The 243,793-nt window shown below is 36.5% G+C and overlaps 5 protein-coding genes and 1 non-coding gene across 12 annotated transcripts in view; 4 read left to right on the plus strand and 2 right to left on the minus strand.

The window, feature by feature from the left end:
- ergic53 (protein ERGIC-53) overlaps positions 1-29,124 on the plus strand; it is a 29,715-nt gene extending 591 nt beyond the window's left edge. Inside the window, exons 3-11 of the mRNA XM_069836372.1 lie at positions 38-135; positions 4,043-4,215; positions 4,597-4,696; positions 7,171-7,294; positions 11,936-12,092; positions 15,493-15,719; positions 19,848-19,959; positions 26,583-26,879; positions 28,594-29,124. Of these exons, the coding sequence (XP_069692473.1) occupies positions 38-135; positions 4,043-4,215; positions 4,597-4,696; positions 7,171-7,294; positions 11,936-12,092; positions 15,493-15,719; positions 19,848-19,959; positions 26,583-26,879; positions 28,594-28,630 (1,325 nt within the window). The 3' untranslated portion in view covers positions 28,631-29,124. The remainder of the gene's footprint in view (positions 1-37; positions 136-4,042; positions 4,216-4,596; positions 4,697-7,170; positions 7,295-11,935; positions 12,093-15,492; positions 15,720-19,847; positions 19,960-26,582; positions 26,880-28,593) is intronic.
- A 12,784-nt stretch (positions 29,125-41,908) lies between these two features.
- Positions 41,909-152,186, plus strand: LOC138706734 (ATP-binding cassette sub-family C member 5-like). 5 transcript variants are annotated; one of them, XM_069836367.1, is made up of 29 exons: positions 41,909-42,353; positions 43,956-44,096; positions 45,547-45,705; positions 48,759-48,906; positions 54,440-54,582; positions 62,197-62,287; positions 64,394-64,567; positions 68,185-68,332; positions 70,418-70,566; positions 79,584-79,685; positions 91,431-91,541; positions 102,007-102,122; positions 102,196-102,304; positions 105,492-105,838; positions 109,003-109,129; positions 109,217-109,359; positions 110,998-111,125; positions 113,003-113,193; positions 119,202-119,348; positions 122,173-122,302; positions 125,411-125,564; positions 131,658-131,786; positions 135,418-135,509; positions 138,583-138,767; positions 142,494-142,656; positions 142,739-142,922; positions 147,591-147,783; positions 150,108-150,272; positions 151,961-152,186. In XM_069836367.1, exons 1-29 carry the CDS (start codon positions 42,232-42,234, stop codon positions 152,048-152,050), a joined length of 4,281 nt encoding a protein of 1,426 aa, XP_069692468.1. In that variant the 5' UTR covers positions 41,909-42,231; the 3' UTR covers positions 152,051-152,186. The 5 variants fall into 5 exon arrangements, with proteins under 5 accessions (XP_069692468.1, XP_069692471.1, XP_069692469.1 ...); XM_069836370.1 differs by lacking the exon at positions 91,431-91,541; XM_069836368.1 differs by lacking the exons at positions 79,584-79,685; positions 91,431-91,541 and adding an exon at positions 84,598-84,708.
- Positions 122,634-122,705, minus strand: TRNAY-AUA (transfer RNA tyrosine (anticodon AUA)). The gene has a single exon. It is a non-coding gene; the product is annotated as a tRNA-Tyr (tRNA).
- A 7,853-nt stretch (positions 152,187-160,039) lies between the features above and the next one.
- On the minus strand, positions 160,040-162,356 carry IntS11 (integrator complex subunit 11). Its single transcript, XM_069836375.1, has one exon. It carries the CDS (start codon positions 161,895-161,897, stop codon positions 160,110-160,112), a length of 1,788 nt encoding a protein of 595 aa, XP_069692476.1. The 5' UTR covers positions 161,898-162,356; the 3' UTR covers positions 160,040-160,109.
- A 169-nt stretch (positions 162,357-162,525) lies between these two features.
- On the plus strand, positions 162,526-203,133 carry LOC138706739 (RNA-binding protein 45). Its single transcript, XM_069836376.1, has 11 exons — positions 162,526-162,831; positions 162,921-163,035; positions 163,402-163,596; positions 167,138-167,295; positions 170,864-171,006; positions 172,874-173,013; positions 174,760-174,938; positions 175,164-175,278; positions 176,603-176,759; positions 178,670-178,791; positions 195,123-203,133. Exons 1-10 carry the CDS (start codon positions 162,621-162,623, stop codon positions 178,775-178,777), a joined length of 1,521 nt encoding a protein of 506 aa, XP_069692477.1. The 5' UTR covers positions 162,526-162,620; the 3' UTR covers positions 178,778-178,791; positions 195,123-203,133.
- Positions 203,134-209,862: 6,729 nt separating this feature from the next.
- Cdc42 (Cell division cycle 42) lies at positions 209,863-240,791 on the plus strand. Of its 3 annotated transcripts, none has more exons than XM_069836377.1 (7): positions 209,863-209,994; positions 220,879-220,999; positions 222,853-222,925; positions 225,492-225,601; positions 232,169-232,366; positions 234,415-234,536; positions 239,329-240,791. In XM_069836377.1, exons 2-6 carry the CDS (start codon positions 220,895-220,897, stop codon positions 234,502-234,504), a joined length of 576 nt encoding a protein of 191 aa, XP_069692478.1. In that variant the 5' UTR covers positions 209,863-209,994; positions 220,879-220,894; the 3' UTR covers positions 234,505-234,536; positions 239,329-240,791. The 3 variants fall into 3 exon arrangements, with proteins under 3 accessions (XP_069692478.1, XP_069692479.1, XP_069692480.1); XM_069836378.1 differs by having other exon boundaries at positions 209,884-210,001; XM_069836379.1 differs by having other exon boundaries at positions 209,959-210,063.
- Positions 240,792-243,793: the final 3,002 nt, after the last annotated feature.

Below are 243,793 nucleotides of genomic sequence, written 5' to 3' on the forward strand. Positions count from 1 at the left end.
GTATCACATTTTAATTTTGTTTCTTAATATATTTCAGGTGCAATATGGACGAAGATGAAAACAAATTTTGACTGGTGGGAAGTGGATATCGTTTTCCGTGTCACTGGCCGAGGAAGAATCGGTGCAGATGGTTTGGTATGTACAGCGAATGAAATGCATAAAAGGGAAAATTCACATAGAATTTTAGTGATGCAGCCTATGTCTATAGTATTTTAGCATAGCAAGCAGTTTGTAAATTAATAGATTAGAAAGCTGTGGGTCTTCAAACACTGTTCCGTGTATTGGAAATCCCATTATGACAACCTCTGAATTACGTGTGTCGCGTTGTTGTGATAGCTCAGCATGCAGTTTTTTGTATTCACGTGGTATGTAGTTTTGGGCATTGTCTACAGACTTTGTGACCTGTAGGCTAATGTTTCTCTGGCCAACCAGAAAATGCAGGAAACTATATTCCACAAGACTTCGAAACTAAACCAGTGGCACACCATGACATAATAAAAATTAAATCCGTGCAAATCTGTCACTATTGTATCATAAGGAATGGGTTTATGCAGTTTTAAAAATAAATTTAAGGTAAATCGCGATTAATTAGAATGGAATTTGGGCCCTGAATTTCTTGTTTAAACTACAGTTTGAAAACTAGTAGCCTGTGGTTGTGAGGAAGCCTTTCACACGGTGAATACTGTGAAATAAATTATGGTAAGATTTATAATGATCCATACCTTGCTGTCAGTGTCAAAACTGTCGTTTTGATATAAAAGTTTTCGGTACATGATCGATCTCCATCCCACTGATTACAATTTCGTACCTGTAACTCCGTTAGCTATCCTTTAATGCTGTACTTTATTATGAAACTGATTCTGAAAATGAAAAGTGTTGATTTTTTTTAACGTATTTTTGGAACCGTTTTTCTGTAGCATATAACAGTGCGTGTAGAGGCCTTGTTCTTTTTTGCACAATCATTTACGTGTACTTATACTTACCATATGCGGAAAAAGTAAAACAGGATCCTCATTCAAAGTAGGCAGTATTGCGTTCATGTAAATATGTTAACCTAACATTAGAAAATAAAAGGGACTTTTTCATTTAGTATGTAAATAAGTAAATATATGGCGATGAATGTTGTCATAGTTATTCTGTTTTTAGATGGCAACAAGCGACTAACGTGGAAAAGTTGAGCTAGACTTTGTTTTGTTTATAGTCTCAGTGTTTTGTCAGTTTTGTTGTGTTTATAAAACACACCTTTCGCATTGAGTGAGGGTTGTTAAATAGTCAGTAATAACATAAACACAAATTTATGAATAGCTGATGCAACATTCCTTCAGCATGCAATGGTGTTACAAGGTAGAAATTGATCTGTTAAAATAACAAACGATTATACATTAACATTGTCTAGGATTAAACGTGTGACTACGTGGTATTCAGGTGCTCCCTTCAATTGTTCTCACATGTAACTAATGATACATATATCAGGTTTGTGAATCGGCCATAGTATTAATAATGCTGAGTTGACAGTTGGCATTGACGTATGTCACACCTTCGGTTGTTCCATCCTGAGCTGTTATACAGATATTGGAAGTGCAGTTAAAACTTGTTTCAGGACATTTTCAACCTAATTTATTTCTTATGTTTTAGATTAAAGCCTTTTACTTAGCCATTATTTGATAGTCCCTTAGTTTATTTTGTATAAACTGGCAGTGTTCACTTTTTAACTCGTTTAATCTTCTTTCAGTTTTAGCTAATTCGTATTTATTTTTTAACACGATCGTCTTTTTTTTTTTTTTTTTTTGTCTATACAGCTATTGTTGTTAGGCCTTGAAAGTTATAATTCCCACACAGAAACTTGTTGCTAGGGAAACTATTCTTCATAACATAAAACTATACTGAAATAGACCCATTAGAGTGCATTTATTGTTACTTAGCTACCATTATAGTGCAGTTTTGCGAAGGCTTTGCTCTCAATTTTCAATGCAATGTATTTGCAGTTTTAAAAATATGATCGTACAATTAATTTTACCTAACTTTTAAAGGTGCACAAATGAAAATTGAATGGTGTTACAATAAGGACCATGTTAGATAGGGGAGAAGTGGGTACAGTAAGACAGGGAGAACAGTGAGACATTTTTTATTAGATGGTAAATTTTGATGTTGAGATGTCGGTAACAGTGGAGTTGTATGTTGCATGAGTAAAGTAACAGTATTTTCATACTCGATTGATTCTAATTATAAAGGTGAGTGAAGAAAAAATAATTCGTAATTTTTCACTCTAGAAGTAAAATTTTGGCTTGTGTTTAATGGAGGTTATATTGGATATACAAACGAGATATAAATATGAATGTTTTGTTACCTAATACTATGGTATTTGAGATTATGTTTGGCAAAGTTTCGTCTTTCTTGTTTTAATTTTGAAGTGATGGCGTCATTTTAAAAGAACTGTGCGTAAAGGGAACAGTGAGACATGCCATTGAAGGGTACAGTGAGACATCTCACTGTTCCCATGTACCAATGATTTGCAAAAACAAACTGTAATTATATTACATTTACCGGTAACTAACATTAAAAATGAACATACTAGTCACCAATTTAGGAACTGTAGCTTAAAATAATGGGTACATTACATTTTAATGGTTTCATAAATAAAAAATTATTCACAAAATTTAAGAAAATGTTAAAAAATAATAAAGAATTACATTAAATTCTTATAATTATAAGCTTTGTTGTCATCAAAAATTCATTTCATTTTTTCGCAAAAGTTTGAAATGTCATGGAAAATTCACTTTTCCAAATGTTCCAGGTGTTTCAATGGTTTCGAAGTCAGACATCAAAATGATTCTAAATAAGCCTACAGAACATGTAAAGATAGAGAGACAGCAAGCTTTCCTTTCTTTTGAAATAAATGTAAATTATTTCAATGTCCGTTAATAGACACTGTGGTGTCTTACTGTACCCTCCTGAATGGGAACAGTGAGACATTTGCATTTTTTTGACAAGCACGTATTGTATATTATGTCCTTTATCTATTAACATTTTTGTTTATGTATTATTATACTCCATGTTTTAATATATTGCACTTGATTTTAAAAATACTTGAATTATCACTTGCATACATATGTCTTAATATTTTGTGTCTCACTGTACCCACTACTCCCCTACTTGCTTTGATGATCTACTATCATAACTTCATTGATATGAGGCCTAGGGGAGGAGTGTTGCCCCCACTGCTGTTACTTCAGTCACATTGAAATACGTGGCAAACTTGCTTCAGTATACGAAACCTGAGTCTGTTGCAGGCTGTTAATACCACGTGATAGATACGGGACGCGTCCAGGAAGTAAGTTTCCCTGGGGCTGTTAGAGAAAGAAAACACAATTTCATGGAAAGATTTATTAGAACAGATACAACTATTTTTCAACATATTCTCCACCGGAATTGATACATTTGTCATATTGTGAGATCAACTTTTGTATCCCTCTGTCATAGAAATCTGCTGTCTGGGATCGGAACCAGTGTGTGACAGCCATCTGCACTTCTGTCACTTTAAAATGCTGTCTGGCCACATACGGCTTGGTGCACAAGGTGTTTCAACATCCACCTTACAGCCCTGATCTAGCTCCCAGCAATTACCATCTTTTCTTACACCTCAAGAAATTCCTGTCCGATCAGCATTTTCACAGTGACAGAGAAGTGCAGACGTTTGTCACACACTGGTTCTGATCCCAGGTGGCAGATTTCTACGACACAGGGATATAAAAGTTGATCCCACAGTATGACAAATGTCTCAATTTCGGTGGGGAATATGTTGAAAAATACCTCATCAATTGCTGTATATGTTTCAATAAATCTTTCCATAGAATTGTTTTCTCTTCCTCTAAACGGCCCCAGGGAAACTTACTTTCTGGACGCGCCTCGTAGAAAGAGCTGAGGGCAGTCTATTCTCAGGTTAATAAGAATGGGACGAGATTACGAAATATAGCTTGTGAATTGATGGAAGATGGGCTGTTGATTTGTCATGCAAAGGTATAATGTTGGCATTCTTTTTCAGGCCTTTTGGTACACTGACGCCAAAGGAGCGTATGATGGAGAAGTGTTTGGAAGTTCGGACAAGTGGGTCGGCCTGGGCATCTTCTTTGATTCATTCGACAATGACAACAAGCACAACAACCCATACATCATGGCAGTTGTCAATGATGGAACACGAGAGTTCGACCATCAGAAGTAAGACTCGTCTAAAAGTTGCTTGATGCAGTATGTCATGTTGACGTGAACAAAGCAGCTGTGAAGCAAGTTACCTTCAGGCTCTGCCATTTTACTATCACACCTTTTTCACTTGTCATCTCACATCCCTAAAAGTTAATCTTTTTTACAAATGATTAGTACTTTAATTGTTCATGATTTGATTACAAGCACTCTTCCCTAGCATTGATGTGTGCCTAAAAGTTCGCATATATATCGTGATCGCATTCACATCCACCTTGGTCTGCTCAGGCCTAAACTCCAGCAGAATAAATAAATAAATGCATTTTTTATGCACAAATAATGAAATTTATGAATGATAGACCATGATCTGCTTCACATAAATGGCATTGGTTTTTACAGTGATGGCACCACACAGTTGCTGGCAGGCTGTCTGCGGGATTTCAGAAACAAGCCCTTTCCCACACGTGCCAGGATTGAGTATTACCAGAACACACTCACGGTGAGTAAAACCTGTTTTGATGGCTGCTGTGATATTGGGTACAAAGTGTCACTGAGTCTGCAGCAGATAACATTGCATTCCGCTGGTTGCATACTCCACTTTCACTTTTACCAATGTGTGTTTAAGAATGTTACTCTTTATTTGCCGATTTTAACATATAAGATGAAATGCTGGAGACTGTTTTAGTTGCTAATTGTTATAGTGAATCAGTGTTTTATATGAAACAGTTCATAGTGTGTTTTGGGAAAGCATTTAATTTCCAACATATTCAATCAGTTTATGAAAGCAGTGTATTATGATAGTAAATGATCGAAATAATTTTAGTTTTGTCCTTTAAATATGCAGAAATTTAATCCGAACAAATGTAACACACATACACAACACATCCAACCACCCAACACAACACAAACAAGCTGCATTCCAAACAATGGTACACAGACTACTCAACATACCAATGAACCAACAGGATTACAACGAAGAGCTAAACACAATCAAATACATAGCACAAGAAAACGGATACAACCCCAACATAATAGACAAAATAATACGTAAAACAAAACAAAACTACAAAAAACAGAAGAATACAACACAAACACAAGAACACAAAAAATACATCACACTAACATACGAAAACAAAAACACACATAAAATTGCAACCTCATTCAAGAAATTAAACTACAACATCGCATACAGAACAAATAACACTCTACAAAAACATCTCAACACACAAACAAACAAATACAACCACACAAGCGTATACAAACTCAAATGTAACACCTGCAACAACTTCTACATAGGACAGACAGGCAGATCATTTCAAACACGTTACAAAGAACACATCACAGTCATAACAAAATTACAAAACACCTCCACATTTGCAGAACACATCACAAATGCTAACCACACCTACAGAGACATCAACACAGACATGGAAATACTGCACATCCAACCAAAAAGCCAGAAACTCGACACACTAGAACAATATGAAATATACAGACACACGAAAACACACCCCAATGATATTCTCAACACACAACTCAATTTCAAAACACACACACTCTTTGACTCTACACTACAAACACACCCACACAGGAAACAAGAGGCGCCAAGACCAACAACGACCAGTTCTGAAGATGACCCAAAATAGGTCGAAACATGTTAACAAGGTACGTTAAAATTTAACACAAGAAAGTTCTTATCATCCATATTCCGATGTAACTTTTCGTTCTGAAATGGAATTTTAAAATGTTACATTTGTTCAGTTCAAATTTCTGCACATATAAAGGACAAAACTAAAATTCTTTTAATCATTTATTATCATAATACACTGCTCTCTTAAATTGACTGAGCATATTGGGAATTAGATCAATCGCTTCTCCAGAACATGCTATGATATGTTTCATATGAAACAGTTCTTATCCCGAAAAGGAAGCAAAAACGAGCAAAATTGTATGAAGCCTTTTAATTTGAAATATCTCAAATAATAAACCCCTGAAATTAATGAAATTACTTACGGCTCACCTTGTATTGGAATTTCCATGATGTAGGGTTGGCAAAGTGCCAGACCTTCGTCTAAGTCAAGATAACCTAGGACATCTCATAAATAACGAATAAACATTCACATCTTGTTAGGGAGATTTGAATCTTGAGTGTGCCTTGCTTGCAATGTGAAAGCTCAGCTGTTTTGTACATCACGTGTGACCTATTAAAGCAACAAAAACATCATGAAGTATTGTGACTATCATTCATTTTCTTAGTGTTCTAACAGAAAATGGAGTTGTACTCTTTTTTTTTTTTTTCTGTCATTTGGATTAAGAAGAAATTCATGACGAGAAAGAAATGAAACAAGCAATTACCGATGCTTCTATTGCTGCTTCATTTCCTGAGGTAAATACAGAACAAGCGTTGTACGACATATATTCATGTCAAGTGAAATTCAAGAAAGGAAAGTGTGATTGAATGGAAATCAAGATGTAAAATAAAATCTGCTTACAGGATAATTTTTATGTGATGGAACACAAACTACGTGATAATATTCAATACAAGTGCTAGAAGAGAACTATTACATAATTTTTGTTTAGTTCATTTATTGCATTTCTTTACTGTTATATGTTGATGATCGTTGTTTGGAATTTATATTATAATTTTACTAAATTACATAGAAGATAAAGAATCAGGAAAATTCTTATGAGCAAAGCACGTGTTTGGGTGAAGCCATCTACATGCAAGAAATACAAAAGTTAATACTCAGAAATAGCCTATATAATAAATAAAAACAGAAAAGACTTTATACATAGTTTAAATGTAATTTATAAGATGTTTAATTTGTTTGTCGAACTTAATAACGGGAAATGTTGAAAATTCAGGGTGCATTTTGATATGAAGTTACATAAATCTTGGTCCTAGACTAATACTGTGTTTTAAACCTGTCATTGTGAAAAATTTATCAGCTTGTGTTCTTGGTTGTGTTGTAGGTTCTTTTCCTCAGTGGAATGACTAACAATGAACAAGACTTTGAGGTGTGTCTGCGGGCAGAGCATGTGATTCTGCCCAAATATGGCTACTTCGGAGTATCTGCAGCAACTGGAGGGTTGGCAGGTACTGATTCATATCCTATATGCAGTCTAATGAGAATTGCTATTAATTTGCCATAGACATTATATAAAAGTATTGTGGGAATGTAACAAGTGGATTCCGATATTTTGATTTAGGTACACATTTCCAGCATCACTGCTACAAAAAAAACCAACTTTAGTAAGTTCTATGTTTGTTGTCCATGTATTTTATAACTAATACATGGTTTTTGTTGATATCAATGCTCCCACTACCTCTCCATCATTGCTTTTCTCACCAATACCAGTCTACATTCCATTTCCTGTTTATTGCATTCATTGATTATGGCTCGACCTTGCGGGAATTCAGTGAAGTCATTCAAATACCTGTGTATTGTGTACAAGGCAGTGCAGGTCTTTAATTGGATGACTGGTGCAGTACTACATTGAGACCTGGATATTTGTATCATATGTGAAGCAAGCTTTCGAAGTAGCTTAAAATGTGTAGGACTTGTCTATTTTATTTCCATGCTTAATTTTGAGTGTAGAAATCCGTGAAATTCAGATGATGTATGCCGATCTCTTGGAGTTCACTCTGTAAGAAGTAATGTCTTTATATTGTAACTTTTAATTCAAAACAATAATGCAACTTTTATTGTCACAACAATAATCACTTTCTATAATTGAATTTAAATACTCCCATAAACAATGGGATTTCCACTCCACACAGCAACACAGTATTCGTTATTGCACTCCACAGACGACAATGGCAATTCACTTGGATTATTGAGAACAACAATGTACTCCTAATCTCAACTAATGTTCACAAAGCACTATTTACAAAACAAAACTGTCAGTTCACAGTTTATTTGCCTTGGCTAGTTCTTCTAGCTCATTCACTCAAGTTCACATTATATCGAACCCAAGACTTCCAGAGACAGTCCACTGAACTTCGGACTCAGGTCCCCCAACTGTGGTCCACTGCACATCGAACCAAAGACTCCGGATATGCCGCACTCACACAGTTGCGGACACACTCAAGTCGAACTCCGGTCTCGAAGCTGACTTCACTGCTACATAAGTCTGACTGGCTTGCTGTCCAAAAACTGAACTCGCTTCTCTTCACATCCTGTATTTATTACTAAATTACAGGTTCTCGTCTTTTCGATTTCTAGACGTTTCGTTACAACAATCGGCTCGCGTAACTTTTCGAAACTTTCAGCTTCGCGCTGGCCAGTCTTCCTTTACGTCCGTCGCAGTCGGTTTTCTTCCCCTCTCCCTTCGCCACGGGCCGTGCCACAGTGCTGGCCTCCCTCTCTACCCGCACACAGCTGCCAGCATCTCGCAGCTTTCTCTCTTCTCTTCCCGCGTCTGCCTTTGTGCGCGCCACCCCTTCTGTGGGACGCGTGATCGACTGTCGACGTGGCTGTCACAATATGATACATGACAAGTGTTTAACAGTTTTTTTGGTATTTTATTTGTTAATGAGCAAATTAAGCACATTAACGTGAAGGTAATATTTTTACCAACTGTATGCCATTTGTATACAATTATTTGGCCAATAGCAGGCCCCTTAACTTGCCATTGTTCACCCCAACTCCACAAGCAGACTCATACATGTTGTTAGTGCCGAGAAGCATAAACAGTTAGTTCGTCAGAGATTATCCAGAGTACATCACAGACAGGGGATGCACATTACACTCATAATGGATGATAATGATAATGATGAATTGTTAGGATGTTATAGGGGAATTGGAGTACCCTTGTGTTGTCTGGACCACGGGGTTGTCCAACACAAGTTATAAATTCAGAGTGTGGGTCAACTAGGATTTGAACCTGGGTCTCCTTGGTTTATAAACCCAGCATGCTAGCACTAAGCCACTGTGGTAGTTTATTTACATAAAATACATGTACACATTCTCATTTAGATACTGTGTGTGCCTTTTAAGCAGAACTGACTCTGCTTACATAAACTATGTCAAATTGTGTCATATGCAAAGAGCCTGTTGTAAACTTTAAAACAGTGCCATGAATATAGGAACTTCTCAACTCCAAGCTTTTATAATTGTAGTCATAAACATTATGAAATTGTCTAATTAATTACATTACATAAATTATGGTAGTATTTCAGTTATGAGCACAGTGAAGTAAATAAAATACCAGCCACAGCAAGCCTCTGCATTTGTTTAGTTCAATTATTTAAAACAAATACAGTCTGAAGTTGTTGTTGTTGTTTTCTCATGCCAGGCGTTTGACAATAAAGTCATTTGACCTCTTGCACTCCAATATTTTTCGAAGATATTATCATGACTAGCCATTGAAGCACAGATTTTGAGGTGTTCCGAATCCATTTCTTGGTTTGAGTTGCACAATGGGCAGTTAGGGGACTATGGCACTAAAATCGTCCTCCAGTGGCTTAAGGAGGGAAAGCTGGTGATCAACAAGATCTCCCAGCTAGGTCCAATGGACCCGTCGACCAACAGCAGGTGTGGTCCTCCAGACATTCTAGGGGTTGTGTGTGAATGAAGTAGTCACCAAAACGTTAAAATATGGTGTTCACTTAAATCGGCTACAACTTGCCATTTAACTCCAGTAATCTTCTATGCCACATCAATAAATTTAGGGATGCAGTTATATTGTCAGACTCCAAAGCAGCTATTCTATCAATCGTCTCTAAACACACACCTTCATCTCAAACAGCAGAAATAACTAAAATGCTTTCTCAATTATTATCACTCAATAAAAGAATTGTATTCCAATGGATACCATCCCATTGTGGAATCCTGGGAAACGAGAATGCGGATGCTTTAGCAAAGAAGGCAGCACTGCTACTTACAGACCTGTTACTAAATCTACGTATTACTCTGTGAAAAGATTTATTAAATCTACATACTTAGACTTCAACAAACAAAATTTGATAACACAATCCCAAGGGAAAAAATGGAACTCTCTGCATCATAATCCACAGTTAATTCCCGATTTACCACGAAAATCGTCTGTAGCTGCATTTAGATTGGCAACAGGCCATGATTGTTTCGCCAAACACCTGCATAGAATTGGAATATATCAGTCTGAAGTATGTTATAACACAGTATGAGCTGAAGTGTATAGGTCAATAATTTGTGATCTATAAAAAAAAAAAAAAAAATATGATATGATCTGATCATTTGAGGCTGCTGTAGGCTGAATGGATCTATGTAGCAAAAGTAGCATGCTGCTGCCTCTAGTAAACAGTGGTTAAGTATTTTAAATTAAGTAAATAGAATATGAACACAAGCATTAGCTAGCAATGTTTTGCATTTTATTTAACAAAAGTAGATAAAATATCACAAGTGTACATAGTAGCAAGTCTCATTTATCCAGTTAAGGCCTGATTGTATAAACCATTTAATCTTAGATAAGGGGTTAAATTGATCCTTGTTTCAACAGAACTTGGAATTTTGTGTTGTATAAAGTCCAATCTGAGATTAATTTGTCTCAAACTAAAGTCAACTTTGACTGAAGAAATTTCTACGATTAAGTTAGATGATCCAAGTTCAGTTATTTCTTTTCTGTTTGAAATATACGAGTGACAGATTGTGCAAATAAAATATCCATTATTATTAATATTAACGGATATGTTAGGTACATTTATATATATTTCTTTCAATTTCTTGCCTTAATACACAAACAATCTTATATTTTATAAGGCTCTATCGTGTTCAGCAGTATCAAATAACATATCCTATAATTATATTATGTTTATAACAACCATTAATTATTAATGGATATGATAGGTACATTCATAAATTCAAACTGTATTACTAAACGAAAATTGTCGTTTTATAAAGCTTTATTGTGTTTAGCAGTATCAAACACCATCACATAACAACTCGGAGAACAGTCAACCTTCTTCTTATTGTCCGCCATTATTTACATTGCACAAAAAACCAGTGTCTCCAACAGAGTGTATGGAAAGTCGCCAAAAAATAGTTGTAAAGTCGCTAGATTTCTCATTATCAACAAAGAAAGATTAAATTTTGTCACTATGGGGTGCTAAAAAGGTCACTAAATCCCTATTTAAGCAATATAAAAGTTAAAAGAAATTGTTGTTGAAAAAGAGTTACAGTCGTTAGATTGGCAACACTGAACAAACCTGTATAACATGGTCCGTGCATCACGTATTTCACCTGTTTATGCAATGTTGCCAAATCCTTTTCACGTGAACTTAGATTGCATTTGAACCATGGTAATTTGATCGCAGAAAAGTTGTATACAATTGAAGAAGTGTCTGAACTCGGTTCACTTTTCGATCTTCGATCAAAGTTGATCTTTAGTCAGGAAGTTTTATACAATTGGGCCTAAATGTTTTACAAGAAATAAATATACACAATACGAACTAAGCCATAGCATATCAATGCTTAGTGTTTCTAGGGCTAAGTGTTTTCCTATGGTATAATGTGCAAGTATTCCCCCCTTGCGCCTCCAAAAAAAGTACTGTGACAGTATTTCATATTCTGATGAAAACTTGGTTATTCGTATTTACACAAAATTTCAGGGTTTAATAAAAGACTAATATACAGTTTATGTGGAGTGTTAAGTTGATTAGTTAATCCAGTTTTCATTGTGAATGGTTAAGTTTGATATTTTAGCTGATATTTAGATTTTCATCACGAATGGGGCTTAATGAATATTGTGTGTGTGGCAGATGACCACGATGTGCTGCATTTCCTGACTACAAGCCTGCATCCACCTGGACAGGCACCATCCCCGGCAGGGGGCGTGCATGTGTCTGAAGAGGAGCAGCGCAAGCTGTCCCAGGAATATGCTGACTACCAGCGCAAACTGGAGCAACAGAAAGAAGAGTAAGCACAAATGTCTGTTTTACTAAGTCACTGATTTACTTCTTAGTTTTAATGAACTTTTCGTATGAAACAATATCAGTTGTAGCTTCCTCAGGATGCCATGATTATTATTTTTTGCATAAATAATTAATGTACATCTGATTTCAAACAAGTTCCAAAGTATGTGTGGAACTATAGAAGAAAACAAGGATTGATACACAATTAAAATTTTATAAGATGATGACAATGCCAATTTTAACAATGAAGTAGGGACAGATGAAGGAAGAATTGAAAGTGCGGAAATAATATTTTGAAGGCATCAGCAGGATTCACTCTCAAAGATCAGATCAGAAACATGATAATAAGATGAAAGAGTGATGGAACGGAGAAAAATTCTCTCCAGCGCCGGGATTTGAACCCGGGTTTTCAGCTCTACGTGCTGATGCTTTACCCACTAAGCTTAGTGGATAAAGCATCAGCACGTAGAGCTGAAAACCCGGGTTCAAATCCTGGCGCCGGAGAGAACTTTTCTCCGTTCCATCATTCTTTCATCATATGATGACGCAGAATATCTGCATGGAAATATCATATGTACTTCGGTACATCAAAATATATAAAAAATATATATGATAATAAGAGATCAGCTACAAATATATAATTTAACTCATAAAATAGTAGAAACTGGTATCACCATATATGAGCCATTGAGAGCAGAAGTGGTATAAGTTAAAAATGGGTAATGAGGGTTAAAGTAAACATTCTGTAGAATATAGGGCAAAGTAGCAATTAATATTCAATTTATTTAAACTATTAGTAGTCAGTGGATAGCACGAAGGACATATTAATTGCTACTTTGCGCTGTATTTTACAGAATTTTTACTTTAACCCCTTACCGCATGGGACAGTCTTGCACACACCGGTTTGATATTCAAATAACTTAAGTAGTTCTTTCTTTCTCAACTGATGTCACCTATGGTCAAATCCAATTCTTGACTATGTGCCATATCTGTCCTGTATGCAGTTTGAAATATATGCTTATAAATTATATGAATATAAAACTGGTATGTGCCATATCTGTCCCAGAATGCGGTAAGGGGTTAAACGTCATTACCCAATTTTGACTTGCACCACTTTTGCTCCGAATGGCTCGTATGTAGAATGCAAGATGATAGACTGCAAAAACAGATAATCAAATAAAAGTGCAAAGGATTTACAGAACCTGGAAGACCAACTCGCTGGAGAGAATCTTTCTCTGTATAGAATATGGGACAGGTCAATAGGCCTAAATCTTACTACAATATTAGAAGAAGGCCTCTGATTTCGAAATGAGCTTTGGTTATGCAAAACAAATTAAGAATGACTGTGGCATAATGAATTGAAGGATACACGGGAAAAACGAACTATGTCACAATGCTGTTAAGGGTGATGTCATTATCTAATTCACTGTATTACTACAAACTTTAGTGTTATTTTTACCAAAAGTGGTAAAGGAGAATTAAAACCACGGATACATTCATCATTTCCTTCATTTCAAGTAGAAACTCCAATAAATTTAGCAGTAATATACCGGAATAGATCAATATCTCAACCTTAATGGAAATGTGACATTGTTTGTTTTTCCCGTGTACCCTTCAATTGTGGTTTGTGCTAGTATTAGTGACCATGTGAATTCAAATCTTATAATTATGTGTATGAATATTTAACAACAGTGTTAAAATCTATTCTTCTTTGTACCTGTGAAATATGGGAGGTAACAATTTTAATAATCCAAGAATTGAGGCATTCTCTGGAATAACAACTTAACGTACCTTACGTCGTTTTTCAGTTTCCAGTGTATATTATTCTTCTTCCTATCACGTATTAAGCCTGGTGGCCTGTTACGGTCTCACTCTATCTTTTCAGCAGACACCCAAAGATCTTGTTCCTAAAGGGGGGTAATTTTCATCCAGCTTTTACTGTAGTGAGACTTGAAAGCATATATTATTGTTGTTTTCTAATGCCAGGCGTTTGACAATAAAGTCATTTGACCTCTTGCACTCCAATATTTTTCAAAGATATTATCATGACCAGCCACTGAAGCACAGATTTTGAGTGTTCCGAATCCATTTCTTGGTTTGAGTTGCACAATGGGCAGTTAGGGGACTGATATATTCCAATTCTATGCAGATGTTTGGCCAAACAATCATGGCCTGTTGCCAATCTAAATGCAGCTACAGACGATTTTCTTGGTAAATCGGGAATTAACTATGGATTATGATGCAGAGAGTTCCATTTTTTCCCTTGGGATTGAGTTATCAAATTTTGTTTGTTGAAGTCTAAGTATGTAGATTTAATAAATCTTTTCTTAGAGTAATAAGTAGATTTAGTAACAGGTCTGTAAGTAGCAGTGCTGCCCTTCTTTGCTAAAGCATCCGCATTCTCGTTTCCCAGGATTCCACAGTGGGATGGTATCCATTGGAATACAATTCTTTTATTGAGTGATATTAATTGAGAGAGCATTTTAGTTATTTCTGCTGTTTGAGATGAAGGTGTGTGTCTAGAGACTATTGATAGAATAGTTTCTTTGGAGTCTGACAATATAACTGCATTCTTAAATTTATTGATGTGGCATAGAAGATTCCTGAGACTTTCACTTATTGCAATGATTTCACCATCAAAACTTGTTGTTCCATATCCAAGAGATCTATAAAGTGAGAAGAGACAGCACGTAACACCTGCACACATCTCCCTCCTGAAAAAATATTATTTTCCTCCAACAAACACTGCACCCTCTAGAAACATTTGAAAGTCGTTCTGCGCAATGCTGTCATACCAGATCTAAAATGTTTTGAAGCTGTGTATCTCAAATTCAAGAATTTGTAGCTAAGTTTTTGTTCCAGAGAACACTTCAATTATAAATCTGTAAACTACTGTCTGTGATCAGAAGTGAGAAAGGCTGTGCATAAAACAGAGATTTCTCGAAGCAGATTATATAGAAAAGTGGTGCTGGACCTTGCACCAGCTGAAGCAAACCAGATGGAACACTCGAAAAAAAGGCAGGGAGGGTGACTAAAATAAGACTGCAAGCATGGACTTGGGAGAAGTTAAACGAAATGCTGAAGTCTGTTGGTAAAAGTATGCAGATTCAATGCTGTTTATAGGAATTGAAGGATTTACTAGTACTAGCAAAGCAGATTAAGATATTACTAACCCATATGGGGAAATTGTTCATTACTGGCAGGCCCGAAAAATTATACATGGATGGATGTTTGAATGACGACGGCAAAAACAAGAACGAACAATTCAGATGAATAATGTAGACTTCTCCCCTAAATTCCTAGTCTACTGATAACACTATAACGTAGGAACTGACAGTTATGATTTCCATAAGTGCATTCATGAAGAATTAATGTGTAATATTGGAATTGTCTGTGGGGTGCAGGTACCGCAGGGAGCACCCAGAGTCTGTCCGGAAGGATAAGGACTCTGAATTCGAGGAGTGGTTTGAGTCTGACAATCAGCGAGAGCTGCGGCAGATCTTCACCGGGCAGAGTCAGATGTTCGAAGTGCTGCGGGAGTTGAATCGCAAGCTGGACGAGGTGGTGGGCCGTCAGGAACGGACACTCAGTCTGCTGTCCTCTGTGCAGGCTACTGGTGGCCAGCCTGTGGGTGAGTCACGTGCTTTGGTGAACATTTTCTTAAATATTACCATGAATTTAAAATGTCGAAATGTGGCCAAACATTACCTGTTAGGTAATCTGGATGCTGAGAATTAAAAAAAAAAAATGAAATTTTTAATGGAACTTGTATGGAAACTAAATGCGGTTGTAATGATTTTTGGGAAGTAATATTCGTCCTTGTTGGTCTAGGGGTTGCAATAATTGTCTCTGAGCCCAAGGTATGTGGTATCAGTTCCACATATTTAAGGGGACACTCTACTGAGATTTCTAATCTCCACAATTTAGATTGTAAGTTTTTGAAGTTTTAAAATCGAATAGATGTTGATGAGTTACATGTGCACAATTATTTTCAAAATTTTATATTGAAAAATGTACTCGGAAAAAAATAAAATATAAAAAAGTGTTTATAATTTTAGTAAAGAAATATCTGGGTCTCATATAAAGATAATTTGTTTCTTAAACTTTTAAAATGATGCCAAGACTACCTACAATGAAATGGTGCATGGGTCAATACAGTTCATCAGTAAAAAAAAATTAACTTTTAACATTGACCAAAATTGACGAAAACTCAGTAGTGTGTCCTCTTAAGATGGGGAAGATTGTAAACTGTAAATCAGTTGAAGTTCATGCTAATAAATATGAATAAAGGAAATAATTATATGCCTGAACTTTTTGATAACCGATGCAGTCACAAATAATTATGGATGCCTGTGGTAGAGAAAAATGGAATATGTAGATTAAAAAACCTTACTAACCCACAGCCTTGTGTGTGACAATAGCTTCCAACATACATGTGCAATGTGCACAAGTTGAAAATGAGTATTATTTGAGCTGAGATAAGTTTAGAGCAACCAGTGACTTATTGTCAAGTGCATATCATTGGAAACCAGCCAACTGTTAGAAAATATTACAAAATATCTCAATAAAATAAAACACAGTTTCAGTTTAATATGACATCATACACATTTAGTTTGACTCATAACTTGACTATATAGGGTGAACCGTAAGTAATATCATTAATTTCAAGGGTTTATTCTTTGAGATATTGCACCGCCACTGGGTCTGGTAGAACTTTTGATCGGCGGAATAAATTATAAATATCATAATAATTATACCAAATAACCCTGCCATGAAATGTTATGATCAGGATGGTAATCAGTTCGCCGAGGTAATTAAGTGACAACACACATTGCCTACGTTAAAGACAGACATTTATTTAAAATAAACCAAATAATAGCGTCACACAGACTATATATACGTCACAGCGTAATGTAAAACCCAACTGGTTACCTGACATGAATGGTAATCCCTCTATGTTGGCATCCATCTTGTCGACTCACCTCACTCATAACCAATACTTAACACACATATAATTGTTACACTGAAAATGGACACCCCTCACTCGACACACAACAATGAAAGCCTCAATTTTGAATTCCATACTCGTACAAAGTTTATTGGTGAAATCTCTAAGTAAAACGTTCCAGAATAAGGCAGTAAAACTTCTAGTAGCCCGTGGTTGACTATTAGTTACATCACAGCTTGAGAGACTGGAACAGCAAATAAAATACCGGTCAGTATTTAAACAGAGTTGACTGCCCGATAGCTAAGTAGAAAATCGCATCCAGTTCAATAAAGTTAGCACACCAAATGACTGAGTATAACTTCCCGACCTTGGGAGTAAAACGTTACCATCCTCTATTACTCTTTCTTCCACGATCCAATCGTAGGTTCCCGCAACAACATGTACGTAACTGAAACTCTCGACACACTCCGGTCTGCACGCTGCCTATCACCAGACAGACGCTACTCTCAAAAATCACTCTTCCACGGTCCTACCGCAGGTTCCCACAACACGTTTGACTACACAGCTACTAGTAGACTTATCGAACCCGGTTCGATCCCCGGCCTACATAGGAGCTCGTGCCCATCACAACGCACATACTACCTCCAAGCCATCCCTCTAGCGTACTCACGCCACTAGCCACGAACAATTCGCTTCATAGACGAAAATCTCAAACGGCATGACTGTCTTAACCAATCAGATAAGGTAATGAAAAATACTAACTTCCCCCCAGGATATCAACCAATCAGCAATAAATACTAACTTCCCCCCAGGGAATCAACCAATCACTCGCCAGCCTTAGGCTAGGCCCTTGTTTTCAACACATCACAGATAACAAGAAAGAACACCATACATTACGGGAAAACAGAAAGGTGAGAGGAAAGAAGCCATCTACGAGAAGTAAGAAGAACTAGATCAGAAAGGAAAAAACAACAAGCCATCTATGAAGAGTTAGAATAATTAAAACTAACAGAGAAAAGTATAAAGATAGAAAAATATAAAAGAAATAGAAAGGAAAAGAAAGACGTGCCGAAATAAAACGGCACAATATTTCAAACAATAAGTTTAATGTAATTTTGCTAGTTTTTGCTTTCTTTTTGAGCTAAATATTGTTTGATATGAGACATTTCATAGTCTGTTTTGGAAAAAGCTACTGAATTAATTCCCAATATGCTCAGTCAGCTTAAGAGAGCAGTGTATTATGATGATAATTGAAAGAATTTTAGTTTTGGTCTTTAAATGTGCAGAAATTTGATCCAAACAAATGTAACTTTTCGTTCTGAAAAGGAATTTTAAAATGTTACATTTGTTCGGATCAAATTTCTGCACATTTGAAGGACAAACTAAAATTCTTTCTGTCATTTGTTATCGTAATACACTTATAATATCTTAAACTGACTGAGCATATTGGGAATTAAATCAATGGCTTTCCCAAAACACGCTATGAAATATTTAATATAAAACAATTTTTATCTCGAAAAGGAAGCAAAGACGAGCAAAATTATATTAAACCCTTTTGTTAGAAATATCTCAAAGAATAACCCCTGAAATTAATGACATTACTTACGGTTCAACCTGTATATGAGACATTATGTCGAGATTAGCTAATATTCACTGTGTGTCCCCTCTTAATGCTGCCAGCTTGTCTTTCGACATTTCTAGAATTTCTCTTAGTGAAATCTGTCTTGTGGTATGTAAATGGAACAGTTCTGAATCTGATGTTCGAAAAAAAACACACACACACACAGCCTCGTATTTAGGTAGTGCTATGCTTATGGACCTGAAAAAATTTTGCACTCCTCCCCCCCCCCCCCCCCCGTAACATGAAAATCTTAGACATATAGCAGTCAAACTGTAAAAAAAAATGGCATGTAACAATTTAGTGCTACTATGTAAAGCAAACATCTGCGAAGCAGGAAAATATCGAAAATTTATTTCCAGGTCGATTTTTTTTTTCTTTTCTCAAAATTTTGCCGCCCCCTACAAATTTCTCACCAATCTGTGCTTCAGTGGCTGGCCATGATAATATCTTTGAAAAATATTGGAGTGCAAGAGGTCAAATGACTTTATTGTCAAACGCCTGGCATTAGAAAACAACAACAACAAATTTCTCACCCTGTGCCCGGTCTCATGAAGCTCATGCTTAAATTCGGACCTGCAAACGTGCATAATTATATATGAAGGGATTATTTTAATGGTGGTACAACTCTAACTTCCTTCTACTGCCAACAGAGTGCACCATAATTCAGGCATCTTAGATAATCCTACAAGAAAATTATTTTAATAATGGTATAATTCAACTGTGTTCCATGCTTAGCCAAAATGAGTGATTCTAAAGAGATTTTGTGTGACTGATGATATCGATGACTGAGATCTTGATCCAAATTATGAAATATCCATTTTTATATTGAAATTCACCTTCTTTTCAATAAAGCATTATTCCGATACACTTCCAAAGAGTTGTCTTGGATTTATCAATCGTATTGAAATTTATTTGAATAGTGGTATACCTGCATTGTCCCCCCCCTCCCCTTTATTAGACATGTCTGACACAATATTTATAAACCCCAAGCATAGGAAGCTTAATGTCTGACAAGAAAATGTGAACTGTTATTTTTCAAATATTTTGCATCCTGTACACATTTAACTTTAAGATTCCATATCTCAAAATCATTATTAAAATAACGCCTTCATATGCTATGTCTAAATGCTATATAAGTTAAACACTGAAAACCTGCATTACATTAATCAGAGGTACACTTTGTTTTATAGCTACAGGTCAGGTACCAGGCCAGCCCATGCTGGTGGATACCATTCGACGCCACGAAGTTGACCTTGTGCTGAGCAACCAAAATACAATCCTCAACACTGCCCGTGACATAAAGTGAGTGATTTACATTGCTTTGTGTAATGTAATAATATTTCTTAGAAGATAGCTACTTATTAACTTGTAAGGCATTGTTGTACCTCCTAAAGTGACTATAATGTTTTGAAATGAAATTAACATGTAATTTCATTCACTTCTTTTCTGACAATAACTAATTGAACAGTTGAATTTATGACGTAATGTTGTGAATACAGTGTGTGAACAATATAAGCTGCCAAACATATACAGATGGTACCATATTCTCTAGTGTTTATGACCCATTTTGTTACTTTAAAATTAAGCCTAAAATATACAGGGTGATCCATATAAATCTTGACCATTTTAATGAGTTACAGTTTCTCTTTGGGAGTTAGTATAAACTTGAACTCTAATATTATAATCTCTGTGTTCTGGAAGAATTTATATTGGTAGCCCTGGCATGATTGTTGTCCACTGTTGATATTGATATTGGCTGTTATTGCAGAATGCATGCAGTGATCAGTTCAACGTAATATTGTAAACAACTCACTTCAACAGCGTGTTTTGGCAATAATGCACTCACTTTTGCTAGTCTGGTTCCTTCAATTTCTGCACTTGATGCATTCTTTATGCTCGTAAACGCGATTTCTTTGCTACTCTCTGACATGTGCCATGTGAGTAGCCTATCTCCTGGCTTAATCGACACAGCAATTTCTTTGGTGAGTTTAGTAAATGTTCTCGAACATTGTCCACACAAGCTTGAGGCCTTTCCAGGTGTATGTTTCCCACCTTTGCTAAAAAACGAGCCAGTTGTCTCCAGCTTTACTCTCGACAAAATTGATGGCTTGGTTGGAACATAGTGCACACCAAATTTGGTTTGAAATGCCCGTTACATTTTAACCAGGGAATTTGTCATCCGGTATATTTTCAGCATAAAAACGCTGTTGAAGTGAGTGTTGCATGAATAATTTCGAGGGAAAAATTGTTCCGGGGCCGGGTATCGAACCTGGGACCTTTGGTTAAATGTACCAACGCTCTACCAACTGAACCACCCGGGAACTCTACCTGACACTATCCAATTTTTCCCTCTATATCCACAGACCTCAAAGTGGGCTGACAACCGTCAAGCAACCAACATTGAGTGCACACTAACTCTGTGTGACTTAAATTGTGGTTTTCTGTTAACGAACAGTGACGTATATTATGCAAATCAAGCTTTCAGGTATAACTCCCTGTGAAGTTGATTTGAATAATTTCGAAGGAAAAATTGTTCCGGGGCCGGGTATCGAACCTGGGACCTTTGGTTAAACGTATCAACGCTCTACCAACTGAGCTACCCAGGAACTCGGCCCCAGCCCCGGAACAATTTTTCCCTCGAAATTATTCAAATCAACTTCACAGGGAGTTATACCTGAAAGCTGGATTTGCTGAGTGTTGCATGTTTGAGATATTACAACCAACTATTCACTACATACTTTCTACAGTAATAGTCAATATCAATATCAACAATGGACGATAATCATGCCAAGGGTACGGGTATAAATTCTCTCAGAATCATAGAGATAATATTCAATTTCAGGTTCATACTAACCCCCAAAGAGAAATTATAACTAATTAAAATGGTGAAGGTTTATATGGATCATACTGTACATGCACCTTATACAGTGGAGGTTACCATGGTAGTAATACACAGTGTTTCATAAAGATTTGAGGAGTTACAAAACTTTATTGCAAGTAAACTATTGAACTTACATTAATGAAATCAGTCCAGAACGAACAAGGAACTCAAACATTTTGTATGTGTATGTTTTGTTGAGCCTAGAGTTCACATTCCTGCTGCAAGGCCGTTTTGCTTTGTTCAACTACAGTTTGTATTCCTTATTGTTGTGCAATGGTTGCTACGCATGTGGAGAAATCGTTCTACTTTTGGAATTTCACACTACTAAGTCAGTGATTACTGTCCTGCATGGATTTCGTAGCAAATTCGAAAAAAAAAAAAAAACCCACATAGCGAAAATTCAATTTGCAAATAATTGAAAGAAACAGGTTTTCTGTGCAAAGGAAAATCACCTGATCACCCATTTACCTCAGAGGAAGACAGGGATTGTGTGCAGACATGTTTTGTGCGCAGCCCACAGAAATCGACAGAAATTGTAGTTAGAGAACTAGACATGTCAAAAACAGTGTGGCCCCCACTATCACCGGACTTTATACCGTGTGACTTCTTTTTCTGTAATTACATCAAAGACAGTGTATTCGTCCCACCGATGTCATGTAATATCACAGACCTAAGGCAGTGTATCATCGCAGCAGATGACACTGTCGACAGGTCCATGTTGATGCGAGTGTGGCAAGAACTACACTATCGTGTGGATGTGTGCCGTGTTAGCCATGGTACACACATTGAACATTTGTGGATGTAAAAAAAAAACTGAGTTCCTCGTTCGTTCTGGACTGGTTTCATTAACTTAAGTTCAATAGTTTACTCACAATAAAGTTTTTTAACTCTTCAAATCTTTATGAAACATGATGTATATTTAGTATCTGTTTTCATATGCTACTTAAAAAAGAAAGCCGTGGTGTGAAAAGCAACCATGAAATTTCATTGAATAACAATAATGAACATAATTTTACTGATGGTTTAATAATGATTACCGAATTTGTCAGTTGTATACAAATTTCTTGGCTTAAAAATCGATAATGTGTTAAATTGGAAAAATCATATTAAAGAAATTACCCCCAAACTAAATTCAGCTTGTTTTGCTATTAGATCTATGCAAAAGATAGTAAATATCAATACCTTAAAAACAATATACTTTGCATACTTCCACTCAGTAATGAGTTTTGGAATAATATTCTGGGGAAATTCCTCAGATAGTAACAGTATATTCCTTTTACAAAAAAGAGTAATTAGAATAATAGTAGGTGCCAAATATAGGGAATCTTGTAGGACTATTTTAAAAAAACTACAAATAATGTCCATGGCTTGTCAGTATATTTTTTCATTAATAATCTTCCTCTTATGTAATCGTGAAAACTTTGTAACTAATTCAACAGTTCATAGCATAAATACACGTCAAAAAAATGACTTCCATACTCCATCGGCAAGTCTATCATGCTATCAAAAAGGAGTGTGTTATATGGCAGTAAAAATTTTTAATAGCCTCCCTATCGATATAAAAAATGAAACTCAAAACATAAGCTTATTTAGGGCCAAGTTAAAGAAGTATCTAATTTCTCACGCCTTCTATTCTGTAGGTGAATTCATGACATTCAATAACTCTTAATGAAATTGATACTAAAACTTTGTGTTGTACTAGTAGACTACATTGTAAATCTCGTCTGTATATATTTCATCTAGACTGTGACTATAAATTAAGACTTTATTATAGTATTAAGTTTTTTGACTTGTTCCATATTCTAGCTGTGGAGCAATGTATGAATACCATGGAATGTTAATGAATACACTACAATAGATGACAAGCAGAATGACTCTGTAAGATTAATATGGAGAAGGCCAAATGCTTGGGATTAAATTACTTTAATTTTATGAGTTCATCCTATAAAGGAAAGTGTCTTATACACAGAAAAATATGGTACAGCACATCACAGTCCACTGAATGAAATAGGTTAATAGTGTTTGGTTTAATTGTAACGGTTTGCCCAGATAAAATGTTTCCTGTAAGTCATTTTTGTAAAAGTGAGTAATATTATAGGTTTGAGAAATTCACCTGAGCAAGAGTATGAGGCACGAACCAGTAGCCAACAGGACCAGCAGCATTAAGCAGCTGATACCAGTGGGTGAGAAGGAAACTGTTATGAGCTCATGTCGAAATCTCTCCTCAGATTGCGCTCATTATTAAATCTCCAAAGCAGATAGATAAATATAAAGAATTAGCTGCCCACATTAAATCTAAGCTTGCTTACTCAGCTACAAGGTCATCTTGTATGCCATGTGACTGTGTAAGAATTCATGCTGATTATTTATCTGTCTGCTGTGGAAATTGTGTCCGCAGTTTGAAGGGAGGTTTCGATATTACCTCATTAAAAGTGTTTTTGTTAGATTATATGACACATGGTTGGGGTTGTGGATTTTCTGTTCACGCTTTTGTGAAATTCACTTATTTATGGAGCGAAGGGGTGTGTCACAAGCACAGCACTTCAACTTTATCGGGAATGTTTTTTTGCATCGTGGACTTCTTGCACATTCTTTGTTTAATGCTGTTACCCAAATATTAAGATTATGGTGGAATCTGTGACTATTTTCCATCTTACAAACATGACATAGAGAATTCAATTGTTTGTTCAATGGACTGTGCTGTATAAGTGTGGCAGTTCGTATCAGGCCTGTTACTGCTAGTGCACATAGCTGTAAACGTTCAGAGAGAGGAAGTTTCACAAGGATGTGTGTTATGGAAGAAAGAACCGTAATATTATCCAAAACCATTCAAAATCGGTCACATGTATGTAGGATCTATTTTCTCCACAATGATGTCCGAAATCAGATCCCAGAGTATGGCACGATCTTTGTGAATCACCCTGTATAATTTGAAATTAATAGCAGAAAATATTTTAAGGGAAATATTCACTTAAAAAAAAAAGTCTTTTTGTGACGTAGAATCTGCATTAATCCTAATTTGTAAACATTACACAGTTTTATAAAATGTAAATCAATTTAATTATCTTTGCTTTAGGTTGTCAGAGAACATATAATGTATTAATTTCAAATATTGGGAACTATAATGCTGCTATGTACACCAAACATAAAACACGAAAACATATTCTACTGAATTAATAGGTGGTAACTTATTTTTTAGTTAACCACTGAATCGTAATTGACCTTATCATTATTAAAGAAAATGGATGAATTGTCAAAGCTCTTCATGAAGCCGGAACAAAAACAGTAATATTAAGAAAGAGCATTGTCGTCTGAGCGTGTATGGACAATCATCCAATTCAGACATACTTGCCTGACGTAAGTCTGTATAGATAAGTCTGAGCGTGTATGGACAATCATCCAATTCAGACATACTTGCCTGACATAAGTCTGTATAGATAAGTCTGAGCGTGTATGGGGCCCTTCAGGCATAGAACGTGATAAATTAACACAAATAAATTATTTTTCCTTTTGCTTTCTCTAACACAGTGGCAAATGCATTTACATGATCATCATTGTAACAAGTGTCCTTGTGAAGTGTGATGCACCAAAATTATAGACCATTTTGCTATTTTAACATTGCATGTAGTGGACCAATTGGATGATGTTGATTAATGTTGCACGATAATAATAATAAGAATAATAATAGTAATAGTAATAATAACGAGTCCACACCTGTGGAGTAACGGTCAGCGCGTCTGGCCGCGCAACCAGGTGGCTCGGGTTCGATTCTCGGTCGGGGCATGTTACCTAGTTGAGGTTTTTTCCGGGGTTTTCCCTCAACCCAATATGAGCAAATGCTGGGTAACTTTCGGTGTTGGACCCCGGACTCATTTCACCGGCATTATCACCTTCATCTCATTCAGACGCTAAATAACCTAGATGTTGATAAAGCGTCGTAAAATAACCTACTAAAATAAAAAAAATAATAACTATGGTGATGATGATATCAGGTAATGGTAGGGAAAACTGAAGTAATCTGTGAATATCTGCCTCATCTTTGCCTTGCAGATTTTCACTTGAACTCAAAATTTAAATCCAAATCTATAGCATATAATGCTGATAATTTTTAACTGCTAAGTAAATGATGTACTCCAAATAAAGTATTCATGTTAATTTGTGATCCATCCATTCAAGCTGATTCTGTGATATAGTGGTTTATATACAGGGCTCTTACAAAAGATCTTTCTGGTTTCGAACACATGTAATTTACGTTCTATGAATCTGAGGTGCATGAAAGAGAAACTCAAAAAGTTTAGTTGTGGCAACATTGTTTTCCTAGTTGGTAACACTGCCTCATAATAGCGCATATAAACAAATTTGTTCATTGTTGAGGCGAAATGGCTGTTATAGAGGACAGAAAAGCTTGATTTTCATGTGAACCAGTCGGTTATTAATGTGCAACGGCATTACCGAACAAAGTTTGGTGCAGATCCATCCAGTGGCCTACAATCCATAAATGGTACATTGATTTTAAGACAAGATTCTTTGAAAGCGGTTGCAATTTCATCCATACTGACTACAGTTGCTGCAAGCCCTAAAACCAGAGGACAAAGTGCTACGAAGAAATTTTTTACATAAGCATGCAAACTTCAATTGAAAACGATGATGAATTTATTCATTCCGTGGTGTTTTCTGACGAAGCCATTTTTCATCTTTCTAGTAGTGTGAATAGACATAACCTCAGAATCTGGGGGGTCGGAAAATCCGCGTGCTTACATGGAACTTGAATATAGGCTTGATGTGTGCCGTGTTATTGAGGGGGACACATTGAACATCTTTAAGGTAAGGAACTAAATTTTTTGAATTTCTCTTTCCATTGGTGCTATTTTCATGCACCTCAGATTCATAGAACGTAAATTACATGTGTTCGAAACCGGAAAGGTCTTCTGAAGGAGTCTTTTATAAGCCTGACAGAAGTAGTAACACTTGAGGTGTAGAAAAGTATCATCTGCTGCCTGGATCAGAGTTTCCCTCATGTTACAAGATGTTGATGTCATTGCAGAGCACTGACGCAAGAGGTGCATTCGCGCTCAGATTCCATCCTGCAGAATCAGGCCCGCCAACCTACAGCGCAGGTCCAGTCAGTGGGATACGACATGGCGAGCCTCATCAGCGAGATGCGTGACGGACTGAACACAGTGAAGCGAGATGTTGCTGCAGCCAGCCAACGACTTAGTGCAGGTGGTGCAGGGACGGCTGCAGGGGGCTGTCCCCCACAGACTGCCTGTCTTTCCACAACAGTTTTCCTGGTGTTTGCAGTGGTTCAGCTTATCGTCATACTGGGGTATTCACTTTGGAGGTGTGTGTTGTAGTAAATATGTGAAACAGAAAGAAATGTTAACTGATAACGCATATTTTCCATGTTCATGTTGTTCGTGTATTGCTACAGGTTGTCTTTTATTTTAGTGACAATTTTAATAGATGATTTATTACTGTATTTAATGAATTGTAAGATCATTGAATATACAGGGTGGGTCAAAAGTCGCTTTCCCGAAACACGTCCTTCTAAAAAGACTAGCAGGAAAGAAATGGGGATGCTCTAGGAATACTTTGAACGCTGCATACAAAATGTTTATACAACCAGTGCTGACATACTGCAGAGAAATTTTAATTACTTCACCTTTCATAAACGACATAGAATATGTTCAAAACCAAGCTCTCAGACTCATTACTGGTGGAATCAAAACAACTCCAATAGATTCTATGAAATTCCTCACTAATATTAACAGCATCAAAATGACAATAGAAGAAAAAGCACTGATTCAATATGAAAAACTTATCAGATTACCAGGAAACAGTTGGCATTCATACAGTCCTCTCTGTAGATTGAAAACTCAAAAAAGTTTCATATCCATGGTTCAAGAATTAAAGCAGAAAATCAATATCCCGAATTTAAAAGAAACTTACAAATTAAACCAAACCCTTTAACTCTATTAAATATAGAATATAATCTAAATTTAACAGAAGAAATACTGAAATCAGAAGTAAGCACTGAAATAATGAAACAGTTGTCTTCAGAGACAATTAATATTAGGTACCCTCCACAAAACTGGCTTCATTTATACACCGACAGATCCTTGATCTCCAGAGAACAAGGTGCCGGTGCAGGTGTTACGTGCTGTCTCTTCTCACTTTATAGATCTCTTGGATATGGAACAACAAGTTTTGATGGAGAAATCGTTGCAATAAGTGAAAGTCTCCGGAATCTTCTATTTCACATCAATAAATTTAAGAATGCAATTATATTGTCAGACTCCAAAGCAGCTATTCTATCAATCGTCTCTAAACACACACCTTCATCTCAAACAGCAGAAATAACTAAAATGCTCTCTCAATTAATATCACTCAATAAAAGAATTGTATTCCAATGGATACCATCCCATTGTGGAATCCTGGGAAATGAGAATGCGGATGCTTTAGCAAAGAAGGGCAGCACTGCTACTTACAGACCTGTTACTAAATCTATGTATTACTCTGTGAAAAGATTTATTAAATCTACATACTTAGACTTCAACAAACAAAATTTGATAGCACAATCTCAAGGGAAAAAATGGAACTCTCTGCATCAAAATCCACAGTTAATTCCCGATTTACCACGAAAATCATCCGTAGCTGCATTTAGATTGGCAACAGGCCATGATTGTTTGGCCAAACACCTGCATAGAATTGGAATATATCAGTTCCCTAACTGCCTATTGTGCAACTCAAACCAAGAAATGGATTCGGAACACCTCAAAATCTGTGCTTCAGTGGCTAGTCATGATAATATCTTTGAAAAATATTGGAGTGCAAGAGGTCAAATGACTTTATTGTCAAACGCCTGGCATTGGAAAACAACAACATTTTTATAAACTGAATTTTGACTTACCGTATTATTATATAGTAAGTTCATCACCAACAGTTTACAAATGATAATGAATCATTGTTACCTCCTGTAGGAATTATCTTCTAACATAATTGTGAAGAAAATAATCCGTTATGTATTGAGATGTTTATTTGTTTGTTCTTTTCAGGGATAACAGGGAAGCACAGGCCAAGAAATTCTACTGAAGAGAGTAAAACATAACAGGACTAACTACTGGGAGGCTCTGCCCTCATGACCATGACACCTCACCTGGGAAAGCTCACACCTTATTAAATTGTGGACCTGAAGAAAGGGGCTGATACTGACCCGCACAACGAGAACAGGACGATTTGGTCTCGACTTACTGCCATGCAGGTGTAAAGACTGTCCGGCACCAGGCAGCAAGCAGGATCCCAGAGACGTGATGCAGTGTGAGTCTGTGCGTGTGTGTGCTTGCGTGAGTGCGTGTGCGTGTGCGTGCTTGAGTATTACAGCTGACGGACGTACAGACAGCTCCCTCCTGTGCTTCCAGCTTGCAACGTTTTGTATCATTCCCATGGTGTGACATTCCATTCCATCTCGTAGTCAGTCAGATTGTGGCGTGTGCAAGTGTGAAATAAGTGTACATGTAGTGCTCCGAAGTGAACATTTGTTGTTATTGGGTGGTTTTTTTTGGGTAAAAAAAGTTGTCTACATTGAACTGTGTATTCATTCAAAGCATCATAATCTCACCTCTCCCAGCCATCCTATTTGTCATATGTGCTCTTCTGTAGTCATACTATCAAATAAGTAATACAATAGTTGGGAGAAAAGAAATAACCACTAAGACAAAAATACAGATATATAATTCAATAATTAAACCTATAATACAATATAGTACTGAAAGCTTACCACTCTTAGATAAACATCGAAGTAAATTAACAGCAGTGGAAATGAAATATCTTAGAAGAACTGTAGGAAAGATAGAAGAGATAGGATAAGGAATGACAGGATAAGAGAAGAAGTTAAACTGAGAAAAGCATTAACAGAGGTGATTAATGAAAGGCAGTTGAAATGGTTTGGGCATGTATATCGTATGGGAGAGGAAAGGAAGGTTAAACAGGTGATGGAAATGAGAGTGGAAGGAAGAAAGAGAAGAGGAAGACCAAGGATTAAATGGGAGGATACAACAGAAAGAATAGGCCAACAGAAAGGAAAAACAATGGCAGAGATGAAGAGAATGTGTAGAGACCAGGAAAAATGGATGAAATGGACGGAGAGAGGCGAACCCGACACTTAGCAGCAGAAGGGACTGAAGAAGAAGAAGAAGAAGACTCTTCTGTAGTATGGTCATTAATTTCTCTTTTCTTCTTCTTTGGAACATATTTCCTTACCATGCTCTTATCAAGTCTTGATACAGAATTATAGCTCGCGCAGGAAACGATTACCGAAAACCTATGGCGGCGTTGCTGTCATGTGTATGTAGGCACGCCGAGGGGTTTGAGGAGAGAGCCGATGGAAGTACTGTCTCTTTCAAGAAGATGAACACATGAGGACATCGCTGTGGAAATAAAGAACGTAGCAAGAGAAAAATTCGAAGCTAATTAAACGCGCAACATATATTTATGAGTGAAATAATGTTACCATGCGATACAAGACACGTATTCACATGCATTGGAACAAACTAAAGTCGTAATGTAACTATCACAACGCAAGACTGATTCTATCGATGTCATTTCTCTTCCGACTGTACTCTTGAATATCATTCAAGCTATCTCGTGACCTTTCCTGTCGCCCGCTCTTCCTTATCGCATTGTTTGATTCGCATTCCTTCCGTCGGTAATCCGTACTTGCGAGACCTATACTAGCGTTATCGATGCTCCAACACTGCAAAGCTGTCAGAATATTCATATCTGCATGTTTATAGAAACAGAACACCACTTCGAATAACATAATTCAATATGACTACCAACCACATACTCGAAGAACTTTCTGAAGAAATGATAGTCTCAGAATTCGTTTCGCTCTAAATTCTGACATGAAACCATTAACTGTACTCGACTTTGCAGATGACACAGTTATCGTAGTGACTACAAGGCATTTGCGACTGAACTTACAAGAATGGCTATTCAGGGATTCCAAGAAATCGAATTGGACATTAATATGTGCAAGTCAACATGCATCAACATTGTGAAAGGAAAGCTCTGAGGGAAAGTGCATACATTCAATGGAGATATTACAGCACTTTCTGTTATCCAGGTGTGAACTTTGAAGAAGAAATTACCTTCGACCTACAAATTACGATGAAACCTCTAAAATGTTAATTAGAATCGTTATTTTCCTCTCCCTTTTGGCCTTTTGCGGTAAATACCCAAAACCAAGCAAAATTTGTTTAAATAACACAATTTTGGAAAGAGTTAATGAGTTTAATTATTTAGGATATAAACTTTCTTTTGTTGAAAATATGGATTTATCAGAGAAAATTGTAAAATTCAACAAATCAATGGGCATCATTAATAGAGTTTTAAAACCTTCATTAGTATAAAAATCAACTCGCACTCGTCTTTATCAAATAATAGCTCGACCAGTCTTACGTTATGGGAGTGAAGTGTGGACTATAAGGACAAAAGATGAAAGCAGACTAACAGCTTGCGAGATGAGATTCATGCGTCGAACAGCTGGCTACACTAAATGGGATCGAAAGAAAAATGAAGATATCCTACAAGAACTTAATGTATCATCAATACTGGACTATATCTCCAGATATCAGTTAAACTGGAAGGCACACGTCTCAAGAATGGTTTCATCCAGGATCCCTGAGGCAATAATGAAGTATCGTCCAAATGGGAAACTGTCACTTGGTCGGCCTATGAAAAGATGGCAAGAAAATCGCTTTTTCAGGCCGTAACAGTTCTTTTGGGACTAGTACTTTACAGGATGATGATGATGATCTTCCTCTCCCCTTCTCCAGTCAGACCAAAAATGTTCTGTCCTTAATTCTTCAGGCTAACTCATTTACCCTTTCCAAATGATCATTTTAAAACAGAATCCCCTCAAATTCCTAGAAGACTCAGATAAGATGATTCGCAGTATCCTTAAAGAAATTCTACAACTCCCATCCGACCTCCCAGATAGCATGACCTATAGTCACAAGACGTTTAAAGAATTTGGACTCTTCCAGTCTTTATGAGAATCTGTACTATAACAGCTCAATTCCCTATGCACTCTCCACAATATTCCAATTCGAATAGATCTATAATAAGTACCTAACAGAGAGTACAGACTGCCTGAGTAGACTCCACCTTCTACCGGGAGACAATTTATTTAATCTCAAAGAGAGTTTTCTTGATGTACGAAAAGTTAGATCAAGAGTATGGGATCTCGAATTCAAGAAATGGTGTGAACTACTCCACAAAGGAAAGGGCGTTGAACTCTTCTACCCTGCTAAAAGTACGGTCACACGTCGCTACTTTTGCTGCGCAACTTTTGTACTGCAGCTGCAAAAGTTGCGTGTTGTGTTCACACATAAGCCTAAAGTAGTGCGCTGCACGCTACTTTTCGTGCTGCGCAACCCGAGTGCAGCAAAAGTTGCAACTGGAGGTTGTGAGTCTGTTCACACACAAGGCGCTACTTTTGCAGCCGCAGTCATGCTGCAGGTTTCCATCTCCGTGTTGACTTCTCAATATACATTTTGTGGTTATGTTCGCATTATTAATAAACTCGTCCAAAAGCTTACTTATCTATTATTTGCTTTTCTGTCATAACTAGTATTCAGAAATTGGCATTATTTTTACTATAAAGCTTTTAAAAACGCCTATATACTTAAATGATAACCAACAGCATGTTCACGTAATCAATGTTGGCAACCCTCCTGTTTGAAACTACGCTACAGAAAATTAAAAAAGTGAATTATATCGTCAGCAAATATGCTCAGACTGTGTTGTGCATTTAATAACTGTTACAAATAATTTATTTTCATCACATCTAACATTAAAATATATCCAAACAATAAAAGTATCATTGGCACATTTGGGTGGCAACACTGGTCACAACTGCAGCGAAAGTTTCAACAAAACTGATATCAAAAATGCTGCGGCTGCAACCCAGAGAACCCTGTTCACACGTCGCTACTTTTAAGCTGCGTGCAGCATAGAAAAGTAGCGGGCAGCAGGTTCGGCAGCCGCTACTTTTCAGGTTGCACCGTTGTTCACACGTCGCAGTACGAGAATTGCGCAGTTTTTTGTACTGCATCGCTGCAAAAGTAGTGACGTGTGACCGTACCTTAAGGTAGGCACCAAGTAGTATTTCGATTGTTAATTTTTACATTACAATAATTGCTGGTTGCTGTTTTAAAGATGAATGTTAGCTCAGTGTTACACTGTTATGACAAAATGGGTTATCCACAATGTATAACTGCACACTTTTTTTCTTCAGTTTCATGGTTTTTGTTTGTTTTTGTTCTTTTTTGGCAACATAATTGAAACTCTAGTTCTGTAACTGAACATTGTAACACTGATCAGGTATAATAATCCGTGGCGCTACAGCCCACTGAGGGCCAAGACCGACCAGCTGGCTACTGGTCTCATGGCCACATGCCGAAGCAGAGGTGGACGATCATCCAACCAGAATGGAGGTATCGTGTGGTTAGCACGATGAGCCACCCCAGCCGTTATAGCTGGTTTGCATAACCAGATTTCGCTACCTATCGTAGCTCCCCAAGTGCATCACAATGCTGGGTGGGCACCAGTCCCATACACTGGCCGAAATTTCAGGAGAAAATTTCTTCCCCCATGAGGGCTCGAACCAACACGCATTCCATAACGTGAGTCCCAGGCAGGCTGCCTTAGACCACGACGCAGGACTATTGATCAGGTATGTCCATTACTAATAATTATATATCTTACTTTAATTTACCCCTCTCATTAGATAACATATCAAAACAGCTTGTAGCTAATAAACATTTCTTCAAATAATTGAGGCTATAAAATGCTATTTTTACAAACATTTGCTATAAATACAAAAAATTAATGCTATAATTTCACACCTAGTTATTAATTATCAGTTGGTACTAAAAGTGATGTCATAGTTCATTACGGAGTTTGTATTGTGATGCATAAGGAAGCAGTGTAGTATAGTTCGTAGCTGACAATAGTTAGTCTCTTTGTATAGAGTGTTTTAACCTATGTCCTGAGGTTTTGATATTAAAAAGTACAGCTGTTACATTGTTCCTTTATACAGGGTCTACAAGTATGTAAAAATTGATACCTAGTAATAAATACTGACATGAAGTTTGAAGTTCGCATAAATTATGAGACACAAGTAAAATAAGTGAATGAATTTAAATATCTTGGCACAAAGGTAACCAAAAACGGAATACGTAAAGATTATACTAATAACCAATAGCTGAAGAAAAAAAAAAAAAAGGATGGTAGAAAAATGAATTTCCAAGAGGACTGGCCAAGTGATGGTGAAATTTACCCTTTCTTATGAGTGTGAGATTTGGATAAGGAATGCTGAAATGAACCTAGAATACAAACGGTAAAAATGGACTTCATATGGCAGAGTGCCAGAATTTTTTTGGCTTAATAAATAGCCAATTAAGAAATTAGAAATCAAATGAGAGCAGAGCAAACAATTATATAGAATAATTGAAGTAAAAAACGCATTACATGATGTCTGAAATTCTTTGGCCAAAAATAATTTTTCATTGGCAACATCCACCTGGGAAGAAGTAGTCCTGTAGACTTAGACAATACAGGAATGAAGGTATTAAGGCTAACTGCAAAATACAGACTAGGGTGAAGATAAGGCCCAAGACCGAGGAACTTGGTGGGGGTGGGGGGGGGGGGGTGGAAGGGAATTGAATAGATTGCACCAGCTGCTTTATGCTATTATGTTTTGTTTTCCAGCCTGGTTCAGTAGAAATAAAAGAGAGCCACGATACACTTGAAGTCCTTCCTGCAAATAATACGAGGCGCATCCAGAAAGTAAGTTTCCCTATTTTTAAAAAAAAAAGAACACACACTTTCAGGAAAACATTTATTGGCAACAGGTACAGCAATGTTTCAGCTATTTTTCAACATAGCCACCATCAGAATTGAGACACTTGTCGTATCGTGGGATCAACTTTTGTATCCCTCTGTCGTAGAACTCTGCCGCCTGTGAATGGAACCAGCGTGTGACAGACGTCTTCAGCTCTTCGTCGTTGCCAAAACGCTCACAGGAGGACAGGAATTTCTTGAAGTGCAAGAAAACGTGAAAATCGCTGGGAGCAAGATCAGGACTGTAGGGTGGATGATCAAACAACTCCCAGCCAAATTCCGTCAAAACAGCTGCTGTGCGCCGAGCCGTATGTGGACGAGCATTGTCATGAAGGCGCATAACACCTGCAGTAAGCATTCCACGCCTCTTGTTTTGAATGGCACGTCGCAATTTTCGCAGTGTTTCATAGTAACGGTCAGCATTCACTGTTTCACCTCTTGGAAGGAAGTCAATGAGCAGAATGCCCTTCCTGTCCCAGAACACTGTGCACATCACTTTCCGTACCGACAGCGTCTGTTTAAATTTCGTCCTGACCAGAGATCCACTATGCCGCCAATGCATTGACTGCTGCTTGGTTTCTGGGTGTGAAGTGCAAAATCCAAGTCTCATCGCCCGTGACGATCCTGTCGAGGAATTTGTCGCTGTCATCGTGATACCATTGCAGAAATGTCAGTGCTGCTCGTAAACATTGCATTTTGTGTTCGGGTGTCAGGTTTTTCGGCACCCACCTGGCACACACTTTTTTGAACAGCAGGTGCTTAGTGACAATCTCATGCAACAAGGATCGCGATATCTGCGGAAAATGGCTGCTCAGCTCCGTAATCGTGAAGTGATGGTTCTCCATGATGCACTGCCGCACCAGCTCAACATGATCATCATTGATGAGGGACGGTCGCCCACTGCGCTCTTCATCATAGACACTTTGACGACCTTCGGAAAACTGCCTACACCAGCGACGCACCATCTGCTTACTCATGATGTTCGGCCCATAGACCTGACAGAGCTGCCGATGAATTTCAATTGGCGCAATGCGGCGGTAGAAGAAGGAATAAGAGCTTCCATTTCAGACCACTGCTGCCATGCTACTGGCACCAGGCGGGACCTGTCCAGCTGGCATATGATTGCTACATCATAGATCTGTTACGCATGCGCAATTGACACGGCTAATTACACTTACTTTCAAGGGGAAAAAATCGGGAAACTTACTTTCTGGATGCGCCTCGTAGTTCTACAATGTATACCTGGTCATTGCTCAATTTACGGAAATGAAGAAGCAGACACCTTGGTCAAGAAGGGAGCTCAGCTTCCAGTAACTTACACTGAACCAATGCTATCCCAATTCGTGAAAATAACTGAGCTGTTCAAAACATACCTGCAAGAAATATCTTCAAGGACAACTGACAAACATTGGAGAGAATCAATTTTGAATACACCAACTCATCCAAGAAGAAGTGCAGTTGCACTCTTTTGCCTGTTAAAAGGGCACGACTTACTGGAAAAACACCTCTTCTGTCTTGGGATAATGCAGATACCATCCTGCATACCATGTAAATCCACCACTAATGTAGACCAACATCATCTCTTAACATGTCCTGATCTACTAGCCTACAGTCCCACACAGAAGTGGAGCACTGCTAGGAAGCTAGAAGGAAGATATAATTTTATAATTAATAAATTATTGTTTTCTTCTTTATGGGTTAAAGATATCATAATCATTATACCATCCATTAGATAAATATTTTTGTTTTGTACTTATAATGTAAACTTATTTATATAAATAAATATATATGTATAGTATTACCTATTCCCCTCCCCCCCCGGACATTAATCTGACATGTTTACCAAAGAGGCGGGGGAACAATGGCCGAGGACAGCAAAGAACAGAGTTTTGTGGAAAGAACTAGGGAAGGTCATTGTAAATAGATAACGTAATCAGTGTTAAGATATTGTAAATAGTAAAGTCAGTATTAGTGAAAGTGTAAGATAAGTTTTGTAAATAGTAAAGTCAGTGTTGAGAAAGTGTCAGGTAAATAGTGTAAATAGCAATCAGTGTTTGTCAAAGTGCCAGTGTCAGTATAATGTGGGTAGGGCAAGAAGAAAAAATGAACAAAGAACAGTGCGGAGTCTAGTTAAAGTTGAACAGGGTTATTAACAATGTCACAAAAGTAGTATACACGACAAGCTCGCCTGGATTGGCTGGCCAAGCGAGTACACTTGAGCCATCCCTGTCGAGGGGGTTCTAACCCCATCACAGGAGGCCTGTGCCCAACATGGGACATCATGGCTAACATTCATTCATTCATTACCTATTAGAAACATCATCTTCCTAATAAATAAAGTTTACTAATATTTGTAGAATACTTGTAGCACAACAGAAATGTCACTTGTAACTAATAAGTATGGGGTATAATTACAAGAATCCATTAGATTCTGTAATACACAGTTTTTCTGATTTGTATTAACTGAGAGAAAATTGACTTGTAAAGTACTGTTACTCCAAGAATTAATGGGTGAATCCACGACAACTAGATTTAACCCTACACTAGTGTTTGCATGTCTAGCGCATTTAGTGCTATACAGACCACTTCTAAATAAATTAAATAAACAGATACAATGTGTGACAGTGAACAAAAATTGTTAATAAATTATATGTACAATAGGTTGGTGTGATAAAGTTTTTGATTGTAATATGAGGTCCATTGGAAGTTGGCTCTTGATTCTGGTGGGAAATGTGGACTTTCTTCCGAGAGAGTAGTAGATGGTGTATGGAACATTTTCTAGGTTGTTATAGAACTTCTTAGCTTGTGAATGAATAAACTGTTTGATTGTGTCAATACCAGTTTCTCTGTGTAGTTGGCTGTTACGGACAAACCAAACAGAATTGAGTGGGATTCGTAGAACTTTAATGCTGAATGGGAAGTACTCCTCCACCACTATAACATTGCCAGAAGTCTTTTAAAAATAAATGACGAACATCTCCATTTCTGCAGGAATGTTGAAATGGAAAAACAAGAAGCTCTTTCACAATTGAACATTCCCAACAACGCAGAAGCACATTCGATGACAGGCCGAAGTTTAAGATCTGAGTTACAGTGGAGGTCGTTTAATAATTGGTGTCGTCTTCCACAAAAAGGCAAAGGAGTGGTAACTTACAGTGAAGATCCAAAAAACAACTCTTGGATTAGTAATAGAAGAGGGATATCATCCTCAGAGTGGACCCAATGCCATAAAGATGTCCACAAACATTGCAGCAGTACGATCGGTGCCAGGTCATTCCTTTCAAGATCAAAAGTGTCGTCATCCAGGATGCAGCGAAGTAGAAACCCTTGGGCATGTTTTGGGTTATTGCCCTAAAGGAGAACTACTGAGGAACAATCGCCACCATAAAGTGAGAAGCTCCATCGCAACCACTCTTCGGAAGGCAAAGTGAGAGGTTTACAGAGAAGTGCACTGCTTGGCTGAGAATGGGTCAACGAGAAGAGCAGACATTATAGCCATCGATCGTCGGAATCAAAGATGCCTCATTCTTGACCCCACTGTCCGTTTTGAGAAGGATGATCAACAAGCCAATAACGTTAACGATGAAAAGAAGTCTATTTACAACCCATGTATTCCTCACTTCAGTGAGAGATACAGAATGAATATTAATACATGGGAAGTGAAAGGACTTCTTTTTGGCGCTAGGGGAACTTCATTTAAGTTAGCCAAAACCATTCTCCCTTCTCTTAAATTTTCTAATGAGGACATTAACAAAATTTGTCTAATGGTATTGAGAGATTCATTATCCATTTTACACAATCACTTGTATAATACTATGTAATTTTTTTTTACTTCATTTCATTACTCTTCAATGTATTTTCATCTCATGTTTCTCCGAAATCAAATTGTACTTTATTTTTAAATTTATCATTGTTCCGTATTCTCTCCGCAATCATATTGTATTTTTAATTTAACCTCTGCTTTGTATTCTGGATCCTAGTGGTCAGCCGTAGATTTCGGCCAGATGTCCCAAATTGTGGAATTTGTGTTGAAATGGCTGGATGCGTTTGATTTCACTTATTGCAGCTCTGCCATAGACAGTACAGGCATAAAGCAGTAGAGATCATAATAGAGATGTGTGGAGTAGCATGCAGTTTTGTAGCTTTAGACGTGATTTTTTGTTGAGAAATCCAGTGTAGTGGTGTCACCATCCAGCTGGACATTAAAAAGAAAATAATTTTATTATGACTGCAACAGGGACACTGTTGTCTAACAGAGCATCAGCTTGTCAAAGTGGAAAGCCAAAGTTTAAAACGTGGTGGATAGAAGTCGAAAATGTTAAAAAATGTTATGTTTTATTTAACGACGCTCGCAACTGCAGAGGTTATATCAGCGTTGTTGGATGTGCTGTAATTTTGTCCCGCAGGAGTTCTTTTACATGCCAGTAAATCTACTGACATGAGCCTGTCGCATTTAAGCACACTTAAATACCATCGACCTGGCCCGGGATCGAACCTGGAACCTTGAGCATAGAGATAGAAGTCGATTTTAAGACATTTCCTTAGGGTGTTTCCGTTTCTTTTTCCATATCCAGACAAACCCACACACAAAATGTTCTACAAAGTAAGTAGCCACGAGGATCCCTGAAGTTGACCTCAATGTCAAAGAATAGCACTATACAAGAAGACAGGATCATAATGGAAGCAGTGGTAACATGTGGCTAAATTGTATATATTTTTTTAATGCAGTCTCGGTTTCAATTTTTTTTCTGGAAAATTATGTGCGGTGGGCAAAATCATGCAGTAGTCAATCTATGGATACTTCATTTGACCTACCATTTCACATCGTCTCTCATCACTACCTCTTGAGGAAGTGTGAGGCTTTGTCAACATAGAAAATAAGTAATCTAGTCGAGAAAGAGGACTTTATATCTGACCAGGTAGGTACTTAAGTTAAACTCTACAATTAGTAACAGCACAGAGGCTTTAACCCTTTGATACACGCATTTGGGAAGGAAATAAAAAATTGTGTTTGCCATGAAATTAAACTTTTATTTGTCTAAGAGAAGTGCCTCAAATTTTAAAAAGTTTAAAAACTTCCATTTTTTACACAGAAAATGGGTGGTTTCATGATAAAACCACTATGCAATACTGCAGAACACAATGCCATCAGACTTATTGCGAATGATACAAAAGGAAGCAATTTCTGGCTTCATTAAGGCAAAGTGCCACTTCACATGTGTTGCGTGGTAATTAGAAAGGAAAAGAATGGACCTTCTATCCTTCCACTTGAGCCAGAACACTCCAGCATATGACGTACGGCCATCACTCTCACCACGTTTCAGGTCGCTGTCTCTTCTTTCGTCGTGTGGTAAACCAATACGCCCATGTCTAACTGTACCACATGCGTAGATATTTTGCTCTCTTAGAGATCATCAGATTCAAACTTGTGAAAAAGTTGTCAAAAACACTTTGTGATTGTCACCAACCATCTCTTCCTTGTAGCCATGATGAATAAGCTGACACAAAAATGGAACATTTTGTTGGATATGGTAAGCATAACTACCCTGTTTACGTAGTGGTTACGTTTTGAAACGACCACATTATTTCTATATTGACGCCACATGTGTCGAAGAAATTACAATCTTGTTACTGGAATATGTTCTAAAAGACCGAAAGACAAATAATACTAAATATAAACTTACGTAACTGTGATATTTTAGCATACAACTGAAATAACATGTAGCGAGTCTTCCACACCCCAACTATACACAACAACATCGGCCATCTTAGTGGAGCAACACAAATATAGGGAAAATAAAATTCTTCTACAGTTACTAGGGACCAGTGAATGCAGCGCAGTAGTTTTGAAATAAAAATTACACTGTAAGTAGGGAGGAAACTCAAATTTAAAAGGTGGTTATGCATTGTAACCACTGCGCTTCAAAGGGTTAATGAGCTAGGCCCACCTGTGTGATCACGTAAATATTGAAAAAGTAGCTGAAACTTATTTCTAGTCACTTTCAGTCCTATTTATATTATATGTCACCTTAATCACTGTTATATTTAACTCAACCTTTTCATAGCAATTTCATCACACACACTATTGCTGTGTAAAAGTTGATGATGTCCATGTCTGAACTGTTAAATTTCCTTCATATTATAGCTCAAACTTGTTATTTTTCACATCTCAGTGGTGTGAAAAGTGGTAATGAATCTTATGTGGCTCACAATTAGTACTAAAATTTAATATCAGAAACAATATGCTCTAAACAGTGATCTGCTCCCAAACAATTTCTGTGATGCGGGGAAAAAGGAGGGAGATGGTCCACTATGATCTCCCCATTTTATAATGTGATTTCATCTCAACAAGAAAAGCTGAGTGTACTGTCCATCTGAGTGGTTATGTCGTATCCTGGTTCCCCCCACCCATTTCTGCTGGCCCCCTTTTAAAGGCTTGTGTCTGGATTGTCTTAGCTATTTCCTGAAAAAAATTTCTGTTCGGAATTGGACTTCTACACAATACAATAAAATTATTTAAAATGACTTAAAGTAACTGTCACGTAATTTCCCTCATTTCAATGACCCTGCAGCATAACCACTTGGACGGACAGTACTTTGTTGTAATAAAATTACAGTGCTTATAATCTATTTTCCTCGGATTTTTAAAATCGATTTGAAAAACATTATAGAAAGAAAGAATTCTACAGTGATGAGTAAGCCATTAGTTTCAAGTTCGAAGCTCCATTGTAAGCATGCTGCCATTGATAATTCATTCGCAATTCAACAAAATATTTTGTTTAAGTCTTAGACGAATTAACTCAATTATCCTCCTGTTGCATATTATAAACTCTTATTGTATTTACAAGTCAATTAGGCTACATCTGAATAACAATTTATTATATAAACGTCGTTTAGATATTTTTGGGGCGATAGTGGGAAAAACAAAAATTCAGACTTTTGTTAAAGAGTCGAAAGTTTGTACTCATGTTCCCCCTCCCCCCCCCCACCAAATAATGAATTAAAAAATCTTAAAATCTGACTGTGAAGTATCATTGTCCATATCTGCTAAAAAATTATATACAAATCTGATAAAATATCTGAAGTATACGGGAACTATAACTTTAGTACGAATGCTTTGACATTTTCAGTTCTTCTCCAAGACGTAAATTTAAAAAAAATTCTTTGATTAGGATAGTTTTGGTAAGTAATTGGTATGGACAGTAATGATGTGATTGCATTGTCAATTTTTCATTAAACTACCTACGTAATAAAATTAAAACTTGCATATTCTCCCTTTATTGAAACATCGTTCGTGAACTGATGTTTATGTTCATCTTATCACTAGAAAACAATGAATCACCGTACGTATCCACGGATTTAAATCTGTTTGTATAGGAAAAACTCAGGTGTTTTGTGATTTTAAATTGAAAGCGGCTCCACCTGCATTTGACATAAAATGGCGGTGTGTCATTGTCACGTCCAACAGGTGTTCATAATGGTTTCATTTGTCGGTTTTATCACAACCGGTTCAGTGAGCTGGACTCATCTAGTGCTGTCAGGTGATTGGGAAAGGAACTGGAGTTCGTGTTATTTACATTTGGATAAGATGTGATAAGACGTGCGAGTGTATGGATTGTGGGAATTAGTGGGGGCGTAGTGTGTGCAGAGTACCGTGTGGTTGTAGTGGAAATGTAGATGTTTAAGGCTGGTGTGATACAATAGACTACTTAATTACGGTATTTTCTGCATCTGTGTATTGTATGAACTCCGAATGATTGATGTATATCTTGTAACAAACAGTGAGTATGGCTATAGCAGAAAATTCGGCCGAAAGTTCAAAGGGAGACGATCAGTTAGAACACAATGATATCCAGTCTTCTATCCTCGAAGAGAGTACGCCTATGCATAGAAATATTTCAGGAGACAGGTAAGCGACACTACTTAATGCATATTAATGAGATTATTAAAGTCTGCAAGTGTTTGACAGATGGTATTTCGTTGAAAAGCAGACAGAGAAATTTATTAATCTGTGATTCTTTCAATTTTATGCTGTTTACTATATACAAAATGAAAAATACCTTGGGAGATATTCTTGTAATAAGCTTGTATAATGGACATATAATATTTTGATTGTGGAACAGAAAATACTCAAATATGCTTATTCTGCTGGTTGGACGGTAAAGAGAATTGCTGTCAATAGCTAGAATAGGCGTTGGTTCAGCTACAAACTCCAAGTAGTCTTACGTCTTAAAAAAGAGCCAATTTGTGATATAGGATATAGATTGTATTTGATCTATAGGGCATACATTAAAATAATTCAGGTACCGGTGTTTTCTTAATCTCTAGATAAATGCTAACTGCTAAAGTTTTGTTGTCACATAAGCTCATACGCTACCGGTACCGCTCCAAATCCTTCATCCTTGGTTCCCAATTTATGATTAGCCTTTACCATACCATTGGTTTTGAATAATATGAGTAGGCCTATACAGAGTGAAAGTGAAATAATCCTGCACATCGAAAGGGACAATAGGGAACACTTAAATGAGTACCGATACAAAACTTTTATTACGTTTTGTGATTAAATGCACGGTTAATTAGAAAATTAAGTAGAAAGTTTCAGCAGTCTGGCAACATCGCCGTTAACAAGTTCTTTCTCTTCTCAAATGTAAGAGGTCAACGAACTTAGGTCTGTCTCCCGAAGTGAACGAATTCTATCTCCCTCTGGCTACGACGTTGCAATCTGCTCGCATCGTTCAGTGGCTTGAAATTAGTGGTTTTAAATTAAATTTAATCAGTCCGGCTATTGCTGCTCCTCTGAGTAATATAAGTAAGAATTTTTTACGTGGGAGGGAACAACCTGCCGCACAACCCCCAACTAAGAACGACTATTTGGTGATTGGCGGGGATTTTAATGCCAGAATTGGCCGAACAGCCATAAAAGATGTAGTAGAAATCTTTGGGGAACAAGATGCAGACTAGATGATAAAACCTTGTCAACCGAATAATAACAGGTGTTTCCTATATTTATTCTGTGTTTAATTTCCTTCCGAGTATCATTTATATTTGTTACTGTTGCTCCAAGATATTTGAATTTTTCCACCTCTTCAAAGAATAAATTTCCAATTTTTATATTTCCATTTGTTACTATGTTCTGGTCACGGGACATAATCATATAGACCTACTTTGTTTTTTTCGGGGTTTACTTTCAAACCTATCTCCTTATTGCATCAAGTAAAATTCCCGTGTTTTCCCTAATAGTTTCTGGATTTTCTCCTAACTTATTTACATACTGTTTCTAAAATATACTGTATATGTAGGGTACAGGTAAAATTACGAGTTCTCTGAATTTTTTTTTATACTATGTTCGTATAGGGACTTGTTTGATAATTTTAAGTAATAAATGCGATATTTTGAAATGAATTCATGTTGTGAAGAGTTAAAATAAATAAAAACACATCATGATCAACATTCTTCAGAAATGCAGCACTTTATTTTAATACTGTTTTCAAAAGGTTATTTATTGTTGCAGGTTGGATGATGGAAGTGGTGCGACGAAACAGGCACCATACCGGGCTTATACCCGAACTTCACCACAGTATATATCTGGCCATGGGGTTGGGAAGTACAAGACTGCTCTCAAGAATCTGATCCCTATTCGCAAAAATGCCAGGTTTGAGACATTGATACCCTTGATATAACAGAATGAAAATTAGTTGAAATCCCAATTTATTTATTTGACTGCTGTACAATTTCTTAAACCTTGTTTTACCCGAAAGGAGCTTACATTAAATGGTTATAGTTTATAGAATGATAGTTATAATTAATTATTATAACACACAAAAATTTCTCTTATATAGCCTAATAAAATTTATCTTGTACTGTAACTCAGTCTATGCTACTTAAAAAGTAATGCCTTAAATCTTCTATAGTTGAACTAATATGGAGAAAGAAATCTGAGGTTTTGTAAATTTAACAATGATACACAATCTTTATTGTGGATCTGAATGAATCAACTGAAAACCCTCAGACTTTTGATAATAAATTGTGTCCATTTAAGGTATAATAGTTGAACTAATTATAGATTCTTAAATATGTGACATATAAAATTATAGACTCCCTGTAGCAACCATTAAATAATGGTTTGCCATATATTATGTTACAATAGTATATTTTCAAAAACCAGACAGTGTAACAGAAGGTGCAGTTTATTGTTTCGTCACAGATACATAGATAGCCATTGTCCTTATATAGGGTGCAAAAAAAATATATATTACAAAACTCGATGATAGGTAGATGGATACCATGTGATCATATTTTGTTAATAAACCCATGTCCAGAAACGCTTTATTTATTTGCTAGCATCTCTGAAATGTGGAGGAGGACGTAGGCAGTACGGATCACAAAAGCTAGGAAAGAAATAAAAAAGGCAATTGAAATACTGTAAGTAAAAGCATTTTAATTAACTACAGAAGGTGCTCCAAATGGCTGCCACCAGCTTCGATACTTCTTGTGCATTGTCTGGTTATGTCATGTCAAACTTTTGGAAAGTTTTCCGGCATATCTCGGATGATTCCAGCTGCGACTTGATTTCGTGCCACAATATCTTGTTGTGTCTCCACAGGAGTCTCGCACTCCAGGGTTTTCATGTACCCCCAGAAAAAGACATCCAATGGTGTCAGGTCAGGTGAGCGAGGTGGCCAGGCCATTGGGCATGGGTCTCTAGACATGGGTGCAATTTCAATTGTCTTTTTTTTACTTCTTTCCTATCTTTTGTGATCTGTACTGCCTATGTCCTCTTCCACATGTCAGAAACGGTAACACGTAAACAAAGCATTTCTGGACATGAGTTTATTAACAAAATATGATCACATGGTACTTACCTACATATCACCGAGCCTTGTAACATTTATTTTTTTACATCCTGTATATTGGTAATTTAAGTATTTTGTAATTGAAATTTAAATTTCAAATTTATTTACAATGTGTAAATAAATTAGAAAACAACACAGATAAATACAAAATACAAATAGAAACAAATAATAATACACAAGTATGAATCAATCTTCTTAATGTATCCAGCTCGGTGTGATTATCACTGATATGCAGAATTGTTGTTGCAGACAGAAAGACATGATCAGCGTGGACCGTGCGGGATTTTTATCCTTCATCTCGTTCTCATGGATGTCTCGGTACATGTACGCAGCCTACAAGAAAGGCCTCACAATCGAGGATATTCCACAAGGTTCACCTCTCGATTCTTGTGATCTGAATGCACAAAGGCAAGTATTGTTTTCGTGCTAAAAATTTATATGTTGTACTTCATTGCTCTGGAATTAAGACAGAAGCCAAAAACAGTACTTACAATGTTACCACAGTCTAGTATGTACAGTCACAAAGCTTGCATTGTGAGGGTACTAGGAACAATAGACTGTGCCGATTCTATTTCGCATTGTCTGTAATGAGGCGATATTAGCGATCCTAGTGGTCAGCAACTATCTATGGATGCATATGTACTAAGTACTGAGCTTCGTGACTGTATATACTAGACTGTGATGTTACCATGTCAGTGTTCAGAGCGAAACAGATTACGTGTTGCAGATCAAAAGAAGACGTATCTTTCTCATCCTTTTACTTCATCATTATACAAAATATAAAGAAAAAGATAAACTACATGTTAAAAAAAATAGTTTATATGTCATGCTGTACTGTATAATATGTTGTTGTTGTGAACTATGACTAATGCTGAGTTCTTGGCAAAACTCTCTTGCATTCCAATATAGGAGAGTGCCATAGCAAAAGGTATAACTGTTTTAATGTAGGCACCATATTTTTATGCTATGGCGGTTATATCCCCTACACACAACTCCCAGACTGTTTGGAGAACCACACCTGTTGTTCATTAGCTGGTCCATATGACCTAGCTGGGAGAATTGCCAGACAACTCCAGTGACCATATCCCCTTTTCACCACTTAGGGGACGCTTATGCATGCCATGGCAGGTCAGCATGCTAAAATAGTATTGCCTCCATTTTTAATGAAAAAGATATACCGCTGTGACTCGGTCCCTAGGGTCTTGTTTGTTAAAAACAGGTTGAACCATGGTAAGCTGAGGATGGGATTTGAGTAGGAGAGATTATGGAATACTCTTCAGTACTCCTGTATGTCTGTATCAATTTGTCGTAAACCACAGGGAGATCCAACAAAAAGTTGAGTGTACCATGAACCATGTAGTTTTGTCACTGTTCATCCCATTAAAGTAATAAATAGCTGAAATAATGAATAATAAATTAAAATAATAAATAATAAAGGAATATACCCAGATATCAACAACACAGTTCAAAAGGGAAACAACTCTAAATTTAAAGTTTTGAGAAACCTGAATTTTAAAGCTTCATGTTGCTGTGAAAAATCCAATTAACACATTCTAATTTGAAACTTATATTGTATATAAAACATCATTAACAGAATTTATAATAATTTCAACGATCCTTTGGTTTTTCATAGCAACATAAAGCTTTAAAATGCAGTTTCTTGGCTGATGTTATACCGCCAGCATTCCATTGTAAGATGTTTAGTTGATTCTGTACCATTAAAGTAGTCCCCGCCCGGAGATCCGATTTGGAGGACTATTTACCTTAATGGTACTCATTTCATATTGGAGTGAAAATGGCAAGTTGTAGCCGATTTAAGTGAACACCATATTTTAACGTTTTGGTGGCTACTTCATTCACACACAACCCCCAGAATGTCTGTAGGACCACACCTGCTGTTGGTCGACGGGTCCATTGGACCTAGCTGGGAGACCTTGTTGATCACCAGCTTTCCCTCCTTAAGCCACTGGAGGACGATTTTAGTGCCATAGCAGGTCAGCACTAGGAACAGAAAAGTAGAAAGAGGAGGAAGGAAAGGGAAATGAACCCCTAGGCCTCGAAAGCAGCTATTCTATCAATAGTCTCTAAACACACACCTTTATCTCAAACAGCAGCAATAACTAAAATGCTCTCTCAATTAATATCACTCAATAAAAGAATTGTATTCCAATGGATACCATCCCATTGTGGAATCCTGGGAAACGAGAATGCGGATGCTTTAGCAAAGAAGGGCAGCACTGCTACTTACAGACCTGTTACTAAATCTACGTATTACTCTGTGAAAAGATTTATTAAATCTACATACTTAGACTTCAACAAACAAAATTTGATAACACAATCTCAAGGGAAAAAATGGAACTCTCTACATCAAAATCCACAGTTAATTCCCAATTTACCACGAAAATCGTCTGTAGCTGCATTTAGATTAGCAACAGGCCATGATTGTTTGGCCAAACACCTGCATAGAATTGGAATATATCAGTCCCCTAACTGCCCATTGTGCAACTCAAACCAAGAAATGGATTCGGAACACCTCAAAATCTGTGCTTCAGTGGCTGGCCATGATAATATCCTTGAAAAATATTGGAGTGCAAGAGGTCAAATGACTTTATTGTCAAACGCCTGGCATTAGAAAACAACAACAAAATGTAGTTTCTCAAAACTTTAAATTATGAATTTTTTTCCATTTGAACTGAGCCTTCCATATGAAATGAATACTTAATACATAAATGAAGCATGACATTAGGTCTGCTTACCAAATTTATATCTATTGCTCAAAGTGACCACCCTCTGCTTCCAAATATTTGTCACACCTTCCAGTAAAGGACTGCACTCCTGTGTCACTAATCCTTTTGTCCATTAAGTTTTTTGTTTATTACACACAGATCCCATAGATCTCCACTTACGAAGTTTATAAGCATACAGTTGTGAAGGAACTTGTGTTTCGAGATACTCTTGTCTAAAATGTCGCTTCAGTTTCTTGTAACCTTTGTTTCTCACTAAATGTCCTACAATAAAAATTCTTTTAGCTGCAGTGAAAGACATTTCACTTTCTTTATTCACTAAACACTAATACTCATTTACAAATATCGTCACAATGAATACAACACGTGATCAATTTCAATTTAATTTAGACTAGAATCTCAAAATGGGACCAATTAGGAATATTGAAACATTGAAGATGATTGCAAATCAAGCTCTCAGGTATAACTCCCTGTAAAGTTGATTTGAATAATTTCGAGGAAAAATTGTTCTGGGGCCGGGCATCGAACCCGGGACTTTTGGTTTAACGTACCAATGCTCTACCAACTGAGCTGCCTGGGTAGATTGTTGGTACGTTAAACCAAAGATCCCGGGTTCGATGCCCGGCCCCGGAACAATTTTTCCTCGAAATTATTAATTGAAGATGATTGTCTGCGGCACAGTATGGATAGCTAATTAGTGGTTGTGTCTGTGTCCAGGTTGGAGCTCCTGTGGCAGGAGGAGGTGCGTCGTAATGGGCCGCGTCGGGCTTCATTTGGGGCCGCTGTGTGGCGGTTCATCCGAACACGCGTCATCATGTCCAGCATTGTGTTCTCGCTCAGCCTTGCCATGGGGTTTATCAGTCCGGTATGAAAGCAGTACAGAAAATGTTCTTTAATAGATGGGGCAGGAGACTATCAAAATTGTGCTCTGTTATTACAGGGTTAATTCCATAAGTCGTGGAAACTATCTTCCTTTCTCCCGGTAATGCATAAACAATGAAAATCTAATATAATGTTTGCAATTGCGTGGTATGTACTTCCAGCGTTACCACCAGATATAGTATAGATACAGGAACCACTGATAGGGAACAAAGAGGCATTCATATTGAAATCAACGTTTTATTGTGTGGCCATACTCTTTGTGTGAAAAGACGTATTTTATGTCAAAAAGTAGGAACATCTCAATATAATACGACCTGCAGTTCATATATTTCATTCGATATTGCTAGGTTAGTAGTGTTTGTAAAGACCTTATGTGACCAAATGAAGGGTAGGCCTATTGTATTATATTATATCATATCGTATTTATTTATTTACATTCCATGGTATTTGTACATCGCTTCACAGCTAGAATATGGAACATGTCAAAAGAATCGTAATAGTACTACAAAGTCTTAATTATAGTCACAGTCTAGTTTAAATATATACAGAAGAGTTTTACAATACACTGGTACAACACAAGGGGTTAGTATTGATACTTAATACAAGACAGAAACATTCATGCAGTGTTGTTGAATATCATAAATTCACTTACAGAATAGAAGACTTGAGAAATCAGGTACTTTTTTAATTTGGCCCTAAATAATCTTATGTTTTAAGTTTGATTTTTTATATACATAGAGAGACTATTACAAATTTTACTGCCTTACAATGCACTCCTTTTTGATAGCACGATAGACTTGCCGATGGAGTATGAAAGTCATTTTTTGACGAGTATTTATGCTATGAACTGTTGATTAGTTACAAAGTTTTCACGATTACATATGAGGAAATTTATTAATAAAAATATATATTGACAAGCCATGGACATTATTTGTAGTTTTTTGAAAATGGTCCTACACGATTCCCTACATTTGGCACCTACTGTTATTCTAATTTCTCTTTTTTGTAATAGAAATATATTGTTACTATCTGTGGAATTTCCCCAGAATATTATTCCAAACTCATTACTGAGTGAAAGTATGCAAAGTATATTGTTTTTAAGATATTGATATTTACTATCTCTTGCATAGATCTAATAGCAAAACATGCTGAATTTAATTTGGGGGTAATTTCTTTAATATGATTTTTCCAATTTAACATATTTGGTGGTTGTTGTTGTTTTTATTAGGGATCTATTGTTAATTATTGCGCTTGAAATTTGTCAGGTTGAATTTGAGCAGGATTTAAATTGGATTTTGTTAGTTTTGTTACAATTTAATACTGTACTAAGTTATTGGCTGAGAATGAATCACATATTTTAAGGAGAATTGCCTCTGTAGAAGATTGAAATACATTGGAGTTATTGGCTGTAATTACCAGGGAAAGGATTTATATGTAAATACATATTTACTTATAAAGCTAATATAATTTATATTTTGCATTATCTTTATGTTTCACAATGTGTAGGGTTGAAAAATCCTACTTTTATTTTCCATATTTTTCCATATTTTAGAGTTTAGTACATATTTTCGTTAATTTCCATATATTTTCCATATTTCATATAAAACAGTCCATATTATATTAGGTTTAACAATAAAACAAAACAAAATTCCATTAACTTTTAAAAATACATTTCAACAATAGAGATTTAAACACATGTTCAGTAATCCCTTTAACATCAGAGTTATTTGAAAATTAGCAGTCCTATCAACAATGGGAAAGTAAGTTACAAAACTGTATTAATTTAATTTAAAATTTTTAACAGACTTCAGTTGTGCAGCTCAACAGTTAAATGCCAGTCAGAGTACACATAGGTTCAGTTTTGTAAATCATACTATAAAGACGGTAAATATGCCAAAAGTACGTCATTCAGTCAATTTAAAATCAAAACTAACAAGTTACATTTCAGAATTTAAAGAAGATGGTTTATCAACTGACAATAAAATATTATTTTGTAATTTGTGTCAGTGTGCAGTATCATCTACACAAAAGTTCCTGGTGCAACAACACATTACAACTAGTAAACATCAGGCCAACAAACAACTAAATTCCAAGCAGAGACAATTGTTTTTAACACAACCAACAACATCGAATGTAAGATCTGAGTTTAACATCGACCTGTGCCGTTCTCTCATCTCTGCTGATATTCCTCTCTACAAACTAAAGAATAAGGTCTTCAGGGAATTCCTTGAAAAATATACTCAACATACAATCCCGGATGAGTCAACACTTAGGAAGACGTATGCTCCATCCATCTACGATGAGACAATACAGAAGATAAGAGATGAAATTAAAGATAGTTCAATTTGGGTTTCCATTGATGAGACTCCCGACAAAGAAGGTAGACTTGTTGGTAATGTAGTTATCGGTTTGTTAAGTGAACAATATTCTGAACGAATTCTTTTACATTGTGATGTTCTAGAAAAGTGCAATAACAAAACTATAGTTAAACTGTTCAACGAAGCTATGGGTATCCTGTGGCCAAAGGGTATTATGTACGATAATGTGTTATTCTTTATTAGCGATGCTGCCCCTTATATGGTCAAAGCTGGACAAGCATTATCTGTTGTATATCCTAAATTGACTCATTTTACTTGTGTGGCGCATGCATTTCATCGTGTGGCAGAAGTGGTCAGAGACAATTTCCCTAAAGTAGATTTGTTGATTTCATCAGTGAAAAAAGTATTTCTCAAAGCTCCCAGTAGAGTTAACGTGTTGAAAGAAATGTACCCTGAAATTCCATTGCCACCAAAGCCAATTTTAACTAGATGGGGTACATGGCTAGAAGCAGTTGAATATTATGCCGAACATATAGACTCTATTAACAATGTTCTCCTTGCATTGGACTCTGAAGATGCAGTCTCAATTGATACTGCGAAAACAGTTACCTGTGACATAAGTGTGAAGAATGACTTAGCTCACATTCAGCATACATTTTCATGCATCATAAAAACGCTCAAAAGTCTCCAAAATAGGCACCTTTCACTATCTGAAAGTTTTGAAATTATAAATAGTACTGTGGAACAACTGAATCGTGGTAGAGGTAAAGTTGCAGATGCAGTAAGAGCTAAGGTGGACACTGTACTTTCAAAAAACCCTGGATATGAAGAACTACAAAAGGTTGTTGCTGTGATGAGTGGTGAATCAACAGTGAAGATTAACTTGGACTTATCCCCAGCAGACATTGTGAAATTGAATTATGTACCAGTTACTTCTTGTGACGTCGAACGCTCTTTTAGTCAGTATAAATCTATCCTCAGAGACAATAGAAGAAGATTCACTTTTCAGCACTTGAAAGAAATGTTTGTAACCTATTGTTATGGTAACAGACAATAAAAATTGTGTTTTGTTGAAACTACATTGGAAGATAAGGTACGTCCATTATATTTTTTGTTTAGTTTGATTAAAATGTACCAATATTTAACGTACATAGTCATTTTTTTATAATTTTAAGTCCATATTTAATTCCATATTTTGGTAAAAATCCATATTTAATTCCATATTTTGGTAAAAATAACTACATATATATTTACATATTTCATATATTTTTAGTCCATATAAATCCGTTCCCTGGTAATTACTATACTTGTGTCATCTGCAAATAATGTGGGATGACCTACATCTTTTATTAGGGTGGCAAGATGGTTTATAAACACAAGAAAAAGTAAGGGACCTAAAATTGATCCTTGAGGAATTCCTTTATTACTAGTTCCCCATGTGGCGGCAGATTTCACAGTGGTATTGATTTAGACTTTCTGTTTCCTATAGATCTGTGAGATGTGAGTGACACCATTGATGTGCAATGCCTTTAATTCCATAATAATCTAATTTGTCTAGAAGGATCCGCAGAAAGAACATGCTAAATCACTTTTCTTAAATTTTACAGAGGAACATTTTTTAACATTAATACCTACACTGATAAGACATCGTTAGTTCACATCTCACTTAGTTTAAGTTACCATTGTTACACTGCAAGCTTTTTGGCATTCTGATTTACTAGAAAAATAGTTCACTTATGGGCTAGCAAATAGGACCAAAAAACAAATAAAGTAAAATTGACTTAGCATGTTCTTTAAGTGGGCCTGTTGTACGAACCAATCAGTTTGTTTCAGTATTTGTAAGACTATCGCATTCTTTTCTCAGACTTGCTCAGTTCCACTTTTTTCGAAACATTCCTTTCAGTCAGTTAAAAGTTCTTCCAAACATGTCATAATTTAAACTCTCAGGGTTGGTAGGGTTTACAGTATAAAGTACCTGAAGACCACTACCTGGGTATCACAATAATTCTTTGCACTTTCGTGTTACAGCACACTGGGCTGCAAAAGAAATACCGAGTCGAAGTCGCTATGAATTTGAAATATGATCGTGTTATGAGGACTTTGCTTAGGAAACAATAGAAATAGAGATACACAGAAGGCATTGCAATAAAATAATTATACAAACACATCTGAACTGGTCTGAATTTTCTAAAGAGTTCTTATTCCATGTAAAGAAGAAATGTGTGCTTAAATGTTTCAATTAGATTCAATTTTCAGTTCTGTATCTGTATTTATAAAAAAAAAAACTTTATATTTATAATAAAATTGACTTTTTTTTTTTTTTTTTTTTTTTTTTGTTAAATCAATATGAAACGCAACTGGTCATATATATCGATTGTGACAATGACAGGATCCATGGATAATAGGGAAGGCTGTAGTATTCTTATTAATGTACAGTTATATTACCGGTTGTTCTGTAAGGCTGTGAAACTTGGACTCTCACTTTGAAAGAGGAACAGAGGTTAAGGGTTTTTGAGAATAAGGTTCTTAGGAAAATATTTGGGGCTAAGAGGGATGAAGTTACAGGAGAATGGAGAAAGTTACACAACACAGAACTGCACGAATTGTATTCTTCACCTGACATAATTAGGAACATTAAATCCAGACGTTTGAGATGGGCAGGACATGTAGCACGTATGGGCGAATCCAGAAATGGATATAGAGTGTTAGTTGGGAGGCCGGAGGGGAAGAGACCTTTCGGGAGGCTGAAACGTAGATGGGAAGATAATATTAAAATGGATTTGAGGGAGGTGGGATATGATGATAGAGAATGGATTAATCTTGCTCAGGATAGGGACCAATGGCGGGCTTATGTGAGGGCGGCAATGAACCTCCGGGTTCCTTAAAAGCCAGTAAGTATTCTTATTAATGTTGTAAAATAAAAGTATATGAATAATTTAAAATCAATTCAATTTAAATAATAACGTGAACGTGTTATAAAAGTCGTATTTACATGTTTTTAAAAACTAATCTCAGGAAAATAGGTTTCCACATCGCCATGTTTGCTAAAGTCCTTGGAAAACGATATAATTTTGTATCGGCATTTCTTTGCAGCCCAGCGTACTAATAACTAAGAGAGCAAGGAGTGCTTGCTCGTAACTAACCCGGTGCTGCTACATCATTTATTGTTGTGTGACATGTGATGCTTCGTGTTCACAGACAGTGTTCATGCGTAAGCTGCTGCAGTACGCAGAGGATGAGGAGGCAGACACGATGACTGGTGTAACGTGGGCGGTGTGCCTCACCCTAGCAGAGTTCCTCCGTACCGTGTTCTTTGCTTGGAACTGGGCCCTTAATTACAGGTTGGCAAATTTAGAGATGATTACACACTTTATATCACTTAAGTTTTGTGTTAAAAACAACTTTATAGTGTTAAATTGAAACTGAGTTGTTCATTTACTTTAGTTGACCAGTTTCGGCTTCCTGCTAGCCATCTTCAGGACTAGTGAGGTCCTTTCTTGTGTCCGATTTCTTCTGATGTTGCTTTGGTGGGGAGTGCGTTTGTGTTCGTTTGGTAATGTGGAGTCAAATAGGGTGTGGTTGTGAAATTTAATTGCGTTTGTAGTGGGTGTGTTTTTGTGTGTCTTTATATTTCATATTTATCAGATTATTAACTTATCAGATTACCAGGAAACAATTGGCATTCATACAGTCCTCTCTGTAGATTGAAAACTCAAAAAAGTTTCATATCCATTGTTCAAGAATTAAAACAGAAAATCAATATCCCGAATTTAAAAGAAAACTTACAAATTAAACCAAACCCTTTAACTCTATTAAATATGTTGTTGTTGTTTTCTAATGCCAGGCGTTTGACAATAAAGTCATTTGACCTCTTGCACTCCAATATTTTTCAAAGATATTGTCATGACCAGCCACTGAAGCACAGATTTTGAGGTGTTCCGAATCCATTTCTTGGTTTGAGTTGCACAATGGACAGTTAGGGGACTGATATATTCCAATTCTATGCAGGTGTTTGGCCAAACAATCATGGCCTGTTGCTAATCTAAATGCAGCTACAGACGATTTTCGTGGTAAATCGGGAATTAACTGTGGATTTTGATGCAGAGAGTTCCATTTTTTCCCTTGGGATTGAGTTATCAAATTTTGTTTGTTGAAGTCTAAGTATGTAGATTTAATAAATCTTTTCACAGAGTAATACGTAGATTTAGTAACAGATCTGGAAGTAGCAGTGCTGCCCTTCTTTGCTAAAGCATCCACATTCTCGTTTCCCAAGATTCCACAATGGGAAATTTAACAGAAGAAATACTGAAATCAGAAGTAAACACTGAAATACTGAAACAATTGTCTTTAGAGACAATTAATATTAGGTACCCTCCACAAAACTGGCTTCATTTATACACCGACGGATCCTTGATCTCCAGAGAACAAGGTGCCGGTGCAGGTGTTACGTGCTGTCTCTTCTCACTTTATAGATCTCTTGGATATGGAACAACAAGTTTTGATGGTGAAATCATTGCAATAAGTGAATGTCTCAGGAATCTTCTATGCCACATCAATAAATTTAGGAATGCAGTTATATTGTCAGACTCCAAAGCAGCTATTCTATCAATCGTCTCTAAACACACACCTTCATCTCAAACAGCAGAAATAACTAAAATGCTCTCTCAATTAATATCACTCAATAAGAGAATTGTATTCCAATGGATACCATCCCATTGTGGAATCCTGGGAAACGAAAATGCGGATGCTTTAGCAAAGAAGGGCAGCACTGCTACTTACAGACCTGTTACTAAATCTATGTATTACTCTGTGAAGAGATTTATTAAATCTACATACTTAGACTTCAACAAACAAAATTTGATAACACAATCCCAAGGGAAAAAATGGAACTCTCTGCATCAAAATCCACAGTTAATTCCCGATTTACCACGAAAATCGTCTGTACCTGCATTTAGATTGGCAACAGGCCATGATTGTTTGGCTAAACACCTGCATAGAATTGGAATATATCAGTCCCCTAACTGTCCATTGTGCAACTCAAACCAAGAAATGGATTCGGAACACCTCAAAATCTGTGCTTCAGTGGCTGACCATGATAATATCTTTGAAAAATATTGGAGTGCAAGAGGTCAAATGACTTTATTGTCAAACGCCTGGGATTGGAAAACAACAACATTTCATATTGTTCTTGTTTTTTGATTGGATATGTAGGATTTCCATGTCTGTTTCTATGTTGCTATAGTTGTGATTGATGTTTGTGATGTGTGCTGAGTATGTGGAGGCATAGTACGATTTGGTTATGGCTATAATATGCTCTTTGTAACGTGTTTAAAATTATCTCTATGTGCAATAATTGTAGTAACTTCTACATTGAAAAAACTGAGAGATCATGTCTAACTCTGAATCTGCTGAAAATTTTTTAAAAGTTGATTTGTTTCTCGAATAAAATGAATCTATAAATGAAATGAACAGGCCACTTGCCGTTTGTTTCGGACAAATTTATTATCACATTATTTCTCTTTTTCATTACAAATATTCCAAGTCAAAAAGCTTACAGGCCCTGCCTAGAATAGTCACTATCCCCAGTGTTACAGAATTAGTGTCATTTGTCATATAAACTCATTGTGAATCAAGTGAAGTTTAATACGTCCTAACATTCATGCCACTTTTACAAGCTGATTTGCGAAAGTAGAAAAGTAATATTAGAAATAATTGCAGTACAGTACATCAATTACTCATGGATTTGAAAAAGGCGTGTGACTCGGTTTAGAGAGAAGTTTTATGTAATATTTTTGTTGAATTTGATATTCCCAAGAAACTAGTTCGATTAATTAAAATGTATCTCAGTGAAACGTACAGCAGAGTCCGTACAGGCCAGTTTCCATTGGATGCTTTTCCAGTTCACTTGCGGGCTAAAGGAAGGAGATGCACTATCACCTTTACTTTTTAACTTTGCCCTAGAATATGCTATTAGGAAAGTCCAGGATAACAGAGAGGGTTTGGAATTGAACGGGTTACATCAGCTGCTTGTCTATGCGGATGACGTGAATATGTTAGGAGAAAATCCACAAACGATTAGGGAAAAGACGGGAATTTTACTGAAGCAAGTAAAGCAATAGGTTTGGAAGTAAATCCCGAAAAGACAAAGTATGTGATCATGTCTCGTGACGAGAATATTGTACGAAATGGAAATATAAAAATTTGAAATTTATTCTTTGAAAAGGTGGAAAAATTCAAATATCTTGGAGCAACAGTAACAAATATAAATGATACTCGGGAGGAAATTAAACGCAGAATAAATATGGGAAATTCCTGTTATTACTCGGTTGAGAAGCTTTTGTCATCTAGTCTGCTGTCAAAAAAAGCTGAAAGATAGAATTTATAAAACAGTTATATTACCAGTTGTTCTGTATTGTTATGAAAGTTGGACCGTCACTTTGAGAGAGGAACAGAGGCTAAGGGTGTTTGAGAATTAAGTACTTCGGAAATTATTTGGGGCTAAGCGGGTTGAAGTTACAGAAGATGGAGAAAGTTACACAACGCAGAACTGTACGCATTGTATTCTTCACCTGACATAATTAGGAACATTAAATCCAGACGTTTGAGATGGGCAGGGCATGTAGCACGTAAGGGCGAATCCAGAAATGCATATAGAGTGTTAGTTGGGAAGCTGGAGGGAAAAAGACCTTTGGGGAGGCCGAGATGTAGATGGAAGGATAATATTAAAATGGATTTTAGAGATGTGAGATATGATGGTAGGGACTGGATTAATCTTGCACAGGATAGGGACCGATGGCGGGCTTATGTGAGGGCGGCAATGAATCTCCGGGTTCTCTAAAAACCATTTGTAAGTAAGTAATGAACTGAACTATCTGATGTAAACTTGCGAAAAGTTATATGTAATTATGAACTGCAAAAGATAAAGTCAACCTTATAACATGCCAAATCGGCCTAGAGGATGGCGAGAGGTTAAAACTCCTACCTGTATAGACAATTGGCATTAATAGCAGTAGGGATGTCAGTCCTACGTGCCCGCTGCTTTTACCCCCAAGGAAATGCCCCTGGTACTCATTTCTGTTAAAGGCTGAGTAGACTCCAGGACCATAGTGCGGCTAGAAGGATTAGATCAATGGAAAAATGCATGATTCCATTGGGAATGGAACCCACGACCTTTTGGCTTGCAACATTACGCGTTAACTGCAATGCTACTGCAATGGTAATTGGAAATGGATTGAAATATGTTAATGTTGGGATTATAGAGAATGTCTTTTGTTTGCAATCCAGAAAACGAAAGTTCACCTTTTTATTTGCGTGCACATTAATTAGTTTTGCTTACATATGTCTTCTGAATAATAAACTGAAAGTGGTAACATAATGTGCAGCATGATAAAGAAAGTGAATTGCTGCAAAAGATGTAAAACGTACAAATGAGGTAGTATGGGTCACTTTCGTGACACTAATTTATCCCATTGCTGATGACTTCTACTCGATTACCAAGTTGGATTTTTTTGTGACGTTTACTCCAGCTGTAAGGCAAATGTCGGTGTACATATTTTAAAGGTTGGATCTGCTTTTGTCTTGAAGTGAAGAAGAATGACGAGTAAAAGAGACTGTTATATGAATAAATACATTTGACTGACTGAAGTTGATTTAGCTATTTTTAACAATGAAGTATCTAAGGACTCTTTTCTTTCTCTACACTTTTCATCTGAAGACAGAAGTAGAAGAAATTATTTGCTTGTAAAATTGAGGCATATCAGGAAAAATACAAAAATTTCACATAAGCGATTGACATACTATTACATAATGGATTGACATACTTACAACAGACAATATACAAACAAGATAGGCCCACCTCTATGCAAGTAAGTAAACATTCAAGTTTATTACATATTGTAATCTAACAGTTTCACATTTTAAGTGGCGGTATATTTAATTTTCTTATCAGTCACTTATCCCTCTTATCTCTTGATGTATTAATTATTTTCTCATCTCATTGCTAGATTGCCACATTGATAAATCATGCCCATTGCAAGTACTGATATCCAGTAATTTTATTTTACATGGTACAAAGAATGTGGGAGCAACCTTGAAAAATGTTGTTGTTGTTGTTTTCTAATGCCAGGCATTTGACAATGAAGTCATTTGACCTCTTGCACTCCAATATTTTTCAAAAATATTATCATGACCAGCCACTGAAGCACAGATTTTGAGATGTTCCGAATCCATTTCTTGGTTTGAGTTGCACAATGGGCAGTTAGGGGACTGATATATTCCAATTCTATGCAGGTGTTTGGCCAAACAATCATGGCCTGTTGCCAATCTAAATGCAGCCACAGACGATTTTCGTGGTAAATCGGGAATTAACTGTGGATTTTGATGCAGAGAGTTCCATTTTTTCCCTTGGGATTGTGTTATTAAATTTTGTTTGTTGAAGTCTAAGTATGTAGATTTAATAAATCTTTTCACAGAGTAATACGTAGATTTAGTAACAGGTCTGTAAGTAGCAGTGCTGCCCTTCTTTGCTAAAGAATCCGCATTCTCGTTTCTCAGGATTCCACAATGGGATGGTATCCATTGGAATACAACTCTTTTATTGAGTGATATTAATTGAGAGAGCATTTTAGTTATTTCTGCTGTTTGAGATGAAGGTGTGTGTTTAGAGACTATTGATAGAATAGCTGCTTTGGAGTCTGACAATATAACTGCATTCCTAAATTTATTGATGTGGCATAGAAGATTCCTGAGACTTTCCCTTATTGCAATGATTTCACCATCAAAACTTGTTGTTCCATATCCAAGAGATCTATAAAGTGAGAAGAGACAGCACGTAACATCTGCACAGGCACCTTGTTCTCTGGAGATCAAGGATCCGTCGGTGTATAAATGAAGCCAGTTTTGTGGAGGGTACCTAATATTAATTGTCTCTAAAGACAATTGTTTCAGTATTTCAGTGTTTACTTCTGATTTCAGTATTTCTTCTGTTAAATTTAGATTATATTCTATATTTAATAGAGTTAAAGGGTATGGTTTAATTTGTAAGTGTTCTTTTAAATTCGGGATATTGATTTTCTGTTTTAATTCTTGAACAATGGATATGAAACTTTTTTGAGTTTTCAATCTACAGAGAAGACTGTATGAATGCCAATTATTTCCTGGTAATCTGATAAGTTTTTCATATTGAATCAGTGCTTTTTCTTCTATTGTCATTTTGATGCTGTTAATATTAGTGAGGAATCTCATAGAATCTATTGGAGTTGTTTTGATTCCACCAGTAATGAGTCTGAGAGCTTGGTTTTGAACATATTCTATGTCGTTTATGGAAGGTGAAGTAATCACAATTTCTCCGCAGTCACCTTGAAAAATGTGGGTGATGTGTCATCGCAATAAAATAAAATGAAATATGAGAGCTCTAGGAAATGTAGAAGAGTTGGCGACTCTAGATGAACCGTACTCTTTTATATTATATCAACAGTGGAAAAAGTACAATTTAAACCTTTCTTTAATTAGTCACCATTGCTATCGATCTGTATATTTCTATCAGCCACTGCCATTACCCAGGAGTAAGGAGCTTGTCTCCTGATTGGAGGCTGCGCTCAGATGTGGGTTCGAATCTCGCTTGTGCTGGGTTGGCTTTCTGCTGAGGTTTTCTTAAATTTAAGGATAAAGTCGGATAATCCATTGTCTCATCTCGCCAAAAATGGCATCTAGCTGTCACGAATTCCATCAGTGCTAGATAACTTTGCAGTTGATAGAGCGTAGTTAAATAACTGATTAGAAGAAATCTCTGTCTCTGTATCAATGTTTCGGTTTCTCGTTTTTCTTTTTTTTCAGTCTTCCAAAGTTATTAAAATAATTCAATAAAACACCTTCTCATTGGAGGTTTCTAGTCTGTATGTTCTGTGTTTTTGTTTCTGTGGGCCTGTGGGTGAATTGCTACCTTTTTGGCTAGTGTGTCCAGCGAATAGGGATTATAAAGAATGGACACTTCGCGTCGGTACCTTTGATGTAGCCGGACCGATTTCAATGACCTTCAAGCCAGCTAGAGCATCAGATTCTGCTTTCTCCCTAGAGTTGGCGCTGACATCACACCAGCTAGCAGTCGACACAGTGGAAATATAACACATATAATTAATACATCTAGGTCCATTATGTACTCAAATAAAATAAATTGGATCCATAAAATAATAAATCTTCATTAACTGTAATGTCTAGACTCTAGAGTTCCTTTATAATGAGAGTTGAGACGTTGACCCCAACAACAATTAAAATATGTAATGATTTGATAGCGCTGAAAATGGAAAAACAAAACTCTTACGAGAAGTAAAACCATATACCTATATTATATTATATACAAATATTAAACGAATTCGATACTTAATTTTATAATGTATTATATTATTTTATAATATAATTTATGATATCTGAATTATAAAATATTATTATTACAACTAGTTTGTCACTGAGAAATAAGGAAAAGCTGTTAACTTGAATTTATTTGAAGCAAAGCGTTACTGGATTATGCAATAAGGTAGGCGATCTTTGGATCGTGTGTCTCAATTCTATTCTCAATTATTATCTTAGCGTATGCTCGATTACACTAACCTCTAGCGCTTGAAAGTGGAACTAGCCGCTGGCGCACACAGAAACAAAAGACAGGAAAATTCGCTCAGTGTCCATTCTTTATAATCCCTATTCGCTGGTGTGTCTGCTGCCTCTATTCCGCAATGGATGTTGGTGGATTTTATTGTTGTACCTACTGCTGCTTGATATTCAGATAGTACCATATTACTGTTTTCTGTAATTTATTGATTCGATGTAATAAGTTTTAAGTTTTGAAGTGGTATATGGATGGCTTGTGAATGACATTCATATACATTTGATGGTTTGTGGCTTGTGAAGGATGAGTCTTCCCGAGTGTTAAGAAATTGTTTCCTATTGCTTGTGACTTGCAGGACTGCCGTACGACTGCGATCTGCGTGCCTTGCCATGCTGTACAGGAAGATAATACGACTGAGCAACCTTGGGGAGAAGTCCATCGGTGAGGTAAGAGAAAAACTGTTACACTTCTCACTGTCTGTTCAGGAAAGATTTACCAATTGTGTAACTATTTTGAAAAGACCCTGTATGTTAATAATAATAATAATAATAATAATAATAATAATAATAATAATAATAATACTTACTTACTGGCTTTTAAGGAACCTGCAGGTTCATTGCTGCCCTCACATAAGCCCGCCATCGGTCCCTATCCTGTGCAAGATTAATCCCACCTCCCTCAAATCCATTTTAATATTATCTTCCCATCTACGTCTCGCCCCCCCTAAAGGTCTTTTTCCCTCCGGCCTCCCAACTAACACTCTATATGCATTTCTGGATTCGCCCATACGTGCTACATGCCCTGTCCATCTCCAATATTCCTAATTATGTCAGGTGAGGAATACAATGCGTGCAGTTCTGCGTTATGTAACTTTCTCCATTCTCCTGTAACTTCATCCCTCTTAGCCCCAAATATTTTCCTAAGCACCTTATTCTCAAATACCCTTAACCTATGTTCCTCTCTCAAAGTGAGAGTCCAAGTTTCACAACCATACAGAACAACCGGTAATATAACTGTTTTATAAATTCTTACTTTCAGATTTTTTGACAGCAGATTGGATGATAAAAGCTTCTCAACCGAATAATAACAGACATTTCCGATATTTATTTTGCATTTAATTTCCTTCCGAGTGTCATTTATATTTGTTACTGTTGCTGCAAGATATTTGAAATAATAATAATAATAATAATAATAATAATAATAATAATGGTACGTTAAACCAAAGGTCCTGGGTTCGATACCTGGCTCCGGAACAATTTTTCCCTCGAAATTATTATAATAATAATAGTTTATTTTTTATTTATTTATTTATTATGATAATATATATATATACGTGTGTGTGTGTGTGTGTGTGTGTGTGTGTGTGTATGTGTATATATATATATATATATATATATATATATATATATATATATACATATACATATACATATACACACACTATATAGATTATATATATGTATTTTTTTTTTGCTCTTGCTCTTGTTTTAGAGAGACTAAGGTTCGATTGCTGATGTATCCTGTAGGAATTATTTAATCATTCTCTTATTCATTTATTAAATACTTTATTTATTATCGTCATTGTTGTCTGCCATTTAGTATTTATTTAAAGGGGGATATGCAGCTTTGAGCACTAAAAAATTAGGGAAATTCGATATTTTTTCTCAGCAACTAATGACACTTTCATCTTGCAATTTGACATGCTCAGTATTCACTGCTTCTGCAGTTATAGACCATTTTCAAATTTACTAAAAGTTTCACCATTATGAGTAATTATTATAACAAAAAAGTGGCAATTTTTGTGCACTGATGCGTTGTTCTTATGATAATGTCCACAAATATTAATATTTCTGAACCTTTCTTTTTGTTATTTATTCCTGAATGTCAAATGAACAATATTAACTACATTCTTCGAAACGTCTGCAATAGAAGTTAGAAATATTTTTTTTTTTAATTTCTTATGAGAAGTTAAATTTTTAATGTTTTTAGGTAATTTTTTTTAAAATAAACTATGAGTGTTACAGCAAGAATTGTAATTCATCTTGTTCACAGATATGAAAGACACATACAAAATTTTACTGCGGCATTTTAAAAACTTACATTTATCACAAAAACGATTTTGAAAAATACAAGTTACGGGAAATGAGGTTAAGTATACCTTATGTATGCAGAACTAAATAAGCATATGCTCGCATGATTATGGTCATATCTACCAAAATATTGTATATATCGTAAGACTTCCTTTACTGAAATAAAGATAAATGTCCAGTCTTTATATAAAAAAATAAATTAAAAATGACTTTTTTTGACCCTCCCTAATTATTTATTCACCTGTTCCTGTATACCAGAGATATCCATCTTGCTTTCACTTAAAGGTATTTTTAAAAGTTCATTTTTTTCTGCACGTAAATGAATATATCACAAAATCGGATCTCGTCAGATTATACTTGATGTTATAAATTGTGAGATTTGGTTGCAATGTGGCTTTTAAGAGTAAAAATAGAGATCAATGTGAAAGTAAGTTTTTCTGTTTACATCTGTTTTTGCTGCAGTTGATCAACCTGTTTGCAAATGATGGACAGCGCATCTTCGACATGGTGCTCTTCGGACCGATGATAATTGGTGGGCCTGTGGTGACAGTGTGCGGCGTGCTGTACATCCTCTGGCTGCTGGGGTCGTGGGCAGTCCTGGGCATGCTTGTCTTTCTGCTGTTCTATCCTATACAAGTAAGACTCACAGAAACCTTCAGAAAAGTATATTCTATTATCCATGTGCTAAAAAGGATAAATGTTCCTCACCCCTCTTGCTTAAAAGAGTCACTCGTGCAGACACTTGTATTTCCCTGACTGACCTCTCCAGCGACGACTAAAAGAAACTTCAACGTGCTCATAATTTGTGTGTACGTTTTATAAGCAGTGCTCGTAAATATGATCATATTACCCCATCCCTGGAAACAATAGGTTGGTTTAAACTAGATAAGACAAGAAATTTACATTCACTTCTCTTTCTCTTTGAAATCTGTTGTTGTTGTTGTCTAATGCCGGGCTTTGGCAACGAAGCCATTAGCGTTCTTGCTCTCCAATTTTTCTCTGTGGTGGATCCATCAGATAGAACTTCACAGGTTTGTAGGTGATCTTCAGTCATTTCTTCTTCTTTGTTGCATAGAGGACAATTTGTATTTGTGTAAATTCCTATTTTATTCAAGTGTTTGGCCAAATAATCGTGTTCTGTAAGCAGTCTGAATTTTGCTACTGCAGATTTACGTGGGATTTCTGGAATAATTTCTGGTTTTTTTATTAAAATGCTCCATTTTTTATCTTTGGCTTTGATACATAGTGCTTGGTTTTGCTTGATTTTATATTTATTTTTAATTAGTCTTTTGATGGATGTAAAATGTAGGCTTGTATTTGTATTCTGAATTAAATTGGATCCTTTTTTGGCAAGAAAGTCAGCAGTTTCATTTCCAGCAATTCCGCAATGTGCAGGTATCCATTGCAATTGAATTCTTTTCTTCGAAATCTTGAACTCTTCTATTCCTTCGTACCTGTCGTCTCGCTTCACTTACCTTTCTTCCCACCATAATCTGAACACACGTTCTCGTCATGAAACAATACTAACAACACCATCCCATCGCACCTCCTCATACTCATCCTCTTTCACAATAGCCTTGCCAAGACTCTGGAATTCGCTACCTGCTAGCATCAGGGACTGTCGAAATAAAATCGAATTCAAACGAAAACTTACTAGGCACTTGGTCAGTAATTGATTTCTTGTAAATAGTTTCCTTAATCTATCACAAAATATTTCAATATCCAGTAATTTCATCACTATACAATTTTGTTATTCTAGATTTAATTTGTAATTCAGTAAATATAAAATATTCTTTGTTTTTCTATGATAAATTAGCTATCTTTAATTAGTCAGGTAATCTTTTCGTGCTTTGATTTTTATTGTAATTGTAATTGTAAATTTAATACTAATTGTAATTTTATTTGTAATTGTAATTGTAAATTTAATACTAATTGTAATTTTATTCTTCATATTATAGTTGGAATCTCCTGGTAGAAGGGCAGAGAAGGCCTGACGGCCTTATCTCTACGAGGTTAAATAAATAAATAAATACTAAATACTAAAAAATACTCACATCTAAGGAGATTCAGATGGGCACATATATCACTCTGACGTCACTTTGTACCTAAAAGGAATGGAAGAATGGGGATGACTGCATACAGGTGCTACTACTAATGTTAGAAACCTACATCATTATCCAAATTCTTACAGTGGAGTTTCGGAACTGTAAGGTCAGTGTTAGTGGAGTGATGTAGCAATTATGTAATAGTTTTAGAATGGGCACCAGGTTAATTTTGAATATTACTCGAGATATAATTGCTGACCATCCACGGGAAAATGCAGTTGCTACATTCATAATACTTATATGTACCGTACCTCTGGGTCAAAAGAGGTTTTCTCGGGAACTCTGGTTCTCCTGTGACATCGCAACAAATTTCCATTATCTCATATCATCACGATGTAATGTAGACCAGCCTCCTATGCCGCACCCTGGGCAACGACTCTGTCGGTAAATTGGTCTACACAACTGGCTTTGTACTGGTGAATGACATAAAGTCAAGAACCCTCCATTGGTAAAAAAATCAATTCTCTTGTGGGTAGGAGGAGGGATGATATTTTTAATTTATTTTCTCACTTGGTTTGACTGTCCTTACTCCTTATCCAACACTGAAAGATAAATCCCTCTACTCGGGCTGTAGAACTGGAATCTGCAATGTGTTTACTATTTTCCAAAACAAGCTACACCAGATAACCTTCTAAAATTATCAAATCAAAGTACTAATTGAAGTCGTATAGGTTAGGTATTGTAAAGAAGAGGTTTACCGGTATTACAAAAGTTAGGTACAATTCGAACTGTAGGGCATAAAATTTAGGTTAGAGAGATAACTTAGAATTTGAAGAGGATTGATCTCGATGTCAGGTTATTGGACACACGTGCTTGACACAGCTTTCAGTGGTCCATCACTTTTCCTCGACCAGGCTGTTGCTCATATAAAAATTCTGTATTCGATATTTTGTATCATACTGTATTTCTGTTGGCATAGAGAATAGGGATTCCTCACAAGTTTTCAGCGGCTATACAACACACAGTGCTTCTTCTGTGGAGTAAGGTGTGATGCACTTGACATTCTTTTGGTATCAACAAGTAGAAGTGCTGGTAGAAGCATTGTGGTATTTTTCAGGCAACCAGAGAAAGTTTTTTGTGTCCTATAGTTTGTATTGGTGCAGTAATGAGGTTTTTGTAGGTCACTTTCTATTTACGATATTTATCTGTATACAAAGTTCCGAGAGGGTTTTGGCTTAGATATTGTAGAAGGTGAGAGAGAGAGAGGGAGAGGAAGGGAGAGGGCGAGAGAGAGAGGGAGAGGAAGGGAGAGGGCGAGAGAGAGAGAGAGAGGGAGAGGAAGGGAGAGGGAGAGAGAGAGAGCGAGAGAGAGAGAGAGGGAGAGGAAGGGAGAGGGAGAGAGAGAGAGGGAGATGAAGGGAGAGGGAGAGAGAGAGAGGGCGAGAGAGAGAGGGAGAGGGCGAGAGAGAGAGGGAGAGGAAGGGAGAGAGAGAGGGCGAGAGAGGGAGAGGAAGGGAGAGGGCGAGAGAGAGAGCGAGAGGGCGAGAGAGAGAGGGAGAGGGAGAGAGAGAGGGCGAGAGAGAGAGGGAGAGGAAGGGAGAGAGAGGGAGAGGGCGAGAGAGAGGGGGCGAGAGAGAGAGAGCGAGAGAGGGAGAGGGAGAGGAAGGAAGAGGGAGAGAGAGGGAGAGGAAGAGAGAGGGAGAGGAAGAGAGAGGGAGAGAGAGCGGGAGAGGGAGAGGAAGGGAGAGGGAGGGAGAGAGGGAGAGGAAGGGAGAGGGCGAGAGAGGGAGAGGGAGAGGAAGGAAGAGGGAGAGAGGGAGAGAGAGAGCGGGAGAGGGAGAGGGAAAGGAAGGAAGAGGGAGAGAGAGGGAGAGAGAGCGGGAGAGGGAGAGGAAGGGAGAGTGCGAGAGAGAGAGGGAGAGGGAGAGGAAAGGAGAGGGAGAGAGAGAGCGAGAGAGAGAGGGAGAGGAAGGGAGAGGGAGAGGAAGAGGAAGAGAGGGAGAGAGAGCGGGAGAGGGAGAGGAAGAGAGAGGAAGAGGGAGAGGAAGGGAGAGGGAGAGGAAGAGGGAGAGGAAGAGGGAGAGGGAGAGAGCGAGAGAGAGAGTGTGTGTGTTTTGTGTTTTTTTTTCTTTAGGATGAGTGTGTGGGGCAAAGATGTGAATGGTGCATGGGTCAGGATATGTGTGTATTGTGATGACCCTGTTGCAGTATGGAATATCGCGTATGATGGGCTACTTGCGTGGCAAGACAGTGGCCGTATCAGATCAGCGTGTGTGCCTCATGACTGAGATCCTGACTTGCATCAGGTTCATCAAAATGTACGCCTGGGAGAAGAGCTTCACCAACCTACTGCATAGTAAGTCACTTTCTTAAATGTAACAATTCTTGTGAAGATCTCAAACACAACACTTCTACTTCTACTTCTTCTAAATTAAGAGTGTAGACTTCTACTTTAGCACTTAGGCACAAATGGTCCATTTTACACCCCATAAACTGGAAATCAACCCAGAAGACTGCAATGCGATACTGCCTTGTCATGTTACTGGGTTTAATTCAAGCATAACACTTATAGAAACAAAGTCAAAAATATTTTATAATGACGTTGGGAAAACTTGTAACTACACCAACTGCGATGGGTGCACAGGAAGTTTCTGAACCTGAGTAAACTATTTGTTATGAAGTTCAGAAATATATGTCCAGTGACAGCCCATCCATATCCAGTTCTATGAAGAGAAAGGTGAATTTCATTCATTAGTACTGGGTGTGGACAATGAGATGTTCAAGCGATATATGAAACTGAATGAGGTGCAGTTTTCTGAAATTCATTACCTAATAAAGAGAAATATTTATTTATATTGTATGAAATATTTTACTTCTTAAATATTACATAACATAAATAACTGTTTCAAATTTAAGGCTATGGATCGGTGAAAATAACGAAAAAAACCATTAAAAAATGGAAATTTTGTTTTTAACTCTAAAAAATGAAATAATGTTTCAGTTTTCTAACTCTGTGCTTATTTTGGCCCTATGACAATTTAAAGCCCCTCAGAACGAATTCAAAGGGACCAGCGCGTGCTTGGAGCTGCAGCCCTTTAAATGGAGACTCAGCTGTCATTCTGACAGACTTACTTCATTTTAACTGATTTTACTTTTCATTCAGTTATCTTTGAAAAATATTGGACTGAAAGAGGTCAAATGACTTTATTGTGAAACGCCTGGTATTAGAAAACAACAACAACTTTTCATTCAGTTCATATTTCGCGCTGTTTTATTTATTTTTATTTTAATAGGTTATTTTACGACGCTTTATCAACATCTTAGGTTATTTAGCGTCTGAATGAGATGAAGGTGATAATGCCGGTGAAATGAGTCCAGGGTCAGCACCGAAAGTTACCCAGCTTCACACTGTTATGTAGGAGGAAAATGTATGTGGTAGACTTGTATAGGAAGGGAGGATATCGAAGTATATATCATATACATGCTGTACTTTGATACTCGTTTTCTGAATTTTCCAATTTTCAGCATTTTGTAACATTCAAAATACTCTAATGAATGCAATTTTTCTCCAGTCTCAATGAAATTTTGCACAGAAGTCCATAAAAGTATGTGAAGTAAACTGACACATGTTTTTTCTTTTGCTATTGAAAGTATTCAAATTGCCATGTACTGAGGATATGATAAGTTTAAAAATATGGAAAAATTAACAGCTACAAGGTAATTATATACTTTTTCTAAAAAAGTAATTGGAAAAATATGAAACGCACGTGTTATATTTTACATACATCTATCAAGAATAAATTAGCTATTAATTTAAAGAAAAATTATGTAAACTTACAAAAAAAATGTAATTACAAGTAAACTAATTGGCATATCAAAGTGAAAATTTGTGTATTGCATGTCCACATAGTAAGAATGTGAGATTAATCGGTTTAAAAAGTAGAAGTTAGACATTTCACAGATCCATAGCTTTAACTACACAGTTATGTTACCCTGGATTATGTTTTATGTTTAATTAAACATTTACCAATATTTACACTTTCCGAAATCTGCTTCCATGTTTCATTTTTAGTTTCAAATTTTTATAATCCTCATCTCTTGTAATAATAATTTCTTACAGCTTCTATGATCTTCTCAAAATTTGTCTGTCATGTTTTGAAAATAGTGCAAAATTCTATAGACAATATGAAATCTAATACGTTTTCTTTTCACTAGAGCCTGCAATAGTAGACAGAGCCCATCTCTGCAGAGAGTAACTTGCAGAGAAATTCTGTGCCATCTATACGTGCTCATGGAAATATACAGTACAGAGTTTTAATTTCCTCTTTCGGTCGAGTCTTCTCAGTGGAGTGTGTTAAACGGTGTACAGGAGGCCTAAAGACTGGCCATACAAACTGAATTTGTTTCCAAATTTACTGCGATGTATTGTTACTACTTGCAGAGACCAGGAGTAAGGAGCGAAATTTCCTGCAGAAGACTGCTTATTGTCAGAGCCTGAGCATTTCCATGGCTCCAACCATACCTGTGATATCAGCCATTGTCACGTTTCTGGCTCACATCAGTGCAGGCAACAACCTGACGGCAGCTCAGGTAATGCATGTCATTCACCACGACTGTTCTTGCACTTACATACTATAAACTAAGTTGGTGGCAATAATGTGCATAAAACTGAGTGCTTTGTAATGCGAAGTTTCGATTGCCAGTATGCAGCTGCACATATGATATATAAGCTTAGGAAAATGAAGTGCAGTGTGAAAGAATGAATATTGTTAGAGGAGAGGAGAGAAGAAACAGACACATAGCACTGTTACAAATTCATAATGATGTGAACGACGATGATGATGATGATGATGATGATGATTAGATGATTATAGAACAGTTAGAAATTGTAAGCTTCTTTTTGTTGTAAATTACTTCAGAGAAGAGTTCTTTCAGGATATTACTAAGCACAAGAGGAAGCAACTTGTGAATTTAAATGACTAGGCAGAAGACAGGTACATGGGTTATAGCCAAGGATGAGAATGAAATCGTTAGCAAGTATTAAACTTTATTTCTGAAAGGACAACTTTTATTGCGTGGAAAAGTCTGAGATGAATATTTAGGTGATAAGAGGTCATAAAGTAAATCACCCTTCGTCGAGTAAAATCTCTCTACAGGGAGAAAAAAATGCTCTGAAATCCCTCCAGAAGAAGAAGGAAACTAGTCTCAACAGAAAAAAAAAATGTAGAAATAGTGAGAAAATGTTTAAATGAGGTGTTACACGGGTTAAATTAACATTTCATGAACTTTTGCGGACTTTATTTATTCCTCCAGCCTCTCAGTAATTGTGTTTAGAAATATAAGAATTGGATGAGTGCAACTTTGTAATGAAATTTGTAAGTGTAGGATTTATGGATAGAAAAAGAAACCACTTCTCATTTAAGGAATGTAATTCATGAAGCATTTTAGAAATATAATTTGTTTGGTATTGTAAATCTGTAACAGAGTGACACAAAAAGAAAATAGTAATAAACTTGTGGAACTGATTAAGGTTTTTGGGCTGTTTTGTCAACTCCGCCATTAAAAGATTTATTTGGAGCCAGTGTCTTTACAACAACTTTTACAAGTTCCACAATGTGAGAAGGAATTCTAAATTTAAGACTTTTAAAATTTGATACTTCTGAAAATTTCGATCTTCTCTGTATTCTGAAACTAATGATAATCTGCACGATATGAGGAAGAGGTAACTTGAACATGTCTGCTTGTTAATGAGCGAAAGGTCCCCATTTGATGACTGTGAGGGACTTCCGGATTTTCTGATGTGCCACAAATTAGGGCTGAAGTGTGTAGGGTTATTATAATGTGTCAGAAGATTATGTAAATAATATAATAAAAAGCTAAGGAAATTAATTTAATGAAGTAGACTGTTTACATCAGAGGGAGGTGTCTTAAGGACTCTATAAAGTAAAGATAGCCGCGTCAATAGTGACAAGATTTCATGTTTACAGAAATGTATTTCTTTATCTGAACGGTTCGTTGCTAGGAGAACTTGGCGTTACACGAATTAACGTGCAGTTGAGCTGTTTGACGTTATTTCGCACAGGTTTGCAAAGCTTTCAGGAAGCTGCACGTAGCCCCAACATCTCTCTTTTTTGCCTCTGACTATCCTGTCCTCTTAATGCGGTTTTCTTTGAACTGCCACAGATATTTATTGCACAATATTCCTGTTTGAATTTCTTTCTAGCCAAATTATACCATATTAAGTGTTGGTGCAAGCTTTGAGATTGCATACCTCTGACTAGGCACATTTTCTGCGAACCATGTTGTAAACTTTCTTTGTAGATATAAAATCACTCAGACTTCGGGAGCTGAAGTGCAATGTCACAGATATACTTCCCCTTTGTACTTCATGTAATGAAAAGCGAAAAGTATAAACTACTTAAGGAAAGTTAAGGAAAGTGATAAACTAAAATTATTCTAAACTAAAATGTTTTCAGTTGTAAAATTAGTTTTAACATGCTGTCACTTGTTAGTTTGTGTGTAACCAGCAGTGCCATTTAATTTTTACTAAATCTTACTTCCTTGTCTTAAAGCGTTCCAATTTTTGTTTCCAAATTGGTTATGATTCAGATATTATTTGGAAAAATGTTCAGTGAAGATAGATTAATTGAAGGGTTTGCCGGAAAAAGGGCGTATACGCCATTATGGTGAATTGAGATACAGGCAATCTAAGATTTTAAAACGCACCTGAATAAAATGTTATACAGATAGTGAACAAAATTATACATTAAATTAAAAATCTTAGCGAGTATAAATGTTTTGTAGCATTTAGGCAATTTATATTATTAAATTTCCTTATATTTGTACCATATAAAACTTCGGTCTATAAGCCCTTTATCCATATAATGATTTGCTTAGGGGATTTAATGTAGATTTCAGATTTAAATTTCACACGGAATTGAAACAAAGATACATTTTATGACATTTATTATCTACTTCTAAAGTAATTTACATTATTTCAGATATACTGAGTAGACATTAAGTACGCAAAGCAAAATCTCTGAATATAACAGAAAAAGAAAAATCTCCATTTTGTGTGAACATAAATAAATAAAATTGATTCTTTGTATAATCCTGATAACAATAAGCCCAAAAATCTCAATATTGTAACAAATCTCTTTATAGAACATAAAATATTTCCGTCTGAATCAATGAGTTTCATAAGTTTGTTTACTCTTAAAGCAAGGACAATAATGAAGATAAAAAGCAGTCAAAGGAAACAACTGGACTGACTAAATTGAACTATATATATTTGCATAGTCTCTACCAAGAGAAAACACACAGTACAGTATGCGGTAACGCGCAGCACTAGCTCTACTTGCAGACTGACTGACCAAATCGCGCACGCACGCAGCCCTGTCCTGCAGGTATGTACAGTACAATCAAAACAAAATTTCGCTACTATAATTAGCGAATTATTCACTACATTTTAAACCGTTTTCCCGAAGAAGGGCGTAGAGGTCTATCCGCCTTTCTTCCGGCAAACCCCTCAATTGTAAGAACAACTTCACTACAGTACCTGAAATTCATTAAAGCACCTACATTCTGTGACTATACTTTTATAATAATGAACCAAAATTACTTGAAATAGGTAGAATGATATCAAAACTTGTTTAGAATTTCGTAATCGTAAGTTAAATCTAAGGGCTGAATACCTCACTGAGGATCTTGAAGTATATGGACACTATTTTCAATACTGACAAGCAGGAATTAACTCAAAGGATATTGCACTTCAGACTTTGCTATATGTAATGTCTATTGAGAGTGGAAATGCATAGTAACAGAAAGTATGCCTATAGTGTGATATTTTCCCACGAACCAGCGCTGTCGAATGTGTTTCTTCCTTTCAGAAGACTTGTGAAGCAGGCTCTTGCACCACATTGTAGAGCATTGTGTTGCTAACAGATACTGTTGTCGGCCTTGGTGGTTTGAAGGTGAGCTTGCATGTGCCTGCAACTCCTCTCTCTGAATGTCTATGTAGTTTTCTTGCAGATGCTACCTTCCACTCCAGTGAGATGAGTTTGTGCATCCTTGGTTAAGGATTGGTGTGCCTTGTACCAATGCATAGAATTAGATGTGCATCACCACAGCATTTGTCGGTGTGTAAAACTACACAAGGGTTTATAGTATTTTACTAAAGTACGTGAAAATTTAATACAATGCCTTCACATCTTGATTGTTGCCTTACAAATAAGTTGATTGGTTGTTTTCCAGTGCCAGGCATTTGACAGTTTGCCACTGACTTTTCTCGATTGATCTCGGAATAATATCTACTTATGTATCTCATACAGTAGTCACCAGGGGTGAATGCTAGTCACGAAAGTTAGGCTTGCTCTTTTATTCATAGGGGAAGATGGGAGGATGTAATAATTCATAATTAATAAAAATAATCAGACCCACATAAATAATTTATTTATAATTATAAAATCATTATGAGTCATGGGTCATATTCGCTTATCAGATGTAGAAGTTCGATATGATATAACAAACATGGCCAACAAAACAGTTTATTTAGTTTTTTTCGACCCTGCCAACCAATGAATATTGCTGTATTGAGCTGCACTGAACGAGCGCACATATTCTCTATAATGTCTGTCTTCTCTTGAATAGTCCTTCGGGAAAACGGATTTAATAATATTTCAGTAACACACAATTCCGAACTCATTGCAATACTTCAAATTAGTGTTTAAGAATTAATAATACATGCACCAGCTAACACAATAATTACATTGGACTCACAAATCACAGCACATTCCCGCTGTCAATACTGCTGTCTGTGTAACGTTAAATAGTCGTTGGTGTAGCTCTCGGACCAGAGCTTCAATCAACACATAACAGAAGCATGTGCGCCTAGGATGAACTAAGGAGGAAAGCACTTGCGCGCGCATCATATTCTCGCTGTTTCTACGTCTTTCCTGTAGCTCCGAGAAATGAGCAAGCGTTGCGATACTTGCGGTGTGCAACTGGGGATGGTATTACGCCTATACAATATTCCAAAAATCAAAATAAATTTTAATATACATAATCCCATTTTGAGAAATACACATTTTTCGAAAATATTGGGCTTGCACAGCAAGCGTAGCATGCCCTGAGAAATCGCCCCTGGTGGTCACCAAGCATTGTTGCATATAGACAACCTGTTGATGAGGGCCATTTTGAATTGACTACATGTTGACATCAGTTAGGGAGGTGTTGAGAACAGAATAATGATGGTCTGGAACAGAATTTTGTCTCCCTCATAAATTTGGGGCAATTTTTACAAGACAATAATTTATAGATAATAAAAAGTATGATTTTATATCATCTTGGACAAAAAGAATGACCAGCTGCCTTGCACTATGTCCCCTTTGGGAGACTTTGGTTGATTTTGTGAGCGCTTAGGTTTACATGTCAACGAATTTCTTATGCAATACTCCGCTCTGTTTTACTTTACTTTTGTTTGTTGCTTTTTTTTTGTCTCTTCATAGGTCAAGCATTATACGACTAAAATAATGTATAACAAAAATATATGCAAGGAGTAAATTAGGTGCGAAATAAATATCCTTTCACTAGTCTTGTGAACGAGATGCTTCCTGAAAGTGGACTTAGACAAGTTCACGCTACAGGAAATCGGTAATTTTTTGTGTTGAAGACTACATGTTGAGTCCTGAAGAATTAAAAAATGCAAAAATAAGTGCAGTGAATAGTACCATTAAAAAAATCACGCTCCTTGGCACATTCTTTATAAAAGAAAAATATAGTTTTTGAAAACATGTTCAAAGATTATAAATAGGAAAACCACAAGCATTGTTCCATACTTTTACTCACCTGGTATAATAGTAATATAATATAAAATAAATTTTTTTTTTCTAATGGTAGGTTTACATGATAGCATTAACCTAAGCAACCTTGAAAAAAAAAACCAGATTAATAAAAATTCATATAACATTGCAAACTACTAGAATTACATAATATGGATATAAAAAACAGTTATATTATCTTTGTGAGATTCACTGAGGATAAGAATCGGTTATCATTTTATTCTGGCTTCCCAGTAGTGATCCCATACTGTTCTGCATGACAATGTTTGAGATATCTAAAAAATAGTCAAATATTTGTGGATAATTTCTTTCGTACACATACTCTCAAAATGTAAAAAATATAAAAATTCTAATTAAATCACAACTATGAAAAACTTCACTGTATTTCATTGAATATCTCAAAACAAACTTTGTGTGGGTTATCAGGTTCATACACCACGCCACAGAATTGTAGGCAATAAATTTTGTTTAGGGGTTCCCTGATGCTTAGAAATTAAATCATTGATTCCTCCAAAGTATAAAATATTGAGAGAGACTATCTAAGTAACAAATTCTGCCTTAAAATTAACCCACTAAAGATGTGGAATTTGACAAAACCAAAGTAACAGAATCCTGGAAAGTCTTCAGTCGAGGCATTGGAAGTCAACCAAACAACCAATCAATCAAGTTGGCAGTAGAGCATTAGACTGTAGAAGAATTGCCCAATTGGCTACTAGGTGTAAGGGTTTCCAGCGAAGCTTTTTGGGATGCACAGACTGACTTACGTGACAGCAGCTGTAATTCTTCACTTCTGATGCATGGACTTCATACTGCAGGCTTGATATCTCTGTCAGTGCCACACACTAATGCCTTCATACCTCGCTCAGTCCTGTAGTTTGCATGATTTTCTTCTGAACATGCTAGTGAGAATGAAGTAGAACTCCAGGAACACCCCGCTGATGTGATAAGCCCCGAGAGTGAAATGAGATTCCTTGATGCCAGAGATTGAATTAACCGATGAAACATGAGATCTTGAAGGCTTTTGATTTCAGGAGTTGCTGGAGCCTGGACCATTGTGGTGTAATGTTGTACCTGTTGAGCAGCTGAAAACTATTCATTTCAGAAGATGAATGGCACAAATTTTTGAATAGATGGTGGTTGTAAATAAAGCAAACATGGTATCAGTACAACTTTGTTATACTTGTACACTTAATTTTAATACTTTATTCCCATTGTTTATTTGAAAGTATCGGCAATCCACCAGTTGGCCGACAAACTTATCAAGCAACCGACTAATCAGGAAACTGAACCAATTCAACCAAACAACCAACCCAATTCAAGCTGACAACTGACCTGTCTAATCCATTAACCAACCCTGTGACTAGCCCAATCCGACTCCATGACAGACTCAGTCGAACCGAATAGCTAATCGAATCCAACTCAACATCCAACTCGTTGTCTGACCCAGTTGAAGGGTTTCAAGACTGTCTCACAATATTAAGAAATTAAGATAAGAATTAATCACACCTCCTTATATTAATCTGCCTTGTAGAATAACTGTATGCTTAACTGCTGAAGGCTGCAGTTGTTAGATTAAGTCTGGCAGCATATGGATTTAACTCTTCGCAGTTGAACTTAAACCTTGAATATCTCCGAAACTATTTCATGTGGATTAGTCGTGTTTGGTTTGAAACTTTCATTTTAACCCAGTGACCAATCCAATGCAATCCATTTCCAACCTAAAGACTGGCCCAACCCAACAACCAACCGAATGACTAATTTTTTTTTATTTTAGTAGATTATTTTACGACGCTTTATCAGCATCTTCGGTTATTTAGCGCCTGAATGAGATGAAGGTGATAATGCCGGTGAAATGAATCCGGGGTCCAGCACCGAAAGTTACCCAGCATTTGCTCATATTGGGTTGAGGGAAAACCCCGGAAAAACTTCAATCAGGTAACTTGCCCTGACCGAGAATCGAACCCGGGCCACCTGGTTTCGCGGCCAGACGTGCTAACCGCTACTCCACAGGTGTGGTGGACGTGACTAATTTAATTCAACCCAACAATTAATCAAATGCTGATACAATCCAACTCAAAAACCAATTTATTGATTCATTTCAACCCAACTAACAACTCAATGGTTGACCAAATTCAACACAATCCAATGACTGATTCAAGCCAACCCTACAACCAATGTAATGACTCATCTAATCCAACTGGAAGTCTGATTCAGTCCAACTCAATCACCAGTCCAGTCCAACCCAACGACTAATCGAGTCCAAGCAAATGTCTTCTCCACTGTATGTTGTGCCAAAAATTCCTGTCCATAGCTTCATCATCACTTAGTCCTTTTCTCTGCATGCTGCATCGAACCCCATCCAACCAACATTCTCGTGGTCTACCCCTTCCTCTTGTCCCTTCTGCTGTCCAATTCAGTATCTTCCATGGTATTCTGTTCTCAGTCATCCGTTTTAAATGCCCATGCCAACTCAAACGTTTTCCTTCTATTGTCTCTAAAATATTTTTGTCCACCTGCATAATTTCCCTGATTATATTATTTTGGATTTTATCGTTTCTTGATATTCTTGCTGACCTCTTTAAAAAATCCATTTCCATTACTAACCATTAATTTCTCGGCTTGTAGTCTGTTCACTGTCCATGTTTCTGCCACATATAATAAAGTGCTTTGTTGCAGTGTCTTAAAAATTAATTTTATAGTGCAGTGCAAAATATTTCTACTCAATAACATTGAATTCATCATTTCAATAATTCTCCTACCATCAATTAATTTTCCTTCAGTGTCTAAATTTGTCGTTGCGTTTTTCTCCAAAATTGAACCAAGGTAATTAAAACTTTCAACATTTTTTATTTTTTTTTCCTGTGTTACACATTAAGTGTTCACCCATACCTAAAGTCAAACATTCAGTTTTCTCGAAATTTATCTGTAAAACTTTCCCAGACATGTTCAAACATTTTTAACAAGAGCCAGAACAGGTCACATTGTCACTCAATTGTACCTACACCGATTTCACATTTCTGATAATCCTACTTGTCTGTGGTGTAATAATCATGATGAAGATCTGGAACACATTCTTCTATACTGTCCATCCATAAACCACAAAAGAAATAAATTAAAATCATCAGTACCAGTTGCAGAAGACACAGCCCTGCGGTATATATTGACTACACCCCAACTCTGGCTACTAGCAACAGGCATCTATAATGAACACCGATCAAAATACCCCTCATTTCTCGTGAAAAACAACAACTGAATAGACTACAGTGGACTATAGAGGACTTTATGTTGTCAGCAAACAGCTGGATACATTAAGAATATTGATTGGTATTTATCTGTAATCCCCACTTTTCATATTTTGTATATTTATTTATTATTCCAATAATATTCTGATTAATTCAATCTCCAACCTAACAAGCAACCCAATTTAAACCAATGACCAGCCCAATCAAGGGCAGAGACGAATCCAATTCAGTCCAATCAGACCAATAAATCAACCTAATTCATTCGACTGAATGACTGACCAGATAGCTGACAACTTATTAAAAACAACTGAGGTTCTGACCCTGATATATCTAGTGAGGTTTGTGTTGGCCCAACAGCAGCAAGACAAGCCTTCTCTGAGTACACTCTGCTTCTTATATCATCAGATTGCCTCAGTACTTTCAAAATGTCTGTGTATGAAGGTTCTTTTCTGGGAATAAGTTGTATACATCCAGGGCTCAGACTGGAGGAAGCTACACGCATTGTGAAGTGGATTCGTTGTTGCAGGCCTTCTCGCTGATCTGCTACCTGCTGCAGCTGCCGGCCATCTGCTGCCTTGAGTACGGCTCCAAGATACGCAAGGGCTGCAGAGCGTTGCTCAGAGTGCAGGTGGCTGATCCGTCAATGCATGTCGGTGTGACTGCAGCTCTCACTGTGGGAACAAACAGACATTTCATATAGTTGACAAAACACTTTCACTATTTGACATTTCGGAATATGTATGATAAGACTTTCTTGTGTTAAATTTCAACGTACCTTGAATAATTTCGAGGGAAAAATTGTTCCGGAGCCGGGTATCGAACCCGGGACCTTTGGTTTAACGTTGCTTGACAGTTGTCAGCCCACTTTGAGGTCTGTGGATATAGAGGGAAAAATTGGACCGGTGTCGGTTAGAGTTCCCGAGTAGCTCAGTGGTAGAGCGTTGGTACGTTAAACCAAAGGTCCCGGTTCGATACCCGGCTCCGGAACAATTTTTCCCTCGAAATTATTCAAATCAACTTTACAGGGAGTTATACCTGAAATCTTGATTTCTTCAACGTACCTTGTTTACATGTTTCGACCTATCTATGGGTCATCTTCAGAACTGGTCGTTGTTGGTGTTGGCGCCTCTTGTTTCCTGTGAGGGTGCGTTCGTAGTGTAGAGTCAAAGAGTGTATGTGTTTTGATTCAACAGGATTACAACGAAGAACTAAACACAGTCAAATACATAGCACAAGAAAACGGATACAACCGCAACATACTTACTTACTTACAAATGGCTTTTAAGGAACCCGAAGGTTCATTGCCGCCCTCACATAAGCCCGCCATCGGTCCCTATCCTGTGCAAGATTAATCCAGTTTCTATCATCATATCACACCTCCCTCAAATCCATTTTAATATTATCCTCCCATCTACGCCTCGTACTCCCTAAAGGTATTTTTCCCTCCGGTCTCCCAACTAACACTCTATATGCATTTCTGGATTCGCCCATACGTGCTACATGCCCTGCCCATCTCAAACGTCTGGATTTAATGTTCCTAATTATGTCAGGTGAAGAATACAATGCGTGCAGTTCTGCGATGTGTAACTTCCTCCATTTTCCTGTAACTTCATCCCTCTTAGCCCCAAATATTTTCCTAAGCACCTTATTCTCAAACACCCTTAACCTATGTTCCTCTCTCAGAGTGAGAGTCCAAGTTTCACAACCATACAGAACAATCGGTAATATAACTGTTTTATAAATTCTAACTTTCAGATTTTTGGACAGCAGACTGGATGATAAGAGCTTCTCAACCGAATAATAACACGCATTTTCCCATATTTATTCTGCGTTTAATTTCCTCCCGAGTGTCATTTATATTTGTTACTTTTGCTCCAAGATATTTGAATTTTTCCACCTCTTCGAAGGATAAATCTCCAATTTTTATATTTCCATTTCGTACAATATTCTGGTCACGAGACATAATCATATACTTTGTCTTTTCGGGATTTACTTCCAAACTGATCGCTTTACTTGCTTCCAGTAAAATTCCACCGTAATAGACAAAATAATACGCAAGACAAAGCATAACCACAAAAAACAGAAGAATACAACACAAACACAAGAACACAAAAAATACATCACACTAACATACGAAAACAAAAACACACATAAAATTGCAACCTCATTCAAGAAATTAAATTACAACATCCCATACAGAACAAATAACACTCTACAAAAACATCTCAACACACAAACAACACAAACAAACAAATGCAACCACATAGGCGTATACAAACTCAAATGTAACACCTGCAACAACTTCTGCATAGGACAGACAGGCAGATCGTTTCAAACACGTTACAAAGAACACATCACAGCCATAACAAAATTACAAAACACCTCCGCATTTGCAGAACACATCACAAATGCCAACCACACCTACAGAGACATCAACACAGACATGGAAATACTGCACATCCAACCAAAAAGCCAGAAACTCAACACACTAGAACAATATGAAATATACAGACACACGAAAACACACCCCAACGATATTCTCAACACACAACTCAGTTTCAAAACACATACACTCTTTGACTCTACACTACGAACGCACCCACACAGGAAACAAGAGGCGCCAAGACCAACAACGACTAGTTCCGAAGATGACCCAAAATAGGTTGAAACATGTAAATAAGGTACGTTAGAATTTAACACAAGAAAGTCTTATCATACATATTCCGAAGTGATACATTGTTAAAAGTTGTGTAATCAAGATGTATATTTGACATTAGTGAAATAGTACAAGTGCTGATTTCCATGGGAAAGATTTGGAGAAATCGTGTTTCTTTTCACTCTTAGAGCTGCAATAAACACTTCATACACAGCATGGAATAAATTTTGTTACGTCCTTATTTTGTTTTAATTGTATTGTATTGTCTTTTAGTTTCGCTCTTTCAAGCATGCTGCGGTTTGGATAATTCTGCTGTGGTGACGGTGGTGTTCGTTCTTCTAGAATTTAGCTGTCATCTCCAGGAGCATACTAGAGGTGATATCCTGTAATGCATTTATTATGTGTAGACGCTGATCTTAACGTGTAAGATATCCTCTGAGGTCTGGAATGGTTCACTGGATACTTGGTGTGGGACATTCGGTATGAATGCATTTCATTATATTTCACTTGAAATGCTCTGGTATGGTTTCATTCTTGCAGACTTCACTATTATAAAAGCGATAATAAATCACTTCTCTTCCAGGAATGTTTGTTTCTTTGGTATTAATGCGACAATGCAAGAACACCAAAGAAATATTGAGCATGACATCCACCGTCTGTGTTGTATGTTGAATTCTATTTTCGTAACTTCAAATTTTTCTTACTGAAGGGAGTAAAGTCGTGGAATGAATTTCTACTTCTCTTGTCTTTCCTTTCTTAACACAAATTGTACTTTAAAATTCCACACAGGTTACTGCAAATTGTGAGGTGAAGGAAATTCAGTGTACAACATGGACTGAAGCTGTAAATAAAGCAATAGTTGGGTTGTGCATACTTGCAGGCCTTCTCGGTGTTTACGTACTTGACGAAGCAAGCCCGTATGGCGCTCATACTCATTCAAGAGAGCTGTGTGTCCCTGTACGAGGGACTCATCACTGTTGCAAGGTTTCAGGTTCTGCTTTGCGCCACTTTTGTTCTCTTGCTTTTGCGCTTCTTATTTTGCCAGAAGTAGAATATTGTAATGCAGCAAGAACTGGAACTCGAAAATTTAAAGAAAATTGTTATCTAAAGAAATTATTTGATTTTTAGACACTTTTTTCTTCTTCCTAAGTGATAGTAGGGGTTATGCACTGTATTTGCAACCATTATAAACGTCTGGTTGCAATTCTGGAATCTAAATTATTAGTTTATCTTTATTTTATATGCTGATAAGTAGGGCCCAAATTTTTTTTTGACCCAAAATTTATTTTAAAATTATCAGTAATTTACGCTAAGGTTTAAAGGAAGTAAGCTGAAGTTTAAGAAAAGTATGTTGTTAAATGAAGCCATTCTTACAATGATAAATTATTTAGACATAGTGACACTTTTTATAGTATATTTTTCTCTTTTGTGATAATAAATTAGTAATTTCCTCGTATTGAGTTTTAATAAAATAATGAAAGTGTGATCTTAAGAGAAGTTCTGAATTGCAATGTTCTCAATATGTCTTGGATACGAATCTCGAATTTTGTTTTTAGTTGCCATGTGGCAATAAGCAGTATGTTTTTCTTTCTTCCTTACAAGGCTTCTGATTCAATAAACATGACCCCGTAAAGTAAGAACTAAACCCCATGAAATAAAAAGTACCTGTAATTAAAAAAAAAAAAAAACGAAATTGACTATATATTTTCATTAATTTTTTGTCGTTTTTAAATTCTCTAACCGTTTCCAAAGTTTTCCCCACATATTACTTAAATATTTTGTAATAAAATGGAAACGAAAGTGCTACCTCGTTTGCTGTCACAGTACATTACTGTGAACTTAGGGAGACCATCAGAAGTAATTGAACATCTTTTGTCTACCGAAACATGGAGAAGCAAGTTTCCTTAAAGTGACTTGCTTTGGAAGATTTTATTTAGACATGGTCAGTTTGGGCGCATTTAATTAAATCTGATAAAAAGTGCAAATAAATTTTTCTTACTGGAAATATTTTAGCAACTGAATGACATTGTTTGTACATAGTATTGACTCTTCCGCCTAAGTACATAGTTGAGTGCTTTGCTGGGAGGAGAAATTAAATCTTAAATAATTTTATTGCGTTCATTAGCAACATGAAACTGTAATTTTCGCTGTTACGATTTGTTCATGTCTCTACAGTGCGAAATAATGGTAAGATTAACGTACACTTATCTTTATTGAGGATGTTAACATTGAAAAAACATGGGTTTAATATTGAAGTTTTGGTTAAAAAATTTATAAGTGCATTTATTATGTATGTTAATAGAACAGAATATGATCTGAATATTGATATTGCAAGTTTAAAAATAACTGAAATGTGTACAAAAAAAAGAGAGAGAAAATTTGAAAATGGCATAGAATAACAAAAATGTACGAGTAGTTTCAGAATGTGGGGAGCATAAACAGAATTTGTAAATACAAATCAGAGATGCCATATTATCGAAATCCACACCCTGCCAAAGTTTATTCCAGTATGACACACTGTTAGCCTGTTGTCCTCATGATTTGGTTAGAGTGTCAACATCCCATGCATTTCTCTACGATCTTCATTTTCGCTGTCTTATACAGAAATGTTCAGCCTTTCCAGTCAGTCCAGCAATATGTGTTCCTGCATATAGAATGAAGTACAGTCACATCTGACCTGCTACTTCAGCTCAGACGCCAAAGAAAGAATAAGAAGGAAAAGAGAATTTGTAGTGGTAGTTTGTGAGATATGTCTTGCTGGTTGCTCTGCTTGTTGATAGATTCCTGTGGGCGACTCTGGTTCTGCAGGTGGGCGAGAGATGTCTCATCAGTGGCTTACGCTTGAGCTGTGAACCAAGGAATGTATGATGGTTCTGTTTTGCAGGCATTCTCCCTGATTCCTTTCCTGGGCAATCAAATGAAAGACGTTTTGAGCAGGATTCGGGAGGGCACCCGTGCTGTAGTTGAAGCCATTGTAGCATTTTCAAGATTCAAGGTGCCTTAATACTTATCACAGCTTTTGGTGAGGTGATTCACTGACTGGCTTTTGTTACTGTGTTGAGTGACTGCTGGTTTGTTGGGGTTAACATCAACCTCAGGGAGCTGCCTAGCTTTACATTATTCTTTCTCACCAGTAGAGGACATGCTTTTGGGATCACTGATACGCTCGGATGGAAGTTAATGATGTGAAATTAAGTATAACAGAGCCAAATTATACAACGCTCAAAGATTGCTGAGTTATTGGCGAAGAAAGTGTTGGTCAGCCACGTTACTTGTTAATCTATCTTCTCACTGCTACCAACTAGGTATAGTAGCTTCAAGCTTACGCACCAGGTGGTAATAGCTATGCAGAGTTCAGAACTGTCTAGACTCTAAGACAGGCCTGCACAAGGTTTGCGCTCTCCGTGCCATCTCTCAGCTCATGAGCGGAATGCAGATATTAGCTGCGCTCTGTATAAGGGTGGACTGGAAGAAGGGGTGATCTCGTACAAAGTATACATAAAAGGAAGTACTATTACGAGTGTTTATGAAATGAATTCCCGTTCATTGTTTGCAGAACTATCTTGGACTATTATTAATTAATAAAAAAATAGGCCTATTTATTTTACTAAATAATAGAAATTCTATAGCTACGGTACTTAAATGTACAATATCATTTTGTTATATTTTTATTTATCAGTACATCAAAACGAGGTTTTATGCTGTTGGCAGCTGAAAGGAACAGTAGCCTACTGATCGTAATGAAACATCAGTTACAGATGTTCGATGTCTGCCTTTATTAAAGTTGATTATAGAAAACAGTTGCTCACAAATATAAATGTTGAGCCAAACATAGCAATCATTTTCACAGCCAGCCTGTGTAGTCGTGGATATTATTGCTAATGTTTAGTCTTGTAAAACTCAACCAGGCTAGTAGTATTATTCAAATGATCTTTAGCCCTTAGGTCACATTGAAGATCAATAAGTTCGAGCTGTAAGTCGTTAAATGTTATGTTCCGTCTTTTAGATTCCTCCATACTGTACTGTAGCAGTAGGTAAGCAACGTGAAACAGTTACTGAGAATAGGCCTACACACTGCACTCCACTAGATAACTGAGTGGTCGTTTCCTTCTCCTCTACCTATAGCAAGGCTATGTCATTCTGACGTATCTTCCTCTCCATTTCAGCTAACCGAAGACTACATGAACTCTCTTTCTGTATTATTGATACCTTTGCATACCTTTCATAATGATAATAAATAATAATAGTCGAAATTAAAAGAATTGCTTTAGCTAAATCTTCATTAATAAGAAAACAGTTATTGACTTGCTTCCACATAAACCTAAAAAAAAATATATATATATATCCGAAGTGTATTATTATATGGAAGCTAAATTTGAAAAAATTGGAAATAAGAAAATCATTTAGAAGTCACAGAAATCTGGATCTGACACTGAATAATAGAAATCAAAATTGATAAATGTTAAAATGAGTCTAAAGAAGAATTAAAAATCAGCTGGAGAGATAAAGCGTAAGATATTGAGGTTTTAAAAGGGTGAATGAAAAGGAATGAAGAAATTACAGAAAATAAAAATAGAATTAATTGGCCATACTACCAGGCATAACACAGTTTAATTAATATATTGAAGATGAAAATACTGGACTAGAAAGGAAGAGAAATACTGAGAAGAAAATAAAAATATGTTTAGGAGAAGGAAATACAACAACATGACGAATTCAAAGGAACAGCAGAGGAAAGAGAAAATGGTTGAGGTGACAAGGAGAAGCCTTGAGAATTGGAATTCACGAAGACAGTTTGTATGGAACATAAAAGAAACGCATTCATGATAATTAATTACAACAATAATTCTAAACATGAAACATCTTTGCAGGAAGGAAACAAAATATGTAAAAAAGTTTCGAACTCATGATCTCTCCGTTATCATTTCAGCATTTAAGTTTGGAGCTAACAGATGTAGTGGGAAGAAGTAAATACATTAAAGAAGAAGTGGCAGACTATAACTTTCTCTGCCAATAACGTGGAAACGTTTAAGTGTTGTGCGATTTGGTTTTGCTATTATTCATTTTACGCCCGGCTCATTCTTATCAGACACCTTGAATTAAATTTTTACTATGTTTTCTGATGCTTTGTTTAAATTTCAGTTTTCATCTTCTTTGTGGGAGAGTTTTCATCTCCTATGAGAGGACGCACTAAGCCCGTATCCTGGATTTGTATTCTACTAATCATTAGCAGGAATTCTCGTTTTCTGGGGTCAGCACGACAATAAGCCTTCACCTAAGACAACATAATACAGGATATTGTATTGGCAACGAAGAAATAGCATTATATTTGACTTTTATACAGCGTCAGAGCTGTACGTCTTCAACTAACGAGACTTAAGAGTGGATTTGTATTTGTTTTTTTTTTCTGTCCCCCCCCCTCCCCGATTTCTTACCAGAGATTATAATCTCATAATGTTACCTTGGTGGTCTCTTGGTTTTGCAGTACCATAATTTTATTTTCCACTTTAATTTGTTACTTTTGTTTTAATTTCATTAAATTTGTAGTTAAAATCTTTATTGACTCGTTTGTTTATTTTAATTATGATGGAGTATGTGCAGTTAAGCCATGGTTTGTTGAAGAAGTAATTTAATAATCCATGTTGAATCTTTCGTACACTACTTTTAACAGTAGAATATAAATATCGCAATTGATTAAATGACGATCTTACTCATGTTAATTGTGTAAGCATGTGCCGCTTACAAAGACATCTCAACACACAAACAACACAAACAAATAAATACAACCACCCAGGCGTATACAAACTCACATGCAATAGTTGCGACAGTTTCTACATTGGACAGACAGGCAGATCATTCCAAACAAAGAACACATTAAAGCAATAACCAGAGGACACAATAGATCTACATAACTAATGCTAACCAGACATACAATAACATAAATACAGACATGGAAATCCTACACATACAACCCAAAAACCAAAAAGTCAACACACTAGAACAATATGAAATATACAGACACACTAAAACACACCCTGATCAAATTCTCAACACACAGATCAATTTCAGTACACACACACTATTTGACACCACATTTCAACACTTTTCAACAATCGAACGCACCCACACAACAGGCAGTGAAGTTCGAGATGATGCCGAGATTTAGTAGGCTCTGAGGATGGTGTGAAGAAGCACCGAAACAGCTGTAAGCCGCACATGCTTACACAATTAACACGAGTAAGATATCCATTTAATCAATTATTTGTAATTTAATAGTTCACTTAAAGAACGCTGTAATGAATGAATTCATTCATTCATTATTAGCACTACAGCCCATGAAGGGCCTGGGCTTCCTTAATCAGTAGAAACCATTCATCTCTATCTTGAGCCCGTTGTCTCCATCTCTTGCATCCAACTCTCCGCAGATCATCCTCCACATCCTGAAGCCACCTCAGCCTTGGTCTTCTCTCTTCCTTAATCCTCCTGGGTGTCCATATAATGCCCGTTTAGGTAGTCGGCCTTCTGGCATACGTTCAAGATGTCCCAACCATCTAAGTCTGCCTTTCTTAATGAAGGAAACTATACTCGGCTCTCCATACAGTTCCGTTAGTTCTTTATTTGTTCTACTTCTAAAGTGACCATTTTCAAAATGGGGACCATATATCTTTCTCAGGACTTTTCTTTCCCAAACTGCTAGCATATTTTCATTATCTATTGTTAAAACGCAAGCTTCGCTAGCATATGAAACCACTGGTCTTAGAATAGTTTTATAAATTATTTTCTTTGCAGATCTGGATAATGAACCGAGTTTAAATAGTTTTCCAAGCCCAAACAGGCACCTATTACCGGCCATTATTCTTGTCTTTATTTCTGAGGATATATCATTGTTTGTAATCATTGTACCTAAATATTTAAAACTTGTACAATTTTCAAAATTATGCTGATGAAAGACCACATTGTCCTACTTCTGTACCTCTCTTCTGGATGTTTTCATATACTTGGTTTTTCTTTCATTTATTTCCAAACCAAGCTTTCTCGCTTCTTCCTCAAATTCTTGTAGTGACCCTGATAGTGCTGCCTTTGTTCTTGCAATTATGGCCACATCATCTGTATACGCTAGATGTTGGGTTAAGCGATTGTATATCGTACCTCCAGGGTTTGTTTTGATGGCTCTAATTGCTTAATGAATTACTTCACTATTTGAAAAAGAAACGCACAAATAAACAATCATATTAAGTGTCAATAGACAAAAATGCATCATTCCCCTTATAGCAAAGACCTGTTACTTGTGAAAAGAATGGCCTACAGAGTCGTGCTTTTAAATCTTTTTGATGTATGGGTAAAGAAATGGAAGAAATCTTGAAGGAAAGGAGGATGTATAAACAAAATTTCAATTAATGTTTCGATATGGCAGAAATTTAATTCATTGTGTCTGAGGAAAAGTGTCATACTCTGCATGTGGAGGCACTTCGTAATAATCGTCGAAATGGTGGCTTGTATGAAATATTAACTTATCTTTCTCCAGTTAAGATGATAATATGTATCTTGGGCTTGTGGCGTTGGCAGCGTGCGGACTCTCGCGACGAGATTGCAGGCCAGTCATTTCTTTGTGTGTATTAATTACATGATGTTTGTTAGGAAGGAAAAACTTTGTCATGAGCTTTGTTTGTGGGAGTTGAAGATTCTGCTGAGGGAATGATTTACACATTAAGTATCTTGGCTTGTTCAGCTGTGCTGGTCATTGTTACAGATGCATTGATTTGCCGATTGCATGCTTAGAGTGCTTTTGTGTTTTACTATAGCATTTGCGACAACTTTCACCTTGAAGACCCACTTTCAAATCGTGGCAATCCCAAGGCTCAGTCTGTGATGATAATGATGATGTCCCGGTAGTTTTCTCAGAGTTCTCTAGTTTTTTTTTTTTTATCATCCATTATTCCTCAGCAATTCATTAGGTATTTTCTGCATCATTAATACAAAGAGCAAGATGAAACTACTCCATTTTGTTTTATTCTAAGACACAAACACCGCATGTTTTCTGGATGAAATGTATGCAGTTGTCTGAAATCAGGAAGAAGCAGCAGCTTTAGTTCAGTGAAGATGTTTCACTGTGTTTTGTAGTGGGCAGTAACAGAATTCTCATAATTAGTATTTAAGAGATATTTTTCCAGGTAATATTCAAAGGTAGAGTAATGATTGTGCAAGTCTTGTAACTTAGTGAGTATGTCTCATATTCTTTGTTTGCAGTGTAGGTAATAGTCATCATCATGCAGTGTTATTATGTATTTCTTGTGGTTCCCATATTAGCAATTCTCGGTGTCGTGTCTGAAAGCTAATGTGGAATACTAATGCAGTGGATGTGACAAGAGGGCACTTTTGAATTAGATTGCCGGTCCGGTTTAGTTTCTGATTCTGTGTTGAATGGTGACTTCATGGAGGCAGTGAATGCTTGCAGCAAGATATTGTCACGCCAGGGCTGTTTGCTGTTAGTCACAAATGTGCTTTACAAATGTATCCTGCCAACATTTAACCTCAATTCTTAACATTTTGTCTGAAGTACCCTCTTTAGTTTCTTCTCCTCTCGATTATCCTTTCCTCTTTCCTATTCAGTGTCTCATTCCTTTTCTTCGTTTCCTCTCTTCCGTCTCTCCTCTTTTTCTTCGTTTTTTCATTTCCTTTCTTCTTCGTCTCTCCTCTCCATTTCATCTCGTTCATCCTCGTTTCCTCTCCTTTTTCTTCATTTTCTCTCTTCTCCATTTCCTTTTTTTCTTAATTCCTGCTGTCTTCTTCATTTTCTCTCTTTTCTTCATTTTCTCTCTTCTCCATTTCCTTTTTTTCTTAATTCCTGCTGTCTTCTTCATTTTCTCTCTTTTCTTCGTTTTCTCTCTTTTTTCTTTGTTCCCTCTCCTATTTCTTCGTTTCCCCATTTTTCTCCATTTCATCTCTTTTTTTCGTCGTTTCTTCTCTTTTCTTAGTTTCCTCTCTTTCCTCTTCATTTTCTCTCATTTCTCTTCATTTCCTCTTTCTTCTCCATTTTCTATTTTTTTCTTTGTTTCCCTTTTTTTCTTCTTCGTTTTCTCTCCTCTTTCTTCGTTTTCTCCCCTTTTCCTTCGTTTCCTCTATTTTTTCTTCGTTTTCTCTCCTTTTTCTTCGTTTCCTCTCTTTCTTCTTCGTTTCCTCTCTTTCCTTTTCTTCTCCATTTTCTCTCATTTTTCCCTCGTCTCTCCTATTCTTCGTTTCTTCTTTCTTTTTCATCTCTTTTTCTTCTTCGCCCCTTTCCCATTATGAGTCCTTGGCTTCATTTCGCTATCACCAGTTTCATTGATGCTAAGTAATCTACTAGTTGATATAGTGTCATTAAATAACCAATTAAGATAAAAATACTCTTATTCTTTTCTGCTTGTAATATTCTTGCTATCTACTCCTTAGCCTTCCCTTCTGCTCCTTATTCTCCTCTTGTCACTCTTCTCTCTTTATCCTTATGTCACTCATTTTTCTCTCCTTGTTTTTCATTCTTATTAACCTCCTCGTCATTATCATCCTTCTCAGTGATTCTGTGTGTCTTATATTTTAGCTCGGTGCAGCATCATCTCTTCGGCTTCACCTTGTGTTCAACTAAGCCTCACTTCCAACGTGTGTAATTCGGTACCACTGAAATGTCTGTGTAGCTCACTGGGTGAATTTTTGTACTTATCTGTGCTTTGGAACGCATTTCAGGCATTTCCTTTGGTCTCACTTCTGAACTCTAACATTCGGAACTCATTCAGCGTTTTACAAATTGGCACACAAAACCTGTATGAAGCAATGACGTCGTTCGGCAGATTGAAGGTAGCTGGAGCAGCATGTTGTGTCCTGTGCACTTGTGTTGTCCATGCTTCCCAACCTAAGTCAGTGGAGATTTGTAACATAGAGAACATTGGGTCCAAAAAATTAAAACTTTCATTCTTGCAAGGTAGACACTTAGGTATGATTTGAGAATTAAGAAGTAATAGGTGATCGAATTTACTGAGACAAAGGAACAAGATTATACCGTTAATATAAAGTCTGTAAATATTTCCATAGTATTTTTTTCGTTGCCTTGTAACAAAGTAATTTTGGGATGAACGATTAACTTCTTCTTGTAATAGGGTTGCCATAGTCTTGGATTTTCTGGAAGCATAATGGAATCGAGATAATGTGTTCTGGCATTACGAAAATAATTCTCGGGATGCATAAATGTCTTAGTTTTCAGCGAACAAGAAAGAAAAAAGTTTTCTTTCTCTTTACACGATTGCTTTTGACAAAATTCTAAACAGAAAATTACACTTTTTGTTGGCAAGCCGTGTTAGATTACCAATTACATCAGATACGCAACAATGGAAAATGGTGAAAAGTATTGATGAAACAGAAAATTGAGACAAAAATTTTGTATTTTGTTTTATATGCTACCGTACGTATAAATGTCTATACAGTAGACCCTCGATTCAACACACTTCGGATTTAATGGACAGCAACCTTCTACCAGTAAATAAGTGTTTGCATATTCTTTTGGACCATCAGTGACTAATAGAAAGGGATTTTCTTTTATCATTAAAACCGTCTGTAAAGTATTTTTTATTACTGTACTGTATTTATAATCGGACCCTAATACTGTATTGTGTTTCATATTAAAATAGTAATACATTGCACTACATTGTAGTGTTAAAATTTCAGTGCTGTATTACAAAATATTACCCTTTAAAAAATTCGCGATTTAACAGACTTTGGGACACCCCTTAGCCCCTTTTAGTCTGTAAATAAATTTGATTGATTTTTTTTTTTTTTTAAACTTTTGCAGTACGCAACAATGGCCATGTGTTTCCGTTGCGTTTGTCACCTTTTTGAATAATTTCTGAAGTGCTAGGTTTGTTTATATTTACTACGCCAATTAATGCGAGGAAGTTAATTTTATTAATGTATTTTTGTCAGTGGCGGCTGGTTGGCTGAGGCAACTGAGGCCGGGCATCAATTACTTGGCTTCCTTATAACTCAAATTTTGTATTTTCAGTCTTATATAACATATGCTATTAGTTATTTGAATGAGGCATATAGCGTAGAAGTATTAGAAAACTTTGTGATGTGTACAGACCTGCCTTGCAGTAAAATTTGTTCCCGAGGCCCCAAATGTTCTGGTTGGATCTGGCTTCTGCATTTTGTATGTTTGCGCGGGTTTTGAGTTTGCACTCTGAAAGCTACAACTGAGGCACATTTCTCTTGGCCTCGTGGCTTAGCAGGTATTCACCCCCCATCAGCCTTCATTTCTCCCGAACCAGTCTTTGTGAGTGTGAAGGGTGGGTTGGGGTGAAAATAGCAGTGATGACTCGTTTTCTTAAATAAGCCATAAGTAACGTAAAAATTTCCTCTGTCTAGCAGGCACGAGCCCACACTCATCTCTCCCCTTTTGTCTCAGTTTATGATTTATGCGTGGGTGTTGTACTTCGAGTACAGTAGTGTGGTCCGGTGTGGTTATGTGTTTCTGAAAAATAGAAACCGAAAGAGATGCGAGAAATAATAATGGTAATTGTACTTATATCTCAAGAAATATACAAAATTGTAAACGTTTTCGGGATAACAATTATATACTATGTTATAAAGTAAATGCACTTTTAACTTGTATAAATACATAGTACTATAATTTTTTTTGTATAAAATATTATCTTGTAATGAAAAAGAAATTACTTCTAAAAATATCTATCTATACTAAATAAATTTTACAAGAGAAAGAGTTCGTCCAAAGGGCTGGACTCGGGAAGGGTACCCAAAACGCTCATTGCATTTCCACGTTGAATTGCAATACTTAAATGTTGACGCAAATAAGTAGTGCAACAGCGATCACCAGTAATGGAGATCAAAATTTGGCCGATTTGAGATACCAAAACTTTAGTGTCATGACTCCAAGGACCGAAGGTCTCCACAGCAAATGGGACAAAGATATAATTGTCTAAAAGATGAGCATACTTATTCACTTTTTTTTTCACGGCTAATTCAGCAGCAGATGCTGTGTGTCTGGAGGTATTCGGTAAGTGAGATGGAGCTAGAGTGTCAACGCAAGTGGAGTCCCAAATTAAAGATTTTCCTCTAGACCATGGAATTAAGGTGAGACCATCGGGTCGTTTACCATCTGCGCGACTAATACCTGGTGGTTCCAAAAGAGACGGGATGCCACAAGAAGTCAGAGATCTTTTAACGATATCATTGAGTGATGTATGTCTGGGAATGCGACCCTTGCTCCTCGCACAGCTGAGTGCATGATAATTATAATTAATTTATTGTTAGAGTATCCTTTTTTCTAAAGGAAATAATACTGAAGAAAGGAAAGTTTTGAATAAAGACAGACCTACACCATCACTGACAATTTTTCGGAAAGATAATCTTAAAACGCGAGCTTTCAATGCATCCTGGTATGAGCAACATAAATGGTTCTTTGGTAATGTGATGCAAATAAACTTTTCTTTTGGTCATGGTTGTTGCTTTCAAAAAATAAATAAATAAATAAATAAAAAGAGAAAGAAAGTGTGTCTACTGAGGGCTTCAGAAAACTGAAAATTATTTTCAGGAGTTCAACACATGCTTCTTCAGCTGAGCATAATAATAATAATAATAATAATAATAATAATAATAATAATAATAATAATAATAATACTTACTTACAAATGGCTTTTAAGGAACCCGAAGGTTCATTGCCGCCCTCACATAAGCCCGCCAGCGGTCCCTATCCTGTGCAAGATTAATCCAGTCTCTATCATCATACCCCATCTCCCTCAAATCCATTTTAATATTATCCTCCCATCTACGTCTCGGCCTCCCTAAAGGTCTTTTTCCCTCCGGTCTCCCAACTAACACTCTATATGCATTTCTGGATTCGCCCATACGTGCTACATGCCCTGCCCATCTCAAACGTCTCGATTTTATGTTCCTAATTATGTCAGGTGAAGAATACAATGCGTGCAGTTCTGTGTTGTAACCTGTCACTGATAAATTCGACCTTTTTTACTGCTGATTTTATTCTTTTATGAACAAAGAATCCTGTTCCTAATTGGTGATTATTGTTTCCTTCCCCATAATACAACAAGTAATCTCCTATTTGTGATATGCCATTCCCATCTAACCTAACCTCTTGTACTCCTACGAAGTCTATTCTATATCTAGCTAGTTCTTTTGCTACTAACGTTACCCCTCCTGTTCTTAAAGACTAGTTACGTTCCAAGTGCCAAATCTCAAATCCTTATTCCTTTGCTGTGGTCGTGCCAGAGAATCAGTCCTATTCCGAGGCTTATTATAGGGATACGTAACAAGCTGTTTTTTACGGTGATGGGTTGTTAGCCCTTCGCCCAACCCCCAAGCTGGAGGACCACCCCTTATCGGCTGTCCACGACTGCTTATTCAATATATTCGCAGCTACCCTCCATATCTGGAGGCCGTCTCCTCTATCCGCAACCTGAGGACGCGCCATGCCGTGGTGATAGGGACCCACAATACATGGAATAATAATAATAATAATAATAATATTTATTTGTCAGAAACCAGTGTACAAGGCCTGGATATGACATCGTCGGGTTCGATAATACACACACACGCACACATACACTCACACATGCACAAACAAACTTAGCACAAATAAATATAGACAAGTAAACAAATAATTATAATCAAATAAACTAACACTGAGAAATAAACAAAACAAACACTGTGAGTTATAAAGAGTATGCTATAGGTTAACACATTTATATAAGGACAAAAAGTATAATTAAAGTACAAAGAGACAAATTAAAATATAAAGAAAGGGTTACATTTCTAAAATACAATATTTACATCACACTCCATGAATTCATTCACTGAATAAAAAGATCTGTTCAGCAACCATCTATGTATGCAGGACTTAAACCTATTTATTGGTAACTTTCTCGCTTCCAATGGTAATTTATTAAATATATTTATGCCATTAAAAAAGCAGGTATTTGAGCTCACACTCAATCTGCACCTTGTGTAATCTAATTTATCTTTATTGCTAGTGTTGAAGGAATGTATATCTGATCTAGTCTGATAAAGATCTATGTTGGATCTAAGGAATATCAAGGTTCTGTAAATGAATAGATTGTAAACTGTCATTACCTTTAACTCTGGAAATAGTGGTCTACATGATTCCTTGGTATTTTTATTGAATATTACCCTCAGTGCTCTTTTTTGTAGTAATAAGATGCTATTGACTCCTGTTGCACTTCCCCATATATGAATATAATATATAATAGTATATATAATATATAATGAATATAATAATAATAATAATAATAATAATAATAATAATAATAATATAGTAATAGTGGTAATCAAAATATAATCAACAATAAACATGTTATATGGGAGGTAGCCTACTTAACTAGTTACATCAGGCCTCATCGAAGATTTCAGTCACTAATTTTTGCCCCTTTTTTATTTCGCACATCAAAGTAAAGTGTCCCGGATTTTCATTTTCTAAATATGGCAACTCTATTCAATGTTAGCATTGGTGGAAATCGAAAACTGGTAGCTTGTACATAGAATTGATATACTAATTGTATTATAAATGCCTGTAACCAGCTTATATTGCTTGCTTGTGTCTGTCCTGATTGTGCATGTTCTTGTTGTGAAAGTAAAACACAGACTACGTTGGGTGCAGTGGAAGACTATGTATGATCCGAGACTAACACGTGGACAGGAGTAGTCCTCAGTGCCATGCAGCTATTGTGCTGGCTCTTAGCTCCGAGGTCCGCAGGTTCATACCTCGTCGAGACGATAGGTTTTAAGAGAAATAAAATTCTTCAGGAAAAGAAAGCTGTGGTTCCCATGTCACATATTCAGGGTACCTGATAGGAAGTCCCAGACCAAATGGATCTGCTATTTTCGCCCATGTCGAATAATCTCTGCAGTTGAAACTGTCATTAAATAAAATGCTGTTATTATTACTAATGTGAGATCCAACGTGTGGTGGAATGAGACGTGGATACAAGATCACGAATGTTGTGGGAAGGTGTGATGGGGAATTCCGTCAGCAGTCGACAGACTCATTCAGTGTAGTGCAGATGTATTGGTTGCGTGTTTTGTTCATTGTGACATTATTAGTGAGTTAGTGTTAGTGTTTGACAAATAAAATAAAGTGAAATGGCTTTCAATGTAGCACAGAGAATTTTTATTCTGTAACATATAGTGAGAAGGAAAGGTTACAAGGATGTAATCAAAGCTATGTTTTATACAAGAGTACCCGGAAACACAAGTTACTACATAATCGTTATAAACTTCTTCATAAGTGGAGATCTGTCTAGTAAACAAACTTAATGGACTTCAAGTGCAGTCTTTTATCAGAAGGTGCCAGAAATGTTTGGAAGCAGAGGGAGCTCACTTTGAGGAATACATGTAAATTTTGTAAGTAGGCCTAATGTCATGCTTCATTTATTTGTTATTTATTCACTTCGTTTATTTCTTTATTACTGTTTAATTAAATTTATTATCCATTATTTTATTTATTAATTTTTTTATTTACTTATTTATTTACGTATTTATTTTATTTATTCATTTATTTAATTACATTATTTATTAATTTAATTAATTAATTTATTTATTCATTTAATCAATTTATTTATTTTATTTATGTATTTATTCATTTATTTAATTAATTAATTTATATATTTATTCATTTAATTAATTAATATATTTATTAATTTAGTAAATTAATTAATTAATATATTTATTCATTTATTTAATTAATTTGTATATTTATTCATTTATTTAATTAATTAATTTATGTATTTATTCATTCATTTATTTAATTAATTAATTTATATATTTATTCATTTTTGTACTTATTCATTCATTTATTTAATTAATTAATTTATATATTTATTCATTTATATATTTATTCATTTATTTAATTTATTTATTTATATATTTATTTATTTATTTATTCATTTATTTAATTAATTAATTCATTTATTTATTCATTTATTTAATTAATTTATTTATATATTTATATATTTATTCATTTATTTAATTAATTAATTTATATATTTATTCATTCATCTATTTAATTAATTTATTTATATATTTATTTATTTATTCATTTATTTAGTCATTTATTTAATTAATTAATTTATATATTTATTCATTTATTTATTTATTCATTTATTTAATTAATTTATATGTTTATTCATTTATTTAATTAATTAATTTATATATTTATTCATTTATTTATTTATTCATTCATTTATTTAATTAATATATTTATTTATTCATTTATTTAATTAATTTATTTATATATTTATTCATTTATATATTTATTCATTTATTTATTTATTCATTTAAGTAATTAATTTATATATTTATTCATTTATTTAATTAATTAATTTATATACTTATTCATTTATTTATTTATTCATCTATTTAATTAATTAATTTATATATTTATTCATTTATATATTTATTCATTTATTAATTAATTTATTTATATATTTATTTATTCATTTATTTATTCATTCATTCATTTCATTCATTCCGTTCGTTCGTTCGTTTGTTCATTCATTCATTTGGGATGAGCAGCAACAAAACCGGATTGCTGACTGTACCTAGTCCACTTTTCGTTGAATCTCCCTATATTACATGAACTGAATTGGCGTTGTGTTGCCTGAAGCAGTCCCCATTTGCAGATTTATTTTGCTACTTGTATTACCTGTTGCAGTCTACAAGTAGCAGTACTGTAAAATCAAGTTGGAAAAATACAAATACTTGAATTCACTATTATCTGCCCCTGTTCCGTACGCACATTGAAGCATCATATACAGTCTTTCAGTGCACCTAATATAGTAGTTCCAGGGAATGATGTTTGAAATGTTGTATTTTTTGCAGTTGCTAGTTTTTTAGGAGTCTGTATGTTACGCTATTATGTACTTACGTATAACTTTAAATTGTTTAATGCTTTAAAATTGTTGTGTTTTAAATAAATTGAACTTGATTACAGTGTTGTTTTTAAAATAGCAACGTACAAATACGACATAGCTATCATAATATATGTAAGTTTCCGTCATGTAAAATCGTTGCAACTGTGGAGGGAGATAGAGATACGAGCTACAGCGTGGTGAATAGGTGAGTGAAAGAGTGAATTAATTCACATAATGAATTTCGACGAATTTGTTTTGTCACATTCATAGTATTACTACCACTTATACTCTGTCATCGCCCTCCTCCCTCGCATTTTTCTCCATGCTCTAGGCTTTCATATTCCCCTGCTTGTGTTCTCTCAGCTAATCTTTCCTCTCTATTCTTATTTCCTTCATTCTCCCCCTTTTCCCTGCAGAACAGAGGCTTTTACGTTCACTCTATTACACACTCTGTTCACACAGATGACTTGTAGATTGGTCTGTAGTACAAAGAAGGATTTATATCTCATGAAAACACGTGAGAATGAATGGATGGAGTCATGGAAGGGGAAACATTTAAAAGGTACGTGAAGACGGATCCTTGCAAGGGAAATTGGAGACGAGCGGAAGTGTCCAAGCCTCTTGGCCACTTGTATCATTCCGATTTTTGCCGTAAGATTGCAGCAATTCTAACAAAAGTCGCTTCCTACCTCAATTTATAAATAAAAGCCTTTTGTATCAAAAAAGTTTACTTCCTAATTATTTTTTCTAATTTTTAAAGTAAGTGCCAATATTTTGTAATTCTAAACATGTATGCAGGGTGTAACAAAAAGATATGTCAAAACTTTAGGGAAATATTTCTCACATGTAGACGATGAAAATATGTTGTTGTTGTTTTCTAATGCCAGGCGTTTGACAATAAAGTCATTTGACCTCTTGCACTCCAATATTTTTCAAAGATATTATCATGGTCAGCCACTGAAGCACAGATTTTGAGGTGTTCCGAATCCATTTCTTGGTTTGAGTTGCACAATGGGCAGTTAGGGGACTGATATATTCCAATTCTATGCAGGTGTTTGGCCAAACAATCATGGCCTGTTGCCAATCTAAATGCAGCTACAGACGATTTTCGTGGTAAATCGGGAATTAACTGTGGATTTTGATGCAGAGAGTTCCATTTTTTCCCTTGGGATTGTGTTATCAAATTTTGTTTGTTGAAGTCTAAGTATGTAGATTTAATAAACCTTTTCACAGAGTAATACGTAGATTTAGTAACAGGTCTGTAAGTAGCAGTGCTGCCCTTCTTTGCTAAAGCATCCGCATTCTCGTTTCCCAGGATTCCACAATGGGATGGTATCCATTGGAATACAATTCTTTTATTGAGTGATATTAGTAAAAGAATGAAAGAGGATGAAAATATATTATATAAACATAGGTCCGGAAATGCTTTATTTTCGTATTAGAGCTCATTTTCTACAACTTTGCGTACATATCATGGGAAACACACTGCAACATACCACATGAAACTCTGCGTTACAAGAAGTGTTCAAAGTGTTCTCCATTAGCACGCATACATGCATCAACCCGCCGTCGCAATGCATCCCGGAGACGCTGATGTATCCCTGGAGAATGTCGTATTGTTTCGTAGCCTTCCACAATACAGGGTCGACTATCTACATCTTGCATCGGGGTTTCATAAACAAAAGCTTTCGAATGCCCCCATAAGTAAAAGTCTAGTGGGTTTAGGTCTGGAGAGCGTGGAGGCCAAGGAATTGGTTCACCTCTCCCTACCCATCTGTCATGGAACCTTTCATTTAGCAACTGACATAGCCAAGCAATGAAGTGAGTCGCACGACCTTTGTACGTACAGTTGCAAATAAACACTGGTGGTGAACCTAAGAAATACGTCACGACCCCATTACCACTAATCAGACGTAAATGCTACTACAGTCAGATTACTAGCTGCTTGTAAACAAGCTCTTATTTACAAGCTTTTGTTTGTAAACTGGAGGAGGACTAGTTGTGTAAAATGAGCTCTAAAAAGTGTTTCCGGAACCACATTTATATAACATATTTTGATCCTCTACATGTGAGAAGTATTTCCCTAAAGTTTTGACATACCTTTTTGTTACACCCTGTATAAATCAACTTGAAACAAGAGTGTTTAGTGCTAACAATAGTCTTTCGTCTCTGCTGTGTTACAGTAGGTTACACCTTTTTTTCTAACTGAAGGGGATTTCTTTCTTTAAAATTATCGGAAGCCCCTTCTGTGGGACAATGAATCTCAAATTGAGACAAATGCTCAACAGGCTTGGAGCTCGCATGGATGGCCCTTTATTAACACACAATCAAAAGTATGAGTTTTATATGAATCGGCTTGTACATATGTACGTGCTAAAATGTAAAAAATTTATAAGTTGTAATGAGATAGATCTCTGTTGCGTTAATTACGGAGAATTAGAAGCTTACATTCATGCAAATCTAGTCTTTCAGATAAAGCTCCCTGTAAAGCAGATTTGAATAATTTCAAGGAAAAATTGTTCCGGGACCTCTGGTTGAACGTACCAGCGCTCTGCCAACTAAGCTACCCGGGAACTCCACCCGACACCGTCTCAACTTTCCCCTCTATATCCACACAACTCGCGTTGGCTGACGAAACGCCAGAGACCCATATCGAGTGCACACAATCTCTGTGTGACTTGGAATTGTGGTTTTCTGTTAATGTACACCCGGCCCCGGAACAATTTTTCCTTGAAATTATTCAAATCTGTTTTACAGGGAGCTTTACCTCAAAGACTAGATTTGCATAATATATACGTCACTGTGTATGTTAACAGAAAACCACAATTCCAAATCACACAGAGATTGTGTGCACTCGATGTGGGTCTCTGGTGTTTCATCAGCCCACGCGAGTTGTGTGGATATAAAGGGAAAAGTTGAGACGGTGTCGGGTGGAGTTCTCGGGTAGCTCAGTTGGCAGAGCGCTGGTACGTTCAACCAGAGGTCCCAGGATCGATACCCGGCCACGGAACAATTTTTCCTTGAAATTATTCAGAAGCTTACATTGCCAGTAGGTTTGAACTGGCTTGCCATCGTTTGTGAACTGATGACTGGATCAATGTGCATTGTTGGCTTCGACACGAAGAGATATCACTCAAAGAGTCGATATTAAAGATACGCTGATTTTGAATTCATTCATATGTAAACTACTTAATATGGATGTATTCAAACTGGCATATCTCTAAAATACATTTTTTTGAGTTATGTTTCTTCGTGTGGAAGGTGATGATATATATATTTTTCCTCTCTTCTCAATTTCCACTCATATCATTGTCAGTAACAAGTGTTTGGTCATGGACTTGTATGCTCACGATGTGTTTCATTGCCAGAGTGTGCTGCTACTGGAAGACGTGAGCCCTTACATCACCCGTCCAATAGACAAGACTAGGGCAGTGTGCATCAGCAAGGGCACGTTCTCGTGGGATGCGGGTGCTCTGCATGCTAGGTGCGTGGTTTTGTTGGTTGTTGGTACATGCGTCATTCTGAATTGCGTACTTACTCTCTGTCTCTCTGTGCAGTCTCTCAGCCGACCAGGAAAAGGAGAAACTCAACCCTTATGACGGCAATGAAAATGGACGGAGTGGGCGATCACATATCCTAGAGAATATTAACTTCCAAGCTCCTAAGGTGACACTAAACAAATGATTGATTGTTGCAAATGACTGCATGAGCAAATGTGAATTTTTATTTCCCTAATAAAATGTCAATGTCATCGTCATCACCACCAGCACTATCACCACCACCATCACCGTAACCACCAGTAATTCTTTACAATTTATTGCTTTACCAAAGGAAGGTGGATACCCACCTACTGACCAAAATGCGTACATGCAAGGCATACCAAAAGCCTAGAACTAACCTGTCAATGATACTTGACCTTACAAAAACTCGCTTTCTATCTTATGTACCTACTAAAAAGGTTACATGCAATCACTGCTGTCATGGGATCTTTTCAGAGCCATGTGGAGTATGGGAACCTACAGTTTTTTAATGAACCTTATGGGGAAGAGAACATCATACACAACCATATGGTGTATGGGTACCAAAGTTTTGTACATGTACACTGAGATTTGCCTTAGTTGATCTCTTGCTGTTCCTAATATATCTTCTTTGATGTTTACAAGCATAAATGGTCCACTCCTAAAGTGCTGAAATCCGGAACCTTATATAACAACAATGTATCTCAGTACAAAATCGTTTTTCCCCTTGGCGAGACACGAAAGTAGGAGTACCTCAAGGCACCATGCTTGGACCATTGTTTTTCTCCATTTATGTTAATGACGTGACTACAAACTTACATTACTGCAAGTATCACATTTACGCAGACGACTTACAACTGTACATACACTCCCGACCAGATGAAATTGATGTAACTATTGGCAAAATTAATCATGACTTGAATCAAGTTTCTTCATGGGCGAAAAAGTTCGGACTTAGGTTAAATGCTAGTAAGTCACAAGCTATAATAATTGGACATAGGAGACTACTGAACACAATGAACAACAGACATATCCCAATTATTACAGTAAATAATGCTGCTATTCCGTACCATTCCGTCGTCAGAAACCTCGGCATTTTCTTGGACGAAAATTTAAATTGGGAATGCCAAATAAAGGAAATATCCAATATGACGTAATACTTACAGACTTGACGACTGACCTTTCGAACAAGCTGCAGCGTGTGCACAATATGTGTGTCAGATTCATCAGTAATGCTCACAAATTTGACCACATTACACCCTCGTTCAAATCTTTATCCTGGCTGCAACTTAGTAACCATAGAACACTTCATTTGCTCTCTTCTGTTTCGAGTTCTCCACACTTCTACTCCAAATTATCTTCGTTCCCGGTTTAACTACATATCCTCCAGTCACAATCTAAACACCAGGTTACAGGAGAGCTAAATCCTAGCAATTCCTGCCCATAGAACATCCCACTATTCATATACTACTGTGAGTAGTTCGTAGGACACTGAAGATGACGCAGAACCAGCATCGAAATGGGCCGTCTGTCTAAGGTACATAACCTTTTTTAAAAATGTTAACACTTTTAATATATCGTTAAACAATTTAAAGTTTTTTAAACAAAGTGTTAACATGAACCAGAATCAACAAAATAATTTCTTTACCTCGGAATATGTATTATATATATTTTGTGTGTTAAATATTACAGTACCTGGTTAATTAGTTTCAGTCTGTTATTGGCCTGAGTTCTGAAGATGTTCAATAACAGGCTGAAGCTAGTTAACCAGATACTGTAATATTTAACACGCGAAATATATATAATAGGGCCTATATATTCCGAAGTGATATAATGTTAAAAGTTGTGTAATCAAGATGTATAATTTCTTTACTTCATGTTGAAACTTTCGTACACTACTTTTAACACTTGAATATAAATAATTGATTAAATGGCGATCTTACTCGTGTTAATAACATATAACATAAATACAGACATGGAAATCCTACACATACAACCCAAAAACCAAAAACTCAACACACTTGAACAATATGAAATATACAGACACACCAAAACACACCCTGATTAAATTCTCAACACAGATCAATTTCAGAACACACACACTATTTGACACCACATTTCAACACTTTTCAACAATCGAACACACCCACACAACAGGCAGCGAAGTTCGAGATGACGCTGAGGTCTAGTAGGCTCTGAGGATGGTGTGAAGAAGCACCGAAACAGCTGTAAGCTGCACATGCTTACACAATTAACACGAGTAAGATCGCCATTTAATCAATTATTCTTTACTTCTTTCTTCATATGAAAACATTCATTAAATGACGATTGGAGGGCTAGAGAGAGAAGAGAAAATATATTTTAAGAGAGAAAAATAAGAGGAGGGCGTATGGTCAAGAAAAAAATAACCATGACAGCACTGCTGCCTCTTTGCTGACCACTACTTTTACAGGAACTTTCTACTCTTATTACAGTGCGAAATTGGCATCACTGTTCAATTTATCTTTTGTTTATGGTATGTATGACTTGGGGCAGGGCATGTAACATGTATGGGCGATTCCAGAAATGCATATAGAGTGTTATTTGGGAAGTCGAAGGGAAAAAGACCTTCGGGGAGGCCGAGACGTAGATGGGAGGATACTATTAAAATGGATTTGAGGGAGGTGGGATATGATGATAGAGACTGGATTAATCTTGCACAGGATAGGGACCGATGGCGGGTTTATGTTAGGGCGGCAATGAACCTTCGGGTTCCTTAAAAGCCATAAGTAAGTAAGTTAAGTAAGTATGTATGACTTCACTAGAAGCCAAGTAGGCCTACGTAAATTCATCCTATCTTTCTTTGGTAAGGCAATTGTAAAAAAATACCTCATTATCAATATTATGATAAATTAGTTAATAGGCATAAGTGAACCTATAATTAAACATAAATATGAAAATTATAGAATAAATTTAGATGTTTAAAGTAAAAAAAAGAAAAAAGAAAAAAAAAGAAGAAAAATTAATTTAAAAATGTTCATGGTAGAAAATTATGAAAAGGAGCAGATAAATAAGTTTTAAAGTTTTAATTTTTATCACGATTGGTTTAAACATGCACTAAAACTAGACGTAAGTGCAAGTTTGAACAATTAATTACTGAGATTTGCGATAAATTAATTAGTTTAGGAAATTGTATATTTATTATGTATAACTACTTTTGTATATATATCAGTTTTTTAAATGATTAAGTTTGTACTTTTGTGAACTAATATCAGTAAATCTAAATATTATGATAATGACGAGGATAGTGATTATGATAAAAATGACTAGGACACGGCATGATGATAATGCTGCAGGGCCAGCTGATTGGCGTGTGCGGTCCGGTGGGAGCAGGCAAGACGTCGCTGCTGCTTGCTGCACTGGGCCAGCTGCACTTAGTGACGGGCCAGGTGACACGGGACGGATCCTGTGCGTACGTGAGTCAGGAGCCGTGGATCCTGAACGCGACCCTGCGCGAGAATATCCTGTTTGGAGAGAGCTTCGACTCGAAGAGGTACTACGAGGCGGTGTACTGCTGTGCCCTGAGCCAGGACATCCACTTGCTGCCAGGCGGCGACCAGACGGAGATTGGCGAGCGAGGTGTCAACCTGTCTGGAGGGCAGAAGCAGCGTGTGGCCCTTGCAAGGGCTCTGTATGCCAACAGGTACGCAGATAAAAATAATCACTGTCACATACTTTCTCATTATCTTTGAAAAATATTGGAGTGCAAGAGGTCAAATGACTTTATTGTCAAACGCCTGGCATTAGAAAACAACAACAACTTTCTCATTATCATTTATTTATTTATTTGTTTATTTATTTATGTCTACAACAGGGCAAAGCCCCAATTACAATAGACAGTAAAGATTTGTTAAAAAAAAAAACACAGAATTGCATATAACATGAAAAAAGAGATAAAACGGAAACAAATGCAAGATACAAGTGTAATTAAAAATTAAAAATTAAAAATGAAAGAAAAAGAAAACAAAAAAAAAACTTTATATGTGTTTTACAGAAGTTCAGTTTTTTATGATGTAATAGTGACAGTGCTAGTAGCAACTGCAGCATTAGTTTCCCAATGAAGGTTCTGATGAAAGTTTCTGAATATTCAATACATTTTGATTCTAATATCTACATCTTTTTTCTTGTTCATATGACATAGCATATAACATAAATATTTAAATTCAACAAAAATTCTCTTATTAACAACTCTAATAAGAGGTATATTAATTTCAGTTTCATCTAATTCATGATTAGGGGCATGAATAGGATTAGAAATTAATTTATTATTTATTCCTCTAATATCAATCAATAAAAATGTATACACAACGGAAGCCTCAATAAAATACTTTTGTGCGAGATCATGCGTATTTGCTTGTTTTCCGCACAGAACCAATACGCGGTAAGTGTGAAATACCACATTCAGTATTTCCAACGTAACACACATAACAATTTCCCTCTTCTTACCGCTTAAGCGCGACATCCATTTTACTGCTTTAGGCTTTTAACATATTATTTTTAGAGACGTTTAACATAGAAATAATTATAAATTGGAAACTTACCACTGCAATTTCACCTAAATTGCAATGTTAATTATTGTTTTTCAGTATTTGCAAAAATTAAGTAAAGTCTACTACTCCACGAAACTTATTGCATTCCTGATACAAGTAACATTAAGGAAGCCGTGAAAAAATCTACAAGATTCCAGATGCCGATGTTATTACTGCAATATGTTATATAAATAATATTGTTAAAATATTAAAATGAAAAAAAATCATTACATAACCTTATCGTTTGTTTTAAGTTCGCATTTATAGACTGGGGGGAAAAAGACAGATGTATATCACGGCCTGCTGGAGTATAGTAAACACAGAAAACATTTTGTAGCAACAATGTTGAAGAAAGATATTTTGGCTTTCCGAAGTTGCCGTCATTAAACAGAAACCAAGATGGAGATTTCATTACAACTAATTAGAAATTCGTCTTTCAGATATGTAATAAACGATCTTCGCACAAAATAATGTACGATACACGAGCAGTATGTTTGTTTTCATGTTCTCGGAAATTAAAAAAGCTCAACTAAGTTTCGCTTTTTCAATCTTTTCCTCGAACATGAAAACGTCAACATACCGCTCTTGTAACGTATATTACTATATTGTACAGGCCCTAGCATTTATATACAGATAGGGTGAAAGTGAAAAAGTCTTACAGATTTCCACAGTGAATAGCTCTTGGTGTATGTAATAAAAAGCTATAACATATTGGTGGAAAATTAATAGTTTCTCAGAAAAAAAAAAGAAGTTTTTTTTTTCCCAAATGTCTAATAACCTCTTATTCGGTAACTATTGCAAGTAGGATCGTGATTTTTGCCCATTCATTCATTCATAGTGTTCTCCCCAACACTAGGTCTTTCACTGCAAACCCAGTATTCTCCAATCTTTTCTATTTTCTGCCTTCCTCTTAGACTCCTCATATGATCCATATATCTTAATGTCGTCTATGATCTCATATCTTCTTCTGCCCCGAACTCTTCTCCTGTTCACGTTGATAGGAAATCTAATAAAGAATAATTTGATAATCTAATAAGATGTGTTTTAATAAAGAAAATCTACACAGTTTTATGTTACTTAGTTATAATCAAGTGACTGAGAGATAAGCTTCATATGACTGCAGTACTTACTTACTGGCTTTTAAGGAACCCGGAGGTTCATTGCCGCCCTCACATAAGCCCGCCATTGGTCCCAATCTTGAACAAGTTTAATCCAGTCCCTACCATATTCCACCTCCCTCAAATCCATTTTAATATTATCTTCCCATCTACGTCTCGGCCTCCCCAAAGGTCTTTTTCCCTCTGGCCTCCCAACTAACACTCCATATGCATTTCTGGATTCGCCCATATGTGCTACATGCCCTGCCCATCTCAAACGTCTAGATTTAATGTTCCTAATTATGTCACGTGAAAGATACAATGCATGCAGCTCTGCATTGTGTAACTTTCTCCATTCTCCTGTAACTTCATCCCTCTTAGCCCTAAATATTTTCCTAAGAACCTTATTCTCAAACACCCTCAATCTCTGTTCCTCTCTCAAAGTGAGAGTCCAAGTTTCACAGCCATACAAAACAACCGGTAATATAACTGTTTTATAAATTCTCTTTCAGATTTTTTTGACAGCAGACTAGATGATAAAAGCTTCTCAACTGAATAATAACAGGCATTTCCCATATTTATTCTGCGTTTAATTTCCTCCCGAGTGTCATTTACATTTGTTACTGTTGCTCTAAGATATTTGAATTTTTCCACCTCTTCGAAGGATAAATCTGCAACTTTTATAGTTCCATTTCGTACAATGTTCTGATCACGAGACATAATCATATACTTAATCTTTTCGGGATTTACTTCCAACCCTATCGCTTTACTTGCTTCAAGTAGAATTTCCATGTTTTCCCTAATCGTTTGTGGATTTTCTCCTAACATATTCTCGTCATTAACATAGATAAGAAGCTGATGACTGCAGTTTCATCATAAAATACGAACAGGTAATTTGTTAAAATACTTATTCAATTATCCGGCAAAATCTCGTATCCAGAACTTGCCCGATCTCATTGGTCCAGGTTAGGAGGGATTCTACTGTATTAGAAAGCTGAATTGTGGAACCAGTCAGTCTTACCTTATTCTGGCGAAGTAGTAGTATCATTATATGTATGAGAAAAGCTATGAGATGGCTCAACGAAAACTATTGACTGAGACCTCTGATTCGGTATTCCGCACACTTGGATGCACTATTGGAAACTGAATATAGTTGAGTGTGATGCCAGTTATTTGTACAGGGATATCTACTTCCTGGACGACCCCCTGAGTGCTGTGGACACACACGTCGGCACCCACATCTTTGAGAAATGCATCCGCCAGGCCCTGCAGCACAAGACTGTGGTGTTGGTCACCCATCAGGTGCAGGTAAGAGCAACACACTGTACGTTGTGGGCGGACGTGACTTGTGCTGTGGAAGGTTTTCATGTTGTAAGAACTGTGTTATGTCCGCAGTATTTGCACCAGTGTGACGAGGTTTACCTGATGAAGGACGGGCATATTGTCGAACACGGAACGCACGAGGATCTGATGGCTAAGTCTAAGGACTATGCTCTAATGGTGCAGACACGGTTTGCAGAACGAGGGGACCAATCAGAGTGAGTGAGACAAATAGGCTATACATTCCTTACTTCTAGTGTTTATAAATGATCTTGCCCCCCTAATAAAAGATGTAGGTCATCCCACATTATTTGCAGATGACACAAGTATAGTAATTACAGCCAATAACTCCAACACATTCCAATCTTCAACAGAGGAAATTCTCTTCAAAATATGTGACTGGTTCTCAGTCAATAAATTGGTATTAAATTGTAACAAAAGTAATATAATTCAATTGAAATCCTGTCCAAATTCAACCTCGCAAATTTCTAGCGCAATAATTAACAATAGATCCCTATTAGAAACAACAACAACCAAATTTCTTGGCTTAAAAATCGATAATGTGTTAAATTGGAAAAATCATATTAAAGAAATTACCCCCAAACTAAATTCAGCTTGTTTTGCTATTAGATCTGTGCAAAAGATAGTAAATATCAATACCTTAAAAATAATATACTTTGCATACTTCCACTCGATAATGAGTTTTGGAATAATATTCTGGGGAAAGTCCACAGATAGTAACAGTATATTTCTATTACAAAAAAGAGTAATTAGAATAATGGTAGGTGCCAAATATAGGGAATCGTGTAGGACTATTTTCAAAAAGCTACAAATAATGTCCATGGCTTGTCAGTATATCTTTTCATTAATAATCTTCCTCGTATGTAATCGTGAAAACTTTGTAACTAATTCATCAGTTCATAGCATAAATACACGTCAAAACTTTCATACTCCATCGGCAAGTCTATTGTGCTATCAAAAAGGAGTGCGTTATATGGCAGTAAAAATTTTTAATAGCCTCCCTATCGATATAAAAAATGAAACTCAAAACATAAGATTATTTAGGGCCAAATTAAAGAAGTACCTAATTTCTCATGCCTTCTATTCTGTAGGTGAATTTATGACATTCAATAACACTTCATGAAATTGATACTAAAACTTTGTGTTGTACTATTAGACTATATTGTAAATCTCGTCTGTATATACTGTATTTCATCTAGACTATGACTGTAAATTAAGATTTTATAATAGTACTGTATTAAGTTTTTTGACTTGTTCCATATTCTAGCTGTAAAGCAATGTATGAATACCATGGAATGTTAATAAATACAATACAATACAATAACTGACACTCCTGCAACCACAGTGTACAGTATGCAGGAACTGTCGTCACACGCAGCCTATGGTTTCTAATTCAAGTTCACTACGTGTTTAAGAACAAACACTGGGTATCTGATTTGTCGTCCTCAGTGGTCGCGATCTAAGGTTTGAGAACTTAAATTCATCTGAGTGAGATGGCTTCTTTTGGAATGGAAGTAAGGCTCTTGTAGATTCACGAAATGAATGAGGTCGCTTTCCTTGAATGAGATAGCTTTTGAAAATAAATTACTGGTAGTTTTTGTCTCAGGAATTCACGTCTATTAACAATCATCCTACCCTAGCGCCTGTCCATAATATCGACCCATTATTTTTTTCTTCATCCCCCTATCACTTGAAAACAAAGAATTTCCGAACATTACTTTATTAAGAAAAATGTTTAATTTCATCCCTCTAGTACATCAGAAAATTAGGAATAGTTAATCTGTTATACCCTATATATATTTTTAATGGAATAATAAATCTTGTGAATGTGGCAGAGACACATTTCAAGAAGTCCCACTGGACATTGACGCTGTTGAGAGCACCATAGCGACGAGTTCAAACAAACGCCTCAGTTCCACCTCGCAGACGAGTGTTGAGGAGATCGACAAGCTGGATCCCACAGGTGAGACCTGAGTTGTTCTTGGAGCTCATGTGTTATCGTGCAGTAGTCATGTTGAAAGAGAAGGAGGAAGTCTGGTGACCCTTGTTTTGGCGATTGCCATTCTAGTAGTTTTACATTCATCCATACTGTCATTGGTTTGGACTTGGCAACACATTCCAGCATGAACGAGGAGGCATCATCATACTGAAAACTTATGAAATAATTTCAAAGGCATATTGGTTCCGTTAAGTTCAATGTTAATTGAAAAATGAGTTCTATTCAGTCAATACTTAACATAAACACAATAAAACATGTTATAACAACATTTACACACATTTTAAAAACAAACGTTTTCGCCAATTTTGATTGGCATCTTCAGGTCGTGTAGGTCGAATGGAACATGTTATAAAAAGTGAACACTTGGTATATGACGTTAAAAACCAAAGTTACAACTGTAATATCACTTAAAACAGAGAATAGAATATAGCAAAAGCCTCCACGATGTGTGTAGACTTGGTATATGACGTTAAAAACCAAAGTTACAACTGTAATATCACTTAAAAACAGAGAACAGAATATAGCAAACAGCCTCCACGATGTGTGTAGAATCACTGTGTTGAAAGAGGCGTGTGTGAACCAAGGAAACAGCAAAACTCTTCTGTCATTGCAGATACAGTTTTCAAGATAGCCCGCTCCTTAACGAACAATACCCAAATTCAAATAACCCGCTGTTTAAAATCACACGCAAGTAACGGTCATTCATCCACTAGTCGTGCAACGTATACAGTTTTCGTCATACGCTACCACTTAATGTAAAGATCAGTCGTGTCGCCGGCCTCATGGATTTCAAGACGTTCTTCCATTTTTTGTAAGTATTGTTTTAGAAGATTTAAATAATACTTAAATGCTTCTAAATATTCTTTCATTCTATCCTTACGATTTACAGGATTTTTCCTGCTTTCCATAACGGCCACACGACCGACCTGTTCGTAGCATCTTCAAATCTATCTCGAAAACTGTATCTGCAATGACAGAAGAGTTTTGCTGTTTCCTTGGTTCACACACGCCTCTTTCAACACAGTGATTCTACACACATCGTGGAGGCTTTTTGCTTTATTCTATTCTCTGTTTTTAAGTGATATTACAGTTGTAACTTTGGTTTTTAACGTCATATACCAAGTCTACACACATCGTGGAGGCTTTTGCTATATTCTATTCTCTGTTTTAAGTGATATTACAGTTGTAACTTTGGTTTTTAACGTCATATACCAAGTCTACACACATCGTGGAGGCTTTTGCTATATTCTATTCTCTGTTTTAAGTGATATTACAGTTGTAACTTTGGTTTTTAACGTCATATACCAAGTGTTCACTTTTTATAACATGTTCCATTCGACCTACACGACCTGAAGATGCCAATCAAAATTGGCGAAAACGTTTGTTTTTAAAATCTGTGTAAATGTTATTATAACATGTTTTATTGTGTTTATGTTAAGTATTGACTGAATAGAACTCATTTTTCAATTATGAAATAATGTTCATATCTTTTCTTACAAACTATTTTTACTGAAAATGAATAAATTGTCTTCCTTAAATTGTGGTTGGTTGTTTGGTTGCTAATGTGCGGCATATTGGAGTTCTTCCATTTGCCTTCTTGCTTCCCAGTATCGTAACAACAGATCTGTAGCTGTTAAATTTTTACAGTTCTTGAGGTTCCTTAAATTGTAGAGCTTTATAAAAGTCATAAAATCGCTTTGTTTATTGAATAATTCTTTTGGCAGAATGGAGTGAGAATATGTGCAACAAGTAGTCTTGATTAGTTATTCAGAATTCAGGAAATAAGGAAGCACTTAACGCTAGAGGTAGCATTTAATATAGTTACGATGTTGACTGCACAGAGGGCGAGCAGCTGACGACGGCAGAGGCGGTGCAGAAGGGCAGCATCCGCCTGCACACGTACCAGAGGTACGTCTCCGCAGCAGGCGGGTACTGCATCGCTCTGATAGTGTCCCTCAGCTTCCTGCTCAATGTTGGCAGCACTGCCTTCAGCTCCTGGTGGCTAGCCTTGTGGATCAAGGCGGGAGGAGGTGTGAGTACAATGTTCTGAATTTTGAGAGGAGTTCTGTTATTCCATACTTTTGTAACTACAGAGCAGTCTGTGACATTCTGTTCGGCACTCGGCGGCAAGTGGGCCAGGCATCAGCTCTTGTCATTCCCGGTGAACGGAGTCCGCTACAGTCGCTAGAGTCAGCTATTAGAATTCGTGACCGAATTATTCGGCGGGGCACAACTTAAAACACTAATATTGGATTAATTGAACCCATAGGTTCCTCACTACACGAACATAGGCTTACCATACTGAATAGCAAAATGTAAATATGTTGTTGTTTTCTAATGCCAGGCGTTTGACAATAAAGTCATTTGACCTCTTGCACTCCAATATTTTTCAAAGATATTATCATGGCCAGCCACTGAAGCACAGATTTTGAGGTGTTCTGAATCCATTTCTTGGTTGGAGTTGCACAGTGGGCAGTTAGGGGACTGATATATTCCAATTCTATGCAGGTGTTTGGCCAAACAATCATGGCCTGTTGCCAATCTAAATGCAGCTAATACTGCACAGCTATCACTTGAATATAAATAATTGATTAAATGGCGATCTTACTCGTATTAATTGTGTAAGTATGTGCGGCTTACAACTGTTTCGGTGCTTCTTCACACCATCCTCAGAGCCTACTACATCTCGGCGTCATCTCGAACTTCGCTGCCTGTTGTGTCAGTGCGTTCGATTGTTGAAAAGTGTTGAAATGTGGTGTCAAATAGTGTGTATGTTCTGAAATTGATCTGTATGTTGAGAATTTGATCAGGGTGTGTTTTAGTGTGTCTGTATATTTCATATTGTTCTAGTGTGTTGAGTTTTTGGTTTTTGGGTTGCATGTGTAGGATTTCCATGTGTGTATTTATGTTATTGTATGTGTGGTTAGCATTAGTTAAAATGTAAATATAAAGAATGCAATATACCAGGGGCGAATGCTGGTCACGAAAGTTAGGCTTGCTCTTTTATTGATGGGGGAAGATGGGAGAATATAATTCATCTGATTTGCAGACTTTTCGTGTCTTGTAATAGACAATGTTAAAGTATTTAAATTGTCAAAGCCACTTTTACACCATACACCGTTATCTGCAGAAAATAACAAACACGGCCAACAAAACAGTCTATTCAGTTTTTCGACCCTGCCAACCAATGCGTATTGTTGTATTGAGATGTACTGAACGAGCGCACATATTCTCTATTTTTCTCCTTATGCTGTCTTTTTAAACCTGGGAGCCCTGGACATGGTCTGCCGTTCTTTATAATGTCGGTCTTCTCTTGAATAGTCCTCCGGGAAAATGGATTTGATAATAAAGTTTCAATAACACACATTTGCGAACTCATTGCAACACTTCAAATTAACGTTTAAGAACTAATAATACATGCAGCAGCTAACACATGCATTCCGCTCATAAAATTACATTACACTCGCAAATCACAGCACATTCACTGGTAAAAACTGCTGCCAATCAATGTTGCCAACTCGATTCTTAAACATCCACTGTGAAGCCTTGCAGAAACCGCTAAATTGCTATATTGTCAATGTAAAATTATATTATTTTGCCGCTGTGAGTGCTAAAAATACCCGCTAAATCCCTAGATCAGCAATACAAGTTTCATAAATTTTATCCGCTAAACTAACGCCGAAAAACGCTAGATCTAGCGGGAAAATCGCTGAATTGGCAATACTGCTGCTATCTGTGTAACGTTAAATAGTCTGTGTAGCTCTCGGACCAGAGCTTCATACAGCATATAACAGAGGCATGTGCGACTGGGACGGATTAGGAGGAAGGCACTTGCGCGCGCATCATATTCTCGCTGTTTCTACGTCTTTCCTGTAGCTCCGAGAAACGAGCAAGCGTTGCGATCTTGCGGTGCGCAACCTGCGGATGGTATTATGCCTAGACATTATTACAAAAATCAAAAGAAATTTTAATGTACGTAATCCCATTTTGAGAAATACACATTCTACGAAAATATTGGGCTTGCGCAGCAAGCATAGCATGCCCTGAGAAATCGCCCCTGCAATATACACTAACCTTTCTATTTATAGATGAAGTCCATTCTTCGATCCTTAGCTCGAACAAATACTTCGATAACTCGCTGGTTGAAGTTAGGAATCAAATGCATGATTTTACTCTTAATTGAAAGTATTGCTAATGCTGTCAGTCTTTCTTGACGTGAGCTCTGTTGTCGAAATTTAATTGTCTTCCAATTAGCTCACTAACTTTATTCATATTGAAATGATCAAATACACAAGCACTCAACTAACACTAATATAACTAACTTCACACTTAAAATAGAAAAGAAGAGAATTATTAATAACACTCAGAATTTTATTATTGCTGCTACGAATACAAACGCGGGAACCGATAACATGTATTTCGTACGGTTGTCAATGTTGCCAACAATCTTTATAAAAAAAAGAAGCCTACCATAATTTTGAATATAGCTAAACTTCTTTATTAACAATGTTAAACGGTTTAATTTTAGTAGCTGCATTAATCGGAAAACATAGTAAAGCTTTACCTCTGATATGAAATATAGCAATTATACGAGGGGCATCCAGAAAGTAAGTTTCCCGATTTTAGCTGTGTCAATTGCGCATGCGTAACAGATCTATGACGTATCAATCATATGCCAGCCGGACAGGTCCCGCCTGGTGCCAGTAGCGTGGCAGCAGTGGTTCGAAATTGAAGCTCTTATTCCTTCTCCCACGCCTCGAGGTTCGGTCGGTGATAAAGTTCTTTAATGCACAAAGCATTGCCCCCCCCCCCCGCTCTCTCTCTCTCTCTCTCTATTCCTGTCCTCCTGTGAGTGTTTTGGCAACGACGAAGAGCTGAAGACGTCTGTCTCACGCTGGTTCCATTCACAGGCGGCAGAGTTCTACGACAGAGGGATACAAAAGTTGATCCCACGATACGACAAGTGTCTCAATTCTGATGGTGGCTATGTTGAAAAATAGCTGAAACATTGCTGTACCTGTTGCCAATAAATGTTTTCCTTAAAGTGTGTGTTCTTTTTTTTTAAAAAAAAAAAGGGAAACTTACTTTCTGGATGCGCCTCGTAGTAACTAATCTAAAAAAACTAGATCTAGCTACAGAATAGCTAAGCTGGCAACTCAATTGGTTCTTCGGGCCATGACAGCGTTACCATCATACTTCTATACTAACGTCTTCCTTATCGCGTTCTACGTTTTAAAACCATTTGCGCATGTGCACAGGATGGCCATGTGAATGACAGAGCCCTGGCCAACGCTTCCCCTCTCGTCTTCTCAATCCCCACATCCATCACCTCACACCGCTCTCTTGCACTTGAAACTCTGAGTAGCTGTGCGCATGTGCAAATGATGGACACTAGAACTACGGTGCCTGAGACAGATGTTTCCATGATTTCACTCGCTCGACGTACCGGTAGCTGAAGGCATTCACATTTCGCAGTATGTTTGTACCCGAATGGAAGCTCTTAAATCATTAAGTTTTGAGCGGATAATTTTAAGCAAAAATTGCTTTATTTTTTTCTGGGAAAATAAAACGAATGGGAGGGCACGTACCCATGTGCCCCTTAACGTGAGCCGCCACTGTTAGAATTACAGTATTCATATTGTTTACCAATCTCGACTACAGAAGGTGTTCAAAATGATATCACTCTGCTGCGACACATTCCTGACATCTCCGAAGGAAACTGGCATTTACATGTGCAAGTTCATCTTCTGTAACTCTCTGGATTTCTCGTACAGTACTGTCTTTTAACTCATGGATTATGTGCAGATTGTCTTTGTATACTTTATTTTTTAGATTTCCCCATAAATAAAAATCGGAGGCTGACATATCGGCAGACCTAGAGATCCGTAATTCTCTATTAATAACCCTGTCCTCGAATATTTCGCTTATCAAATTCAATGTTTCGGCTGCTGTATGGGCAGTTGCTGGATCCTGCTGGAAATAAGCATTCTGACAATCTATATCAGTTAACTGTTCAAAAAATGGGTTGAGTATTTGTGTTCTGCATCTGTCACCATTGATTGCATCATCAAAAAATAGTCCACACCTGTGGAGTAACAGTTAGCGCATCTAGCCGTGAAACCAGATGGCCCAGGTTCGATTCCCGGTTGAGGCAAGTTGAAATGGTTGAGGTTTTTTCTGGGATTTTCCCTCAACCCAATATGAGCAAATGCTGGGTAACTTTCGGTGTTGGACCCCGGACTCATTTCACCGGCATTATCACCTTCATCTCATTCAGATGCTAAATAACCTAAGATGTTGATAAAGCATCGTAAAATAACACACTAAAAAAATAATAAAAAAATATAGGGCCTATAATCCTATATGCACACCATACATCGGCCTTCTGATCATGTAAAGGAGTTTCATGAATCAGATTGAGGATTTTCTGTACTCCAATGTCTATTGTTTTGCATTATAACATGACCATGTAAGTGAAGCCATGCTTCATCTATGAAAATAATTACTGTAAGATCTACAATGCCATCGGCGACACTTTTATAAAACCCAGTTACAAAAATTCATACGACTCACATTATCTCTAGGCTGTAATTCATGCACTACTGTCACTCTGTAGAGCTTAAATTTAAGAATTTTAGTGGCTCTAAACACCGTTTCTTGTGAGAGACGACGGAGAGATTTTCGAGAGAATGTTGTAACCTTTCTCCTATCTCATCGAGTTTTTCCCCAGTAAGTACACTTGGGTTTTTCTTTTCACGTTTATTCAGAAGTGACCCTGTTTCGCTAAACCTTTTCACAAGTTTTAATATAGTTGTCCTATGTGGAACGGGAACACTAGGAAATTGCATTGCAAAATGTTCATCGCATTGTTCCACTATTCTTCATTATCAAGTAACATTTGATGAGATAAATTCTTTGTTGTAATGTAATGTAAGCTTTTGTCGTGCCTTATCAAGCCACAATCTTCAATTAAGAGAGGTACATACAACAGAGCTCATAGGCAGCTAAACAGCAGGTATCAATTGCAATGTGACCATATGCTTGTCCTTGAATTGAAGGTAGGGAAAGAGAGAAGGACTAGTGTGCAACTGTAGTGGAACTGTTAACCGAGAATGACAAGTGCTGATGTCAGGCCTACTTGCTGCCGAGTGCCATGGAGAATGTCTTAGACCGTTTTGTCACATGAATTGTCCACGATCACATTTTTCCAAATCCCATCTTGTTTGAAAATTCACAATCCCCTCTTTTTTTTCTGTTTTTCTCTTTCTCTGTTACTTAGATTTGAAATCTTACAATATGAAATGTAGATTCCTAGCCATCCTTAAAAAAAATGGACGCCCGTTTTTAAATAATTGAGAACATTGACAAATATTCACAATCTCTTCTTTATTTTCAAAAAATTTGCTTTCATGTGGAGTAAATAATATTTACCTTGAACAGTTTGATATAAATTTATGTCTAGGATATGTTGTTGTTGTTGTTTTCTAATGCCAGGCGTTTGACAATAAAGTCATTTGACCTCTTGCACTCCAATATTTTTCAAAGATATTATCATGGTCAGCCACTGAAGCACAGATTTTGAGGTGTTCCGAATCCATTTCTTGGTTTGAGTTGCACAATGGGCAGTTAGGGGACTGATATATTCCAATTCTATGCAGGTGTTTGGCCAAACAATCATGGCCTGTTGCCAATCTAAATGCAGCTACAGACGATTTTCGTGGTAAATCGGGAATTAACTGTGGATTTTGATGTCTAGGATATGTGGGACAGATGAAAATGTTTCAAGTGCTAGGAAATAGACTTTCCTGTTTATTTCACACTTCACACTAAAAGGGGTGAAAATAATCATATTTAGGTTTTGGTCACATTTTGTTTTCAGAGAAAATAATAAATGTCACGATTATACACCATGTTTCAAAATTGAATCGGTCACTGTTAAAAGGCACTAACTTAGTTCTTGACGAAATGGAGAATGTGACACATTTCCTGTTTCTTCTCGCACGACTACTGGCAACTAATCTGAACCCCATTTGTTTGCAGAATACCACGCTTCTAGTCAACAATGAAACCGTTGTGAGTCACAATATTAACGACAATCCAGACTTCTCAATGTACCAGACTGTATATGCGGCCATGATTGCTGTCATCCTTGGCACCAGTTTCATAAGAGGAGTGATCTTCACCAAGGTACGAGACCCACTGCCTCAAAGAGGTGTGTGAAGTTTGCAGACGAGCGTCAGGAAGGTACAAAGGCTCTCAGCCTCTGATGGTGCGACATTAAGTCTCACGTTGGTGAGAGCATAAGGTTTCGAAATTAATAATTGAATAATTGATTGTCAAACTCTTGAATAGGTAGTGCTTACTCAGTTGTAGGACAGAGGAAATATGGGCGACTAAGGAATCGACAAAATTTCACATAAAAAATTGACAAATTATTCATTTCAGTTAATGAAAATCCTTATGTAAATAGTATGCGACCTTTGATGTCTGAACTTAATTCTTCCTGTCAACATCTAAGTCTCCCTTGTCCAGTTGAACTTCGTAAATCTGTGACTAGGAAATTAAGGGGGGAATTAAGAAATGCAGAATTCGAATCTTGGAAAGTAATGCCTGGAAGAGGCAGAGGTGTGGAATTGTACAGCCAAGTACCTAAAGCCAACGCCTGGATTTTTAATAAGTCTGGACTATCTACATCGGAATGGGTAACCTGCCTCAAAATGAACGCCAATCTAGCAGCAGTTAGAGGAGTACCTGGTCGCTCTTTGGACGGATCCCGGTGCAGACATGGCTGCCCGGAGACTGAAACCCTTGCCCACGTCCTAGGTCAGTGTAACAGAGGTTTACACCTCCGAAATGCCAGACACCATCATGTTCGATCCTTAATTGCAACTGCTTTAAGAAAAAAGTCTTGGATAGTAGAAGAGGAAGTTTTTTGCCTTGCTACTAATGGCTCCTCTAGACGTATTGACATCATAGCGTATTCCCAGACTACCAAGAAAGGATATATAATTGATCCTACCATAAGGATTGAAACGGGGAGTAGCCAGCCGGAGGATGTCAATCAAGAAAAGATCAACATTTATCTGCCAACAGTTGATTACTTCAAAGCAAAATACCAGCTTGAAGACATTGAGGTGATTGGTCTTCTTATTGGAGCTCGTGGTGTGATTCCCAAGTTCTTTGAGAGCTTCAGGAAGACTTTTGAACTACCACAGACACTTACTGCTGACATCATAACTTCAGTTTTGAAGCGCTCTTGCCAAATTTTGAGTCATCATATTCACTCTGTTTAATTTTTTTTTTTTCTTTTCTTCACTTTATAATTCATATATGTTTATTTTAATTTTCTTTCTACAAAATTTATGTAAACATTTAATATTGTAAAATTCATGTAGGAGAGTATACTGAGTCCTTCTGGACTACCTCCAAAAGAAATAGCCTACTTATATAAAATGAAACTGTTCTGCAGTTGGCAGTTAGACTTTTAATTAAGAATACGGTATTTTGAGACAGATTTTGCCTCATATAATAATTTTTCATCATAAAGATTTCCTGTATGAGTAGTTAATAATTACTGCAATTTGCAGCTCTGATTTGATTATATATTGCATGTTGCACTTCTGTTTTGAACATCTATCCACTTTATTTTTCATGAAAGAAAACACTCTCTGTATGAACATTACTACCTGGTGTACTTAGAACAAAAGTCACGGTTTTTTTTTTTTTTTCAAATTTGTAACAATATTGTTTCATTTTAAACCCATTTCTGGCAAGCATTACCTCCTATAGAGACTGCGTATTTTAGTGCATCTCTGGAACAAAATTCATCATATAAATCATTTCATTTTGGGCAAAATTAAATGTTTGAAATAAAAATATTTACGTTATCTAAAAATAAAGGAGAAAAATGCTCGAAAAGAAAAAAAATACTGGAGCTGGGAGACTTAAAAGTTAGGGCTAAATGCCAGAGACCCAGGGAAATATGGGAGTATTGACGAACATATGTAACAGACTAGCATTCACAGAAGAAAGCTCTTTCCACATAAGCTCCATTGTTTCTTAATGCAATATTACAAGCGAGTTTTCACAGCGTTTCAGTTAGTAAAAGCAGCTATGTTTATCAATCTGCTTTGAAGATATAAATATGTAGACATATGGAAATAAAATTTGGAGCTCCCTTATTGTATGTTTTGCTTACAACACACAAGATGCAGTAAACAAGAGCCCCTGTATATATGCTGCTTGTGGACAGTCGTGTGAAATTGTTGCCTACATACAGGTGGACTCCCATCAAGACTATAGTCCCGTCGCTCTAATTTCCGGCAGCCAATCACGTTGCAGATCGGCTACATTTAAATGTGTGCATCTTGTGAATCGCTGATAATGACGTCATGCATTTCCTAAAGCTCGATAAATACTTAATATAATCGCCCGCCATTTTGGCTCTTTCGTTGGCGTTCGCAGAAAGCACACGAGGACGTTATTTGCCACTCAATTATTTGCTGAATTACAGTGCGTTTGATTTATTATCATAGGAGCTACGACATGATAATGTTTAACGGTGTGGCAAATAGATTCCTCATCTGGTAGTTCGGTAACGAAAGAACAAAAATGGCGAACGATACTACCTCCTAGACTTTATAGAGCCTTCACTTCCTAAGACATAAGCAAAAAGGAGGAGTCACGCCGGGAATAACAGCGTCGCGACTATAGCTCCAAATTTTAATTCCGTAACAGTATGCACTTTGGGGGGGGGGGGGGGAGATTTTCACAAGAACTCAGTATCAGTTATCTTCGTAAGGAAAAGTCTGTAGTACATTGTTCATCTCTGCTCAACAAGATAAACTCTCATTTCGGAGTTTAGTACCACTAACGGACTTTTTAAGTTAAGTTCAAGTTCCTTCCAAATTCTTTGATCCCTCTGATAGTTCCATTCTTTCGAGATGCTACCTCACTGATATTGAATGCTCTTAGTAGCTGAATGAAGCACTACTCAAACACTGTTATGCAGGTCACACTGCGTGCATCGACACATCTGCACAACAAGCTGTTTCGCAAGATGATGAGAAGTCCCATGCTGTTCTTTGAGACTACACCAGTTGGCCGCATCCAGAATCTCTTCTCCAGGGACATGGATGAAGGTAAGAGAACACAAGCACTGTATTCGGCTAAGGAGTTTTTTCTGGTTCCCCCAGCAAAAATAATGTGTACATTCCTGACTATTTCATGAAAAATATCTCCGAAAAAGTAAATTTCAATACAAATATTAGGTAGTCCATGATGTTTTTATGGCAACGAAAGAATTGTTTTCGTTGCTTACCAGGAGACGAGCAAGGTGAATGTGCTCTGTACTGAAGCTATTCAAAGAATGTATATTATTTTAATGTACCGAAGTAGCCTACATATGATATTTCCATGCAGATATTCTGCGTCATCATACGATGAAAGAGTAATGGAATGGAGAAAAATTCTCTCCGGCACCGGGATTTGAACCCGGGTTTTCAGCTCTATGTGCTGACGCTTTATCCACTAAGCCACACCGGATACCCATCCCGGTGTCGGACAGAATCGTCTCAGTTTAAGTTCCAACTCTTGGGTTCCCTCTAGTGGCCGCCCTCTGCACTACGTCATGTATGTCTATGAACGTAGGACCGAAGTCCACACATGTGCTGAGGTGCACTCGTTATGAGTGACTAGTTGGCCGGGATCCGACGGAATAAGCGCCGTCTTAAATCACAAAGTGATTTACGCATATCATATATATTATTTTAATGTACCGAAGTACATATGATATTTCCATGCAGATATTCTGCGTCATCATACGATGAAAGAGTAATGGAATGGAGAAAAATTCTCTCCGGCACCGGGATTTGAACCCGGGTTTTCAGCTCTACGTGCTGACGCTTTATCCACTAGGCCACACCAGATACCCATCCCGGTGTCGGACAGAATCGTCTCAGTTTAAGTTCCAACTCTTGGGTTCCCTCTAGTGGCCGCCCTCTGCACTACGTCATGTATGTCTATGAACGTAGGACCGAAGTCCACACATGTGCTGAGGTGCACTCGTTATGAGTGACTAGTTGGCCGGGATCCGACGGAATAAGCGCCGTCTTAAATCACTTCGTGATTTACGCACATCATATATATTATTTTAATGTACCGAAGTACATATGATATTTCCATGCAGATATTCTGCGTCATCATATGATGAAAGAGTAATGGAACGGAGAAAAATTCTCTCCGGCACTGGGATTTGAACCCGGGTTTTCAGCTCTACGTGCTGATGCTTTATCCACTAAGCCACACCAGATACCCACCCCGGCATCGGACAGAATCGTCTCAGTTTAAGTTCCAACTCTTGGGTTCCCTCTAGTGGCCTCCCTCTGCACTACGTCATATATGTCTATGAACGTAGGACTGAAGTCCACACATGTGCTGAGGTGCATCGTTATGAGTTGGAACTCAAACTGAGACGATTCTGTCCGACGCTGGGGTGGGTATCCGGTGTGGCTTAGTGGATAAAGCATCAGCACGTAGAGCTGAAAACCCGGGTTCAAATCCGAGCGCCAGAGAGAATTTTTCTCCATTCCATTACTCTTTCATCGTATTCAAAGAATGATACTGAGTGGCAGATTCATTGTTACCAGCACCATTAACACACTCGTCATCTTGATGTCATGTACAGAACTAGTAACACTTCATTATCACACTCAAAGAGGAAATGCTTTTGAGATCACCGATTTTGGTGATGGATTTTCAGATGGAAGTTAATTATGTAAAGCTAGATATAGCAATATTTTATATGAGACTCAAAGGTTTTGGAGATTTCGTAACGAAATTTGCGATCCTCAGCTTCTTTAGTTAATGTAGCTACCTTCTTCTGTCTAGTAGCTTAGAGAGGATCCAAGTTTGAAACCTGTTCAGTTAATTTCTCCCCCTTCCCCCTTTTCCACCATGTTATTCAACATTTAGATTTATAACTGTCATTTATTTATGGAAGATTTTCTTGAATGTTTGTTCCCAATGGCTAGAAACCGCTTTTTTCGTGTTTGCTACAAAACCGACCTTTATTAAATTTACCTCAAAATGCTTGGGAAACTGTTTCTAGGTGTTATGTATGTCAGTGAACCGAAATTGAATCAGTCAATCTTCTTAATGTATCCAGCTGTTTGCTGACAACATAAAGTCCACTATAGTCCACTGTAGTCTATTCAATTGTTTTTCACGAGAAATGAGGGGTATTTTGATCGGTGTTCATTATAGATGCCTGTTGCTAGTAGCCAGAGTTGGGGTGTAGTCAATATATACTGCAGGGCTGTGTCTTCTGCAACTGGTACTGATGATTTTAATTTACTTCTTTTGTGGTTTATGGATGGACAGTATAGAAGAATGTGTTCCAGATCTTCATCATAATTATTACACCACAGACAAGTAGGATTATCAGAAATGTGAAATCGGTGTAGGTACAATTGAGTGACAATGTGACCTGTTCTGGCTCTTGTTAAAAATGTTTGAACATGTCTGGACAAGTTTTTGTACATTTCCAGGTCATTTGGTTTCTTTTGTACAGACTGTAAAATTTTTCCTTTGTCAGAAGAGAGCCAATTGTTAATCCATAGGTTTGTAAAATGAAACTTTACTGAAGCAAAAGCATTGGATAGAGATATCACTTGAAGAGGTGTTGGTTGCAAATATGTTGCCTGTTTTGCAATATTATAGACTTTCTCGTTTCCAGGTATACCACAATGACTAGGTATCCATTGAAATGTTATTTCCTTTTGGAGTTCTTTTAGTTTAATTAGTTGTTTCTGAATTGGAATAATTCTATGTGCATATAGGTTTGGTACATATTTAATTATATTAAATATAGCCCCTTTGGAGTTGGTAAGTATGCAAATAGATTTTTCAGAAATTCGAGTAACACACTGAAGAGCAGCATCAATAGCTAGCAATTCAGTGTCAAGACTGGAGGAGGATGAACATGGTATGAAATAACTTTCTTGATATTTTGGAATATAATACCCTACTCCTGATGTCCCATTATTAGGATTTAGAGATCCATCTGTATAAATTTGAAGGTGAACCGAAATTGAGGTGTAGGTTTCTTTTTTGCGAAATTGTCAAAATTATCAATTTCATGCAAGTAATAGCGCTAAATTACGATGTTCGTTTTTTATCTTCATTTTGATTCTTCAGGATTTGAAACGAGATCTCAGACGTGCAAAGTGAAGTGCTGTTGTTGCTTGCAGTGGACACGCGCCTGCCCATCACTGTCGAGAGCATCATGCAGAATGTGTGGATCGTGCTGTTTGCCGTGCTCTTCGTGTGCCTGGTTTTCCCCTGGTTCATTATTCCATTGCTCATTCTTGCTGTCATCTATTATATCATCAGCAAAATATTCAGGTGAGTCTTCGGTACAGTGACCTTATTTTCTAAGCTGCTGTTGATTTGCAATATACTCGTTTCATATCATCTTGCTGTTTGTATAACATTTTTCATATTTACTGTGTGAGACTGTGTATCTCATTTCATGATTCATAAAACATATATTAGCTGGGTGGGTGCATCTGTGCAAGAGGCCTGAATCTTCTATTTGTTAAGATTAGAGTTGACAGCAATTCGGAAGGCAGTAGTCTGCTAGCGTTTGCTTCGAGAGAGACAGATAGTGAGGGCAAGGCAGCGTACAACATTGCCACATCGTACTTCACGCGCACGTGCAATACAAATAGTGCAGGAGAGAATTTAAATTATCAAAAGACAGGACTTTATCCGTTGATTACTGTAAGCATGACACCAAACAAACCCTCTTTCCTTCAATAACAATATTCTTTGACGGTTCTCAATCCCACACCACATGCTTCTGCAGTAGTTTCTTGTACGTTGGCAACGTTGCTGTCAGCATCAAGATGGCCGGTAGCGTTCTGCTCATCAACGTTTTTAAAATAATTATACACCTTAAACACTATTTTCCGCACCTGCCTGTGCAATACTTGTCTTTTTACAGTCTCTTCTTCCATTTATTTATCTTACATGTACACAGTAAATGTTAGTTTTACTTTTTCAGTGTATTGAAACATTCACATGTGAACAAACGAACTCTGGAAGTACTTGTTATAGACTGATTCTGATTGGTTCTACTGTACTAGTTTGTGACGTCACATACCAGAAATGCTACGGTGCATATAGCAGCCGACTGCCTTCTGAAATGGCGTCTAGTCTAGTAACATAGTGTTTTAACCTTTATCTTGATGGGTTGGAGGATGAGCAGTTCATAGGGGTGTGGTTTTATGGTAATTATTTTACCCTGATTTCGTTGATTCAAATGGTTTGACTTTGGTGAATATTTCGTTTTTTTTTTTTAAAAAAAAGGCTATTTTGTGCATATTTCGCACCTTAAAGAAACTTAAAAATAATACAATATTTTTTTTAATTGTTATTGAGACAATCCTTTTGAAACTAACAGAAAATTGTTTGCATCATTCATTAAATTCATAATTCAATTTTATTTAACTGTGAGGGGGTTACAGCACTGCCTTCTTGATCTCACGAAGGCATTTGTTGTAGGAAAGAGAAGTAACAGTTGTCTGCTTGCGCTACTTCCTGCAAGTAGTCCCTGAATCTCTGCGTTGCCAGATGTCACATGCATGTAATGCTGAACAGTAAAATATTATGTAGAAATGTTCATTGTATATTTTATAACAAAGAAAATTGTCACTTTTTATTTGGAAGAAAGAGTCATTTTCCGTGCGAATTCTCAATGAAATCTGTTTTTTGTTGAAAATATTTTGATTATGAAGTAATTTCGTGGATTTCTTTCAATTTCGCGAAAATTCGTGGATATAGAGTGAGATTAATTGTGTACACTCGGGTTTTCGTCTGAAGCCAACCCGGCTATCAAGGTGTTGGTTACCACGAGGACACATGCGCATCTCCGGGACTTTTAGGTCTACAATCCTACTGTTACAATGCTTAAAAGTTAAAGTACTTACCAAGCTCACATTTGTTGCTCAAAATATCCTCCATTTACTGCAACACACATTTGACATCTTTTAACGAAATTTGCAGTCACTCTCGCAAGTTTTTAAGCACTGATAGAATTTATTGCAGCTTGTGGCCTTAATTCCAGGACTAGGGAATTCTGTAGAACCTTAATTTAAGTAATTTTCTCGCTACACGGGCAGAACTTTTACTTATTCCAGTTTTCTGTTCTAAATGTCTGAGGGATTTTTGAGGAATGTTTTCCAATCTTTCTCTTCTGACAGAACACGGTGTTCTCTTTTCGGTTTTTCATCATTTACCAAACCTGTCCGCATGACCTTCTTGTAAAGTCTCCTTATTGTACTGGCAGCTGGAACAGATTTCTCTGAGAACTTTTCCCGAAATTTGCATCTTGTCACCTCACAAGATTTTCGTTTCCGTATGTACGTATTGTATAGATAAGTACGTTCACGTAATGAATAAGTCATTACAACAGTAGCCTACACGGAGCACTTTAAACTTAACTTGAACTTTTAAGAGTACAACTTTCACTGCCAACTTACTTCTCACAACACAACATAACACAACTAAAGTGAAACTGCAGTGTCACTCATTGCTTGCTCGTGCTGAGAATGTGGACTATTCCCGGTCATCATGCCATCTCTTGGCCGGGAACAGCTCCTGCAAAACCCGAGCGTCCCCAACTAACCTCACTGTATTTCACGTAATTTGAACTTTCATCAAGGGATCTGCATTTTCCATGCATAAAATTACATTTTTAACACATTTCGCGTATATGTTTAATATCAAAAAATCACATCCCTAGCAATTCAGCAGAATGTGTTGTAAGGTTTCATTCTATATGTAGAATAGTCAGTAACATTGAAACGATATAAATATGATTTGGTTGTAGAGTGTTGTATCCTCCCTTTTTAAAATAAAGCTTCTCTGTTAATTTTCATGTAATTAATATCATTCTAGTTTTATAGAATAGAATAGAGTGTAGATCTTTCTTAATTTTGTACCAATGAACTGTATGATGGAGATAATGTAAACACTGCTTCTACTGGGTGTTCAGTTCAAAGTGTGTCATGGCTTGCTGTATGCTGTCATATGGCTAGTCGATGAGCCTAGAGAATTCAATCTTCGTACACTTCCGCAGAGGTGTATTACCTATGTGTCAGAGAAGTTGCCTAGCAAGTACGGCGTTCATTCTGAAGAGTACTTACTGATATGTACGGTAACGCCGGTAGTGGCAGGAATGTGAACTATTTGGAAACGTGCTGAGGTGGGTTTTTTTTTTTTACTGTCAGGATATGGGGGAGAGGGTTAAGACGATTACTTACGTATTTGTTGACATTAACTTGGACGGTCAACATGGACACGGAGCATTTAATTTGTGTTGTGGAATGTTGCCGTACGCAACCGATGATAACAAATACCCTGTGTACGACTTGGCCGCGCAAAACACAGTTCGAAAGAGGTTATGGTAGCACACAGACCGTACAGGCCGCCATCTGTTGCTAAGACGTTCAAGTTATACCGTACACGTTCTCAAGTTCAGATTGAACGCCTTGATTAATAGGCAACTTCTCTGACATAAAAGCTGAAACTCGCTTCAAATCGCTGACTCACAACAGTGATGTCATGATACACTTTGAAATTAACACCCAGTATATGATCTAATGTCAGAGGATTCGAAGTGTTTTTCCATAATATATAAGAACTTCTCAGCACAATCATTTACTGAACTCTTTACGATAATAAAATGTTTCTTATATTACTGTGTTTTAGAAGAGTAGTATTTTAGGCTTAATTTAAGACACTAATTTTATTATTATTATTTTTTCTTTCCATCTGCTTCTTGTCTTACGGATTACGCTCAACATCTGTATGTATAATATGTATAAATTTTCTTGTATTTCCCAAATATACTGTTACATTTATTAATCTATGTACAGAAATTTAGTATCTCAAGATGGCTACACATCAAGCCGAAACTAGCCAACTAACGTAAATTACCACCATAGTTCAATATTAACATTGGAAAGTTGTTTCTACAACAAATTTACCAAATCTTAAGAAATTTATAACTTATTGCAGTCCTTAATTATGTTATTTCGTATTGTTAAATTTGAACACAGAAACAAATATTAAATAATTATCATCCAATTTTATTGTACAGAGAGATCAGATGAGGTTTGGACAGGAGTGACCGGTTTTCACTGTGTGCTGCTGACGCACTCAGGCAAGGAATGCACAGTGTATAGTTGCTGTGATATAACCGTACAAGTTTCCATAACTTTTTTAAAAGTGTCTTACTTACCAGCTTTATTGATGGAGGTGCTGAAACTGGCCACCTTCGTCGTCCACACACTTTTGGCATCTCTTTATGAAATAATGAATGTGGGTCTATTAGTCTGTTATGAATATTATTCAGCATCCACTCACAAAATGCGGGCTATGTGCAGGATCACCCAGTTGAAGAGAATGTGTCTTAGTTATTTTATATGGCTGCACCTTTAACAGTTTTGTAGCTTTTTGCCCAGAGCCATAAGAAATTCGTACATGTTGCAAAATGCGCCTAAGTGATTTTCTAGGAGACTGTTCCAATCGATGACCAGTGTCAACTAATGTTTCTTCTGCGAGAACCTACGCTGTCTGTTTTGTTTCTTAGGCTGAACACTTCTCGTTGTCTGAAATTATAAAGATTATGGACTGTTGTACGTGATGGAATTTTTACACCCGGGAATCGTGTTTCAAACTGCCTTCGTACTGGGTTAACACAATGAATCATAAATATAGTGGCTTGTGCAGCAAATCCTGCAAACTAAGTTCATTAGACGTTCAAATAAAATTTGTTCAGATTTATTTTTAATGAAGAATACCAGACATTTTGAAAGTTATTTGCTTCCACTCCCTCTGAATGTTTTTTTAATGCCAAATACTTTTTCTTGAACATATCCACCTTCAGTTTTTGAGTTTCAGCGCGAAAATGCAAGTAACAATGTCAGGACGATCAGTGGGTTTTTCATGTGGGAGTAAAGAAATAGCTATTTCAGGTCATAGTGGATTGTAGGTGAAAGTTAAAAAAAGGACAGGTTTGCTTTGCTTTCGAACAATAGACATAGCATCTTGGTATAGCTGCTGCATGTAGAGCTTGAAATGTAGAGGGTAAAATCATTTTATCCTACTAAGAGATCTTGCTGAAATGATCGGGAGACTACAAAATTTTATATGCCTCTTATTTTTTTTTCAGTAAATAATACCTTTTGGGTCTTTCCTTAGGAACTGTAATTTTTGCACTCTCTAGAACCAATACTGAAGACAATGACGCATATAAATATCTACTACACCACACCGGCATTAAGTATATGAAAAGGACCCAACCCCACTTGATTAATAACTATAAAATATTTGATTTTTAATAACAATGTTATTATCTTACCTAAGTTTTTTAGTTTTATATATAATATATAATAGCCCCCACTCAAATTATAGAAATTAAGATCTAATTTAAGATATTCTCTACAGCTACTTATATAATCCTAAAAGTTTCACTTTCATATAATCAATATAGCATTAATATGTATAATTAATGCAAAATAGTCACATCATGGCATTAACTATATTAATATTTCATTTCTAATGGTAATAATGTCATCGAACCACCTCAAGTTTTGTAGATTTTAATATCCAATACACAGCTGTACTCAGAAAATTACACACCACAGAATCAGACCTGTAAATTATTTTTAGTAAGGCTTGAAGTTTTTAATAACCAATTGAATTTGAGCTCTAAATATGTCAGCAATCCTGCAGGTCATGGCCTTCGTGTAATAGCCTATTGTTTATTGTAGTGTGTGTTTTGTTTTAATCTGAAATGCAATTAAGCTTAGTTTACAAAACTGACGAAAGATGGATTTTGGAAAATAGGAAAATCATGTAGGAAAACTAACGCTTCACTGAAAGTGACTATTTTTCTGAAAATCCTTGGATGCCAAGCTTCAAAATGACGAGTCATTCATTAAAATCCGTTCAGCTGTTTTCCCGTAATTTCCATTACCAGTTCAAATTATGTATATATATATATATATATAGACACACACACACACGCACGCACACTCACACACTCACACTCTCACTCTCTCACTCACTCACTCACTCACTCACTCTCTCACTCTCACACACACGTAGTTCAGTTGAAAACATTTGATTAGCCATTACTCTTACTCACACTGTCAGTTTAGATGCACAAGAAAACGCTGTATAATACTCTGTAATATGTACCATGGTACTCACCAGTCACTTGGAGACTGATTCACTGACCTTGACATGAGCCAGGATGAACACTTGCATGCTTGCGTCATTGCCTCTGCCAGCCCACCATCGCTCCTGTCCACATCTCATCTGATCGTTCTGTAGTTTATAAAATAAGCTTTGAGTTTCCAGCCTGCAAGTCGTGACGTCAGTAAAAATATTTAATTAACCCATTATTGACATCACTCTTTTCCTCAGAGTCGCAGTTCGTGACCTGAAGCGGCTAGAGAACATGTCACGAGCACCCATCTTCAGCTGGGTGGGTGCATCTGTGCAAGGCTTGTGTACAATCCACGCATTCGGCAAAGAGAGCGACTTTATCACCAGGTGAGGTGCAAGTGCTGTTTATTTCGTTCGCATTCGTAATTAATATCTAATCTTTAGCTGCAGTGTAATGGTATGAGATGGAGAGATGGCAAATTTCGACTGTGACGAGACATGGGGCAACTAAGGTGCTGCACAGCATAATGACTGACTGATTGCTTATCTGTTCCATAGCTGTATTGTTCATTCCACATGGTCTTGTCCATGATATCACTCGCCGTAGTTTGTGACTACCTTAGCAGCATGCTGTAGAAACATTTACAACAGTGGACTTGTTGAGCTGTGCAGTATCCATCTTCTGTATCCTTTCCTCTCCCCTACCAATTTCTTCTTGAATGCTTTTCCTTTTCCTCCCATGATAATTTCCTCAGATATTTCTCCCACTCTACCCTTGGTCTTCCCTTGCCCCTTTTGTTAATGTTTTCAGGAAATTCAATTCATGTGTAACAAAGAAGAAAATGAGAATTTTATGTTAATATGCTGGCGTCATTAATTGTTGTTGTTTTCTAATGCCAGGCGTTTGACAAAGTCATTTGACCTCTTGCACTCCAATATTTTTCAAAGATATTGTCATGGTTAGCCACTGACGCACAGATTTTGAGATTTTCTGAATCCATTTCTTGATTTGAGTTGCACAATGGACAGTTAGGGGACTGATATATTCCAATTCTATGCAGATGCTTGGCCAAACAGTCATGGCCTGTTGCCAATCTAAATGCATTAATTACAATAGGCCTTGGATGTCTGAAATTGTGATGTGTTTGAAAGAAAGTAGTTTCGAACGGGGCCATCATATGGAAGTAAAGGCACTTCAAGTTTAACAATAATAACATGAATGATTGATCAAATGGCAAACTTACTAGTGTTAATTATATAAGCACCTGTGTCTTACAGCTGTTTCGGTGTATACTGTACACCATCATCAGAGCCTAAGTACTAGATCTCGGCATCATCTCGACATCGCAGCAAGAGCACTGTATTATGATAATAAATGATTGAAAGAATTTTAATTTTGTTATTTAAATGTGCAAAAATTTTTATCTGATGTCAAGATGACGCCGAGATCTAGTAGGCTCTGATGATGGTGTACAGTATACACCGAAACAGCTGTAAGCTACACGTGCTTATATAATTAACACTAGCAAGTTTGCCATTTAATCAATCATTTATATTTAAGTGTTAAAAGTAGTGTACGCAAGATTCAAGATAGGTAATAACATTGTTGTTGCATCATCCTATGTAGAAATAGTGTCACGACTGTCCTTGATAACGAATTAATTCTTTAAACTGATTAATTCCATTTCGACTCGAATCTCAGCTGGAATGCACAGGTAAAATATGTCTGTAAGAAAACTTTCTCAATCTTGCATTCTCTGAAAAGACTGAAAAATTTCTTTCCTTCTAAACTGAAACAGATCTTGATACAGACCCTGGTGATGCCTTACTTTGACTATTGCGACGTTTTGTATAGTGATCTTAGTGTTGAATTGTCATTGAGGCTTCAGCGTGTTCATAATGCTTGTGTTCATTTCATTTTTAACAGCCGTCGCTATGATCATGTCTCCAAGTATTTCTTTCAATTATCTTGGCTTCGTTTACGGGAGAGACGTTCAGTTCATTCACTCTGTTTGCTGTATCAGATTTTAAATAATTCCACACCTATTTACCTAGTTCCTCGCTTCACACTTTTAGCATCCCACCACAACCATGATACACGTTCACAGCATAACCATGTTCTATCAATTCCACTCCATCAAACATCTCTCTACTCTGCTTCCTTCACAATACACACAGCTCGTTCCCGGAATTCCTGGTCACAGGAAATCAGGAGCAGTCGGAGTCTAAAATCTTTTAAGTACACTCTACTTAGAAATGTCTTTAATGAACAGAACTAGACTCTTGCGGAAATTTCTAAATAGTCTTAAATGACCAAGTTGTTATTTTTTTTATTCTCCTCTCTCTTCTTTCTTTTCTCTTTTCTTTTTTTTTTTTTTTTATTATCTTCATATATTACTTAATCATTTGTGCTTGTATGCCATTTAGTAGGACTTTGCTAATCAACATTTTATGTCTTGTCACCCATATGTATTCTCCAATTAGTATATTAACTGAATAATATATCTCAAGTAAATTAATCGTCCAATTTGTCTCGGGCATTTTAGATCTTATAAATTGTGTGTTTGTGTGTGTGTGTGTGTGTGTGTGTGTGTGTGTGTGTGTGTGTGTGTGTGTGTATTCCCCTTATGTTATGTAACTGATTTTGATTATGTGTAATTTTCTACTTTATTTTATATATTATGTAACTGATCTTGTCTATTATAATTTCCTACTATATTTATGTAATTTCTAAGTTATTTTCTTTTGTGTTGTTTTGCAATCAAATTTTGTATCTCATGTATTTGTATTATTGAAACCTGGTTGAATGGAAGAGAAGGCCTCATGGCCTTAACTCTGCCAGGCAAAATAAACCTACTACTACTACTACTACTACTACTACTACTACTACTACTACTAAGAACATCAATACAGAGTGAACCGTAAGTAATGTCATTAATTTCAGAGAGTTATTCTTTTCGTTCTGCAAAGGAATTTTACAATGTCATATTTGTTCGGATAAAAATTTTTGCACACTTAAATAACAAAACTAAAATTCTTTCAATCACTTATTATCATAATACACTGCTTTCTTAAATTGACTGAGCATATTGGGAATTAAATCAATGGCTTTTGTGCGAGATCGTGCGTATTTGCTTGGTTTCCGCACAAAACCAATCCGCGGAAAGTCTAAAATTCCACATTCAGTATTCCCAACCTAACACACATAAAAATTTCCCTCTTCTTACCGCTTAAGTGACATATTGATTTTACTGCTTTAGGCTTTTAACATATTATTTTTGGAGACGTTCAGTATAGTAATAATTATAAATTGGAAACTTACCACTGCAATTTCACCTAAATTGCACTGTTAATTATTGTTTTTAAATATTTGCAAAAATTAAGTAAACACTACAACTCCACTAAAGTTACTGCATTCGTGATGCAAGTAACATTAAGGAAGCCGTTAAAAAATCAACAAGATTCCAGACTCATCACAGACTGGGGGGAAAAAAAAGACAGACTTATATCACAGCTTGCTGGAGTATAGTAAACACAGAAAACATTTTAAAGCAACAATGTTGAAGATAGATATTTTTGTTTTCACAAATTTGCCGTCATTGAACAAAAACCAAGATGGAGATTTCATTGCAACTAATTAGAAATTCCTCTTTCAGGTATGTAATAAACGATCTTCGCACAAAATAATGTACGATATACGAGCGGTATGTTTTCTTTCAATTCTCGGAAATTAAAAAAGCTCAACTACGTTTAGCTTTTTCAAACTTTTCCTCGAACATGAAAACTTCAACATACCGCTCTTGTAACGCATATTACTATTGCAAAACACGCTATGAAATGTTTCATATAAAACAATTTTTATCTCGAAAAGGAAGCAAAAATGAGCTAAATTGTATTAAACCTTTTTGTTTGAGACATCTCAAAGAATAACCCCCTGGAATTAATGACATTACTTACGGTTCACCCTATTTATACCAGAACCATGGCATTATAAACCATTCGGCTGTTTTGTGCACAGGTTCACGAAGATGTTTGATGAGAACACGACCTGTTTGTACTTATGCTGCATCGCTATGCGGTGGCTGGCTGTCAGGATCGACACGCTGGCAGGTATGTGTTGCAAGAACTGCATGTGATTGTGGTATTTGACTCATCCCAACTTGACGATTAAACTCGTTCATTTGTACATCTGTTAATGAATATAAATATGGACAATATTGCTCAAGGAAGGAGAATTTAGAGGCTAATCATAAATGTATATACAAAATACATTACTATCATTACTTTTAAGTTCCAAATTCACTCACTCCAATACAGGTTTAAAGGAAAGGACGGAACAAGACATCCAGCTAAATTCTGAGTAGAACAAATTTAAAACAATTTTAAAATACGTAGTTTAAACAAGTTAAGTAATAAATATATTGTGACAGCGACGTGAGATTCGAACTCACGACCAGCGTCCCGCAAGAAAGCAGATCGCGCGGAGCAGGAGGGACGCGCGCGGTGGAGAGTAGTGGGGAAAGGGGCCTACACGCGAGGGGAGGCTGCGCGCGCAGCTGCTACTTAACGCAGTGAATGGGGAACGAACTTTCCCGACTCTTCCAGAAGTGCGTCGAAGTGGAGATATCCAGATAATTCTCTACACACCTGTAGAAATTTCTCGCAACTATGATTTTGCTATAAAAGAAGAAGCGCCAGCGAACTAGAGCAGAGTTTTCAGTTATTCAGTCAGTGAGTAAACCAGAGCAAGCAAGCCAGTGTACCGGAGTTCGACTCGAGTGTGCGTCCACAACTGTATCAGCATCCGAAGGCCTGAGTTCGAGTGCAGTGGACCGCAGTTGGAGGGACCTGAGTTCGAGTGCAGTGGACCGCAGTTGGAGTGACCTGAGTTCGAGTACAGTGGACTGTCTCTGAAGGTCTGTGGTTCGAGATACTGTGAACTCGAGTGACTGAGCTAGAAGAACTGTGAACTGAGAACTGATAGTTCCGATTTGTAAATAGTGCTTTGTAAATATTAGTTAAGATTAACAGTTCATTGTTGTTCGTACTAGTCCAAGTAAATTGTCATTGTCGTCGGTGGAGTGCTATAACGAATACTGTGTTGAGTGAAAATCCTATTGTTGACGAGAGCATTTAAGGCGAATTGTAGAAAGGAATTATTGTTGGAAGAATAAAATCCTATTGTTGAGTTAAAATAAATTCACAATATATTTACATTGATTTTAGTGTCATTTTAAGAAGTTCAAAAATAAAAAATTGAAGTCAGTATTAGTTCAGTTCTTAGTGAAAAATAGACCTCTCACTGATGATTGAAGAACGGAAGTGTTAAGAGCTGTTATGTTAGTTCACCGTATTACTGCACAAATGGGCTCTGAAATTACCGCAATTGTATTATTATTATTATTATTATTATTATTATTATTATTATTATTATTATTATTATTATTATTATATTTTGCAGTTCATTTTATATTTCAGATGTGTCTAGTAATATCATAAAATAATGTTATAAATTTCAATCAAAGACACAACTATCTGCAAATGTTTATTTGCTACATGAATATAAGGTATATAAACGTTTTCGCCTTGTTATAATAGTTGTTGTTTTTACTGTTATTGTTGTTGTCGTCATCTTCCTTGTTCGTGTTATTACTATTGTTATTTCAAATATTAGACAAGACTCGATAGATGATGAAATGCTAGATTTCAGAATTAATAATAATAACAATTGTACACTTAAACTGTGTACAACTGTTGCTGATGATCAGGGTTATCGATTTGTTGAGTTAGTATCTACACACTCGGGAGGAAATTAAACATAGAATAAATATGGGAAATGCCTGTTATTATTCGGTTGAGAAGCTTTTATCATCCAGTCTGCTGTCAAAAAATCTGAAGTTAGAATTTATAAAACAGGTATATTACCGGTTGTTCTGTATGGTTGTGAAACTTGGACTCTCACTTTGAGAGACGAACATAGGTTAAGGGTGGTGTGTGGATAAGCTTCAGGGCTTCTACCGCGTTGTCTTGGTGTTATTGGCTGACGTTTCGACTGCTGTGTTGTGGCCATCTTCAGAGCAGTTGTTGGATAAGGAAATAGTCTGCCAGTACTTATATATATAGTAGTCTCGATGGGGGGGAGTACTTGCTGTGATAGGTCGTAGGTTCTCCTTCTGGCATCTGATTGGTCCTATGTGGTCCAGTCCGGTTGAGGTCTGTATGAAGGGGAGTATTCATATTACTGGCAGACTATTTCCTTATCCAACAACTGCCCTGAAGATGGCCACAACACAGCGGTCGAAACGTCAGCCAATAACACCAAGACAACGCGGTAGAAGCCCTGAAGCTTATCCACACACCACGTACACCAGCCGCGGAAGCCTACGCCAACATAGGTTAAGGGTGTTTGAGAATAAGGTGCTTAAGAAAATATTTGGGGCTAAGAGGGATGAAGTTAAGGAGAATGGAGAAAGTTACACAAACAGAACTGCACACATTGTATTCTTCACTTGACATAATTAGGAACATTAAATCCAGACGTTTGAGATGGGCAGGGCATGTAGCACGTATGGGCGAATCCAGAAATGGATATAGAGTGTTAGTTGGGAGGCCGGAGGGAAAAACACCTTTGGGGAGGCCAAGACATAGATGGGAGGATAATATTAAAATGGATTTGAGGGAGGTGGTATATCATGATAGAGACTGGATTAATCTTGCTCAGGATAGGGATCGATGGTAGGCTTATGTGAGGGCGGCAATGAACCTCTGTGTTCCTTGAAAGCCATAAGTAAGTAAGTATTTACAGACTTTAATGTTTGAAGTCTGGTGATTCTAATGAGTAGGCTTCACTGGCATATACAGCCGTGCCGAGAAATGTCTAGAAGACAGCTCGCAGGAGGACAACACCACAACAACAAAGAACAAGACTTTATAAGATACTGATGACTCTTACAAAATATTTTTTTACATTACTTCTACATAATTCTGTTACAATTGTTTATATTACTTTAATTGTATCAAGTGACTTATACAATGGAAATTTTAATGAACTTTAGACTGTTGTTTTCACGTATTCTTTATAATTTTGATTACTGCACTTATTGTGTATGACTGTACGCTGAAAAAAGACCCTGATACATGATAGCAAAATGTTATCTTTTGCATTGGGTCGTGCTGTTCGCAGTGAGCACAATGTGCGTCACAGGGTTCTTGGTGATCATCCTTCACGGTCAGGTGTCTCCAGCACTGGCAGGTCTGGCGCTGGCATATGCAGCTCACATCAGTGGTGTCTTCCAGTATACCATCCGCCTCATGTCTGAGGCAGAGGTACGCTTCATATCAGTGGAGAGAATTAACTCCTACTGTGAGGTGAGCACTGCTATACTATTACTGCTGCAACAGTATCGCTATTTAAAAATTAATAAATTTCAATGTAAAGATAATGAAATTATATTTATTACTAGCCGTACCCGTGCGCTCCGCTAAACCTGTTAGAAATAAATATAAAGTAATTACATAATTAAAATAGGACGTTTGATCCAGGAAAGATTCGTGTTTGATAGAAGAATAAATCGTTTATTATGTTACTTAATTTAAATTGTATTTAAATAATTAAAATGCGGTAATTTTGGTCCAGAGAGCAATCATTTGATGCAATGACAATTCCTTTAACATGTTTCTTAATTGTTATTACATGCAACCATAGTTTAATGAAGATTGACATCATTTAGTTTTAATGTGTATACTTTATATTACTTGCTATATGTTTCAGAAGTTACTGTAATAACATTGTAGAATTATGTCCATCTGGAGAAACTACACTTTCCAATGGTGAAATAATAATTAAACAAATAATTAGCTTCCGATATTACTTCATACAAACACAGAAACATTCTCTGTAGGCTATGTTTAATAGCTTTCGATTGTTATTATCCAAGGCCCCCTATATACGAAGGCATTTGTTTTTATTTCAGTACAGCGCCTTAGATGGCGTTGTTATTGTAATTTTAAAACTCATTTATCTCATTAAATATCAGTCCTATCACAATTTTGTATAGAATAAAACTTATCGGAAATTATTTTTAAAGAAACTTTTGTTATGTAACATTTTTCATGAAAATCAATAATACGCGAGATATTTCGATTTATTTAATTCAGGCCCCCTTATAACCCCCCCTTTTAAATAAAGTATTTTGAATGCCATATAGCCTAAAATCTAGGTGTCAACGAACTTAATTTATATTCCAATTTTCATATAAATCGGTTTGGCCATTATCGTGTGAAAAGGTAACAAACATCCAGATAGACAGACAGACATACAAACAAAAATAAAAAAAAAGTGATTTTCGGTTTCAGGATGGTTAATTATATATGTTAACACCAATTATTTTTGGAAAATCGAAAATTACCAGAAAAGTTTTGGCTACAGATTTATTATTAGTATAGATTTGGAATTATTGAAAGGTAGATTTTAAATATAAATTGTTTATTTTCTGCCATTGTGACCACTACTGCTACCATAAGGGCTGCAACTACACGACATTTCATACAAGTTGAGAGGATGCAAAGGCATTGCTTTCCCCTTCTACTTGCCCTGAGTCCGTCAGTAACAGAACGGTAGCTGTTACATTTTATACCTGCACCCCCCCCCCCCCCCAAGTTGTAAACATAAGAAAATAAAATATTAAATAAAGTACATAAGTGTATATAAAATACAGTGACACAGATGTTTGACAATTACATGTTTGAGTATATTTTAGTGTCGTTCTTACAATATTTTCAACTAATAATTAATTAAATTAAGGGATGTTAGTTTGTATTATGAAGTCAGGGGGGAGCGACACAGTGCAGTTTGTTCCGTTGTGTATGCTTAGAGTAACAACTAGCGATGGAGAAAACATTTATCTTCTGCTCTCAGTAGCTTTTTTATGTACCAGTTGATATAAACAGCAATAAAATGAAATACAAACGCTTAGTATAGACTTTCGAAATATAGATTACCGGTAGACATTTTCAATAATAAGAATTTTCACTATGTTCAAAGTCAATTTCTAGGCTGCCCTCAATTCAGTGTCATATATTGTATTTATAATTTTTAGAAATGATCTGTATAGCGCTAAATGCGCTGATCGATCAATAAATTGTTTAAAAAAAAAAAAAAAGTCAATTAGTTGAACGTTAGTAAGATGGACAGTAGCATCTTCCCCTTCACGGATGGTAGAGAGTGTGAGTAGAGGGGAAAGCCTATCAACCAAACTGAAATGGGGATTAGGGTCTGTGTTACCCAGGGCAAACATGGATTCCGTCCCCATCGCCCTCGTTGTTGAGGGAGGTGTTAGCAAGTTTTATTATTCTGTAATAGATCATCATCAACTCTTCAGGGATTAGGAAAGCTCTCGTGTTATTTATTACCAGTTATAGGAATTATTGTAAATGCCAGGAAACATTCAGTATATAAATACTATTTTGTCCTTCCGGTGCCCCTCCCCCTACCCCCAGTGCAATAGCTGCTCCCCCTAAATGCGGCCATGATTACTACCACTGCTGCTGCCGCTGCTGCAATCCCTTTGCTTGGCTTTTCGAGGGATAGACCTGGAACAGATCCTTGCACTTAGGCCATTGTGATCTGGGTGGCATTCGTGATCCCTATGCTGACAGGTGGACCATCTTGCTTCAGCTTTGACAGAGTTAGATCCCAGCCCCAGACAAGTACTTTGTAAGACCCAGTGCCTCAGACCTTCCTGTATCACCATCACAACCCCCAAGACTGACTTACTTACTTTTCATTATTCCAATTGATAAAATATATTGTATAGGAAAAGTCAATACAGTAAAACCTCTATAAGACGCGCCCGCTTATTACGCTATCCCATGTAATATGCTTTTTTTGTCCGGACCCTGCACATTTCATATATAACGCCTTTATAAAATACCCCATTTATTGTGCTCAAGTCCCGCATAATGCGCTGTCTTTGTGGAATATTTTCGATGTAATTTTCAGTAATGTACTGTAACAGCAATGAAACATCTTGGTCATTGAACTCACTGATGTCATTAACTTGAAAAGTATTGGTATTCGACCCTTTACCTGCACATTTAAACCTTCATACTTCATACCTTAGTAAACCCCACCCTCTTGCTAACCCTATCTCTCAAACAACATTCCTCACTCAGCTGTAATAAAATTCTGGAAATTTTTGCTGGACAGTTTTTTGTCCTTTTGTGTATTGGAGTGTCTGTGAATGTGATTACAATAGTGTTAAACGAAAAGCGCTTTCTGTGTCGGAAAAATTGGAAATCTTACGAAAGTACGATGAGAACAGTACTCTTACTCAGAAACAACTGTCTGATTCATTAGGAATCCCATCATCAATATTAAGAATGATAATAAAAAATCGCGGCTCAATCACTGCAGCTGCGACGTCGGGAGGATGTAATCGCAGAAACTGAAGTGTGCTAAACATGAGGACTTGGAGAACATGCTTATGGCAAACAACTATAAATGGCTTTTTTTTTCCCCCCCGAAAGAATTAAGTACAGTACATATTGTAAATGCCTTTGACGTACAGTAATTACATAATGAAGTAATACTGTATCTCCTTTCATGAATCATGTATTCCAACAAAGAAAAATGCTAATAGATACTATATATAAGTCAAAATTAGTATACCCGCCTAATACGCGGTCCCGGTTAATACGCGTTTTACACCCGGTCCCTTGAACAGCATCTTTTCGGGGGTTTTACTGTAGTTATTAATTTAGTTGTAATATTCATCAACAGAATAGAAACTTTTTTCAATTAAAAAGTTTTTTAGTTTAGTTTTAAAATGAGAAACTTTACTTACATTCTTAATATCTTCAGGCAGTTTATTATATAATTTCAACCCTATAATATTTGGTGATTTACAGCCAACTCTTAATTTATTTAATGGAGTGTGAAATGCAGTACATCGTCTGGTGTTAAGAACATGAAAATTCCCATTCTGGATGATTACTCCCCTATTACAGAATACATAAGTACACAGACTTAAAATATATAAACTAGGAAAAGTTATGATTTTAAAACATTTAAAATATTGTTTACCTGTTGTACAGAGCCTGCAACGGGAAGGGACAGTAGGTGCCAACTCGAAGCCGCCGCTGGAATGGCCCAACAAGGGCAGCATAAAGTTCCAGAACGTGATGCTGCAGTACAGGAAAGGGCTGCCCGCTGTGCTCAAGGACGTATCGTTCACTGTGCAGCCGGGGGAGAGACTGGGTAATGCAGATGTTGTAAGTTGAGAGCACGGCAGGCACTGCTCGTAGCCTCAGTCCAGCTCACGCCCTCTTCGTGTGTGCAGGGATCGTGGGTCGCACAGGGTCTGGCAAGAGCTCGCTCATCACGGCCCTGTTCCGTCTGGTGGAGCTGTCCTCGGGGAAGATCCGCATCGACGGCCTCGACATCGCGGACGTCAGCCTTGAGCAGCTCCGCAGCCGCATGTCTGTGATTCCCCAGGATCCGGTCCTGTTCGATGCAACAATCAGGTATAAGGACAGCAGTTTTCTTATATAAATACTTCGTTACTCATTTTGAGATCTTAATGTTTATGCTTGCCCACAGTCTAGTATATACAGTCGCGAAGCTCAATACGTAGTAAATATGCAAACATTAGATAGTTGCTCACCACTAGGATCCCTAATATTGCCTCATTACAGGCAATGCAATATAATACCGTAACAGTCTGTTGTTTCTAGCACCCTCAAAACTCAAAACTCAAGCTTCGTGACTGTATATAGTAGACTGTGGCTTGCCTTTAAGACGATTCTTAGCATGGCTTTCTCTATGTTTGTATGGGTATATGGGTGTATGTTTATGTATACAGGGTGATTCATAAGTAACTGTACAAACTTTGTTGTAATATAGAAGGAAAAAAAGACTAAATACAACTTTTTCTCGCAAATCCTTACTTAAAAAAAAAAAAAGGTATTTCCGTAACATGCCATGAAGGCACTTGGGGGGCATGGAGGTAGAGCCCCATGCTTTCCATGACCTCGGCACTAGAATGGGGTAGGTGATGTGGTCGGCACCACGCTCTGACCGCCTTTTACCACCGGGAAAGACCTGGTACTCAATTTTATAGGAGGCTGAGTGAACCTCGGGGCCGTTCTGAAAGTTTGGCAACGAGAAAAAAATCCTGTCACCACCTGGGATCGAACCCTGGACCTTCCAGTCCGTAGCCAACTGAGCTACCTAGCCGCCCTACTTTGAAAGTTACAAAACATAATGTCGACATAAAAAACATGGGCCAGTAAAGCCTTTGGATGTGTCACGTTGGCTAACATAGCGACTGTGGTAGATGTTTTTTAACAGTCTTAATAATAAACCGTGTATAGTTTTTATACTAGACTTATGCAGAGTTGAGACAGAAAACGTTACTAATAAACCGTGAATAAGCTATGGACGTATAAACAAGCTGTAACTATACAATGGGAATTGCTTTGCAGTAGTTATATACACGAAACCCCTTGTTTAAGCGTTGTATATAGGGAAAAAATGGCCGCCCCTCTAACAGCTGTTCGTATCGACTGTCATTTTATGATGATGGTTGCCTTGTAACCCCAGAAGAACAAATCAAAGAGCACAGAAAAATTAGAATAATATTGCTGCAGCAAAATATAGTATGGTAATCAATTAGAGCCAGTTGTACTATCGATACTTAACACGCCACACTAGAGCGCTCTACTGGATGCAATAGAGAATCTCAGATATTCTATTATCTTTCGTAATGAAGTAATGACGAAACTATGACGTAGCTGTGTAACAGTCATACTGTTATACACGACGTATGTAGTGATTATTAGTAAGGAATTTACACACGACTTATAAACGAGCTACTCATTGTATAAGTATAAGACAGTTAAACGTCTGCATATAGAGTTTTTATTAGTAAGACCGTAATTGTTTATATTCGACGCTTTATCAACTGCTCAGGTTATTTAGCACCTGAATGAGATAGTGATAATGCCAACAACATGAGTACAGGTCCAGTTACCCAATATTTGTCTTAATGAGTTCAGAGAAAACCCCAGAAAAAACTTCCATGTAACTGGACCTAACAAGGATTTGAACCTGGGCCCACTTTTTCATGGTCAGGCATGCTAATCATTTCTCCACAGAGGTGGACGATAGATTTATTTTTATTTTATTTTAGTAGGTTATTTTACGACGCTTTATCAACATGTTAGGCTATTTAGCATCTGAATGAGATGAAGGTGATAATGCCGGTGAAATGAGTCCGAGGTCCAACACCGAAAGTTACCCAGCATTTGCTCATATTGGGTTGAGGGAAAACCCCGGAATAAACCTCAACCAGGTAACTTGCCCCAACTGGGAATCGAACCCGGGCCACCTGGTTTCGCGGCCAGACGCGCTAACCGTTACTCCACAGGTGTGGACTGGACGGTAGATGTTTGTTATTCGTACACCCCACTACAGTTGATTCCTACCTGTACATGGAAATGTTTGGTTGTATGTCGCTGTTGTAATGCCTGCTGTCCCCACGTTTCGAAAGTACACATTCCTTCTGTCATTAGTTGAGTAGGCTTCAGTTGTTTTGTATGGTACGATAGGTTTACTGAAACTTGAATATGCGGATATGCACTTCATAAGCAACAGAAAGCAATTCACGAGAAGCAAGACGAGTGTACAGTGAGCTGTTTCTGAATAGAAGTTTACCAAACCATCTAACTTTTGCAGCTGTGGACAGGCGTACTAAGGGAGTATGGCATTCGTGATACAGTCACTACCACAAAGATGTGCGAAAGTGTCTCAATCAAAATTTGCCACAAAGAATGATTCACAGGACAAGAAAATGACACGTTAATGGAGTGTCCACCCCGGTCCCCGGATTTCACCCACTGTGAATTTTTCTTGTTGGTGTTTATGAAAGATACTGTCTTTGTGCCTCTGCTCCCTGCTGATCTCCAACTGTGTTACCACTGCTGTCACTCTTGTCAACTGACACACACAGACACACACACAGACAGACAGAGAGAGAGAGAGAGAGGGAGGGAGAGAGAGAGAGATATTTTATTGTGAATTTTCAGTTGTCAAAAGATGTCTGCTGTATAGCAGAGGTGGAAAGATTGAGTATCTGTGAAATATCTAAAAAAAAAAAAAAAAGAAAAAAAAAAGCTTTGTGAGCTTGCCTCTATTTCAGTATAATACAATTTGGTATCCATTGTGAATTTTTTTTTAATGTTTCACGGACTTATGAATAACTTTGTATTTAAGGAACAGCTGCTTCTCATACTTACTTACTGGCTTTTAAGGAACCCGGAGGTTCATTGCCGCCCTCACATAAGCCCGCCATCGGTCCCTATCCTGAGCAAGATTAATCCAGTCTCTATCATCATATCCCACCTCCCTCAAATCCATTTTAATATTATCTTCCCATCTACGCCTCGGCCTCCCTAATGGTGTTTTTCCCTCCAGCCTCCCAACTAACACTCTATATGCATTTCTGGATTCGCCCATATGTGCTACATGCCCTGCCCATCTCAAACGTCTGGATTTAATGTTCCTAATTATGTCAGGTGAAGAATACAATGCGTGCAGTTCTGTGTTGTGTAACTTTCTCCATTCTCCTGTAACTTCATCCCTCTTAGCCCCAAATATTTTCCTAAGCACCTTATTCTCAAACACCCTTAACCTATGTTCCTCTCTCAAAGTGACAGTCCAAGTTTCACAACCATAAAGAACAACTGGTAATATAACTGTTTTATAAATTCTAACTTTCAGATTTTTTGACAGCAGACTGGATGATAAAAGTTTCTCAACCGAATAATAACAGGCATTTCCCATGTTTGTTCTGTGTTTAATTTCCTCCCGAGTATCATATATTTTTGGTACTGTTGCTCCAAGATATTTGAACTTCTCCATCTCTTCAAAAGATAAATTTCCAATTTTTATATTTCCATTTCGTACAATATTTTCGTCACGAGACATAATCATATACTTTGTCTTTTCGGGATTTACTTCCAAACCTATCTCTTTACTTGCTTGCAGTAAAATTCCCGTGTTTTCCCTAATCGTTTGTGGATTTTCTCCTAACATATTCACGTCATCCGCATAGACAAGCAGCTGATGTAACCCGTTCAATTCCAAACCCTCTTTGTTATCCTGGACTTTCCTAATGGCATACTCTAGAGCAAAGTTAAAAAGTGAAGGTGATAGTGCATCTCCTTGCTTTAGCCCACAGTGAATTGGAAACGCATCTGACAGAAACTGCCTTATACGAACTCTGCTGTATGTTTCATTGCCATTCCGAGGCTTATTTGAAGGATTCGTAACAAGCTGTTTATTTTACGGTGATGGGTTGTTAGTCCTTCGCCCATCCCCCAAGCTGGAGGACCACCCCTCATTGGCTGTTCGTGACTGCTTCTCATACAAATGAAAATTCCAGTCCTAATCACTCCTATCATTGTCACAGGAAGTAACGAATTCCGGTTCACAAGTGCCCCAGTTAAGACATTTATTTCTTCACAGTACCAGTTTAGCAGAATATAGAAAACTCTTGGTACAGAGGTGTGAAAATTATTAGAATTATCTTAATTTTAAAGGTTTTTTAATAGTTCCTTCACAAATATTAATTGAATTGATGAATATTGGTATATATTACTATACCGTTGTAGGATATATTTAGTACTAACAATGCCGGAAAGCATTGTTGTACATTGGTATTTTTCTTATTTTACAATTGCTATAGGAATTCAGAAATTATTATATTATGTTGGCGGAATTGGAAACATAAAAAATTATATGCACAAAACAGATGTATAGGTTCATTTGAACCTTCACAACAATGTAAACGCAAAGAACAATTTGTTTAAAGCATTTCTTAATTAATTTTTGATGTTTCCAATTCCGCCAACATAATATAATAATTTCTGAATTCCCATAACAATTGTAAAATAAGAAAAATACCAATGTACAACAATGCTTTCCGGCATTGTTAGTAGTAAATATATCCTACATCAGTATAGTAATATTATATACCAATATTCATCAATTCAATGAATATTTGTGAAGGAACTATTAAAAAACCTTTAAAATTAAGATTATTCTAATAATTTTCACACCTCTGTAAATCTTATCTGAAGGCATTGGAAACCAACCAACTTACTTTGTGTCAACCTGTTGGCTCATTGCAGGTGGAATCTGGACCCCTTTGAGCAGCACAGCGACGGGGCAATATGGGACGTGCTGGAGAAGACGAAACTGCGCGATCGGGTCCTGAGCTTCACTGGACAGCTGCAGGCGCACGTGGGGCAGGGCAGGGACAGCCTGTCAGTGGGGGAGCGGCAGCTGCTGTGCCTGGCGAGGGCGCTGCTCAGGAACACAAAGGTGACGACAGTTCTGACTGAGACTCGGTTTGTAGCAACTGTTCTCAACTTGGTTAGCAAGGATTGTAGTAACAATTACTTTATCAAATTAGTCGACCCCTTTGGACTGAAAGAGGAGTGGACGTAATCTGTGCTGCTGACAATAAAAAAACCTTCGTTCACACATTGTTAAGCAAATGTCTTAAGACCCAGGTTCAAATTCTGGTGAGAGTAACAGGAGAAGGTGACGAATGAAAAATGTGATATTTAAATTAAATCTGTACCAAGTTGTAAATCTGAAGAATAGATTTCAACACACGTAAATGCATGTTCTAGGATTGACTCTTAATTAAATTTCTACTTTTTTGTTTTTGATATATTTAATTTATTTATTATTTTTATTAATTTATTATGATATTGCAGTGGACAATAGTGGACTTTATGTTGTCAGCAAACAGCTGGATACGTTAAGAAGATTGATTGATTATGACATTAATGTGCTGGGCAACAGCCATTGGCAATAATATCTAGCACAATTTATACACTAATAATGCAATAATATAAATTGAAATCAATATTTGCAATATAATAACAAATTTAAAATGAGTAAATTAATATTGTAATGTTAATCAATGGATACAAATAAAAATAAAAACGAATTTTTCTCTAATCTGTGATGTAATTATGCTGTAAGAATACTAGAAAAGTTACAAAGAAAATTAAAGATAATTTTATAAGAATAAATAAATGATAAGTCATTGCCAAAGGCAAAATATTGAATTCACGGTCATACATATTGGCATTTTTAATGCCTCTGGATACTGGTGAAAGAAATTTCGAGTTTCTGTTACAGAAAAGTTTGTGAGCTCTGATATCTTTCGTCAGAATATGTAAGCTAATATGAAGAAGTCTCAGGATATAATACCTTTAAGGACGTTACAAAAGAACAGATAATCGAGCTCATGGCGTCTAGCATATAGGCCTTGAGAATTAAAATATTCGCATTTTCTCTTATAACTACACCCGGAATTAATAGGCAGAAATCTAAATGAACATAAAGATATAAATTTTCTTTCTATATTTTCTAATTTATCTGAATCAGTAGCTGTAATGGAGCTCCAAACTGCAGATATTTGAGTTTCGATTGCACCAATGTGTAGTAGAGAATTAAAAGAGAATCAGACGTGAAAAAAGAATAAATTATTGACCATATTAGTCCCAGTAATAATAATAATAATAATAATAATAATAATAATAATAATAATAATAATAATAATAATAATGCAGTAAAACTTTTATGCGTTTCACACTTAATGCATTTTTCACGCCTTCTTCTTCTTCTTCTTCTTCTTCTTCTTCTTCTTCTGATTTTGTGGCAAAATTCCATGATAATTTATTTTGGATAAACTTTACAGTCATACTTTATAAATCCCAGGAGATATGAAACGTCACTTATACTTTCTAAATCAATTTTGATGAGATTAGGTTTGCAGTGAAAATGTAAGAACGCAAAAATACAGCACGTGTTCATTGATAAGACGCGACCCACTTCAAAATTTGAAGCTCACCATGCTTTCCTCCAATAATTCTCTGTTCTTTAATGATGCTATTACTGCTTTAGAAATAGTGAAACATTTTGTAGCACATCATGATGCAACTAAACAAATGATCGAACAGTTATCACAGTTTGAGGACGTGGTTTATTCTTTAGGAGCAAGCAGTCTAAAATAACTGATTTTTTTTTCTGAAATAATCACATGTTATTAAGTACTATTTCCGATTTTATTCAATGTAATTTCAGTTATATGTTTTTTCTTCAGCCCTCCATAAAACGTATAAATAAAATGTTACTGTAATAATGATGATGATGATGATGGTAATAATAATTTAGGAGTAAGAAAGAATATGTTGAAACATCTAAAATGTTAATTAGAATCATTATCTTCTTCTCCCCTTCTCCAGTCAGACCAAAAATTTTCTGTCCTTAATTCCTCAATCTAACACTATTACTACAACAATTATTATTATTATTATTATCATTATCATTATCATTATTATTATTATTATTATTATTATTATTATTATTATTATTATTATTACTATTACAGTTTTAATTTACTTATTTTAAATTTTGTATTATCATTATTATTATTATTGTTATTGTTGTTATAAGTGTTTTAACTTGAGTACAAGTTAATAGAAAATTTACACTTCGTTCTTTTATTTTTCAAGAGTGTGATTTTTGCTCATTTTTAGCAAAAATCGTTCCCACAATCTTAAAAATTCTTTATTTTTATTTTGAATAAAACTGTGATATCACTGTCAGCCGTCCTGTGTGCTTCATAGATTGTGGTGCTAGATGAGGCAACGGCATCGGTGGACCCTGAGACAGAGGCCGCTGTGCAGAGCACAATCCAGGAGGAATTCCGAGAGTGCACAATCCTCACAGTGGCGCACAGACTGTCCACTGTCACCAATTGCAACAGAATCCTAGTCATGGACGAGGGGCAGGTGAGGAGAAAATTTGGCAAGATATTTCACCATATCAGAGGAAAGGTCATTATGACCAGTGGCCACGACCATCCACAAATGGGAATCTATATTATAACAAACACTGAAACTTTCATATTGTGTCTACTTCATTTTATTACAAGGTTGGTACTAGGCGATAGGTCTCTCTCTAAGATAGTATTGTTATAAAGGTCCTTACCATGGCTGTATATAATCATTCCCTTGAATAAAAGGACCCAGCCACTGGAGTAGCTCAGTTGTTTGCCTGCTGATCTGGATGTGGGTTCGATTCCCACTTGGGCTATTTATCTGGTTGTGTTTTTTTCGAGGTTTTCCCCAATGTAAGGCAAATGTCAGGTAATCTCTGGCGAATCCTCGGCCTCGTGTCGCTATCACCAATCCCATCGACGCTAAATAACCTCGTAGTTGATACAGCATTGTTAAATAACCGAGTAAAAAAATAAGAGGACCCTCGGGCAAAATTTACTGACCATTTCTTGCCCATGTTAAAATTCAAATCTGGTGGTCATTATCTTATCATTTCAACATAGCGGGTAAAGAATTTGAAATTCCCCCACCTCAGAAATGTAATTTATTGGCTAGTAGAGTCCAGAAATATCTTTGGAAATGATACGTTCATGAAATAATGTTGTTGTTGTTTTCTAATGCCAGGCATTTGGCAATAAAGTCATTTGACCTCTTGCACTCCAATATTTTCACTTTCTAGTTGCAGACAAACATATCGAGGTCTACCCCAGGGCGCTGTCCTCACCACAACTTTATTCAATATTTATATTGTAACGTTTTTAAAATAAACAACAATGTAACTTTATTATCTCAACAATAGGATTTGCTCTCCACACACGTAACACAGTATTCGTTAGTGCACTCCACAGACGACGACAATGACAATTCACTAGGACTATTACGAACGACAATGAACTGTTAATCTTAACTAATATTTACAAAGCACTATTTACAAATCAGAACTGTCAGTTCTCAGTTCACAGTTCTTCTAGCTCAGTCACTCGAGTTCACAGTATCTCGAACCACAGACCTTCAGAGACAGTCCACTGCACTCGAACTCAGGTCCCTCCAACTGCGGTCCATTGCACTCGAACTCAGGCCTTCGGATGCTGACACAGTTGCGGACGCACACTCGAGTCGAACTCCGGTACTGGCTGGCTTGCTCTGTTCACTGGCTTGCTCACTGACTGGCTGAATAAACTGAAAACTGCTCAAGTTCGCTCGCGTTTCCTCTTTTATAGCAAAATCATAGATGCGAGAAATTTCTACGGGTGTCCTCTTGAATTATCTGGATATCTCCACTTCGGACGGACTTCTCTGGAAGATTCGGGAGGGTCCGTTCCCCCTTCACTCCGTAAGTAGCAGCTGCGCGCAGCCTCCCTCGCCGCGTAGGCCCTTTCCCCTCTCTTCTCTCCGCCGCGTGCCATCCCTCAGTGCTCCGTGGAGCCCGCGCGATTTGCTCTCTTGCGGGACGCTGGTCGTGAATTCGAATCTCACGTCGCTGTCACAATATAAATGACTTACCCTCCCTATTAGAGGAATCAAACATGAAAACAGCACTATTTGCAGATGATATAGTTTTTGTCCATGAAATAATAAAAATGCTCTTCCCTCTTTTTTTTTCGTCCCTACTCTTTATCTTTTGTATTCCACCATTGCAGGTGATCGAGTTGGACACCCCAGCCAACCTCATGTCCGATCCGAACTCAGTATTTTCGAAGCTGCTGTCTGCTGTAACAGGAAGATCATGATCAAGAGAACCTTGCAGATCAGTATTTGAATAAAAGTACTTTGTGTTGTGGTGGAGGTTACCGTGTGTTGTTGGGTACAGGAGTGTTTAATTTTGATATTGTAATATTTAATTAATAAATTCTATGTCTTAGTGTACATTTCTTGAGTATCTTGCACACGATTCCCTTCTCATAAAATATATGCAGTGTGCTAAACAAACACACACTGGAGAAATCATTACTTAATAAGTGATGTACTGCAGTACATGTTTATCTGCACAACAGTTCGAATAAATAAAATAGCATAAAAAGGTCTTACTGAAATAAAAAGGACTAATTATTTTATATTTTCCTACTTTATCTGTGGCGGCAACTTTAAAAAATAGTTTATCTGGCCATTTATTATTAAATCAATAGATTGAAGTAGTAAACTTAGTTATCAGTTAATCATTGCCTTAGCTGTAAAATATATATAATTTAGAATATAATTATTACTTCAGGAAAAGGGCCTTCTCTGATTGTGATCTTCGGCAGAGAATTCATGCTGCTTTTACATCTAATACTACAAAACATCTGGAGGGAGTATCACTTAGATATTTATATCTATCTTTATTCTATCATAAATTCTTCATGGAAAATATATGATTGTTTTAGGTAATAGTTCTGTTGGATGTTCTGTAGGGTATATAAATATTGAATTTCTTTTTGTCTGAACCAGGCAAACTTGGAGAAGTGCTTAATGAAATAATGAATGATCGAAATAGTGTGTACTAGTCATTTAACATTTACTGTGTATCAAGTGTACTCAGAAATACCGATAGTTTTATTTTTTTATTTAATGCAGTGGTGACCAACTCAGCTGCTCTTACAAAGTAGTGTGTGCACTCACGAGCAAAAACGAGAAACAATGGGGTATTGCAAGCAAGCCATGTGCCGGAATACAATCATTGTGGGCAATAAGAGACCAGGAGCTCGGTGTAATCACACTGATGTAGTCAAAACATTTTACAACACGCAGCTAGAGTTTAGTCTTTGTTGCAGCAACATGCAGGACAGCAAATATAAATATATACTGACCCAAACTGATAACAAACATACGAGTAATGAACACGTGATATGTGTAAGCTTGGGTATCAAAGAGTTGCCAACATTAACTGGTGAGAGGGACAATCTACTCCTGCATACCGCTCGTGTGCAACAAGAGCACGAGTTGGTACCACTGGTTTAATATATTATGTATTTTTTAGGCATAGTGTGTTCACTACTATGCAATTTTTCATGTGTGTTGGCTTTGTTGCAATATATCGGGGGGAGATAATTAGCACAGAATGGAGCTATTAAAAATAAATTAATACTGGTAGTAAGAAACTGTTTTGCCCCTACTAAGATGGAAACCTGTGGATGCTTCTGGTGTATATTACTGGTTTTATCTCAAAAGGAAATATACAGGTTGAGAACTTTGAGCTTCCTTTTCATTAACTTAATGATCATTTTGATGTAACTGTGTTAAAATGACAGACTTGTGAATTTGCAAAGGGAAAGGCTTATCTTCGATCATGGTATTCAATCTTTTTGCTTACTTTACTTTCGCACCCTCAAACTGCATTGTAATTATATCATAAATAACAAAAAACAATGAAAATATGTAAACTGAAATAATTAGCAACAAATAATATAAAATGTCAGCATTTTTACATACGCAGTCAGTGGGTCAGTGGAATGCATACCTGTTGAGACAACCCCGTGTACCCCTGGGGGTATGCATACTATAGATTGAATACCACTGTATTAGATAATGGTTACTTACATCAGACCACATTTTTTGTTGCTTAACATTACAGCAGAACCTGTACTAGACAAATGACAACTGTTGAAGTTTTGTTCCAAACTAACAATAAATGAGCAGTGGTGAAGACTTGAGTATTCCAATCCTGTGTAGATGTTCTGCCAGACAATCATGCCAGTAATTAATCAGTACATTGCAACTGCAGATTTTCGTGGTAATTAAGGAATAATTCTTGGATTAGATGAATTTGCCATTTCTTGCCTTCAGCATTGTTTGTACAGTGCATGAAATTTTCTCTTGATTAGCAGTTTTACAGAATGGTAAAATAAATTTCCTTGAATTTTCTGTAGAATTTCTGTGACTTTCTTAGCCAAAGTCTGCGGATTCATTCCCAATCAAACCACAATGTAATGGGATCCACTGAAGAATAATGTTTCGATTTAATTTTCTTAGATGGTAGGCCTACATCATTTTTCTGCATTCTTGTATTTGTTGTGATTTTGGTGAGCAAAGACTCGCAATGGCTAGTATAGCTGCTTGAGAATCTGAATATAACACTTTCCTGAAATTTGTTTAAGAAGGTTCATTAAGGATGTATGAATTGCGGTTATTTCGTCATCAAAATTTGTAGTATTAAGTCCCAGATTGGAATAAAATGAGAAAAGTGGACACGTTCCTCCTGCTCCTGTTGTTTTTTTCTATTTCATTTGACTTGAGAGAGCCGTCTGTGTGTGCGGGAGTATCTTGTTTCAATACTTTCTAAGGCTAAAAGTTTCATCTTATCAATATTTGTTTCTGATTTTTCAAATTCTTCTAGTAGTTGTAAATTGTAATGTATTTGGAATATTTGAAGGGGTTTCTCTTTTTATAATATTATTTTGCGTGTGGAACCTGCAGTTTTTCTTTAATACCTTGTATAATGTTTATGAAATTTATTTTTGTTTTTAGTTTGTACAGTAGTGGCAAAAAAAAAAACCGGACTGACCCTTGTAGCTGATTTCAGAGTTACAGATTCAAATTTTGCTAGTCAAAAAAACACATCCATCATGAGGACATTAACAAAATTTGTCTAATGGTATTGAGGGATTCATTATCCATTTTACACAATCACTTGTATAATACTACGTAATATTTTCTTTTACTTCATTTCATTAGTCTTCAATGTACTTTCATCTCATGTTTCTCCGAAATCAAATTGTACTTTACTTTTTAAATTTATCATTGTTCCGTATTCTCTCCGCAATCATATTGTATTTTTAATTTAACCTCTGCTTTGTATTCTCGATCCTAGTGGTCAGCCGTAGATGTCGGCCAGATGTCCCAAATTGTGGAATTTGTGTGTGTAATTGTAACAATGAGATTTATTGCATTTGTTCGATTCTTACTGTCTTTTGTTTCCTTCAGTGCCTCAAACTTACAGACGAAAAAACTTTTGAGAGTTTTATTTTCATCTGGCATCAATATTACATTTCTACCTCTATTCGGCAAAGATAACTGCGTATTTTTACAATATTAAATAGCAGTACATACCTCTGACTTCACTATCCATGTTGAAATTATCACAGTTTGACACAACACACAGCACAGGATTCTTTTGTATCAGCTACAAGGGTCGGTCCAGTTTTTTTTGCCACTACTGTACATGTCAAATATGTAATCTTCTTTGGACAGCCCTAAGTGCACCACTCTTTACTGTGGAATATCTGTACAGTAAATACACCTGCTGGATGGAGTGAGCAGAGTTGAGCATATCTAAGGTCTTAAAAGCAAACCAGAATAACTATTTACTTTAGCTGATGGTGAGTTTTATCGACAAAGTTTATTCAGAAGCTTATGATTTGGCTTGGGGAATACGTACAAACTGGTAAAATTGAGTGGAAAGCAATAATTTTCATTTCATGCAATTAGTTAGAACTTCGATTTTAAGGCAGTATTCTTGGTTGGACTTTAGTTCATGTAATTCTGTCTGTGTTTGAATTAGACAAAATTGGAATGGCAAATTATTTCGTTATTGTAAAGTTAATAGTGTGAGGAAACAGGAGAGAAGAGAATGTAGTTTTTGTGCACACTACAGTGGACATCCGGCAGAATTTATCGTAATTATTTACACTAATGACACCACATGTTTACAACAGTAGCGTAACTAAGAAGGCATGGGCCTCCCCACAAAAATGTTTATTGGGCCTCTTTTCTCATGCCCGCCTACATTCAAAGTTCTTGTACTGCTGTGTTAACAATGTATCTTTCGCAACTATATATGCAATATTATTTCAGTGGTGAATTTGAACTTGCCAAATAATAATAATAATAATAATAATAATAATAATAATAATAATAATAATAATAATAATAATAATAATGGACTCTTTTATTTTTATTTTGTTAAGTTTATTTATACACACTTTAACGTTTGTGATCATATCATGTATTTAGGATCTGTGGGGTATACCAGTAGGCCGTTATTATTGTTGAGTTTCTGTTTCTATTGTGTACATGTAACTAATTTTACATAATAACGGACTTACCTCACAATTTTCCAAAGCTTTGTTGCTTCATCAATAGGAACTCACTGGCGACTTTCTTGACTTCAATATTCCTGCTTTCTTTACTTTCAGTGACGAGTACAGATAATGAACTCTGTCTCATTTGCGACATTGTACTACGCAATTAAGTCTTTATTAACTTCAGCTTACTGAATGAGAGCTCTGCCATTACTTTAGTAACTGGTAAAGTGAAGAAACGTTGTAAAACTGTACACAGATTAGGAACCCTGCTGGCAATAGCAGGATTTCTTACAATTAATTCGGCTAGTTTCTTTATTGTTGAAAGTTTACAAATCTCTTCCATCATTATGGATCGAAAACTAATCAGTTGTTGAAAAAAAGTAAGAGAGAAATCTGTAGCATAATATTCGTAAAGTACATTATGTTGGTTTTTTCGATCATTTCATATTTGGTTAAGGTGCTGAGTTTTGATGGCAGGAACTGCGAGAATTTAGCTGAAATGTTCATCTTCCAAAGCGTATGTAATGATAATTAATTTGTTGGTCCTACAGAATTATCTGTTATGGTTATTAATAGATTAATAACAGAGGAAAATTCGCTCCAGTGCTGGGCATCGAACCCAGGACTCCCAGTTCTACACACTGGTGCTCTGCTATTGAGCTACGCAGAGGTTCAATCCACACCACCAGATCGAATTTAAGCTGCTGAATTATAATGTCCAGGCAACTATTAAAAAAAACAAATACTCTGAACCTTTCTTCTGTAATCATTTGTCAACTGCAAGTTCAACAAAGGAGTTATTAATGTGGCGTTGCAGTGTTGTTTTGAAAACAGAGTCTATTTTCCAGAAATTTGAGATTTCCTTTGCTTTCTTTAAAACAGTACTCGAAAATTGATGCCTCAACTCTTATCATATTATTTCAGCTTGTTTTAACAGTCATGTGGCCGTTAATAAATCAATGGAATTTTCTTGTAAATATTTTGAAGCGATACTAGTGCAGTGTAATATTCTACAATGGAACAAAGAGCATAACTACAAAGTCGAAGGAAATGAGTTCCTTTTTTTAAAGCAAGTATTGTATTTTTTCCGGAAGATTTGTTAGAGAACACGATTATTTTCTTAAGGCATATCATCACCTGCAAAAACCCACTTTTCGCTATCAAATCGCAAAGATAAGTTCGTAAGGATAAAAAATTTTTTTTTTAGTGTGTGTTTGGTTGTTCCATCATCCAAGGCAATATTTAATTTCTGCCATCACGATAAACTTCCATTAAAACACACAAACTTGCTGTAAAGCTGTATAAAATTCCCTTATTTCTGAAATGTCATTAATGGAATCATTCAGAACTAAATTTAAATTATGATTCGCGCAGTGTTTGTGCAAGACGACAGTAAGAGCTGAACACATTGGAGAAGCAGGGTGAGTATTAATGTTGCGACATCGGAAAGAAAAAAAATTATTGCAACTTATGATGAGATTGTTGAAACAAATGAAACTATTGTAAGAATGCCATAAATAGTATACCTTTGGAATGCATGAATGAAATAATATGAATGTTACTCAAATTGGAAGTAAGCCTATGCTTCCTATGAGGTTCATGAGGAGGTTGGTTGCGTCTCTTCTGATGGCTCTACTAGACGTGCTGATGTCATCATAATTGATTGGCAGAAGGATAAGGGTGTCATTCTTGATCCCACAATCTGTTTCAAGATGCATGAGCAACAGCCACAAGAGGTGTGTCGTGAAAAACAAGTCATATATGAGCCTTGTTGTCAGCATCTCGGAGCACAATACCACATCACACATTGGACAGTTTTTGGGCTCATGTTCGGTACCCGTGGCACGATCCCACGAGAAACTTTAAATCAACTTAAACAATTTAAAATTTATGCAACAATTGATGCCATGGGATCTCATGTGTTAAAATCATCCTTAGCTATAATTAGTAATCATTTGTACCCAACAAACTTTTATTGTAAATGATTTCCTATGTTTTCGTATCATTTATCTTAATGTTTTCTTTTTTCTTTCAAATTGTCACACAATTGTTTTTAATGATTATTCTTTACGAATTGATCAGTAGGCCAATCTATCGAACCCTTATTTAGGGCGGCTTTTGTTAATACAAATTTATTATTATGGTTTACAGTACTAGTGGTAGTGTCTGATCATGGGAATTCTGTTGCACTATGTTTTAACCTCAGCCGGTGTAATTTCCATAAATATTGCGAGTTAAAGGTTAGGTTATATGAGCGGATAGCTTAAGTGACATGAGGCAGAGGACTGTGACGACTAGAGTGGGTTAAATAAGGGGATAGGTAAGTGACAGAAGATTGAGGTAGAGTGGGTTAGATGAGGGGTTGCTAATTTGGTGCTGCTAAAGTAAATAAATATCGAATTTATGTTTAAGAGGGTCTTTCCTCATCATAGAGACTGACTGCACTATTTCTTCTGTGCTGTTAGAAATTTGTATCTTCTGCATCATATGCAGGTGAGTGGTTCTTTGTAAATTAGAAAGCAGTGCTTTTTGCTCAATTTTAGTAGTTTGTATGTGTTTGTAAAGTCAATCTTCGACTGACTTCTTGACACAAAGAATCGCTATTGCTATCCAGCGTGGGAATGCTGCCAGTGTTATGGGGACATTTCCTCAAACACTGGCTTTGGAGGAAATATTTTATTTTTAAAAATTCAAAATATTGGCCTAATACCGGGATCAACTGCGTTTGTTGACACAACAAGACTTGAAGAGTCTTGAAGGAATTCTGTTGGAAGACGTTCAGGAATCTTCGCCACATTGTAATAAAACCCTCAAGGCTTTGCAGAATGAGATCATTATACATCTCACGACCGATTGACAAGAAGATTGTGTTCTTCACAAACAAGACAGCAGCTCTGCCTGTGGACGATGAGTTCCAGAAACTCTGGCGTTCTGTGGTAGTTGAGAGCACGGATAACCTGAAGATAGATAGAGGAATATCCGCTCCATGGAAGATCATAGACCCAAGAAGACGACACTCCACAAGCGTAAGAAACCGAACCAGCGCCAGAAGCAGCTCAAGAACTGCGAGACGAGCACTTGGCTGACACCCTGGAAACGTACGATGACAAGTGAAGATCGGAGAAGTGAGAGTGGGATTGATTATTTCTTGTGACGTTGGTAGAGGAGACTGATGCTGTTGACTGAACACGAAGACCGGTAGACAATGAGTGTGCATTGTGTGCGACTGAAATGACGAAAAAAAAGTGTATCGTGTAATCCCTACTGTATATTTCATTTTTTAAATATCAATTTAGATATCAATAAATACAGGAAATGAATCGTATAATATAATAATCCGTGGCGCTACAGCCCGTGAAGGGCCTAGACCGACCAACTAGCCGGCTGCTGGCCTCACGCCCACATGTCGAAGCAGAGGTGGACGATCATCCAACCAGACTGGAGATATCGTGTGGTTAGTACGATGATCCCCCCAGCTGTTATAGCTGGCATTCGCAACCAGATTTCGCTACCTATCGTAGCTCCCCAAGTGCATCACGATGCTGGGTGGGCACCAGTCCCATACACTGGCCGAAATTTCATGAGAAAATTTCTTCCCCCATGAGGACTCGAACCAGCGTCAAATCGTATAGTTCTGAATAAATTTTGTCGAGAAAACGCGCTGCCAGCTAAAGTAAATATTTACTGCTCCGTTCATAACAAAAATAAGTAAGCACTATATACAGAACAAAGTTTCTTTATTACAAATTAGAAACAACCAAGACAAGACACACATAGTAAGGTAAAATGGTCAGTGACCCATGGTTTTGAGGAGTCCCAAGATGTAACTGCCCAGCTCCTCGTCCTGGTTGTCCCAGGACACGTAGACACTCTTCTGCTCATCCTCGCTGCCCTCCACTTTGACGAGGACAGACTCAACAGAAATGGAGCCATCAGTGAGCTGGACGGGGCAGTCCTTGAGTCGCGCGCGGATGAGTGCCAGCAGTTTCTCAGTCGTCTTGCTGGCCGGGCCCGGGTCCTCTATACGCAGAGTGGACGTGAAGCGCACCAGATGCCGGCTGATGCCCGCCTCCTTGCAGGCGTCGTCCACTTCCATCAGACACATAGAGTTGTCCTTGACGACGAGCACGCCGTGCATGACCCGAGGCCGCTTGGGGTCGGGGGGCAGCGCGCTGTGCTTGCGGGCCTCCGTCTTGAGCAGTCGCAGCGACACATCCAGCGGTATTGTGATGCTCGTGTTGACAACGCAAGTCTCCCCATTGGCCGGCATGTGACACTCCAGGTCGAATTCTTTACGGATTTTCTCCTTGAGGAACTCCATTTTGGCGGCCTCGCCATGTACTAGCATGACGTGGCGTGGTTCACAGTACTGGATGAGCTGCATTATGCCCTTAGCATCGGCGTGTGCTGAAAAAGACATGTACTGGACAGACATCTTGACCTCCACTACTTGTCGGTTCTCGAACTCTATTTTCTTAGCACCGTTGAGCACTTTGTGGCCCACAGTGCCCACCACGCAGAAGCCTGGCATGATGACCATGTTGTTTTCGTTAGGCGCCCACTTCTTGAATATCTGTAGCGACAGTCCTGCGTGTAGCATGCCAGGCGTCGCAAACACCACCATGGCACCGGGGTTGTCGATATACGCCTTATCGAATGGCTTGATGTGCTTGAAGTCGAACATGTTGCGCTGCACGAAGGTCTTGCGGATCTTCTGGTTTGTCCACGTGATGAACATCTTATAGTAGTTGTTGGCCTTCTCGGTAAGACCAACAGCGAAGTAGACCGGCACTTTAAGATTCATGCGCTCCCAGTAGGTTTCGAGCAGGATGCATAGCTCCTGCGCCCGCCCCAGTGCGAACACTGGGATGAGCACTTTGCCCCCACGATCCACACACTCGTGGATCTTCTTGAGGAAGTCGCGTTCCCGGCAGCGCTTGGAGTCCCTGATGGTGGTCGCGTATGTGGACTCGCTGATAAGCAGGTCGGGTCGGCATTTGTCAATCCATGCAGCGCCTAGATGTCTGTCAGGGGTCATATTGTAATCGCCCGTGTACACCACAGACTGTGAGCCCACTCGAATCCAGAACATGGCGGCTCCTAGTACGTGACCTGCGTAGTACGCTTTGATCTCCAGCTGTGGGTCCACCATCACCGACTGATGTAGGGTCACCGCTACCACCTTCTTCATGCAGTCCTTAATATTCTGCGAAGTGAAAAAATTGCTCTCCCCTTTTCTTTCGACTGCTACTTTACGCATGTCTTCCAACAGGATGGGGGCTATAGCTTTTGTCGGATGTGTCATGTAAATTGGACCTGTGTAACCTACCATTTCAGTGAAATACGGTAGTGCACCACAATGATCAAGATGAAAGTGTGAAATTATGACACAATCGATATAACTTGTTAGAGGTCCTTCTGGAGCAATGTAAGTGAAATCTGGAAATCTACGCTCATCATTGAAACCCATATGCATTCCACAGTCAAGCATTATGTTTTTGCCACCCATTGAAAGTAAAATGCAACTTCTACCCACATCTTGTCCCGCCCCTAAGGGCGTAATTTTTATTTCAGGCATAATATCTAACTTGACTTATTCACTCATACCAAAATGGCATGTACCGATACAATATGTAATAACACATTTATTCGTTGTTAGGAACAGTTGCCACATAACCTCACAATTGCAATGTTGTTATTTACCTATAAATTCAACTTTTAGTACGAAATGGCATGGGCTCAATTTCAATTTGTGTGTACAGTTTTTATGCGTATACTTGGGTATCTATATACTTTATAATACCAAACTCGTACGTTATTATCCCCCCAAAAATACATAACCTTAATACATGAATGAACTTAATAATCAATGTTGCCATATTTTCTAACAAAATATCCCATGGAGTATGGAGCAGTGTTCAGAGATTCTGAAAATATTTTCCCTATATCATAGAAATTTCCTTTGTAAAGAAAAATTTCTCTAATTATTTCGTATAGTAAAGTTGTGTATTTGTTTAAATATGAGATTTATAATAGAAACTGATAAAAACCGTAACACGCTTCACTTAATAATTATTGTATGTGTATTCTATTCGTGCTGAACTGCCTGCTGTATTTACCGCCTTAAAAATTTACCCACTTGGTTTGGATAATCTCTGCCCTCCAGCGAATGCGCAAACAATCCAATATGACCTGTCATGATGATGGCCGTGTGGCATTTTGTGTGAAACTCGCCCAAGCAGGTTAGTGGACGCTGGAGAACGCGGACAACACCGACAACACGGAGACCGACGCAGAGAAAATGGCGGACAGAAGGAAAAATGCTAAAGATGAGAAAGATAGAGATGGTGTAGATGTTGTTAAGGCCAAACTTGATGATCCACCAAATTCGAGATTGTTTATAGTTTGCAACAAAAGTATTACCGAAGAAGAATTTCGTAGTGCCTTTGAGAAGTACGGAACTATTGAAGAAATATGGGTCGTCAGGGACCGCAACACAGGAGAACCAAAAGGTAAACGAGGGATATACAAGCTAAATACGGGACCTTTTTAAGTATATATTACTCTGTAGAACCGAAATTGTATTGGAAATGTGTTTCAGGTGTTACATACATCAAATTCTCGAAGACATCCGAAGCTGCTCTTGCATTGGAGGAAATGAACGGTTGTTGTATAGGATCGCATCCAAGGCCCTTGAAAGTGATGATTGCACATAGGTATGTATATCTGCTAAACCGGTAATTACATTGGGAAAATTTCAGTATGCGGATTCCTCACAGACAATTTTATCTTGTAATACTAAAAAGAGCAGATTTGTCTGCGTTTGTCAAATGCGCATCATCATGCTTACGAAAAGGTGTTTTTCAGTGCCAATATTTTATTTTGTGTGCACAAGGTTGGAATTTTGAAGTAAGAGGAAAAGGAAGGAATCCGTGTTCTGAAATGTATCCTCGACAAACACAGATTTGCTCTGTTTAGTATTTTAAGATAGACTAATTGTTGTCAGTGAGGTATCCGTATACTGAAATTTCCCAGTAGAATATCAAACGTTCCAGTACTATAGCTGTGATTTTGTGTTTCAGCCGAGATCAAGGTTCGAAACGTGAAATGAATGAGGAAGAACGACTTCTGAGGTTATTTTGTGTTGTGCCCAAAACAACAACAGATCAGATGTTGCGAGACCACTTCAAGCAGTTTGGAGATATAGATTATGTTTCTGTTGTTAAGGACAGGGAAACAAAAGAGAGCAAGGGATTTGCTTACGTCAAGTTTCACAAGTGAGTATTGTGAATATTTTTCACTCTTTCTACTTAAGAAAATCTGATTTTTAATTACGAGAGCAGCTGTTCCTAATATGCTTATAGAGATTGATGGTTAATCAGAAACATATAGCATATGGACAAAAACCTCTGCACCAATCATTTGGTGTGCCACTTTTGTTGACAATAAATAATAATAATAATGATTTATTTAACCTGGCAGAGTTAAGGCTATACGGCCTTCTCTAACACTCTACCAGGAGTAAAAACTGCGTTACAAAAAACAATACAAATTTACAAAGTACACTACAATTTTACACACAAAACTGAATAAGATAATAATAATAATAAAATGTAAACAATAAGTAAGTAGAAATCAGACATAATATATAACATACAGAAAGAAAGGAAAAAGCATAATAAAATGTGAACAGCAGGCCAAAATAAATGAGACATACGAAATATAAAAAAAGACAATTATTGATAATAATAATAATAATAATAATAATAATAATAATAATAATAATAATGATGATTTATTTAACCTGGCAGAGTTAAGGCCATACGGCCTTCTCTAACACTCAACCAGGAGTAAAAACTGCGTTACAAAAAACAATACAAATTTACAAAGTACACTATAATTTTACATACAAAACTGAATAAGATAATAATAATAAAATCTAAACAACAAGTAAGTAGAAATCAGACATAATATATAACATACAGAAAGAAAGGAAAAAGCATAATAAAATGTGAACAGCAGGCCAAAATAAATGAGACATACAAAATATAAAAAAATAAGACAATTATTGATAATAATAATAATAATGATAGGAAATAAGAATATTAATAAATAATAATAATAATAATAATAGTAATAAAATAGTGCAGTACAAAGCATACAATGAATAAAATATTTTTAAGTACACACAGTAAGGAAAATTATGATTATATATAGCTCAACGTATCACATTATAGATATACCATTATCGGAAAATATGAAAACAAAAATGTAGAATAAGTTAAATATCACTAGAACATTAAAATAAATGTGAATACGTGGAAACATGCAATACAACACTTGTCATAATAATAATAATAATAATAATAATAATAATAATAATAATAAGTTAGTTTGGCAACTCGTCATAAGATAATTTTCTAACTTGGATTTGAAAGATTTTAATGTTCGGCAGCCCTTGACTTCAGGCGGCAGAGAGTTCCAGTGACGAGAGGTAGCAACAGTGAAAGATGAGGAATACAGAGATGATGTGTGAAGTGGAATTTCTAGCGTTTTATCGCGTTGTGATCGAGTATTAAATCAGTAAGGTGATTGAAGGAAATTTTGTTAATGTGGTTCACCAAAATGTTATCTGCCAATCTGGTTGCTATTTTGGTTGTAAGAAGTGATATTGAAAACAGATTATAATGGCTCCAATTTGAATCGAAGTTTGGGATGTTATTTTTCTCAAGTAATACTTATAAAAATACCAAGAACAAATCATATTTAATCCCATAATTTCCTCATTTTTTTTTCTAAAAGCTCAGAGGCGAAAAATCATGAGGGAATTTATGTGATGAGTGCAAAATATTGGGAATAAATTGGTGATAAATAACGTCTAACAATCCATTTACTGTACTAAACGAATTAATGTTTAGTACTAAGTAATTACCTGTAAATATATAACATTTGAGTAATTTTGGGCAGTATTGTGGCTTTTCCTTGTACTGATGTGTCAGTTTTAATGCCGGTAGACTGATTCTGACTAACCTTGGAGCATGGTATTAAAACTTTGTGCATAAAATATTCGTATGAAAATTAACTTATTATTTTGCAATCTACTAAGAGAACAATTCCAAATCATCTTCCGTACATCACGGAAATTGGCATTTTTCACACATATAAGAATTTAATGACTGGATTTTCCATGGATATTTTTATGATACTCTGAATCTTGACGAAAGATGCTCTTGAAGGGAAAGCTTGCCTACCGACTTGGAGTTGTGCTAGGGCGTGGGTTCGATTCCTGCTTGGACTGATTACCTGGTTGGATTATTTTCCGAGGTTTTCCCAAACTGTAAGGCGAATGTTGAGTACTCTGTGACGAATCCTCGTCTCATCTTGCCAAATATCATCTCGCTATCACCAATCTCACTGACCCTAAATAACCTCGTAGTTGATACAGCATGGTTAAATAAGCGAGTAAAAAGAAATTACGTGAGTAAATATAGTATATGTAAATAATCACATTCATTGTGGCCTTCGGTGGCTGGTAAATCATGCTTAAACTGGAAAACTGATACTCTTCATAGGCTGGTGTTGTGAGTTATGTGGCCTTAGCCTATTTATTTTAGTGAACCATTAAAGTAACTGTGTGGTCTTGGAAAAGGAAAAAGAAATAGTTTATGCCACTGACCAAAACTTTTCCAAGAAAACAGACAGAAGCCGCAATTTCACACTCACTGTAACACATTGTACTAAAACTATTGTCTTTTGAAGAATCGGACTTTGAATCATGTTCGAAAAGTGGTTCAGACGGTGCGTGTTTCTGTGATGGATTCCAAGCTGATGGGTAGCCTGCATGCTCACTTGCCGGAAGTAATGCACTCTGGTGGCTCCATGGATGGCTAGCTTGCTGGATTTCGAGGGTAGGTTCCTTGCTATTTTTCGTGATGGTTTGCAGGCTGGATCCAAAGATCATATAATATCACCACTGAAACCATGTCACCATGTTCGCTGTTTTCCAACTAAACCTGTTTTTTTTCTATATTATCTAGTTTCTAAGAAACAACAATTAAATATCGGATTTTAGCTGTTTTGCACTTATGGCTTAATTACTTTATTGCGACATTTACTACTGTTAATGTAGGACTTAGTTGTTTTCCACTCACGGTTTAGTTTCTTTTTGACCATGAGTGTTGGCAACAGATGAAACAGCAGATAATTTTCCAATTTGAACTGTGAAAAGAGCCAGCCCCGTATGAACAACTACCATCACCGTAGGCAACATGGGAGCCAACAAGTCAGCACACAGGGTAGCCATCAGCGCAGCCACCTTGGAATCCATCACAGAAACTAGCACCGTCTAAACCAGCCTTTAGTGATGCAAAATATTTGTGTAGGTCAGGGGTTCTTAACCTTTTTTGGCCAAGACCTAACTTAACTGGGCGATAAACTTGCATGATCCATGGACCTATTTCGAAGTTAAATTGTTCTATTGTAATAAAAACAGGTAAATAAGTGTAGCAATTATTTATTAATATAGAGTTGTAATATTTCATAATAAGCAATAAAAACTATAATCATAATCCCAGTACTTGAATTAAGATTTCTTTAATTTTATTTTTTCGGGAAGCTACGGCAACCCATTCCGAAAGCCACGGCGACGCTTGTTTGGGTTGTGACCCATAGGTTAAGAAGCCCTGGTTTATATGTAAGTTTGATAATTGACATAATTTGATATTTATCTTTTGTAGTTTATATTGGTCTTTACCTTTACCACACATCTTTCTCAATTAATTTTAATTTCTGCATCTGTCTATTATATTTATTTTGCAGGATCTCACATGCTGCAAAGGCATTCGAGGGTTGTGACCGGTCTTACAAAGCTGTGTTCGCAGAGCCTAAGAAAAAAACGAATCCTTTTGACATATATGAACGTTTCAGTGGACCACCGTCTTCTGTTATGTCATATGATGCTCCATTTTCACCGTTTAGTAAGTATTTGACATTGTTAACCAAAATAGCATACAGGTAGCAAGTAAGATAATAACTCATCCAACTGAGAAGTTGGCAGGCTTTGTAAGTGTCACTTTCTGCTGCTTGCGAGAAAAGCTCAGGAAGGAATTTGTCTTAATAGAGCTGGAAAATTTGACACTGATTATTCACTCATAGGCAAGTCATTTTATTTTAAAACTACGCACATTTAATTACAGTAAAACCTCTTTTAACCGAACTTCTGTTAACTGAAATGCGGCTTATTCAAAACAATATAAAAAAGCCAATGTTTTGTTTATCCCTGCACTATTTTGTTCAGCCCCTATAGCAGGCTACAGATTTAAGTTGAGTGTGCTCACAGCAGTGCTACATCTGTTTTCCATCTCCATCCCTCAAACACTTGTTTTGTATAGTAAACAGGGACGGCCAGTTCTATTAAGTGAGACATTCTTTTCGGCCCCCCCCCTCCTCCCACATACCTGGGAATTACAGGATTATGGTACATGCATTCGAGGTAAGTTTCCAATTTCTCATTCTTTTTAGTTGTGTTGCAATTATCGCATTATTGGTACGTCTTATTTTTAAAAGAAAACTCGTATATTTTACTCATCAAGCACTGGTGTGATATTGCAGCTCACAAACAATGCGAGAAAAAGAGAGACAGAAGATGAAAACTGATTATTGGATGTAAAATTAATAATAATAATAATGAGAAAAATGCGCTCAAGTTGAGCATTAATGTCCAAGTTTAGTCTTTGCCATAGTCTGTTATTGGTTTAACTCTCTTCGCACACGTTATGATGTGGTATTTTCTACATCTCTGCCCGCACAGCGCACATTTGCAGTCTTCGGTCGGTTCATGGAACATGTTGTTCACGCATATTTTATGATGAAACCCGTGTATTGCGAGTCTTGTTGTCACGTGCCGCTGGCTCCTACACTCCCTGGTCCAGCTGTCGTCTAGCATGGCTGATGTGGTGTAGAACTCTAGGTCTATCTCCTTCTTCTTCCGGTCTCTTACGCTTACCAGTTCCTGGTAGGGTCCTGTGGATGGTAGCCAGTGCTGCGATCTGATATTATCTACGAAATATGTCTCTCTCATGAGCTCATATACAAGGCGGGATGGCGCTGCATTTCTGACTCCTAGTATCCATTTCATAAACATAGTCTTGACTTTTTCTATTCTTATCATGTCACCAATCTTGAGTTTTTCCCAAATAATCTCTATTCCGTATGTTATAACTGGCGCTACCACCGTTTTGAATAGTGTCATCGCTGTGCTTGTCAACAGATTGTTGTATGAGGCTTTGATGGCTGCTGCTGCTGCTGCTCTTGGATGTAAAATTGATGAGCAGTTACAATACTAAATTCATTGAATTTTTGTTTATAATTTACATGCTCAACAGTCTCATTTTCTTCCCACTTTTAACGAAAAAATGCGAAAATAAAGTGGACATCTTGTTCAAATTATTACAAATTAATATATAAAATTCGTTAGTGATTTCTTTTCCATTTCCTTGTTTGAAATTCTCATACTTTTTTTTATGAGAGTAGCTGAAACTTTGAGCTTTGTATCTTCATTGCACATTTTTATGTGACTGGCTGTAATTTATCACAAATTACCTGGTGTTGGAAGTTGAGTTTTCAGTATCAGCAGTAAACATAGACCAGGCCTGGGCACTATTAACTCAGTTGAGTCACTGCAGATTTCCCCTTAACTCCCCATTCTACTTCTCCGGCTGAGGCAAGTAGACCAGCAGTTAAGCACTGCTCAGTGACAGATTGCATTATAACTTTACAAACTTTCGGCTCTCGCTGGTTGCCTGAAATCCATCACTGATGCACAGGGCCCGTGTGTTTATAAGGTAGTGTAAGCAGAAGGGATGTGGAAGGAGGTTTCAGAGTTCTGTTCCACTCATCACTGACAGACAAATGATACAGGCTGGCATGTTCAAGTTGCACAATTTAGATTCTTGAGTGGGGAGGTGACTGCACATGAGTGTACCATAAATGTATGTGTTTCTGACGTGAATAGCCTACGTCTTTAAAATTAGACCGACACATGGGGTACAAGGACGGAAACAGCGATGTAACATTTGCAGGGTGATCCATTTCAACACTATAACTTTGTGATTAATAACACGATTGAAATAAATGTGGTCTTGTTCGATTGGGTATATGACTACGATGCGACATGACCTTGAGTTGGTGCCACGCATGCTTGAGATGTGAGTGGTGGCCTACGGCAACTGGCAGCCATTTTGGGCATGGGCGAAAATTTTTGGTCAGTATATCTCGCGACTCTAATGTGCTAGCACGCTGATTTTGGTGTCATATGAAAGATCTGTCGGTTTAAGCCGGACGTATTCAGGAATGCCTATAGCTATATTCCCGACAAAGTCATACCCCCAATTTTTTAAATTGGTTATTTAATAATGTATAAATTACGCAGTTATCTAGCATTGATGTAATTTGTGATAGAGTAATGGTATTTGCTGATACTAGTTCTAAGATTCACCATGGGATTACTTGACATTCACCTTACAGTTGACAAATTTCACACAAAACCCCAACCATTTAATCTGCCCAAGTGAATTTTGAACCCATGTCTGAGCACAATCTCCTATCATGAGTCTTATCTACACTGATCGTCTTAATGAATGTTGTCACCCTGTTTGTACACATCAGGAATTGTAGATTTCCCATGAGTTTTTTTTATTTTCTGGTGTATGAATCTTCTTCTTGTTACTTGGTCGTAAAACTTGGTCACCAGCTGTTTCTTTATCTATATCTAATGAATGTCAGAAATGTATTAGTTATACATTTAGAAACAATGATCTGACAAACTCTGTTTATGTAGGATTATATCAGTATTTAAATGATGTTTGTAAGTAAGTGATTAAAAATTTGTTCAACATTCTGGGAGTTGAAAGGTCAAAGGGATTTCCTCTGGTAATCTAGAAAATACGAAAAGTGTGCTATGCGAAATATAAATGATCAATCTTCTTAATGTATCCAGCTGTTTGCTGACAACATAAAGTCCACTGTAGTCTATTCACTTGTTGTTTTTCACGAGAAATGAGGGGTATTTTGATTGGTGTTCATTATAGATGCCTGTTGCTAGTAGCCAGAGGTGGGGTGTAGTCGATATATACTGCAGGGCTGTCTTCTGCAACTGGTACTGATGATTTTAATTTAATATAAAGCATCACCCACTGAAAATTAGTAGGATAGGGGCAGCTTGTACACACTTAAATATTTGACTTACAAAATTATCCTAAGAACTGTCGATTTAATCGATTAATTCAACCAATTAAATTAATTTTAAAATCCAATTAACTGATCAAATGTGTTTTAAACTTTAGAATGGTTTAAACGGAATAAACTTACAGGCAAGACTTGGAGTCGGACTTCAGGGACATAAGTTCACCCTTATCTCTTGCGTAATTTATGTCCTTGATGAACTGCTTTTACATTTTTGCCAAGTGGATATTTGAGTATTAGTAATATCAAACATTCCTTAGTTAGCATTACAGCCACTGATTTGGGATCTGATTGTCTGAGCAGAAGGATCAAGCTACAGTAATCCAGAGGGCTACACTACACTGCGTGTGATTGCATCTCCGAGCCTGAACCAAGACCAGCTGTGGAGGCTGTTCGATCTTGTGCCGGGACTGGACTTCCTTCATCTCGACACCAAGTCCAGGCTGGTGAGTAGCAAGGCTGCGGGACAAGTTCTCTGTTCTGTCTTCTCTTTCTTATTTTTCCACTTTTAATTTTCATCATCCGATCGAAACATTCACTTAAATGTTATAGTTATTACCTGCATTATATGAGAGGAGCTATCATAAATGCTGCCTGTGGTACATCAATAAGGGTCAACAGTTTACCCTGGTCTGCGAATTCATTATAGCAAACGTGTCATTGTGTGCTGTTTCTCACACTAATTAGCTCTTGATATAATTTTAAAAGTCATATTGAGTTCAGATAAGTTTGTGAAATAATATCATATAAATTAGTTTTTATTTTCAGTCAATCACTTATCATGTTAAGATGGCAGAAATGAATTCTGTTACATCAGGCTACCATGTAACGCCAAGATGAGAAGGCCACGTCATCTGAAAACCTCCACGGTACACCTTTCATATTATGCCTCTCACCACGGCAAATAGACCGAAATTTTCTTTTACATCCACTTCACTGCAGTCTTCCAATATATTGAACTTTGTAAAGAACAAGCCTTAGCCTTCAGTTTTACACAATAATAATTTCAGACGATTTTAATTTTACAACTCGGGCACACTGCGTGCCTTTTTTAATATATTGTATAAATTATAATTATATCCACTGGAAGGTTTTCTATCTGAATGTTAATTTAATACCATGTATGCCATTTAGCCACTTTAAGAAAAAGTATGCATGGTTAGACTATTTATTAGCGTTTTATAGATGGTGTTTAAATAATATTTTTCACCATGTTCAAATGTTTGTTAGTAAACTATCACCTGAAGATGACTTGAAAGTAAGTCGAAAATATTCGTGACGTATATTAATATTGTATCCTGATCAATAAAAGAATTGTATTCCAATGGATACCATCCCATTGTGGAATCCTGGGAAACGAGAATGCGGATGCTTTAGCAAAGAAGGGCAGCACTGCTACTTACAGACCTGTTACTAAATCTGCGTATTACTCTGTGAAGAGATTTTTTAAATCTACATACTTAGACTTCAACAAACAAAATTGGATAACTCAATCCCAAGGGAAAAAATGGAACTCTCTGCATCAAAATCCACAGTTAATTCCCGATTTACCACGAAAATCGTCTGTAGCTGCATTTAGATTGGCAACAGGCCATGATTGTTTGGCCAAACACCTGCATAGAATTGGAATATATCAGTCCCCTAACTGCCCATTGTGCAACTCAAACCAAGAAATGGATTCGGAACACCTCAAAATCTGTGCTTCAGTGGCTGGCCATGATAATATCTTTGAAAAATATTGGGAGTGCAAGAGGTCAAATGACTTTATTGTCAAACGCTTGGCATTAGAAAACAACAACAACAACATATTGTATCCTGACGTAACAGAATTCATTTCTGCCATCTTAACATGATAAGTGATTGACTGAAAATAAAAACTGATTTATATGATATTCTTGATATAATGTCAGCCCTTGAAAATTTTAGTTTGTGTTTAAGAGAATTTTCAGAGGAAGCTTCAGATCCTGAATGTGATCTACACACATTTTCTTGATCTTTACGTAACAAATGAAGAGTCCACTGCAAGAGTGATGGATGTCACTTTCTTGTCGAAAATGAACCAAGACTGTCAAAGCACAGCTTAAGACATATAGAATGTACATAGAGAGTTATATGGCATTAACGCTGATAGTCATTGTCCAGTAATGATCGGAAAATCACAGTTAGGCTTTGAGCACTAAGCATTTCAAACTTTCAATTGCTTTCCTGCAAAATGTATTCCAAATGACATCCATCATTCTTGCAGTGGACTCTTCAAATGTGTAAAGTGAAAGAAAAGTACTTTTGTGAATAAATAAATGATTATTTGTCTAGGGCAAGGGCCAAGCAATTGCTGTCTACAACAACCCGCAGGCAGCCGCATATGCCAAGGAGAAACTGCATGGATTTGAGTACCCACCTGGACAGAGACTTATTGTGAAAGCAGAAATGAATGTTCATGGTGACTTACCCTTGTAAGTACAGTTGCTGTTGATGGTGGAGTGAGGGGTGGGGAACTAGTGTGAAAAATATGTTATCAGTGTAACCAGGTGCATGAAAGAGAGCTGGTTTATAAATAAATAAGTAATTGTTAAAATTTTTTAAAATGTCTAAGAGATTTCCTTGGTTTTAAATTAAAAGTAATTCGTAAAATGCATTTCTGAATTATAGAAACCCTCTGAATAGTGATTACATTGCCCAGAGTATTATACTATTTATAATATAAGACAGATTGAGCATTTGCAAAATATATATTTAACAAGTTTGTACGATCAAGAGTTTGTTTTGGACATCTTATAGTATAACAAATTTTGTTTAGTTTGTTAGAGACATAGTCAAGATGGGGATTCCAACAGAGATTATATTATCATCGAGAATTATGCCCTAGAATTTACATGTAGGGGCAGTAGTTAACTGAGAGTTACGAGAAATAAAATTGAGTACTGGGTCTTTCCCGGGGGGTGAAAGGTAGTCAGAGCATGGTGCCTACCACACCACTTCATTCTAGTGCCGAGGTCATGGAGAGCATGGGGCTCTACCTCCATGCCCCCCGAGTGCATTCATGGCATGTTACGGGGATACCTTTACCTGTTTACCACTTTTAAATAATCTGTTCTTGTCAACATTCATTATGAGCCTGTTAGCGTCACACCAATTTTCATGATATTTATTACTTTAATCTGTTCATAATGACTGCTCCTAAAATCGGAGTCAGAACTGTTGGAATTACATAGCATCACTTGTTTTCTCTCATGTTTTAACACTTTTCTGAAAAAGAGTTGCAGCATTATTCTTGGCAGCCATTCAACCCTTGTTGTGTTGGTTTTTAATTAAACACTTGTTTTGTAATTTGCATGAAGTTTGTAAAATAAATATAAGAACAAATTAAAAAGAAAATTAATACCCAGGAAGTGGAGAGAGATAGGCGAGCTATGTGGATGATGGAGACTGGATTTCTCTGCTTATTTTTTCGTGAAAAAAAAAATCGATAGCATAGACCTTAAAATTCTTCTTTCAGATCATTGGTTGGTCAGAGAAAAGTCGGTTTATTTATTTTTATTTTTTAATTTTTTTTATGTACTTGGCCTATTTATTTTTGTAAATTGAAATGAGCACCCAGAATGGCACAGGAGCAACCTCCACAAAGATCTTCGGCTGTCTTAACTATATGATGATGATGTATCACCTGTTTTATGTAGCCATCTTTCTCATTTGAACAGTTACAAGTACAGTATGTTGTTGTTCATTAAATAGTGATTATAGTGCCAAGAAAATTACTTCTGCAATGAAATATGAAACATTAATGAACTATTCAATGTCTCTATTAATTATATGAAAAACATCAGTTTCAGAAACTTTCATTTTACTGTTAGTTATAATGCTGCTGGCAGGGAATTGCCTTGGATATGCTGAAATGTCTGTCATTATCGCATAAGATATCAGTACTTCTTCCCTTTGGTTGCAAAATCTTGTCTCTATTTCTGATTTCTCATATTCTCCCAGCTGACCTTTTTGTTCTCGTATCACTTGAGTCATTTATAAAATACATTTACTCCACAAGTGAAACAAATTGCATTTTAGTCTGTAGAGTGTGTTTACACCAATCTCTTGGCTACGTTAATGACAGTTTTTTGTGCAGTGGTAGTTTATATTTTAGTCGTTATTTTCATGAAATTTCAGCAGAAGATGAACTTTTTCTCTCTAATTTCTTGTGTAAACAGGCCACACATCTCGAGAACCAGTGCTCCATATGCTGGCGCCACTTCCCCAAGGCTAGGCTCGAGTTCAGGGCCTCCTGCAGCAGGGACTCGCAATCCTGGTCTGCAGACTGACCTCGCTACTCTTGCGGAGACTATTGCCCAGGCAACATCCATCATTCAAGCAGCGGGCCTTACACAAGGTAAGGATTACATGCAGACTTATGCAAGCTTCTGTATTTGTCATTCAAAGTGTGGGTGTTCAGGCCTACTTCATTATTTCTGTTTTTGCCGTTTTTAAACACGAATAGGGTGCACCATTGCTCAGAGAAGGACTCAATTACAAGGAGGAAGAATAATGTTTTAACTTTCTGGCCTCTAGTGTTTTTATATTAAGTTATGTGATATTTTTTGCACACTTGTTGCAGGTGGTGCAAATAATACTTCACAAAGTCGTGGTGAAACATACGATCCCACATACTGCTCAGTTAAACTGCCTGGACCTCAGCCTCTTGCCCCCATGGAGTCGGAAACAGCTGAAAGGTGCGTGAATATGCAGTAGAATAGCAATCTGGTTAAAAATTGGTAGAAAATATATAGTGTAATATGTTAATGTATACAAACACAAAAAGTCCTTAAATACATTTATGCTCGACCATGCCGAAATGTAGTAATTATACACCTGGTAGTAGCCCTTTAATGCACCTCATTAAAGTATGCCTATTCATTATAATTCAGTTGTTCAGCCAATGAGAAATCACCATTGTACCATTATAAAACCGCAAGTATCGATTATTCTCGGATATGCAATCGAAAGACAATTAGCAAAAAGTCATGGAGGCTGGAAATCCAATACTGTCGCAGAAGGTTATGTTCTGTTACTATAATAATTAGCGTTAATTGTAAATAATATTCAAATAAATTCAATTTGCCATCTCGTTTTTCAATTCTAAATCAATTTCCAGGTTATATCAAGGCTAATGTTCATGTTATTCTCTAGATTATATCAAGGTCAATGACATTCGTGCCTCGGGAAAAATCAATACTTTCGCGTCTGCGCACATCTCACAATTCAGGTTAGTTCCGCTCCTCACTTACATAACCATAACATGAATACTTATGAATAATTTCAAGTTAGAAATATGGTCGAGCATAAAAAGTCGTATGAAACTTGCCTATAATGGTAATTAAGATGCTCGTATGAAAATTATGAAACTCACTTGCGCTCGTTTCATAAACAAACATACTCGCGTCTTAATTATTACCATTATAGGCTCGTTGCATAGTGTACTATTATAAATTAGTACAGCTATTTTCATTCTATGAAGTAGAAAGCATTTTGTAAACTTTCGTAGATCAGAGATAGTGAAAAGTGTCTTCCCCCCCCCCCCCCCAAATATATTATATGGATACTTCTACAATTTCAGAATTCTCATTTGAATAGTAAGGATAGTAACCCTAGATATAGGGCCTATTTGAAGAATTAGGCAAAGGTAGATCAGATTGCTAATTATATCCCTGGTTTGAAATACCGGTACACAAACTCACCACTATTACATTTACTCTGTTGAGCTTTATTAGGTATACCTGATAAGTTCCTGAAAAATATTTAAGCATTTGTGCTACCATTTGCTTAACTTGGCACAAGCTGTTTGAACTATATAGTACTCCATCTTTTTTATTCAGAAAAATAACAAGTCTTATACATACTTCTTACGAGGAAAAACATGTTAAAAGGGTAAATTGAAAAATTGTAACTGAATTATAACATAATCATTATCGAAATTGAATGAAGTGTATACAGTATTGATAATTTGGAATGAGGCATTAGGAGCTAACGAGCCGGTTGGAACTTGCCATGTTTCAGGTTGTTCATAGTGTGTCAGCCCAGCCCTCCTCCCATGTTCGCCATCAGAGATGTGTTTGGCCGCTTTGGCAATCTGATTGACGTGTATATGCTGAGTGGCAAGAACTGTGGCTATGCCAAGTACGCCAGTAAGGAGTCTGCAGAGCAGGCTATACAGGTAAGCTGGGAGTCCACAGTGTTCCTAATACCCATCCGAAAATCCTGTCAAATAGGCCTTAATTTTCGAGATACAGTGCAGCACGCTAAAGGTGTAATTTAAAATCCCTCGGCACACTCATATAATTCCAAACTAGGGAGAAATGTTGAGGGTTTTAGGAGGGAATGTGTGGAGTGAAATTGGCCAATCAGTCTTCAGTTCAGCAGCACTCATTGTCAGCACCAGTTCATAGATTTCTCGTAAAATGGAATATTTTGTAAAATTAAATTTATTAATTTTATATGAACTCAGAAAAGTTATAAATTGGATTTTATGAAGTCCTAAATCTCTATTTTTAGCACATTGAAATTCGTAGGTAAAATTTGGACCCCTCCAGAGGTCTGCATCGGACATTTTCGCTCGAGCGCCAAGTAGTTCATAGCATAATCCGATAGGTAGCACATATGCATGATGGGCAAAATTGTGACGAGCGATAAATCCTCGAACAGTATAAGCCGAGCGTTAGACATTCGTTCTTGTTACAGTGATGAACTGTGTAGTAACATCATAGATGTTTATCATTTCAAAACTTTGCAGTATTTAACTAACCTCTCCATAGTACAACTACAAAACTTGCTTTAAAATGTAATATAAATGTTGTAGGTAAATGTTTTTTTTTCCACACAGGAGTGATTTTGTTTTTGCCACATCTGGTAGATGTTATTGGATGTAAATGTAGTTATTATAAACGGAGAACACAATCGCGATAATGCAAGAACTGTATCAAGCTGTCTAGTAATAATAATCTCTAATAATTAGTGTATCAATCTTTGCGTCTGTAACAGTTGTGCAGCATGATTATTCGTTTTATTATATTTTCTGTGACGTTATCTCTGTACTAATATTGTTATTAATCTACTGCTATATCAATAATATTTTGTAAAACGTTTCTACATTGTCGCAGTATATAGGCGGAACACTATGTATGGACCTATCATATTATATATGTGGTAAATCAAATATTGAATAATTATTAATTAGCAATAATAACTATATCGAAGTTTTTCATACTATTTTATTTATAACTTCATGTTCCTGTCTTGGTACGTTCCATTGACTGTTCCATTAAACGTTTGTCATAAACGCAGAAAATAAAGCCTTATTTTTACCGTGTGAGCAAAACATATGTGTATCTTATCTGTCGCCTTCCATACAAGATAAGACATGTCGGTGAGATGACCTTGTACTGTGCTTCTATTTATTACGAGCATATCACAACCGATTGTATCTCACTCGAGGGTGCGACACTCGTCCGAGTTCAAGCGAGCGATATAACTCCATTGCAGCACTCTGGTCCCCTCAGTTTCGTTGTATGGAGGTTTTATTGTACATACATAATATCCAGAATCTGTGTGTAGTTCCGGATGTTGGATATGTTAAGTTTTAGGACATGATGGAATACCTAAAAGTCTACTTCAGCTCATTTACCTGCCTTATTTTACTTTTCTGGGGGTCTGCATTAAAACTGCAAATCTAGCTTTCAGGTATAGCTCCCTGTGAAGCTGATTTGAATAATTTCAAGGGAAAAATTGTTCGGGGGTCGGGTATCGAACCCGGGACATTTGGTTAAACGCACCAATGCTCTGTCTACACTTTTGATAGAACCTTGGTGTATTTAGTTAAAGATCCCGGAATAATTTTTCCATTGAAATTATTCAAATGAGCTTCACAGGGAGTTATACTTGAAAGCTAGATTAGCATAATACACGTCACTGTTCGTTAACATAAAACCACATTCAAGTCACAGAGTTTGTGTGCACTCAATGTTGGTTACATTAAAACTCTTCATTAATTTATCTAGCTCGCAATAAATAGAATTAGATCCTGTGTCGTATAATTGATTTCATTTTCTTTTTCTTTTTTTAACATAGACTCTTCATGGTCAAGAAGTGTGTGGCATTCGTCTGAAAGTAATGGCTGCTGATCCACGAAATGATGATCGCAGGAAGAGGCTGCGCATGGATGACCACGATCCATAAGAGATGCACACGAGGTAAGTCCACCTCAGCATTTCTGCATTGTGTTCACATTACTCTGTATGTATTAGTTCTCAACATTGTGAACTATTAACATAAAAGAGAGCTATATTCCACTTAGTATGGGTAATCTTCGGTTCTTTCCTGCTTGGTTCTGTTTCATAGTTCTCTTGTCTTGTAGACTGTATATACTTAATTTCTAACACCTTGTTTCTGTGTGTACTCCTGCTACCTCATGACACTTAGTTGTGTTCCTTCTGCGTTTTTTTGTTGTTTCGTTTCTGTTGAAGTGACTGTGGGATATTAATTCCACAATTAGAACTAATCTGTGTAGGCAGATGCTCACAGAAGCTGAGTATTGTCCTCCACCCTCTACTGGCAGGTATATGCAGTAGATATGAAAATCAAATATTTATGTGTTTTTTCCATATTTCATATTTAAGTCATGCACCAAAGCTGAAGATTTTCTTACCATTTTAGATGTTGCCTGCAATGCTGTAAATAGAGGTGTGGATTTTTTCTGCATCGGTGATAGTGATATTATTGAAGGGGAAATGATAGAATAGTAATGGGAAGTATCCCTCGGAAATATATTCCATTCCTATATTTTTCCACCATAAAAGTCACCTGGATTAGTCGTATTTTCAACCTAGGTCTCTGGCATTAAAAGCTGAGCACATAATATGAAAGTATTGGTAGGCTAGATGTTGAAGCACATATAAAAGTGTTGCCAGGTTAGATGTTTTTTTTTATTGGGTTATTTTACGACGCTGTATCAACATCTAGGTTATTTAGCGTCTGAATGAAATGAAGGTGATAATGTCGGTGAAATGAGTCCGGGGTCCAGCACCGAAAGTTACCAGCATTTGCTCGTATTGGGTTGAGGGAAAACCCCGGAAAAAACCTCAACCAGGTAACTTGCCCCGACCGGGATTCGAACCCGGGACACCTGGTTTCGCAGCCAGATGTGCTGACCATTACTCCACAGGTGTGGACCGGTTAGATGTTGAAGCACATATAAAAATATTGGCAGGTTAGATGTTGAAGCATATAAAAGTATTGATAGGTTGATGTTGAACCCAGGGTTGGAACTTGACGCATAACAGAGATGTTACATGACTTAATGACCATATAGTAGAGTTAGAAGAGCCAATACATTATACATGTCGAGAGGCTTCAAGGTGGCAGCCCCATGACTAGACTTACCCTGCTTTGGGCTCATAACTCACTCAGGGGATATTCTTATCATTGATAAGTCTTATAGTTTATTACATCTTGATGTATAAAATTGTTTTTACATTACATATTTTACATGTAAATTACGTGTAAAATACCTACAGGTAATATACTACTACTGGTTGAAGTACACAATCTGAAGTTACAGTTAGTCCCAGAAATTGGTAACTGTCCCTGTAATGCTGGGTGTCAAAGCCTGAACTTCGGAGTCCAGAGCAGTTTACTATTCAGCTTTCTATTGCGTACTGCATGGGGATGTTGCTATGTGAATCAATTAATGTTCTTTTATTATTGGGTTTGCTAACAAATACATAAGTTAGTGAGTACATTGCAGAGGTATGTGTTCAGCTATTTAATGTTGTAAGGTGTATATTTCTGAGCGTTAGGACTTTGAAAACATAATTTTGATCAGAATTATAAGTTTAACCGAACCAATACACCTCTAAATACAATATTGTTTGCCGATGATCAGGCTATATTTACAACCACAGAAGATGACCTGCAACGAGCTTTGTTTAAACTGAACTGCATCGCAAAAGAATATGATCATCAAATGTCTACTAAAAGACTAAAGTGATGGGTTTTAAGGGAACAACGCCATTAAGAACAAAAATAATTATTAATAATGAAATCATAGAGCAAGTGAACTGTTTTAATTACCTAGGTTGCATGATGTCATATGAACAAATTAACGACATAGATAGGAAGCTCTCTAAATTCCAGCAGTTAATTGGCGCGATAAAAAGAACACTAAAGAAGAAAGTTAGGACCGACACAATTTTACAAAACAATGACAATTCCAACATTAACCTATGGATCGGAAACATGGTGTGTGACGACTCAACAAATGAAGAGAGTAGAAGCAGCTGAAATGAGACTGCTAAGGCCAATAGCAGGATATAGCTTATTGGACCACAAGCTAAATGAAGACATACTACAGGAACTAAATATGCCAAATATTATAGAAACGATTACAGAATGTAGGAATAAATGGCATGAACATATATCTATACTAAAAGCCAGATTATGAACTGACTAAACAGGAAGTAGTTAGGTGGGCGAGAGGAAAGTGCGGGTTAAAGGGGTAGTCTGTGCAGCGATGACACGTTGAGTGTGGGGGGTGGAGGGGGGAAGGAGAACGGAGCTTTTCATTGGATCTCACGTGAAAATGTCGTCTGCTAATGAAAATCTGGCAACGGGATCACGGAGACAGTGTAGTCAAATTTCCCAGTTCATTTCTAACACCACGTGCATTACAAGTCGCATTTCGTACCAGTGTCATTAACTCGTGCTTCCTTAAAACAGTAATTTTAATTACTAATATTGTTGATAGTGTTATCGCGAACTATATAAAGTAGTACTTGAATAGAATAATGAATTCTCCCGAGTGCTACGATAAAAAAAGGAAGCGGGTTTTTAAGTCTGGAGAGAGAGAAATGATTTTGTCTGTATACAAATATTACCGACAAAAATGTAAATGGAGGCATTACATCGGTAGAAGAAGCAGTGCGGCAAACGGCTGAGGTGATTTACTTAACTGTTCTCATTTCCATATTGTATACACTAAATTAATAGTAGACCTAATAGCGTCTGAATACTCTTATTTATTTATTTTAAACAATGGCTCAGCTGGCTCGAGTTTTCTTTTTAAATTTGTATATTTGCTTATTGATATATTATGTGAATTAATAATAGTAGTAGTAGTAGTAGTAGTAGTAGTAGTAGTAGTAGTAATAATAATAATAATAATAATAATAATAATAATAATAATAGTAATAGTAATAATAATAATAATAATAATAATAATAATAATAATAATAATAATTGAATATACTCGTACATGACTCAGTCAGTATAAATATAAAATTAAGATAATATCTATTAAATAATAATTATTATTATTAATGTACAAAAATAGCTAAATAATAAATTTGATTTATAACGACAACTCAAAATAAAATAAAAATTACTATAATATATCTTGATATATTAGTCAACACTATATTACTAATTATTATTATTATTATTATTATTATTGAATCGTTGTCTGTTTGCTTAACTGAAATGTTTGAATTCGTTATATACTTCTTTATTATATCAATAATTGAAAACACAGCTGCGACAGTTATTTTAAACATATCGGTGACAAACGCTGAAGACGCTTTGAATCTCGCGCCACTATGTGGCAACACAGCTCAGAAATAGAGCAACAGAACGTTACTTCTGGTTTAGTCGGTTCATAACCTGGCTTTTAGTATAGGATGGAATCAACCCACATCCCATATCGACTACACCATTATAAACCTCAAGGGAGAAGACGAATCCGACGCCCTAGAATACGCTGGAAAGACCAATTTTAATACTGCTGTGGAGACGAAACAGGCCAATGGGCCTAAATCGTATTGATGATGATGATGATGATGATGATGATGATGATGATGATGATGATGATGATGGTGATGAATTATAAGTTTTAAGTTTTTTATATTTTGTGATTTATTGTTACTGGTATTTCTAGTTTCCAAAATAGTACGTATAGTTGATAAACTGGATTTTGCTCACAGATGTGCTGTTTGCACTCTTGTAACCTGAAACATACTTTTCCTTCACTCTACTACAAAACTTAATTTCTGATTGTTTGTTTGTTTTATGTGCTTTTTATAATTCTCACATCAAGGAATTGACTGCCTCCGTAGTCTGTTGCTCAGCATGCTGGCTTCCAGATCTGGAGGTCCAGGGTTCAATTCCCGGACTCTGCTTTTGGTGAATTTTTCTTGAAGATGAAAAATTGCCTGGGTGTCTAGAGTCTGGACATTTGTATGAATGTGAGTTTGCCAGGTTAATATTAATTAGCCAATCTTCTAAAAAATAAAATATATCGGGACTGGCGCTGGACAGTAACCTGAACACAAGTTTCAGTCTCACATTGTTGACACATAACTCCACCAGTTAGCACAACCATAAAGCACTAATAGATGCTAGAGAGTTAACAACAACGAAAGAAAAAAGAACACTGAATCATGCACCGAAAATTATGCATAATTCTGTTTCTTATGTCAGATTAAAGCTGATTAAATAAAATATATTTTGAATAAAAGAACTTGTGTAAATGTCTGATGTTACTGTATAAGAAACTAAGGTATTGATATTGTATGTTGTTGTTGTTATTATTATTATTATTATTATTATTATTATTATTATTATTATTATTATTATTACTACTGTAGTATTAGTATTATTATTTCAAGAAAAAATAAAATTCGAAATAATAGAATCAGGGAAATTATTCAGGTAGGCCTAGATTGTAATATTTTAGAGAGGTAATAGAAGAAAAATAAGTCTGTATGGACATTTAAAACGGATGACTGAGAACAGAATACCATGGAAGATACTGAATTGGATGGCAGAAGGAACAAGAGGAAGGGGTAGACCATGATTATGTTGGTTGGATGGTGTTCAATGGAGCATGCAGAGAGAAGGACTAAGTGATGATGATGCTATGGACAGGGACTTTTGGCGACAGCAGATTGGTTTGGGTTGAAGGAAAACCATTGAATAGAGGAATATTCCTCAAAAAATTATTTCATTGTGATTATTACTTCAAGGCTTTTAAGGAACCCTATCCTGAGCAAGATTAATCCAGTCCCTACCATCATATCCCACCTCCCTCAAATCCATTTTAATATCCTCCCATCTATGTCTCGGTCTCCCCAAAGATATTACTCCCTCTGGCCTCCCAACTATCTATACGCATTTTTGGATTTGCCCATACATGCTACATGTCCTGCTCATCTCAAATGTCTGGATTTAATGTTCATATTTATGTCAGGTGAAGAATACAATGCGTGCAGTTCTGTGTTGTGTAACTTTCTCCACTTTCGTGTAACTCCATCCCTTTTATCCCCAAATATTTTCCTAAGCACCTTATTCTCAAATAGCCTTAATCTCTGTTCCTCTCTCAAAGTGAGAATCCAAGTTTCACAGGTATACAGAACTACCAGTAATATATTATTATTATTATTATTATCATCATTATCATTATTATTATTATTATTATTATTATTATTATTATTATTATTATTATTATTATTTAGAGCCTTCTTGGAGGAAAGAAAGGACATTACAGTAAATTCAGTCAAATGTAGTTTAAAAAATGAAAAAAAGTAGTTACATAATTTTTTATGGACCTACATTATTATGGGGCGGCCGGGTAGCTCAGTTGGTAGAGCAGCTGGCTACGGACTGGAAGGTCCGGGGTTCGATCCCAGGTGGTGACGGTATTTTTTCTCGTTGCCAAACTTTCAGAACGGCACCGAGGTTCACTCAGCCTCCTATAAAATTGAGTACCGGGTCTTTCCCGGGGGTAAAAGGTGGTCAGAGCGTGGTGCCGACCACACCACCTCATTCTAGTGCCGAGGTCATGGAAAGCATGGGGCTCTACCTCCATGCCCCCCCAAGTGCCTTCATGGCATGTTACGGGATACCCTTACCTTTACCTTTACCTACATTATTATGTATTTGCAATTTCCCTCTTCCTTCCTCCTCAAAACTTCACATATTCAAGCACAGGTGGCTAAATAACATTTTTAAATACATTGGCTAATATTTCTAGATTTTCATGTAAGTGGCACATATCTTAAAGCAGCAGTTCTCAACCTTTTTCAGTGACGTATCACTATTTTTAATTTAAGACATTAGCTGTACCACTAACGAAATTTATAATGCCAAATCGCCAAGTGTCTCTCCGAGGGTCGTAATATACGCTTTTGTGCTCCAATACCAATAATTGCTTTATTTAGGCGTGTTTAATTTAAAAACCAGTTATATCTGCAAGTACACTTCCTGCCTGGGATCTGCAAGTATGAGTGGTGTCACACGGTGGGTAGAAACAGTACAACAGTATATGCTTGCTCATGCGCACTCTCTGTTTACAGATGAAGCTAACGGCGCTATGCTTTCAGATTCCAGGCGACTAGTGTACCACCCAGCAGTGACTCACGTATCACCAGTGGTACATGTACCATAGGTTGGAAACTGGTGCCTTAAAGATTTGAAGCTGTTAATTTTAGTACAATAATTGAAAGTTCAGTATAAATGCAGTTCTCCTATTCCTCATTGTGTCACACCTGAATGCATTAGCATGGATAAATATATAATAGGATGCGAAACTTACTGAGTTTCCCATAACACATGCTAGAGGCGCTAATGTAGAAATTGATCTTTCTGCCACCTGTTGGGCGGAGGAGAGCTTATTACATAAACTAAATAAAAACTAATTACTCCATGCATTTAGCAGCCCACCTGGTGAAGAAAATGTTAAACTTAGCAGACAGTATTCCCTCCCACCCTCACTGATATTCAAAACTAACCCAATTTAAAATAAAACATTTACATTTTTATTCCTCACAGCAGCTTTCACTGAAAATTCTTACCAGAGCCAACGGGAAGATAAAAGAGACGATCTATTTTACACTACCCAATTAAAATATAACCGGATAGAGACAGAAAATAAGCAAAAGGTTAGATAATTGGGATTGTATTCTTTGGGTATTTAGTGTACAGCACAAAAACTACTTAGTTCAATTTATTATATTACTATTATTTTACAATACATTCAACAACACTATTTTTACAACGTCCATGATCATCATGTTTAACATACACTACTTATACATATGCGTAGTATCACTTTATGTTCACTTATTAGCAAGTTTCTGGCTTCCATCTTGTCTTCTCAAGCAATGTTCAACGCAAGAGGACTAGTTAGATTCTATTCAAGCCTTCTTGGTCCAACATCTTGAACAAACGGTTAAATAGAGAACTCTGGGTAATGTACCCAACACTAGTTCTAATGTTCACCACCTACGACATCGGGCGCTGATCATCTTATTTGATCCCCCTGCCACCAGATGGTGCTGACCGCAGTTTCGCATCCTATTATATATTTATCCATGGTATTAGTCTCATCTCTATAAATTTCTTAAACAGCTATTACCTCTTGTTTCGAACCAATGACAAATATGCTTGTGAACTACAAATATATTCTCATCATTTTCCTTTCATGTCCTAAAAGAACCGTTATGGTATACAAGAATTTTCCTTCTCACTCTTCCTAGGGCACCCCAATGGTTTTTTACCATCTGGTTGGTAATTTAAAATCGCCCTAGGGATTCTAGATCTGGACATGTGGTTCACATGTTTGTTCCAGTTTTGTCGATATTGTTGGATGTGATCCATTATGGGCACCATTTCCAGCTCTTTTAAGATTTCATCATTTCTTATGTGGTCCTACTTGGTACAGCCTGTTGTTAGGCATATGAACCTCATATCACTATTCTAGCTTCCATGTTTTAAAGTGACGAAACAAGTACAGTAGAACTCCGATTATCCATCACCCTATTAACCGATTGTTGGATTATCCATCTGTCATTCTCTCCTTTTTTGTTGCAGAAAAAATATTGAGTACTGCAAATACATTAGTACCTTTTTTTTTATAGAGAGATATTATAAGCCTTTGTACTTACACGTTGTGATCTACTGTTCGAGTGACCTGTTTAATTTCTCTGCAAAACGTATTCCAGAAGTGCCAAAAGAATACATGATGTGCTAAGTATCGAAGAGAAGTGCATATAATTGAGTGGTTTTGGAAAAGAAGAACTGTGGTTCATCTCACTTCGGAATAGTTACAACTGTGCGAGATTTAATAAAAAAAGGATGAAGTGTATAAATTACTTAAATCTATGACATGAGACCTATAGTTTTCCTATCTTTCCACAGAAATCCATCATAGGACATTTCCTTGACCCTTAGAAACCCGTCATTGACATTCATTCATTCATAGTGTTCTGTCACTGCAAACCCAGCATTCACCAGTCTTTCCTATTTTCTGCATTCCTCTTAGTCTTCTCATATGATCTGCATATCTTAATGAGGCCTATTATTTGACAACTTCTTCTGTCCCGAAATCTTCTCCCGTTCATCATTCCCTCCAGTGAATCCTTTAGTAGGCAGTTTCTTCTCAGTCAGTGACCCAGCCAATTCCTTTTTCTCTTCCTGATCAGTTTCAGCATTATTCTTTCTTCACCCACTCTTTCCAACACAGCTATTATACTTAAAACTTCTGATCCACCACCTAATGTGTTAAAACACATGACCACGGAGGAAATTACCGAAACTGCATTATGCAACACTTCATTTATGAAAGTCTTCTATAGTATGGATTATCCGATTTTTTCGATTAACCGTTCAGCTCACCCCCTTCATTACCACGGATAATAGAGGTTCTACTGTAGTTCTATAGGCCGGGCTAGAAGGTAAACTTAGCTTTGTCACATGAGAACATAACTTTTCACAGGGGCTTATAATGCTAGCGACAAACTGACGATACAGTACTAACTGAGTGATGTTCTGTTGTTCGGCGGGACAATGTTGCCAGACTTACTGCATCAGCCACTATAATAATATAAATGTAGTTCTTTTGTGTACTGTGTCATTGCACTGTTATTGCAAGTGTAAAGTGTAAATCGTAAGCATTTCAAATACTCTGTCATACGCGTATTTGAAATATTCTGGTGAAAACTGCAAAACCCTTAACTCGTGCCATGACTATGTGGCAACTATGGACACTAACATGTCACTTCCTGTTTAGTCACCTCATAAGGTGGAAACTAATATGGTTATACTTCTACTTTCATGACTTCTTTGTAGAGTCCTTGCTTCATTCCCATAGCAGGTGATGGGTCATGTCAGTGTCTTGCATAAGCAGGCGCTAGTATTTCTTTGGACCACAGATGATTCATTGCACTGTTTATTATGCCTGCAGATTTATTAAATTTTGCAGTGTTGTCTAAAAATATAATTTTGTCTAAAATAATAATCTGAAGCCAAGATAATTGAATTGATGTACTCTTTTTTCATTTCTGTTATCTGTACAAATGCAAGTGCCATGAGCATTAAATTACTACTTATCTATACAAATTTTGCTTGGTATCAGGTCCTTACTGCAGAAAGCCATTATTGTAGATTTTTTAGTTGATATTTCCATAGAATATTTCTCAGTTATTAATTTTAAATAATACTTTAAAAAAACTTACTTTTTTACACTGAGGGAGTCCATGAATATAAACAGTGAAAAATATAGTGGGACTGCATTGGTAGTAATGCAGCTTATGTGGGTACATCTTTGTTACTTGTTAGCTTAAACAACAAGTTTAAGCCCCCTCACCACGACAAGGTGAGTACCCACGAGAGGGTTATATATAATTAATGTAATATATATATCCCAGGTGGTGACAGGATTTTTTCTCGTTGCCAAACTTTCAGAATGGCCCCAAGGTTCACTCAGCCTCCTATAAAATTGAGTACTGGGTCTTTCCCGGGGGTAAAAGGCGGTCAGAGCATGGTGCCGACCACACCACCTCATTCTAGTGCCGAAGTCATGGAAAGCATGGGGCTCTACCTCCATGCCCCCCAAGTGCCTTCATGGCATGTTATGGGGATACCTTTACCTTTTACCTTTTATATATAATTATACTTAAAAAAACTTACTTACTTACTTACTTACTTACTTACTTACTTACTTACTTACTTACTTAAATATATGAATAAAGAAGAACAATATCTTACAAGTAATTTTCAACTCATTTTTCATCATAATGATATCACAGACAATGCTTTTACCACTGCAGAAATGAACTTGGCAATATCAGAACTACACAATTCTGCTACAGGAGAGAATGAAATCCATAACAGCATGTTATTAAATTCCTCTAATAAAATTAGGCCTTGATTTGCCCATATGTGCTACATGCCCTGTCCATCTCAAACGTCTGGATTTAATGTTCCTAATTATGTCAGGTAAAGAATACAGTGCGTGCAGTTCTGTGTTGTGTAACTTTCTCCAAGGCTTATTTTGGGGTTTCGTAACAAGCTGTTTTTACGGTGATGGATTGTTAGCCCTTCGCCCAACCTCCAAGCTGGAGGACCACCCCTTATCGACTGTCCACGACTGCTTATTCAATATATTCGCAGTTACCCTCCATATCTGGAAGCCATCTCCTCTATTCGCAACCTGAGGATGCGCCATGCCGTGGTGATAGGGACCCACAATACATGGTCATCATCGTACTATTGCAATAATATTATTACTGTAACGGTTAGGTAAGGTAGTTTTGTATCTGTAATACGCAGTGATAAATGGTTGCATTCTGTTTCATTTGTTTGTCAAAGAGCTCACAGTGAAAGATATGCTGCTCTTACAGTTTGTAGGATTTTTATTTTTTGTTTTGATGCATACTATCTCCTCTCTAAATATTGGAACCATTTTTCAGAACATTCTGTATATTTTGGTTTTACTATGTATCCAATCCTGTGAAGATGTTCAGTTCAGATAAGTAGTGATGGCCAGTGAAAAGGTTGAATGCAACTACAGCAGGTTTTCTTAGCATTGTCAAAATATAAGACTTAAGGTGAAAATATACATAAATTTTCCTCTCAATTTTTTTTATTTTTCATTTGTTGAATTTCTTAATATTGAGTTATTTTTTGTGTCTTGAATTTTTGTAGCAAATATTTTTTCCTAGGAGGTTTCCATTTGCATAATATGTTCACTTTCTGTTTGGCGAGTGTATCTGCCATTTCATTTCCCACAATTTTATTCCAACATGAGTGGGAATCCATTATAGCATATCAATCTGAATAATTCCTGTACTTGAATTAAAAATACACATACACAAGTCATAAAAATATTCGTTACAGTAACATTCCTTGAAGATTGGATTTTTTTTTTGTCATAGTTATTGAAAAAGAGAATTGTCTCTTCACTAGTTCTTTTAAAATATGTGGTTACCATAGCTAAAATGATGGCACCATACATAGTTTAATTTCATGACATGCAAAGGCTCTCTCTTCGTTTCTCCTATGCACCATGACAGGATTCTTGGTTTCAGGGGCGAATGCTAGTCACGAAAGTTAGGCTTGCTCTTTTATTCATAGAGGAAGATGGGAGGATATAATAATTCATAATTAATAAAAATAATCAGACCCACATAAATAATTTATTTTATAATTATGAAATCATTATGAGTCATGGATCATATTCACTTATCAGATGTAGAAGTTCGATATGATATAACAAACATGGCCAACAAAACAGTTTATTCGACCCTGCCAGCCAATGCACATTGTTGTATTGAGCTGCACTGAACGAGCACACATTTTCTCTATAATGTCTGTCTTCACTTGAATAGTCCTTCAGGAAAATGGATTTAATAATAAGCTTTCAATAACACACAATTCCGAACTCATTGCAATACTTCTAATTAGTGTTTAAGAATTAATAATACCTGCAGCAGCTAACACATGCATTCCGCTCATACAATTACATTGCACTCGCAAATCACAGCACATTCCCGCTGTCGATACTGCTCTGTGTAATGTTAAATAGTCGTTGGTGTAGCTCTCGGACCAGAGCTTCAAACAACACATAACAGAAGCATGTGCGCCTAGGATGGACTAAGGAGGAAGGCACTTGCGCGCGCATCATATTCTCGCTATTTCTACGTCTTTCCTGTAGCTCTGAGAAACGAGCAAGCATTGCAATACTTGCGGTGTGCAACCTGTGATGGTATTACGCCTATACAGTATTCCAAAAATCAAAATAAATTTTAATGTACGTAATCCGATTTTGAGAAATAAATATTGGGCTTGCACAGCAAGCATAGCATGCCCTGAGAAATCGCCCCTGCTTGATTTCATCACTTGATATTGATGCTGTACTGTTGTGTTGGATATGCCACAGCAGATATGAAGACTTTCTTTTCATACATTTGTATCCATTTCATATTTTTGTATTTTATGACATATTATTTAAAACTTTAAAAATTCAAAGTACCGTAATTCTGCTGGCAGCCATTAGCAATTAACTTTATAGCACATGTATTTGTTTACAGCAAGGATGGTATTATCTGTGCATTTTGAACTGGCGGATCATGGTCACGTACAAATGTACAAAAGTACAAACCACAGATGAGTCACTGAACTGAAAACTGTGAAGTGAAGCACTGGTAATTCCTGCTGTCACAGCTGACTTTAGTTAAGAACAATAGTCCAGGATTGGGGTAAGCATACGTGGAAAATGCATTCCATTGCTTGACCTTGAACCGCCAGTTCAAAATGCACAGATAATACTGGGTGTTCAGTTCAAAGTGTCTATGGCTCACTGTATGCAGTCATGTGGCTAGCCGATGAGCCTATAGAATTCAATCTTCCTACACTTCTGCAGAGGTGTATTACCTATGAGCCAGAGAAGTTGCCTAGCAAGTACGGCGTTCATTCTGAAGAGTACTTACCGATACGTACGGTAACGCCGGTAGTGGCAGGAATGTGAACTGTTTGGAAACATGTACTGTCGGGATATGGGGAGAGGGTTAAGACGATTACTTACGTATTTGTTGACATTAACTTCGACGGTCAACATGGACACGGAGCATTTGATTTGTATTGTGGAATGTTGCCGTACACAACCGATGATAACAAATACCCTGTGTATGACTTGGCCGCGCAAAACACAGTTCGAAAGAGGTTATGGTAGCACACAGACCGTACAGACCGCCATCTGTTGCTACGACATTCAAGTTATACCGTACACATTCTCAAGTTCAGATTGAATGCCTTGAATAATAGGCAACTTCTCTGACATATAAGCTGAAACTCGCCTCAAATCGGTGACTCAACAGTGACGTCATGACACACTTTGAAATGAACACCCAGTAGTTACTTTGGCTGGAGTGTACTCGTAGGTTGAAAATTAAACTCAGGGGCCATAGAAGTAATTGTTTACATTATCGAATATTATATTTGTTGTAGTTTCAGTTTCATTTATGAAATAATTGCTTGTTTTAGGTAAAATAACATTTTCTTGTTTGTCATGTATGACTGTGTTGGTTGTAAGTCATACTTCGTTTTGCAATCTTTATGCTTACGTGCTGTTTATTTGTGGCACACCTCCTGCTGTATGAAAGGTGATTGCACATCATTTCTGCTTCCCTCTATGTAAACTTAGTTTGTATGAGTCATGACCGACGTACCGGAAGCCACCCATCTGTTTACTCCCCTCTATCTCAACCTCAGGAAGCAGGAACTTGCCGTCATCTTATCAGTGTTTATGTTGCACCCCCCATTATGTTGCGGCTTTATTTCCTTTCTTTATTAATTGTCGAACTTCTTGGTCAACCTCCATACCAGAAACTGATGTGGAAAGCTATAATGATTTCAAGTACTTGATGTTGATAATGTCACAGTCTAGTATACACAGTCGCAAAGCTCAGTACATAGTAAATATGCAAACATTAGATAGTTGCTCGCCACTAGGATCGCTAATATCGCCTCATTACAGGCAATGCAAAATAGTACCGTCACAGTCTATTGTTTCTAGCACCCTCAAAACTGAAGCTTCGTGACTGCATATAGTAGACTGGGATAATGTTGTGCCTTTTTAGTATGATCCTCTCCTCTACCATTTCCAGAAGAATAAGTATTTTTGTATAGATGTATTTGGTGTTATGTACTGTAACAGATCCTTGTGATCATGCTTTATATTTCTCCTGTGACATACGTGATATTGATACAAGTACCCTCTTGTTTGTAAGTGGTGTCTTTATTTTATGTTACCCCACAATTCACTTTTTCGAGTTTGATCAACATTGCACCAAGGATGTTGTTTAGTCAACTGTCCGAACACAGGTTTGAACCTCACAAGTGATACTGACAAAGCACCACTTATGGGGCAAATAGGCCAGGAGATAATGGGGTAGGGTGGCCAATTCCTTTCCCCCCGTCCATTGCATATGTCACCGATTAGCTACATATTACACTAATCAAACTGCAGATGTATACAAACAATTGAGGGGTTTGTCGGAAAAAGGGCGTATACGTCAATATGGTGAATTGAGATACAGGCAGTCTAAGATTTTAAACGCACCTGAATAAAATGTTATACAGATAGTGAACAAAATTATACATTAAATTAAAAATCTTAGCAAGTATAAATGTTTTGTAGCATTTAGGCAATTTATATTATTAAATTTCCTTATATGTGTACCATATAAAACTTCGGTCTATACGCCCTTTATCCATATAATGATTTGCTTAGGGGATTTAATGTAGATTTCAGATTTAAATTTCACACGGAATTGAAACAAAGATACATTTTATGACATTTATTATCTACTTCTAAAGTAATTTACATTATTTCAGATATACTGAGTAGACATTAAGTACGCAAAGCAAAATCTCTGAATATAGGCTAACAGAAAAAGAAAATCTCCATTTTGTGTGAACATAAATAAATAAAATTTATTCTTTGTATAATCCTTATAACAATAAGCCCAAAAATCTGAATATTGTAACAAATCTCTTCATAGAACACAAAATATTTCCGTCTGAATCTACGAGTTTCATAAGTTTGTTTACTCTTAAAGCAAGGACAATAATTAACATAAAAAGCAGTCAAAGGAAACAACTGGACTGACTAAATCGAACTATATATATTTGCTTAGTCTCTACCAAGAGAAAACACACACAGTACAGTATGCATAACGCGCAGCACTAGCTCTGCTTGTAGACTGACTGACTAAATCGCGCATGCAGCCCTGTCCTGCAGGTATGTACAGTACAATGAAAACAAAATTTCGCTACTATAATTAGCGAATTATTCACTACATTTTAAACCGTTTTCCTGAAGAAGGGCTTAGAGGTCTATCCGCCTTTCTTCCGGCAAACCCCTCAATTGTTCTTCCTCTGACACACATCATCAAGTGAGATGTACTGTCTGGTAATAGATGTACATTTCAGCCAGAACTTCAATCAGAGGTAACCAAGGATGATGATGTTTTAATAGACAAATGGTGGAATGGTGTGAGGTAAAGTGGGAGTACACCTAAAAACCTACCCTAAAAATGTTTTGTTGACCACAAATTCCACTTTGACTTACTGGGATTTGGTACTGGATCTCCAGCATGGAAAGCAAACATTCTAATGCGCTTGCTCTATTGGCCATAGTTATACTCTGCTTAATATCGCATTTACTGTAACAATACAGAGTTCGAAGTTTATTCAGATTCTAACCGAAATTCTTGGTGTTTCAAATGCTAGTCATGTTGTATCATGGAGCTAATCTATTAAGAAACCAAGCTAGTGGGGCTTTGCATCAGGTTTTCCTCTACTCAGTATCATTTACGAAGATAACGAATTTCTCGCTATCATTGAGGGTTACCATTAAATGTATTTATATAAAAACGAACATTTTTTAGATTTTTATGAATGCATAGTAAAATGTTATTTCTAATGTATAAATTCTTGAAATATTATTTCACCTTATTGCTTTCCAGTATTACTGATTGATTTACTATTATTAAAGGCCCTACATGTTTTCAGGTTATTTGTCTATTCAGAAATTATTGCAGATAGTGTGTTTTGAAGCTTTGGAAATGCTTATTTCGTACACACAATAGGATGCTCTTTCAAACAGTTATATTAATTGAAAAATAGGATTATTGTATAATTTCTTGGAAGTTGGTGTCAAATGAATAATGCTAGTGCCAGTGCTTAACAATATGTACTTTGAATAATTTCAAGGGAAAAATTGTTCTGGAGCTGGGGATCGATACCTGGCCCCGGAACAATTTTTCCCTTGAAATTATTCAAATCTGCTTTACAGGGAGCTTTACCTGAAAGACTAGATTTGCATAATATGTACTTTGCTTGCTTTTCTCAATTATGTATAATTAATTTAATTAACAAGTGTAGAAAGACTAATGTATTATTATCCTTATATTTATGTCTTTTGGCATATACTAGGGTCTTCATATGTGACCAGCTAAATACAGAGTAAGCAAAATCCTTTTTCTATGAGTCCAGATCTGGACTGCTCATTTAGCTGTTATGAACTCAGTAGTGGGCAACCCACGAAGGTACGGTAAATAAATGAAAGGTTTCGTTACTTGATATGTAATTGTTATTGATGTATGGGCAATTTTTGTGTGCTAATAATTGAAGAATCCTTTGACCCCCAATGCTCTTCCTCTCCATTGATGTGTGTGTCTTCTTTCCACAGCACACTTCTATACAGACGTGACAAGAGACGGACCGGACAGAAGAAAGACCCAACAGAGGAACAAACCAATGACTCCCATGTTTAGTGTATGACAATGCACATCATACAACTGCTACCAACTTGACAGAAGGGAAAGAACTGAGATCGATGGGCAGAACGTAACATCTCACGACTTATGAGTGGTTGTTGGGCTGCATTAACTTGGTGTGTAGTATGAGACATGTAGTTACTGTTTGACTCCTAAGGACAAGAGAGGTAGTTCTCATGTAACTTGTTTGCATGACTCCACAATGTCACAACAGACACATGCTCACTGCCCATGTTGTGTCCACAAACATAGTTGACTGTTCTACTGTATATATGGGTCATTTCAAAAATTGTGTTTATTAAAGGCACTCATTTTGCATTAGAATCTGTATCACACAGTAGATGAATTATTCCTTTTACTTTTTCAAGTAATAGTACAAGCACAGAATTAGGATGTTTTGTTTAAGTTGGATAGCGTGTTGTGTTGTCTCTAATGTTGAACTCGAGGTAAAGTTTGCCTTTATCTTATTTTAAAACTTTGAGTATCTGTTACATTCAAAATGACATAATGAAGTATAGTTTGTTTATTTGGATTTCTTTTTTATTTCCAGTCATAGTGAGTGGTCTTGAATGAAATAAAGTAAAATAATTGTATTTTAATGTGTCTTGATTCATTTCTGATAGTAATTTTCGGCATATGGCACTTCTCTTGCCTTCAATTGGTTGCTATGTGTATACTGTAGTTATATATTTCTCACTTATGCGTTTTTTTTCCTTTAGATCCCCATAAAAAGGTATAAATGAAGTTGAGTTGTATTTTACAATTGAAAGCAACACCCTTGAATAACTCAGGCCTTCTGACTATGCCGTAATCTTTTTCACTGCTATGAAATCATGTTTAAGAAAAGAAAGAACGAATTCCAAAGAAACGTATCGACATTAGATAAAAGCACTGTGAGCAATAGAAACTTTTAAGAAAATAAGTTACTGCTAGTTTAGTATTTCACTTCAAGTCTCTTGTAACATACACAGTTCGCTAATGCAGTTGTCTGTACAATTTGGTATATCTGAATTATGTGTTTTTTTTAAGCGGAACTATTTTCTTGGTATAAAACTTATACAATGCCTACATTCTTTTGAGATAGCAGTTTATTGCACTGATGCAGTGTTTGTCTAGGGTTTTAGCTGAAATTCTGACTTTTGCATCAGTTTCATTTAGTTCATCTGTGTAATTCATTGTGATTGACACTGCGTGGATGAACTCATGTGTGGAGAATTAGCCCTAACTTGCCCAGTCGCAGTTCATGATTCAAGGGTGAAGTGACGATACCTATTATTGGAGAAAAATTCGTTTCAGCACTGGGAATCGAATCCAGGACCTTTCAGCTTTGTGCGCTGAGTGCTCTTTCCTTTTGAGCTATTCCGAGAAATTATTCATGGTGCCGGCCAAACTCTTCCTTTGTATCGTCAGTAGTCTACGAACTGCATTTTAGACATATAAGTCATATATGCAGGAGCGCTTATTTAAATGACTGACTTTCTGGCCATTTTCGACAACAGTTTTTGAATCACTGTTAACATTTATATATATATGAGGCTTCGCCGTTTGATGACCTATAAATCATAAAAAAAGTCCTAAAACAATGCATTTATGACCTAAAAATCTTTCAAAAATGCCCTAAAAGTTGATCTTACATTCTAAAATTGGCTTAGTAGGAAAAGGAGTTTTGTGCTACTTAATATTTAGACTAATAATTAAGTTAAATTCTAGTACCAGCATTTAAGTTTATTTAATTTTACATAATTTTTTCTAAGTAGTACGCTTTAATTAATTATTTTACCTGATGTAGTTTCCATGCAGCCCACCGCAAGGCCACTCTTATCCGGAATTAGCAGGTATAGAGGAGTCTATATTGAAGGGGTGGTTGGACTGATCCATTACATGGGGTGTACTACGTTAAAAGGGCAATATTTGTGTAGAAAACGATTAAAATATTATACAAAATAATGGGTATTAGCCACCGGTGTAGCGTGGTCGGTTAAGGCGCTTGCCTGCCGATGCGGAGTTGCACTCGGGCGCAGGTTCGAGTCCTGCTTGGGCTGATTATCTGGTTGGGTTTTTTTCCCAACCGTAAGGCAAATGTCAGGTAATCTATGGCGAATCCTCGGCCTCATCTCGCCAAATATCATATCACTATCACCAACTCCATCGACGCTAAATAACCTCGTAGTTGGTACAGCGTCATTAAATAACCAAGTAAAAAATAAAGGGTATTAATGGACAAAATATGTATACAAAATATCAAAAGAAATAAACATTATTTTATATTAATAATGGGGATTTGTGGCCAAAATTAAATGAAAATGCTTCAAAAATGTCCAAATAACACAAAAGATGCTCTTATGAGTAGAAACAGGCAAAAAATGTAAAAAAAAATGCCCTAACAAATATGTCTTAAAACACTCAGTTTATCACATAACATATAAATACTAAAGCGGCTATGTTTATGGCTTACTAGAAAAAAGATGCAATTTCACCAAAATCCTAGCCCTAATCAAGACTATATGTAGTCAACATGTAGATAGCTATTGGAGAAAAATTCGTTCCGGCATCGGGAATCGAACCCAGGACCTATCAGCTTTGCATGCTGGGCGTTCTTTCCATCTGAGCTATACTGAGAACCGATTCACGATGCTGGCCAAACTCTCCTCTGCATCATCAATGGCCTACTGAAGTGAGGAATCTTGAACATTGTTATTGAGTAAGACAATGTCGAGCCTTCACATAGTATCACTCATAACCTTATTTATCTGATTGTCTCCCACATTCTACGAAAAATGTAATTGGATGTGTGGGCATTCTTTGGATAATTCGATATTTTGCTTCCCATGCATTGTATTCAGAGGGGAAGACACATGGACTAAAACAGACGTCAAAGATTTAAAGCATTTGCCTGGAAACAGTAAGAATCGTGGTTTGTCAAAATGCCATTTAGATAATGAAATGAGTTTCATGTGTTGGGGGAAAACCGATGTCAGAGTGCAACTTGATGGTTATTGAATATCTGTCGAGGGCAAAATAATTGAAACATGTTGGTGGTATCTTGAATATATAAAGTGCATAACTTCAGTATAAAAGAGTTGCCAGTGTTAAGCTTTTGCCTTTTGAGTGGAATGATAATTAATTAGATTCCAGTTATTTTGTCTTGTGACTTTCATTTCTCTGGACTCTGGAGCTGTCACATATACGTATATGTGAGTTACATGTTGAGCAGAGATGGCGATTTCTCGGAGCTGTGATTGTGGAACTGTAATCACAGTCGGAACCAGTGACAGACCTATCACAGCGACAAAATCACAGGTCTTCAAATCACACCCCATCACTAATGTATCATGTTCTTGAAGCATTTGTGCCTTGTTGCTTTTCAATCACTAAGGGGCAAATTTTTTATGACCTGAAGTTAAAAATTACTCTGAGCACAAAGTGCAACATTTACATTGCTTGGGCGTGCTGTTATACGGAATCCAGAGGTGTCAGTTACATAAGCACAACCTGAATAGGCAGGCAGTGATCAGATGGCATGACCCATGAGTCACTTGTTTTGAGGTACGTGTGTCGTATGTACTGTTTGCGACATGATTATAATATTTGCAACCAAACAAAGAATTTTCATTTGTTGTAACTTTTTAGAAAAATGATTGTGTCGTGAAGAATTTCAGGAACAGTTTCTGGGGTTGATCCACCTAATAGAACAGTTCATAAAATATTGAACAAATTCAAAACTGCGGCATCAGTATTGGACAAGGAATAAAATTGAAGATGTCACACAACAACGTACAAGGAAAGAAATAACCAACATTTTGAAAGCAGAGCTGCAATGTGTGAATCAGACATTACAATGCCTACCTTGCAGCAAATGAACACTTTCCACATCGTCTTTACATTTTTTACAATTTCAAATTGCTAAAAGCTGTCTGTTCTCTAGTTTATCTCACTCACAACTGACCACTCTGTGGGTTGCATGTGGGGAGCTGCACTGTTCAATGCCACATATACTGAGCCTTTTGCAAGCGGGCCCTAGCAAAATAAATGCGCTGTGCCTATATGAACTGTGCCTGAGAATCTGTAAGGTAAACACCTGGTTTACAATGCTTTAGAATCCAATCTTTGCTTAACACAGGGTGTTTTAAATGAATTGTTTTATATGTAAACCACGCACCATAGTTTTTTTTTACTTGGTTATTTAATGACACTATCAACTACGGTTATTTAGTGTCGATGGGATTGGTGATAGTGATATGATATTTGGCAAGATGAGTCCGAGGATTCGCTATCAGTTGAAGAAAACGTCGGAAAAAACCTAACCGGCCAATCAGTCCAAGCGCAACTCTGGATCAGCAGGCAAGCAGCTCACCAGATTGTAACAAAGTACCCAGTCTCAATGAGAATTCTACCTGAGATAGAGGACAAGTTTACTGATCTTGAACTATACTGTGTTGCAGTATAACTTTCAGGTCATAGAAATCCGCCTCTTACTGATCACTAAAGGTTTCTCTATTTCACCTGTCATAAACCACGTCTTTCTTTGCATAATTTTCCTCCTGAAAACTTTTCTTCTGTGAAGCACTTGGTAGCACGCAGAATAGCAGACCAATCTCATCAGCATTCGTTAGCTTTTCAATATGTGTTGATTTACAGACAATTAACAGTGGCGAAGGGAAATACTCCAGACAGCTAATTCCCAATACAAAAGAAATAAAGAAAAAATAAATATGTATACATGCTCTCAAAGAGCAGGGGCAACATCCTCGAAAGTATAGGGTGTCCAAAAATTTCTAAATCTATTTGCAAGCATAAAAAGCTTATAAAGTCTTATCTTTGTTGCTGGACATACATTTGTCAGTTTCTGCTTAATTCAGGATTATTTACATTATGTTTTGGTTAAAGATAGGTTTTACTGTACCATGTCTGTAGTACAGGGTGTCTCGGGTTTAAAAGACTCATGGGTACGAAATTACGCGTATTTTATTTCACTTACGTAATCTTGGTCCCACTATCTGAGCTGTTGGCTGCTCGTCCATTGAAGTGAAGTTAGAGTTCAGAACTTAAGAAACAAGTTTGATAGTCTGATAACAGATTGTAAGATGACTTAAATGTGATCAATGTTTTTTTCATTGTGCTTATGAGTAATTATTAAGTTGTGGTAACTAAAAATAACTAATTTTTGTTTTACATTTTCGGTAGACACTCTGTAGAAGCTGTGGAGTCACACTAGAATCTGTATTTTGTTTATGCATATAGGCAAGGTAAGGTAATTTCATAGGGATTCTTAATTTTACCTAAATAATATTGTTTACTTATATTCGTTAACTTTATTAACACATCCAGAATAGCAGGACTCACTACACATCTCTCCCTCCCCTAACTGCCACAAATTTTGTATTTAAAAATAATTTATATATTTATAAATGAATTATTATTCAACACATAATTAGTAATGAAATAAACTTCATTATTTCATTAATAGTAATTATATCACTAATAACATTATATTACTGTTTACGAATTTGTTGGCTTAAAGAAATTTAATCTTTAATTATAGCTTTGAAGGATATTCGTTTAAAATTAACTTAAAGCCATTAATTTTTATATTTATTTGAGCAACATAGGAAGTAACTAATAATTAATTACTGTTCTTGGAAGGGAAAATAGTCTTCATGCTGCACATAAATATAAGTGTGAACCAAAATTAATTTAAATAGACTCTGAATTTACTTTACACAACGTGTGATATAGCAATTCTTTATCTTATTAGCAAATTGCTACCTTTGAAATGGTTTGGGTGCCTATTCTAAAGATCTGCCTGGAAAATGTCAATGTCACTAACTTTCACGATTTTTTTAGACGCTATAAGGGAAACATTAAATCATTTTCGCATTGAACATGGTTATACTTCAGTTTTATGTCCATATTCTTCACTCTTAACTCCTTGGTATCTGCTGGCAATACCGTAAACTGGGGTTACTTTGAACACGGAGGAAACTTTGAACATTTTTTCAGAAAATCATATTTATGTTTCTACATGCTGCTTTTGTTATAGATGGAGGTAAATTATCATAAAATCATTCTCATACCAAATTTACCTCCATCTATAACAAGTGCAGCGTGTAGAAACTTAAATATGATTTTCTGAAAAAAATGTTCAAAGTTTCCTCTGTGTTCAAAGTAACCCCAGTTTACGGTACTAATCTAGTACTGAAAATTTCATAGGAACGAACAGAGTTTTGAAATGACCCATAATTTTTTTAGGAAACACTTATATAAACAGAAGTTCCACATAATTTTTTCAGTTTCTGTACATTCATATATGTATTTCAAGGACTTATGTACTGATTTAGTGTTCTGTGATGTATAAACACCAATCTTAGTGAACTGACTCAGACAGACCGACAGATTGGTTAAATGGTTGTATCTGTTATATGAACTGTCTTTTGTATTCAAATAAGGTCTAGTGAAGTGTGTTTACTAATGCTAGAATATATTTTCATTGCTAGATGTTAGATATTCTCATTTAGGATGTATTAATAATTTGAAGTATCTATTAAATATACAAATAATTGAAGCAGAAGTTGGCAACCCCTCTTCAGTTCATACATTTTCGTTAAAATATGTCATTCCAGTTAAATAGTTAGTTTTGCTACATGAAGTGTGAAATGAAATAAGATTTGTTTTTATTCTGTGCATTATGTGAATTTTTTACCTGTTCAGACTTGTGTGTTTGCGGTAAATATTCACATAGATGTAAAATATTTCCAAAAAAGTGATTAAAAGCATATTTAATTAAAAGTTTACCTCCGAATGCTTTCTGTGTTAAAATTATAATTATATGTTTTGAATCATTTATGATTTTTTAAAATAAAGTATGAATTGTCTGTAAGAGCAGTAAAGTTAAATTGTGTGGAAATTAACAAATCTAAATAAAAAAACATTGTAAAAGGAAGAATTAATAATTTTGAGAGTCTTAATACAGAATATGATTAAAATAATTTTATTCTTGAAAGTTTTCTCTGCTATCAGATGGCACTTGAATTTATGAAAGTAAATGAAAACTACTACTAAACTGTTACACTTAAGGCATTGATTTTAACAAATACCTTTTCATTCTGTGATATGAAGTACATTCTATTTTTTTAGGTATACATGTCTATAATTTTAACAAATTTAAATATATAATGTGTATATGTATAATTTCGGTAAGTATAAAATTGAAAGCATGTGGATTAAATTCCATTTTATAAAATCACGTGTTATCTCGTCAGTTCATGGACCTTCTCTTCTTCTTCACTGTATTGTTAATTTCGACGAAAAGCTCAACCTCAAAAATGAATGACTGTATTCATGCAGGGTTGCCAGTAATTAGAGCAGATGCAGTGCACTTAGTTGTTTGCAATGTATACATACTTACAGTTGTAAAATGTATTAGTGTTGTAATACTGATGAGACAAAACTATATTCCTACCTCTGAAAGTTAAATATTACACAGTGCGTCATGAGGTAGGGTCACCAACTTTTTCATGTGTAGTTTTCTATTCAACTTATATTTTAGAGTATAAAAGGAAGCAAATTTGCTGTGATCCAGGCTTTTCTTGCTATATTATGGTCGCATGCAATAAATAGCGAAGTGCCAAAAAACAGTCTTCTCCACTTCTGAGTGGAGTCTGCTTTGCAGTAGATTATTTGTGTCATTCTCATTCTTATAGCAAGTGATGTAATTTTATTGTCATGTTCTTTACATCATATAATTTTTTTCCAGCAAGATGTGCTACATGAAATAAATTTATGTTACGTGTAGGTGATCATAATGCTGTGTGTTACCAACCTTCCTACATTTTGAGCCGTAGAAATAGCAGGTGGTGTAAGGTTTCTGTTCTTTGGGTTTGTATACATATTAAACTTCGAAGAATAAATGTAGCTTTTAATATCTGCAACTTTTTTTAATTACCAATATGTAAATACAAATACTTGTGTGCAATTCCTCACCAATCCTTGAGTCTTCCCTGTCGGATTTACAGGAAGTTTATGGCGATTTTCAATGCGAGTTAACATTATATATATATAATATGCTAGTCACGAAAGTTAGGCTTGCTCTTTTATTCATAGGGGAAGATGGGAGGATGTAATAATTCATAATTAATAAAAATAATCAGACCCACATAAATAATTTATTTTATAATTATGAAATCATTATGAGTCTTGGATCATATTCGCTTATCAGATGTAGAAGTTCGATATGATATAATAAACATGGCCAACAAAACAGTTTATTTAGTTTTTTCGACCCTGCCAACCAATGCATATTGTTGTATTGAGCTGCACTGGATGAGCGCACATATTCTCTATAATGTCTGTCTTCTCATGAATAGTCCTTCGGGAAAATGGATTTAATAATGTTTCAATAACACACAATTCCGAACTCATTGCAATACTTCAAATTAGTGTTTAAGAATTAATAATACATGCAGCAGCTAACACAATAATTACATTGGACTCACAAATCACAGCACATTCCCGCTGTCAATACTGCTGTCTATGTAACGTTAAATAGTCGTTGGTGTAGCTCTCGGACCAGAGCTTCAAACAACACACAACAGAAGCATGTGCGCCTAGGATGGACTAAGGAGGAAAGCACTTGCGCGCACATCATATTCCCGCTATTTCTACGTCTTTCCTGTAGCTCCGATACTTGCGGTGTGCAACCTAGGGATGGTATTATGCCTATACAATATTCCAAAAATCTAAATAAATTTTAATGTACATAATCCCATTTTGAGCATGCCCTGAGAAATCGCTGGTTTAGGAGACAAAGTAATATAAAAAAATATATCCATGTTAAGAATGATAAGTCACAAGTCCTAATGTGGAATGTTTAAGTGGGCACCTATTCAGGAAAAATGCCATTTACCGTTTCTGTAATAATCTACATCACTGCCTACTGGATCGCATCCTATAGCTGCGATCAAGTTCTTTGTTTTATGACTATGCTAAGAAGATTCTTATCTGGCGGTGACCTACAATTATTTGAAATTACACAATCACCAACCACTTGAACATTCCACATTATTATATGGATTCCATGAATCCGCTGCCATAATTTTTCACTACGAATTGCTTGTTTAGGATCCAGATGAGAGTGGCAGTCTACAGTACATTACCGGGTTCTGTGTGTTTATTAATTTTATATTTGACCCAGGCCAGAGCGAAGCTCATCATTTATAGAAAGAATGAAAATTGTGACCTTGGCAAAAAAATGCAGTTTACATTTATTAACAAGTAGACTTAAGGATGCACGTCTTTGTGCTGCCTTCTTGGAGTTCCACTTGTAATTAGTAATATAATAAATAATTCTTTTGTGCGAGATCGTGCGTATTTGCTTGGTTTCTGCACAAAACAAATCCGCGGAAAGTCTAAAATTCCACATTCAGTATTCCCGACCTAACACACACAACAATTTCCCTCTTCTTACCGCTTAAGTGACATATCGATTTTACTGCTTTAGGCTTTTAACATATTATTTTTAGAGACGTTGAATATAGTAATAATTATAAATTGGAAACTTACCACTGCAATTTCACCTAAATTGCACTGTTAATTATTATTTTTAAATATTTGCAAAAATTAAGTAAACTCTACAACTCCACTAAAGTTACTGCATTCATGATGCAAGTAGCATTAAGGAAGCCGTGAAAAAATCAACAAGATTCCAGACTCATCATAGACTGGGGGAAAAAAAAGACATACGTATATCACGGCCTGGTGGAGTATAGTAAACACAGAAAACATTTTAAAGCAACAATGTTGAAGATAGATATTTTTGTTTTGCAAATTTGCCGTCATTGAACAGAAACCAACATGGAGATTTCATTGCAACTAATTAGAAATTCCTCTTTCAGGTATGTAATGAACGATCTTCGCACAAAATAATGTACGATACACGAGCGATATGTTTTCTTTCAATTCTCGGAAATTATAAAAGCTCAACTACATTTCGCTTTTTCAGACTTTTCCTCTGACATGAAAACTTCAACATACCGCTCTTGTAACGCATATTACTATTGTAACAAGTTACGGTGTGTATAGGGTGGAAGTGAAATAACCCTCCAGGTTTTCAGAGCAAATAGTTCATGTTGTATGTAACAAAAAAAATGTAGTACCATAATGGTGGAAAGTTCATAGTTTTCTCAGAAAAAAAAAGTTTTTTTCCCAAATATTTAACACGCTCTTATTCTGTAACTGTTGCGAGTATTATCGTGATTTTCGTCCATATCGATAGAAAATCTAAGAAAAAATCATTTATCCCTCTGGCGTATTTCAATAGTGTGAATGGTTTTCGTGTAAATTTAATGTAAAAACCACTAATATGAAGCCACTGACCGATACAACCAGCTTGCAACTTTGTAGCCAGAAAGGGAGATGGGAGATAGTTCACTTTGCCAGACAGACCTGAGTTCGTTGACCTCTTACATCTGTATTAGGAGAAGAAAGAGCAGTGTGTTAGCGGCGATGTTGGCAGACTGCTGAAACTTCCGATTGTTTTCTAATTAACTGTGCATTTAATTACAGTATGTAATTAAGTTTTCTATTGATTTTAAGTGTACTCTATCGTCCCTCTCAATATGTAGGATTATTTCACTTCCACTCTGTATACATATACGGAAACAGAGAACTGCAGCAAAAAGAAATCATGATGCTTCATTTCATGCTGATGATTGCCAAATATGCAAATCAACGTTTATGTAAAAGCTGTTTCTGAATAGCGCCTATAGCCATTCATTATGCGACTTACCTTTTTATAGCAGAGATAAGAAAGAGTTGGGACAAGCCTGAAACATTTTGTAGAGAGAATTCATTCAATTTTCATGTGACAGTGAGTTTGCGAGATACCTGTTCATTTTTTAAAAGTATAAAACAAAGTATGGGCGAATCCAGAAATGCATATAGAGTGTTAGTTGGGAGACCGGAGGGAAAAAGACCTTTAGGGAGGCCGAGACGTAGATGGGAAGATAATATTAAAATGGATTTGAGGGAGGTGGGATATGATGATAGAGACTGGATTAATCTTGCTCAGGATAGGGACCAATGGCGGGCTTATGTGAGGGCGGCAATGAACCTCCGGGTTCCTTAAAAGCCAGTAAGTAAGTAAGTAAGTAAGTAACGAAGAACTTACTAATATACAGATAATTGTGTGTTGGTGTATCTGCAATAGCATTCAGCCTATAACTAATGACCATGCAAGGTAGTGGCGAACTTCTGGCTAGACAAGCTAGACAGCTGCCTAGGGCCCCAGCCAGGGAAAATAATAATAATTGTAGTGATATTTGTTGGTAAACGACGGTCATTTTCAGCACTTGTAGAGAGTAAAGAATTTATTTAAAGTCTACCACAGAACAGAGCAGATTTAATTCACTCTTTGTGCTGTACATAAAATCAGAAATAATGCAGTCTGTGGACTATAGTGGGGTCATCCATTCCATTGCAGAGAAGAAAGTTCGTTGTGTGGCAATGTAATCATGTAATTACAATGTGTAAAATAGGTATACTTGGTATAGTCGCGACGCTGATATTCCCGGCATGACTCCTCCTCTTTGCTTACGTCTTTGGAAGCGAAGGCTTTATAAAGTCTAGGTAGATAGTATCGTTCGCCATTTTTGTTCTTTTATTGCCGAGCTACCAGACGAGGAATCTATTTGCCACAACGTTAAACATTATCATGTCGTAGTTCCTATGATAATAAATCAAACGCACTGTAATTCAGTAAATAACTGAGCGGCAAATAAAGTCCTCATGTGCTTTCTGCGGAAGCCAACGAAAGAGCCAAAATGGCGGGCGATTATATTAAGCATTTATCGAGCCTTAGGAAACGCATAACGTCATCATCAGCGAATCACAAGACGCACACGTTTAAATGTAGCCGACCTGCAACGTGATTTGCTGCCGGAAATAAGAGCGACAGGACTATAGTTGTCTATTTCATTTCTAAGTCTGCTTGCCTATTTTCTAAAGTCAAAGTATGTTTAAAAAAAAGTTTTTTTTTTTTTTTTTTTTTTGCTAAATTACCAGAAAGGGGCCTGACTCTTTTAACTGTCTAGGGGTCTTATGTCCAGGCCTCTATGCAAGTGATAAACATAAGGGGAAGTGTACAAATATGAAGCATCCTACAGAATCAGTGCTTAGCACAGCTCTCTGTTCACACAAGGATCTTAGGATCTTGTTAACAAAATCGACAGTAATTTATTTCGTTTAATTGACATTTTATTGTACTTAACTAAGCAATATATAGGAGTAACGGTCAGCGCGTCTGGGCGCGAAACCAGGTGGCCCGGGTTCGAACCCCTGTCGGGGCAAGTTACCTGGTTGAGGTTTTTTCCGGGGTTTTCCCTCAACCCAATACGAGCAAATGCTGGGTAACTTTCGGTGCTGGACCCTGGACTCATTTCACCGGCATTATCACCTTCATTTCATTCAGACGTTAAATAACCTAGATGTTGATACAGCGTTGTAAAATAACCCAATAAAAAAAAAGATTTCATAGGACGTAATGAATGTTTATTTTTTTCTTTGTGTATATGTTGTGCTCTGTTGCGGAGTAATGGTTAGATGTTTGACTGTGAAATGAGTGGGCCCGGGTTCAAATCTCTGTTGGGCTAAATTACCTTGTTGTTGTTTAGACAACTGCGTGAAGACAGCCTTGAACTTCATAAATGACACCATTAAGGCATCACCTATGAGGGAACTAAGCCAGGAGATAATTGGGTAGGGTGGCCAGTTCCTTTTCCCCTTCATTGCAAACATCTCTGTAACATATTATACTAATCAGACTTAAGATAAGTTACCTTATTGTTTTTTTTTCCCCTTAGTTTTCCCTCAACAAACTGAAGTAGAATTGCAGGGTAACTTTAGGCGTTAGATCTCGGACTCATTTCACCATAATTTATTAAAATGCCATTGTCATCATTATTACAGCCAGGATTAAGTTCACGGTACAGTGTGTACAAGAGCGCGACCGTTCGGCGACAAATCATTCACAGAACAGGAGTGGTAAACGCAATAAGCCTCAGACTGCTTGCAAACCTTCGATCCCAGCCCCTCTTCCGTAAAAAGGTACGATATGTATTTGTATTTTTATGCGTATGGGCGCATTTGTATGTTCATAATAAGAATATGTAACTATCTACTACCGGTACTGAAAATCTGGACGCACTGTCAGCTCGTCAGTATATTAAAATCAAAGTAATTTATAGTTATTTTATTGTTCCCCCACTCCCAAGGAAGTTCTATGTTCGTGAAAATGCGTAAGATGACTGTGCTTAGGCCAAGCACCGATACCATAGTGGTATAGGAATCTTGTTTAATTTGTATGTATATATGTAATTATTTACACTGCAAGTGGGCAAGCATCCGGTGGCAGTGGTATATACAATATAAACAATACACAATAAAATGATAAGCAAGACAATAAAATTTACAATACACAATACAATTTTACAACACATATACAATTTTATACACAATACAATAAGAATACACAATACAATTATAGTCTTTCACTTTACTCTCATCTGTAGTGACACTATGACGCATTTCACTGACACTTTAGCACACATTTCACTGACACTATAGAACACATTTCATTGACGCTATAAATTATCACTGATCGGAACTGTTCACTGCACTGTAAAACCATGACTTCAGTGACTCACCTCGCTTCACTGATACAACAGTTCAAATAAGTCAAATAATTACATCCTTATGCATACTTATAAACAGAACTACATTTAAACTAAACATTTCTAGTCTAAGGCTCTCTTACACGCTATTTTTAAATAATTTACAATTCAAACCAAGGAAGTAAACTCGTCAGGCTAGATAAATACATGTCACCTTAAAAAATTGAATGTTGAATGTCACCTTAATTTTAATTTGCACTTTATACACAACTTTTTAAGTTATTCTTGAATCTCCTTAAGGAAGGACAGCCCTCAAAGACCGCTGCAGGTAGGTCATTCCAATCATTTATAGTTCTATTTAAAAATGAGAATTTACCTACATCCGTTATCTGTTTCCTGCATTTGATTTTAAAATCATGATCGTTCCTACCATAGTACGTTGGCTTTTCTAACCGAGCCGTTTCTAATGTCATCATTCCAGTGGAATTTTTTTTAGTAGGTATGAAATTATGAATGTTTACATTGGCATTTCCCTTCGTTTTGCTTCTTTCACGTTGATATACTCTGTCTACACAATGAGAATGATCGTGGCAAGTGTGCTTTATTACTTAAACATTTATTCAAGCGTCAAAACAAGCATTTTTTTTTTTGTTTTTTAACAACTTTGTATAACTTACTTCATAAACAGACATGCAAGATGCAATCTTATTAAAATGCGTGTAAATTTGCGTCTGTCACAAAATTCTAAATTCCACCGCTAGATTTCACTCTTGAAGCAATAAACAGTTACCTCCGAAGCTAAGATTGTAGTCGATTTCTCTAATCGTAGGGTTTGCGCATTATATTTTTTTGCATTGTTAAATTTAAAGATTTGGTCATTTCGCAATTATTAAAATGAGATGTAATTGTAATATTCAGCAGACGATTGTTTGTTGATGTATTTTTTTTCGCAACGTAATTCTCAAGAAAGTTTTTTTTTTTTTTTAATTTAATTAAAGAAGAGCCGGCGTGAATCTTAATCATCTTAACGTGTGTGATTGCCTTATTGGTTACATAAACTGTCGTTAGATAGCAGGAGGGTCGCAGACGGAAACTGCTTGTCGACGCCCAGTGTTCTGTTGTAAGTTGTGAGTTTCATTAATTTTTTTTCTTAGCGTATGTTATTTGGATAATAAACTTGCATTTGCACGTAAGTGTGAAGGCTTATATTATATGTATCAAACTATCATTATGAGATTGCTATCATGGTTGTTGCTAATGATGGGAACAAAAAAACAGGCCGGACTTGATTGAAGTCAAACGCAAGATGGCTTCCTTATAATCATGTATTTTTCCAGTTCTATTGGCATTAAGATCATGAGTATTGTAAAAGTACTTATATTTTTGATATAACAACTTGGCTTTTCAGTTACAATGATAGTTAATATATGTTTAATGTGCAGAACATGCTACTTGAAGTGACCTATGACGTGCCATTGAAAGTGAAAGGGTAATCTAAGCATGTGAATTTAAGCATTATGAATTAATACATTTAAAGTGTATATCAGTGCCCTTTTCTTCATTAAGCTCTCTCGACACACCTATTGTTTGCGGGACTGCTGCATGTATGTAACCAATGATGAATTTAAACTCTTAGTGTGTGATTTCCTGTAGAACATATTGAGGTTATGGGCTACGCTAAACACCTCCCGTCTTACAAATTTTGAAAGTATTTTTTAGAAGTGTAGTTTATACTTCTGTCGTTAGCAGGGTATCCACCGGCCATTGAACGAATATTTCACACTTTTATCACTGCCAATGTTGCGCTGTAAACCAATTTTCGGCAATCTAATGTAAAAGACTGCCTACAAATATTTGGAAAGTTTAAGAGAAAATATACAAATTCAATCTTCTAACACGATTTTTTGTTTTTAAATTCGGTAATTTGCTGGGAGACATCGTTAGATATAGGCCACTCTTAAACTGGAGTAATTTAAGCTTATTAATCGAATATGATTCTACTTACTGTTTTTTATACCTAACTTATTATGCTCACTTGTATGTAATTTCTATTTTATACATATTTCATTGTTATTGTCCATCCAAAGATGATTAAGAAATATGAATATTACTTAATGTCGCCTATCTTTCTTCAAATAGTGTTTATGTGCTATATTAATTTTAATTTTAATTTGTTTTCATAAGTTAACAATGATGCACATTGAAGGCAACATATAAGAAATTATTTTCCTACACAGTCAACGCTATATTCACGGTTTATTACACGCACATTTGTATGTAATGTATCCATGCGTTTTTTTCCTATCCCAAGATCATTAAGAATGGTGAATATTATTCATGCTTGTTTTCTGTGTTTCTTAAAATAATGTTATGTAGCATGTTAGTTTTTAATTTGTCGTTATTTACGTAAAAATGATGCGCCAAAAAATAAAAAATAATAATTTCGTGCTCCACATCCTATATTCACATTTGTTTTTCAGTGATTTATTAAAGAATGTACCGGTGTTTAAAAGACTAATTTGGAAACATGTTACGTAAATCATCCTTGTACCAAAAGAGAATGCTCCCTGGACAAAATTATCGTATTTTGCAGTGGTCGTCAGTACTTGCTGAAATGGGTAATAATATAATATAATTATGTTGTAAGTAGCAAGATCGATTATTCAATTGACAGGATATTTTATGAGTTCATGACTGAGATATCTATTGTTAATTGCTTTCATTTATGTCAGCAGGCCTTAACTGACGAGTATATAAGGACTGGCGCTCTTAGGGGTGGAGGTTGGGTTTCGGGACGGCTCACAAGCAACAAGTCATGCTAAGGGAAAATTTTAGAAGATGGATTGCACCTACCAAATTATGTCTTAAAATACTAAAAAGAGGAGATTTGTCTGCGTTTGTCGAATGCGCATCATTATATTTACGAAAAGGCACTTTTCAGTGCCAATAATTTATTTTGTGTGCACAAGGTTGGAATTTTGAAGTAAGAGGGAAAGGGTGCAATCCATGTTCTGGAGTTTATCCCCATTATTGGTGTTCTGGTTTGCAAACTACGTCGTCTTTTCATAGTTTTCATGCCATTAGTAAAATAAAACTAGAATATCATATCAATGGTTGTCAATGGTAGGCCTTCTCTTTATCTAGGCAAGGCAGTAAGGCCGTGAACAAGTGAGGTAGTGAAAATCTAGCCTATTCTTTGAGCACTTAGTGCGATATAGGTAATTGTGAGATTTAGGCGTAGGACTTATCAGTTGATTATCTTGTTATCTCATTTATCAGATATTCATATTATACGCTTGATGGATGAATGTGTGTTCGTCATTTTCTTAAACGTCAGCATTAGTTGTAGTAATGTGACTGAATAATTCTACAATGGAGTGGAGAAAGTATATAGGGTGATTTGTAATTATGTGCTATAAAGTATTGCAGAGTATTCTGTATTAAAAAATGAACAGTTTGTTATATAAACATATAGCCGTAGTGGCTTTATTTTCGAGATATGGCAACATTGTGGGGCGCGCAAGCTGGCGTTATGTCGAATCTTCTCATGCATTAGTCACTCAGACGACATTCTACACCACACCGCAAGTACAAGTGAAGAGAGAGAACTCTACAGTCAGTCAGCAGGTGCTGCTATACGCACTTTCTGCAGACTGAACTACCACACTATCGCTGGCAACACGGTTGAATGTGTGGCTACTTAAGTTGAAGCACCTGTGCATCACCATCGTGCAGTGAGACGTCATTTGAATGAATGGTATCCAGGCAGGTGGATTGGACACAACGGGCCTATTGCATGGCCGGTGCGATCGTCTGATCTCACTTCCTGTGACTTCTGGTTGTGGGGCCACACAAAGGGACTAGTTTACTCTCAATGACACACTACGAGAGACCATCTGTTGAATACAATTGTGGTTGCAGAAAATACAGTTCGGTGCATACCTAATATTGTTCAACGAGCAAGACATTCATGGCGGAGGAGGGCGGAATTGTGTTGTGAAGTGAATGGTGGACATTTCAAGCATCTCTGTGAACTTGGAATGTAAATGACCGCGTCAATAAACAGCACAATTTACATACCTCGGATCAATATTGGCAGCAAATAATGACCTAAGGAACGAGGTACAAAGAAGAATAAATCTGGCTAACAGTGCATATTATTCACTTTTACCAATTGTTAAAAATAAAATAATATCTAGAGAAATAACAATAAAGATTTACAAAACCCTAATAAGACCCATTAGAACATACGGTACAGAAACATGGGTTCTAAATAAAAATACTTGCAAACAACTAGCAATATTTGAGAGGAAAATCTTAAGAAGGATTTTCGGAGCAATTGAAACAGTGGATGGATGGAGAGCCAGATATAATAATGAGATATATAAACTGTACAAGGAATCGGATTTGGAGGCGCACATAACATGTCAAAGATTGAGATGGTTGGTTCACGTCACAAGGATGGAAACTACAGGGAAAGTGAAGGTTGTCTTCAATAACAACCCAGATGGAACCAGATTAAGAGGGAGACCGAGAACAAGATGGTGGAACTGTGTATGAGCGGATGTGAATAGATTAGGAATAAGGAATTGGAGGGAGTTGGCGATGGATAGAGAAGGATGGAAGAGAGCCATAGAGGAGGTTAAGGCCCACTTGAGCTGTAATACCAAATAAGAAGAAGAATAAGAATAAACAGCACTCTCAGAAAAGTAGCCTACCTGTTGTCTTTTTCTAATTGTTCCAATCATTTTCTCCATAATGAAGTGGATGCAACGATAAGTTTATATTATGACAAAATATGTTTCATTTTCAGTATAGAATACTTTGCCTACTTTATAGTACACAATTACGAATCACTCTGTATACATTGGAACCCACCGTACAGAATCAAGTCAGCAAACTTAATAGAAAGTTAAGAGTTACGTACCGGTACAGCATCCTGCTCAGTGCATTTGTTGGGCAAGAATGTGTGGAAGTTCTATGTTATATGTGTGTGTTTGAAATTAAGGTGAATTTTTATTACTGTACTGCCAGTATAGGAAATTAAAAACAAACACTGAAAATACCTTAGTTTTGTAGTGTGGAGTAGTAGAAACTCGATGTGATCACTGGGAGAGCTGTGGTCCCACCCAACCTGCCCTAAATAGGTCCCTTACTTATATAGAAAAATTGTCGTACTTGAAGGAAGAAGGCGGCGTTGTGACGTTATTTGAGGTGGAGTGGGAGAATGATTGCAGTGTCGCCAACTGTGGTAACCATTCGTATTATCTTACACACCTAACAAAACCTAATCTAACCTAACCTAACGTGCTACACACCTATTGTAACATTCCTAACGTTTAGCACACCTGTTGTGACGTTCTTCACAGTTTCATTTTGTTTACCGATATTGGCATCCCTGCTAAGCCTCTGCTGGAACTCAAGAGTCATCTAGTGGAAGTGAAGTGAAACTGCTACTCTGTTAATAACTTTTCCGAAGTTGTTTCTGTGTTATCTGCAAGGGTTATTGTGTCATTGTAGTGATAATTGCATTTATATTGTACAATAAAAATTGAAATGTGTCGTGGCTGAGATAAAAGTGTTCTAAATTGATTTCCAGCGCCACAATCCCGGTGATAAACGTGTGAATATTCACTAGGAGTCCGTTGGAAGTGGCAGTAGAGTAATAAAAATTGACCGAAATTAGAATTAGGTTTGTAGAGAATTGTGATCTATTAGAATTGCTTCTCAGATTTTCGTATTTTTCCTGGTTTATGTTTCAGTTTTTATTTTATTATGTAGAGCCTTCAACTAGATGTTCATCCGTAGTGTGCAGCTAGCTGGAAGCATACTATTTACTGGTAGAGTCAGATATTCATAGCTCCTTGAGTCAAGCACATAGATTGCTCATGCAAATTACAATACAAATTGTCATAGAAGATGTTGGAAATTTTGCCCTTGGGCCATCACACATTTCTCATGCTTTGTAAGAATATTTGCATTGACACACATTAGTTCTTCCCTTCTTCCTTTCTCTTCTTGTCTTTCAGTTCTTCCAACGTATGCAGGTTATTCCAATACATTTCAGTTTTTAAGTCCCCCCCCCCCCCCATATATATGTGAAACACATGGGGTAAGATCTGTTAATTACACTGGCCATATTCTCTTATTGATGACCCTATCTTCAAAAATTTCCGCAATTCTAACGAGAGTTGAACTGTATGTTGTTTTCTGTTAATTTTTTCATCATCATCATCCTGTCAAGTAGTCCTAAAAGAAATGTTGAGCATGAGAAGTTGATTTTCATGCCATATTTTCATTGGGCGTCCCAAAGAACATTTTCCATTTCGACGATATTTTAGTGTTGACTTAGGGAACCTGGTGAATCCATTCTCAAGACATGCTCCTTCCAGTTCTGCTAGTGTCTATAAATGTAATCTAGAACTATTGATATTTCAAGTTCTTGTAGCACATCTTCATTTTTCTTCTGGTCCCATTTGGTGTAGCCAGCTGTTCGGCACATGATTTCATCTCACATGCTTTTCGTCTGTTTTCGTCCCTTTTCCTGAGAGTCCATGCTTCTGTCCCATAACATAGGACTGATCTAGCCACTATTTTATGTAGATAAATATGGGTAGATTTTTGAACTAATGATGGTTTCAGAATTTGGTTAATGAAATCCATGAATTCCAAAATTCTATCTGGTATATCTAAATTTTCAAGAAAAGATAATTTATAACAGAAATAAGTAATCATGTTGAGCCATTCTAGTAGTTTATTATTTAGATAGTTTACTTATTGAAATCTTTTCTTTCTACTTACAGGTATGTGTGTTTGCCTACATTGTTGCACCACTTGCATTCGATTGTTTGGTAAAGTTGTTGTTTTCTAATGCTAGGCATTCGACAATAAAGTCATTTGACCTCTTGCACTCCAATATTTTTCAAATATATTGTCATGATCTGCCACTCACGCACAGATTTTGAGGTGCTCTGAATCCATTTCTTGATTTGATTGTTGGGTAAAGTAAATTCAACCATTTACAACTGTTCCAACAAGTAAAGACTAAAGGTAGATCCAACTTCGACACTCAGTTGCTCTTCTCATTATACAAAATGCTAAAGAGAAAATATTGTCAGTAAAGTTTTTGGAATTTGTATAATGTGACTTCAGCCATTGTTTGCGACGTATCACAGAGCTCACGACAAAAATATATTTAAAGCTTGATTAAAAGATGGCTCTCTGTCCGAATCACTCCCTCCTCTCTTCCCTCTCCTCTCCATCCGTTTCTTTTCTGTCTTCTGTCTTGTCTTATCTCTGTCAAGTGTTTTATTGTATATCATAGACAATCTTATCTTTTACATTCTAAATGTACTTAGTACTAGAAACAGTACTCCAATCTTTGATTTAATTCAACCAATTTGAAATATACGATATGTATGATAGTCACACACTCATAACATCCCTGAAAGATATTGCCACTGTATACACTTCCTGAACATCTGATGAACAACCTATCCCACCCCATCACATTTCATCCTAAAGCTAAGCTAATCTTTCCTCAAGATATAGAGTATCCTCTGTAAAACCATAGATTCTCTAACACTGCGACTTCTCTGCATTCAGGCATAAAAGTGCACTGTAGCTTTAATGACAGTAAAATCTCGAAATGATGGCCCCTTTTTTTTGTATGTATGTCTCATAGCAGTTCCTGTCTTGTGATATTGAAATTTCAACATAGATATTATCTTTCAATTTCCACTTGGATTGATGTACAGCCTTAGACACCAAAAATGTCTATCTCCTGTAGCGTGAATTTATCTAATTCATTACTAGGGAAGGGATGTTTCTTTAATAATAATAATAGTAGTAGTAATAATAATAATAATAATAATAATAATAATAATGGTTTTATTTTCCCTGGCAGAGTTAAGGCCATCAGGCCTTCTCTTCCACTCAAGCAGGATCAAATCACATAGGCCTACAGAAAAATACATACCATATACAAAATATTAACTTAAAAATAATAATAAACATAATTAAGTAAAAAAGAGAGATTGAATACATATACACAATCAGTATTAACTTTAAAATAACAATAATATATATATATATATATATATATATATATATATAATAAGCCATTTATAATTTGCAAATAATCACCTCTGATTTCAATATGGAAATCTCAAAAGAGAAGACAAAAGTCATGGCATTTTCGGGAGAGAACCCAATTCCAAGTAAGATCATGATAAATAATACTTTAATTGAACGTGTTAATTCATTTAACTATTTAGGTTATAACCTCTCTTACATCACTGATGAAGATATGTCAAACAAAATATCTAAATTTATAAAAATCACTGGCATCATTAACGCAGTCTTCAAATCCTCCCATGTTCAGAAACATACAAGGCTAATGGTATATAAAACACTAGCTTGACCGGTCCTCACTTACGGTAGCGAGGCATGGACAATCAGAAAAGCTGATGAGCAAAGGCTGACGACAGCTGAAATGAGGTTCATGCGACGAACAGTGGGATGCTCTTTGCTGGAACACCGTAAAAATGTGGACATATTGCAGGAACTAAAAATGGATCCTATAGTTAATTTTGTTCAACAATATCGACTTCAGTGGAAAAAACATGTTGAAAGGATGGATCGCACTAAATGGCCTAAACAGATTCTTACTTATGTACCAAGAGGAAAGAGGAAATTGGGAAGACCATGCAAGCGGTGGCATAAGACCGTAACAGATCCTGTAGGGTCTAATACGTGAGGGATATGATGATGATATATATAATAAAAAAAGAGACTGAATACATAATCACAAACAGGAAAGTACATTCTAGTATACAGTATTAACTTAAAAAAAAAAAAAAGAATTACTACATATGAATATAATCTCACAACTAAAGGAATAGTAGAATTAGTATGATCAGCACAGCACGGGTTACATTGAGACAATGACAATTACCTAGATATTAGTGTTAATGGAAAAAATAAAGTAATGACTGTATAAAATAATAATAATAATAATAATAATAATAATAATAATAAATGAAAGTTATACCTAAAAAAAACTAATTCTGTGCATTTAAAATATTTCTAAACAACCTAATTTTAAACAACTGAGAACTAAGACTACCCCTGATTTCCAGCGGCAGCGAATTCCATGAGCGGGCCATGGCTATTGAAAAAGAACTTGAATATATCTTTGTTATAGATTATTCATAACACTTCACCTATAAACAGATAAAAAAGCAACAAACAAACAAAACAAAGGAAAACAGCGGAGTTGTGCATAAGAAACTCCTTCACGTGTAAACCTAAGCTCTCAAGGAATCAGCTGAAATCTTCCTAAGGATGCAGCTGGTCTCACCCCCCCCCCCCCCCCCAATACTGTACATAGAACAGGCTGCTCAGAAGCCAATCATTATGTTACAGAGTTGAGAATTTCGGATTTTTGGTTTTACTAAATTCAGAAAAAAAGTTATTATTTTTATTTCTGTAACATCTTAGCCTACATAAAATACGAGTATACACACAAGAGTTTTTTTTTTTTGTCATCGATACACTTGACTATCCCACTGAAAATAATGGAAAATTTTCTTAATTGGTAGGTTTCTGAACATCGAATCTCCTTTTCTGCCAGTGCACTGAAGAATGAAGTCAATATTGCATTAAAATTTCCTTTAAATAATTCTCTCTCTCTCTCTCTCTCACCTCCAGCCTTCTCTCCGTGAAACCCTTGTCATATTATACTTATTTTTTGAATGTCCTAATACATGCTGCAGTAGCAACTGAATATTTATAGAGTTTGATATTATTCACGGTTTTGCTTATATATATATATATATATATATGTATATATATATATATATATATATGTATATATATATATATATATATATATATATATATGTATATATCCCCTGTAGTTACTGAGGGATTACTGTATTTGAAAACCATTATTCTACCTATCACATCGAATCGAAATACTAAAGACTTAGACCATTCATATTATCATGACATGATTCATGTTGCCAGTAATAAGAGAGATCTGAATTATTTGTGACACTAAATCCCATTTCACATGATGTTGGCTTTGGTAATAATGCTGATGCGTTTGATCAGGAAGATCAATCTTTCACTGATGGAGACAATCGCGGCTTCTGCCCAGTTATTGTGAATTCATACCATTCACTTATTGTGATTTTCAGCAAACGTTCCTCTTCTTTACAAATGAATTTTACCTTGGAGCGAGTAATCAAATTTTGTTCAATCTGCAGCTCTCCTTACCTACACCTATTGCATCATAATCTGTTTCTTTGATTATTACAGCAAAAAATATTTTATTTTGTGTATTAATATTTAGGAATTACTTGCATTGAATATCATACCAGGTGTCAAGCTGTTTCTTAAGAGAAAACAACTGTAAGAGTTTTTAGAATGTTTTATTTAAAAACTTATTTTATGGCTAACCTAAAATTTGTTTAAGATTACTGAAGTTACACAACATAAAGCACACAAATATTATTCTGCCAGAAATATATATTTTCACAAAGCAATATGCATAGTAGTCTGGCATAATTATTATTTATTTTACAATAAATTTACCTCAAAACTTCTTTGTTTTCCTAATATTGTCCTCATAAACTTCACAATTTTGCAGACAACTTTATGTGAAACGAATAATGATGTGTGCTTACCGGCTAGTGTGGTGGAGCCATCTATCAGTGCTAGTTGTGTAGCCTATGGGCTATTCCATATGAAATCGATCAGTAAAAAACCTCGCATTTTTTTAATACTCTAATTTTTTCCCTATTTATACAAGGTGCTGAGGAGAGTGCATTTTCAAAAATATACTATCGAAAGTCAAACTGTTTTTGTATTATTGAGCGACAAATTTAGCGTATTTTATAAAAACAAGCCTCCTTCAGCGCTCAGAACTCTGGAACCATTTACTGCAGAACATTGAACGGGAGCTCATTTTGAAGCTGACATTTAGTAGGTTATAATAAGAAGTAATACTTATTTTTATTGTATACAGAGAGACAGATAATCTGATTTTACTTACTTTTAGGCTTTTTGCCCATTTATAAAAATGTAAAAAATATTGAGAAAAAACCTTGCATTATTAAGAGGGATTCGGCATTGTTTGCTTAGTGGCTCGGCAATAAGTTTCGAGGGTATTAAATAAATTATTTCACACGCCTAGACTTGAACGGTGCAGTACCCCACGCACTGGCCGAGAGCTGAAGATAAGCGAGCATTGGGCGTCATTTTACTCCTGTGTTTATGAAAACTTGTGATAAAGCTAGCCCAGCCATGACTGCTAGACGACATATCACGTGTTTGTCTCGTGGCCTTGCTTGTCTCGACTACCTACAGTCAGCTGGTGAGTTCACGCGCGTACTATTTATTTTCTTTATTTGATATTTTCAAAACTTTCTTATCAACGGTGCACCAGTAAAAAATATGTGTTTATTTGTACTTTCAATGCGGAATCTAACTATATATTTTAAAAATATTTTTTCGTGGGCAAAGGCGTCTTAATGAGAAAAAATCTAAATTTCTCCATTTCCATAAAAAGTAAGAAAAACTGTTTACATGTCAATATAAACTTTAATTTCTCAGCATCAAAATAAACCATGATTTTGATCATTGGGTGAAAGGGTTTCGGAGCCACAACAGTTAAAAGTTGCTAATTTTATGAAAATACGATAAATTTAAATATTTTTAATTTAAACACTATGAAGTTCTGATGCCTCAAACTTTGCACAAAGCATTGTATCACAGTTCTCAACGGACAGAAAAAGTTTCATTGTATTTAGAAATTGTAAGGTCAATTTTCTCTATATTTCGATCGATTTGAGATGGAATAGCCCGTATGTACCTTTAAACACAGCGAGAAGAATGTTACTACAGTGCACTGATGGACATGAGTTTAACCTACTCCTGTAAAGCCTGTGAATTACAAATAAGGAAGTACTACATGCATTACGATATGGCTTTATTCCAGGTACTGAAGCAGGACAATGCAGACCATAAAGTGTGTAGTGGTGGGTGACGGTGCAGTTGGTAAAACCTGCCTGCTCATTTCCTACACAACAAACAAGTTCCCTTCGGAATATGTACCGACGGTAAGCCTGGAGATATCATTGTTATTGATACACAGCATATATTTTTTTTAATATAGCCTACTGTCAGTTTATATATATTTTATAGTATAAAATAATTGGAGTGATATTATTGATATTTAGTAATTGTATTCGACAGATATTAGAGAAAAAATAGGTACAGTACATCAGTTATTCGTAGATTTCAAAAAGGCATATGACTCTGTTAAGAGAGAAGTTTTATATGATATTCTTATAGAAATTGGTATTCCCTAGAAACTAATTCAATTAATTAAAATGTGTCTCAGTGAAATGTACAACAGAGTCTGTATAGGTCAGTTTCTGCCGGATGCTTTTCCAATTCACTGCGGGCTAAAGCAGGGAGATGCACTATCACCTTTACTTTTTAACTTTGCTCTAGAGTATGCCATTAGAAAAGTCCAGGATAACAGAGAGGGTTTGGAATTGAACGGGTTACATCAGCTGCTTGTCTATGTGAATGACATGAATATGTTGGGAGAAAATCCACAAACGATTAGGGAAAACACGGAAATTTTACTTGAAGCAAGTAAAGCGATATGTTTGGAAATAAATTCTGAAAAGGCAAAGTATATGATTATGTCTCATGACCAGAATATTATACAAAATAGAAATATAAAAATTGGAAATTTATCCTTCGAAGAGGTGGAAAAATTCAAATATCTTGGAGCAACAGTAACAAATATAAATGACACTTGGGAGAAAATTAAATGCAGAATAAATGTGGGGAATGTCTGTTATTATTCGGTTGAGAAGCTTTTGTCATCTAGTCTTTGCTGTGAAAAAATCTGAAAGTTAGAATTTATAAAACAGTTATATTACCAGTTGTTCTGTATTGTTGTGAAACTTGGACTGTCACTTTGAGAGAGAAACAGAGATAAAGGATATCTAAGAATAAGGGTCTTAGAAGAATATTTGAGACTAAGAGGGATGAAGTTACATGAGAATGGAGAAAGTTACACAACGCAGAATTGCACGCATTGTATTCTTCACCTGACATAATTAAGAACATTAAACCCAGACGTTTGAGATGGGCAGGGCATGTAGCACGTATGGGCAAATCCAGAAATGCATATAGAGTGTTAGTTGGGAGGCTGGAGGGAAAAAGGCCTTTGGGGAGGCCGAGATGTAGATAGTAGGATAACTTTAAAATGGATTTGAGGGAGGTGGGATATGGAGATAGAGACTGGATTAATCTTGCACAGGATAGGGACCGATGGCGGGCTTATTTTAGGGTGGCAATGAACCTGCGGGTTCCCTAAAAGCCATTTGTAAATAAGCATTTACAAATGAATTTGTCTTGGAAATACGAATTGACAATATTTTTACTTAGAAATGACTAGCCTAATTATTTGAAGTCATTGGGGAGAAATAATATAAAATAGATATTCTGTCAAAATTGATTGTAATAATTTTTTTGTCATTAAACATTTATATTCGATGTATAGATAGATAAAAAAGGTAATGTTTTGAAATGAAAGTTTACTCTTTAATCCAAAATTTGTTTTCAAACCCACTGAAGGCAATTAATTTTAAAGGATGAAACAATTATTGAAATAAATTCGGGGGTTCAGAGCTGTAAATTTACAGCAAGTAAAAGGAACTAAAAGAAACTTGTTTCTTATTGAGAGATTCATTGTCATTTGCTTTTGGGAGGCAGCATAATGAGGAGGGTGGGAAGGTCTCGATGTGAGTTACAAAAACATGCGTTTGAGTGAGATAGCACAACCTTTACAATGGTTGATAGTAAATTTCTATTTCTATTCTGTAAGTCATTTAAGAGTTAGAAAATAATAGTAATTTCTAAGCTTGAAAGTCATAGAATTGTGTGTTTATAGGTTTTCGACAACTATGCTGTTACTGTCATGATCGGTGGTGAGCCTTACACGCTGGGACTATTTGACACAGCTGGTAAGTAGCAAATTATATTCGGAGATTATTTTGTGAGGTATATTAGAATGACGAGAGTTTGGGTTTGAATTTAGTTCATGAAATAGCTTTTATGGAATTAGCCTACTTGTTGGTTCATTGAATCTGATATATCTTGAAATAATTTCAGCTGTTCTCAAGAAAACTGTGAACTGAAGAGCACTACAGAATTTTAAAAAGTACACGTTCATTTTTTAACCTTTGGCATCTTACTACAATGATACTTTACACAGCCCCAAGAAAATGCTACCGTTTATTGCATTTGCCTATAGATCATAACAAAAAATGCACCCAAATAACCGACCTATCACTTGCCTGCCTACATTCTACGAATATTGTAATAATTATCCTCTCAAATAAAATTTACGCACATCTTGAGGTAATGAAATAATGACAGAAGAGCAAAATTATTTTGTAAGACATCAAAAGATCCCAAAATTCAATTAGTTATTGATTCAATGATAGTAGCTGAAACAATTATCAAGGAAAGTCATTTGAAACGTCTTGACAAAACTGAATCCCCAAAATATTATTTTTAGTAAGTTGTTTCTCTTTATGTAAGTATATTTAATTTTCCAATTCTAAGTTTATACATACAGTACATACTTATTATATAGGCCTACTTTTTTTTTCAAAAGTAATAATTTTGACTTAATGTGTTTGGTTGTAAACTGACGATTTTTTTAAATAGTGGAGAACTTCAGAAATTGGTTGCAGATCTTGGGGATGCCATTGTGGCACATATTGAAAAGGTTTTAACATGATTACCATTTTCCCAAGTTTAAATATGGCAGACTTATTGTGTGGTTTTGTAGTAAATTTTGATGAAAACCGGAGTGACTTTTTTTTTTAAGACTCGTATACAGTGTGTTTTAAATATATATATATATATGTTTTTCAAGATGACTGCATTTGTCTCTCAACTTTGCATGCACCTCAGCATACTGGCTTGCTATTCTTTCCCTAGTTTATTTCAAAGAAACTATTCCGTAATTGCTGTGTTCTGTACAGGTATAGAGCAGTGTCTCCAAATATATTATAGTGACTACAAGTTAGATCTTTCCAGCTACTCATATTCTACAGATGTTCGAGAATTCGCGCACACGAACTACATAATCCATAATGTGAATCCTGGGTGAAATATGGAGAAGAAAATACTGGTGACGAGGTTTCATCTGAAAATCGTGATTGCAGCTCAAGCTATCAGTATGTTACTTTAAAGGGAGAGGATGGTATTTAAAAAAAATATATATCTATTTGGTGTAAAATATTAATTTTTTGTATATAGAGAGCTCATAGCTGTAGCAACTCAACCAAAAATAAATATTTTGAAAAAAAAATAATTATTTGGGGGCCCAGATTTCAAAAAAATATACGCAATGCAGGATTTTACTAAAACCGATATATCTGAACCATTTTTAAAGGTAGATTCATCCAGTTTTTTGCAATGTACTTGCAAAAGCATGCTCTAGAAACTGTCTGTAACAGAATTTTGATATTAGTCCCTACGTTTATAAAATAAACAATTAAAATTTAATAACACTTTTCTGAATTCCTTTCTTGCAAACAGACTTAGTTTTAAAATGAAATCAACTAACAAAATTCTGTTACAGAGAAAAGTTTCCTAATAGTCTAAAGAATGTGTGTTCTAAATTTCATGCATGTATCTTTAATAGTTCAGAAATTATATCCATTTTTGTCTGGAAATGTAGCAAAAAAAATTAAGTTACCGCAAACCGATAAAAGGGGTCAAGTGATTTAAAAATCCATAGCGCAGAAGAAAGTTTAAAAATGGCGTCTCAACAGCCGATAAGGGCACAAATACTCTCGAAATGTTATGCAATGCTTTCCACACATATCAAAGAGTATTGTAAAGAATTTTTTTGAAAATTCAATTTACCGGAAACAACAATAAAAGGGAGCGAGTGATTTAAAAATCCATAACACAGGAAGTTTAAAAATGGCGTCTCAATATTTGATAAGGACACAAATACCCACAAAATATTATGCTATGCATTCCACACATATCACAGAGTATTTTAAAGAATTTTTTTTTTTTTTTTAAATTTACTCATTTTTCACCAAAAAATACCATCCTCTCCCCTTAAAACTAAATGTCCATGGTTCAAATCACCTTTCTTGTGTTTCCTATTTTTATTTTATTTCCCTTTCTGCAATGTACGAATTATTTCTGTTACAACTTCATAATAAATTGTTTTTGTCATTTTTTGCTTGTCAGTTACAAAGACAAATATAGTAAACATTACATTACAGTACAGTAGACTACTAAGACATTCTGTGTTTTATATTGTTACCCATTTGTACAATTAGAAACTGGACGAAATCTTGTTACTAACATTTTAGTCTCTGTTTTCTTTGAGGATTCAGACAGTGTAGCCAATGTGCGCGAATTTCGGGACAACCTGTGTAAGTGCTTCTTCATTGAACAATTAAGTGTCTTGCCGAAATGTATGGAGAGTTCCCATTGATTGTGCCTTCATTTGAATGTATTCCACATTTATTTTCATGCTGTGTTGTTTGTTTGCAGGTCAGGAAGACTATGACCGGCTGCGTCCACTCAGTTATCCACAGACAGATGTTTTCCTTGTGTGTTTCTCTGTTGTATCGCCATCCTCTTTCGAGAACGTCAAAGAAAAGGTAATTGCTACTTGAACTTGAATTATGGTTCAGATATAAGTAACATCCTATACTGGTGGCAGATGCTGAATAGTACTGCAGTAGAAGGTGTTGTTGATTCAGTAATTCTGCTTCTTTCTCGTCCCTTTATGTGTTATTACTAGGGCTAGGATTTTGAGGACCTATAAATCATGAAAAAATGTCCTAAAAACAATGCATTTATGACCTAAAAATCTATCAAAAATGCCCTTAAAATGCCCTAAAAGTTGTTCTTACATAATTGGCTTAGTAGGAAAAGAGGTTTTGTACTACTTAATATTTAGACTAGTAGGCTAATTAAATTAAATTCTACGACTATTACCAACACTTAAGTTTATTTAATTTTACATAATTTTTTCTAAGTAGTACGCTTTAATTAATTATTTTACCTGATGTAGTTTCCATGTAGCTCACCACAAGGCCACTCTTATACGGAACTAGCAGGTATAGAGGAGTCTATGTTGAAGGGGTGGTTGGAGTGTACTACATTAAAATGGCAATATTTGTGTAGAAAAACGACTAAAATATTATACAAAATAATGGGTATTAGCCATAGGCACAGCTTGGTCAGGTAAGGTGCTTGCATGCCGATCCGGAGTTGCACTCGGTTGCGGGTTCGACTCCCGCTTGGGCTGATTACTTGGTTGGGTTTTTTCCGAGGTTTTTCCAAACTGTAAAACAAATGTCAGATAATCTATGGTGAATCCTCGGCCTCATCTCTTCAAATATCATATCGCTATCACCAATTCCATCGCCACTAAATAACCTCGTAGTTGATACAGCGTCGTTAAATAACCAAGTAAATAAATAATGGTTATTAATAGACAAAATATGTAGACAAATATCAAGGAAATAAACATTATTTTATATTAATAATGGGAATTTATGGCCAAAATTAAATGAAAATGCCTCAAAAATGTCCGAATAAAACAAAAGATGCTCTTATGAGTTGAAACAGGCAAAAAATGCAAAAAAAATGCCCTAAAAATGTTTCTTAAAACACTCAGTTTATCACATAACATATACATACTAAAGCAGCTATGTTTCTGGCTTACTAGAAAAAAGATGCAATTTCATCAAAATCCTAGCCCTAGTTATTACAGTGTCAGGATGTTCTCTGCACACTCCTTCAGTATTTTCATGTTCTTAGTGAGGGTTTATCCTGAAATGACAGCAACACCCTAACCTTAACCAAAAGCGCCCAATACATGCAAAGACTTCCTGGAGGTAAGTCTGCACAAACCTAAACCCATAGGCAAGTCTCCTTGTGTATGGGCGAAAAGTATCAAGGCTTTCGGCTTTGAGACAAGCCTCCAGACTTCTATGACTGCTTGAAATTTTCCGACTGTAGTGCTCTCCAAATTAAGTGACAAAAAAATTAAACATAGAAACAAATGATACTGCGATCATCTGGTCGAGATTTCATTGTTATATTTTGTAGGAACAAGTAGATAATATGCACGGTAGACCAAGGTCAGTAGTCGACGTTGCTTGCTGGCCATTAGTCACCGGACCATACCGAGCTATGTCAAACAAAAGACAATCGAAATGGTGGTAGTAAAATTCGCGACTATATTCTTAAATAGTTCACTCTGTTAATCAAATGCAAAGTTTATGCAGTACAACGGCGGTGTTTAGAATGTAACAAAAGAAAATGCTAATGTAATAAGATCTTAAAAAAGTAGTTATCACAACAAAATTAGGGGGGAAAAGGGTGTGTTTCAGGGATTATCATTCAAATGAAGGAAAGTAAATTTCTGGTGAATGTTCGCCAAAGCATTAAGTACGTAATTATGACTATGTTGCCGTTTTATTTGTGGTCTAGAGAAAATACCTAATCTTTTACGAAAAAAACTTTTAGTGGCCATGAAATTATTCACCGCTTTCATCATATTATTGTTTATCAATATTACGAAATAAGGACCATGACTGACAGGATCATCTTGGCTGTCTGCTCATACGCGGACTTTGATATTAAAAACCTAAACTAACCAAACCTAACCTTCGTATATGCAAGATGTGTGACTGGAGCAAGAAGGCATCTTCTTGATTTGATCTGGAATGTACACACGAAAACAAATTCAAGTAAGGATCACGCTGCCACTGCATGAGAGGTGCATGCATGCGCCACAGCAAAATTGTTTGTCGTGAACCCCTCATCTAAGCCACGTAATCTAGTCGCAATATTTACGCAAATACATCTGGTCACTAACATGGTGCTATCTCTCAGTAATGTTCAGAACGAAGGAGGTAGAGAGAGAAAAAAACAAATTTCTCCTAGCAATGCCACAGTCCAACGTCATGTGCTTATGTTGGCAACACTGTGTATTTAGTTCAATTTTGTAGTAACTGTAACGGCATGGTTCAAAGCTACCATAGCAAATTCTCCAGTTTAGCGCAGTTCTCTGTAGTGAAATGGCAACAAGCTATGAAAGTTCAGATTCAAAGAACTATTCTCATGCATTTTTCTTAGAATTTGTAGAGATATATAAATTTTTTCCATGCATATGGAAAATCAAACAAGCTATAATAACCTTCAGCGCTTCTACCACGTTGTCTTGGTGTTATTGGCTGACGTTTCAACCGCTGTGTTGTGGCCATCTTCAGAGCAGTTGTTGGATAAGGAAATAGTCTGCCAGTATATATATATATAGTAGTCTCGATGGGAGGGAGTACTTGCTGTGATAGGTCGTAGGTTCTCCTTCTGGCATCTGATTGGTCTGAAGGAGAACCTACGACCTATCACAGCAAGTACTCCCCCCCATCGAGACTACTATATATATATATATATGTACTGGCAGACTATTTCCTTATCCAACAACTGCTCTGAAGATGGCCACAACACAGCAGTCGAAACGTCAGCCAATAACACCAAGACAACGCGGTAGAAGCTCTGAAGCTTATCCACACACCATGTACACCAGCTGCGGAAGCCTACGCGAACACTTAAGCTATAATAACACTTATAAATTGAAATTATTGATATATTATTTAAAAATAATCCTAAGGAATCTCGAACAAATGAATGCAGAATCATGGAGGAATTACATTTCTCGAGTGATCGCATTTCTCCATGGGAAATTGTTTACTGCAACAATTTCTTGCAAACTATAAATATAGGAGGTAGGTCTGAGCATGTATGGACAATCATCCAATGCAGACATGCCTCCCTGAGGTAAGTTTGTACAGTTTGGTCAGTTTTAAGGTTTCTGGCTGTCAGTCTGTTCAGTATCTTTAACATGAAAGATGTTATCACAGTCTACTATATACAGTCACGAAGCTTTAGTTTTGAGGGTGCTAGAAACAATAGACTGTGACAGTACTATTTTGCATTGCCTGTAATGAGGCGATATTAGCGATCCTAATGGTGAGCAACTATCTAATGTTTGCATTTTTACTACGTATTGAGCTTCGCGACTGTATATACTAGACTGTGATAGGTCTAAAAATTTTAATCTTTACATGTTTATTTTTCCATGGTTGAGGTAAGAATACCGCCACAATTGAGGAGCTTATTTTCAAAACGACTTTTGTCCATTCCCATAACTTTATGGGAAATCACGAAAAACATTTTTACCACCTAGGCAAGAGACATTATGAAACCAAAGAGGTTGGGTGCATTTAGAATCAAATGAAAACATGTGACTCTTTGATTCCAAAGCTGGAACTAATATTTTGTCGTAATTTTCCTGTGGGCAAGAGTCAGTTTGATTCCAAGAGTCACTTTTAACGCAAGATTTTAGTGGTTTAGAGGGCGTTCTGAAGTCAAATCATGACAGTTGTATGTAGAGTTATATTTGAAGAATGCATGGACACAGGAACCTCATTTTTGTTAGCAGGTGGACAAGAGACATTTTGAAAATGAGCTCCTTAATTGTCCTCCACGTTAAGAAAAATCATTTGGAGCAATACTTGGTTGCCCTAAAAATTTTTGTCATTGAGCGCAATAAATTCTGAAGGTCTTGCTATAATAAGATGGAATGAATTCTGTAGTTCCTGGACCTTGCAGGGTTCAAATAATGTACACCTCTTTTGCACCACAAGAATATGGTACGGTACACTACTTTCTTTGGGCGTGTGATGATTTTTGAAATCTGGAGAGGTCCTCCAAAAATCCAGGAAGTGTGCTTCCATCGAGTGTATTATTATTATTATTATTATTATTATTATTATTATTATTCACTTCCTGCAACTCCATATGTCATCTCTAATAGCTTTCCACTGGACACGATTTTCTGCAGCTGCTTTCACTTCATTTCACGCTCTCCCATTTGAGTGTATTAGGAATTCCTCTATTGATTCTGTATATTTTCCACTGAGAAGTTCGATGCCTCAAGTGAACATTGTGTTCTTTGCTGAACATTCTGTGATTGTATGTATTATTTTAATGTACCGAAGTACATATGATATTTCCATGCAGATATTCTGCGTCATCATACGATGAAAGAGTATTGAACGGAGAAAAATTCTGGGATTTGAACCCGGGTTTTCAGCTCTACATGCTGATGCTTTATCCACTAATCCACACCGGATACCACCCCGGCGTCGGACAGAATTGTCTCTGATTAAGTTCCAACTCTTGGGTTCCCTCTAGTGGCCACCCTCTGCACTACGTCATAGATGTCTATGAACATAGGACCGAAGTCCACACGTGCTGAGGTGCACTCATTATGAGTGACTAGTTGGCCGGGATCCAACGGAATAAGCGCCGTCTTAAATCACGAAGTGATTTACGCATATCATATATATTATTTTAATGTACCGAAGTACATATGATACAGTATTTCCATGCAGATATTCCGCGTCATCATACGATGAAAGAGTAATGGAACGGAGGAAAATTCTCTCCGGCGCCGGGATTTGAACCCGGGTTTTCAGCTCTACGTGCTGATGCTTTATCCACTAAGCCACACCGGATACCACCCCGGCGTCGGACAGAATTGTCTCTGATTATGTTCCAACTCTTGGGTTCCCTCTAGTGGCTGCCCTCTGCACTACATCTTAGTGGATAAAGCATCAGCACGTAGAGCTGAAAACCCGGGTTCAAATCCCGGCACCAGAGAGAATTTTTCTCCGTTCCATTACTCCTTCATCGTATTCTGTGATTGTCTTTGTGACACTCTGCTCTCACAGGTTCCCTTTCTGCAACTACAGTCATCTTTTCATAGGTACTCTAATTCTCTTAACTTTACTTTTCCCCACTCACCTTCAGCTTTTCTTTTCCATGTTCTTTAAAGTCATTGTACCACCCTGCCTGGGATTTGAGCACTTCATTTCGTCAGAGCTTGTTCCAGGTATACGTCGGCTTAACAGAAAGAACAGTTCAGAGTTCTTGATGACATCACCAGCATAAAGTGCTCCTCAGTTGGTTCTCCAGATCAGAGAAAAAGAATTTGAAAATTGGTGTTACATTGCAACAAAAGGGTAAAGGAGTGATTCTTAACAAAGAGTTTCCCCCAGCAAACAGCTGGATAAGAAATCACAAAGGTCTAACCCTCTCGGAATGGATAGACGCCCTTAAAATGGTAGGCAATGTCACTCCGGTCCGAGCTGTACCGAGTAGAAGTCGGGATGGTACCCGCTGTAGGCGATGTCTCAGCGAGATTGAGACTCTTCCCCATATCCTTGGCTTCTGCCCCTACAGTGAGGACCTTCGCAACATCCGTCACCATGCTGGCCGAGGCACTGAAGGAAGTAGGGTTTACAGTCCATCAAGAGGTGCAGGGACTAGCCACACAAGGAAGTGTTCGGCGAATTGATATCATTGTCATTAAGAACAACTCGGCATACATTCTCGATCCCACCATCAGATTTGAGACACATGCAGATCAACCGCATGAGGTGGACAGTGAAAAGAAACGGATCTATGAACCAACAATCCTGTTCTATAAAGATAAATATAGCCTGTCCCACATTGATGTAATAGGTCTGATGGTGGGAGCACGAGGTACCATAACCTCCTTCTTTGCCAACAAATGTAAAAACCTGGGCCTAACACACAGCATTGTGAAGGAAATAGCCATTAGTGCCCTCAAAGGATCAGTTCAGATATTGAGAAATCACTTGTATGGGAGTGATAATGGAAATTTGAAGTTATCTTAACCGATGGCTGTTGATTGGTTTATATCAATCCCAATAAATCCGTACTCTAATTTTTCTCGCGGTATATGGCATTCAAATCATTCTAACCTATCTGATGATATTTTTTTTCCCCCTTTCTTAACTGTAAATGAGCACAAACGCTACTTAGGTGTAAATTTTTCTGACATTTTGTATATTCGATTCCCTAACCGTTTCAAATGTATATCATTTTACCTTTTAGGTCTGTTTCCAAATTATATGCAATACGCTTTGTCAAATCTGGCAACCTTTTCATAAGGGAAGCTAAATTTGTATTATATATCTGTTACTTGAAATTGAACTTGGGTCTTCAGTCCGGAAAGCAGATGCTTAACTACACAGCTGATAGTGCATCGAAATGTTAGTTCGTATAGTGTTGTAAATTGCTACATGGTGTTAATCATAACTTGTTTTGCTTCATGTTTGCAGTGGGTTCCAGAAATAACACATCATTGTCAGAAGACTCCATTCCTCTTGGTAGGAACGCAAATTGATTTGCGGGATGATGCTGCTACCATAGAGAAACTCGCAAAGAACAAACAAAAACCAATCACGTTTGAACAGGGAGAAAAACTCGCCAAAGAATTGAAGGCTGTTAAATATGTTGAATGTTCCGCATTAACACAAGTAAGTGATAAGTTCATTTCTAGTGAAAACATTGTGACTTTATTTAACCTGGCAGAGTTAAGGCCATAAGGCCTTCTCTTACACTCAACCAGGATTAAAACTTGCTTACATAGTTGAACATAAAACTGGATCGGAATTAATTACATACTGATACAATTTAGGTACATAATGAGATCAAAAGAGGTAGTTACATAAAATTTACCTCATAAAATAAAAATAAACATAGTGGAATACATATTAATGTTGTTAGAATCAAATACGAATCACATAAAAACAGAAGGCGATAATGCAATAATAAAAAAAATATGTACACAGTAAAAATAAAAATAACACATTAGTATACATATTAGTATTAGATTACAATTAAGTAGGATTTACATAATTACACCAGAAACCGACAATTGAATAAAATGTACACAAAAAAATAGATTAATAATAAAAAAACAACACAGTGGGATACATATTGGCGTTAAGTGATAAATAAACACGATTTAGATAATAAAAATAAGAAAAAAATAAATAAAAAATAAAAATAAATACAGTGGAACACATTCCATTAAATATTTGCAACGCGTTAGGTCTGGCAACTCATCATAAGACATTTTTCTAATTTACATTTAAAGGAAATTAAAGTTTGGCAGCCCTTGACTTCAGGCGGCAGAGAATTCCAGTGACGAGAAGTAGCAACAGTGAAAGATGAAGAATAAAGAGATGATGTGTGCAGTGGTATTTCTAGCGTGTTATCATATTGTGACCGAGTATTTAAGTTATGATGCCGGGAAAGACTGTGGAATCGAACAGATAAGTAAGAGGGAGTAGAGGTGTGCAAAATTCGGTATAAGAGAGAAAGGGAATGTAACTTTCTCCTCTCATTTAACCTGAGCCACAATAATTTATCGAAAGAAGGGGAAATGTGATCGTAGTATCATTTGAAGTATGGATAAAGCATTCTGAATGACACTTAAGTTCTCTGTGATGTAATATGGGTGGCTAGCTTTCATTGTCGAGTGTTTGACAAGGAAACTGTTAATGAGCTCATGTCAGACTGCTACATCTCCACAGCAGATATGATTGATGTGCTTTTCTTGTTAACCAGTGGCAAAGTCGGCAATGATCTTTTTAGTCCAACGACTTCAACAGTATCTAGAATTTGAATGTGCTTTGCAGTTAATGCATAAAAACCAGTGTTCAAATATTTACCTAGCTTCAGTTTTGTAGAAGAACTGCAGTAAATTAATATATTAGTAATATTAGGTTGATGCAAAAGTTCATAGCATTTTGTCGCTGTGACAAAAGTTTTTATTTGAGATGAATAGACGACAGAAATACATTATCTATGACTCTCTTCCAATGCTGGGGTAGCCACTGATGTAGCTCAGGCTGTAGTGCATTTGCCTGCCGGTCTGGAGTTGTACTCAGACGTGGGTTTGATTCTTGCGTGGGTTGATTACCTGGTTCGGTTTTGTCCGAGGTTTTGCCTAACTGTAAAGCGAATAACAAGTAATCTATGGTGAATCCTCAGCCTCATCTCGCCTCTCGTTAACGCCAATTCCATCAGTGCTAAATAACTTACTAGTTGATACACCATTGTTAAATAACAAAGCACGAAGAGACATTAAAAAATAATTAAAACTTATTAATACTTGGTATCTAATGTAGTGACTTACGATCACAGTTACCATGATCACCACCACAATCTTCGTCACTTTTTTTGAGCTGTGTTAAAATTCACCTGAAATGTTGATTAAATTACAGAATCATTAAAACTCAGCACCAGATAATAGGGAACGTTGCAACATTGTCAGATTGGTAAATTATTGTTCATAAGTCACTTTGTCTTAGTCCAAGGAAATTTGCACTATTTCAGGCTTGTCATTACCTGACTGTGTGGAATGTTTGAAACCCTTGATGCTACTGACAACCCAGACTATGGAACTAATGATACAAAATGCATATTAATAATAATTCAGGCTTATTGATGACCATAACTTGTAGCATTGCAGTTTCAGAGTGACTGTGCTAACTTGTTGTGTAATTTGTTTTTACAGAAAGGATTGAAAAATGTATTCGATGAGGCCATTCTAGCCGCGTTAGAGCCCCCAGAGCCAGTGAAGAGGAGAAAGTGTGTTCTCTTGTAAACTGTTCCTTTAGCAGTTAGCAGCAAACCAGGGTATGTATAAGAGTTAATGATATGATATGATATGATATATATATATTTCTCAACATAATAGGTCCTGCCAGCATTCCCTTACTTGCACTATTTACAACTTTAAACAAGATGTATTTTGACACTTGAAGCCTGTTCTTGCTATGTCTTTCGTGTCCCTTCACTTTCACTTGACCATCCTTTTACTTTATCCACTACTATTCTACTTCCCTTCTCTTATTCTCAGTTCCCTTAAAAATCATTCCTACCTTCATAACTAACTTAATACTTTAAATAACAATACATATAACTTATTTAATATAATATAAGACCTAACCCTTGTTGACTATTTCACTAAAAACTTGAACTATTATTATATTCACTGTCTAAATTCTTCTCACACAACACATTAGCGCTCGTATCCTAGCAACATTGCTTTCATTTTATTTGTAACACTATTTACACGAAAAAAGTACAACAGCTCACTTCCATTTATCCATTACCTAGCTAACCTACTATTATGTCAGCCCACTGATGCACCATTTCTCAGATTATAGACAGGTTTTTCTCCACTACTGCCCCCTCTTTTCTCATTCCTGGCACGTTTTACACTCTCACTACTTCCCCTTCTATTCCCCGCACTTATTTTGCTTCCTTGTTCACCAGTCTCTTCTTTCGTCGGTTCAGCATTCCTCTCTCTCTCCCTTTCTGCCTTTCTCCAATTCTGTTGCCACCTGATACTATGCTTGTTCCGCTGGCTTGGCCTTGGGGTGACGTCATTACTGGTCGTCTACTAGATGGTGCAGCCGCTGCCTTAGAGTTCACCGCCTGAGTGGAATTTGCTGACGCTGGGTTCTTTCGACATTCTTCCCTCGCAATCTTCTGAGTCACTGCCCTCATGCCTTCCGCAACTTTACCTTTTCTATTTCTTCCACTATTATTAACATTCTTTCTAACTATCTCCTTTATCTCTAATCTTTTACTTTCGTCAATATTCTTTCCATTTTCCGACGCATTCAAGTTTTCCAAACAAAATTCAACATCAAATAACTCCCCGTTAATTTTCAATTTGTCCTTAATTAATTTTGCATAATGTCCATTATTCCTAGCTGCTTTCATAAACGGCACTAACACCTTCCTTCTACACCTCACCTTGTATTCAAAATCTTCATCTATACTAATACTCGAGTCTTTCAATGCTTTCTTAAAATCCATGATTTTCTCTTTAATCATCCAGTTTGCTAGTTCGACCAATATGGGCGTATTTTCCCCATGCCCCATTCTATACACCTCTTTCACTTGACCATTCCCAATGTCAATGCCTAACCATTCCCAGCACACATTTACTATCACTTCATACGTGTCCATAGACTGTTCTTTCACCTGTTCTTCAATACCAAAGAAAATTAAGTTGTTCCTCCTTTTCTCTTCTTCTAAGTATTTCACCTTCTTTTTTAATATATTGTTTTCCTTTCGTAGATCTTCCAATTTTTTGTTAATACTATCGATGGTCGCCTTTAGAATAAAAGTTAATGAGAATGGTTATGTTATTAAATAACAAAATAAAATAAGAAATAAGATTTCTTTGTACTGAGCGCTGTTGCAGATAGTGACAATTTTTTGTTTCCACTTTACTCTATTAAACATGCTATGTACGTGTCTAAATGCCTGGTGAACAGAACAATACATATCAATCCCATTTCTTACAAAAAAATTGTTAGATGACAGTTCCAATGTAATGATTAACAAATACTTCTTTAAAATATGAACTTCAGACATACATGTATGTGTGTATCCAATGCCTGGGAGACATAATTAATGACACTATTTTGAGAAGATTTTCAAATGAAATTAAATTTTTTTTCTATGTTGAAAAAACATCATACCACTTTTCACCTGTTGTTTTGGCACAAAGTTCTTCATTTTTTGAACTACTTAAAAGTGGACGCTGCGGCAGTTCTAACGCTTCCGCGTAAAGCGAATACTAAGATGACCAAAGACAAAGATGCTCTCAAAGAGTGCAGAATAACTCATACTGTGCCCACTGGTTCTTCTGTCTCATGTGCATGAATCTCAGCAGTTCCATCGCGATATTTAAATACAGTAGAACCCCGATTGTCCGACATCCTATTAACCGATTGACGGATTATCCGACTCTCTTTCTCTCACTTTTTTTTTTTTTTTTTTTTTTTTTTTTGCTACAGAAACATATGAAGTACTACTGTATGTTATATTAGTACGTATTTTTTTTAGACTGTGTTATTACAAGCCTTAACACTTATCCAGTTTGGTCTGCTGTTCGAGTTGCCGTACTGTACAACTTCTATTAATATGTATTCCATTAGTGTCAAAAGAAAACGTTTTGTGATAAGTATAGAAAAAATGCAAATAATTGAGTGATTGGGGGAAAGAGAAACTGTGGCTCATCTCGCATCAGAATACGAGACTGATGTTACAACTGTGCGGGATTTAATAAAGATTAAGGATAAAGTGTATAGAGTATGTAAATCTACAACATGAGACCTCTAGGCCAACTATTCCTATCTTTCCGCTGACAGCCATTACAAGGAGTTTCCTTGCCCCTTAAAAGCACGTCGTTGAAAACCGAACTTAAATCAGTGAACTTCTGATCCACTACCTATCGTGTTAAACATAAGGCCACGGAGGAAATTACGAAACTTCAGCTCTTATTCACTTAATTTACGAAAATATTTTATGGTACGGATTATCCGATTTTTTCGATTAACCGTCCAGTACATCCCCTTCATTACCACGGATAATAGAGGTTCTACTGTATTTATGTGTAAAATGTTATTGAAACAAAATCAAAGTTTCTGGGGACAAAAGTGGGGAAAGCAACTCAAAACCGGGGGCTGTCCCTGGAAATTGGGGACGTCTGGTCAGCCTAGTGTATATTAACTGGCTGTTTTAAAGTTTGTCTTAATTTCAAGGCAACTCTCTAATCGTGATAACTTGGGGTTTTGTCTGTGCGTTTAAAAATCTACAGGTCTGGCATTATTGACAGTATGTGTGTTGTGCATTGTCACAGTGAACCAGCGTGTCCATTTTAATCTCTGTAGCCGGTCACAGTAGCATGACTACACTCGTCCCTGCCCTGTGTGTTCATATTTGTTTTGTGTCTACTAGAAAATGATTACAATTTGTTTTTTCCAATGGCAATTAAAATACTATTTTGTTAATGAATCTAAGTTCCATAAAATGCAAAAATTAGGAAAAGTGTTCATTTTTTTTGTAGAAATAACATATGCATCCATGGAATTTTATTATATTGGTATGATCATTGACCTGGACTGTCTTAAAAGAATGTCAATTTGTACATTCCAGAATGTCACACAACAAACGTTTTATGTGCATTCCTGAGCTGTAACTACTAAGGTTGGATAAAAAGTAATGGCAACAGTTCGACATTTCTGACATGGCTTTATTCACAGGGGTTCAACATTTACGTACCTTCTATATAGTCGTCCCCCTTATTTATTACCTTTTGCCAAATGTTTGGAAGGCATCGTACACCATCAGCACGTCCATGTTTGTTGATGTTCCGTATTGACCGCCCTAAAGCACGGATAAGTTCATCTCACGGGTCCCTCGCAGTGGTTCTTTCACTTTGGTGAAAAGATCGTAATCGCATGGATCATATCGGGTGAGTACGGTGGATGTTCCAGTAGTCCGCGTTTTCCGTCTGCCTTGGAAGTACAGCGTGGTGCAGTATTACCCCATCAATGTCATACACCACAATGAACATCACCTTCACAGCACTTTGTGTAGGGCGCACTTTCTTCGGACGAGAAGAACCTGGATGCTTCCATTCATTTGATTGACGTTTCAAGTTTGGTTGGTTCGTATGAGCGAGCCCAGGTTTCATCCATAGCGACGATTCGTCCAAGAAAGTCGTCATCTTTCCTTTGGTACCGGTCCAACAAGGCCTGTGCGACTGCATAGCGGTGCCATTGTTAAACCTCGGAAATTTCATGGGGTATCCAATGCCCTGTGATTTTGCGGTAACCCAGAATGTCTTGCAGAATGTGGAGCACAGTTTTGTGACATACTCTGACTTCCGCTGCTAACTCACGTGCAGGCCATCGGCGATCAGCATCCAACAGGGAAGCAAGGAGTTGAACTGTGTTGTCCTCCACACAGGATTGTCCTGTATGGAGGTTGTCCTGAACAGCATTCCTGCCTTCCCGGAACGCTTTAACCCATTGTGCCACTGTGCGATATGGCAACGCTGCATCGGCATATGCTTCATGCAGTTCCTGAAAACATTCTTGTGCACTACGACCTCGTGTCACTTCAATTTTGATCCAGGAACGTTGCTCTAGTTTTGTAAACGTGGTCTTAGGGTGCTCGCACTATCCCTATGAAAGTCAATGTTCTACACACTGCAGTAGATTGACAGAGTACTGTCGCCACTGGCTGCACTAACTCATCTAACAGTCCTTGTTCATGTCCACACAGCTGGCAACTCTCAAACACACCATCGTCACGTGACAGCAGTGTTGCCATTACTTTTTATCCAACCTATGTATTAAGAAATTTTTATTTGTTTTTACATTGTGTGATCTGAGATAGGATTGGTTTATTCTTACTGCATATGTGTATTTTTGGTTGTGTTTTGTGCTTTGAAGATTGTAATGTTAGAGGAGTATGTAGTATGAACCTTCGATACATCTGGTTCCATCATATAGACCATTATCTGATAGACTGTTTGCTATACAGTTAGAACTGCATTGCAATATTTTTACCTTATTTGGTCTTGAATTAGCTCATAACTCGTCCTTCTTTTTTTCAACAGATAACAAAGTAAATGGATTGGTTTTCGACGCCTTGTTCGTCATTATATACTAACCAACTTGTGAATATGAGCATTGACAGAGAGAAAGAGAGAGAGAGAAGGCTTTCACTCTGTTATGGTATACTTCATTGGATTCTACATACAGAATCCTCAGACTTGTAAGGCATGAGATGTGACGGGGAAACATAAAGGATTGCAAGCAGTGTATGCTGATGTGTCCAGCCAAGGGCTAGTATTGCTTACAGTTACATTTTGAGAAATTGGCAGGGAAATGGGGAATATAGCAAAACAAGTTTTGAAGTAAGGTTTGCTGATTGCGATTTTCAGTGGAGAATCGCAGCTCCTCGTTCTCCACTAAGTTTTAATTTGTTTGTAAATGTCGCCGGTCTCCGTGTTTCATCGTGCTGTCTCACTGCTTCACATTCCTTCACCATTTGAGAGCCCTTGCTGTGCTTGCACTTCTCTAAGTTTCCTTTGTCTGTTATCAATGTGACCAAACTCTTGAGGAGGGAAGACTGGTTTGTATAATGTTGCCATTTGTATGTAGCCGTGAAACTGATGGGGAAGGGCACGTGGGAGCTAGAATGCTTGTCCTGTACCTCTGTTTCTATTGGCAAGACGCATATCTACAAAGAAAGATTGTGTCAGGCTTGAATTCTACATGTCGCATGGTGTGCATGTACTTGGAGAATAATTGTAATTTAACTTATATTTTTACAACACTTTCTTTGTATATATGTCCGTCTTCACACAGGTTGAATGAATGGTGATTATTTATTTGTGTTTGAAGAAAGTGGGAGAGTTTGAAAACCTTCCTGTGCAGAAGAAAATCACATTAGATTTTGAGAGCAGAATCACTGTACGTGACATTTGAAACAGCGGCTAAATTTGAGGTTACTATAAAGCTTTAGATCATTCCAGACTGTACGGGTCAGAACACGCGAAGGTTTTCTCTTGCCAATAGGAGCTGGTACAAGTGACGATACACAAGGGGGGAGGTTGTATAAAATATTATCACCTATAAACATTTTGCCCATTTTGGGTATCATAATCCTTCCGTATTGAACACAACTAATAATATTAATAATATTAATGACGATAATATATTATTGTAATAATGAGAATAATAAGTATAACTCCCAAGAGAAGTATTTCGAATTTTGGGCAGTTTTGTATGTCATGTGTGAAAGTGCGTGCCTGTGAGAGTGGTTCTACAAAAAATATTAACTGGTGGGTTCACTTTGACATGTAAATTAGATACAAGTGCTTATACTTGGACCATCAGTATCGGAGAGGGTGGAACACTCCCTTATCCATCTCTGGGATCATAGAAGCAAATTGCAGTTCTGTTTCTTCAGAATATCAATTAACAGTTTTTTTTTTTCCAAGTCTGTAAATTGAGTTTATATTGAAATTTATAGATATTCATGAATAAATTAACAATGAGCATGTTTTTTACCTAATATTAAGAGTATGATTATTTCTCCAGCATCCCAAATTCTTCAGGTGTAATTGATATCACATTGTTTTAAATCTGATGCCCATACTATACTTGTTTTTTTGGAAGATGGGACATGATGGGAGTGTTGCGATCGGAAAAACAACTGAATGTCACATAGCATGGTAGCCCTGTTGCTATGGTAACAATGGTTGAGTTGCCAAACATACAGTTTCCACGTGGCAAGTGCTTAATAGCTCTCTTTACGACATTTATTGTGCACACAATGTTAGCATTGGTACGTTTCATGTTTGATTCTCTGCCGATTTTTGTATTGTTTTCTTACCTTCTCGTCAGTTGTCAATGAATGTTTTAACATCAACCATCTTAACGTCAATTACTAGCTTTCATCAGCTGGCAGCGTGGTAGTCCATATTAGCAACATAGCACTGTAGTTCCAAGTTCAGCCGCTTAACTGTCATGTCCCATCTTTAAAAAAAAGTATAGCTGCAATTTCGCGTGCTTTGTAATACATAATTTCATGTGACACTTCAATTCCATTGTCCCTTAATTCCTTTACATATTACAGTAGTTTTATTTTCAACTTTGGGATACTTTCCACACTTTGGATCACGAAATGATTTTCTTGATTTGTTAGAGGTTTTGATAGTGGTTCTTTTTGTTTCTGCTATTTCCACACATTACACTCGGTAAATTCGACCAGCGGCTCTGTCACCGCATTCTTCTGCGAATTTTATAACTTTCAGCTTAAAACTCGTTGTATAACTTGAATATTTTGGTCGGTTTCTATCCAGTGTTGAAACACAATTTTATCGACACAGCTGATTACTGCAGACGTCCTAACAGTACTGCGTTATTATTAGAGAGTAGCTATATTTTGTGCGCATAAAAAAAAGAACCAATCACAATTGCAGTGGTACCACAGTGTAAGAAGAATCAGTAAGGACAACTAGCCCATTTCGTGGAAAGAAATTCTGATTGCGCATGTCACGAAACTGGGTGTATTATCTGGAATTTCCACCAGATGGTTTTCCATCTACGACAGGGCTGGCATAATTTAATATTAACTGAAAATATTTATTACTCATCTTTTAACAATATGAAAGACGTGAGGCAAAGGAATGGCAATATAATCATAATAATAATTACTTCCATATGTAAACATCATGAAAATATTCACCAATTGACGCTAATTTTAAAGTCACTGGTAGATGCTTATGTTGGTAACGTAATATTGAACCATTAGCTATATAGATCATGACATTAGTTTCGATAAAGTTATGACGTCAACAATGAATATAATAAAATTTTGTTGACTAGCTAATAACATTATATTAGTGATGGATATTATTTCATACCAATAACGTTATACTTAGGCCTACATGATTATTCCTATTAATATTTTGTATATTGATTTTGGTTTCCAAATTGGAATTAACATACACATTAAAATTTCTAACTGTATCGGTTGAATAGAATGTCTCTAAATACTGTAAGTGAAAGAAAACATAACCTCGACTATATAATAATTACCCGATTACGTTGGTGTAGCTAGCTCTTGGATCTAGCTATGAAAGAGTGATTGAAAAGATACAAAAATTGGTATGAGCAATGACTTGCTCGTGTAGTAACATGCTGTAGTTTGAACTCAGTGAGTGCATTATTTCCTGGGTTCGAGGCTTGTATAGAGATAAGTAATTAGTATGAAGGAGTTAAAAATGTCAAAATTTAGATACATAATGATTTTTGCCCATAGTAATAAGCCAACTTTGTTAAGGGAATTATTTCCTGAGTTCGACTCTTATAAAATTATAAGATGTAATTAGGGTTTGGTGTCTATCTATGGAGTTAAGAATTTGTATTACTGACTAGAAAAATCCTTTACGAGAATGGAAGAAGGTAAGAATTTGTTAATTCAAATGTGTTACTGCAATATATCTTTTACGAAAATGGAAGAAGGTAAGAATATTGTAATTCAAACGTAGCCTATTACAGCAAAGGAAAAGTGAAAGAAGTTACCGGGATTTGCTGTTGCCAGTTAAGCATTGTCCTCCAAGTGCAGCACTCCATAATGATTTAAGAATTATGTAGTTATGTGATAAAAGTTGCAGTAGATAATTATTAGGCCCTCGTTGTACACCTAGGTAGTTAGACCTACAATTAGTAGCCTACATCGGATATATGGTGAACACGCGTTTTTAATTATAAGAGGTTCCCTCGAATTCTTGTTTATTTGTTAAATGTTTCCCTAATGTATGTATTTTACAACATATTGTGATCCAAGATGAAATGCAATGGATATGAAGAAACAGAATAAAACAGTAGGCACTTCGCTAATAGTATGTTTTACTTCAATCATGAACACTGCAGTTTTATATGTATTTTGAAAAGAAAAAGTGAATTTTCATTAGACACGAATATCACTACAGAACAAAGGAGTAATTACAACAGTTAATACAAAGTTTCATCTGAAAGTTTAGCATGTCTGAACAGCTGATTGCTAAAATCAGCTGTTAGCTCTGCCGGTACTAGCGACATGGTTAGATTCATTGAGAACTAGACCTCCCTGAGTTTTCATATGATGAAAGAGTAATGGAATGGAGAAAAATTCTCTCCGGCGCCGGGATTTGAACCCGGGTTTTCAGCTCTACGTGCTGATGCTTTATCCACTAAGCCACACCGGATACCACCCTGGCGTCGGACAGAATTGTCTCAGATTAAGCTCCAACTCTTGGGTTCCCTCTAGTGGCCGCCCTCTGCACTATGTCATAGATGTCTATGAACGTAGGAATATGTGCTGAGGTGCACTCGTTATGAATGACTAGTTGGCCGGGATCCGACAGAATAAGCGCCGTCTTGGAGCTTAATCTGAGAATTCTGTTCGACACCGGGGTGGTATCCGGTGTGGCTTAGTGGATAAAGCATCAGCACGCAGAATACTTGCATGGAAATATCATATGTACTTCGGTACATTAAAATAATATACTCCCTGAGTTTGATTTTAGT

The sequence above is a fragment of the Periplaneta americana genome, chromosome 9, assembly GCF_040183065.1.
Source record: "Periplaneta americana isolate PAMFEO1 chromosome 9, P.americana_PAMFEO1_priV1, whole genome shotgun sequence".
Taxonomy (NCBI): domain Eukaryota; kingdom Metazoa; phylum Arthropoda; class Insecta; order Blattodea; family Blattidae; genus Periplaneta; species Periplaneta americana.

Bases quoted from the DNA above. Each gene is read 5' to 3' on its own strand.
- IntS11 (XM_069836375.1), bottom strand. From the start codon at position 161,897: ATGCCTGAAATAAAAATTACGCCCTTAGGGGCGGGACAAGATGTGGGT.
- LOC138706739 (XM_069836376.1), top strand. From the start codon at position 162,621: ATGGCGGACAGAAGGAAAAATGCTAAAGATGAGAAAGATAGAGATGGT. The intron at 171,007-172,873 runs GTGAGTAGCAAG...TTATTTGTCTAG, and splicing joins TCGACACCAAGTCCAGGCTG to GGCAAGGGCCAAGCAATTGC. The intron at 173,014-174,759 runs GTAAGTACAGTT...TTGTGTAAACAG, and splicing joins GTTCATGGTGACTTACCCTT to GCCACACATCTCGAGAACCA.
- Cdc42 (XM_069836377.1), top strand. From the start codon at position 220,895: ATGCAGACCATAAAGTGTGTAGTGGTGGGTGACGGTGCAGTTGGTAAA. The intron at 221,000-222,852 runs GTAAGCCTGGAG...GTGTGTTTATAG, and splicing joins CTTCGGAATATGTACCGACG to GTTTTCGACAACTATGCTGT. The intron at 222,926-225,491 runs GTAAGTAGCAAA...GTTTGTTTGCAG, and splicing joins GGGACTATTTGACACAGCTG to GTCAGGAAGACTATGACCGG.
- LOC138706734 (XM_069836367.1), top strand. From the start codon at position 42,232: ATGGCTATAGCAGAAAATTCGGCCGAAAGTTCAAAGGGAGACGATCAG. The intron at 113,194-119,201 runs GTGAGTACAATG...ATTTGTTTGCAG, and splicing joins GGATCAAGGCGGGAGGAGGT to AATACCACGCTTCTAGTCAA. The intron at 142,923-147,590 runs GTATAAGGACAG...GGCTCATTGCAG, and splicing joins CTGTTCGATGCAACAATCAG to GTGGAATCTGGACCCCTTTG.